Genomic DNA, 262932 nt, shown 5'->3' on the forward strand with positions numbered 1-262932 from the left:
TGAAAGAACTGGCTAGCTCAATTAGGAAACATTTTGCACAAATCAAAATTAAGGAACATTTTGCAACTATTAAAAAGGATGAGATGGCTCCATATGTCAATTGCCAAAACGTATTAAAGGAGAAATACATGTTGCTGAACAATATATTGAGATGCTATAGACAATTTATCTATGTAGAAAAAGTTCTGGAAAGCACATCCATAGCAGTGTCCCTGGGAAGACACTAGGAACTTTACTTTCTGTCTTTTCTAGTGTTTAAACAAAAGAAAGCTGAAAAAAGGTTATCAGTAAGTTAAGTGTGATAAGGTATAAAGAAAGGAATGTAACATTAAGTACCTAATTCTGCTTGCCTAAGTTGGGGAAAGCTTAGATAATGTTTTCCTTTGGGCACAGAAATAGACATTCCAGTCTGAGCAAATAGCAAGTTCAGTAGCACCCAGATCCTAAAGGATCTATAGTGGGTTCCAGGAATGGCAACTGGTGCTGGAGGGTGGTTTCAAGGGAGTAGAATTTGAGACTGAGGTGGGCATAGATTGCAGTGCCTCAAGTATTAATTAGAAATATAGACCTGACCTAGTCAGTGGAGACTCTTTGGAGGTTATTAGCTTTTTTAAAATACATTTTTCATTTTGGAGCAATTTTAGATTTACAGAGAAGTTGCCAAGATAGTAGAGAGATCTTGTATAACCCCTCACCATTTGTCTACCTTCATGTAACCTCCTATTACCATGGTGCATTTGTCAAAACTAAGAAACCAACACTGGTATATTATCATTAACAAACTCCAGACTATTCAGTTTTTTCTGTTCAAGGAGCCTATCCAGGATCCCCCATCATACTTTGTTGTCATGTTTCCTTAGTCTTTTCTATGTGAGTTTCTTTGTTTTCATGACCTCAACAGTTTTGGGAGGTAGTGATCATTTTGTAGAATGTCCCTCAATTTGTGTTTGTCTATGTTTTCTCATGATTTGACTGGTATTGAGGGTTTTTGGAAAAAAAAAAAAAAAGTAACAGAGGTGAAGTGCCTTTCTTAACATATCATATTAGAGGGCACATGATGTCCATGTCATCATTTATGTTCACCTTGATCACTTTGTTAAGGTAGTATTGGCCAGGTTCCTCCATTGTAAGCTTCCCAGAAAGTTTTCCTCTTCTCACACTTGTCTGGTTTTTATTTTTTTTAATGTTTTTATTGATTTTTAGAGGAAGAGACACCTATACATTGATGAGAAACATTGATCAGCTGCTTCCTGCATGTCCCCTACTAGGATCGAGCCTACATCCTGGGCATGTGCAAAAGACGTATGATTCTATTTATATGAAATGTCCAGAATAGGCAAATCTATAGTGATGTGTTAGGTGTGTGTATGGGGGGGTGGAGGAACTGGGCTATAATAGTAAATGGTATAGGTTTTCTTTTGGGGATCATGAAAATGTTCTAAAATTGATAGTGATGATTGTACAACTCTGTGAATATACTAAAAGCCACTGAACTGTACACTTGAAATATGTGAATTGTATGTGAATTCTATCTTAATAAAATTCTTATCAGAAAGACAAGGAACACATGGCAGGGCAACTATACTCATTCAAATTACACTCTTTCAAGCTAAAGTGACGGACCGTACAGCTATTAAATTCCAAGTTTGTGCTTGAATACCTGCCTAAAAAATAATAACATGACCAATAGTAAGTACTATTTAAATTTTTATTAATAAAACAGAAAACAAAAGTCAGACAACTGCTTTGTTACTCTTTGATCTGACCATATGCCAGATAAGTGATTCTTTATGAGGAGGTAGGAAAGAACTGTCAGTATACCAGTTCCATTAAAAATGGCATACTGGAATATCTAATAAAGTTAGGTAAATGAAATTATAAAGAGAACAAATTAAATATTAAAAGTAACAAGAATCTATCCCTCAAATATCAGGGATCTCCTTTAACAGTCTTCAATGCAGCTCATTTGCAATTAAGATCAATCATATTGCATAACCCCCAAAGGAAAAAACTGAGGGAACTCATGGATAATTTTCACAGCTTCATTGTAAAGTCCAAGATCTGAAAAAAAACATTTTAGCAAACATTTAATCTACAGTGGAAAGTTGTGATATCAACTACTATCTAAACATTTCTACCTCTTTCTCTTTTACCTCCCTTTTAACTGTCAACTTATTTTCCCAATCCATCTTCTAAAACTGAGATATGGACCATCATATTTATTTAACTGTGGCTCCAAAAAATGAAAGACCTGGGGGATAGGAGATCATCCATTCTATTGGTGTGTTTTAGGTCTTACACATTATTTGATGGCTTTAATCCATATATTAAAACAAAACAAAAAAGATTAACATTATTTTTGTTTGGCTTAAAAAAATTATTTCCACAAATATTAAAATTTACTGAGTTTCTTACAAATACACACACTACTTAGAAGCAGGGCAAAATGTCCTCCCATTTTCGAGATCAGAAAATTCTGTAGAAATTGAAAATGTAGCAGGACTGAGACTAAAGAATAAAATTTGTTTTTCTCCTAAATACATGAGACTAAATGCTTTATTTACCAAAAGGATGGTTATCTTCTTTAAACTGGACATAAGATGAGCACATAATGGTTGCCTTGGCTGTTACTCTTCCAACTACTTCCACGATTCCAGAGATTTCCTCATCAAGCTAACAACACAAAGAACAAAATACCAACTTCATGTTATTACATTTTCAGTTGATAATTAACTCGGAAAATTGTTATATCTTTCATTTCATGTATCAAAATAATTAAAAATTCACCAATGCCAAAAGTGAAGTGCAACCTGTTAAAAAATGTTTTGAGTACTTGCTGTCAGCATGTCACAACTCCTGTTAACCTTTAGCTATAGCTCCAGGTCCAAAGATACAGCTGAACATTTAAGTTGAAGACAAAATCACTTAAAGATACTGAAACTGTCCAGCAGTTTTACAAGGAGTAATTTGTTCAAAAAGACCAATGAAAGGAACCTTCTATTACCTATTATCTTGCACAGTATATTCTGTATACATGAACCATACAGCATATGCATTTGTCTTAATAAAAGACAAAGAAAATGTAAATATGAAATATAAAGACAAATTAAGTGACAATTGAAAATATATGTAAACAAAAATAGAAAACAGGATTTAAAAAAAAATATCATATTCATGTTTACTTAAGGAAGAAAAGTGATTTAAACAAAAGATTTACCTTACATGATTTTATGGTCTTTCAAAAGACATGAGAATTCTCACCTAGCATTTAAGGGATGTATTAAAAAAATCATGGAGTCCAGATAATCATTGGTTAGACATGTAAAGGGAAATAGAATGTAATACAAGGACAAAAATGGACGTTTACAGCCAGGGAAGTTTTACAAACTGATCCTTTATACATCCACTCCAAGAACCAAAAATATCAGCAACAACACAAAACAAGATGTAGAATTAACTCTAATATGCACAGAATTAATACTTGAACGTACAGGCTCCATCAACTCAATAGTTGCACTTTTCCCTTCTCCATCTGAAAGAATAAACATTTTTCCAGTGGGATGAATCTAAAAAAGAAATACACAATGAAAAAAAATAAATCCAACATAAACAAAACCTTTAAAATCTCATTAAAATAAAAATATTAATTTGACAAAAGATGGGTAGGTTGACCCAAACTTTTGTAATAGATACATGTGTGCAAAGCAATTTTTTTTGACGTTTATTTGGTTCAAATTATAATCTTGTGTCACTGTATCCATTCAAACGACCCCGTTATATTTCAATTTCCAGATGAACTCCTTTTTTAGTACAAATATGTCCTGTATTTTTATTTGCTATATCACACAAACCTATGCTAAAACTAAAGGGAGTCCATACTACCTAAAAATGAACTCTGCTGGGACCCATGATTTAAATAGTTCATATTCCATTGAGGGTATGTTTTAAAAATCAGGCATGATTTAGTAAAGAGAATCAGTTGTCAAAAGATCTGGGTTCTAGTCTTGTGAGACAGCTGCGAAGTGTGCAGTCAGGTCTGTTTTGAGTGCTAGCTTTGCTACTTGATGTGGCCTTGAGCATTTTTGGTTTGAATCTTTTAAATTATTTTCTTTTAATCTTCATTAAAGTATTACATAGGTTCTCTTTTTCCCCCATTAGCCTTTTCCGCCCCCTCCCCCCCCCTTCCAGGCCCTCACCACCCCATTATCTGTGTCCACGGGTTATGCATACATGCATACAAATTCATTGGTTGATCTACACTACTCCTACCAAATTTCCCTACCTGTGAAGTCAGAATAACACCTATTTCAAAAGAGGTTGTGTGGCTGATACTACTAAGCCTTTATATAATATTCGTTTTCGTTCAGCTTTCTAACCTGGTTCACCGATTCTGAGGGGCCTGTTTCTCACCAGGAGGAGGAAGGGGCTGCACTCTAACACTGGGATAAGATAACAGACAAGCTATGAGATCTGCAAGGGGCAATCGAGGAATGTTTTATCGAGAAGTGATTCCAAGGAAAAACGAGGTTGGAGAAGGAGAGTTGCAGAAGAGAGGAAAACAAGAAAATCAGACCAGCCGTCAAGTCTGGCTAAACTAAAATATCAAGAAAGTAGATGTGGGAGTCAAGTCTACCATTTCTTTTATGTAAACACAAACAGAACCAGGGCGGGGGCGCTAGAACTTAGAAGGGAGCGCATTCGCAAACACTGCTATTCCGCGCCATAAAAGGGGCGCCAAAATGGGGCTGCAACAGCTAAAAAGTGCGCAAAGATAAAGCAACCGGGAACGCAGTGATGTCAAGGCTTTCTATCTGTCCTCCTTCACCCTCCGTTACCCGTCCTAAGGCCGCCCCACGCAGTTAAGGGGTCCCTTCCTCCTGCCACCCCACCCCGCCCCCACGGACTATGACCAGGGAGCCGGGGGGCGAGCGCGCACCTTTTCCAGCCTCCCTACGAAGCAGACGGGCCGGTCGATGGACTGGGCTAGCATGCTGGCGTTGATACGCGACTTGGGCAACTCCATCACCTCCACCATCATTGCGGACGGAGATCGGCGGCCGGCGGGAAACCAGAGGCGCAGTCAAACAGCCGCTCGCGGGCGTCTATGGGGCAGAGTTCCCCGGCACCAATCGGCGGAGACCAGCCCTCTCGCTCCACCAATCAAACGCGCGGAAATCTCGGCCGGCCTCACGGTCTCCACCAAAGGGAAAGCGAAAGGAGGGACGCGAACGGAAGTGGGGGGATCTGCTGCTTAGTGACGCGCGGCGTCCCGGAAGTGGCCCCGGTCCCCGTGGGCGAGGGCATGGAGGCGGGGCTTGAGTGGGGCGGGGCCTGAGGCTCGCTCCGCTGAACTCCGGCCGCCCCGAGGCAACTTGACCCCGGAAGCAGGGTGCCGGGCTGCGGTGCGGCGGGACCCTGCGGTGCGAGCCTCAGGTACCTCTTCTCGCGGGAGGCCCCGCAGCCTCACTCTTCACCCTCCTCTCCACTGACGGTGAGGAGAGAGAGGCGGAGTCGGTGCTGTCCCGCCTGTTCGCATCCCCCTATTCCCGCTCTGCCAGGCTCTGAGCGGGGAGGGCGTGATTCTTGCCTGTGGAAACCTGGGGATAGGGTTGTCTTTGATGCCCGCCCTCCTAGAGATGGGAAGTGGGGTTGTCAGTGATCGCCGCCGCCTTCGCCAGGCCGCCTGCCGCGCGAGGCGGAGAATGGATGTTTACTTCCCGGGCTGCGTCACTTTCCCTCGTCAGGGCCCCCACCTGTAGGAAGAGGGGTCCCTCCGATTACCGCCGAGACCCGTTCTGGTGCTGGCGACCTGGACCCCCCTGCGGAGGTGCAGGTCTTCTCACCTCCGTGTTAGCGACGTATCGGAGCATCTGGGAGTGGTCGGCAGGGGGAGGACCCCTGGACCAGGATAGGGGACGGGTTTAAATTGCTGCTGGGTTCTGCTCAGCTGCGCTTCCTGACCCGTGATTTTCCCCATCCGCAAAATGAGGGGGTAGATCATGGACTGTTTTGCAACTGACCAACTATTATTGTCCACATGGTTCACGGACCTTTTTAACTCCTCTGCAGTCTTCCCCCCTTGCTCTCCGCTCCCCAGGACTCTGGAGGGGAGAGCTGGAGATGTGGGAGATAACCTGTCTCAAGGAGAGCTCACTGGCTCGTGTGGCTGTTGATTTTCCTGTTGTTGTTTTGTTTGTTTTTGTGGTGTGTGTGTGTGTGTGTGTGTGTGTGTGTGTGTGTTTGCCGATTGGCACCTGACTTGCCAGGGATATTCCAGAATGCGTGCTCATAAAAATACTTGCCAGCAGTGCTGCAGAAATTGGAAAACACTTTTTATTGGATATTACTATTTTTGGGGAATTTAGTCCATGAGTTTTCCCAAGGCACTTAGTTGACATCTTTCAAATTCAGGGACCTAGCTGGAGCCTTAAGCAAATAAGATCCTTTTGAGACTTCACTGCAACAATTTAAAATGGAAATCTAATGTACCGTAATTAAAGGATAGTCTATCTCAGTGTTTACTTAGCAATACTTACATATTTGTCTTTTAATGTTGCTGTCACTAAAACAACTTTAAAGAATTTCATTAATCGATACAGGGTGTATGTCAGTTGGTCTATGAAAAAGTTGTGGTTCTATTGGTGCAAATCAATAAAATCTATTCCATATTTTTTCCAAAGACTTAATGTCTTTTGCACCTTAGTGTTGCTTTAGAAAACAAGTCAATGTGCATTATATAGGATAGGGTAGGCATGCATATAATCTTTAATAGCAACCCTTAAAGTACCAGATGCTAATATCATTGTTCTATTACAGTTAAAAGACCACTCTTACCTTCCAACAGCAAACAAAACATGGAGACAAGCAGGAAGATAATTTAAAACAGCTTTTTGGATATATTTTGAGTCACTTAAAATTTATTATGTAATACTACAACATATAGAGAAATGTAAATATGGCCAGTATGTATTCAGTACTTTCCAGAGAGATTAAATGAACTCATTCAGCGAAATGGACTTTTACCACTTAGTAGTTTGTACTTCCTCAATTAAGTCCTTCTCCCTACCAGCCAGAAAGCAACACTATCTGGAAAACACTAAGCTTTTCTATATGTTTTTATTTACACTTTCAGACATTCATAAATGGAATGTTGTTTAGTTTTTGTCAATTTTGACCTTTATAAAATTGGAATCATACCATATATATCTTCTGAGTTTCTTTTGCTTGTTTTTGAGATTAATCCATGTTGACACATGTAGGTGGAATTCATTTTTTTAATTCTTTTTTGCTGTCTTGACTGACATTTTGATTATTTGAAGTTCATTTTTATTGTGTACAGGGCTTCTGTGAATATTTTGGTATATATTTGTTGGTGCACTTGTGCAAAAGTATATCAGTAGAATTGTTGGAACATGGGGTGTGCATCTTCAGCTTTACTATAAAACCAAAATTTTCCCCAAGTAGTGGTACTAGTTTATTCTCTTATCAGGAGAGTAGGAGAGTTCCATTTGATCCACATTTTTTTGGCAATGAAGTCCCCCCTGCCCCCCTAAACTTATGGATATGAGATGGTTTCATGTTGTGGTTGTAATTGGCTTTCTCTGATTACTAATAAGGTTGTACAGCTTTTCAAATATTTATTGGCTATTTGTGTTTACCTTTTTTTTTGTTTGTTTGAGGATTTTTCTTATTGATTTTTGAGAGCTTTTGTATTAGTGTGGGTAATAATGTTGCATTTCTCAGTTTAGGCCTTTCAATTTTTTTCATTCTTTCTGACTTTCTTTCCTTTTTTCCCCCTTTCATTGGAAAGAGCTCCTACTTTTAATATAGTTAAAATGTTTTTCCCTGAAGTTTAAAATAGTTGAAAAGTCAATTTAAAAAATCTAATTTAAGAATCATTTCTTAAAACAAGTTCTATTTTTTTAAAGATTTGAAATAGTTTTATCTTTCATATTCAAAACTACTCCATCATTTAGAATTGAGTTTTCATGTATGTTGTCAGATATCCAATTTCTTTGTTTTGTTTTCATTTCAGTTGTCGCAGCATCATTTTTGACTGTGACCTTTTGCCATTGACCTCTCACTCTCTTCAACACTGTGGCCTTGTAACTTTGATGTCTTGATGGAAAGTTCTTTTACCTTGCTCTGTTCTTCAGGAATGTGTAGTTATTCTTGGCTCTTTGCTACTTCATATACAATTAAGCGTGTCAGGTTCCATGGGAAACTGTGTTGGGATTGGATCACAATTGCATTTGAATCCTTGGATTGATTTCAGAAGTAACATCATAATGACAACTCTTACTATTCTTGAGTTATTTTGGTCCTCTTAAAATCTTTCCAAAAAGTTTCTTAATTTTTTTTCAAAAAGGTTTTGGTTTTTAGATTAGATTTATTCCTAGGTAACTTGTTGCTATTATAAATGCTTTTTAAAAATGTTTTCTTGAAATATATTTTTATTGATTTCAGAAAGGAAGGGAGAGGGAGAGATAGAAACATCAATGAGAGAGAATCATTGATTGGCTGCCTCCTGGGGATTGAACCCGGGCATGTGCCCTTGACTGGAATTGAACCCAGGACCCTTCAGTCCCCAGGCCAATGCTCTATCCACTGAGCCAAACCGGCTGGGGCTATAAATGGTATTTTTAAATTAAAGATTTTAAACTATTTTTGCTGATATATAGAAATGCATTTGACTTTTTTCTGGCCACCCTGCTAAAGTCATTTCTTGTAATTTTCTATAAGATCAATTTTCTATTCATATGTGAATAATTTTTTTTAACAGTTCTTACACATTTTATTTTTCTTGCTTTTCCCCAGGTTAGAACTTCCAGTACCATTTTGAATAGAAATGGTGTTTCAGTTAAGATGGGATTTGACTGCATAAGTAAAAGTGTCTTAAATATACAAAGGCTGCCCTGGCCATGTAGCTCAGTTGGTTAGAGCATTGTCCCAATACGCCAAGGTTGTGGGTTCTAGCCCTGATCAAGGCACATATAAGAAGCAACCAATGAATGCATAAATAAGTGGAAAAGTAATATCTCTCTCTCTCTCTCTCAGTATCTGGTATCTGGTATCTGGTTCCATCCTTAAGGTCGCCTCAAAGGCTAGGGGCTAGGATAGATGCAGGGGCATCAATCATATACTTCCCATTCCAGACAGCAGAGAAGTAGTCAGGCAAAAGGGTGTGCATTCATGGGGCTCAGCTCCCTTTAAGGAGCCTTCCTGGAAGTTCTTTACAACTTGGAGTTCTGATTATTAGGTTAAGGACTTTTCCATCTATTCCCTGTTTGATAAGCGTTTTAATTGAGTGATTATGATATTTGATCAACTTTTTTGCCTTAATTGAGATGATTAAAATGAATACATTTTCCAATATTGAACCCATGCTCACAATTCTGGAAGAAACACAACTTGGTTTTGATATATTCTTTTATTATATATTGGGTTTGATATTGTTTTGTTTAGGATTTTTGCATCATAAAAATTCATGAGGGAGATTAGCCTATAATTTTTTCACCCTGTATAGTCCTTGTCAGATTCTGGTTATTAGGGTTGCATTTTTCAATTGTTGGAATCAAGCTTGTAAATTGCATTGTTCAACTATTTCTATGTTATTACCTTTTGTCTGATTAATATCTCAATTGAGATAATTGTGCTAAGTATCCAACAGATACTTAGCAATTGGCAGTTTTTCCTTGAATTTCTGATGACTTGTACTATGTATTTTTGAAGATTTGTTATTCGGGTCATACAAGATTAGGATTGTGAAGTAAGTGGTTAAATGAAGTAGTGAGTATCTCAGATCATGCTTTTTGCCTTAAAGTTAATTTTCTCAGCTACTACCATAGACACACCAGCTTTCTTTTGGTTAGAATTTGTTCACTGTATTTTTTTCCGTCTTGTACTTCACCTAAGGGCGTGGATTGCTCATTTCCTCATCTCTTTGGTGTTTATCAGGGCTAACTTGGCAGGTCTTAACTCAAGGGAAGAGCAGACACCTTTTTAACTGCGAGGCTTCCATTATAACAGAATTGCCCAGATGTGTGGAGGCTGGATTCCTCTCTGTGGGAGCACTAGAGTTTAGTGGATGATGAGTGCTTTGTACTTCTCTGCTTGTTAGGTTTCCTCGATAAACCTTACTTGATATTTATACTCTGTAGTATTTGTGTCTGTATTGGCCTTATGACTTCTAGCTTTTCTGTGCCCTTAAGTTTTAGGTGTGTCTCTTGTAAATATTGCCTATAGCTAAAGGTTTAACATTTCTATATTTTGTCCATTTACATTGATTGTTGTTACTGATATTTTTTGAATCATTTCTATAGTCACTTTGTGCTTTCTGTGTTCCGCTTTTTAAATTTTTCTCCTTTCTTGGGATAATCTAATTTGCCAGCTCTAGTCACTTGTCCATACGCCATCCAAACAGCTATGGCGTGGAAGGAGATTTGGGGAGGATTGGGTACAAACATGGCTACTGAGAGTTTACGATGTTGAAAAGATACCCAAGGGGGTTGCAGTCACGCATAATGGGGATAATGGTCAGCTGAACCCAAGTGCTAGTGGCCATAGGAGAGAGGGAAGCCAAAAGTTTCATGAGATATCATGAGCTGCAGGACTTAGTGTTTGGTGGACAGGGAGAGGGTGAAGGTGACACGGTTTTGTTTCCAGCAGCTGATCGGACCATCATGCTTTGAGGTGGAGAGTAGAATAGTTCTGGGAAGATGACTCACGCGTGGACGTCGAGTCAGTGTAGCACAGAGTGAAGAACATAGACTTAGGGCAAACAGCCTAGTTTAAATCCTGATACTTTCACTTAAGTGATTTCTGGACAAATTATTCATCCTTTTATAGTTGCAATATTTGTATCAACATGGGAGGTAAAGCTTCATATGATTGTAAGCTTGAGAGAAAATTGTGTTTGTAAAGCATGGGGCACAGTGCCATGGTACACTGAGTACTTCAGTAATAAATTACAAACTATAGCTGTTACTAGCACGGCCAGGTTGTCCTTAAGTATGTTGGACATCTTAGTGATGATGAACAATAAGATAGTGAAGGGAGAAGGAAACCGTGTTTCCCCAGAAGGAAGGAAGTGCGTGGGCTTGTCCGAGAGTGGAGATCCAGAATCCAGCTGGGTTTTATGCCTTTCTGCTCAGCAGCTTGGATGTAAGAGACTGTGGTTTTTCACAACCATTTGAATATTACCAAGGTGTCTTCTCTACTTACCAACAGTTTCTTGTGGAAAATAATCATCAGAGAAATAGCCTTCTAAATCTTTGGGTCCATATTTTCCCTCCTTTATGTTGATCGTATTCTGGTAACCTCTTATTGAAGGAGAGACTGGGCGGGTGCGATTACCTTAGTCTCCCTCTCTGAACTTCATTGCATGCAGCTTCTTGTTCCACGTCTACAGACGGATGCACATGCTGTTCGGTTCCCACTGGCTGACTGGCACTCATCATATGTGGGTGCTGGGCTGAGAGTCTGAACATAGAGGAGACCTCCTTCCTGGCTCTGCTCATGGAGCTTTTTCTGTCTGGGACCCTGTTTTACAGTCCTCCTTGGGCAGGTACAAACCAGTGACCTTCGAATGGAGGTGGATGACCTCCTGAGGGAGGGGTCAGGATTGGAGAGGGGACCTAGTGCCTGTCTTTAGATAGAGTTTTCAGGCAGTGGGGTGTCTGGCAGCCTATTTTTTCCCTGTAGGTACAACTTCTGTATTTTAGAATTAAGTTAAGGCAATGGAAATGGATGAAATACTTTCCCCATCTTTGTGGTTCACTCTCCAGTTTTAGTTTGCTTGTTTATTCACGTATTCATGCATTCCTTGGAGAGAAGGAGCAGCATGTGGCAGAGAGGACAGCGATGAACTCTTGGTCACTTGTACTTCTTGGCCTATCCCTGTTGATTGTGCTGTTCATGGAAATTTACTCAGACTTTGGCACATGGTTGAGGGAGCTATTGCCAGCTGTTGTCTTGTGTTATCTTTATGTGCACTTTGATGAAAAATTGGGAGGAGGTAAAACAGCCAGCTTTCTTGTTTACTCAGGAGTCTGAAGTAAGTTTCCAGACAGATAGCAATGCTTGACTAGACTTGTTAGCAACCTGTTAGCCTCTGGCATGGCTGGTGCTAGTTTTACACGGGACTCAGCACCATACTGTGTGGGACTGGCTTTGTGAGGGGTGACAGAGAAGCAGGCCAAAGAGGCGGCAAGAAGATTGGATATTTCCTTAAATTTGGACAAAGTGTCTTGTTTGGGTTTGTTTCTGTAAGGCCTACCACTGTGCCTGGCGAGTATTTGCCTTTTAAAATATGTTGGTTGGATTAATTAAAAACGAACAAACAGCTGATTTTTTTTTTTTTTTTTTTTTTTTGCGGCGGGGGGTGGAGGTGGGTAGTGGGCAGGTAGGAATTAAAGACTTGATACTGCAGTTAGATTGTATTGAAAGTCAAATGATGCAGATTTCTAGTAGACAATTTGTGGGGGGGGGGGGTGGTGGTGAGACCTTTTGGAAGCTGAATACAAGGGTTCCTGTTGTGTGTTAAATGCATGTAAGTGAGCAAATAGAGCAATTTAAAGACCGACACTAAATAATGTTTTATTTTTATTTTTATTCATTCTAGGTTTTCCCTGTGCTATAGAGAGTGTAAAGAGGTGTGGCCTTACATCGGATGACTTCCTTCTCCCTTAAGACATTATTTAAATGTGTTTACTCATCTAAGACATTTGTTTTATGTGAAGAGATGTGTTTTGTTGTCTGAAGTCTTTTTTAGTATGTTGTGTGTGTTTTTTTCATTTCAGAGTTGCAACATTGAATGCCGTGGGTAGAAATTAGTATTGTATAGGTAGGTTCAGTGTTATTTAAGCCCAAACCAAAATGTGTTTTGTTTTTTTGTGTGTTAGAGTTATGTCTGTAACTTCATTAAAACATAAAAATATATCATATCATTGTATCACTAATTTAGAAGAGTTGGGACAACACTAAAGCCTTTAAATTATATTCTTGAGACCCAAATGATATAAATTACAAGTACAGTTTATTTATAAGCTCCAGAAAGCAACAACTTTATCTTCTAAATGTCTACATCTCCCCACACTATTTAGAAAAAATAATCTATGGTGCCACATGTACGGCATTAAAGAGAGGGAAATTGTTGTTTTCTTTTTTAAATAAAACCTCTTGAAATTAAGATGTATTGTCTAAAGTGTATCATATACTAGGTGATCACACAGAGAAGTAAGTTACAACAAAGAATTGTCTGGACCAAAACATTAAGAATAAAGAGATGGCGAAACCTGGGTCTAATGTACTGGAAGACAACCCCCCCCCCCGCCAAATTAATAAATCAGAGATGACTTTATTTTACTGTTCTATTTTTCTTTTTTTGAATAAGGGACAGTAGAAGGAAAGGTAGTCAGTTTTTACCACTGCCAGGCTACCATTTTTGATTCTGAAAATAATAGGGTAATGGAAAGGAAAACAAACAAAAATCCCCAAATTCAACAACAAAAGTACACAAAACTTCCCTGTTGATTCTAATAGAAACTTTGGGGGTCATATTTATTTACAAAGTAATGAAGATGGGTCAGTTTCTCTGAGGTTGGTTTTACCTTAGTGAGATGGTCTGAGAAGAATGAAGGTTTTGTTCTAAAATTTTCTTGGGCCAACTTGTGACTGTTCAAGATGCCTTTATCATATGCTTGGAAAGCAATTCTGCTAGAGAAAATTCCAGAAAGTGAGTAATTCCAGATAACGTAATGCTTCCAGGATAGCAGGATTTTGTTATTCTAGTGATAGCTAATGATTGCAAAGCGTCTCTGGTGGTGGGTATCTTACAGGAGTGATCAGTAGCTGGCCATTGCGATGATCAAATGAAGCCTGTGCTGCTCTCCATGGCAACAAGGCCAACTGTTAAAATCATCCCTTGTGATAAACTGGCAGCCCCTCCACCCCCCAAGACTCTAACCTAGATTTCTGGTACTTTGTTTAAGGATTTCATGTTTGAATCCTACCTGTAATTTCTGAAAAGCTTTTCTGCCTTTAATATAATATGAAATAAAATAGGGAAGGATTTAAACTATAAGGATCAAGAAAAAAGCTATAAAATCAGAAAAAATATCCCAGTTTAGCCCCTGTTGAAAGCTACACTGTGAAGGCCCAGGGACATCCTTTGTCTTCTTCCGGAATCCTCCCTTGCCCAATGCTTTATAATCATGCACTTGTAGCTCCAGACCGCCGACTTTCTGAGTGGTTTAGATGTTCTGTTTTGGCTAAAAATAATACGCGTTTAATTTCTGAATTTGCTAAAAGCAACTAGACAGTCATATTAGGGAAGTGAGTTTTATTAGATCATATCAATTCAAATTTTTAATGACTGTTATACATGCGCATGATGTTACTTCCCCAGTTGGGTGAGCAGTGAACTGTTAGGAGTGTTAAATTAGTGGACAGGCTTTCTTAAAAATGAGGCTGCCACCACCACCTTGTATTCATCTGGGTATGTTAGGAAAGCTGCACGGGTTCTGGGGGCATCTCTGAGCTACTCCAGGCCAGTGGGAATGGAAGTAAGAGTTCAAGGAGAAAAAGAACAATGTAAAATTTCCTGCTGTCACAAAAGAACTTGTTCATCTATTTTTTAAATGGTTGATGGTGTGTATAAAAACGTTATAGTGTTTATAATTCATTGGATAAATGTAAAAGAATGATATCTTGGCTTCATTACAACATATAAATATTTATAATATGCTAGAAATTACATCCTTTATAATTTTGAATGGAAAGTTTTAGATGACAACTTAAAAAGTACAGGGCGGGGCGTGGGGGGACATAAAGTTTTCAAAACATTTTTAGGGGATATGTGAGCACCAAAGTATGATTAGCGGCTTTGAAATTTTTTTGCTGGCAACCCAAATTAAGAAATACATTTCAATGACTTTGTCCATGTATCCAAAAGCAAATGTTGATAGCACATTATCATATATGATTTTCTCTCATAATATTTATGCTTCCACTTCCTTTTCTCCTTTTCTTTTTCCTGTTTCATTCTGTTAATAAATCTGGCCATGACTCAGTAGATTGAGTTTACATCCTCTAAAGAGTTTGGACCTTGGACATCTATGGATCCAAGATTCAGTTCTTTGTTTATGTTATTCCTTGAGCGGGTTGTTGTTGTTTTTTGCCTTTTTTGTGTTGTCTGGGTATAAATCAGAGAGGAAGAAATAAACTTATGTTAATACTTTAATTTCATTAATTGACTTTCAGAAGTTCTGTGGAGCTCATATGTGACATCAGTTTACATGTCTTTCCCTGATCCCCTATTCCTTATCCTCCCAGATATTACACCAATGTCACAAAACTTCAAAAAGAAAAATACCGAGGTGGGATGGAAAGACAGGGGTACAATCTTTGGGATCCTAATTGGTAGTCTGAAGTTAATGGATACATTTTTAAACAGGATAAAATCACATCTTTCGTACAAATATTAAAACCTGTCAAAGACGTCACTCATGCCCTAGCTGGTTTGGCTCAGTGCAAGTAAGTCAGCCTGTGGACTGAAGGGCTCCAGGTTCGATTCCGTTCAAGGGCACGTGCCTGAGTTGCAGGCTCGATGCCTGAGTTGCAGGCTCGATCCCCAGTAGGGGGCGTGCAGGAGGCAACCGATCCATGATTCTCTCTCATCATTGATGTTTCTATCTCTCCCTCTTGCTTCTTCTCTGAAATCAATAAAAATATATTAAAAAAAGACGTTACTCATTAATTAAGGAATTAGTAAGATATTATAATGGGTTCAAAAGAACTCAAAAGTATCACTCAAAGTATTTATAGAAGAATGAGGGGATGTCCATTTTATAAATGGGTGCAAAACCGGTCACTATCCTCAGGACAGAAATTAATGGAGTCTTTCAGGTACACTTCTGTAGACAGGGCTTATTTACATGACTGTCAATGTCATACACATTACCTCCGATAGAGTTATTGCATAACCTAGTCAAAGAAAACCGGGGGTGAAGATAACCAGATAGATGAGCTAGCCAGAATATCCACTAAATGCGTAAGTCTTTCACAATTGTTTCTTATTGTGATTAGATTTACACTTTTAAACACATTCTTATTGGTCTAAAATTTTGCCATCTGAAGGCCAAATCCAGTTTGAAAAGGATTTAGGCATTCTGCAGAATATTCTTAAACATTTTGAATTTGTTGCTATCCTTTGGAAACCAGATTTTTCAAAATTGTAGGTATCCAGTTTGTCTTGAAAAATCGAACTTGGTGACACTGCGCCCACATTCCTTTATGGAACTGGTTGGCGCTGCCAATGGTGCCTTCTATTATTTAAAAAATTTTTAATATTATAATGGGTTCAAAAGAGAACTCAAAGTATTACTGTAAAAATAACATGATATTTAGCTTAGAAAAAGGCAAATACTACAAAAAAACCATAGAGTGAATAATATAAACTGGTTGTGCATCCTAATAACAACTGTTAGGTTTGGTGTGTTAGCCATATTTTCTTTTTAAGAATATACAAACTTGTTCTCCTTTCACACACACAAAATAGAAATTACTTTTACGATTAGAAACCCTGCTTGTTTCATTTGAAAAAGCAAATAAATTAGAAAACCTACCAGACAGGATCCAATAGTATAAAACAAATACTTCAGCTAAAAGTTTATCTCTGAGAGGACTGGTGACAGCGGCAGTTCAAGTCCCGGCCGAGTCCCACACTCAGGCATTACGGGGGAGGACCTTCTGACACAGGCAACTTGAGACCTTCAAGCTACATTTCCCAGTGGTTCTTCGATGCCTTGGGATCCTCTTCAGGGGGAGAGATGCCTTTAAGCCATAGCTTCAGTCTGGTCCTGTTTTTCTTTTGTTGTCGTTTATGGTGACCACAGCAAGGGCACATCTGGTTACAGACTTTCCCAGCGCAGCACCTTCAAAAGCCTTTTCACTGTTTCCTCAATCAAGATCTCGCAAGCCTTTCAGGGAAGGGCTCTTCCACTGGGCTCCCTGGGCATCTCCCTCCCTCCAGGTGTCTTCTTTAGACTAGGCCAGTGGTTCTCAACCTTCCTAATGCCGCAGCCCTTTAATACAGTTCCTCATGTTGTGGTGACCCCCAATTTCATTGTTACAAATTGAACATAATTAAAGCATAGTGATTAATCACAAAAACAATATGTAATTATATATGTGTTTTCCGATGGTCTTAGGCGACCCCTGTGAAAGGGTCGTTCAACCCCCAAAGGGGTTGCGACCCACAGGTTGAGAACCGTTGGCTAGGCCGTCGCTCTCCTTCACTCCTTGTCTCATAGAAGGCTGGTTTGCAAAACCATTATACTTGGCTGTCACACCAGGACTAAAATGTTAACTATATTGTTTCACATTTCAAAGCAGTAGAAACAACTGAGCTCTTCAGTAGAATCCAGAGGTGGTAAATTCAAAAGTCAGACTACACAATAACAGTAAACAAATCCTATATACCACTCCGGATATTCTAATATTTCCTTGACTTTTTAGTTCTTTCAATAATTTATCTGTACCTTTCTTTCCTAGTCTTATTTTCTATTGCTTATCTACATGTCTCTGTTGAGGACACTCCCAGAGAATACATCGTGTTATTGTTCATAGTGATCCTTTTTACAGGAAAGGCCTCTTCTTTATAACTATGCCCAAACCATTGGATGAAGTTAAACTCAAGGCTACCTATTTGTGAAGTCTACCAGGGCTCTTCTAATTCTCATTGATTCTTCTGGAATGTTTTATACTGTGTAGTGTCTCTCAAGATTAACACTACCAAAAGCATGGGTCACCTCCTTTTTTGATCTCAGAATAAATTAATAAACTTGTTATCTAAATTTGTATTATTCTTACATAATCATGCAATTCATAACCCACCATACAGAAGATGTGGAGGAAGATTAAAACATTGTTCAAGATTTTAATTTCATCGCCCTAACCGGTTTGGCTCAGTGGATAGAACATTGGCCTGTGGACTGAAAGGTCCCAGGTTCGATTCCGATCAAGGGCATGTACCTTGGTTGCGGGCACATCCCCAGTAGGAGATGTGCAGGAGGCAGCTGATCAATGTTTCTTTCTCATCGATGTTTCTAACTCCCTCTCTCTTCCTCTCTGTAAAAAATCAATAAAATATATTCAAAAAAGATTTTAATTTTTTTAGCAGCATGAAATATAAATATTTATTGGATTTGGGCACAAATATGAAGAAAAATATGTGTGTGTACATACATTCTCGTCTATTGATCTATCTATTGATCACACATAAAATTTCAGTTTATGTGATATATTTACATTATTTAGTAGTCTGTTGAAATTGAAAGAAGATAAGCAAGTTGCAAAAACGAGGTTGCCTTAATCCTTTAATCCGTTTGTCATGGGAAATATTTCTTAAAAGGTAAGCCTTAGAATAATAGGAAAAAATAAATCTATAACTTGCCTTACTCTCCTCCCCTTGAGGGCAATAGGATCTGCCTGCCTAGCAGCCAGCTAGTCCTGTATGTGCAGCCTGTGTCTACCATGAAAACAGTGAAGCCACTGTTCTTTTATTTTCAAGTTTTGTGTGAATCCTTAGAGAAAAGCATTTTTAAAAAAAAAAATACAAAGACTGTATCTGTAACATATACAAAGTGGATTAATAGGTTTGAGACAGTTTCTGGAATAATTGTGAACTACAGTATTTGTGAACTACACCATATTGTAGTTCACCCTCACAAGTTTCCTTGCGCCCCTTTGTGATCCCTGCCTGCACCTCCCCATTCCCCAGGCAACCACTGGTCTGCTTTCTGTCCTTATACATTAGTTTGCATTTTGTAGAAGTTCATACAAATGGAATCACGCAGTATAAACTCTCTTTCGTCTGGCTTCCTTCACTCAGCTTAGTTTTGTTGATATTCATTCATGTTGTAGCCTATCTTAGGACTGCATGCTTTCTTCTTGCTGAATAGTATTATGGATATGCCACAGTTTGTTTATCCGTTTATCTGTTGCACATTTGGCTTGTTTCCAGTTTTTGGCTATTACAAAGGAAAGCTGTATAACATTTGTGTACAACTGTGGACATATGCCTTCATTTTTCTTAGGTCAATACCTAGAAGGAGAAGGTCTGGGTCATATGGTAGGTGTATGTTTATGTTTTTAAGAAACGACTAAACTGTTGTTCAGAGTAATTGTACTATATCACACACCTACCACAGTGCACAAGAGTTCCAGTTGCTCCACATTTTTGCCAACACTGGGCATGGCAAGCCTTTTCAATTTTAAATATTTTATGGGTGTGTAATGGTATCTCATTGCATTTGCCTATTGACTGATGATGTTGAGCATTCTTTCATGTTTTTTGTTGTTTTTTTTTTGCCACTCACATGTCTTCTTTGGTGAAATGTCTGTTCATGTCTTCTGCCCAGTCTTTATTAATTTGTTTTCTCATTAGTGAGTTTTAACAGTTCGTTATGTTTTCATATACACACATCTTTACATATTTATACACACACACATCCTATATCAGATTTGTGACTTGCAAGTGTTTTTTCCCAGCCTGTCTGTGGCTTGGGCATGTGTATTCTTTATCTCCCATGTCAGGCAGCTTCAGGATTCTCATGTTTGAGAATTAGGAGGTATTATTCTAAATCGGCTACTAGCTCAGCCAGGCAAGAGTGCTGTTGCTAGATGATAATGTATTTGTCAGAATAAATTTTGGTAATTTTTTTCTGTTTATAAATGTAGAATTTTCTCACTGTAGACAATTTAAAAAATACTGATAATTATAAGCAAGGAAACAAGACGAGAATACGCTTGAGAACTCCAAGCAAAAGAAGCCCAAATGTCAAGGTCATGTGCATCAGAGCATGCGGGCTGGGGCTTACCATACACTAGGCCTGGGGCAGCAGGACTGTTACAGGCCTCCTCCACTTGGGGATGAGGCTCCAAAGTGCCTCTGCCTTTTGGTGAGGGGTGCCGCAGATGTGGGAGGTGGGGGTTGCAGTTTGTTTACCCTAAATATAAGTCGAGTGCTGCATTTGCAGTGCTCCGTCAGTATCTGGCCTAAACACTTAATAAATGTTTCTAAAATAAAAAGTAGGTGCAGGTCTTGAACACAGGTGTTGAGGAAGTCATAAAGGTCTTCAGAACATAGAGCTGAGCAAGGCTGGGAGGGTTGGGATTAATAGAGACAAAACATGAAGTGTTTTTGACTAATATTGGGAAATGTATTAAAGTCGAACACAAATGTCCTAAGAGCGAAAGGCTCCTTCTCTCTGGTGCTTTATTGATGAAAAGCATCCAGTTTGGGTGCCAGAGGGACTTGGTGTAAAATTCTAGCACTGCTACTTCCTAACCACTTGAACTTGGACCAGTATGTCACCTACTTCAATTCTTACACTTTGTGAAGAATTGTAGAGATCTTACATAAGACAGAGTGTGCAAAGCATTTTGACATATTGTGGGGTTTGCAGTTAATCCCCTTTTCCGTCCCACTCTCTAGCCTTTAGCAGGGTAACTGAATCTGGCTGCTGGAGTGGGGACCTACCCATGCGCTTTCCCCCCGTGAGAATGAGCTCCCAGGCGGGAGATCTTAGCATGGTCATTGCCAGCCCTCCCAGGATAAATGTTTCTTACACTGTGTGTGTTTTTCAGTGACATGAAAAAAATGTCAAGGCATAATGATAATTTGATTATAGATTTTAGGGTCTCAGACACAGTCTTTTCATGCATGGAGCAATTCCTGTAGACTGACTTGAGGTTCCTATCATTAATGTCAGCAGCAGAATTGATCATATAAGGGAATCTTGAGACTTGTATTGGAAAATTGACCATGTTTCCAGGGAAAACCTTGAAGTGGGCCATTGTAGAGGAAGGAGTTAAGATGATGGTCAGGTTGGCAGGATACTAGGTGTGAGGATGACTGGTATTTTTGTAACCGTTTTAGAGCTGTTTCCAATGGCTATTTGTAGGAAACCAGTTCGTGCTGCATTCTGAGTTCTTGTTACTGTCTCTGCTACCTTTCTTATTCCTGACCTGTTTTCTCCAGGCCTGGAAATTTCTTGACTCTTGAAGCCTAAATTATCCCTCCTCTAACTTTGTCTGGAATTTTATGATGCTCTAAAGGGATGGAATATAACATTATGCATTGCCAGTAAGTCATACTTTCAACAAACTGCTGCAGCCTGTAGATGGTTTCAGCTTTATGTTTTAGGTCATGAAAAACTTCAGTGCTTCACTTAATTACTTAAGTAATAAATTCCGTACAATATACTTGCATTAAAAGGAGATTCTGGCACTACAGCTGAGTTTGGTCTGGCTTCCCTAACAACATGTCTAAAATTGGGGGGGGAGGGAGGGGTGGAGGGCTTGAGAATGACATACCAGAACTACGTAGTGTTTTCCGTGTTGGTTCCAGGTCTGTTTCGTGACCAGGCATTAAAAGGTATTGGGAATTTGAGTCCTTTCTGTTCAAAGACTTTTCTTTCTACATTAGAACAGGAACCAATTTTTAAAGGGCCTCTCTTCCTCTGGCCACAAAGCTCCTTGTTCTAACAATCTAATGGCACGTGACAGGTGAACCAAGCAAGCGACATGGCCACACCTACCTCAGGAGGGCAGACGACTGCAGTCCTGATCTGTCTCAATAAGGCGAAGAGCCAGTGAACAGCCCTCATGATTCTGGGGTTCTCCTTTGTGGCCGCCCTGTACTCAGCTTTCTCTCCCTGCCATAGGCAAAGTGACACCCCTTCCCAAGGTCCGTAACCCAAATTGCCCCGTTCAGTCATAGCATCGTGCTCAAAGTTCAGTATTTCTTCACCAGATTCAGATGTGGCACCTCTTGGTCTGGAGACTTCATGAACTAAAAAGACCAGTGTTCTGTCCCTTGTGTCCCCTCCCACCTTGTGGAACTGGGAAAGATAACGCCCATTCAGAAAGGGGAGGGATGGGAAATAATAATAATAATAAAAAACACCTCCCAAAATTGTATGCACACACTTTGAATATTATAAAGGCAGTGTTTACTAAAATACATTTCATTTTCAAAACTGAGCTATCAGTTGTTAAAGTGTGTCTATATTTTGCAGGGACACCCTGTATATAGCAGTCCCAGAGCAGTAGCAATTCTGAAATCCCACTGAACAGGCAGTTTGGGGGATCTCACCTTGGGTTGGAGAATGTTCATTTATTACGCCCAGATTCTGCTTCCTGGAGGAGCCCCCACCCCTCAGTCCATTGTTCTCCATGGCTATTGGCTCCTCCCTTTTTTTTTTCTTCCCTTTCTGGTAACTTCTTGGCTACCCTGAGGTTGGCCCGGAGAACAGGCCTTCGTTGTGGGCAGCTTCCTCTGTCTGTAGGGTCACGGTCCTCTTTTCATCCAGACGGCTGGTTATTTTGGCATCACAGCTCTCAAACATGGCACTCACTTCTTCTCTGATCCTAGTCAGCTTCATGTATCAATAGCCAGACCTATAATTTTGGCTCGATAGAACTTGGCTTTTCTATCTTTCTCATTTACCCCTCCATGTACCTCCCCCTTCTTTACTTATTTGAGGGTATCTTTTTCTCCACCGGCTTTCAGTTGGAGACCCACCCCTTGTCTCTTTTTCCTGAACCATGCATGTATCCTAAGTGAAAGAATGTGCTGAGGGCCACAGTAATCCGCACAGGGGTGTTCATGTGCGGTGGCTGCACCTTGATTTCATCCTTAGCCAAGGTTGAGTTTTAATCAGCTTTTGTTCCTTCAAGGGCCTTCTTCATTTTATTTTTAACTGTTTGGGGTTGAGGAGTTACTTGCCTCTTCCGGTCTTTTAAGTCTGAACTTGAACTCTATTTTCTTACATTCCTGATGTAAACCAACCAATTATTTTTTGATATCATTTCTTTCTTGCATAGGTTTCTCTGATCTTCCTCAGTCATTTTTTTTTTTATCCCATTCCTTGTCTTTTCCTTTTTTCCTTTTGCTTTTTCATCTAATCTTGTTTTCTACCAGTTTCATAGAGGCCATGTCCCCTGTGCTCTGTTGAGGGTGCCAAACTATTTCCAGACTTTTCTTTTGGATCCATCACTATGTCCAGGCAGAAATCTTTGAGGATTTCAGAGGCTGTTCCTTCCCTCGACTGGAACATTTTCTTTTGCACATGGCTTGTGTTTTTTTCTTCTCCGTTTTTTTCACCCCTTTAAAAAGTGAAATCTGCCAGATGTGTTTTCTAACAGCAAATAGGCTCCCTTACCATCTGGATCTGCAGCCCAGGGCGGGTCGACCTGCACAAATCCCAGTTCAAGTCTCAGTTTCTAGAAGGCTTTCTCTGACATCAAATCTTTACTAACCTTCCCTGCTTGATCTTCTGGTTTGGGTGGAAAATATGGAAACAAAAATGTGGAGCATTTGCTGCCACCAGGATTATTTCTTTCTTTATTGTCTGTTACAGGGCTCTGTTTATAGGGACTGTCCTTAGAGTGTAATGTGTCCTTGCAAGTTCCCTTAAACTTCCTTCCCAGTTGTTTTCTAGGAACTGTTGGCCTTTTTGAATGTGCAGGGATGGGAGGTTGAAGAGGAGGGGTGTGTGTGTGTGTGTGTGTGTGTGTGTGTGTGTGTGCGTGTGTGTGTGGTTTGGGGGTAGCACACAATAACCTCACCAACACAAAGATCTACCCTGATGGGGATTTGAAGTTGGCTTCAGCTTTCCAGTGGCTACAGCTCTTGAGTGTCTGAATCCGATCACCAACTGGAGAGGGCGCCTGACATGCCTTCTTTTTCTCAGGCGGTCTCAGTTCTATGAGCCTCAGGCTAGTTATGACATCCTGACAGGTTCTTTTGGTTTGTTCTGTTTTTCCTTTCCTCAGTCAGTGTATGATTGATGTTTATGTTCAGCGAGATCCTTCCAGGTTGTGGTGCTATCTGTTGATTTTCCTTTTTCCTGGAGTGAGTTCTTGGATTGTTTCTTGCATGTTCAAAAATTGAGAGAAGTTGACAGAATTCACTTGACCCTGGAAGTCCATGCACCTTAATTTCTGGCTTTGTCTTCTGACACCTGGAGAGGAGGGCTCGTGCTTTTAAGTCTGGTAATAGAATTCCTAAAAAGTAGTTATTGTGATATCTTTATATTTGGCTTGCTACTAGAAAGGGTAGGAGTTTTACAGTTTCATTTGAGTTTGACATTATATAGTGTTTCTGTTTCAGATCCTGGCCGCAGCGATGTTTCACTTCTTCAGGAAGCCTGTGGAACCGAAAAAGCCCTCGGTGTCAGACACGGAAGCAGATGGATTTGTCCTTTTAGGTGAGTTTCTGTTAAGAAACGAAATCGCAATTACATGGATTATTTTTCCTTTTAAAAAAATTACTTGAAAATTATAGGATTTATTTTAAAAAATTATTTCCCAGTAATTCCAGAATTAATTTATATTAAATCTATAAAGTTCATGAATCACTTAGAATATTGTCATCAAGTCATACTCTTCTTATAAATTGCTTTGGCCGTGACCTGAAAATCACATTTATAAAATTATCCCGTTTTTCTCTCTCTGATATGCCAGTCAACCTCTTTAGTTGTGAAAAACCAAAATTCATGAAGAATCCTTGATAATTTCAAGTTGTTTTATAAATAGCAAGCCTTGCTTTTTAAATTTGCATCTTAAGTTACATTAGGCATCTGAAATAGAAATATTTGCTGAGTGCAATACACTTTTCAATCTAATGTTAGTGTCTCCTAAATGTTTAAGCCTAGTTTATCTCCTATTGTAAAATTATTACTACTATTTATTAGGATTTAGGTGATTTTAGAAAATATTTCTTTCAACCAGTAGCTATGCTTTTCCCCTGGGGAATTCTGTAAAAGACTCACAAACCTTCCTTCATGTCATGGTGTCTTTCCCTGAGGAGGAGATGTGGATTCTGGTGAGGAGGACAGAACCCAGTTTCCCCCAGTGGCTCACATCCTCTCCCACCTGGACCACCTCCCACCAGATCCCGGCTCCTCTCTGAGATGATTTGCATGCACTCATAGGGGATTTACTCTCTGGGATGTTCCTCAGGTGTCTTCCCTTCCAGAGTCTGGTTTCCAACCTCTTCCTTCATCCTGGCCCAGCCCGACTAGGGTCCCCCTGGGCATCGGCAGGAGTTAAGGGCGATCCTGAATTTTCAGCTTAGACCCTCTGGCAGCCAGGCTCCTGCCATGCCTCGACCCCACACATTCACAGGTCTGGTGGGTGGCTTTCTGCCTCTTCAGGCTTTGTCTGTAGGATCCGGTCCCTTGCAGACAGGACATGGAGGTTTTCTCTCTCCGGCCCTCTTCCAGTTCTTGGCCTGAATCTCCGGAAGATCAGAATAGATTTTCTCCAGCTAAATGTTACCTTAGATATTGCGTCTTCCACAGTCAGGCTCTGGCAGGCCTGTGTGTTTTCCTGAATCTGCTTCTGTGACGTGGGACAGGGGCCGTGGTTGGGGCGCTCAGAGTTGGTTTTTTCTCCAATCAGATTCCCTACACTGCAGGCAAAATAGTGGGGCGCAGTCTGACCAGGGCCAGTGAATTTTCTGAGGAGCCTTTTGACTGGGGTACTGTGGGGTGCTGTGGACACGACTGCTTATCAGGCCTTTCTCAGCATGTCAGGAATTAGTGCCTTGGCTTCCAAGTCAGAACTGGCTCTGTCAACCCCAAGTTCCTTTTTTTTAAAAAAAAATTAAAATCTTTATTGTTGAAAGTGCTACATATGTCCCCTTTCCCTCCCATTGATCCCTTATAGCCCTCCCCCCACTCCAGGCCTTCACCACCATATTGTCTGTGTCCATGGGTTATGCATAGATGCATACAAGTTCTTTGGTTGATATCTTCCCACTCAGCCACCAACCCCCACCTTCCCTCTGAGATTCAACAGTCTGTTCCATGCTTCTATGTCTCTGGATCTATTTTGTTTCCGTTCCTTGAAAGCTGCCAATGTTGCTTCCCTTTCACATCATAATGTATTAGCCTCACTAACAGAAAAACTGCAGCGATGTCTCTGGTCTTCTGTGAAGTTTCTGCTTTCTCAGGAGTTTCACAATAAATTCCTCTCTCAGAAATATGCTTCCACAAAACCTGATTTTTCCAAACTCTGTTCTGTATTCTTGATTTTAGAACACCTCTGTCGTCTTAACATAGGCAGCAGACCTTGCTTTTTCCTGTGTTTCATGGTTAGTAATCAGTATTATTCCTTTTGTTATCTAGTAACTATTTAAAGGATGTACGTTTAGAGAACTAAATAGACATAAGACAGATTAGTAGGAGAAAAGCATACAGATGTTTACATGTCCATGGCAGCCCTCATAGAAGAGTGAAGACCACAAGAAGTGGTAAAAACCCAAGTGCTTATATGCCAGGTTGAGTAAAGAGGCAGTTGTGGGGAAGTGACTAAAATATGTGGGGAGACTAGTGGCAGATCAGAGTTATTTTAACAAGTTCTGTCTCTATAGTTCTCTTGGCCTCGACTCCCCATCTCCGGTGATAAGAATGTCTCTTTCTTCCTGGCATCTTTCACATGGGGGTTTTATCTCTTGCTTTCAGTTCAAAATTATCCTTATGCCAAAGTGGCACATTTTTGGGGTGGTGTATCTGCCACCGTTCACCATTTTGGGCAAGTTATGTAACCTCCTGGGTGTCATTTAGCTTCTCTAGAGAATGAACATGATAACAGTACCCACCCCATAGGGTCGCTGAGGGGATTCAATGAGTTAATGTGTGTAAATTGCTTAGGGAGTAAAGTGGTGGTATTCTCTCTCCGCATACAGGTGAGGACTTAGGTTTTCCAAGTTCCTCCAGCTAACACATAGCAGATCTGGAATTAGCCCAGGACCTCAGAGCCTACCTCCTGTCCTCCTAAACACTAAGCTATCCATTTTTTAAAATGTCACATTTTTAAATGTCATCAAAAAATGTCATTTTTAATTTTAAGACATTATTGACATTTTAAGATTAAAAAAAGAAATTGTGTTTTTTATTGTTTAAAAGAGAAAGTACTGATTTTTTGTTGTTATTTTAATAAAGGAGGGTGGTATATTATTGTTCATAAAGTTTGGGTTTAAATTTTGATTACCCCCCCCCAATTTTTACTATTTAATACTTTAAGTATATGAAAATATTGCAGAAGTCTGTAATCTCCTTAATGAGGTTGAGATTGGAAGACGGTATACATTGTTTAGTTAGTAAAAAAGGAATCCTTTGACAGTGAAGGACTTAACTGAATTGACTGATAAAAGTCAGGATGGATTATTAGGAATATAGTTCATTATCTTTAAAAATAGAATGATAATGTCTTCTTTTAAAAAAACTGATTTGTTCTGCTGAGTTGCTCTTTTTATCACATGGTTCTATACTGACATGTACTATATCTGCTGTAGTCTCAGAGCATACTATGGAAAATTTTTTGGAAAATGTCAAATAGGACAAATACTAGGTATGAAATGCTATTATTAACATGGTCCCATACTTACACACGTGTATTTTGGTTATCATGTGTTCACATAACTTTCTTTGTCCTTGTGGCAATAGATAACATTGCAGGCAAATAAAGGTATATGATTGCCTTTGTGTGTTTATCTATTAATTTCTAAATGAGGCAACAAACTAAAGACTTAGAAACATGATTATATTATGGTAACAACTTCTTATCAATATGTAGTCTACAGAATTTTTTAGATTATCATCTTACGTGGCCTTTATAACCTGTTTCTCATAAGGTCAGAGTAAATTATGTTGTTAAAAGAATAAATTATCTATTTTTTTCCACTTGAGAATACCTTTCCCCTAGGCAAGCTTTCCTGCTTAACACAAATAGGTCTTAGGCCGCAGTTATTAGATGGTGTTGCTGAGTTGCTAAATTCAGGGTCAAGCAGAGCTTAGGCACTTTTGTTGATAATAGGAATATCTGGGCTGTTCATATACAATTAGCTCACTTTGGGATGGAACACTTTTTCTCTGTTGAGGTTTACAAAGACTTTGTAAAATGTCAAGTGTGCTAAATAAGAATAAGGGGAAAAAACAGCCTGGTAGAAAAACATCCTTTCCCATGTAACCAGCTCCTATTCACATAAGAAGGTAAAGGCTATTCATTCATTCAGTAATGAAGTTGAAGTAATCCTCCAGGGTACTCATTTTACACAAAAACAAATTGCAGTTACCATTTGCAGCACTGGGTGGCGATTTTTCTTAGTCTTACCACGGTTTAAAACCCCAGCAAGCATGGTCCTATTTGTAGTCCCCAGAGTTTTCTTCTGCTATGACATGTTTAATTGTACTTTCAAGGCATCATCTTTAAGTTGATTACAAATTTGCTATTGTAGTGTGCAACATCATAGTTACTTTAAATTAAGATAAAGGGGTATCTGTTGCTTAGATGTTGGCATATAATTTTTTCCAAAACTAAGACAAAAGCATGAATTAGCTTAATATGCTATAGCTAAGTGAAGGAAAAATAGCAGCAATGAAAAACCCCCCACAGAATATAAAATTAAAAGGAATAATTTAGGTTACTGTTGTGTTCAGTGACACTGTTGACCAGATGTTGACTATAACTTTGAAGAATGAATTGGGCAAGCACAATTTCAGAGATTAAAGGGATCGGGTTTCAGTTCAACTGAAATTCATCATGTTTTTCAGAATATGCAGGTGCTTCTTAAAGTAGGGCCTAAGAACTTCTAGTTTCCATTAAGCTAATTATTTTGTAAACCTCATTGAATTTAGGATCAGAGTTTAGTAATTCACAACAGTTGGATGTCATCTTTTAAGTACTGATGTTGAAATATGTGATTTAGTCTCACCTTCTGTTTTCCAGGTTAAACGATAAATCAAATTTTGAAAAGTAGTGGGTTATTTTTAAGATCATTACCTACTGTATTCCTCGTCCTGGGAATCATTCAAACCATGTACACACACTAAATTCAACTATCATGTTTTTATATGGAGCTTTTTAGGAAGGCTTTTCATCTCTGTATTCTTTCCTTTATTTAGAAGTGGAAATTGAATGGTGCACAATAAAAATTTACATTCCACGGAATGAAGGACAGTAAGTCACTTTGATCATTTGTAAGACTGAAGGCTTTAATTAAAACAATGACAAAAACGAAACAGATTTTCAGCATGTGCTTCCTATTTTTACTCCCTGTTCATAAGTATACCAAATCTTAAAAAAATAGTGTTTATGGATTAAAAAAGCAACTTACCCTCTTAACATCCCTTTACTCAAATATTTGATATCCACAAAAACTCACACGACAATTAATTTACTTTGCAATCTTTGTGTTTTTACTCTTGACCTTGCAATTCTAAAGCAAAGTGTGCCAGAATTTTTCTTTTTTTTTTTTAATTAAATGTATTGGAGTGACATTGGTCAACATGAACATACAGGTTTCAGGTGTGGGTTTCTGTGTTTCAACTAACTTCATTATGCAGTTGCTTATTTCCCATTAAGAAATGTAGAATTAACAGAATTTTCACATTGTTGGTTCTTAATTCTGGTTCACCTGTTAACAACAGGCACTTCAGAGATGAAAGTGTCAGGCAAGGCTATCCCGTTGCAGCGGGGAGAGCGGGTACCGCCCCAGCCTTATCTCCTTGGATGTACAGAGTGAGGGCAGGGAGAGGTGCCAATTGTACTGTGAGGGAGAACTGAGCCCTCGGTTTCCTGCAACTTGTGAGAAAGTTATTCATTCTTACTGGGGCTCAGTGACTCAGCTAACTCAAATGCAGATCAGGGCTCTGTTTCCCTAACTCGGGTTCTAACCCTCCTGTGCAGCAGGGGGCACTTTGAATATATACTGGTGCTGAGACCACATCCCTACACTCTGATTAGATGGGCCTGGGATTTGGTCTGGACATTTTTTTAAAAATTCCAGAGTCCCCAGGGTAGTCCTTGTGTGCATGCCGGGCTGAGAGCCACTGCAGTTCACTCTCTATAATTTAGTAATTGTACACCGTCCAATAATGTGTTTAAGACACTTCGCAAAAGACCTCATAAAAACACGAAGTTACAGTTTCTCTTCCACTGTACCTGAGCCATAAACAAACAAAAAGCAAATAAAACCCCAGAATTCCTAGGTTAAACACACTTCCTCTCAAACATTAAACAGGCAAAGAGCAGAAAGCTTCACATTCTAAGAAATGGAATCCGTTTCTAAGAGTAAGAGTAATTAATATACTTGGAACCTTAACTGTGTGTGTGTGTGTGTGTGTGTGTGTGTGTGTGTGTTTAAGTCAGTAGAGCAGTGGGGAAGTATTTTATTAAATTAATTATACAAACGTGAATGCCAGGTGACCTGTGATCTTTTTCTGTCTTAGCCGTAGTACCTCTAGATGGACTTGAGGTAAAATTATTTGACAGATTAACACCCATAAACTTTTCAGGGCAACTCTGAGCTCCTTTTTCTTTGAACTAAAACCTTCAGGCAGTCATATTTTTAGGATAGCTATTTGGGGGTAATTGGCTGGTTTACTACGGTGCTGTTTCTTTCAGTAGGGAAGACAAAGTTAAGTATGCACACCATACTACATAAATGGAGTCTCCTCTACCGTTTCCCTGGAGCTCTCTAATGCTCTATCCACATCTGAGACTGTTTATCTGAAAAACTGTGATGACTGCCTTTTATATTTTAACTTAAAGTTTATTCTTAGTCCTTTTCTGTTGAGGAAATAAATAATGAGAATGAAATTTAAATAAAATGTACACAGTGTGAGCATGGTACTTTGTACTAGTCATTCATGTAGGGTTGGAAGACCTAAATATTTTCTTTCTGGTAATCTTAATACCACTCCAGTTGTCTTTTATATGTAAGTGGTTATGTTGTTCAGCTTCTATTTTTTCCCCCTTTGAATGCAACCAAAGCACATTTTGAAGGGAAGAATTCCTGCTGGGTTTACATATTAATCTTCCTAAGCACGAATTTATGAAAAATTTAAGCATCTTGTTGGTTTATTGTATCATGATAGAATTATGCTGTTACCCAAGGATATCTAATAAACCATACCAGAAGAAAAACAGCTCAAATTAGTGTGATGTAATCCTTTCCTATTGCAGAGTCGTCGAGTGAACATTCTGGATGTTCACCTGCTCTGTCCCAAGCTCTCTGCTCCTTGTTAAAGATGCTGCAGATTCCTGGGCCTGACCATACCTAGGGAAGCAGTCTTTGGAGCTGTAGCAATGCAGGCGACTTTTGTGTGTGTTGATATTTATATTTGGGGATTGTTGGAATATTTATTTTATTCATTAAAGTTTTTAAATTGATTTGAGAGAGAGAGAGAGAGAGGGAGAGGGAGAGAGAGAGACACACACAGAGAGACAGAGAGACATGGATTTGTTGTTCCACTTATTTATGCATTCATTGGATGATTCTTGTATGTGCCCTGACCAGGGAACAAACCTGCGTCCTTGGCGTATTGGGATAATGCTGTAACCAGCGAAGCTACCCAGGGCTGGAGTACTTACTTAATAATGGGCGGTAGAAGAAAACCTTCCAGCTGGTGAGACAGACTGTGTAAAGTATGTCGATTCAGAAGAATCTGGGGTAGTTACAGGGCCAATACAAAGTTCTTGGCTACCTAGAAAGGGTTTATCAGGGCCACAGATGAGAAACGAGTCTAGAAAGGTGGTTTATTGTTGGGCCTTGTGTGTCATTCTGAGACATTAGAATTTTATCTCACTGACAGGAACTATCAGATTCCTGTCCATTTTAAGTCAGTGAAGCAGTGTTTTGTTACTTTTTTTATCAGAAATTTATTAGCAGTTTTTAAAAATATATTTTTATTGATGTCAGAGAGGAAGGGAGAGGGAGAGAGAGAGAGAGAAACATCAATGATGAGAGGGAATCATTGATCGGCTGCCTCCTGCACGCCCCTTTCTGGGGATCGAGCCCACAACCCGGGCATGTGCTTTTGACTGGAATCGAACCATGACTTCCTGGTTCATAGTTTGACGCTCAACCACTGAGCCATGCTGGCCAGGCTATTAACGGTTTTAAAAGCAGATAATTGTTCGTTTCACCAAGATTGAGAATGATTATTTTCAATAACTGATTGCAGCATCGTCTCCTGAGTGCATGAGTGGAAAAGTGTGCAAGTATACTTGTACCAGTTTGACAGGCTGAGACAGCAAAACAGCAACAAGCCAAATGCCTTGCATTATGGTATTAATGACTCAAGGAGTCATTGCTCTGAAACCTTCCAGTAATCTAAGTTAAATGCTCAGCTCTATACTTACAGAACAACTTATTTTTATTTCTTGCCTTTATTATTTTCAGATGCACAAGCTGAAAATATGGTTGGCAGCACCAAAGGAAAACTGTAACCCTCAAAATAGTTTGTTGATGGATTGCTTGAAGGAGTTGAAAACTGATAACCAGCCATTTTCCTTGTTGCTCTCACTATGTTCGGGGTTCTTAGCCATGTTGTATTTGGGGGGCTGAGTGCAGTGTCTATAAGCCTCCTGATATTATAGGCAAAAATTTGTATTTGTATTTTTTTTCTGGGGAAAAGGGTCCCTGCATTTAATCAGATTCTCAAAGGTCTGTGACCCTCAAAAGGGTAAAGAGCCATTTTTCTAGATGTTGCTACATATATCAATGATCACTAGCCACTTGGGCTGTGGTATCATAGCATATTTTATTTTAATGTCAGTGGTAGCGTAGTCATTGTCAGAAATGGGTTACGTATCATTGGCCATTTAAAAAAATATTTTATTGATTTTTTACAGAGAGGAAAGGAGAGGAATAGAGAGTTAGAAACATCAGTGAGAGAGAAACATCCATCAGCTGCCTCCTGCACACTCCCCACTGGGGTTATGCCCGCAACCAAGTACATGCCCTTGACCGGAATCAAACCTGGGACCCTTAGGTCCGCAGGTCGACGCTCTATCCACTGAGCCAAACCGGTTAGGACTATCATTGGCCATTTTTGCTAGTTCGGATTCAGGAAATAGAATGACTTTAGAGCAGCTAAATAAAAATTAGGAATAATTACTATAAGGTAAGATACACAGCAGACAAGATGTCTATAATGAGGATGCAATCTAAATGGCAAGACATACTAGTACAAAAATAAAAATTTAAATAACATTACAAAACAATGATATCAAACACTTAGGGTGTCTGATAGGATGACTTGCAGCATGACGGTCCCATACAGTTATTCGTTGGTTGTTTCTCTGTCCGATCCTGTCACCCTTGTATGAGTGTTTTATTTAGGGCATGAAACTGCAATTCGTTTTTTCATTTAAAAAAAGGCAAATGAGAATGGAGATGTACAGATCCCAACCAGTGATTGGAGAACTTTACTCTTGTAGTAAACACGTACCAGGACTTTGTAATGACAGTTTGCTCTTGGTTTGCCTGGCATGGACCTCTCACTATGCTGCCCAGGATGTTTTTCTGCGCCCAGGCCTGCAGCCCAGGGGTTCCCTGTGCAGAGAGCCTGGCCTGTTTCACTTTATCTACATCCTGTTCACTCTTAAAAGCTCAGATGAAATTTTGTCGCTAGGTCTCTACAGTCTCTAGATAGCTCTCTGTTTGATCTCATAATGTCCATTTTCTGCTATCATTTATTTGCTTCTTACTCACATAGTGTCTTGTAACAGCTCCTATATTATTGTTCGGTAATGCATCTTGTCTGCTGTGTGTTTTACATAATGGTCAGCACAGTGACTTCCATGAATAGATCCTCAGGCCACATACTGAGGCTCTACTCCAGGTTTGGGAGTGACTTCTAAATCATTTATATTTGGTTAGGAAACCTGGTGATGTCTTCTGTTAAGGTATTTTTTTCCAGTGAAAATACTTCGTTGTTTAACTTATGACACCTATCACTTGGACTTAAATTGTTATATTATAATTTTATTTATTATATTAATGCCAGCTGAGCTAAGCATTCTTAGCAGGTTTGCCTACCCAAATTCATTACCCCTTCTTCCACACTTCAAAGTGTTCACCTCCCTCTGCATGGCCATGTGTTTCTGGGGAGACTGGCTTTACTCCCAGCCCTGGGGCCAGTTCTCATTTGTCTAAGCCAATAAGGGTGGCCCAGTCCCCTTGTCAGAGATTAGTTTCAGAATGGTTCCCTGTGACAGTTCAACTAATTGGATGAGAAGGAAGGTTGGCTCAGGGGCTCATGGGGAGATAACGAAGAGACAGCTTCCTCTTCCCCTGATGGTTCCTTTAACTGGATGAAATGCCTGATGAGGTGGTTTCCATTTTTGCCATCCTTGCTGAGGACAGGAAACCCAAGACGGAGGTAAATGTTAAAGACGGTGGAATAAAATGAGAAAGCAACCTGGTCCATGATGACATTGTTGAACTGATATGTTTACTGGTCTGAGAACTGGTGAGATAATGAGTTCCCTGGTTAAAGTTAAGCCACTTTTAGATAGGTTTCTCTTATGTGCAGCTGAAGATGTCTAGACTGTGTGACAGGCATGCTTGTAAGGTTACATCTTTCTTGTTAATTTTTTTTTTGGTAAAGCCCCTTTTAGTTTTTAATGTCCAGACTTCATGGAATATCCCCTCCCCTCCCTTCTCCTTCCCTCCCCTCCCCTCCTTTCTCCTCCCCTCTTCTCTTCTCCTCTCCTCTCATTCTTCAGTTGACATCCATATAAAGTTTATATTTATGTCCTCCAAAACTCAAGCTTTAACCAAACAATGCATGGAAATAGCCTGGAGTCACAGTTCAGATGAAGAGAGCGGACTGTCCCATGGAAACATCTTGAAAGATATGTCTGGCAGCATCGAAAAGGATGTGCATCTTGGACATTGTTGGTACCCAGGGAGGCCAACAATGTGGTGGTGAACAAGCATATTAACTGGTGGGTGACCAAGAAACTAGTTTAAGATACTGACATAATAGTTTACTACTTTCCTGCATTTTTGTAATGTTGTACAAAATTGGTTGCTATGTTTGGATTGATGTTCAACACATTGTAATTTTCCCCTTTAAAGCACTGGGAAATAGGCATTTTCTCACACATCCAATTTTCAGGAACAGTTTGATGTTATAGCAAGAGATATCTGTACTAATCTGGACCAACTATTTTATTGTCAGCAATCCTGCTGGTGCTAATAGTCTTCAACTTAATATAATCTTAAGATAATATAGTCTTAAAGCAATATGACTCACATATCTTTGTGTTACATATTTAGAAATGTACCATTTCCAAAAATGCTAAAGGCAATAAATGAAATCATAATCTTTTTTTTAAACATGAAAATTTTGGAGAAAACTTGAAATGTATGTTTAGTTTTATCACCCCAAATTTATAGTTCTAAAGTCGCTTTTTAAAGTTTAAAACAAATTATGTTTTTAACTGAATTGCATGTTAATCATGCTCAGTTTTCAAATTTTATCTTTATTATTTCTTAAACTTAAATTCTTTTTTGTTGACTGTATTACATATGTCTCCCTTTTTCCCCCATTGACCTTTCCCTGGCCGCTCCCAACCCCCAGCACATGCCCTTACCCCCTACTGTCTGTGTCCATTGGTTATGCTCATATGCATGCATTTAAGTCCTTCAGTTGATCTTTTACCCCCCTTCTCCTCCTCCCCTGTCTTTCCTCTGAGGTTTGATGGTCTGTTCAATGTTTCGATGTCACTGGATCAGTTTTTGTTGATTAGTTTACATTGTTCATTACATTGTTCATTATAAGTGAGTGAGACCATGTGATACTTATCCTTCTCTCACTGGCTTATTTCGCTTAGCATAATGCTCTCCAGGTCCATCCATGCTGTTGTGAATGGTAAGAGTTCCTTTCTTTTTACAGCAGCGTAGTATTTCATTGTGTAGATGTATCACAGTTTTTTAATCCACTCATCTGCTAATGGGCACTTAGGCTGTTTCCAAATCTTAGCTATGGTAAATTGTGCTGCTATGAACATAGGGGTGCACATATCCTTTCTGATTGGTGTTTCTGGTTTCTTGGGATATAGTCTTAGAAGTGGGTCAAATGGGAGTTCCATTTTTAACTTTTTGAGGAAACTCCATACTGTCTTCCATAGTGGCTGCACCAGTCTGCATTCCCACCAGCAGTGCATGAGGGTTCCTTTTTCTCTGCATCCTCGCCAGCACTTGTCATTTGTTGATTTGTTGATGACAGCCATTCTGACAGGTGTGAGATGGTACCTCATTGTTGTTTTTACTTGCATCTCTTGGATGATTAGTGACTTTGAGCATTTTTTTTCATTTGTCTCTTGGCCTTTTGTTCTAAAGTCACTTTTTAAAGTTTAAAACAAATTATATGTTTTTAACTGAATTTCTTGTTAATCATGCTCAGTTTTCAAATTTTAAATAAGAGTTTTTAAAGGAAATGATAAAAAATTTATTCTATTGTTCCATGTTTAAATTTTTATTATCAATTGAGCTATGATTGATAACATTCTACCATTAGAGGGTGGGAGTGATATAGTATATCATTTTTAGGGCTGGAAGGACATCTTATGGATAATTCTAAACAGCCTCATATGTGAATATTTCTGATTGAGAGTTGCATACTCAGAATACTTTAAAGTACATAAATTTCTTTGTTTGCTTAGGAAGGTCAATATAGTGTAGGAATATAGTATAGAAGCTACCTTATATAAAATACCAAATTATGGTATGAACCAATTATAGTAAAAGCATTGCCTTTAGAGTGAGATATAAATGCCTTTCTAGCCTGTGGGCATCTTTTCATTGCTAGCATTGGGTTAAATGTACCACCACAAAAATTCAATTACGATTCCTACCTATTATGGAAATATGCGAATGCACCCAAATATATTTTGATATTCTCAGTTCAGATGTACGTAACCGTTTTCCATTCCCCAAAGCAGTGCCGTTTCTTTCTGCTGTTTTTAGGTCTCCAGGGCGGTGCGACCTGGAAGCGTGTGGAGCTCCAGGTGGCACACAGACCTGTTTCTCAGGTGGTGTCCTAGGACTGGATAGTTTGTAGGAAAAAATAAGCTGATGGAATTTCAGGTTTTCCGTTAGAAATTTCTCTTATGTTCTAGAGAGAGAGCCAACATTAAGGTTACAAGCGGGTATTAGGCAGATAACATGCATGACTGAGGAGCAAATGGTCATTAAAGGGGCAATTTGCAGAGAGGCCATCACACTTACTTGTATGGCTGTTTTGTTCTTTGAACTTTTGTAGTGGGAGATGTTTTTATATTCTCTTTTATAAGCTATAAAATAAAGTAAACTGGACATTAACAGCAATTTAAACTTAAGGGAACTGACCATATAGTTTGTATATAATTTAAAATATCAATACTTCATCATGTTCTGCCAAGAGCATTTTGTCTTCCAGGCACTTCTTGACATTCACTGTGTGAAAAGATGACATTTTATAGGAGATGGGAACTCTGCTGCTTTCCCCCCCTCATTTTGTGGAGATCTGGTTACTTTGCTGGGTCACAGAGTCCTCATCTGGAGAATGAGAGACTAAATTAGATTTTTATTTCTAAAGTTTTGGTTTGTTTTTAATAGTTAAACATTTCAGTGATACTTTTTTTGTTCTGTATATTTAAAGAGACTGACAGAGTCCTCCATGTATTCTGACCTCTGTTGGAATAACCGGATGGTCCTGAAGTGTTTTCTGTTACATTGAGCTCTTTTTCAGAAGGGGCCAGTAGTCAGTCCATCAGCTGCCAAACAAAAGTCAGTTTGAAGATTTTCTTTTAGTTAAAATGTTATCTAGGCAGTAGCCCCAATTTAGCCCTGACTAATCTCTTGTTAAAATACTCATGAAAACAGAGAAAATCTTATAACCATACCAAAACTTAAGGGTGACAGACAGGTTAGACTGAGCAAAAACTAGCTCATCTTCTATTCATGGTACAGTGTGTTGAGAGTTAGTTACATTTTAAAAACATAGAACTTGGCCGTTCCTCTCGAGCCCTGGGGTTTGTTCTGTGAAGGAAACAGAGTACTTTGTTCCCTATTCCTACACTTCCCTCACACACAACCATCTTTCTTTTTTTTTAAAAAAAATATTTTTATTGATTTCAGAGAGGAAAGGAGGGGGAGAGAGAGAGATAGAAACATCATGATGAAAGAGAATCATTGATCGGCTGCCTCCTGCATGCTCCCGACTGGGGATCGGGCCTGCAACCTGGGCACATGCCCTTGACCGGAATGGAACCCAGGACCCTTTAGTCTGCAGACCGATGCTCTATCCACTGAGCCAAACCGGCCAGGGCACAACCATCTTTCTTCATTCTGGTAAACAGCTGGTCAACAAGTAGAAGAGGGATGGGTGGTGCTGGATGGCACATTGGGAGGGAGGTATAGTTCCCACCTGTAAAACAATGTAGGCAGGAGTAAAGATGAAATGGGTGCCAGTATCAGTGATGTTGAAAATTTTAGTTTTGTAAATGTACTCCTGAGGGCCAGGCGGTAGCAATAAGAGGAAAAAAGACATCCCAAGAGAGGAGCTCCACTGGGCGAACGCCTGGGACAAACATGCAAATGGACTGAGTGCTGTGTGTACCAGCCTGCCTCCAGCTGGTGGCTTTTTCTTTTTATTGAAGTGTAATTGGCATACGATATCCTGTTAGTTTCAGGTGTGTATCACAGGGAGTCAATATTTATATACATCACAAAATGGTCAGTCACCACAATAAGTCTAGTTACCATCTGTCAGCATACAAAGTTACAATAGTGTTATTGACTGTATTGCCTGTGCTGTTCATTACGTTCCCATGACTTATTTATTTTCTAATTGGAAGTTTGTACCTCAGCTGGTGGAAATTTATATTTGCACAATCTTTCTGCAAGACACGTTGGCAATACCTATCAGAAGCTTTAAAGAAATAGATCCCCTTTTCCTTAGAAATGCCACTTTTAGTAATTAATCATCAACACATAAACAAATGCAGTTGATAAGGTGGTAGGTTCAGCATGAACCTTTATGTTGTATATAGTTTATGTGTCTAAAAGTCTCCGGGAAGAAAACCACTTATTTACCTATGGACTTCGGATTGCAGGTGATTTAATTTTTTCTCCCTTTGGTTATTGTATTTACCTAATTTGATGAGTGATATTTACTGTAATGAACATATGGTAGTTGTATAACCCCAAAGTCAGAAGGAGCCCCAAAGGGCTCTGTCCCTGAATCTTTGATTCTCTCATGGAAACTGTACTTCTTCCAAAAGCAGAAGTGCATTTTGCTCTTTCTACAGGATTTGCATTGTGCTTCTTCCTGTTTTCAGTTCACCAAACATTTATTGAGTAAACTATTTATACTGTTAGTTTCTCTTAAAATATTTATATTAATACTTATAAATATTATTTGAATAGATTCAAGGCCAGAGTATAATAAAGGAAAATCTAATTTTAAAGTTGTCATTCATTTTGCAATAACTTAGCAATTTATTGCCTTTCTCAGAGGAAAAATGTCTTGGAGAAAGAAGTTAACCAATTCTTTTTTAAGTTTCTTTTTCGTGTTTTCCTGAGTGTTCACAATCCTTTATTCCCTAAATACCTTCATGAAACCAGCATTTCTAGCATATCAGGAGGCATTCTTAAGATCAATTTTAAAGTGAAATTTCATTGTATTTAAAAAGTTGTTTATATCAAACTATCATTTTTAATGGACTGCATAAATGTGTACATTCTTTTATTAGAGTCTAATTTCCAACAATTTTAGTAATATGAAAGTGAAGACTTATGTTCCTTTTTATAAATTATTTTGCACGATGTTTCTGTGGAATTTCAAGTTTATATTTATACTCTAATCGTACTGTGACATATATGATAATTTTTTCTCTACAGTGGGTTTTGTATTGATTATTTAGTCAATAAAGTTAAAATCATGCTATTTTTACACAAAAAAGGTCTTTCTCTCTGGGGAATGAGATCTCTCTTTTTTGTTGCCATTATTGTCAGTTGATCTGGAATGCCTGATAATAATTTGTTGGTGTAAGGCACCTGAGTTTTATTTCAATTGTCATCAGTCACTTGTAGCAAATATAGCAAAAAGTTTAATTAAAAAACAAAAACAAAAACATTTTGGTTTTTTTCTGTATCTATAGGGGAGCACTGTTAAGCAGTCGGAAGTTTATCTCTGAGTCATACTTGAACATTTGGAAGAAGGAATTAAGTTATTTTCCAAGAAGAGTAAAGCACCATTGTTTCCCACCAAGTTGGCATACAGTAGTTTACTTGCCATCAACATTTTCCCCACCACAGTTTACTGCAGACAGAATTTTCAAGCCCAGCCAACTTTAGGATTTGACTTAAATAATGGTTATGTTCTATTAGATAAAGAAAGGATGTGGAGAGAGAAAATTCTGCTATGTCCCTACATCTTTTTCTTGACCTAATAAGTTGATTTTTACTCTGATTCTTTAATTTTTGTTACATGCTTCTCAGCCATGCTCTGTCCATGTTACTTTGAGTTATAGAACTTCATAAATGTTTAGTCTCAGAGCAAGAACACTCAGGCTTTTCATGTTCTTTGGCATTAGCAGCTGTAACACATTGAATTTCTGGCAGTAGAATTTCTATGGACAGAATCTGACCCCTTGCCCCGTGGCCCTGAATAAAGAAACCTTGCTTGTGAGCATGTGTACCTCAGCCAAGACTTCGGCTCTCATTCTAGGTAGACCCAGCATCTTATTTTTTAAAAAAAATATATTTTATTGATTTTTTACAGAGAGGAAGGGAGAGAGATAGAGAGTCAGAAACATCGATGAGAGAGAAACATCGATCAGCCGCCTCCTGCACATCTCCTACTGGGGATGTGCCCGCAACCCAGGCACATGCCCTTGACCGGAATCGAACCCAGGACCCTTCAGTCCGCAGGCCGACGCTCTATCCACTGAGCCAAACCGGTTTCGGCTCAGCATCTTTTTTTTAGGAGAGGGAGAGAGATATAGAAACACTAATGATGAGAGAGAATCATTGATTGGCTGCCTTCTGTATGCCCCACACTGGGAATTGAGCCCACAACACGGGCTTGTGCCCTGTGGATGCTCAATAACTGAGTGACACTTGCCGGGCGACACAGCATCTTTTAAGTCTATGTATGTTGAGAGTTAATCAAGTATCACTGTTATTTTTCCACATCTGTCTTCTCACATGATCACAAATGTTTATTATAAATTAAGCAGCATTATTCCCATTATATTTTATACACTCATAGTTGGATTTTGTAAGGTAAGAATGTGAAAGAATGAGATGGATTGTCAACCTTTATCTACATGAGGATCTTTTAAACTCCACTGTATATGGGTGTCTGATAAAACTGTTACAGTATGATTGCTTTTCTGCTTCAGCTCATATGAGATTCACCGGTTTAGAGCTGAAATTTATAGGAGTAATTAGATAGTTTTAAAACATGGTCTGCTTGGTGAAGTATCATGATAAAGATAAGTTGGAAAAACTACATGGAATTTATTAGATGTGTATTAGCATAAAATTTTAATTTTGTAAAAAAAATGTTTTAGAAGATCCGAGGTTAGCCACTGGAATTAACCATGAGGCCTGCTTGGAAATAGAATAACTTGTGGTATGCATTTGGTAAGTGAAATTGTGGAAATTCAGATCCCATTTGACCATGGGAAAGTGTGTTTTTCCCTCTCTATTAACTGATGTCATCTGCTTGAAATTTATCGATCTCAAGGCTCTTCCTCATTTGTTGCCAGTAACCCTCCCTCATACAGAACAAATGACTCACAAGTTCAAGCTGAATAAAACACTCTGTAAAGATTTTCTGCCTCTTGAACTGCTCAAAGTGGGTATTGAGTAGTGGGCACTGCTCCTTGCCAACTGGTTTACCCTTAATAATTCCATGGGTTAGGGCCCTGTCAGACCAGACTCAAATGTAGACACTCCCATTTTTTGTTTAAGCTTTCCTCTTCAGACATTCCATCTGCAATCTGTTAAGAACAACATAATAAGACTGGTCACAGATTTATTGATTTTTCCTGGGCATTTGACTATGTGAAGTGTAACTGGCTATGACTAAGCTTAGTGAGCTCAGTAAAAAACCTCTCCTTGCTCCGGATTCTATAGAACGTCTATAGAATTTTCAATGAGGGTAAATCAGACTGTTTTGTTCTTCTATATATTCTTAAAAAGTCTTATTTTTCCACCCATTAAAATCTTGATGAGCATATACCTCTTCTCAATAAATGCATACCCGAGTCTTTGCTGGACTGAAGGGAGAGATTAATCTTTTACAACAATGCTGATTGTGTAGGGTTTTTTTTGGACAGGTCTCTTATTGTCTAGTACTTCAGTCTAATTTTGCTTTAATATTAGAATCATCAAGTTTGCCAGACAGTTGGAATATTCAATTCGCTTATCTCTTAAATAGATATCATTCACTTCATCTTTTAAAAAATATATTTTTATTGATTTCAAAGAGGAAGGGAGAGGGAGAGAGAGAGAGAAACATCAATGATGAGAGAGAATCATTGAATGGCTGCCTTCTGCACGTCCCGTACTGGAGATTGAGCTCCCAACCCAGGCATGTGCCCTGACAGCAATCAAACCCGGGACCCTTCAGTCCACAGGCCAATGCTCTATCCACTGAGCCAAACCAGCTAGGGCTCATTTCATCTTTTTAAATTAAATCCATTGGGGGTAACATTGGTTAATAACATTTTATTAATTCCAGGTGTACAACTTTATAATATATCTGTATACTCCCTTGTGCATTCACCACCCAAAGTCTTGACCCTCTTTAAATGTTCCTTAAGGTTATCTGTTTAAGACAGGTATCTTATGGGTACCTTTTAGAGAATTTAAGAAATGGCTAACATAAAAGTACAATTTTAAGAAATTATTATGGCCTCTCTCTGTGGCAGTTCTGCTCAAATTTTTCTTCAAACTTATCCTAATATTGAAGGAGCATAAATATACACCCCCTAAAAGCCTTTGGGTTGGGCACTTAGCTTTAAGGAAGTTTTTCCCCTTTGGAGCTGATGTTATCTTAAACTCGAGTGCAGATTGAGCAAAAAAGAAGAAGAAAACTCGAGTATTTCTCACTCAGTGCATAATATAGGTGTGATTATTTTAACATAAAATGCTTTACATTATTTAACATCAAACAGTAAATTAGATGTCAAGAGATTTGCTGTGTTTTTCCTTTGTTGTCATGTATCTTCTCAGATGCCTCATATGCTCCTTGGGGTACTCTTCTTCCAGTTTGAGAATTATAAATCAAGTTCCTCAGTTGCTTAAATGATTCTGTTTAATGAGACCAGAAGTGTTTTGGAGGACAATTTTGGTATTCCTTCAGCTCACTTAAGGGCTGCTCAATTGCCTTTTTTGGAGGGGAATTGCTTGGAGTGGATTCCTTATCAGGCTGAGTCTCTATCAATTTGACTGTCAGCGTGTACAATTCAGCACTTGATTAGAAATAGAGAATTTCTGCACTTCAGGTTCTTGCCAGAAAATATTATGGATCTTTTTGTTATCAGGTTCTTCTCAAAATCTCAGTAACAAGCAATATATATATAATTTTTTTTTTTTTTTGGTGGAGATGCTGGGGAGTAACAAGCAATATTAGTGGTGGACTGCCTGAAAGATAATTCATTCATTACTCAAAATATGTCATCCTTTTTTGAATATGGACTGTATGAGAATCTGATGAAAAACACCCATGTATCCATGGGCCCAGTATTTCACCTACAAGTTCAGGAGACTCATAGAATCCTTGTAAACCATTCATGGATTTCCAATAAGTTAATGATTTTTAATAAGTATTTATTAAATGCCTACACAAATACTTACTGAGTGCCATGGTATAGACACCATGCTGGTAAGCACTGAGAATAAATGTATCTCTGATTCTGAAGAGATTTTATTTATAACTAGAGGCCGATGCACGAAAATTCGTGCAAGAGTAGGCTTTCCTTCTCCTGGCTGCCGGCACCAGCTTTCCTCTGGCACCCGGGACCCAGGCTTCCCTCCTCCGGCCACCGGCAGGCACCCGACACCTGGACTGGCTTCCCTCCGGCCCCGGCTTCGTCAGGAAGGAGGTCCGGAATGACGTCCAGTCTAATTAGCATATTACCCTTTTATTATTATAGATGAATTGTTATAAGCTTCAAGTCTTTTTTGTGTGTGAAATTAATGAAGTAAGATATAGATAGGTCAATTTTTTGTGAGAAGGTTGCAAAATAATAACAATTCTAATTTTTTAAGTAACTATGGAGCATTTTCTTTAGTGGTTTTTTTTTTTTGGTAAGTATTCTGTAAGTGCATTTCCCTCTTCATTTCCGCCATTAATTTCAACCAAATTGGTAGGTTTTGATTGAGAAATGTCTGTAAGGCGACTTTCAGTGTTTTTAGAACCTAGCCCTTTCCTTAGAAATCACTTCTTCAATCAGACCACCTGACTTAACAAAAAGTGTTTGAGATGGAATCATTGCAGACTTGATTCTGTCTGAATATTTTTCCTATTTTGTGGTATATCATATAACTGGAGATCCTGTTTGGCCAGTTCAGTCCAAGCTTTTGACTATCAAGTAAGCGAGTTGTACTGTGGGTGGTGCAGCTTTAACTTCTCAAGTTCTGTTTGTCATGACCTCTTTAACCTTACTCCTCCAATCCTCTTTATTATTACCTGCTCCTCTTCCATAGTGATGATTTAATGGTAAGGTGAATGAGAATCTTGTCTTAAAATGAACTCATCTTAAAGTGAGTTGGAGCCAAAGAGTAGACTCTGATTTTTCCTGCAGCATATAAATGAGTTCTGTGGATACCAGTTCCTCACATCTGAGGGGCACTGACTTCACTGATTATGGGAACATCAATTCTTTCTTAAAACGGTTTTGTGTTTTTCCTTCTTAGGTAATTTTTTTTTAAGATAATAGAATGATTTTCTTTAAGGTAATGGAATGAGTTTTTAGGTCTCTTAGCTTCTTTTTCCAATTGATGATTTAAAAGTTAAATATGTTATTGCAATATTACTGACTATATTCTATGCTGTACTTTACATTTCTGTGACTATTCTGTTTGGTGTTAGATGGGTATGTGATTTATCCGGATAACCACTGAGTAATTTATATAATCTCTAATCACTGGGTTATACACCTAAAACTAATATATGATTGTATGTCAACTCTATTTGAAAAATAAAAATTATTTAAAGTAAAAAAAAAAGTTAAATATGTTTATGCTTTCACCATTCATAAACTCGGGCCTCTAGTTAAAATTTTAATTTCCTTAGTTTCTTAGAACTTTATAAGAATTTATGAATTAGAAGTACAGATTTATTTTTACTTACATTAAAATAGAAAAATCATTAAATTGTTTAAAAATAGTGGCACCAGACTGAACTAAACAGGAGCCCTGGAAAGTTTCACTTTAGAAATGCTGATGGAAAAGCAAATCCCTAGGGTGGTCCATGATGTGAGGTTCCAATCTGCAAGGTCATCTTGGAAATAGATTTAGTTCTAAGTTTAGGACCAGAAAGACTACTTCCTTCCTCCAGGCTTTTCACGTTTAGCACCAAAGCTATCTTGAGTGAGGGCAGATATGTATTTTTAATTCCACTACTGCTGGGGAACCACAGCTTGGGAGGCTCTGTAATCTTCGTGCTCATTTAATGCCTTACAAATAGTAGGTGGTCAGTCAGTATTTGTTGAGTGAGAGCAAGTGGATGAATTTGCATGGTAAGACCTCTATACTGAGCTCTGAGCTATAAATAATACTATTTACATAAGCAGAAATAAGTCTTTTGTTTATTTGCAGTCAGATTACACTCAGAAAATGATATTTAAAAATAGGGTTAAGTTCTGAAGTGAAAATAAAAAGTAATGAAGTATTTTCTTCTCATGAAGTGTGGTGGTATTTTACCCACGTATAGGCCATTCAAATATAAGCTCACTGAAGTAATTCCTTTTTTTTTTTTTTGGTAGGGGGAACCCCAAACTCAAAAATTTATGGTCATAAAAGATAATTTATGTATAATTCACCTTTGAATCTCTACAGAGATTTGGTTAATATTTCAGTTATGTATCAGGCATTTAAAAGCATGTTCTGTATCCTTGGGAGAAAAATGTATGACGTAGACTAGAACCTACCATTTACCAATGGAATTGTACCATGTTAATATAAATATATAATCTTAAAGGAATGAGCCGTGTAGTTTCCCTGCTAACTGTGGGACTTAGGACCCTGAAAACTCTTGTGAAGATGAAATTGGGGCCAATAACCTTAAACCTTAAAGGGAAACTGAGGTTGGGGATCTTAAGTTGGAGGTGTATCTGTGAAAGTTTTTGCATTTGCTCAAGGAAAACAGTAAAGCATACTATAGACACTTTAAGGACATTGTGCACATTAAATAAGTGATTTATGTGCACACCATTAAATTTGTTTGCCAGAGACTTTTCCAGATCTCTCTCCCACGCTTGTAAATGTGTGTTGCTCTGTTGCAGATAAAGTTATTTATAAAGAAGCGTGTTTGTGAGCCTCCCCCTTCATTTAAATGTGCTGGGTCTCTCTGCTTTTCTCAGGGTTCACCTTGGTCGCCTGCCTTCCTGGTCCTGCTGGGCTGTGGCCTTAGAGGAGTGTGATTGGGAGACTGGCTATTAGTGTGAATGATGGAGCACGTGTAGATGTTCACCTGTGGTTGCTTCCCTGTTTATCAGCTGCCCTTCTTTATACATGTGTTTTTGTAGTTGTGGGTCTCTTCTCATGTGTATTTCACAACAAATCCCTTTACCCACATCTCTGATCCTTTCCTCTCCCAGGGTCCTAAGTATGTTACTTCCTGCCAGATCCCTTTATCTTTTCTAGGATTTCACTGTGACCATTTCTGCGACTTCTTTGCCATCACCTATACTTCCCTTTTCTGTTTCTGACCTCTCGTATCTTTCATGAATTTTCCCAACAAGAGGGGGGTCATGATTTTTAAAAAGAATTGAAATTCAGGCAGAAAAGCTATATGGAAATATAGTCACATATAGTTGAATTTTATAGAAGGAATCTCAAGGTAGAGAAGTGATTACAAAATAGTTGTGTAATCATCTCCCTTTCCCATTATTTTTGTGATTGAAAGCTAGATTTTATAGGATAAATTATTCATAGCTTGGCTTTAAAAATACGGCATTTGACAATATCAGTGTGGTAACAGCAGGCTTATTAGATCTTATTTTTTAAATGTGGTATTTTATTTATAAAAAGATAGAATTCTGGTCTGGGAGGCAGGATACCTGGGTTTCAGTCACACTCAAATGGCTTTTATATAAAACTTAGATGTTCTTTTTCTCTAATACTTCAAACAGATATTCTCATTTAAATTAATATTTCCTGTATTTTTTCTGATGCTTGAAAAAATTTTTTCATTTCCAAGTAGCTCTCAAGTATGAAAGTAAAAGGCAAATGTTTCTTAACTTATTAAAACAAATACTTTTAAATTATTTTAAGTGATTTTCTTTAAATTGAATCTCATTTTTTCCTCTGATCTCCATTATAATCTCTGAAATGTGTTCCAATGAGTAAAATTTTTTGTTTTTTTTAATCATCACCTGAGGACATTCTTTCCATTGTTTTTTTCAGAGAGAGTGGAAGGGAGGGAGGGAGGGGAAGAGAGAGAGAGAGAGAAACATCAACATGAGAGAGACACATTGACTGGTTGCCTCCCACATGTGCCCCATCCAGGGGGCGGGGAGAGAACCTGCAACCCAGGTACTTGCCCTTCACTGGGAATAGAACCTGTGACCCTTCATTGTGCTGGCCAACACTCTCTCTACTGAGCAACACCGGCCAGCGCTCCGATGAGTTAAATTTGATCATAAGACAAGCTGCTAGACTATCCACTTTATCTGACCATGTGTACCCTGTTTTCTTTTTTGTAGAAATTGCTGAGAGGTAACACAACTAGTTTGTGTGTTGATGAACAGTTGCTATGCCCACTTATACAACTTCATTGTCCTAGCTACAGGGGAAAAGCACCAATTTTTACTTATATCATTCTTTAGTCTGCTTATAATATAAATTTATTATGTGTTCTTTGAAGTCATGAGACCAGCCACAACAGAATTTCACAGAGAATGCCATCAGCCGTCTTCCAGTAGCACTAAGCTCACTGAATTTACTGCCTCCTTTTAAAATTCTTGCTTGCCAAACTTTCACCGAATGGCTCTTCATATAATTGAGTACAGCTGTAGGTTTTTTTTTTAAATTTGCTTAAAATAATTACTGTTGCACACTAAAATGGAGATTAAAACCCCCTTGATGTTTGCAGTTCTTTTTGCTAAGATTTTGAAAATGTGCTTAAAATGTGGCTTCTACAATAAGAATCATGTCAGCTCCTTGAGTTATTCAATTTGTGTGTTCTTGTTTAAGGTTGCTGTCTAAACTGATCTTTCGTTTATTCTTTCACTAGAGAATAAATTATCATTCCAACTTATTTTTCCTATGAAATTTTAAACTATTTAATATGAAGGACCATTTTGATAGGACTCTAATTTTTCATTTATTAAACAAAAAGAAAAAGAAACTTTGTCCATACAGTGCACATGGCAAGAATATCTTATTAATTTTAAAAACATCTTTTCTAACCTCTACTAAAGTCTAGATTCCTGGTTCAGGTTTTAAAACACCACTGAATGCAAGCACCCACCATGCAGGCAGTGCCAACAGTTTGTCCTAATTAGCTCAGAGGCTGAGGTTGAGTCCCTGAGAAGTTTTTTCGCTTCTTTCTTCTTTGGCCAGTAAGAGGTTTTAATTATGAAACACAGACATACCTTGGAGTCTTAGAAAGTATCAAAGAGATACTATCATGGGGTCCGTGAAGTCTTCCCTTTTCCAACTACATACCTCTGTCACCCTGGGTCTTCTTTCATATCCTTCAGCCACACCACACATCACAATAGCCAGAATGTGGAAGCAGGAAGGAGAGCCCAGCAGTCTACTCATAAGCCAAAACTTAAAGGAGATTTGCAAAAATAATGCAAACAGTTCAAAAGAGATAATGCCTTCCTGTTCACTACATTATTGTGTTTTAATGTAGCCATTTTTCATAAAAAACGTGCTATTTGTGTTAGCATGTAAAACAATTTTAAAGGAATTAATACATATTTAAAATTTCAGTTTTGACTTCTAATATGGTAAAATATCAGTAGATATAACTGACATAAGTTAAAGCCCCTTATAGGGTGGTGAAGGCTTGGGGCAGGGGGCGGCCTTGAAGGGGTGAATGAGGGATAAAAGGAAATATATGTAATACTTTCAACAATAAAGGTTTTAAAAATAAATACAACAAAATAAAATGCTTTATGCTAAGTGGAAAAAAAATAAAAGCCCCTTGAGGTCCTCAGTAATATTTGAGAGTGGAAAGAGGTCTTACTATCACAAAGTTTAAGAACTGCTACCTTAGAAAATTGCTTCTGTACCAAAGAGTCAGTTTAACTTATAGTTTTAAATCACAAAACAGTCAGCAACTGAAAAACATGAAGATATGATTGATTTGGGTAGAAATAAAATAGGCAGGGAAGATGGGGCAGATCCTCAGTAGTATCCGTTACCTGAACAGAAAGGGGGTCACTGGGCACGCAGGCAAATGTGCAGGAGAGGAATGACAGGACTGCGAGCAAGGCTCCCTGGCGGGCATGCCACCGGGCTGCTGGCGCTCTTTCTGACATGGTCGTCAACCTAACTTGCACGGGGCTCCTATGCTCACATGTTGTAAACCAGTCTTTGTTTTTTAAAACGTTTCATGCAATGGTGAGAAGAGAACTCAACTTCGATCAGCTCTTACTGAACTGCATAGCATGAGAAATGAGCATATGAACTTGATGATGATTGTAATGAAGTTTGTATAACCGATGCACTACAATTTAGTTTTTCTCATGATTAAAATTGTGTCTTGGAAAAATAACTGGCTTAAAAAAAATAGAATATTTGCAGTTTATAATTATAATACCACTTACATTATTACAGTGCTTTGAAGTTCTTAGGTACTCCACTGAATGAAACGAATGAAAAGTAGCTTTAAATGTTCTACGAAGGTACTCAAGTCATGATGTAAGCGTAATAAAATAACTGTGTAGGATGAAATAAGTATAATGGGATTGGGTTACATGCTCTGTGCATCCCACACCCCGTGTTCATATTCATTGTATTCTCACAAAATACTTAATGCATATTTTATATTATCATCTGACTCTACTATACTCTATTATTCTGATAATCATCTGAGTATTTCCATTATAAGGCAATTTATTATAATTTAGGCTGAAACTGTTGAACGTATTTAAAAACAGAAAAGTATACGTGATCTCTATTTTATTATTAGGAATCTTTGTTGCTATTTTTGCGTGGAGAAAAACATACATAAAATCACTATTCCCTAAAATAAGCTGTGAGAGTCACCAACGTTATCATGGGTGTTATAAAGAAAGTAGATGATGCTCAGTAGTGAGTTATGTACTGAGTTGATATGGGGAAGAGAAAGAGTAGAGATTCGTGAAAATTGGTGAAATCCATATTGAATCAGAACAAAATGGATAACCATCTTTTGAGAAGAAGAAAAATCATCGAAGAAGTCTAAAAAAATTATTGGTTTAAGGTTGAGAAAAATCTAGAAGAGGTGGTAACAGTGAGGCTAACCATGTATCACACTGGCCTGGGTTTGCTGATTAGAGGACTGATGATTGGAGGACACAGGGACAACTTCAGGAAATAGCAGAACACAGGAACTGCATTCGGTTCAGGGATTCCAATAAGGAAAAGCAATACTAATAACATAACAATGCTGACAAGAAATGTAATATTTTTGTTATTTTTCAAAGCCTCATTTAAATTATGGCTAAAAGCATTAGGCGCTGTTATTTTTTAAAGTTGAGGAAAATGAGGCACACAAGCTTAAGTAACCCATCCAAAGACATAGCAGTTCTAAGACCTTAGTACTATTATCCCCAACTACAGATGGGGAAACTGATTGTGGGGGAGGTTGAATCACTTGCCCATGATTGCATAGTTACTAAGTTCACAACTGGGATTTTAAACTAGATTGAGTCAGTGCTCTTAACCAGTGTGTTCTATATCCTGTTGATTTTTTTTTCTGTTATTTTTAGATAGGCCATCTTAATTTAGATTTTAGAAAATAATTCAGCACAGTACAAATAATGGCAATAGTGCCTGTGGAAAAGATGGCAAGTCTTTCTTAATACCAGGTTTATATTCTTGTTCCCTCCTTATCTTTGAAGTCAAAATACTTTCAATTACTAGAGACAGTAACTGACTGTGTCTGGGTAGTCATTAATTAGTATTGACAAGTTGGATGGTAGGATTACTATTTCTGCATGTATTTGAAGAGTCGGGATAAATAGGCAAAATCAGTTCTCTACCTTAGTGAATACTGGTCTATGTAGCAAAAATTGTATCTGCTACAGTAGTAAGCTCACTGACCTGCCTACAGTATTAATATGGAATGAATTTTATTATCAAGTTACTGTAACTTAGAAGACTTGAGAAAATATCCTTATGGGTTTCAAATTAAATCTGTACAAACTTTTTTCTTGACTCGAATGGCTTTCTTGGAAGCCAAAAGCCTTGTGTTCCATTTCTAGCACCACCATCAATGTTGCCTTCGGTAAATCATTTCAACATGGTAAACGTATGTTTCATTTGGCAGTAGGAATGCCATATGCCTTAGTGCAATTTTGCATCACTGAAATGGATTTTAAGATATGTGTAAAATGATTCCATCACTTATTAAGTCGTATGCATTGTATGCTTCATAAATTTAACAAATAATAAGAGAATAGTTGATATTTTAGAACTTGAAAAAAAAAAAGACCTCTTTAGTTTTGTGTGACCCAGAAATCAGCTTAATTTTGCCTAAAAACCATTCTTAGTGTTAAACATCTAGTGCTTTTGAAAAATCAGCCAAGCTATCCTTGGATATTTAAGTTCCTTTTTGTTCGGAAATGTCATTAACTTGAAATATAAAGATGCTTTCTAAGGAAAGTGGTTTGCCCAGCCAGATCTCTCAGTGTAGTTATTTTGTGATGCGAGCTGTAAAACCCAAACATTGAGGCTGCTTGCCACAATGCCTTGTTGCCCAGACAGTGATGTCATGTTTTAAGCATGTTTAGTTTGCAAAGGTCCTGCTTTTGATCCTTTAGTTGTCACTTTTTTTTATGCAGCTCCTCCTAAATTACAAAGGTACTGAAGTAATTTGCCTCATTAAGGTCTGATGCTGACACTGTTGTATTTCATTCGTCATTCTTCTCTTAGCCTCCTTCATTAAGACCTTATTCAAATTTGGATCATGGTTCTACTGTGACATCCATGCCATTATCATCTAAATAGCAATTGCATATTCAAAAAACAACAGCTTCTCCTTAACTGTCTGTAACTTAACATTTACATAGATTCGAGTGGGAATTAAGGAGAAAATGAATCTTTTCTTTGTGATTTACAACCTCCCCTTTTACCCTTGATTTACTAGTAAAAGTTGAATAAGCTACTTGTAGTCGAAGGAAGACAAAATTATTGATTGCTCAACTTTAGTTTTGTAGAGGTATATATATTATATATAGTTTCTGTATTAAACAGTTACCCGAGTGACAGTGACCATGATTTAATCACCCATTTATTTGTTAGGCAGCATTTACCATTTTGGATATAATAGGACCTGGTTTAATGCTCTATTAAGAAATCAATAGTATCTTTGACTAGCGCAGCAGTGCTTGATAACTTGAAAACATTAAAAGGAAACCTTTTAAAATGATTCAACATATTTGTTCTTTGTAGGATAAACTTAAAAAATAGAAGCAAATTCTACTATACAAATAATCTACTTTTCAAACTGTTTTGTTTTGGCCATCTTAAAATTTTATTTTATAATCAGTAAATATTAAGTGGATTTGACTGAAATGAGTAACTGTGGTTACTGGAGAAAAAGGGTTTCAACAGATAGAGTGGGCATAACTATTAGGACTTTACTTTGCCACTAATATGTGATATAGAGGAAAGTCGGTACACGATACCAGATACACATATGTATGTACAAATAGAGTGGTTATATTACAAGGACCTTTTTAAAGAATTTCTTAACCATAAAAAATGTGTGTGTGTGTGTGTGTGTGTGTGTGTGCGCGCGCGCCCAAGGGAGGGTGGGAGAGGGAAGAGGAGTGCAAGAGAAAGAGGGGAAAGAGGGACCTAACCATTAAAAAGGCTAATTATCTATTCAACACCCAATCTTTTGCTGCCTTGCATAATAAATTCTTACATATTTTGTAAATTTCCTGTCATGGTTAAAGAATTTTATTTCCTCTTTGAAGTGAATTTTTATTTTTTGTTTTTATATCCATATTCTCAAATTTATCAGAATTATACATGTATGAATAATTATATAACTCAGGAAGTTACTTTCAATGTAGATTGAAGTGAGATTCTAGGCTAATTCTTGTGGATGGGCACAATAGGAACTTGTTCAGTTGTGGATCCTCATTGCCCAGAGTCGGGAAGACTCATCCTTTGTCATCTCTGCGTCTTTTATGAAGATGAGTCCTGGGGATAAATTGAAGTGGTCACATGTTGATGTTCATTTCAAGCAGTGCCAACCGAGGAGGGTAAGATGCTCTAAAACAGTGGTTCTCAACCTTCTGGCCCTTTAAATACAGTTCCTCATGTTGAGAACCAACCATAAAATTATTTTCGTTGCTACTTCATAACTGTAATGTTGCTACTGTTATGAATCATAATGTAAATATCTGATATGCAGGATGGTCTTAGGCGACCCCTGTGAAAGGGTCATTCAACCGCCAAAGGGGTCGTGACCCACAGGTTGAGAACCGCTGCTCTAAAACAAAGCAGAAGAAACTCTGGAGAGGAGGTAAACCATTGGGAAACTTAGAGTTGAAAGAGAAGTCAGGAACAGAGCCTGCAAGGACAGAGCGAGGCTTGGGGAATGGGTAGGGTTTCAGAAGTTATCTGTCCCAAACAACAGTCTATTTGCCATGTCCCCATATTACATTTTGTAATGTTATTTTCTGACCAGGTGGGGATGAAGTTGTTAAAGTGACAGATCTTACTAGATATTATTTTTAACTCTTACTTATGCTGTCTTAGTCTGTTTGGGCTGCTATAACAAAAAGCACCATCAACTGAGTAGAGTATAAACAACAGAAGTTTATTTCTCACAGTTTGGGAGGTGGGGAATTCCATGATCAAGGTGCTGACAGAGTCAGTGTCTGGTGAGGGCCTGCTTCACCAGGTTCATAGATGGTTCTAGGTTGGTCTTCACTGTGTCCTCACACGGTGAAAAGGTGAGGGAGACCTCTGGGACCTTTTATGTAAAGATACTAATCTCATTCATGGGGACTTTGCCCTCATGACCTCATCACCCTTCAAAAGCCCCCCACAGATTTCATCATACTGGGGTGGGGGGGCGGCGGGGATGACAGTCAGTCAGTCTATTGCATATGAAAATATCAATTTTTAAAATAACCTCTTATAATTTTTTAAAATTATAACGTATCTAGAATGACAATGTAGCAAATACTCTTGTGCCTAAGGTAAGAAACAGAATTTATCATTTACCTTTAAGTTCTCAATCTCATTCTTTCTTACTCCCATCTCAGGGTAAATTTCCCTCTTTGAATTCTGTTTCTAACTTTTTCATTCTCTTTTTTAGAATATGCTACCATATCTGTTTATATCTCTAATTTAGTTTTATGTGTCCTAGAAGTATATATAAATGGAATCACAATCACTATGTAGATACAATATTCCTGAACGATTTACCTTTATCATTCAATATCATATATCTGGGATTCATCCATATTGCTGCATGTACCTTTAGTTCTTTAATTTTTATTTGGCATTCCATTGTATGGATATACCGCAGTTTATATATGTGTTCTGAGGATGAACATTTGGGGCGTTTTTATGTTTTGTTTTACTATTACAAGCTGTGCTGTTTTGGACATTCATAGGCAAAAAAAAAAAAAAAAAAAGTGAACCTTCATCTAAGTTTAAGCCTTATGCAAAAATTACTAAAATTGACCATGCGCTTAAATGTAAAACATAAAACTTTAATAGTTGAAAGGTTTGGGGATCTAGAGAAATTTAGAACTTAGGCACAGTTCCTAAACTTGACACCCAAAACACCAAGAATTGGACTTTATCAAATTTAAAACCTTTTGCTCTGTGAAAGACACTAAGAGGGTGAAAGACAAGTGGTAGATGGGAGACAGTATTTGTAAACCACATGTTTGTGAAAGGACTGGTACCTAGAATATATAAAGAACTCTCAAAACTCAACAGTAAGCAAACAATCCGGTTGGGAAATTGGCAAAAGACGTGAAAATTGGCAAAAGTCTTTTTCACTGAAGAGGACATACAGATGGAAATAAACACATGAAAACTTGTTCAGTGTCATTAGCCATTAGGCAAATGTACATTAAAACCACAGTGAGCTGCCGAAACCGGTTTGGCTCAGTGGATAGAGCATCGGCCTGCGGACTGAAGGGTCCCGGGTTCGATTCCGGTCAAGGGCATGTACCTGGGTTGCGGGCACATCCCCAGTGGGAGATGTGCAGGAGGCAGCTGGTCGATGTTTCTCTCTCATCAATGTTTCTAACTTTCTATCTCTCTCCCTTCCTCTCTGTGAAAGATCAATAAAATATATTAAAAAAAAACAAAAACAAAAAAAACCACAGTGAGGTATTTCCGCACACATATCAGGATAGCTAAAATGAAAAATAGTAAAGCCACCAAATCCTGGCAAGGTCGCTGAGAAATGAGGCTACTCAGCTTTGGTGGGAATGTAAAATGATAGAACCACTCTGGAAAATAGTTTGATAGTTTCTTTAAAAACTAAACACAAAATTACCATATGACACAGTAAGTGTCCCTTTGGGCATTTATCCCAGAGAAACTGTAGATGTATGTTTACATGAAAACTTGTACAGAAATGTGTATAACAGGTTTATTCATAATAACCCCAAACTCAAATGTGCAACAGCTGAATGGTTAAACCAAACTGGAACATCCATACCATGGAATAATACTCAGCAATAAAAAGGAACAAATTATGGATACATACAACATCTTGGATGAATCTCCAGAAAACTATGCTTAGTGAAAAAGCCAGTCCCTAAAGGTAACACACAGTATGGTTCCATTTATATAATGCTCTTGAAATACCAAATATCATAGAAATGAAGAAAACATTAGTGGTTGTCAGTAGTTAAGGTGAGAGGGAAGTGAGTGTGGCCCTAAGAAAGCACATGTGAGAGATCCTGGTATTGATGGACATGCTCTGTGTCTTGACTATATCAATGTCTGCATCCTGGTTGTGCTATTGTACTATCGTTTTGCAAGGTGTTGCCTTTGTGGGAAACTGGGTAGAGGGTACATGGGTTCTCTCTGTATTATTTCTTATACCTGCATGCAAATCTACAGTTATCTCAAAATAAAAGTTCAATTAAAAGACAAATCAGCGCTGTTATGAAAATTGTTATGCATTTCTCCTTGTCCACATATGTGATCTTTCCTCTAGATTTTATTTCTAGGAGGAATTGCAGGCTGTGAACGTGTTGACTTTAGTGAACTTTAGTAAAGCTTGGCAAATGGTTTTCCCAAGTGCTTTAACTAATGTACTCTTCTACCCAAAAGTATATGAAAATTCTGATTGTACTACTTAATATTGTTAACACTATTGTGAAACTTAAATTTTTATCATTATGGTTTTAAATTATATTTCCCTAATTATAATGAACTTGGGCATTTTTACTTATGTTTAGTAGAAGCAAAAAATAATGAAAAAGAAAATACAAATGCAATAGAGAGGAATGATAACTTCTAAAGTTGATCTATGAAAAGACTAAGGAAGAAAATAGCAAAGGAGTATGCCAACAACATGAGAGGGGAACAGGACAGAACACAAACATCCCAGAGATTATTTTGTGTTATTTTTATCAGTTTGTAGTGTCACTTTTTTTTTTTTTTTTTTTTTTTACTTTTTTTGAGGATAAATTCTATTTTGGTGGATAGTGATATCCATTTAACTTCTTAGTACTTTAGAGTGTGGACAACTTAGTAGATAAACCTGCTGCTGCTGTTTCAACAACTCAAGCTTTATAAGCTCTGGCCATAGCCAGTTTGTGGATTTCTGTGGTTCCATATTAAGAATAAGTATTATTGTTTAAAACAAGGAGAGGGTAACTCTGTATTGTTTTGTCTCAATTTCATAACTTTCTGTTGACATATATGTGACATCTTAAATATTTATCCTTTTTGTAAGAAAGTTATTGTTTCATTGTTATGAATTCTATTAATTTTGACTTTTGACTTGTACACTTGATTATTATCATTCTGTATTTATTTAATTTCTGGATGGTTTCATAGCTCTCTATTCACCATGTAGCTTATACAGTTTTACCTAGAATTAGTGGTAAAAACATGTTGTATAGTATATAAAGGACAAAAGGTAGTAGGTCAAAAAATGTAAAATTGATCTAAAATCTTTCATATGAGGGCAGAATAACACAGGACTTTGTAGTATTTCAGTTAAATTGCAAGCATTATCATTTACTAGTTTTTCTGGATGTTAGTAATTAGTAAAAAAAAAAAAGGAGAATCATGTTTAAATTAAGTTTGAGAAATGCTTGGCTTAAAATGGTTGAAGATATTTCCCAAGAACTTTTTAGTCTTCAGTTTCTATGTCTTGAAAATATCTAATTTTGGTTTATAATATTCAGCAAGCCCCAAACTGCCTTAAAACTCCCTTTTCTTTTTCATTGAGGAGCTTATAAAACTGAATATTCTATTGAACCCACATTTATTAAAATGCTACTGAGAATAACTTTCAGAAACTTATCATTAATTGTTTAAAATTTTAAAAATTCTGGAATTACACATTTGAGATCTTTAATTAAAAAGTTTTATATCATTAAAATTGATTAATGTGTATTAATTAATAATGATGCATAATATTTGCCCAGATTTCGGCACACAATGACATATCTGATTTCATTTTTCTTGGAAGCAGCCCTGTGTTGTTGTGGGTTGGCTGCTTGTGTCCTTCTGGAATCATTCAAGCCTCAAGTTAAACATGTCTGTTCTGTAAATGCTGCTGGAAATTTCATTCAGGAATTCTTAAATTTGTTGCTGAAATTCTTTCCATCTTATTGATTCACTGAAGTAATACGTTAGATGAAGCATTTTTTTCTTCAGTTAAATATAGAACAATAATCCAATTAATTGAAAATTTGCCTGTTTATGTTAGCATTTTCAGGTTCTCCTGTGCTGCTTATAGCTTTGTGGATGGTTGACATTAGTTGTTTGAGTTCTGATGTTCAGACTTTATTATTAATGAAAATACAATATTATCTGTGTCAAGATGGAAAAATGTATTTACTGTATATTTTATTTGAAAAATGAGTTTTAAATTTATAATTAAAAATTATGATTGACATTTATTGTTTAAATATACACTAATCAGGTTTCTTAGGAAACCTTTATTAAAAACACAAAATAAGAACTGGAAGTACAGATTTGGTCTTTAACAAAAATTCGGAGAGTAAATATGTATTTTTTCTTAATATTCTTCAAATACCTTTGCCTCCTTTTAGTGCCTCCATTATTGTATCCATTATTTTGGATAGAGGGATCCCATTTATTCTCAAAGAATAGTGTAGCAGGGAAGTGTGAACTGACCTCCACTTAAGTGGCATTGCAGATTGACTGATACGCTCCAGCTTTCAATGAAGCCCCGAGAATTGGCTGCAGGTGGCTGTCTCTGGTCCTCAGCTGTGCTTCTGCTCTTCCCGGAGTGAGTGCTGTGTTCTCCAAGTTTCACACTCTCTGCTCCCGAATGTGTATACTTGTTACTATAATTGCACAACTTAACTTTCAAGTATATGAGTATAAAAAAGGAGTAACCATTTCCACCAAAAAGAAAGAATCTGGGAATCTGCATCAGACTGATTTGCAAATGTCTTTAAGTTCTCATCTGCTTAAAAACATTTGGAGATTGTGTACAATTAGTTATATTTTGAGCTTATGTAAGAAAGGCTCAGAAACCTAATCGGATAGCTCTATTGTACGTAAAGGCCTCAGCCCAAAATGTTGTTTTGTGATGAGCTGGGGACAAGGTAGTTAAAGTGACAGATCTTACCAGATACTATTTTTAGCTCTTTCTTATGCTATCTTTTTATTGATAATGACAGTTTTATTGCAGTCAGTTGTATCAGATAGTTGAAACAGATATCCAAAATGATGACATTGGAGAGCAGAGCATGAGGCAATATTAAAAAAAAGTAAAAACATAAAAGATTTAAAAGAAAAGATGGAATTACAGTTGCCTTAGGCAGTAGTGCAACTAGAACTAAAAAATTACAACTTTTTGTTATAGGCAAATCCTAGAACTTTAGAAAAATATACATTATACGTTTTTTAGTTTTTTAACAGATGGACTCTCAATTATTTAAGCCTTTCCCTCCATTAGTATGTACCTTCAGGATAGGAACACTTGAAAATAAGCTTACCTGAAATGATTGCTCCTTGTTCTGAGGACCTTAGAGAGAGTGACCTGAAGGCCATAGTTTTGTATTGAATGAATGCCCTTGCTCTAACCTTTGAATCGGAACATTTTTCAGTGTTTAGAGGAGATATAAAAACACACACAAGAGTTTTGAGTTTTAATTTGGGAAAAAAGTATAAGAACTGGCAGTCATATAAAATAGATAACATAAAACATTTAAAAATATTATAGTGATAGCACAGAGCACGATTTCCACTTAAGCATTTAGTAAACTTTGATGAAAGCTATGACTTACAAGGAGATACTGATGTTGTTGTTGTGTAGGTGTTTTTAATGATCTCAAAGCGAAGACTTTTGTCAACTAGTAAGAGTAATGTATGGTAAACTAAGAGTCACAGTTTTGATTTATTTAATGAAATTATGGATGATACAGAAACCATACTGGTTGTAACAGGAAAGGATGGATCTAAATATGAAGAGAAGGAGCAGATAACAGCAATCCAGAGCCAAAAATTACTCATGTCATAGTTACAGATGCCTTAGAAACAGTTTTATGTTGTATTGAATAATAGCTTTAATCTGTATTCAGTAATATAATACAGGAAGGAACAATGCTGGGGAAAATAGTATTTCTTCTGAATAAGTTCAATTTATTCACTTTATTAAGTGGATATAATTTATTAGTTTTGAATGAATATATAATGTTTAGGGAATTCATTTTTTAAATGATTTCCTGTTAAACTAGATTTTTATTAATTGAAGACATGGTTCTAATCACATTGGATAAGATAGACTCTATTATATTTAATTCTTCCATTTTTTTCACTTAGGGCATCAAAAATATGGATTGTTTGTAAAACAATTTGTATTTTGAACACATAAAATTAATGTTAAATAAAAAGAAACTAAATTGTGATTGTGTGGTTTGGGAACTGTGGTTTGGATGAGAGTGTGAGATTGAAATTTTGACCTAAAGATTTTGTTTAAATATCGCCATTGCTATGTATGCTTAAGGTTATAGCTAGCCATAAATAATAGTCAAATTAACATTTCTGTCATATGAAAGCCTTTTTGAGAGTTGCCTATTAATTGAACTTAATGTTTAACAGTTATTTTTGAATATTAAGCAGAATAACTGAATGTACTGTAGATTCTATTAATCATAGTGATGTAGCTTTTAGATGTTAGGAAAATCCAGTTTTTAGATTCATTATTTGAGCAGAGTTAATAAAGTAAAACTGGCATCATTCATTTGAGAAGGAAAAATATTGCAGAATTGAGTGATTTTTCTAAATAATGTGTTGACTATAATTTGAATGTGTTATTTTTATCCCCGAAGGCATTTTGAAATGTATTGATGTGAATTTCTTATAATATGCTATATTTTAATTATAGAACTATTGTAATATTTTTAATGTTTTATGTCATACATGATGCTATATGTTGGCAAGGACATGGGTTTGGTTGTCTCTTGTGGTTTATCAATATATTCCTAGCACTTGTGTGAAATGAATGACTGATTAAGAAACAGGAGAGTAGAAATGTATAATCAAAATTTTAACATTTTTACCTTCAAAATCATACTTTAAAGTTATTTTGAAGAAAAAAAGCTTGAAATAGAGGGTTAAAAAATCAAGGCTATTTGGAAATCCGTGCTTTACTATTTATTATTGTCTACATCCAAAAATATTTTCTTGGAACTTTTTTCTGATTAGCTTCTGAGGCTCTGATGATGCTAGGATTTTATTTATTTTATTTTAAAAGTGCCTCTGATTTACCTCATCTATTTGTATGGATATCATTTCTGACAAGGCATTTATCAAATATGGACAATAACAAGCAGTAAAAAGACTGCCTGAGATAGGCAGAAACCTGTTTTTCTTTCCTTCTGACTCTCAGAAGCAATCAGCATAAGCTTTATTTTAATTTATAGATTAATTTTTTAAAAAAACCTCTAAATTACGACTCATTATGGTAAGGTGAAGCTGGGGATTTTTTTTTTTTAAGTTTCAAGTGAAGTTTAGAAACCAGTGATTATGATCAATTTCCTTAGAATTTCCTAGTATGTTTAATGCAAAGCAGAGAGAAAATGGAAGTTTTTTTAAATATTAAAAAAATCTTTGAAGATTTTTATTTCATTTATAAAAGTGTTTTTAAGAATTTCTTTTCCTGGCTTTTTGTTAAGATTCAGTGATGACTTAGCTAAAAACACCTTTAGGGTGGACTCAGAAGATCTGAAAGATACAGTGATGAAATGTGATTAACAAGCTGTAGTGGAGGGTCACAAATGGGTGATTTTGAAGTCTCCTCCATTTGAAACCAATTTTCAGAGCCTTGAATTCTAGCTAGTACATAGCACGCTACAAATGGAAAGCCTACACTGGAGCAGTGTAATTAGGGTAAGCCATTGCATCTGCACTTGTATCGCAGCAACTGAATTTGAAACCAGCTGCAAAATGGTGACTAATCTTCCTGGCAAGCCCGCATGAGAGTGTAGCACAATAAGCCAGCTTCAGCCTCGTGGGCACATGCTCCTCCAGCTCCCTCTGAGCAGGTGATGGTGATGATGCAATCTGATTATACTTTTGAATGTATTCTAACCACAGTCAAAAGTTGGGTCTCTCAAGGGATTTCACAAAAGACTTCAAACCGACTATATGTTTTTTTTTAGATTCTTTCAACTATAGAAGGGCCATGGCAACTAATATGGTTTTTTTTTTCACCTTATTATAGTACTTTGTAGTACCTTATTATCTTAAATTTGGGAGGTTTTTAATAAGTTTTTATATGTGAAGTGAAGATGAGAAAAATAATGTGGAAAGAAGGAAGTAATTGAACTTGGAGCTCTAGTTCAGAATTGTTCATGGCTACTTATACTGATGAATTAACATGATTGAACTGCCCAGCCAGTTTAATTCTGCACAAACAGGACATGGTGAATCAGTAGGCTAGGAAGTGGTACCTAACCTTTCTGTATGTAGAGATGCACCTCCATAGCTATATAACCTGTCCTGATGAGGTGGTATTTAGCAGTCTTGAACATTAGAAGTGTTTAATAAATAGTTTGACTTGGACTTGAACCTTTATTTTTCATCTTTAAAGGGAATAATAGTCCCTTCTTCTAGTATAGCACAGAGGGATATGGTGAGGATGAATAAAGCCATCTGTTTAAGAATGCCTGTCATATTTGGAAAAAAAGTGTGGCAGGGCATAAAATATAGTCACAAGTAGAATGTCAAATGAGTAGTTCATAAATAGAATGTTTATAAATTATTTGTTAATCTTAAATTTAAATATTAAAAAATATATAGCTTGCAAAAAAGGACATGAAGACCACAAGACCATTGAATAGAATTTGCAAATTATATACCCCTGAGAATAAAGGTGGGGGAGGAAGGGGGGAAAAAACTCTTACTTGCCGATACTCAAACTTAGCGTACATTTGACTCGTTTTGGATGCTTGTCAGAAGAGCATATGCCTGGGCTTCATCCCCTTCAATTCTGGGTTTGTAGGCTTGGAGTGGGTCCCAGGCACCTGTGATTTTAATCATCTCCCTCCGGAGCCCTCTCCCTTAATGATTTTGATACACACCAAAATTTGAGAAACTCTAACCCGGACATCTATAGTATTATAATATGGGCTACAAGGTATAAGTATACTACTGTAGTATACATGGTGTCCCAAAAAATGTGTACACACACTTTGAGTAATTATAAAGGCAGTGTTTATTAAAATGCATTTCGTTTTCAAAATTGAGCTATCAGCTATTACAGTGTATATACATTTTTTGGGACACCTTATAGACTACTAAGCTTCCTAATTTACACACAAAAGAAACATTTTCAATGCCATTAGGAGAAATAAACTTTTCACATGGTAATTATAAAAAGGCTTTTAAAAAAACAACAACCAATAGTTGCTGTGTTCAGTTGTGATTTTGTAGAAGCCAATATATTTTTTCATATATTTTAAAATCTTTTAATATAAATAAAGGGCATTTTACTGAAAAATTAAAAACCTTCAGTGAAGTGAATTAAGTGAATTGAGTGCAGATATGCTGCCTTCCAGTAGTCTGAATTTGTAGAAAAGTAGTATTTAGACTACGTAGAACAATGATTCTCAACCTTGGCTGCACATTAGAATCACCTGGGAATCTTTTAAAAATCCTGATTTCTGGGGCCCCACCCAATAACAAAGAAACAGAGTTTCCAGAGGATGAGGCCCAGAAATCAGGATTTTAAAAAGATTCCCAGGTGATTCTAATGTACAGCCAAGGTTGAGAACTACTGACCTAGACGAATGCATGGTTAGCATGTATTGGGGATTGACTTGTGTCTTCCAAAAAGATATGTTTAAAACCTAACCCCCAATACCTATGAATGTAACCTTATTTGAAAATAGTCTTTGCAGATGTAAACAAGTTAAGATGAGGTTGTGGAGCCCTAGCCGGTTTGGCTCAGTGGATAGAGCATCGGCCTGCAGACTTAAGGGTCCCAGGTTCGATTCTGGTCAAGGGCACAAGCCCAGATTGTGGGCTCGATGCCCAATAGGGGGCGTGCAGGAGGCAGCCAATCAATGATTCTTTCTCATCATTGATGTTTCTATCTCTCTCTCCCTCTTCCTTCCTCTATGAAATAAGTAACAATATATTTTTTTAAAAAAAGATGAGGCTGTGGAGTTAGGCAGCCCCAGATCATGTTAGATTTTGTGGGTCCTGATAATGTCGTTGTCTTAAGAGAAGTGGAAGCCGTTGATGAACATTGAGCTGTGGGTGAAAGTGGCAAGAACAAATACAGGTTTGAAAATATGCTCTTCCATTTTCTTCCTTTAATTGACAAGATTATGCCTCTCAGACAGATACTGCTCATTCTGTGATCAGGGTTGTCATTCTCCTGCTGCCACCCTGCCACGTCAGTCCCTTTCCTTTCAACCTCATTAATAAGGACACCATCTCCTGAGCTTCATACCACCTGCCATCCTCTACTCACTTGAGATCGAGTCCCAGAATTCAAAGGCCCCTTTTACTTGGCCTTTTCCCTTTCCCAGCTCCTATAGTCAGACTGGGCAACTCTAATATCCATGATGATGCCCTAACCCCAATCCCTTATTCTCCAAAGCTTTCCTTGCCAATGACTTTTTACCTTTTCTACCATAGCAATTTTCTGCTGTGGCCTTGCTCTATAGCCACTCTGAATCATGCTTCCTCTGAAATCTTAAATCTTCAACCCAGAAATCCTATTCTCAGGTCAGGTGGTCTCTCTTTCATGCCACTATTCCTTCTTGTTCATCTGACTCATTGACAGCTTTCATGTGCTCAGTCTCTCACCACATCCTGACTTCTTTTCTTATCCAGCCTGGAGCCTGTGGCCAGTCACTGCAGTACTGTGAGATCAGGTCTCAATTATTTTGGTCCCTGCCAGTTTTCAACTCGTGAAAACCCAACCTTTCCCTTTTATGCCCTTGCCCCCATGCTATCTAAACTAAGCGTTCCTGGAGAAAATTATAATTATGTTTATGGGCACTATAACATATTGTTGCCTTCTTGTTATCTGAGCTGTCAACTCTCTTCTTTTTTCCTTTTTCGTCAGCTTTGTCTTAACAGAGTGGATGTCAACTTCGCACACTGGAGTCACCTGGGGGTGTTCTAAAAAAATACCAATGCCTTGGTTCTACCGCTAGGGATCCCGATGTAAATGACCTTTAGAATCTCCCCAGGTGATCCTAATGTACAGCCAAGGTTGAGAACCACTGTGCTAATATGCCCACAGAGGCTGATGGACATGTTCCCTCCTCTTGAGCTTTCTGCCAGTCCTCACTTTAAGCAGGTGGCTTTCCTCATCAAACAGTCTTCCTTTTCCTACCTGTACTTACTTTTAATTGTATCCCTACTTGCCTAGTTCATTCTTTTTTTAGAGTAAAAATAAATTGCTTACATCCTAATATTTGACCCCTTCAAAGGTACATGGTTGTTATTCTTTTTCTCCTCCACTCCTGATCTAGTCAGGTGATCTGAGTGGTTAGATTTAAAAAGTAGGTATGTACTCTACTCATAAGCATGCATTTTTCTCTTAAAAACAAAATGCAGGGAAATAAAACAATCAAACCCAAGTTTAGCAATAGTAAGTCGAATATTGAAAGATGGTGTTTTAAAGCAGATAATATTTGATGAAATATAATGAGCAGTGATATCAGAAAGATGGTTGGGACTGGAGAGGGGCAGCAATATGAGGGGGGCATATTATACTAACTTTTTTGAACTTTGATTTTCAAATACTTTGAAAGTGTTTTTCTTTTGAGCGGAAGAAAATGATCGCATATATGTTTTAAGGCTAGAACTGTGGTAGCAGTGTATACAGAGCATGGTCTGAAGAGGAAACAGGGTTGAGACACGCAGACATTTGGGAGCCATCGGCAATGGTCGAGGCAGAAATGATGATGTCCGGGACTGGATGTGTAGCAGTGAAGACAAAAGGGGAAAACAGCTTCTAGAGGTAATTTTAGGGGTAGAATCAAGAGGATTGGGTCATTTTACATTTCAGAGCATTAATTATGCCAAGGCTCATAGGTATATATTGTGCTCATAGTAATTAACCCAAAAGATTCTTTGCTAAATTGCCTACTTATTTATAAGCTATCTGTCTTAGTCCGTTTGAGTGGAGTAACAAAATTACCATAAACCAGGTGGCATATAAGCAACAGAAATCTATTTCTCACAGTTCTGGAAGCTAGGAAGTCCATGATCAAGGTGCTGTGGGATCGGTGTCTGGAGAGAGCCCACTTCCTGGTTCCCATCTTCTAGCTGTGTCCTCAAGTGGAGGAAGGGGTGAGGGATCTCTTATAAAGACACTAATTCCGTACATGAAAGCTCAATCATTATGACCCAATCAACTCCCAAAGGTTCCATCCAAGTACCATCACCTTGGGGGTTACGGTTTTAACCTATGAATTTTGGGGAGACACAAACATTTAAGTTATAGCACTGCTTCAATAAAAGAGACTTTTTACTGGAAAAAAAAACTTTTAAGAATATAAATCTCTTCTCTGGAATGTAATGTTTGACCAAATTTGAAATATGCTAATTTGATTACTGTTGAAGAATTTTTTATGGTCTGTTATAGTAAAATGTATGAAAGAAACCTTTAGTCTAAAAATATCATAATCAGGAGAAGTGTAGTGGAAGGGTTTGGACTGTGGATACATACTGGATTTGAAACTTAGCTTGTACCCTAACTGACCTGGTGACCTGGGCATGTTGCTAAGCTTCCTTTTCCTTATCTGTAAAGTGGGGAAAGTAAGAGGATCCACCTCATAGGGTTGAGAGGAATATCTGAGATAAATATTAGCTATTATTTGGGTTACATAGCCAATTTTAGATATTCTTACAACTTCTGCTTGGCTTACTTGCTCTAGCCATTGAGACTCACTAAAATATCATTTGGTAAGAAAAAGCAATGAGTAATTCATGTCCCTTTAAAAAAATATTTATTGGCTGAGCATTTGTGAATTGATATGTCTGACTCCTGGTAAACATAAAAAAGTTGATTCTCCCATGAAGTTCCAGCTGAGCATTTTTCCCTCCTGAAATCTGGGTATTGATCTTAACTGCTTTAGTCAATAAATTCTGCAGAGAGAAGAAAAGTAAGTGGAACAGTAAAGTGAAGAGGGAAATAATTACTATTTTTTTTCAGATCTATTTTCCAGACTTTCTATTTCTGGTACTTCCAGTTATACAACTGAGCAGTGGCTTCATTTTGTTGAGAACCGATGTCCTAGTTATCTTTTGCTGTGAAACGAACCACACAAACTCAGTGGCATAAACCAATAATAATGCTGTTACCTCTCATATTCCTGTGGGTTAACTGGGCTTAGCCAGGCAGTTCTTGGTTGAGCTGTTTCATGTGGTTGTAATCAGGTGTTAGCTGGAGTTGCTGTCATTACAAAGCTGGGCTGAGCTTGATGTCCAGAGTCGTTGACTCACATGGCTGCCGGTTGATGCTGGCTCAGGCTAAGCTGTGAGAAAGAATACCTCTTCCTAGCACCGCTCATAAAGTGGTGGGTGGGTGCTGGGAGTCAGCAATCATGGATGCAGGAAGTAGAAGCTGCCAGGTCATTTAAGAGCTACACCCAGAATCCGTACAAGCATCATTCTCACCATGTTCCATTGATCCAAGTAGCATCAGGGTGTTCCCAGATTCAAGGGTGGAGAGAAGAAAACAACAGCTCCGAAGGGGGAAATGTGATGGGAGACCTTGTGACCAGCGTTAGGAAATAAAATGTGTCACAATCAGTGAGAAGAGGAAAGGTAGAGAAGAAAGTACAGAGGCTGTCAATATTCTTATCACATTAAAAAATTAATACTTTTTTATTTTGGAATAATTTCAGATTTATAGAAAAACTGTAAAAATAGCACAGTGTGTTTTTTATATCTTTCAATCACATCTTACACAGCATGGTAGATTTGTTAGCGCTGAGAAATTGTCAGTTTTTCCACTAATATCCTTTTTTTTTTTTTTTTGTCCCAGGATTGAATCCAGGATACTACATTGTCTCTAGTCACCTTCTATTTTAACACGTTAACTGATCTCTCTCATACTGAGTTTTCTCCTTTCAAAACCTAGTAGGAAATGCTTTACTTATGAATATGCATCTTTATAAATAATATTTTTTTAAAAAATGGACTGTCAGTTGGAGAATTAGTAACTTCTAAAATATAGAAGCCTTTATAGGATGCAGTAAGATGTTTTCTTTTATTATTTATTTTATTTTATTTTATTTATTGTCTAAAGTTTTACATATGTCTTCTTTTCCCCCCACTTGATCCTACCCCCCACCCCCAGCCGTTCCCATCCCAGGCAAGCCCCCACCGCCCTGTAAGATGTTTTCAAATGAGTTGCTAATAGTCTCCTAACATGGGAAAAATAATAAAATTTGTAATAGAAGTATATAACAGCATAGCCATTTTGGGTGCTTTTAAAATTTCCATGTTAGCGCTAAACCTTAATCTTTGTTGTATTTGTGACTGAAAAAAATTAAAACAACTTAAATCGGTGTGAATAAGACTTTGACATTGCCGTTTAAATTTATAGACTTCAACATAATCACCATTTTTTGGTGATCCAACTTTCAGTCTGATTTTCCACCTCATTGAAAACATTCTCCAGCTGCTGCCGAGTGATTTCATAAGTTGCATTCATGATCCTGGCTCGGAGTTCCTTTAAAGAATGTCGTCTGGATGAATACACAGCAGTTTTAACAGAGTCCCATAAAATATAGTTCAGTGGGATAGGTCAAGTTTAAAGTTGCACAAGGATTTCATAAACACCCTGGGTAGATGGGCACTAAAACGTCGAATGTGTTATATGGAAAAACCTCATAAAGGATGGCAGTGTTCCAGGCGTGGATTAAGTTGGTCATCTATGAAACAATTGCTACTACTGATGGTTCTTAATAGTACCACCTGCTAGTTCTTTCATATTAAATTGTGTGAAATAACACATTCTGTAAACTGATGAACTGTTTGTTTATTTAATAAATCCATCAATGAAAGAAACTTCTGTCATAAGAAATGGAGTTGTTTATTAGACCCGAAAGGTCTTAAGCCAGAAATGTCAGGCATTTTTGTGGACAAAGAGTGTTATAATCTGGCATTGTTGTTTTGTTTTTTTAAACAGCAGCAAGTTACACACCATACCCAGTTGGCGTATTTGTCTTTTATCTGGCAGGAAGCTCAGAATCTCTGGGTATCAGCCAATGCCATGCTAACCCTCAGAATGACATCAGTGGTTGGTGTATAGTTCTGAGGGTACCACTAGGCTGTAAGTGTGCACTGAAGACCGACACTTTGGTGTTTCATGGATGCATTCCTTTGCCAATTTTATTTATTGGTTTAGTGGGAATATCTTTCATCCAGCCATGACAGTTGCCATCGTAGAAAACAAAGCAAACTAATAGGAGCTTCATATTCCTAAATTGAAATCGTGGTCCCCTTGTTAGAATAGACCTTGCTTATGTTTTGAAATTAATACAGTCACATGAAATGGATGGTAGGCAGACGACATTAGCAGTACGTGGTAATTATACCTACACAGGCTGGTCTTTTGCCAGACATTGTGCAGAATTAATCCCAGGCAGTTTTTACTACTAGCCGTTCATGTCAATTGAAGTTACATATTCCGCTAAAATGCCTCAATAGTTTTCAACTAGGTCACTGAACCTTTCTTTCAATATACTATTAACATGTGAGTTGTTTATATTTATGTATTTTGTATGCTAAACATGCTCTATTTGTATTTAGTGGCTTGGTACTACCTTGACTCTAGATACCACACACTAAGACAGATTTCCCATCTATATTATATGAGTAGCTCTCTTTAGAGAAGAATATATGAGTATAATTGCTGGTTCTTTTAGGTAATCCTGGACTTCTAATTTCCTTGCTTTTTTTTTTAAAGGGTTCTAATTGTCATTTTTATTTATTTTTTGTTATAATTAAGAATTAGCAGTGTATGTTTTAATTTCCAAGTATAGGATTATCCTTAAAAAATTTTTTTGTATCCACATTATTATTATCGCAGTTATTCTAAAGTTACTATAGGGCTGTAAGCTTAAATTAGAACATTCCTTTTGAGATCCCGTCCCTAGTTCTGCAATTGTCCTGGTTCTGTAAGCTCTTAGCTCACGGAGTCTAGGAGCTGAGTCCACTGGAGTGTGATTTCAGGAGTGCAGGGTCAAATTAAAATAGCAGGTTTACTCTAGTAGAGATGGGAATCTTTTCTCAGTTCCCAGAAATTCTCTGGTTCCTGTGCCTTGGGGTTGTAGCTAACCTTTATTTACTATTGTGAAAGCTTTTAATTTGAATCAAATAACCCTTAAGAAGTTCATGACTATAGGAAGTTTATGCTTTTGAAAGTATCTTCTCTACTTAACTAAGTTATATTTTGGTGCTTTTACTTACCAGAGTTAAATCTCTCTCCTTACTCAGCTTTCACCTAAGTACTAGGATTATTACTATACATTTGATGTTTTATCATAAATACTCAAGATTGTGAGGAATGTGGTTAAAATGAAGCCCTTTATCCCACCATGCTAAAACCAAATGTGTAGCCTAAAAGTCTTCCATGATCTTGCCCATTTTCCATTCTCCCTCTTTTAATGAATTAGTTATCTATTATTTCCATTGATTTGTGTTATCACCTTATGGTCTTTGAAGCCAAATGAAATGCCAACTAACTTAATTTTTTTTTTCATTTCAAAAGCAATATTTTGAATCCCAAATGCATTAACTAAAAATGCTTTGCAATCTACCATTGTTCTGGAAATATGTAAGGCCTAAGGCTGATATCGAAAAGCATTTTCATTCAATTTGAATTGTTTTGTGTAGTAGAGATAATATTATAAAGTGTCTTACTTATACTCCTAAAATTGTGCTTAATAAATATATGTGAAAAGGGTGGTGTTATTGTAGTATTTTCTATCATGAAATACTTGGGTTTCATAAAACCAATGGTGTAAAGAAGCTTCCAGGAACATATCAAATAAATTACTATTTAATAGACAATGATTTGTCCGTGAAGTGAGATTACACCTTAAATGAATATTGTTGCAAGGTCAGTTAAAGAGAAAAGTTGACATTGGGTGATTGATAATATACCATTCTTCAAGGCACAGATATTGTAGCTGGAAATAACTCATCAAGGTACCAGATTTGAAGGAAAAAGTATAATCTAAAGGTAATTTTTAAATATGCAAATATATTGTACCTTAAAACTATATATAAATGTATACACGTGTATATGTCTGCATATATATCCATATGTGTGTGTGTGTGTATATATATATATATATATATCTATATATATATATTAAAAACATAATATGTCAATTAGACCAGACAGCCAAACGACCTTAAGGATGAAGCCGGGGCTGCGAGGGCAGCCACAGCGGCTTACCTTGGCCCTCACAGCCCCAGCTTCGTCTGGAAGGTCTTCCAGAAGGACGTCCTGAAGGTCGTTCAGCTGTCCGGTCTAATTAGCATATTATGCTTTTATTATTGTAGAAATATATATATATATATATACTGTAGACTTCTGCAACCTTGTACTCCAAGTTCACTTTTAGTTTATTATACACATTTCTTGGAGAACCACTGGAGATCCCACATCCTTGTCTCATCTCCAGATATTAATTCCTATATAGATGGTCTTGATTATGTTGATTGAAAAGTTTTATCCTTAGTTTCCCCAAAGGCTGCCTTACTCATTTTAGGAGGATTTTGGAACACCCACGAATTATCTCCCAGAGGATTTTTGCTGTCATAATTGTAGTCCTGAAAGATTGTGCCATCATTAGGAATGGATCTTTCATTATCTGTCCACGATTAGAGAATTGCTTTCTCTGATAAAATCGTTACATCTCCTGGTAAAAGGGAAGCTTCGGCACTTATTACAAAGAACTTTGGCATTTGGTGAGAGAGAGTGTTATCTTTTGAACATTGCAGTAAAATGCATCAAATGGATTTTTGTGTTCTTCCCAGTGACTTGGACACATTGTCTTGGGACAAAGGCTTTCCTGATTGCAGTTGGGATTTCCAGTGCGCTGAGTACTCTGTCCAGGCTGCTCCTAAGTCCCAGATACAAATCAGCCATTTCTCTCCTTAGTTCTCAATATGGATGTTGCAGGTTATGACTTGAAACACTTGGTCTTTGGAGATGTCTGCTGGTCAGATCCTTCCTCTTCCTGAGACCAAACCCTTTGGACTTGCGCATCTCAGTTTTGAGGTCGCTACATTTCTTCCTCTTAAGTTCCACCTCTTGTGCTAAGTCATGGATCTTTAGGTCCCAGCTCCATTTTTCCACCTCCTGTGTGATGAAGGTCGATTCAAAGCCTCTTCACCTGTTGAGTTTCTACCTCTGCCCTTTCAGTGGTTCTCAACCTTCCTAATGCTTCGACCCTTTAATACAGTTCCTCATGTTGTGGTGACCCCCAACCATAAAATTATTTTTGTTGCTACTTCATAACTGTAATTTTGCTACTGTTATGAATCGTACTGTAAGTATCATATGCAGGATGTATTTTCATTGTTCGCGACCCACAGGTTGAGAACCGCTGCTAGATGGAGTTCTAAGTATATAGATGGCATCTGTTCATGCAGTCCTTTCAAAGACTCAGTTTTTATTCACTTATTACATTGTGCTTTCAAGTCATTTTATTGATGCAGGCCTTCTGATATGCATGATAGCCCTGATTGTCTTTATTTCACAGAACGTGCATTTTTTAAAAGCTGTTGGAGTCCCTATAAATGTTTCTTCCAAATACCTTATTCTTTCTTTTTTAAAAAAAAATTTATTGAATATTCATTGGCATGACATTGGTTAATAAAGTTAAATAGGTTCCCAGTGGACAGTTCATATCATCTGTAAGAGCTCTGTCCCTTTGAATCCTAAGATCCTTTGTTAATGTCTTCATATTGAGTGACAGTGCCAAATATGAAGCAACACACTCATTTCTCAGTGTGTTGAGATGGGAGTCACTGTGTCTACAGAGCTTTTCCACAAGTCAGAAGGCAGATGTCATTCTCTACCAGTGCTTCCCGGAAGGCTGGAGCCAGGCTGCCAGTGGCCGCCCACAGAGCTGGTCACTTTCCATTCCCCCATGGTAGGCAACAAACCGAGGTGGTCAGAGGCAACCAGGCCTGTCGCTTCCCCAGGAACCCCACTGCTTTTCCAGCCACAGGAGCTGCCTCCCTCCCTGAGGGCCTTCCTTTACTTGGGTTGGGCCATACCCCTGCCCACCCGGTCCTTTGAAGTTACATTTTGAGATTCCTGTAGTCTTTTGGAGAGAAAGGAGCTAAGCTTGTAATTACATATTTATTTATTGCATGCTTACTTTTTTAAAAATCCTCACCCGAGGATATTTTTCCATTGATTTTAGAGAGAGTGGCAGAGAGAGGGAAAGACAGAGACAAATATCGATGTAAGAGAAACACATCAATTGGTTGCCTCCTGCATGCACCCTGACCAGGGCCTGGGCCTGGGAGGAGCATGTAACCAAGGTAGGTGCTCTTGACCGAATCAAACCTGGGACCCATCAGTTTGCAGGCCGAAGCTCTAACCATGGAGCAAATCCGGCGAGGGCCTTATTGCATGTTAATGCAGGGGAAAACCCTACTGTCTCAGTAAGTCAGAATCTGATCTGAATCTCAGCGCTGCTACTTGTCAGCTGGGACTTTGGTGCCTTAATTAACCTCTCTGGGCTTCAGTTTCCTCAGCTGTGAGAGGAGGAGGATGTGGTCTTAGTAGGGCTGCTGATCTGATAACAATATGCAGCCCAGTGCTGGGTATGGGATGGGCGCTCTCTCATTGGCAATTTCTCTTTCTTCCTAGCAGAAAGCTGGGGTCTCTTTCCACTTACTCCCCTCCCTTCCCGCCACACACCAGCTCTTAAATTGGGGTTTGTTTAGTTTTATTCATTATTTAATCTCCAGAGCAAATACTGTTTAGTCATGTTGTGGGATCCAAAGCCCAGAGAAAACAACTACCACCACAATGTAGGCAAAACACAGATTCAGTAGGAAATACCAGTATTACTTGATTCATTTCACTTGTGGCAGTTTTATTTATTTATTTTTGTGACACACCAGTGTCTATACTATTCTTTTAATACACTGAGATTTATACAGTTTTAGTTGCACCTATATTGTCATCTATCGGAAAACGACTGTTTTCGCTTTGGTTAGCTATAAGTTTTTGCTACTTTTGTCTCCTTGAAGCTTGGTGTATTGTCTTTGTATTTATAGTAACTTAAGAGAGTATGGAATGTGGGCAGGTAGCATATTTTTTTATTAGCCAAGTTTTAAGATAAAATGTAGAAACAACGTAATATAAGGTTGCTACATTTGCTTCTTTTTAAAGAATCCTGAATATTTTATTTTTCTTGAAATGAAGTCTGTTTCGTAGTCTTTGCCTCTCTTTTGCCTGCTCCAAATATATATCCAGGGATTTGACTTACAGAACTCATCTGGGGGCTTACTCTAGGCTTTCCTCCCCGAATGGTGCTTCCCTGGTCATTTTGATACACAGAGGATTATACTTATTTTGAATTGATAAAAGGGTCTGTAGAATATTAAACAGTAGTTAGCCATTGAAGAAATGAATCCCGTTTCTTAAAGATGTTTAACATAGCATTGGAAAAATTTACTATGCTTTATGAAAATTTTCCAGTATGGGATCTGACTCGCTGAACTTGAAAATGAAACAAACAAAACAGAAGCTTGTTCTCCCTGTGCTCTCAGTGCCAAAAAGTAAATCATTGCTGTATTCATCAAGTCATAAAATTTAAATCATCTCTATTTGCATTGGATGCCTCGGGTGGTATTTGACCGCTAACCACTGGTTAAGCAGGACCTGGTGATATTTAATGGATGTTGTTTAATGTCAGTTGACACTAGGTTGTTGCATCAATATTAAAGTACTGCACAATAATATGGATGTGTAAAAGCTTCCATTAAGCAGTGACCATAAGTGAAATTTGTTTGTCATTGTGACACAGTAGGCTATGGCTTATGGTTAAGTAACCAAATGGTGCACATTAGAAAATTTGCTTGCATTAGCTTTACTAATAATTTGCCCTTTTTTCTGAACGAGGGGCTGTGACTACCTGACAACAACACAAGTAAGCATTTCTTTATGTGTGTTTCATATTCTCTGCCTTTCTCTTGTCTGGGATGGTGCTGATGTTCAAAACTGGCACTGTCTTTAACTTGGACAGAAAAGTACCGGCCTTTCTTTTACATCTGCCACGTGCACCTACCTTGACATGCTGCATCTGGAATTAGATTGTAGCCAGGGAAGGTTGAGCCAGTGGTTTCATGGTTCCCAGGTGAGATAGATAATGGGAAGTAAAACAGAGAGGGTATAGGGCAGTTTGCCGACCACTGGACTATAGGGAATGAAATCCTGTGGTTTGGTCTCCTGAAAACACTGGCAGAAATTTTAGGAAAAAGGGTAAAAAAAGTATTTTCTACTTTTCAGCACTATTACTCAGGCATGATATCTGAACAAGTTATAAACTTTAAAATAAATAAAACATTTCAGATGTTGCTTAATTGTTACGTAAGTATACCTTAAGTAGCCTAAGTTAATGTATTTTTAAAGGAGGCAATTAGTATAGTTTGTTAAAATATCAAATTTTAATTTGAAAACTGGTCAGTAGCAAATTTTAATATGAAACAAAAACAACTTCATTATTTAGTCCAAACTTGTACTTTGTTTTGTATCTACCTCAATGGATTCATGACTGTGGCATTATAATAACAATCTTAAAAGGATAGTTATTTCTATTCCCTAGCTATATTTGCAAGATTGCTTTCAAGTCCATAACATCCACACAAATCACCTAAATTCTTCTTCAAACGATTACAAATTTAGCTTTAAACGACTTCTCATAAGATTAATGTTTTCTATCCACAGCTTAAAATATTTGTCCTAAACTGCTTCAAATTTTAAGTTGTTATTTTCCTTGTTATAGAAATCTGAAATTTTAGATTTTTGAAATTTGGCAAAGAAATTCAAGGACATACCTTGCATAATAGTTCATAACAGTATATGCTCTTAAAACCTGCCTTTTAAAAAAATGTATACTTACTGTTGAAAGTATTACAGATGTCCCCTTTTTTCCTTCACTGGCCCTTCTACCCCATTCCAACCCCTCTCCCCTAAACCCCACCCCACTATTGCCTGCCCATGGGTTAGGCATATATGCATATAAGTTCCTTGGTTATTATCTTCCCACGCCCATCCTCCTTCGCTGTGAAATTTGTCTGTCTGTTCCAAGCTTCAATGTCTCTGGATCTAGTATATCAGTTGATTTTGTTCATTAGATTCCACATATAAGTGAGATAATCTGATACTTGTCTTTCTCCGATGGGCTTATTTCACTTAGCATCATCCTCTCCAGGTCCCTCCATGGCGTCTCAAAGGGTAAAGAGATCCTTCTTTTTCACAGCTGCATAGTATTCCATGGTATAAATGTACCACAGATTTTTTATCCCCTCATCTACTGATGGGCACTTGGACTGTTTCCAGATCATAGCTATTGTAAATTGTGCTGCCATGAATATACCATAGGGGTGAATATATTCTTTCTGATTGGTACTTCAGGATTCTTAGAATATATTCCTAGAAGTGGGATCACTGGGTCAAATGGCAGTTCCATAGGAAACTCCATACTGTTTCCATAATGGCTGCATCAGTCTGCATTCCCACCAGCAGTGTACTAGGGTTCCCTTCTCTCCACATCCTTGCCAGCACTTGTCATTTGTTGATGTGGTGATGGTAGCTATTCTCAGGTGTGATGTGATACCTCATTGTTGTGTTAATTTAAAAAATATATTTCGATTGATTTCAGAGAGGAAGGGAGTGGGAAAGAGAGAAACATCAATGATGAGAGAGAATCATTGATCAGCTGCCTCCTGCACACCCCCCACTGGGGATCGAGCCTGCAACCCAGGCACGTGCCCCGAGGAGAATCAAACCGTGTCCTTATGGTTCACAGATCTAGGCCTAACCACCTAGCAACACTGGCTGGGCTAATTTGCATCTCTGATAATTAGCAACTTTGAGCATTTTTCATATACCTCTTGGCCATCTGTATGTCCTCATTGGAGAAGTGTCTGTTCAGGTCTTTGACCCATTTTTAAATTGGATTATTTGTCTTCCTTTTGTTAAGTTCTATGAGTTTCTTATATATTTTGGAAATTAACCCCTTATCAGATATATCTTTGGCAAATATTCTTCCATACAGTGGGCACCCTTTTCATTTTGTTGATGGTACCTTTTGCTGTGCAGAAGCTCTTAAGTTTGATGTAGTCCCATTTGTTAATTTTTGCCTTTGTTTCCTTGCATTACCCTTTCCATCCTCGAGTCATAACCCTTTTTGTAGTTTACCTCCTACAGCAATCAATAGATCCAGAATCATATTTTCTTTGGACTTTATCCAGCATCCATTTTTATGTCTTGACATGTAACTACCAGAATTAAAGATAGTTTGAGAGCAGAAATATGCTTAAAGTCTTCCTTAACCTAATATTGAAATCAGCAATTTAGTTTCTGTAAATCCTCATTAAACCCTAACTTTTAAGACGAATTTCTTTTTTGCACTCCACTCATTTGATGGAAACATTAATTAAGCTAATAGCATGGCAGCGTCTCCCAGTGCCACTTGAAGTCCCTGAGCAATAGTACACATTACATTAACTTCAGGTTTTAAAGCCCCTAGTTTGCACGATGAAGCAGTAATTTCAGGGAATAATAGCATTTAATGAAATTTCCCCAGGTGTTGAACTTACTCTGAATTACTTTTAAGTGCAAGAAAAAATAGTTTTTTGTTGAAAATTAAAAAAAACACAACATTTTTAATGCTATGAGTTAAAACAGAGTTAGAATGAATGATAGTGGAGGTCCTCTATGCTTATTGAACCAGTATTAACTTGAATAGTTATGAAACCGTTGGCTCGCTGAAAAACAGTTGTGGATTCTTCAGTTAACTATAATTAGTATGATAAGGACTGAACAAAATCTATATTGCTCTTTCCTCTGAAAAGGGACTATTAAGACTAAGGCTTTAAATCAACTTATTAAAAATTTGACACCTTTGTGAAAGGACGAGCGAAAGTTATTTTTCTACTCCTAAATAAAATGTTTTAATTTTTGATGTGATAAAATTAACCGTTTTATAATTATAGTTTTATTGAAGAAAACTTCCTTACCTACTGCCTCTGAAAACTAACTTATCACAGTGATAAGTTGTTACTGTTAAGCCATGACTGACGTGAGCCAGCTCCATCGTGTAGCAGAGCCACTGGTACATAACAGATGCTCAGCAAATAGTCATTGATATGTTGAAGGTTTACATGGTAATGGCCCCTTTCTGTGTAACATTTACATTTTGTAGTCAAATTTTCAACAATTTTTATGGTATTTTGATTATCTGTGCTGTACTTCTATGTAATCATCTTTCTAAAACCATTTTTATTAGATTTAATTCAAATGTTCAAATTTGTGCTAGGAAGACATACTAAAATATGTTCATGTGCGAACTCTTTCCCTCTTAAACATATGCTTTCATATCTGGAAATGTAAAAAAAGAAACAGTTAAACTGTGTTCTTTTTCAGGGCTTGGGAATGGGGTGTTGCTGAAGAAGGGGACTTTTCTCTAAATAATTAATTCAGCAAATAATATATAAAGTACCCATGCTATGCAAAGTGTTGACCAGGGACATGGTCCTGGTCTTCATGAATTTTTCAATCTAGTGTAGGAGCCAGACATTTAACACATACATACATACATACATACATATTTATTTACTTAAAAATTGTCATGAGTGATATGAAAGAAAGGGATGCTATGAGAGAGCATTTATAAGAGGGAACCAGTTTAATTGGGAGAGGGCAGTTTAGGGAGGCCTCTTCAAGTAAATGGTATTTGAACCAAAACTTGAAGGATGAATCCGAGTTAGCTAGGCATAAATGGAGGAAAATGCCACAGGTGGAGGAACCAGCATGTGCAAACGCAGTAAGGCTGTTGGCTTACAGGAAGAAGTGAAAGAAGAGCAGTACTACTGTACAAGTACGGGGCATAAGGTGGGGGGCCCCAAAGAATGTGGGATGAAGACGGAGAAGAACAGGCAGGTCAGAACATATAAGACTTGCTAGTTTGAATTTTGTCCTAAAGTACAAGGGGGAAATTACTGACATATTTTAAGCAGAGGAGTTATAGATATAGTATCTATTCTTTGTTTATTTTCATTTAGAGACCTCACTGGTTGGAGAGGAGAATGGATAGGAAGTGGCCTGAAACAATAATAAATAGTCCAAGTGAGAGATGGTGCTGACTTGGACTAGGGTAGCGACAGTAGAAATTGAGGGAAGTGGACACCTTTAGGATATATTTGGGGATTAGATGATAGATTAAATGCTATTGGGAGAATAGTATAACGGAAAGAGCATGGGTTTGGATTCCATCCCAGGTCTAATACTTCAGTGCATTTGCACAGTCTACAGACTCTCTTCACCCTCAAATCTTCTCATGTATGAAATGCCTACTCATAACTTCACCAATTATTGTGTGAACAGTAAATGAAATTAAGAATGTAAAATGCTTGAGAAAATATCTTTTACAAACTGTGCACTTAAATATATTGCTTTTTAAAATTTTATAAAAAGTATAGTTTCTAGTGTCTCTTTGTCCTTGCATCTAATGTTCACCTTTTTAAAAAAGATTACATTTCTTTGTTATCACAGAAACAGATTTCATCATACATGATGTTGTTTATATTTCATTAAGGCATATTTTATGTCATTATCTGTTGCTCAGTTTCCCAAGATGTCTTTTCCAAGTCACACCTTCTTAGAATGATTAGCTCTATTAATTAATGAGCCTAACACTTAGAACCAAAATTTTCAGGTAAAGTGATTCCTGAAGATTGACAGTTGAAAAGAAAATAAGTATGAATAATCACAGATTTGAAATTCTGTATTCATTTATCTAAAAGACACTTGATTGATGAGAAAGTTAATATTGTTTGACATGTAAATTTTTCCGGCTTCTGATGATAATGCTTTATTTTATATAAAACTAGAGGCCCGGGTGGGGTCCCTCGGCCTGGCCTGCAGGGATCGGGCCAAAACCAGCCCAGTGCACAGATTAGTCCAGGGCGTGTCTGGCCCTTCTCGCCCAGTCCCAATCGGCCAGACCCCAGCAGCAAGCTAACATACAGGTCGGAGCATCTGCCCCCCTGGTGGTCAGTGCACGTCATAGTGACTGGTTGAACAGTCAAATGAATGATCAGACACTTAGCATATTAGGTTTTTATTATATAGGATAGCACTGTGGTGGAATATTTACTCCTCTTTCTGCAATAATAGACTTGCTTTCAACCCATCAAGATGCTATACATTGAAATTTAATCATGTTAAAGTAATAATTCTCGAGAAGACTTGTAAAAAGTATTTATTATAAAGCACATAGGTTTTACATTACCTGTACTAGGATGTTTTAGCTTGGTGTGTGTGTGTGTGTGTGTGTGTATATATGTTTGTATGTATGTATATATATATATATATATACATATATATATATCTTTACATTCATGTTAGAACCTGAAAGAGATAATATATATTTAAATATCCTATTTTTAGTTTCTTCACATCAACGTGCATTTCAGGTTTAAGTATCTGTCCAGAATTGGTTTAGAAGTAACACAATCAGATTTGGTCCAGTGATTCAAAATGAAATGTACACAAATTCGCATTCTTACAAATAAGTTGCTCTAAAATCAAAGTAGGAGAATAAATGTAGTGTGAAATGTTACGCAAAATCCAGGCCCAGCATAATTAGCAAAGGAGAGTAGAAATGCTATTTGTTAAAACCTGAATTGTAACAGTCAATTAATTTCCTCACAACAGGAAATAGCAAAGCAGTTAACAAACATCTTCTGTCAAAAGTAGTGTTAAGGTAGGTTAAAGAACCACAGCATGAAGTTTATAATTTATAAAATTGAAAACAGAATGTTCAATAGCATTTGATTTTGATATCCTTTACAGGTTTTTTATGTTATTCTGGTTAATTTATTTCAATAAACTTTCCAAAATCATGTTAATGCTTTCCTCCTATATATGTATGGGCTTTTACAGTCTTGTAGATGTGGGATTTTCCTATTTTGGACAAAGTTAATGCATTGGAGAAAGAATTTACTAATAATTCAAACTGGGGAATGTAAAGTTTATATTTTTTCCATTTTGCATTGGTTTTTAAATTTTTTATTAAATACATATAACATAAAAATTTCCATTTTAAGCATTTTAAATTGTATGATTTAGTGGTACTAATTATATTGACAATGATGTGAAATCATGACCACTCTCTATTTCCAAAACTTTTTCATCACCCCAAACAGAAACTATGTTTTTAAAATAAAAATTTTATTGTGATATAATTCATATACCATACCAGTACAGCCATTGCCTCAGTCAATTCTAGAACATTTTCATCACCTCAGAAAGAAACTGTACCTTTAGCAATCCCTTTCCATTTTTTCCCAGCTTTCTGTCTCTTTGGATTTGCCTGTTCTGGATATTTCATATGAATGAAATCATACAATATGTGGTCTTTGTGACTGGCTTCTTTTACTTTTATGTTTTTAAGCTCTATCCATGTTGGAACATGTATCATTACTCCTATTCATTTTTATTGCTGAATAATATTCTGTTATTTTATTTATCTGTTCTTCAGTTGATGGACATTGAGTTGTTTCCACATTGTGGCTATTATGAATAATGATGCTATGATCATTTGCATTCACACTTTTGTGTAGACATGTTTTCATTTCTCTCGGTTATATATCTAGGAATGGAATGGCTGGTAACTTCATGTTTAGCCATTAGAGGAATGGTCAGACTGTTTTGCAAAGGGACTGGCCCGTTTTACAATCCTACTGGTAGTGTATGGAGGTTCCAGTGTCTCACATCCTGGCCAATACTAACTATTACTGTCTTTTACATTGTAGTTATCCTAGGGGGTGTGAAGTGGTATCTATGGTGGTTTTGATTTGCATTTACCTGGTGGCTAATGATGTTGAGCGTCTTTTCATATGTTTGTGGCCACTTGTATATTTTCAGGGGATAAATGTCTATTCAGAATCTTTGCTCATTCTTAAATTGGGTATTTGTCATTTTATTATTGAGTTGGAAGAACTCTTTTGTGTATTCTGGATACAAGCCTCTTACCAAATAGGATTCGCAAATGTGTTCTCGCACTCTGTAGATAGTCTTTCATAAAACTTTCTTTTTGAGATTCTTTTATTTCTTCTCTACTCTAATTATGTATGACTCCATTTGGGGAAACTCTGAACTCTTTATGGGATATGCATATCAGTGACACACTGAGGAAGGTTATATTTCTATTTCTCTGTGCCTACAAAGTCCATTTCCTAAGACTTCCCACTGTGCTGTAGCATTCAGGAAGCAATTATTTTGGTGCCTGCTAATGTGCTGGATACGGAACCAACTTCTGGGGGTATAATGTGGAACTCGTTCTCAGTAAGCTTAAAATCTAGTGGACGCTCAGAACAACCTGTATTGTTAGGAAAAGCAATGTTTCTTTACAAACCGAGGAGATTTAATTTTGGTAGATTTATGATTTAAACTTGCAAGTAGTTGGAGACTAGAATATCACTATGCTTTACTTCATGGTGTATAAAATCTAGTGTAGTGTAGTGACTTCCAACAAATGATCTCATTCCCTACATTTCCACTGTCCCTCATCAGAGCTCTCTGCTCAGTCTCTCTGGGCCTCAAAAGCTTCTCATCTTGGGTCATTATTTTTTTTCATTTCCCTGGCTGTTTCTCTCCATTTACCCAAGTCTTACATGGAATTTATGGCCTACCTTAAGGTACTTCATGACTGGTGCCTTTCTGATAACTGATGGTCTTTTCTTACTGGAATTACTTAAGACACCTTAATTGTGTCTTAACTCATAGTCCCATAATTGAATGCTTGCATGTACCATAGAGTTCAGACCATTTACTTTGGTGTACTACTCATGGGACTGAATGGAAGGAAAACGAAAAAGCAAGGGTTTCTGTCCCAACTTCACAAAATCTTTTGGAAAAGTGATGGAGGGAAACATACTCTGGGAAAATCAGATAGCAGTGGGTTAGCAGAGGCAGGGGTTGACATGGGTCATTAAACAAGCTCTTATGTTGAGTTGATGGCAAAGAAAATATACAAATTCAGTTGTATTTTAGGCTACTTAGCATGGTCCTTCCTTCTAGCTCCATATTTTTCATGGGATATGCAGTTTTAGTAGGCTGACTTGGAACTCTCATATGTTTCAAGTTTTCCATTTCACACATGTTGTCTAAATATGTGCACACAGTTTTTGCTTTAGCTACTGACCTAATGAAAGCCTCTTGTGAATGCTTATCACCTTGTAAAGTAGTTACCAGAGCTGCAGTAAAATTTGCCTGCAAGTGAAAAGGCTTTGACTTCCCTAGAGGGAGAATAAAAAACATATGAGACAAACAGCAGCAGCCGAAATTATCTGGTGTAGAGAGTGGCAGGGTGCCAACCAAATGCTGTGTCCCTAAAATGTTTTAAACCTTTATCTCAGCTCACTAAAAAGGCCACCTTGTTTAAAGAACTTCAAACACAAACTTGGAAATGTCTCATTATTTTGCTGCAATTTACACAAAGAACCCCTCCTTTATATTGCTATCTTCTGGTATTAAGGTCCTGTAGATTTAAAAGAATTTTTAAAAATATTTATATTACGCCCTAGATGGTTTTGCTCAGTGGATAGAGCGCCGGCCTGTGGACTAAGGGGTCGCAGGTTCGATTCCGGTCAAGGGCAAATGCTCAGGTTGCGGGCTTGATCCCCAGTAAGGACGTGCAGGAGGCAGCTGATCCATGATTCTCTCTCATCGTGGATGTTTCCATCTCTTTCTCCCTCTCCCTTCCTCTCTGAAATCAATAAAAATATATTAAAACATATATATTTATATTCCTTTTAAAAAGTAGAGAGTGTGTGTGTGTCTGTGCACACGTGCATGGGCCCATGTGTGTTAATTGTTACTGAATGTTACTGCCTTGTTTATTTTAGATACTTCATATATCTAATTAGAAATGATGTCGATGGTTAAGCAAAGTAGGCTTCAAGGGCAAGGTGAGAAATAGTAATGGGATACCTTTATTAGACTCTCTTCCTAAATAACAGAGTTGGGAGGGATTGATAAATCCTAGTGTTGTTTTGGAGTTGCCAGGATGAGAAAATACCCTATGATGTCATGGTTTGTCTTCTGTCCTTGGGCAGGGGACAACTCTAGCCTTGTTTTGCTCAGAAGTAGTGCTATTTTTTTTGGAGTTAAGTTACTTTCTGGAAAGGTCACTCACCCTTTTTCTTTTATAATTCTTAAAACTAGGGAGTCCGAGAAGGCCCAATTATAGTTAAATGCATTTTATTTCATTAATTAGCACTATTTCTTGCTGCTGCTAACATTAATACCGCCCCTGTCGAACACTTTCTGCCTCATAGACATTTCATGCTTGCTGTATTATTTAATCCTTTTAAAAGTCCCTAGAACAAGGCCGGTCAAATGCTTTTATCCTGGTTTGTGCGTAAGGAAAATGAGGCTGCAAGGTACCCAGTGACTTGGTGAAGGTCACAGGCTAGTAAAGTGGAGGAACGTTTTCTTTCCACTGCTCTACAGTGACACTCAGAAAGCTTCAGGTTATTGTGATTCTTAGCAATTATAGAATATGTTTTTTTCCAAGAAATAATAAGCCCTTTAACCAATTGAAACTGCCAGACAGGCTGCCAGGGTAGTGACTCAACGCAGCAGAGATGGAGGTTTTGGGTCCTTTCATCTCTAACACTGAGCCCACGAGGTCAGGGTTTCGGGAAATGGGAAATTGTCATTGCTGCTTGCTGAGTTGCCCTGTTTTTCTATATAATGGAAAACTTGGCCTTTATTATTTTCAGTTTAACGTATACTTTTCCTTAAAGGAACAGGAAAGTTGCCTGTGTTTTGGGAGGAAAGTATAGAAATTAAATCTCAACCTTAAATTATTAATGAATATGCTGTTTCTGGGCCAAAAAATAGGAAAAAAAGATATAATCATCTAATAAAGCATTACATGTTTTATTGTATGCATTATGTTTTAGTTTACATACTAAATTAAAATTTTAATTTATTATGCATTTCTGTAGGTAATAGAGTTAAATGATACAAAAGTTCCTTAAACCAAATTCTATTCCATGGCTTAGAACATATTATAAATCCAGTACTTATCTATATTTATAAAACCCTAATATGCAAATAGACTGAATGGTGGAACAACCGAACAACTGAACAACTGGTTGCTATGACGTGCGCTGACCACCAAGGGGCACGCTTAGAACATGGCTGTAGTTGGCCATGGCAGGATGGTGGAGCAGGTAAGTGGGGCGCCAGACCAAGGCGAGGTGCCAGTCACTGTCATGAGGGTGAACCTCTGGTGGTTACTGAAAATTCTTTGCTCCCACGTATTGTGGTCCCACCTGGCGCTCATACCTGCTACTGGTGCCTGGCGCTGGCCCTGATCACTCCGTGCCATCAGCGGTGAGCGTGGCGGCTGCTGGCCCTGATTGCCCCTTAGGGCTTTTCCACCTCCCCCTGCTCCTGAGGGGCGATCGGGGCAGCAGCTGCCCCTTGCACCTGCTGATGGCGCTGGCCCCACTCACACCCGCTGCTGGTGCCGGCCCCGAAGTGGTGGCAGCAGGAGTGGGGCTGCCTGCAGACAAGGGACCGGGGGCACAGCAGGAGGGGGCCAAGCGGGAACACAGAGGATGGGCTGAGACCCGCCCCTGTGCCCACTACAGCCTCATGGCCCACAGTTCCTTTCAAGGTGCACAAATTCATGCACTGGGCCCCTAGTTTATAGAATAAAGATTAATGGCAATATTATGAAACTAACAATGACATTTTGAAATAGTTGCTCCTACAGAACCAGATGACCAATCCCAGAATTGGAATATAAATTACATCATTTGGAGTATTAGAGCTGCTGTATCTTTTTGAAGGAAGCAGGGTGATATAGGAGTTATTTTTGCTTTGGATTTGCATGTAGACCAAAGTAATCAACATTGTGCTGTGGTGACATATTAACACTAGTTAATATGCTGATTTACCCATTTATCAAATTTTGTGAAATATCTATTACCTTTTCATCCCTGTTTAAATACTATATATCATGTTGCTCTTTTGAGACTAGTAGTACATTTTAATGTGTGATCGACATTTCTTTTGTTATTTTTAGAAGCAAAAACTTTGGGAAAAGAATATATTTGTCACAGTAATACTTTGGGATTTCGCTCTATCAGCCTGGAACCAGGTATGAGCATCAGAAAGTCTAGGACCACCAAACTCCCCTGTCTCCTAAAAAATTGTATTGATTTCAGAGAGGAAGGAAGAGGGAGAGGTAGAAACATCAATGATGAGAGAGAATCATCGATTGGCTGCCTCCTGCAAATACCCCACAGAGTATCGAGCCTGCCATCTGGGCATGTGCCCTGCCTGGAACCAAACTGTGACCTCCTGGTTTATAGGTCGATGTTTAATCGCTGAGCCATGCTGGCCTGGCACTAAAGCCCCTTTTTATATTCACTTTTATCACGGTGCTAGAGACATCCCATCACCCAGGATTTCCCTTTACCCTGGCTCCTCCTCACCTAGTTTTGCATTAGTTTCTATATTTGCTATTTTTTGTTTTCTCTTTTTTTTTCAAAAGTTTCCCTTGCTGGTGCTTTTAAAAGTTTTAGCCTGTAGCCTTTCCATTCTGGGAATTGATATTTTACAGTTGATTTGAAGAAAAATTGTGTAGGATTCCAAGGCAAATTCAAGTTATCAGTTACTCTTTTTTTTTTTTTTTTTGGAGTTAAAATGAATGCCTAACAGTTCCACCATAAACTCAGTGAGATTTAATGTGCTAATTAATTTAAAGAGTTTTGACATTCTTTCCTTGAAGGACTCTTTCTGTGCTTTTATAATCTCACATAAGGGAGGATACGAGATGGTTTAATTACTCTCCAACAGGGCAGTTCTCTCGGACAGCCAACATTCCAGCTTAAAGCTATGTCTTCTGGGGGCTTGAACTCTTTCTACCTAATCCAAGGAAAAATATTTGAGGGACACCAGTTAATGCATTTTCCAGGAATGGGAGTGGGTAAGCATATTTTTCCTTGCTTATAGAATATTTAGCAATTGAGCCTCTAATATTTAATTTTATAGCATTTGCAGTACTGGTGGCAAGGGCTTCCTCCAGAAATAGTGAGAAATTATGTGAATTCCCTTCTTGGTATGTTTAGGAGGTCAAGTCATAAATCCTTAGTCTCATATTTTTCTAAAATGAAACTGGGCATTGATATTTGCTGTGATCTAATATGCAGATATGTTGAAATGATCCATAAAGTAGTATATCTTAGGATTTCTGGATGTTCTCATAAAAGCTGATATACTCTGAAACTATTATGCAGAAAGCATCTAAGATATAATTATTCTTTTCTATGATAATTTATCAAAATTCTGTAAAAACTTTCATAACGCGAAGTACTACTGAAAGGACCTTGTGTGTCACATTTGCATTCATAAATACACATGAAGGATCTCTTTCACCGATGTTATTCAATCTTAGTCCAGGACAAGGTCAGACATTGATTATGTTTGACAGTCTTAACAACAGTGAATAGGGAAGATAGATTTTCTTAATTACACTGCTAGAATGGTGAGGGGCAATGACCCTTAATATACGTGTAGTGTAATAGCTAGAGAGGAATATTAACAGCATGAAAGGATAGTGGTCAGTGGCAACTATAATAATAATGATTATTTAATGAGCATCTTTTAGATGATAGGCCACACAATAGCGCTTTATGTATGTTTTATATAATATAACTTTAACAAATATCTTAAGAAGTTCAGATAGTATTATACCCAATTGCCCCAAGATGGAAAGTGAGGTTCCAAGAAATTAAATATGTGCCTAAAGCTACGTATGGATACATATTTTTCTTATATTTAACGAACATGAATATAGCCCTAGTGTGTGTCAGGTGCTGCTCTCAGTATTTATGAATATGAATGCTTTTAATTTGCACAGCATTCCCTGTGAGGTAGGTATTATTTTATTTCCATTTTACAGATAAGATAACTGAGGCACAGAGAGGTTAAATGACTTGCCCAAAATCACAGGGGCTGAGCTGGGATTTGAACCCAGTCAGTTTGGCTCTAGAATTTGTACTCTTACCTGTCTATATTTTTCAGATTTAACAGAATTTGAGGAAGACAGTAATTGTTTGAAACCTACTGCTGGGCTGATAAGTGTGAGAGGGTAAATGGAGATAATAAATAGTGTCAATAAAATACAGAGGTGGGCAAAAGTAAGTTTACAGTTGTTCGTAATAAATAACACAATAATCAATCTATCGGTAAAAATACAAGAATAAACTGTGTTCCTGTACTCACAACTGTAAATCTGCTCTTGCCTACCCCCCAAGTTTGGTAGGAAGTAATGACCCCAGTAAGACCTTGGAATTTTCGGTGTTAAAAGTAAAAGATGAATTGTAAAGAGGACCTGAAAACAGCTTTAATTTTGTTAAAAGCCAGTTGAGACTCCTACTTTATAGACCTGTGTGAGGTTGTGCAGGCTTCCCTTTGTGTACATAGCTGAGCAGTGTGCATGTAATGTCATCATCACTGTTTCCTGCTCGCGCCTCCAGTACAGTACGTCCATTAATGAAGTAATGGGCCATGAAGATGGTTTCCCGCCCCAGTTAACATGTACCATGGCTTCATGAGAGATATTTTCTATGCATTTGTGGGGCAAATGAGGCTTTTAGAGTTATGTTAAAATAGGGCTGTTTCCAGAGTTTTAGAAAGGGAGAGAGGCTGGACTCATCAAACAATGGATTGGTGAAACTGAAGCTGAAGAAGTTTCTGAAAAAGACTTAGAAATTTGGGGTTAAGATTTAAATTCGCAATTCTACTTATGCAGTGTGGGGAATTAGGTTAGAGTCTGCAATAAGACTTCCTAGAATTATCCTGCAGCCTGAAAGTGAATACTCTGTGTGGGGGTGGAAGGACAGGTGGGGGAAACACCCACTCCTTGGGGGCGGGGCTGAGGACCTTTGGCTTAAGCTGGGTCTTCCAACTACTCTGTTTACCTGTAATCAGAGGCAAGTTTACCGGGAGCTAATTTACTGGGATTTAGGTTTCAGGGCCCCTTCTTTACATAGGCCCCCTCCATGGCGCTGGAAAGAACTCTAGCTATGTGTTCAGATGGCCATGCGGTTTTGCAAAATTGAAGAATTTTAAGATATTTCAACCACAATTGGTTGAGACCACCATCTCTTTTCTATCCCGATCCTCCTTGCATCACATGTCCTCACTGGTAGGGTTGCTTCTGAGTGATCACAGGCATTTTTCAGATCTGGGAATACACAACTTTAACTGCAGTTTGAAAGTTGTTTGGAGAACTTTTCGATAAGACAACTGAGAAATTTCAGATTCCTAATTTAGACATACATGAAGGGTTACTTTATTTATTAAAGAACTAAGATATTTCAGGTAATATAACATAAAGCTAAAGCAATAAAGATGAATGATGAAATAAATAGAAATTATTCTGATGACCAAAAGCATATTATAAAGAAATTCCAATTATCCCCAAAGCAGTAATTCATTTGAAAAGAAGAAATAAATTTCCAATTGAAGCAATAAATAGGGTCAATGGATTGTTTGCAAATCTAGTTAAGGAAGAGGAGTGAATCATATGAATACATTGAGAAAAGAGTTATGTTTTTAAAAATACTAATATGGAGAAAGGCAACATAAAACTTCATAAATATGTGACTACAAGAGCTTTACAGTTAATGAGTGTCTTTAATTCAAATAACATTTGGGATGCCCTGGCCTGGTGGTTCATTTGGTTAGAGCATCATCTCGATACACCAAGGTTGCAGGTTTGATCCCTGGTTAGGGCACATACAAGAATCAACCAACGAATGAATCAATAAGTGGAACAACAAATCATTGTTTCTCTCTCTCTCTCTTCCCCACCCCTCTCCCTCTCTCTTTCCCTTCTTCCGTCCCTCCCTCCCCCCCTCTCCCTTCCTCTTTCTGTATAAAATCAATAGTTGAAAAAAAAAGAATATTTGGGATTAGTCACTACATAAGAAACTGAAATTTTGCAGCTCAGATATGAAAGAAACTCTATGGAAATTTTCCAAAATTTGACATTAACCCTAAAAATTGACCTGATGTGAGTTGTGACGTTAAAAGAAGCTTTCCTAAACATAGATTTCTATATGTTTCTGTATCATGTGTTTCTATTTTATATGTTCCTATATCATAATTAGAAGAAACATCAAATTATTCTTCAATTTCATGTATGGGAAATTATGTTACAAAATTGTTAAAGTTAAAACGTGCCGTCAAAAATTTTATGAAAAAAAGTACCATAGAGGTTTGCTAGATGATGAAATAATAAGCATAGGGTGGTGTTTTCCTGGATTTTGAGATGCTTGTGTATTTTGAAGTGTTAAACATTTGCATATTTTGATACCTTTTATCCTAAATACATTTTCACTTTGTTATAATTTTGTATTCATAATTTTATATTCTTCTTTGAAAGAGATGTAAAAGTTGTATAGGTTTCAGACCACACAACCTGTCTGTAGTTAATAGTTTTTAAAGTGAAAAAATGTGTTTATTATATGGAAAACATATTCCAGAAGGCATCCTGTTCGGCGTAGAAGACCACCCCCCCTCACTCCTAAGCCCCGAAGAGGACAGGTTTCAACTTTCCTGTTTACTCTCTGCAGTTGTTTAGATCTATTTGCCCAATAAAGTAGACACCAGCCACATATGGCCGTGGAGAATTTGAAATGTGACTACGTTTCTGAATTTTTACCTTCATTTAAATTTCATTACAATTTAATTTTAATGAAGTTAAATTTAAAATTAATGCTCAATTTATTAATTGGAAGGCTTTTTAAAGTATGTTTAAAACAACTTGGGTATGTGAATTTACTTCTTTAGCTGTAAATTTTGTGAAATCTAAAATATGGCACTGGTGTGTGCCTGTGTGTGTGTGTGTGTGTGTATGTGTGTGTGTGTGTGTGTGTGTGTGTGTCTACACACTTTTTTTCCACAATGAGGTTCATATTCTGCATATATTGTTTTGCATCTTAGCCTTTTAATTGATTTTGTATATCTTTCCACAGGAACTTAGAGATTCATCTCTTTCATTTATTAGCTGCATAATACGCTATTCTATCTGTATAGTCCTCCCCCCCCCCCGCCCCCCCCAACACACACACAGATGCTGGAGTGATTTTTTGAAGTATATGTCACTCACTCCTGGATTCAGAATCCTCCTGTGACTTCAGATCTGTCTTGGAGTAAAATCCTGTCTTTAGCTGGCCCCTGAGGCCTGTGAGGGTCTGTCCCCTCACTGCTCTGCTCAGCTCAGTGTAGGGTGTGCATCTGTAATGTGAGGATTAAACACGGGTCCTTCATTCTTTTTAAGAACCTTGTCAGAAATATTACCAAGTAAAGCTAAGTCCCTGCATTTACAAAGTGTAAAGTCTTCTTTAGTTTCTCGCTTATCTGACCACCACCAGCCCTTTTTAAAGCTCAGAAATCCTATTTTTCCATATCAGTAGTGCTCACTGAAGTAAAATAAACCTTTTTCACTAAAGCAGAAGCAAAAAAAAAAAGTTTCTAATCAAGAGTGCTTTTAAAGGGGAAATGGTGCCATGGCAGATAGCTGACATGCACTGTGTCTTCAGGATTCGGTGCTTATTTCTTGCTAGATTAAATTTCAAAATTTAGAGTCTAAATTTTCTTTTTCACATCTGGTGGTTTGTGTTTTTTTTTTAATCATTTGTGCAAAAAAAGGGGGTGGGGAGAAAAATCTGTCTTCCTCCTCTCCATGCCTCTCACTACCGTCCAGCCTATGCCAGGCTTAAGGGAAAGCCTTTTGTGTTGGCAAGGAAACTCCAAAATGGTTTCCAGGCATATTAAAAGCAAAGGATGGGTTTTGCAGAAAAATTCAGGAATTCTTTTTTTTTTAATTGTAAGAAACAATTTTAAAAATTAAGCAATGGAAAGTAAAAATGTGTTGCTCAGTGCTACCATAAAGGTGTGATCTATTAACACTCAAAACTCAAGAATGTAGAATTTTGGAGGATTTAGATTATTGACAGCTAACGGGAATGTGATGCCAAGGATGGTGATAGTTATCAATATGAGGTCAGGCACACATTTGCCATTGCATGAATGCGTTGGGTGAACAGACGAATAAACAGGGAACCAGGCTGCTTTCAGGAAGTAGTTTGTTAGAGCTCCAGGGAACAGGGACTAAACACATCAGGGAGGCATTAAGCACAAAGGAAGGAATATAAGTGAGGACAGAATAGCAGTAAGCCCTAAAAAATGAAGATAGTATGGAGTAGGACTCCACAGGGTGAACGGTTACTGAGAAATGAAGAGATGTGTGAGACCAGGCAAGTGACAGCCCCAGCCTGGAGTTACCAGGACTTGAGGACAAAGAAGGGCTAATAAAATCAGGAATGAGGACGTGTGGTGTGGTGGATTGACGCCTGGTGATTGGCCAAAAGTGAACTTGTCGGTCTGTTTGGAGAATTAAAGTGTAAGTGGGTCTGAATTGAGACTGTTTATGAAGAAAGTGACAGAAAATCCAATTTCTCGTATCCTGGTTTAAGTGAAACGGGACATTTATTGGCTCATATAACCAGGCTATGCTTTGGGCTGATTTGAGGGATGCTCTGATGGAAGGCTCTAAAGATGACCTGGGATCTTATCTGTACATTTCCCTCTGGACGCCTGATCTTCAGACCTGCTCCCCCACCTTTTCACACTCCCCCGCTTTCCCCCAGGGCAGGATGGCTACAGCAGCCCGAGCCTGTTACACTGTTCTTTGATGTATATGTTGGTTACTATTACCTCCCACACTGTGGGTTGCCTTCCCATACTAGGGTGTCTTTGATAAACAAGTGTGCTTTGTTTGTTTGTATGTTCTTGCCTTCTTTGTCAGATGTGAATTGACCATAAAGGTGTGGGTTTATTTCTGGCCTCTCTGTTCTGTTCCAGTGATCTACTAGTATATGTCTGTTTTTATGCTATACCACGCTGTTTTGGTTACAGTGGCCTTATAGTATAGTTTGATGTCAGGGGTCATGATTCCTCCAGCTTTGTTCTTCTTTCACAAGTGACTATTCAGACATTTCTTGTAGCAATTTTTTTTTTCAGCAATATCTCCTCAGGCAAGGGAAACAAAATAAAAAGTAAACAAATGGAACTACATCAAACTAAAAGGTGTTTGCACATTAAAGGAAATTTTCAACAAAATGAAAAGACAACCCCACTGCATGGGAGAACATATTCGCCAATGGAACATCTGATAAGGGGTTAATGTCCAAAATTTATAAAGAATTTATAAAACTCAGCACCAATAAACCAGACAATCCAATTGAAAAATGGGCAAAGGACCCGAATAGACACTTCTCCAATAGACGTATGAAAAGATGCTCAATGTCATTGTCACTAATCATCAGCGAAATGCAAGTTAAAACCACAAGAAGATATCACCTCACACCTGACTCAGCACGGTGATCCTAGCGGCTGTCCTTTCAGTTCTGTTCCCAGATCCACAAACCCCAGTCCCTCCTCCTGTGACTCTAGTCTGCTCTGCCCTCCCTCCGCTGGAGACCAGGGTGAGTGGCTATGAACGAGATTTTTGTGAGTTGATCCTTTATAAGGGCAACTGTGTCTCCAGCAGACGTCTATCTCTTCCTGGTAGACAGAATCCCTGCTAATTTTCACAGACAGATGTTATGTGGTCACCTCTTCCTGGCCCTGGTGCTCTGGGCTGGGATGCTTAGCATGGGGTTGAGACCCCACGTTTCTCAGGGGGAACATTTGCAGCTGAGCTAGCCCTCAGGGATCTCAGCCACTGCCCTGGGAACGGGGCCATTCTTTTTCATGTCTCCACCCTCCCCACTGGTCTGCATGTGGCTCCTTCGTTATAACATTCTCTTCAGCTAGTCTTCAGTTGGTTATTCAGGTTTATTGCTCTATATTTTAGTTTTACTTACAGATTGGTCCTGTGGGGAGATAGATGTAGCTTCAATCTACTCTGACACCACCTTGGGTCTCAGTCGAGTTACTAGTTTTATTAAGATGAATGATGTGAACGTGTCCGTGGTAGTACAGGGAGAAAAATCCAGAGAGGATATGTATTCCTAAGCAATGACCCATTATGTTATATGTTCAGGGTGTCATCTTGGAGTCGGAGATCTTGAGATTCTTCAACGTCAGGACTCCTTGATCCTTTATTTTTGCCATTGTGGCACACAATGAGGTATCCAAGATGTGAGAAAAGGAAATTATTCCAGATGGTGCTCCTTTTTCATTCTCTTTCAGTGATTTCATCTAATCCTCTCCTACGAAAGAAAAAATTCCCTTGGAGTTGCTTCTGTTATTATTTGTATTCGTTTTTAAACCTTGACAACCATGTGGATGTCGTACAGGTGGTTTTGTAAGAGAGTGATCTGTAAAGCTTTTTTGTGCTGGGCTGCAAAGCTGCTTTAAAGTAATTAAACACGTTTTGGAGCCAGGTACAAATGAGGTAACTCTTTTTTAAGATAAGTTGATTTACAGATATTTGGTAATTATCCTTTTGGATAGACAGCAAGGCAGAGCACTGATTTCGGGCCAGCCTCTGGCTGGAATCCTGATTCCACCACTTGTTAGCTGTGTGGCCTTGGCAGGTCCCTTAGCCGCTCTGAAATGAACATGATAGTAATTCCCATCTCGTTGGGGAATTGTGTGGATTAAACAGAGAATGAAGAGAATGCAGATAAATCTTGAATCTACCAATGCCTGGTACGTAGTATGTGCTCACTTAATCTCAGTTATGCTGTTGGGTCGGCTGCTGCCACTGTTCCAAAGGCTGTAGCAGGGTTTCTTTTGTTGTTGATTCTATCACCTTATGGTCCACCCAGAGTTGGGGCGCTGGGGTAGGGGTGAGGGGTAGCCTCTTAAAATCAACATGTGAACGTTAAGAGAGATCTGGAGTGTGACTTACGTAAAAGTTTTAAAAATGTGTTTGCTTAGTTGGGTTTTTTGGTTTATTATCTTATTTTGAGAAGCAGAGACTTTTTTGCTTGCTTGCTTTCACATAGTCTATCCTAGGGGTCTTGAGCCCCTCAACATGTAGATTGCCTAACCTTTATTTCTCTCTGTGCTAAATTTTTATAGAAAATAACTCAAAGATAAAAAAGCATAAGAGCTATTTTCACATATATTTGTTTATCTTGAAATTTTATTATTTGATAAGCTTTACAAAATTTTGTTTCTATTTCCTGTAATCTATAGCAATTACAAATGCCAACAATTCAGAATGAAGATAATTCTATGCATATGTATATAAAGTATGTTGTCTGCATGTGTCGGATCAGCCTCATCTGGCATCGGCCCCGACGTACAACTCAGTCCTTCTTATTGATTCCACAAAAGTTCCAGTCCCATTGAGCATTTGTGTCCTCTTTAAACTTGAATTAAAATGTATAGGGTCACAGCATTCTACTGCTCCCTTTGCCTCTCTCTCCCTTTTACTTCTTACATAAATGAAAACCTAATATAAGATTATGAGTAGGAAGAGTACTTTAATGAAGAAAAATGTACTAGAAATCTGCAGTGATGAGAGATTAAACCAGACGGAAGGACCTGGGAAGGATTCTTGGAAGAAGGGGAATATAAACTGGGCCGTAAAGAACGATGACCTTACAGGCCTGTGGCGGTGGGAGGAAGGGGAACACTCCAGACTTGCCCATCCAACACCATCACTACACAGAACAGGAGAAGCACTCAGCACTGTCCAAATTTCTGGCCCACACATTTGTGAGGTCTGATTAAAACAGTCACTGTTTTAAGTCATAAATTTGGAGTACTTTGTCATGTACCGATAGATAACAGGAAAGCCAACCAACGCCGAGGAGGAAAATACTTTTCAAAAAAATTTTGGATGCTTGCTGAAGACAGTGTTTAGTCATCCAAAACCTCTCACCAAAATATACTCCTAAATGTAATTTGGAACTTCTAGCAGGAAGACTGAGTTTGGAGAGAATTCCGGGCAGAGGAAATGACAGGAACAAAGATAGCAAGGTAGGGAATGACAGGATATGTGAGGCAGACAGTAATTAGATGTGACTGGGAGGAGGGCTCTTCTTGGGGAGTAAGTAGTGAAAGACTAGATGAGAAAGCACGGTTAAGGACATGGTATAAAGAGCCTTGAAGGTGAGGGTGAAGAAACTGTATGGCAGAGATACCAAAGACTTATTGGAAAGAGAAGTTAAACTAGTGGAACTCTTTTTTAAGGAAATTTCCTCCCCCCCCCCCCCCCCCCAATACGGATTTGTGGGATGAGCTCAAGTGTGGAGAAATTAGGGGATTAGTTTGGAAGCGATTGTGAGATGTGAGATGAGTCTGCCTTGTGGTGGCTACAGCCAGAATGAAAACTAGAAAACAGATGGGAAACATTTTGGGCAGGACCACCATCCAGTGCATTATGGGAATTAAAAACGTGCCCCTTCTTCAAGACATTTTACCTGTTAAATTGTTGTAATATATTTAATTAGACTAAGACACTTGACTGCCATCTACTGGAAAATTGTTAAAATAAACAAACACATCTCTGATGTGAATGCTCCTCCCCGTAGATGTGGCACTCGTGGGCAGTACACAGCCTGAACTACCACGCCCGGGACTGTAATCATGTGGGTGTGAGTGGTAGGACTTGGTAACTGCCTGCGTTAAACGTGATCAGAGGGGAAAGGAAGACATTTCGAGTCTGGATGGTAGGAACATTGGTAAAAATATCGAAAGAACAGGAACCTATTCTTCGGGAATAGATTCTCAAAGCAGAATTATTCTAAATATGGAAAATCCAAGAAGTTCATCATCCTGTTCACTGATCCCAGTACTTTGCATTCACTCAGTAAGAATTTGTTATTTAATTTTCTTCTAGAGTCTCGGGTTTCCGCCCTTTGTGACATCTGAGAATGTGGACCAACCCTCTTCTCTGTTGGGTTCCATATCCCTCTCTCTCCTGTACCTTTCCCTCCTTCCCTGGTCATTGCTTCTTCTCAAGTGCCATGGTAGCCCTTTTACTCAGGTTTGCATTCTTGTGCCTTTGCATACAGTGGGTGCACAATAAATATTTGTTGAACTGAATTTGCCTTTGAAAGATAAGTTTCAGGCTTACGGGAGACTGACTCATTGGCGTTAGGGACAAAGGGTGTTCCAGAATTCAGAAAGTAGAAACCTATCCTAAATGCAGTTCCTTGTTTTAGGATCTATTTTCTCCACAATGGTCACTCTTTATTGGGGAGTTCATGTACTGTTGATCTGTTCATCATTGTTCAGCAGTGGTAACACCAGGAGAACACATTATTTACATTGGCTGGGTCATACGGGTGTGTCTGATCCAGAAAATACTTTCAAACAAAGTAATCAAGCTTCCCCAGCTTCTAACTTGGGAAGACTGTAAAGTTTCTATTTTTATTTTTAAAATCTCAACTCTTGTTCAAGTACGTCAGTGAGGAGTTAAGTAAGATCACATTTAAATATTTTCATTCGAGGTTACTCCCTAACGTTCTTACCACCCCCACCCCCATTCGCCTAGTTTACCTAGCTATGTTTGCTTTCAGTGTTCATGGGGCGCGTGTATCAAGACAAACCTAAGAACTTTGCTCTTCTGATACGACTTCTCAAACATGTATAGCGTGGCTGCTCTGTGCAATGTGGTCTGGGAGGCCTCTTGGAAGATACAAAGGTTTCAGATTGCTTCTGCCTTTCAGGAGAGACTGGCTTAATGGGAGAAGTAGACACATGTAACTGCTCCAGGGCAGGCGATGACAAGGGCCATAATATAGTGCAGGCAGAGCCAGGGTTCCCTGTGTAAACATCACTCCTAAGACTGAGCCACATACGTGGACTTGCTATATTTCTTTTCTAAATTGCACATGTTTAACTCTTAATTTACCTGAGCTGGATTAGAATGTTTTCTTCAAAGATTCTTGAGTCAAAAATATACTGTGATATTAAGATTGAATAGAATTTAATTAAAAATGCATTGAATAACATTAATTTTAGAAAACTTAATTTTTAAAATGCTTTTAAGTTGGCACTATCAAAAGAAACTAGAGAGGTATTAAATAAACAAGGGTATGAAACAAGAGTTTGTTTATGTGATCCCAGTATTTAGGAAATAAGAATCCTGAAATTCCCTAGCCAAGTTATATTTTAAAATATGTTTTGAGCACAGGAAAAAGTGTTATAAACAGTACAGTAGGAAAAATAAATATAACTCTCATAAGTACAATGAGGTAGTATTTAAAATTTAAAATATTGAGTGAATCGTGGCTGTTTAATTAAGGTGTCTTTTATTTAATTAAAACCAATGACATTTTTACAGTTATGGGAGAACCAAAGACATTTGGATTTTTAAGTTTAAATACAAATTAGGTTTATAGTTGTCCGTATGGAAAATAACACAGTAATTAATAAATAATAATACAGGAATAAACTTGTATACCACAACTGTAAACCTGCTTTTGCCTCCCCCCTGTATGTTTAGCATTTAAAATTAAAGAAAAAATGTTACTTTTGCTTCTTTTTAAATCACTAACTTTACAATAACTCAATCTAAAAAAAAAGAATGAGTGAAATTGAAACAAGTATACACATTATACAAAAATAAATGCTATTAAAATTATTTTAACTTTTGTTTAAAGCAAATAAAACAATTTAGAGCATATGGGTTGTAGAATAAGTCAACTATTCAGGTTTACTGACTTAATAACATGATGATCTGCAGCTCTTACTAAAGAAATGTATTCTTCTTACTAAGATGAATGTTTTTTCATGGAGGCATATTGCCTAGTTTTCCTTTGCATTTTCCTTAAAATTCTAAAATCAGAAATGAACAGTGTGTCAACCAGCTTTTCAGATGATAGTAAATTGGGAAGCATCTCAAATAGCGAAACAAGAGAAGCATCACCAAGATACCTAAAAAGGTTTTGAAGTATCACAGGAAATACTAAGTGAGATTCAGCCTAAGAAAATGCAAGCTAATACTTCTAAGAGCAAATAATCTGGCATAGATATTCAGCGGGAGAAAATGCTTAGTAATGCTGAAAGGGAGCCAAGGTGGTATCAGACAGCAAAGCCGGGATGGGGTTGCAATGGGATATGGCCGACACAAAGAGCCATTGCCATTTGGGGAGTCATCTTGCAAACCCATTACAATAAAGAAAGGAAGCAGAAACCGCTTGCAAATGGACAGCATTAAGAACACGTTTGTCCTATACCAACCCAAGAACTTCCAGACCAGTAGCCATTGATATTTTGGAAAATAAATATTACAATGCTTAGAACAGGGAAAAATTAACCTAAATTAAAAAAAGATTTAAAAATGAAATGTCTTCTCTTTGGTTTAAGTAATAAAATAAGTTATATGATGGATATACTAGTAAGCAACTTGTGGGAAGGCAGATGTGTTTCGCTTGAACTGAGACCATGGAAGCTTGGGGTGACATGAACACTTGCATAGGCAGTTCTCAGCCTCTAGGCCTGTTGTGCAGATTGTAAAAGAGCAACTGCAAAAAAAAAAAAAAAAAAAAAAAAAGATGGGAGCTGGATAACCTGAGGTGAGTTTGGAGTTCAGGAAGAACCCTGTAGGTGACAGTGCCAGATTTGATTGGAAACAGCTTGCTTTAACAATGAGGTCATATTTCTAACGTTGTCTATACTGGTCAGATTACACTGCCTCATTGTTTACAATCTATGGCTCTGAGTTTATACCCCAGGACCATTCAGATGTCTTTGCCAGGGTACCTGCCCTTTCTCTTTGCACCCTTTTTGATCTTGGCTTCTAGAATTTCTTTGACTGGTTTACATCTTATCTCTGCAACTGACCTTCTGTTTCCTTTGGAAACGCTTCCTTCCCCATATACCTGCTATCCCGTCTTAGCAGTGATCATATTTGTACTGGAGCTGTTACTGCCTGCTACTGAGGACAGGTCCTAGCTCTGATTTTTACCATCGTTAATTTTTTTAAAGGATACGTCAAGTCAGATGTTGTTTTGGCTTCTCACACTTAAATTATTGAAGTGTTATTCCTGGTCATCCCTTTCCAAATCCAACAAATTCACAGCTTTCCACTGATGCCAGTGAGGACAGCATCTCACTGATCAAAAGGCCTGAACTCCTTCCACCCCTCACTCTATCTCGTCTCTAACCTTTTCATCTACTGGTCCCTTTTCTTGCAGTGGCGAAATTCTTGCTCTGGTCTTGAGCCTTTCTCTCAAAATATTCCTTTTGTTTCTTGTATAATACTCCAGAGCTGAAGGATAATAATAGTATTTATTAAATCATACCATTGTCTCAGAAACTACCAGTGACTCAAAAAAACTTCTAAGTTAGATTAAATTTTTATTTTTGATACTTTCTTATTTAAGAATCATACAATAAGGAAATTAGTTATATTAAGAAAAATTTAATATTTATAGCTTAATAAGCCCTAAAAGTTGCCTTTTAAAATTGAGAATCAGTTCAGTTGTTGAATTATCTTTTATTGAATAGCAATCATTTCTTGGGTTTCATCTCTGTGTCAGGGATTGAGCTAGGCCTGCACTGAGGATTATGACTGAGGCATGGTCGCTGGCCTTAAAAAGTTCACATTCTTTTTTTTTTTAATTTTTAAAAAAAGATATTTTATTGTTTTTTTTACAGAGAGGAAGGGAGACGGATAGAGAGTTAGAAACATCGATGAGAGAGAAACATCGATCAGCTGCCTCCTGCACACTCCCTACTGGGGATGTGCCCGCAACCAAGGTACATGCCCTTGACCGGAATCAAACCTGGGACCCTTGAGTCCGCAGGCTGATGCTCTCTCTATTGAGCCAAACTGGTTAGGGCAAAAGTTCACATTCTTGTTAAGGATGATAATTTTGGTGGAGTGACTGAGAAATCATTCATGTTTTAATAAATATTTATTGAGCTTTGGCCCTGTGGTAAGGTCTTGGGATACAGTGCTAAGCAAGACACATGTGACCACTATCCACATGGTTTTCAGTCAGCTGGGGAGACAGACCATTAAACATTTAATAGAAGTCAAGAGGTGCTATGTACTCAGGGGCACTTATCCTAAGAGATGAGTGAGCAGGACCTGTTGGAAGAGAGAAGTTGAGTTGATGTTGGGGGAGAGCACCACAGAGCACAGGGTACTTGTAGGCCCGAAAGGAGGTTGATGTGAATTTACTGTAGATTCAGTTGGAGAAGCATGAGTGTGACTGTTAAGTGGGAAACGTGCTGAAAGGTAGAGGGAAACCTATTTAGCAAACACAGCCTATCTGAAGATTTAGAAATAAAATGCCCTACTCAAAATCCTATATAATAAAAGCCTAATATGCTAAGTGTCTGATCATTCGTTCGGCCAGTCACTATGACGTGCACTGACCACCAGGGGGCAGACGCTCCGACCGGTAGGTTAGCTTGCTGCTGGGGTCCAGCCCATCGGACTGGGCAAGACAAGCGGGACACATCCTAGGGCCCTCCCGAGGTCTCTCCCTGGCCCTAATTGTGCACTGGTGGGGTCCTCGTCCTGGCCTGTGCCCTCTGGCAATCCAGGACCCCTCGGGGATGTCAGAGAGCCGGTTTCAACCTGATTGCCACAGGCCAGGCAGAGGGACCCCACCGGTGCACGAATCCGTGCACCAGGCCTCTAGTTTTAGAAATAATTATCTTCCCCTCATTTAGTATCTTTGGGATATTTTCCGGAATACTTCTTAAATTCTTAACTAAGAAAGTCGTATGTGTGTATAATGCATGTGTATTTTATATATATTACACAGATATTACTTACGTATAAAATGAGTAGAATAGTTCTGTTACAAATTATTTTAATAGTAATAATAATTTTAAACAGAATTAACCTTCTGGTCATTTGCTTGGGAGAGATTCATGTTAGAATCCAACTATGGCAGTTAGAACCCAAAAATAGGACTTTTCTCATTTTAAAACAATTATGATTGTGCCAGGACATCAAATTATACTAGAGTCACCTTGCAATGAGCAGCAAAATTTACTTGTTCTTGTTTTTTTCTTTTTCTTCCAGGGTACATATGTAGTTCAATTCCATCAATTTTTAAAATATTCTTGACTACAAGTCATTGCTTATTGCAGACAAACCCAATGACATACTATTTTTACTTCTATCTGCAGGCCAACAATTTATATTAGGAAGTAAAACTTTTAATGTTTAACATTGAAGTTCATCTGATGAATAAATTGATATTGCCTCAGGTGTCAAACTTTGTGGGGAATAAAACAGGTCCTCATGCAGTTTAGAAAGAGTGCACCAGCTGCGAGTCCAGAAAACACTTGCTGTTACTCACATAATAAAAGAACCTCCAACGCATTATAATTTACACATTCATAACCACTTCTTGTTGAATTTATTCTTCTAAATGATGCAGGTGCTGCTTTGGTTTAAAACATACGACCCTCTTTAGGCAACCTGCAAGAACTTGGAGGTACTTAACTTTCCCCTATATCGTGAGCTGGTTAGTGTTGAGGACAAGCTCAGCACTTCAGTTGAAGCTCAAAGGTGTGATTGTTTGAAAACTTACCTAATATTCCTTCTTTTTCTTTCGTTATTTAAATGTAGATGTAATTTCCTACAGGTGTGTAATTGATCATTTACTTAAGATTTGGACAGTTCATGTATTATTCCATCATATTATTCATTTACTCAAACACACTATATGCTCTTGCCATGTTCTGTCACGCGTCTAGATGTTGGTGATACATTGGTGAACACAACAAAATTCCCTGTCCCCATGGAAACTCAGGGTCCCTTGGAATTTATATTCTGGTGGATTCTATATGGTTTCTTGCCTACTCTGCTTTCACGGGACCTCTGGTCTGGTGACATCTAGGCAACTGTTTCAAGTTCTGTCTTTTAAAATTCTTTGGCCTTAAAAAGATGGCATGAGTTTATCGATTCAGAGATGGCTGTTACTATTACTGTGAACATTCCAGGAAATTAAGCTCTTAACCAGAAGTGTAGGATTGAACAGTTTGCATTGCTAAACGAAGCACCCTTATTTTAGGTTTTAACTCTGAAGTATTAGTGTCTGGAATTATTTCATTAATAAAGCAGCATTTTCATATCTATAGTAATAAAAGGGTAATATGCTCATTAGACTGAACGTTTTCTAGACGTCCTTCCGGACGAAGCTGGAGCCAGAGGGAAGCCAGCCCGGGTCCCAGGTGCCTGCTGGCGGCCAGAGGAGGGAAGCAACCCAGGTCCCAGGTGCTGGAGGGAAGCCGGTGCTGGAGGGAAGCCGGTGCTAGCAGCGGGGGGCAAAGAAGGCCTACCCTTGCACAAATTTTCGTGCATCGGGCCTCTAGTATAATATAATAGGAGGGTAAACAATTTTCCAGGAATCAGCAGCAGCTAATATAGATTCTGCAATAAAGTACTCAGATCATAAAAACAGTAAACCCCACACACAATACTAACATTTTATCCTTAGGTGCCAAGTCCTGTTTTAAGAGTTTTACATGTATTCACTAGTCCAATCCTCAAAATAGTTCTTTGAGGTAGATACTATTATTATACCTCTGTTTTACATAGGAAGACGATCAGACTAAGTAAGTTGCCTAAGGTTACAAAAAAAAAAAAAAAAAAAAAAAAAGACAGTCTGGCTCTCAGCTTCTACGTTCTACTCCCTCTCTACTTAAATATACGCTTTCTTATTTCCCTTCTTGCTTTTTTGTGTTGTAGTCATTTGCGTTCTCTCAGATATGTAAATATTAATTTGTTTAACACACATACTGTATTCTGAATATGCAAGTGAAAATACTGGCTTTTGTATTACAATATTTCTCCTCTTCATATCTATCCTATCTTAGTGAAAACACTTTTTTTTTTTTCATTTTAAGTCTAGCATATAGCAACCTGGAAGCTAATTTGTTTTGGATCTTAGTTGTGTTTTGCTTGCTTATTTGTTGATTAGTATTTTTGTTTGTTTCTTTATACCTAGTTCCCTGCAGATTTATCCAATATAAAAATGAAAATTCAGTAAAACTCATTGCAGACAAAATTTTATTTTTCTGACGCTCCGAGAAACAATGGAAACAGAAAAGCAGCTTTCCTTTCCCCATCATTTAAATGTAGATGTAGCACCGGTTTGCCAACCTCACGTTTGCAGCGGGATTTCCTCATTTTTCACTGCAGTATTTCGCTTGCTTTTCCTCTTTTGGACTTCTCGCTGGAGCAAGTCTTCCTGCCATTCTGACGCCACACCCGGTTCTCTCACAGGTGTGTGCTGTTTGCTTCCTGGTCCACCCTCCTGTCCTGCCCTGACCTTTCTGCTCACTCTCCAAGGTCAGCTGATGGCTCTTCTCTGACAAGGCCTGTGCTCCCCGCTCGGTGTTTTTATCAAACTCATTGAGGACAACTTAGTATGTCTGTTTTTCCTGGTTTCTTTCATGACTAAGTCCATAGCACCTAAAACAGTACCGGGTGCATATTAGGTGTTTCATACTTGTTGAATAAATGAGTACAGCATTCTAGCACTTAAGTATATTGTATTTAATAATTTTATACATGTTTTTCTCCTTCCCCAGATGGTAAGCTTCTCATTTTATTCACTTTATATTTTCCCCAGTGTCTATAGCATATTAGGTGGTTGGTAAATGTTTACTGAATTAATGGAGGAGTGACTCCTTAGTACAGTGGTTCTCTAGTTCTCTTAGTTCATTTGTTACTAATGTTGTGGTCTCACCCCTTAACAAAGAAACAGAATTTTCGGAGGATGAGGCCTAGAAATCAGGATTTTAAAAAGATTCCCTGGTGATTCTAATGTGCAGCCAAGATTGAGAACCACTGCCTTAGTACCTTCACATTTCTGTGGTACTGGCTGGAGGTCATTAAAAGGAGGCAAGAGTGGGTAGTGACTAAAAGGACCAGTGCCTTGTGAATTTCTGAACTCTGAACCAAGAAAGGAGGAGCAGAAACACCAAGACCAGATGTCCCCTTTCATTCATCTGCCCAGAAGTTTAGCTTTGGAACATCTGTAATTTACATATCTGCATTCCAGTCAGAATGAGTCCCAGATAATGTACTCATTTGTTTTCTGGGTTGCATTGTAAGGGAAATAGTTCTAGAGGTAGAAACCCTCGGTGAAAACTCCATGAATTTCCTTCTGTCAATTAGGAAGATTTAAGTGGCATTAACTTCGACAGAAAGCTCAAAAAGGAAAACCGTAAGTGCTCTCCAATGTCTTTTTTTTTTTTTTTTGAAGATGTAGAGAACTTTCTTAAATTTCAAGTTTTATAGTGAATTAGTTATGGAACCAAGGAATGATATATAAGTTCATCGTACATGGTGGGGGTGAAGATATCCACGCTCCCTTCTCTTAACACGTTAAGCGCCAGGTCAGTCACCGGTGACTGACACCATACTTTCCGTTTGGACCTTGTCAGTCTCTGGCCGCCAGCATATCGGTGAAATTGGATATCGCGGGCTAAACGGAAAGGAAGACAAAACAGGCTTGGCGCTTAATGTGTTAACATGCCTTAGAGAGCCTGCCAAACCCACAGGATGGGTTTTTCCTACAGATCGTATGATCCCAGACAAGTTTGAGAGGCATCAAGGAGTAGAATTGACCAGGTTTTGACATGAATGGACATGCAGTTTGAGAGGGAGAAATCCTTGATGACTTCCATGAATTGAGAGACTAAATTGAGAGACAGACAGACAGAGGAGCAAGTTTAATGGAGAAGTTAGAGATCCCTTTCGGAGGCTGTGCGGTGAACTGCTCTCAGGGCATCAGTTGGAGGAGTGGAGCGAGCAGTGGAAGTGTGGGAAGTGTGGTCTATAGCTCGAGAAAATGTCCTTTAGAAATAATCTTGTATTCAAAGACATGTTGGTCTATCCTGAGTTATCGTTTTGGATAAGATCCCCTAGAGGTGGAGTGGGAAGTGAATACAGGCATAGATATGGGATATATGGAGGGATTGGTTCCAGACCCCCATAACTAAGTGAGTGTAGCGATAAAGCAAGTCGTCTTTTTCGAGATGGAGGGTGTGTTGCCTTTGATTTGTAAAGAAAAGAAAAGGCAACACCTGTGAAACACAATAAAGTGAAGGCAATAAAAGGAGGTATGCCTTGTCACCTAGGTGAGTGAGGAGCTAGAATAAGAGAAACCTGTGAAGGAGACTGAGCACAAATGGCCAGAGAGAAAGAAGGCAAGAGAGGTACGTTTGTGTGTGTGATTTTTGTCAAATTATTATTTTTTTAGTTCCTTGAAAAGAAAAATAATTGTATGGCCAGCTTCTAGCAGAAGCTGACAAAACTGTGTAGACCCAGTAACTATCTAAGGCATGCCGTTATTGACGGGGCTCAGTGAAAACTGTCCTCACTTGGTGAGAACTTCCTTTGCCTGAAATTTTATATTGTTAAGGTTTCTGGACAGAATGGGTTTTATGGGTTTGTAGACCAGATAGTTTGGAGAGGTAAAGTACCAGTAGGAGACACTTGAAAAGGCTGGTGACGGGCATGGTTGGGGGTGCAGTCCCGGGGGCGGCCACGGCTATGTTCCATAGAGACCTGTGTGTCGCTCTAGGTGGCATTGATTGCCATCTTATATTAGAGAGGAATCACCGGGAGCTTCATGCCAACAGTTTTGCCACCAAAGTGGAGGTTCGCGTATCTGAACATGTTTTTGTTTTTATCTCCAAGTTGTTTGATCCCATTTAAGTTCCACCGAAACCTTCTGGGCATGAGTCAGAATTGAAAGCTGTTCTAAACTAGAGTATATCCTTATGTTTCCACAAAAAAATCTTCTTGGAGGCAGGGGTAGAAATTTACAGCAGTCAATTCATCCAAAGCCCCTAACGACTTACCTTGGCCTCGCATTCACCGTGGCCCACGGAGGGTGTCCATGAGTGTGGGGAGGAGGTGGTCAGAGTGTTAGCAGCTGTGCAGGAAGGCCCATCGGAGGTGTGAAAAGAAAGGCATAAACCTCCCATTTAGAGATGATTTGTATCCCATCTTGAACAAACAGCTGTCTATTTTTGCCATGTTTCCAATGTGCATGCGATGTTAGTTCAGAGCTCTGTGTCTGTAACATGTAAATTCTACATTTATATAAACAGAGGGGAGGGACGGGAAACATTTTGTAACTGATAAGTGTTTGTTTGATTGAGAACACACTTGGGAGACCTCAACTTTAAACCATAGACACCGTTTGAGGGAGTGAGTCCATGGGGAACGTTTAGAAGTTTCTTAACACAATTCTATCAGTAATTTTAGCTATTACCGGAGTCCAAGTGTTTGAGTTGCAAATGCAGATGTGGGACTAGCCCTAAATTCCACAGTATGGATCCTAACTGAGCTTGAAAGCTCCAGCTCAAGCCATTTGTTGCCGTTTTTGCGAACGCCGCAGCTTTCTCATGAACCCACCTCATGCCTGCCTCTCCACATACGGTTTGCTCTTTACAGCATCCTTTAGTCACAGGCCGTTTGAGCTGTTAAATAGTATCTCGCTCTGAAAGGTAGGCTGATGGCGTTTCTATCTCCTGGTACATCTGGTAAGTTAATGCATACAGTCTGTGCGAGTATCCTGCAGGGACCTGTTTTTACATGCATACGGGGACGTCTATGTAGAAATCAAAGGCCATGAATCAGAAGAACACAACTCTTGTTTCTAGTGCACTGGAGGCTTAAAAAAAAATTGGCTTTCAAAAATTGAAAGTAGTGTGGTTTGTTTTTATTGTGGAACCGATCAGGAGGGACAATTTACAGTCCGCGCCATTCTTCACAGCTGAATGGCGTGGCGGTGCCTGCCTCGTGAAACGGAGCAGCTGCGCCCGTTTGCTCTACGCTCACAAAAACGCTCGCTTTTTCATCAAGAACTTTGGATGGTGGGGTACAGTTTGTTTTCATGATGGAAGTGGTCAGTTGTGCCTTACCAGACAGCTGTAGTGTAATTAAGAAAAACTGTGTGAAAGTGGATTAAATATAACAGAAGCCCTTAAAAGGGGAGGGGGTACCTTAAATTTAGCCTCTTTTCTTTAAATGTTGAAAAGCAGACATATCACTGTAATTCTGGTCTACAAGATTGTGCTATTGAAGAATAGAATTTAGCTCCAGGAAATGGAAATGCTGTACTACAGAATAGCTGTTTGCTTTTATAACAAATGCAAACTAAAAAGTATGGGTTTTAGGATGATTTAGCTTGTGAGAGATCTGCTTTCAAAATAAGGAATTGCACCGTTATATTTATGTTAATTTCAGTGCATTTAAAAAAATTGGTGATCTACTTTGGTAGAAAAAAAATTTTTGAGCCTGCTTTTTTAGACTCACTTTGTATATAATTTGCAACATTAGAAGAATTATCTGCTTTTTAAAACCAGAAACTATGAGAGGTGATAATTAGTTTTTTTTCCTGATAAAGTTTTAAACGAATTAGTGAAATAATAATGAGATAATCTGGCGAAGTGTTGATTTGTTATAGTTAAATGTGGAACATTATGCTGTCAATTGGCTTTGAAAAGCATACACTTATTTTATGCAGCTGACTTTGCAATAAGAATAGAAATGCCTTCATTTGCATTACAGTCTACAGTAGCAAAATAACTGTTACAAGGTCAAAGGGAGCTGAATTTTTTTTTTAAAAAAACACACGATTGTGTTCCCAAGTAACCAAGGTCTGTACCAGACACTCACCCATTAGAAGCTTTTATACTGATTTCCCAAAACACTAAAAACCAAAATTTTCACCCTGGGCAAAATAAAGGTGCCAGGTTCTGTTTGCTTGAAGTTTATTATATATTGGTGATTTTCCAGGGGAGACTCTTAGGCGTGATTTCAGTTGGGGGACTTTGGAAATTTGGCTGAGGGAGGGGTTGGGCAGGGATACGGCTCTAGCCGTCTCCAGTCTTGCAGCCCTTACCCAGGGAATCCCAGGAGGGGGACTCTCCATTGGGTGTTTTCCAGAACCCCAGCTCTCATTTCCCTCACCCTCTGGTGGCTGTTCTCTGATTCCTTGTGTCTTTTCCTCACCAGAAACCCTAAGAAAACACCAAACTTCAGGCTTGAGTTTGTTCATGCCTGCAGCTTGAGCCTTGGTGATCTACCTCTTCAGAGCAAAATTCGGTTTAGGAAGGAGGCAAGTGTGTGGTGGGTTGGAAAGGTAGCGTAGCCATTACGGAACTATTGGGAGCAAGGTTTTAAGCTAAGAATGGAGACGAAGAGCACTGAAGACAGAGAACAGCATGATGTAGTGAGGAAATTACTGGAAAAAAATCCTAAGTACTGAAATTAGAATCGAAAGATCTGGATTCACGTCCCAGCTAGCTGAGCATTTTGGGAAAGCAGTGTTCTCAGCTTCTGTTTCTTCATGTATAAAGTGCAATACCTGTTCTACATACCAAACAGGTTGCAAGGAGGGAGGGAAGGAGAAGAAAGAAGAGAGAGAGGGAGAGAGAAAAAGAAAGGGAGAGGGAGAGGGAAAAAGAGGGAAAGGGAGAGAGAGTTGTCATGCGTGTAGTTATGGAACTACTCAACCCACTTGTGCCTTTCTTTTTGGAACTCTTGACAGCCAAGGAAAGGGAATGAAGCAAATATTAAATTTTATAAACATAAGTTCTTTCTCTATGAGTCCTCTCAGAGCTCCTTGATAATCATTATTTAATCTCTATTTGATCCCCAACCCACCACTTCCTCTGCCACACCAATGCCAAACCCTTTCACCCTGCTCAAGCCCCACCAGCCCCAGGCCCTCCTTCCTAAATCTCAGTAGATCAATTCCTCCTCAGCTTTGCCAGGAAGGTTGAGCAAGGTCCTGAGCTTCCCTGGCCACCAGCTCTAGATGGCTCTGTTTTTATCCAATTTCCTCGTCACTTTCTGTCTCCTCCATGCAAAAGGTAAACTGTGGTCTGGACACAATCTTATCCTATCTCTTCTCAAACCCTGCTTCATCCATTATCTCGTGTCTTTCTTTCCTCCTTTTAATCTCTATCTTGGTCCTTCTCCACAGTCAAGAATCTCTCTTTGAGTTCAGTGTCATATGTGTTTCTTTCATTTTCATTGCTGAAAATTTTAAAAGAGTGATTTAAGCTCTTTCCTTGTTCACCATCCATGCTTTCTTTAGATTAATTTCAATTTGGCTTCTGTCTGTGTTATTGTATTGAAACTGGCCTCATTGTCAAACCCAGTGACCATTACTCTGTTTGCTTCCATTGGTCTCCATGAAGCGTTCCATGTGGACTTGAACAGCTTTAACTTGCCTTTATTTGCAACCATCTCCCTTTTTGGTTCCTGTATGTCAGTACATTCCTTGTTCTCTCCCAACTCTGACATGATTGCTTTTTTCTTTGCTCCAGTCCCTAAGAACAGATGTTCCCTAGGATTCTGGACAAGGCTCACACAGTATACAAACATTAATTCAAGTTGGGTAATAGACTTAACTATAGAGACTAAATCTATAAAACTGGTAAATGAAAACATAGGGGAAATCTTTGTAACCTTAGACAGAGATTTCTCAGATGTAACATAAAAAGCATAATCCATAAAAAGAAAAAAATTGACAAATTGGGCTCCGTCAAAATTAAATTTTCTGCTTTTAGAAAGGCACTGTTAAGAAGATGAAAAAAGCCTCAGATTGGGAGAAAATATTCATAAAACTCATATCCATCCGATAAAGGACTTTCATCCAGAATATAAAGAACTCTCAAAACGCCCCGTATTAACTGACCTAGTAATATAGCTCCGAGGCCCTTTATCTTTCCCAAGGGGGCATTGCAAAAAATCTATCTTTTTGATCTGCTATCAGTATTCCCCTCCATTGGTCCTCACAATTATTGCAGCTTTACTATTACTACATATAATGTCTTACGCAATGTTAGGTTATCTAAACAAGACTGACTTTTTGTACACATGGCAAATGGATGGAGTATGCTCTTCTACGCAGAGCCAACTAATTGGAGTCTACATCTGAAGATATCTCAGAAACTCTACCCGAGATTTTTTTTTAAGTGCTGATAGCAGTTTATAATTATTGAGAGTTTCCTCTGAGGTTAAATTACTTGCCACAAGTCACACAGCCAATGTGTGGTAGGCATGCTACTTGCCACCTGACCTGCTGTCATTGTACTTGACCTGGGCTTTATTTTGGCCTCAAGTTTTTCAAAATGAGAGGTTAAATAGATACACACAGAGAAGAAAATGGACAAGTTCCTTGACACATTAATTTGCAAAAAAAGCTCTATGAAAAACAGCTCCTTTGTGTACATATTGTATTCAGAACCTCCCTGCCCATTTTTCAAGTTGCTTATTTTTATATACACTTACCAGCCTGCAAAAAAGCATTATTGCTCTTGTTCTGTGTATTTCCTGTACCTTTCCCCCTCTACTGACTCTTTTCCATCTGAACTTAAACAGGTTCTAGCTTTTCTTGTAAAACCATCCCCCATTCCTCCCCACACCTTCTAGCCACCACCATTTCTTCTTCAAACCAAGCTTTCCTCAAAAAATTACTCTCTTAGGATACTGTTCTTCTCCTGTTTCCCACTAGCTCATGTTAATTCTCCCAATACCCCCAACTTACACCCCAAACCCTCCTAGCAATTTTATAAGCTATTATTTTATTCACAAAACTGAGACTGTATTTTATTCATAGTTTGTAGCCTGATTTTTTTTTTTACTTTAATATTATGGACTTTTTTTCATATCATTACTTTTGAAGATCTTTTTACTGATGAATAGCATACATACAGTAATAAGTTCAATGACTTTTCATAAAACGCCATTAACATCCAGATCATTAATAGAAATTACATTAACATCTAGAATCTCCTTGCAACCCACTCCCTTCAGTCACTTCACCCAACTCCCCAAACCTATCCTGACTTCTAACAGCATAGATTGTTTTATGTGTGTGACATGTATGTAAATGGATCACATAGTGTGTATATTTTGGGTCTTGCTCTTTGACTAAAAATATTGTTTATGAGATTCATTGATATTGTGTGCGGTTATAGTTCATTATTCTCCTTGTTATATAATATTTTGTTGTGTGAATATACATTATTAGGTTTTAAACATAATGTTATTGGCTGTATATTATTCCATTATATGGATATACTCTGATTAATTTATAATTTCTATTATTTTTGTCAGGTTTACACTATTAGAAACAACCCTACATCTTTGTATAAATACTTAAAATAATTTCTGACTACTCCTTAGAATAAATTCTAAAAGTGCATTTGCTGGCCAAAAAGATACAAACTCTAGCTCTGGCTGGTTTGTTCAGTGGTTAGAGTGATGACCTGTGGACCAAAGGGTCGCAGGTTCAATTCCTGATCAAAGGCATGTACCTCGGTTGCAGGTTCCTCAGCCCTAGTAGGGGCCCTTGAGGGAGGCAAACAATGGATGTGTCTCTCTCATGTCAATGTTTCTCTCTCTCCCCCAATCCCACTCCCTTCCACTTCCTCTAGAAATCAATGAAAAAATATCCTTGGGTGAGGATTAAAAAAATAAAAGAAAAATATAAACTCAAACTCTTTAGAACCTCTTGATACATATTGCCAAATTGCTTTCTAGAAACATTTTACCAGTTTTCTTCCTAACACAATACCTGACACACAGGTATTTAATAAATTTTTTTTACTTATACTGAATGTATTAAGTCATATCCTAGGACCCATTTCTGAGTTTTTTGGTCATATTTCTTTTTTCTAGTTGACTATTATTTTATTAACTTAAATTTTTGAAAATTTAGTAGTGTATAGGGCACAAATTTCCCTCTTTACTCTTTTTTAAAAGTTAATGATTGTTCTTGCTTATTAAATTTATACCACTAGAACTTTAAATATGTTGCTGAATTCAGAAAAAAAAATGTTATTGGAATTACCTTACTGGTATTTTTATATATTATGTGGGAAGAATTGACATATTTATATGTACATAAACCTATCCAGGAATAATTTTTCATTTATTCAAGTATTTTTATTAAATGCCCCTCAATAAAGCTTTATATGTTTATTCACATAGGACCTGGTTTTTTAAAAAATATTTCCAAATATTTTATACTTTGTGGCTATTGGGAATTAGATAATTTTCTTCCGTTATATTTTATAATGAGTTAGTTGAAAGTTATTGAATTTTATTATTAATCTTATATTCGTACTCCTTACTGAACTTTTATGAATGCTAACAGTTTTTAGTTTGGGTTAGGGACCATTAATGCTTTGGCGCTTGGGATCATTTAGTTCCTAGATTCATAAAGAGAGAAATTGGTATCTGAAATAAAGACAGAAAAACAGTAACCTGCAAAACTATTTAAAAAATGTAGAATTCTGATCATTTGCAAAACTCCATTTTTCCCCATGCTTCTCTGTTTCTTTTTAGGAATATGGTACTTTGGGAAGAATTTTTTTTTTAATGCTAAAAGAAAATAAACTCCAAAATAAATAAGGAAAAAATGAAATCTTTCACTTTCGTTTTCAGGTCCCCCCTCCCCCCCCTTATATTCTCATTTCTTCTGGATATTTTTCATGGTTCTCTACTTATGCCATTTATTTATCTGAAACCTTTATATGTGTGTGAGATACACATGTTTGTGTCATATGTTGTCTTATGTGTCACCAGAGGTAAGAAAATATGTCTAGGTCATGGATATATATGCTATTGCAAATATAATAAAAGCAAACTTTTTCTTAGTTACTTTAATTTTTTTAAACTTTTAAATTTGTTTTAACTTTTATTCATTTTTAAATTGTAAGTTTTATGCTTAATCTTAAGAATAGTTTTAAGTACCTAGAAACTTGAGCCACAAATGTAATCAGAATAATACTTTAATCCTACTTAATACATATTATTGACCTTCTGTGCCTACATCAGCAACAAACAATAGCAGAATGTCTGGTGCATAATCTCTTGTGTAGATACACATAACTCATTGGACAAGCCTGATCTAGAAATGAACTATCCTGTTTTGAGGTGGTAGTTAGGCCAAAGAGACTATCTAGGGTTTTGTTTAATCCTTGTAAGAGACAGGCTGGTTGCACTGTCTTGTCTAATTTGTAAAATGAAACTAGGTCAGATCAATTACAGATAGTTGTAATTTGCTTTAAGTGGTCTGTAAGCCAAGGCTGGTGTTACTAAAATACATTTTTCCTCTGTCAAAATAAAAACAAATCGCTATCTCTATAATGACAGTAGAGTTGGAATATAAGAAGTTAAGAATCCTATCTTTTGTAGACTAGAAATTCTTTTAATAAGGTGGTTGCTGTAGGTGTGTGTCTGTGGGTGTTTGTTAAGCTTTGGGGCTGGGAGGTGAGAGTGAGAATGAACAATGAGGACACTGTGTTCCAGATCTCACATATAAAATGGGTTTGCAAGCAGGGATGGAGGACAGCAGGCAAGATAAGCTCAAAATTTGCTTTCCTGTTTGAACTACCAAGAGTTTTAGTTTAAAAAAAAAATCAACTGTTGGAAATTGTAGAGGTAAAGTGACATGCTTTCATTCAAAAGATGTAAAACTGGTTCCAGTTCCTTAAGAGAAAATATAAATGAAACATCAGAGGCAGCAATAATTACACCAATGGCATGCCTAAAAACCAAAAACAAAACTGCTTCAACAGGCACCCTGTTGCACGTGGTATTCAGTTTGTTTTGCCCGGCGTCATAAAACGTTTAGTGTATTTCTGGTTAAGTGAAAACAAAACCAGAAATAGACATTGTCTACTCAAATTCAGTACATTCACAAAAAGGGAGCACATTAAGAAGATATTTAAGACGATAAATGGATCCAGTTTGCCTATGACAATATGCCATTCTGAAGCTGCATATTGTTCATGGAGAGAATGTAGAGTGAACTGTTTCCTTTTATAATTATTTTAGAAAGAACATGGGTCTTGAACCCAAACACTTTAGTTTGAATACTGGCCCGACCACTCAGACATTTTGTGATGCTGGGAACTTTAAAATCTCTTTTTCATTATTTTCTTTACCTGTTAAATAAACAAAATTATTTCTCCTTCATGAAGTTGTTGTAAAGAGATTGTCTCTTTTCATGAATTGTCACAATTTCATTGAAAAGTAGGAAAAATTTTCTTAAAATCTTTTGAGGAAAAGTGCTATATAAGAAAATAGGACCAGCCTGATCACACATTACTGTCTTCCTCCGAATGTGTCTTTAAATTAGTCTCTGCCCCTCCTTCCCTGATTATCGAACTGTGTTGGAGTTTCTGTTGCCCGTGAAACGTCCCTGGGGAACTGTGTGCTACTTTCTGGTATAGGCATTTATATGTGAAAATAGCCAGAGGTGAAAAGTGAAGGGTTAGTTTTGTTTGGTGGGTGAGTTAAAGGATCCACCGAGATCTCTACCCCTACCTCTGTCTCTATCTTTATATCATATCTATATATTCCAATCATCCTAACTATTTCTCTCCTATTTTCTGTTTATTTTTAAATAATTTGAAACTTACAGAAAAGTTACAAAAATAATACAGAGAGCTTTTTGTTTTACCATTTGAGAATAAATTAGCAATACGACGTGTCACTACTTTTGAATACTTTAGTGTGTATTTCCTAAATAGGGCTAGCTCCTGTATCAGTCATCAAAATCAGGAAATTAACCATCCCAGCCAGAGACCCCTATTTATGTTTTTTCCAAATGATGTACTTTATAGCAAAAAGATCCAGGTCAGAATCACATGTTGCATTTAGTTGTTATGTCTCTTTAATCTCCTTCAATCTGGACTAGTTCCTCAGTCTTCCCTTAACTTTCAGTATCTAGATACTTTTGAATATTACAGGCCAGTTATTTTGTATCCCTCATTTCCTCAAAATTAGATTTAGGTTATACATTTTTGTTAGGAATATCATAGGAGTGATGTGTTTGCATTGCATCTAATTATTGGCTAGTGCACACTTCCTATTTGTTATATTACTGGAGATGTTAACCACAATCACCTACTTAAGGTCCTATCAGATTTTGCTATTGTAAAATTATTCATCCTCTCTTTTTAATCAGTATTGGGGAGGTAGCTTTGAAACTATGTAATATTCTGTTCCTTATCAATCTCCTCCCATTCACTAGTTTCAGCACATCTATGCTTCTTGGCTGAATTAACTATGATAGGTGCCAAATGGTAATTTTTCTAATTCCTTCTCCATTCATCAGTTGGCATTCCACTGCAAGGAAAAGCTCCCTCTTATTTATTTATTTATGTATTTATGTATTTATTTATTTATTATTTTCTTTATATCAGTATGGGTACATGGATTTTAAAAATTATTTTATTTATGGATATTTTTAATGGATTATAATCTGTTACTAGAATTACTTTGATGCTTTACATGTCCCATTTTGGCCAGTGGGAGTCCCTTCAAATTGTCCTCCTCATTCTTGGAGCACTTCCTGGCACAATGAGATGTTCCAGGCCCACCTTTACCCTGCTTGTATTTCAGTAGCCTGAATCAGACCATGTGGCCACAGCCTCCCCAAATCCTCCTCTCCTCGCTTGGGCTCCAAAATCCTATTACTGCTTACTTCCTAGGACTCAAGAAAGAGAGGCAAGGAGGAAGAAAGACCAGATAGATAGATAGGCAGGCAGACTGACTTAAAAAAAAAGTTCTGCCCATAAAAATTGGGAAATAAACAGACTAGCTCTCCAGTGTTACAGGGAAACAGGTAATCGGATAATCAGAAATGATGAATAAGCCCCAAATAACTTATTTTAATTTTGGAATGTGTCTTAGTCCAATTCGGGCAGCTTATAAACAACAGAAGTTTTTCACAGTTCTGGGGGCTAGGAAGTCTCAGCTCAAGATCCCAGCACAGTCACTTTCTGGTGAGAGTCCTCTTCCTGGCTCATGCCTTCTTGCCAAGTCCTCACATCTAGGGAGCTCTGTGGGTCTCTTTATAAGGGCACTAATCCCATTCATGAGGGCTCCACCCTCAAGACCTAATTACCTCCCAAATGCCCCACCTCCTGATACGTCATTTTAGGGAGTCAGGGTTTCAACATAGGAATTTTGAGGGGATACAGACCATAGTGGGATGTTTTTGTTTTCTACTGATATTTCAATATGGGTGTGTTTCCTGCTTTTGTGAACTAGGGCCTAAACCAACCTAAGTCCTGCTTTTTATCTCTTATGCCAATACACTATTTCACAGTCTGAGAAACTTCTTATTAAGCACACTATTTGCTATAATCTTAGAATCAGGCTTAACAAGGAACCATACCTATTCGGTATGCTTCTCTTCCTGACTTGTCTGTCTGCAGATCGGTTGGCACTGTGCAGAGAAGGAAGCATTCAGTATTCTCCTCCTCAGGAAGCCTTGTTGGAAGACCCGCTTTCTGCTCGTTCCTTAGATGGAGAGCCTCTCCCAGCTGCCACCGGGCTGTGGTTTCCAGGGCTCTGCTCTCACCGGGGCTGGTGTGCTTTCTCCTAGGGGTGGGGGTGGGGGTGGGGGGAGAGGGTTTGAGAGCCACAGGAGGGAGGTTTGCTTTATTAAGTCTAGAGGTGGTTACAGTGGGCAACTGGGAGGAGAGAAGGAATTGGATTGAGCAAGTTGATTTGAATGAAGCAGCTTCTCTTAAGACAACTTTGCATAACAGCTGGTCGGTTAGTATGTTTGTCTGTACCATCTTAGCCCTTTAAGCTTAAAAAAAAAAAGTTATTTGAGATTGGAACTTTTTTATGTGTCGCCATTAGGCACATGTCCAGGTGCATTCTAATTTTGCTGAACCCGTCCCTATATGAGTTTGACTGTTTTAGGAACCTCATGTAATAGAATCATACAGTATTTGTCTTCTTGTGACTGACTTATTTTACTTGGTATAATGCCTTCAAGGTTCATCCATATTGTAGCATATGTCACAATTTCCTTTTATAGCTGAATAATATTCCATTGTATGGACGTACCACAGTTTTGTTTATCCATTCATCTGTTGATGGACACTTAGATTGCTTCCACCTTTTGGCTCTTGTGAATAATGCTGCTATGAACATGGGTGTACAGATATTTCTTCAAGACTCTGCTTTCAGTTCTTGGGAACTTACCTTATTGAGCCTCAACCTTAGCACAGAGATATGTCCTCTGTAAATAGGTTTTTATACAAGTGTGAGGGAGGGAGAGACTGGGGGAGGGCACCATCATTTCAAAAATTAGGTGGTGATCTGCCAGTTTTGTAAGGGTATCTCAGTGAGTCAGCTTCAGTGTTTTCCAAAGTATTGTCCGTGAACCCCTGCCTTAGGGCCTCCTGGAACGCTTGCTAAAGTTTTAGGTTCTTAGGCTCTTCACCGAACTTCACAAGTTTGCATCTCCTGTGAGACTCAGGAACTTGCACCCCAGGTGATTCTGACACACGAGGAAATGTGAGGTTCACTGTCCCACGGGCCAGGGGACCTCAGAATGTTCCTGTTTGTGCACGCGAAGGCCCTACTCTCTGCTGCTTCCAGCCCCTGGTCCCTCTGGGACACATTCATCCCAGCCCATGACTCACTTTCTTTTCCACTCTGTCTGTATATTGTAGCCCAACTAAAAATTCTATACATTTAGCAAAGGATGGCCCGGCTGAGTTTGCAACGCTAACTCAGGCCCTTTTTGAGTCCTTCCTCGGGATGCTAATTGGTGATTCTCTGTAGCTGCCTGCCTGCTTCTCTAGCCAGTGGGCCCGTGAAGAGGTTAGGACTTCCTCCCTCTTGCCTTGTGGTGTGTAGGCGTACCTGAGTTATTAAAGGGACCAAGTCTCTTCTCTTATATGAACATTTTAGATATGACATAGTATGTTGTAACCCTCAGGAAAGTATTTCACACATTTATACTGTATAACTGAATGACAGGTGTGACGTCTTCAATAAAACCAACCAGATTCTTTTGTGTTTTGAAATCAAACTGTCTTCATCTAGTTATCACATCATACCACCTCATATCTACCACGTGTGGCTTTGCTTCTAATTGTGATCTGTGATTGGCAAATGATTCACTTTTTTAATATCAACTTTTCTTCAAATAATGATGCATTTCAGAAATATTCTCTTCGTACCTTTGTGTAAGTTAACATTTTGACTTCTGTCAAAAGTAATGATACTGGCTAGTGATATACTTTTTTTTTTTTTTTTAATGAAAGGAGTTGGGGCAAAAAAACAACAAAAAACTCTTAATAAGGAAACTTATTTTTGTTATGGTTAGTCACCTTTTTCACAGCATGCTCAATTCAACTTTCTGTGCCTTCCCTGATTTTGTACTCCTATAATTTAAAAAATATATATATTTATATTGATTTCAGAGAGGAAGGGAGAGGGAGAATGATCAGTGATGAGAATCATTGATTGGCCGCCTCCCGCACACCCCCTACTGGGGATCGAGCCCACAACCTGGGTATGTGTCCTTGACTGTACTCAAACCTGGAATCCTTCAGTCCACAGGTCAACGCTCTTTCCACTGAGCCAAACCAGCTAGGGCTGTACCCCCACAATTTTTTCTTTTTGGTTCATTTTTATATCCAATTCTTGTGGTTTCCATTTGCTTGTTTGGAATCTTTCTAGAATGTCAATGCTGAGAGGGCAGAGATGATATCACTCTAGTTCACATGGTGCCCAGGATGATGTATGGCACATTGTATGTGTGTGTCTAATTTTTATTGAATGAATGAAATTTAACTTGAAGCTTGGTAATATATTTAACTTGGTAATATAGTTCATATACCGCTTTTATTGGTTCTACTAGAAATGTTCTCTGCAGTTTTCTGTATCAACCTGTAAACTACATTTCAAGAGATTGAGAAGCTTACCTACCTAATATCTCTGGTTGGACCTATTGATGCTACAGGTTGAGATACACATTTGATTTCATGGGGTCACTTATTTCTCTATGTTGAAAACTGACCGAGCAGAACTCCTGGCATCAAACAGTAATTTCACAAGTTTATTCTATTGGTTGGAAAGGAAACTGAACACTCCTGAGTGTGACTGACTTGATCCCGTGTATCTCCAGCCTAGGTCTGCATTATTGGTGATGAGTCAATGCCATCTTTGCCCACAACTGGCAGCATGTTCGAACCTTTTTGCAGAATACCAGATAACCGGGTAGCGCGAGCCTATCTCCCACCTCTTTACAAATTCAGGCTTCAAGCTGTGTGCACTGAAAATCCTCTCTGTGTCAGTCCTGTTTGTTTTCGGCAGAGCCCATGGAATCTGTTGTCCGTGGACTGCTCAGAGTGGCCCTTGGCAGAGATTTCTTTCAGCAGCATTTTTGGATCCAGGGTCAGGAATGGTCAGCCCAACTTACTCTCACAGTATATAAATTTACTCTGATTTAGGAAACATTAACACAAAAGCTTTGAAGCCAGATTTGTACAGCATGATCCAATATTGTGCAAATGTGCATGTGCAAAATGAATTTGGCCTTGGTGTTTCTAGTCTTCTAGCCTAAAAGTAAGAATGTCTAAGCTTAACTGTTTAACATAGTGTTAAATGCTTAAATGATGTTTTTGCATTGCTTTAAGATCTTCCAGGAAAATTATTACCCATAACTACAAAGCAACAAGACTCAGACCTAAAGAAATCTGTGGAATCCCAGGACAAGTTAATTAAGAACAGGCCAATAGGACTATAAGTGGGTCTGACCTCAGTTGGATTTGCTGGAATTCTTACTTTCCTGAGTAAAATGCCCTTAAGAATTCCCTGTGACCGTAAGATTTTAAGGTTTAGCTCTATGATTAGCAAGCAAGGTTTAGCTCTGATTTCAATAGCATTCATAAAGTTAAAATCTTAACATGATGCCTAAAAATTGAATATAAATATGTATTAAATTTAAAATTTACACTAATATTTCATAAAGTAGATTTCCTATTCTATTGAAACCTTAATTTAAAATTTTCTTCATAATTTAACCATTTATAATTATTTTATAAGCTCTTAGTGAGTGTATATGTAGAATTATCTTTCTTATTGCCCACCCCTCTCCCACACAGTCAAATCAACAGATGTTTATGGAGTATTCACTTTATTATCAGAATGATGCCAATGTATTAGTTGTATTGCATCCTTAGTAATTTTGGGTGTAACAGTTTTGGTATGCCAATTGAATGTGTTCTTGGTGCCATTATAATTTTCTTCTTGCTAATTCCCAGTCACCCTTTTCTTATGTTTGTTTGCTAAATAGAGTATTCCTTCCTCTATGGCTTGGCTATTCCCTCCTGGCTCATTTTTTTGAGGGAGTTATAACAATTGTCATCAGAATCCTGACCTCACAGCAGCAGGCTCCTGAGAAGGGCATGTCTTCAGCAGTTAGTACTTTTGTCTTTTCTTTATTTCAACTTTTTAAAAAATATATATATATTTTATTGATTTTTTAACAGAGAGGAAGGGAGAGAGATAGAGAGTTAGAAACATCGATGAGAGAGAAACATCTACCAGCTGCCTCCTGCACACCTCCTACTGGGGATGGAGCCCGCAACCTGGGCATGTGCCCTGGCCAGGAATCGAACCCTGACTTCTTGGTTCAGAGGTGGACGCTCAACCACTGAGCCATGCTGGCCGGGCTCAAGTTTTGATAAGTAATGGGAAGCCGCATATTATCTAATTATTTGGCATTGTCAGCAAACTTGGATTCTAATACCTAAGTTTGCCATTCTTAAATAGATATAGGAAAGCCAGCTCACACCACTGCCCTGAAGACTAAGTGAGAGGACCGTGAAGGCCTCTCCAGCACCTCTCCTCTGCTGAAGCTAATGGCCACAGCCACATGACAAAGGCTGAACAGCAGTTGACACCAAGACAAAGCTTTATCTTGCCCCAACTCCTCTCCCTTCTCTGCAATTAGGGTTTAACATGTTTTCTCATTTAATCTTTGTAACCTCAGTATGTATCATGAGTCCCATTTTTCAGATGAGGAAAGTGAAGCTCTGAGAAGTTAAGTAACTTGCACAAGGTCATGGATTTGGTAAAGGATTTGGGTCGAGATCTGTCAGATTCCAAGCCATTCTTTTGCCACAGTGCCAGGCTGCCTGGTGTAATGAGTGTGTGACTGAAAAATGAAAAGGAGTTAATGGAGTGGCCATGCCACTGTTCTTTCCACTACTTCACTGGGTGAATGACTAATAAGCAAACCCTCCCAGAGGGTATTTGCATTTTAAAAGAGGAGCTCATTAACCCTAATGAATCTCTAATTGGTGGAATTTGTGGAGGAGATATTTCTGAGCACTGGAGTTTTCTCTTGTCTTCAAGGTGTTTGGCTATCCTTTTCCTTGCTGTAGATGATCAACTATTCTGGCATCAGAAGTATGTAGTAGAATGCAGTCACATAATGTTAGTCTGCCCCAAATGCAACTGAATGGATGAACAGGGCGTTGTGAAAAGAATCATCTAAAGGAAAGTGAGTGTGGGTTAGTATTGTGTAAAACGAATGTTCAAAAGCTAAGTAACAAATTTGGCCATGTGGAGGGTTTTCTGAAGGGTCAGGTAAAAATATCTATCTATATATAAAAGCCTAAGCGACCATTAAGCCCTGACGTCTGGACAGTAGCTATGATGTGCACTGACCACCAGGGGGCAGACGCACAATGCAGGAGCTGCCCCCTGGTGGTTAGTGTGCTCCCCAACCTCCCGTGATCCCTCTTTCCCCCCTCCCCCCCTCCGCCCTCCAGTCAGCCGTCCAGATTGGTCCTGATTGGCCTGATCACAATCCAGGCCGAGGAACCCCACCCATGCATGAATTCATGCACCGGGCCTCTAGTATGTCATAATCAATTTTAACTTTGGAAATGTTATATCACCATCATCCATGGTGTGTTCATAGACCTCTGCAATATGTTTAATAGGTATTCAGTGAATATAATGGCTCCACAGTCATTGTGAAAAAAATCAAACTTCTTTACTAAACAATTTCTCAGAGCCTTTAATATGTTAAAGTAAATTGGAAAACAGCTAAAAGGGAACACATTCTACAGGTATTCCTCATACTTTTGACCATAGAAATATTTTTTCCAGGTGAACCCCTTGAAACTTGTGTTTTGTAGACTATATCGAGTTCTAGGTAATTTTTCTCTAATCAAGAAAAGAAAGAAAAGGTTTTCTGTATTCACATCTTTTCATCGTGGGCAGGCCCAACCCTGTCCACACCAGTCCATTCCTAGTCCTGTTGGGCTCTAGGATGTTCCAGTATTACCATGCCTCTTTCCCAGATAAGATATGGCCACTTTCAGAAGAAAAGAAAAACCCCCCACACATACAAAAAACCACATTCTCATTTTTATTGCCAATAAAGCTGGTGTTGAAGCACGTGGCTTCTAAAAGGAGCAAATAGATTTCCTAATCTGAAACTCAGAATTAGATTGAGCTCCATCCAGTTGCAGGGTATGCTGGGCCGGGGCACGCTTCCCACGTGAGAGGAAGTCCCTGTGGAAGGTCAGAGCAGAGGGAGCCATGTGTTCTCTGTGGTCCTCCCATTCTCAAGACAAGGGGAAAAGGGAGGGGCAGAACCACACAGCCAAGTCCTCCCAAATCACCAACCCCAGAACTGGAGTAAAGGGAGGCCTGGTGCCAAACCCCCCCTCACTACCAAGGCCCCCACCCAAACAAGTTTGTTCTAGGTGACCCAAATAGGCATGTGGGTTCCCTTCTCATCACTGGGGATTTCTCTCTTTTCCATCTTCCCTTTCCCTAAGTGCTCACTCTTCACCGCCATCTCTCTTCTCAACTCAATTCACCCAGTAGAAGGGATCATGATGAGAGTCTAATGACTGTCCCTTCCTCATCTCCTTATAGAATTCAAACACAATTCAGCCTTTTATCTGAAAAGGTAGAGTACATATATTCTCTAATACGGGATCAGGAAATTACAGCCTGGCAGTGGTCTTTGTAAATACAATTCTATTGGGACACAGCCTCCCTCATTGGTTTATATATTGTCTGTGGCTGCTCTCAGCTACAATGGTAGAGTCAAAAAGTTGCAGCCAAGAAAGTGTGCCCATAAACCTAAAATGTTTTCTCTCCAGCTATTTACAGAAAACAGTAGCCAACCCCTAATCTAAAATATAGATGAATTTCACTTCAGTTCTTTAAGTCCTGAAAGAGCTTCATTAGTATGTATAAGTAGCCTCTATCATTTACTCTAAATAAAAACTATATTTTAAACCAAGAAAATGGCACCCTGAAGTATAAGAGGGATTTTGCCTCTTAGGAAATTTTCTCGCCTTACAAACTTCTAGAAAAGTATCCAGGGGACTGTGTTTGCTCTGAAGGACTGGAAGAAGGACAGCGGCTTGCCCTAGTTAGAAGTATTTACAATCATCATTGGAAAGGGATGAGGACAGATAATCTGTGGGGCCTGCGGCAGAACAAAGGAATAGAGAGAAGGGTCTAGGGGCCCAGGGCGTTGGACCAGCCCAGGATCCTGTCTTCAGAGAGCAGGAGCCCTAGCTCTTCTCCTCACACCCTGCTCCCTAACTCAGAGAGGTGCTTCTCCACCTCAGCCCATCCCTCAGAACCTTCCACAGACTCCCCAGAGATGGCGACACCGGGTTCTGGTCCTACCGAGACTGCCTTCTACCTGGGAGATCTGGGCATTTGACGGAGTGCTCTGGCCCTGAGGGCTCACTCACCTGTAATCTGGGGGCTTGAGGTGGGGAGAATGTTTTCCTGAATCAGAGCAAGAATTCAATGTGGTGGGATACAGAAGGCTTTATGAAATTCGAAGTACTGTGAGATGGTGGTGGGTTTTGTTCTTTTTAAGCAGCTGATTTGCCAATGAAAATTTTGAATCTATCCAGCATATAAATTAGAGCTAACTGATGTTTGAAAACTAAAGTACCTTATTTCACATTTGTCACAACCATCTTTCTTTTATAAAAGTGCCTAACTTTCATGTGGGTTATAAAAAATGGACAAAATAACTGAATTTTTACCATGACAGAATAATTCGTCAGTGGGAGGAATAAAACTTTAAAACTTTATTTCTTTGTGACTTTTCTGCTGTTTGTGTAGTTTTCCTTTTGTGCCTCTGTTTATAGAGACTCTTGCAAAAGGCATTTTTCCTTGTAATCAGTTATTGTTCTGTCTGAGTCATCGCCAGACATGGCATTTCAGTCAATAGTGATTCTAGAGTCGCTTCCAGGCAGATGTGCTGTGTGATGCTGGGAACACTGGTGATAGCCGTTCTGGCTATTCAGGCTGTAGGAGAACCAGGGAAAGTCTTGTATAGATACACACCTTGAAATCAGAAAGTGGCAAAGGAAGCACATTGAATGCTTTTAGCCAAATGATTTTAGCCCAATAAAGTGTTCGTGTGGCTGTGGGATGGAGTAGTAATCATTTTGAAAGGTAAAAAAAAATAAAAATCGTTCTTGAGGTTTTTTTAACCTAAAAGGCAACAAAGCTTTCATTTCCGGTGATTTGTATTTTCCTAGCATCATGCATGGGCGTTATGAGACACACCCTGACCTCATTGTACATTACCTTGGCTATTCATGCTGCATGCTCTCCGCCCATAGCCAAGCAAACTGAACTCCTTGTTCATTGGTATTGCTGCCTGGGATCTGCTTATCCCTAACTTCCAGAGAGAAGCGGGTTTCTGAAAATAAGTCTCTTCTTTATAAGCAAATCAATGGTTTAAACACTTAAAAATCAAAATAGTTTAGTGATATCCTAGGTCCCCAAAGTAGGTTGATTTAATTTTCAATTAAAACTAACTATTATCTTTTTCATATAAATATGCATTAAATTGATTGGGGTGACATTGGTCAACATGAACATGTAGGTTTCAGGTGTGGGTTTCTATGTTACAAGATCTGTATATTGTACCGTGTGCCCATAACCCAAAGTCAGATCTTCTCCTGTCACCTCATATTAGGACCCCCTTCTCCCCACCTACTTCCCTCTGGCAGTTAGCATACTGCTGTCTGTGTTCTCGAGTTTCAGTTTTGTATCCACCATATGAGTGAAATCATATAGTTCTTAGCTTTTTCTGATTGATTTCACTTAGCATAATGTTCTCAAGGTCCCTCCATATTGCTGCAAATTCTTAACTGTATTATCTTATAGATGTAACCCAAAATTTCCTAATGCTTTTGTTTTAATATGATTTTTTTTAAAAAAATCATTAACTGTTTTTAAAATCTAATAAGTTATGCCACAATTATGGATCACTGGTAATAATACATTATCATGGTATTTCATAAATTTGCCTTTTAGGTTTCACAAATATGTTTTAGAAGAAAGAGACTAACTGGATGCTGAAATACAGTTTTTATTACTTTGTCACAGTTTTATAGACTAGAAACCATAAAGAGAAGTTCACTAATTCAGCTAGTGTTTATTAAACACCTATTATGTGCTCTGTCCTGGCCAGCTATTTACGTTACATATAGCTGAGAACAAAGCTTTTAGGCTGGAGTATGTATTAATGTGCTTGGATTTTAAACACTTTGGGGAGTTCCTTTATCCTAAAATAACTGTCTTAAGTAAATAAACTACCCATTTAATTATTGCTTCATGATTTTAGAATTTAACAGAATTTTATTTAATCCTTTAGAATTTACACAAGGTTCTTTCTTCCTTGGTAAACTAAACTTTTGTATTTCATAGGGAAAAGCACCTCAGCCTTTCTTACTTTCATACTTTATCTCCAATCAAGACCTGTGACCTTCCTTCTATTAACAAATTCCTAACCTTTAGTATCAGCCAAGTCATCTTCTATGAATTTTGTAATTAACCTGTTATGTCCCATAACAGGTTATGGGACATAACCTGTTATGTCCCATAAAATTAAGCTGGCTTAATTTTATGGGACAAGCAATTTACAAATGACTAAGTTAACCCCTCATTATGCTTGCAAGAAATAGGCTAATTGTTTCTTTACTTGCCCTGTGTTAATCACGGATCATTAGTGATAATAAATAAAAATCGGCCATTAACAAAACAGATTATGCTCATACTTACCTATGTTTGTGTTTGTCCTGTGTCCTTGGAGCCAGCCTAGTCACCAACTTCATTTAGTAGCATAACTCACCCAAGCACAGCCTTAGGAGTCAAAGTATAACTGAAGGCCAGTTTATGGATTTGCTCGTTATTCTTTCCTGCTGTAAAGATTGTTCAAGATTTGGTTAATTATTACATGCAAATATATATTTCTACTTAGAGGCAAATCCACAGATATACAAAACCTTATAAAGCATAAACCTTATAAAAAACTAATTTGGAGGACAGTTATATTATAAAAACTTTTAATTTGAAAATAATCTGTCTTATCTTTAAATTATAAACTTTCCTAGTTTATTTGAAATATGACTTGATTTTCAAAATGTGAATTCACTTCATTTGTCCAGTGTAAACCTTCATATAACAGGATATATTTCTGATTTATATTGTATGTATGCGTGTGTATTTATGTATGTGTGTGTATATTTGATATCTGAGACCTCAATAAAATTACTATTCTTAAAAATTCACTTATTTACTTTTAACAAAGGAAATAGTAGTTGATTCCATAATGTGAAACATATAATATCAAAAGATATTTCAAAGAAATAGAAGACAATTTGGCCTCAATGAGATGATAAAGTTTTCTATTTTGTTTTTCTTTTGCTTCTTAGGAGAGACAGAAAATGAGCAGAGAATGGCAGCAAGAGGTACAACTTCAGAAGTAGAAGGCAACCAACCGGTAAGTGAAACTCCCTATGAGTCCTTTTGGGGCGAATCTGAACGAGTCACGGTGACTATATATTTCTCTGAGGATGAACAATCACTTCTACTCTTGCTATGCAGACTGGTGTCTAGGTACCAAGAAACAAGTCATCTGCTCTAAGTCAGGGATGACAATAAAGCATGTCTTCCCAAGCGCTAAGCTTTCCTTGTGTTGGAAATAGAAACTTCCTGCTGAAAAAAGAGAAATAGCGCACTCAGGTTAAAACATTTGAACTATTTTTAACTGAGTGGTTATTTTCTAATACATTTGAATAAATAGACAATGTGTGAACCTATAGGGGAAGGTTTGAAAATAACCTATTGGGAACTATATTACATTACCATTTCCAGCATCAAAATGCAGTCCTTGACGTTGTTCTGTAGAAAGACTAGGGTATTTGTTCTTTTCCACATGAAAAAGCTATTTGCTCCTTGAGAGTTCTTGAAAATGTCATCAGGACACTTTGGTGTACTATGCAAAAATGTACTAATTTTATTTAATCACCGAAATAATGTTTAAGACTTAGGGGGAATGTTAATTTTTAGGGCGGAAGGGATATCCATGAGTTTTGAAACTTTCTACATGGTGACATACCTCTACTTACATTCTACTGTAGTGCATAAGGGTATTGCTGTATACAGTGGAGTGGGGTCAGGGGCCTGGACTGTTTGCTTCATCTCCATATCCCCAAAGCCTAGCACAGAGTAGACAAGATTTGTTGAACGAATGCATGAATGAATACAATCATGAATTGTAAGTAGCCAGTAATATGTGTTTTAAGAAGAGATATTTTTATTTTTTTATATGCAGATTTTCCATAATGAATGAATGTTTTATAATCAAGAAGAACTTATTTAAAGAGAGATGTAGGGAGGAAATTTATGCAGAGGAAGAAAAGTGTCGTCTTTCCCATAAAACTGCATTAGTTTTTCATTCATGCGTACAACAAATATTTATTAAGCACTGACTGTCCTCAAGGCACCGTATAAGGAGCATACAGTGGTGAAAAAAACACAGATACAAGGACAAAGAAATACGTTCCATCTATACATTGAAGTAGCTTGATCTCTTTCATGTATTCAAACATTTTGTGATTGCTGACCATAAGTAGCATCTTTGATGGGAAATAAAGGTTGGTGTATTTGAACTTTGGGAAAGAACCACCAGAATGGTTTAGAAATCATCCATAATTATTGAGTTTAATTGCTTAGTTATGGGATTCACTGGGAATGTCTGAAGTACTTGGTTATCTTTCAAAGTTGATTCATTGATGGAAAGAATTCCAAGGTTAATAACTCTTAAGGGAAGAAACTTTTGAGATTATGATCCTCCCATGCTCATTATTGTGCTGTTTTCTAGTCTATTATACAACCAGTTCTTAAAGAGTGGGTTTGTATACTCATGCTGTAAGAGATATTTCAGAAGTGCCTTTTATTTGAGTGGTGGCTGGACATTCAGAGGGTAGTGTTTGCTATCAGAGAGCTTACTTATGTAGCAAAAAGTAATGGGGAGACTGCAAATGAGACCACAGGGGTAAATCCAGTACAAGAGGCTAATAATAAAGTCCTTTAGAGTCTGTGTGTGATTTGCCACAGAAAAGCCAAATAATCATTTACCTCAACCTTCAGTGTCTAAAATGGAATTCATTCCTCTCCTTTAAAGACCCCAAAACAAAACATTGCTGCATGTTCCCCACCGTCACCCCATCCCACAGTCTCCCTTGATCAGTCAAGGTAAATCTTATCCAGTCTCATGGTGTAATATCTATGTAGCCCTGGCCTGTTTTTTTCATTGGTTAGAGCACCAGCCATGGACTGAAGGTTTGCAGATTCCATTCTGGTCAAGGGCACATACCTTGGTTGCAGGCTAGATCCCCAGCTCCTGTTGAGGCACATGCTGGAGGCAACCAATGGATGTGTCTCTCTCACATCTATGTTTTTTTCTTTCTATCTCTCCCCCTCCCTTCCACTCTCTCTATAAATCAATGGGAAATATCCTTGGATGAGGATTAACAATGAAAAATAAATTAAATAAAATAAAATCATTTTTAGTTAGAGGCTGATGACTGCCAAAGTCTATCTGCACCTAGACCTATCTCCTGAACTCTACACTATGTCCAACTGCCTACTTACCGTTTCCCTTACAAGTTTCTAGACCATTCAGCCTTTACTTGACCAGAGAAGAAGGGTTGATTCTTGGCCCTGCCACCCTGAGCTTCTGTCTGCTTAACTTCCCACTAACTCTGCTGAATATCACCATCCTCCCCATAGTGGGTTAGAATCCAAACCCCTGAGGTTCCTGTCTTTCCCTCACACTCCACAGCCAGTCCATCAGGAAGCCTGTCACCTTGCCCTCTATGCCCAGAATCTGACATCTGACCCCTTCTCAACATGGTACTGTTAGAACCAAGTCTAACCCTCCACTTTCTCCAGGACTCTCTGCCTTCATTCTTCCCCCTTAAGTCCATTCTCCACACAACAGACAGAAATATAAACCAGATCACATCCTTCCTGCTGGCTGAGCTGCTGACTGTGGCTGCACGGAGTTCCGTGTGCGCTGCAGTCTCATTTTCCTCTGCACCCTGCAAGCCCCACCCCATCCCCAGCTGCCTTTCTGTCCCTTGACCACCTAAGCTCTTTCCCACCCCAGCCTCTGCATTTGCTCTCCCTTCTTTATCACAGCTTCGCTAGGCTGCCTCCTTACCCAGGTCTTCGTTCAGGTGTCACTTTTCATGACTGTCTCAGCTAACGTGCTCTTCGCCCATCACTCTCACATAACCCTCTTTTCTCCAGCCTGTTTATCACCGTCTCAGATTATTCATTTGTTTACTGTCCACCTCCCCTGAATACAATGAAAACAGACCTCGTGTGCCATAAACAGTGTCTGTCCATAGAAGGTGCACAATAAATACACGTTAACTGGCAATCTATATTTTATTCAATGTCATCATCTGTCTGCCAAGTTCAAGGCCTAAAATGACCATTTTGACTCATCAAATCTATCATCAAGTCCTGTTGATGCTATCTCTCAAATATCTTCCAAATCTGCTTCCTCATACTCCGGCTAGGTCCTCATCTGTTTGCCAAACTGTTGTTAGACAAGCAGTTTCGTACCCAAACCTAGCAAGTTGTGTTACTTCTGACCCCCCAAATGTATTGAAATCTGCAGAATAAAGCTTAACCCTAAAACCCTATTCACATGGCACCTCCTTTGTGAGCTCTTTTCCCTGCTCCCTCAGCCAGAGATGACTACAAGGCCCTGCTACCGCTCGTGCTGTCTGGAAGGTGGAGAGTACACCTTCATTAGCTCATAGCCTCAGCCACGAAGGAACTGTTCGCCTGTGGTGTGACACAGTCCCTGCCAATGATTTCTGGGTGGATAAATGAACAAATAAGTGGCCCCCTGCAAGTGCTGTCTTATGAGCAGATCTCTTCCTTAAATTCTGTTTCCACCTTCTATTTTAAACACACCATTGTTTTTTCCTCTCTGTAAACAATAATTATATTTCTTAGGCGTTACCCATTTAAAAAATCTGTTGATTTACACTATTTTGGGCACTCTTACAACACCAGCAAGGAAAAGTGTAATGATTTCAGTTAGTTTTTTTTTTTAAAAGATATACATCTGATTAAGAAGTGATTCTTGTACCTAGCAGGAAAGATTCTCATTGTTTTAATTTTTAATGGCTATACAAGAAATGTTGAAATATTATTTAGTATGAGAACATATGTGGTAAATTAGTATGGATTCTGTAAGGCTTAAAACTAACACTCTTAGTTGTTAAAATAGAACTCATTTTTTCTAAGGACCCTTTGAAGGTGGCTTTTAGTTTAACAAAATAAGGTTTTTGGAGAATTCAGATACACATGTAGATTGCTTACTGTTTTCAGGGAATTGTTAGACATGGGATGGAGAGGACATAGAGATATATAAGGCTCTGTGACTCCCACTTATGGAAGCAGACATTTTCTATCTCTTCATGGATAATTAGAAAACTCTACAAGTCACTATAATATAAAGTGGAATAAAATAACTGATATTTCAAAGGAGGAAGAAATATCATTACTGAGAGTGAAGAAAGGCTTCGAGCATGATGTATTTTGAATCATGAAAATTTTTTATTATTTATAATCAATTTTTATATTACTAAGATAGATTTTTGTGAAATAAAATTCTTCATTAAGAACATTTGAAAAACACAGACGCAAATCATGGTATGAAACTTCCTTTTCGATGACAGATAATAAAGGGTTAAAGAAATATAATGTGTCTGTGCTACACTGTAGTTTTTTTTTAATGGAAGTTAAAATATTTTGTTAAGTAGTCTGTGATATTTTCCCTTACACTTTGCAGCCCAGGTATACTTCAAAACTGTGTTCCCTCTCCAAGTACAGCGCTCTCATCGACATCATGGAAATTCTAACATCTAGGTGGAATATAATTTGAAAAAAGGCGATCTAGTCTAGGCATCAAATACTTTAATTTTTACAGAGTTGAATTATGAGATATTTTAATACCTTTACACAAAAGACTATGAAAAGCAGCATATTTATTTGCATTGGGTTCTGAGTGGGACTTTTTACTTTGTGAAACTAAAAATAATGCAGCTTTCATTCCAGAAGATTATTTCTCAGTTTGTCTCTTCTTCACTCCCCCTTGCAGTTTTTCTCAATGATGACTTAAATTAGTTACTACTGTTTTTGCTTTTGTGTTCCCTATATATGATCCCAAAGTATTACCATCTAAAATAGGATAACGTAGGGAAACACTGAACGAATTTAGTCATCACATATAGTTTCTCTCAAATTGTGCTTTCGTCTGCATTTTAAGAGCCATTGGTAATTTTGAACAGAATTCACCATATTTTGGGTGTATAGCCAGTGTAAGCTCCTGCAATCCTGTGTTTGGGCTTACTAAAATTAGTCATTAGACTCTAGTACTAGTACTTGGAGGAAAAAAGTTATAATTTGGGACTAATTATGCAATTGGAGGACGAGCCACCTCGTTCTGTTTTTGTTTGTTTTTTCTTATTGCCTTTCTGGGTGAATGTTGGGAGTGAGTTGTGATGGCACTGTAGCTACTTAGTGCCTCTGCTAGTCTGGGCGCCTGTGACGTGGGGCTCCAGGGGGACAAACCCACACATTCACGGGAGGTCCGCTTTCAGTCTGTGCCATTGTGACTCATCTCCTCAGGGAATAAACATTACAAGTAAGCAAGTCATTAGTCATTCTTTTCTCATCTAAAGTGTGTTTTATATTGTGAATACGAGAACCATATTAGCTACTAATTTACTAGTGGACCTGTTCATGTTTGGTTTTGTAGGCATAGTTTGAGAGCTACGAATTTGTAAATTTCAGGTTTTTAATATAATTATATCCAATATTGATGACTACTATTTTAACATATACTTTTACTTATTTTTTATTTTTTCCCTTTTAATTGGATTTATTGGTGTGACACTGGTTAACAAAATTATATAGGTTTGAGGTGCACAGCTCTATAAAACATGTTAACACATACTTTTAGATTGTATTTGTTGAACTTAAATTTCTTTTACTTGCACTACTAAAATTATTTCTTAATTTGCACTTATTTTTAGTCTCCAAGACTGAGAAATATGTTTATTTATTTAGTTCTCTGGCCTAAAATAGCAAAATACAAAAACAAGCCAATAAAAATCTCCCCACAAAACCACAATTCCATTTGTATATTTGTCTTGAGTGACAACTAATTCACATATGCATATGGAGCCATGTATAAAATAATAACTAACAGATGGTAGAGCTGCAAAGTAGGATTTATAAAGATTATTATCAGCTGGTGGTATTGAGATCCTCTTGTGGTTATACTGACAGAAGACACAAAAATTACTTATAAGAATAAACTGTGACACTAATATCCCCCCAACTTCTGTTAACCAAAGTAGTTTATTGCATATTTAATATAATTTCTTAATGAAGACCTAAAACAGTCTTACAGCCAATATGTACTAGGAAATTTAATAGACAGCAGTTATAAAAAACGGTAGTTAAGGTAGTAGCAACAACAGCAAAATATTTGCTAAAATTAAGTGCATAATATTAGAATCCCTGGAAAATTAAATAAGCGTTTTGGGTACTTGTTTATTGTCATTTCAACCACACTTCTCAATGTAGTACATAGTATTTGATATGTTTTATTTGTGTATTTGTGAATAGTTCAGTTACATGTGGAATTCATAGTTCAGTAATTTAGGGAAAAGTTGATTTAGAAAAAAAGGTATGGAATGTACATATTAGTGAAACATTCATTTTTCCTCTAATGTGTTTTCATACTTCTTTTATGTCTTTTAACAGAGCCTTCAGACCCTAGAGGGCCTAATTTCCTTGTTGCTTTTATTTCAGATAGTCATTCAAATGCATGAAAATATCCATGAGCTTTGTGAGTGCCAGATGATGTAGACTTTGGTTGCCACTCCTTTAAAAGGGTAGTAAGATTCTCTCAGTTAAAACTGAGTTCTGTGTGGAAAAGAATTGGGGTTGCATATAGGTAAAGAGATTGGGGGGAGTGATTTTCAAGAATAGTATTAATAGCAAACATTCATCTACTGGATGCTAGGATTTTGATTTTAAGAATTTTTCAGTATAACATGGTATATAAGTTTATGAAATTAAAGTTTAGGGCCTATAATGATGATTATGAAACTGATTATTCTCATAATATATCATAGTCCAAATACAAGTATAATGGGTATTGATATTGAAGGCAATTTAAAATAGTACAACCCCTTTTGGAAAGCATTTTGGCAGTAAGTATCAAGAACCATAAAGATGTTAATATACTTTGACAGTAATTCCATTTTTAGGATTCTGTTCTGAGAAAATAATCTTTTAAATCCACAAGAAGTTATATGTGCAGAAAGATCACGATCCACTCAATGGAATATTTTTCACTTTCATAAGTGAGTTATTTTTTTCAATAAAATGTAGACTCTTGGTTTCATAATTTTAATTAAAAATATAAGGTACACAATTACATATACAGTATAATTGCTACTATGTGAAAACTGCAGAAAAAGATGGTGTAATACATGAAAACATTAAGCGTAGTTGCCTTTGGGATGATAGATAGGTAAGTTAAATCATTCTTTCCAATGTTCTGATTTCCAATTAGTCTATAATGAGTGTATCCTATATTTTAAATGACAGTGAGGTTGGTGTGAGGAAGCAACATATTCACTCAAGGGAAGTTTTGCTTAATAGAAGAACTATTTTATAAGGCACTAATACAGTGGAGTAATCTATTGAAGATGATCTTTAGTAGATATGTTGGTACTTTCCTGCCTTGGTTCATTTAGGCTTCAAATTCCTTAATTAGTTGATCATAGAGCATCATATCTGATCACAATTTGTCAAAATATCTGCTCTCTCACCCAGGGGACTTTTCAGCAAGAAGAAGGGTAAAGTGATTTGGAGGTTATTTTTCACCTCCCATTGGAAGTCACATGGCCCAAACTTTTCTCTTGATCAACCTGACTGTCAATGTCATTATATCAGTTAGTCGTATTCCCCTCTACCCCCGCCCCCAGAAAAGGTGTGGGCTACTGGTTTGAACATGTATTTGTCTAAAAATCTTGCTTTTTCCTTTATATCTATGATGCTGAGACTCTGTTTGAAGATATTAATTTCTCCCATTATAATAGTTTATGAGAATATAATTTTGTCAGATGATTGTGAGGTTCTTTGTTTTTCTTAATATAATACCCTTTCAAATTGCTGATTTACTGGAAGGTGAAGTTGGATTATTATCCTTCTTATGTTAATTAAATGGTAAGTTTGAATTTTTGATGTGTTTATCACCCGATGCATGATACCTTTTGGGAAGAAGATTTCGTAAAGTGCCTTTCTCCCAACTTTATTTTCATCTGAATTACTAGGCCAGATGATGTAGTAGAGAGTATATTTTTGCTGGATTCCTCTGCTCACCAAGTGTCTGATCTAGACCAAGTTGCTAAGCTTCTCTTCAACTTCAATTCTTAGTCGGTGAAGTAGGTTGGTTAGATGCAGTGGCTGAGACCTTTTCCTCCCAGGAGTCCTGGCTCCTTAATTCTTTGAACAGTGATTTGGGATTTTGCCACCAAATGCCAACCTTCATACTACTGCTTTGATGGGCTATAACGGAAAAAGCAGGGAGGGGGACCTGCTACATAATGCAGATTTGGGGCATTGATTAATGGACCTTTCATGCTTGTTAGGGAGGACTTGTCTAGTGGTCCCTATAGGTGAAGTGTCAGCCTGCCAAAACCACTCCCGAGATCTTTGCTCTTGCTTACAAAGTCTGTCTTTGGAAATGATAAATTTGGCCACTGTAAATCTATAAATTCTTGACTTTTATATTTGACAATCAGATTAGCATAGGTTGTTGTTGACTGCTTAAAACATTGGCAAGATGAATTAACTTGAGGGAAGCTTATTGGAGTTTGTTAATATCTTTTCTGTAACTTCACATTTGTATGATTTTGTTACCACTACATCGTTGTCCTAATTTCAGTTTTGCTGGAAAAAAGTATATAATTGAAAGGTCATAATTCTGGTATTTTTCTGGCTTCCATTGGGGTTAACTAGCACAGTGAAACATAATGTTCATTCATTCCAGCCTGTGAGGCCAAAATATGTGAGGTGTATGAGAGCTGCCCCTGTTCCCATCCAAAATGCACATATGGTGTGGGTAAGCCAGTAATGTGAGTTTTACGCAATGTTTCTTGCTCGTGTACACAGTCTGTTGCTCAGCACCAATTATTTCTTGCCAGAAACCTGCTAACCTGCTGCTCCGTAGCTCTGCTTGATGAGGCTAGGTAGCGTAAAGTCACCACGATGATATTTATTTAACTTTAGCAATCTGAGTTTGTTGAAGTTATATCACTTTCACCGCCTACCTCATCTGTTGATTCATTGCAATTGATTGCAATTAGAATCAGAACTGGAACCTTGTTACTCCTTCATGGAGCTACATCAGACCTAATGTGTGTGTTTATTCTATATGTTTAGGAGGAACCGTAATGTGGAAATACTAGCTTCTTGCTTCACAAATTTAGTTTTCTAGCTCCAGTTTAGAAGCCATTATTTGAAAAACCATATGGAATATTCTGTTTATGTTTTGGTAGTCATTTCCTTGTCATATTTCCAGCTTTCACTTTTGTCATTTTAAAAACCACAAACCCAGCAGGGTGAGAGGTCCATGTTGGGAGAACAACTGTTCCCTATTTCCCACAGCCATCTTTTTCTAATCCCCTGTTTTTTAATTAGTAGCAAATGGTCCTTATTTTTTCCTCCTTTGGATCATGTTACCAGCCCTAACTTCTTGCGACTATAGAGTTTAAAATTAAAGCACAATCACGTTTATGTTGTCTTCACACAACCAGATATTCTTTTCGAAGGATAAATTTCATCCGACTCTATGCAGTGCAAAAGCAGCGTGCAGTTGGGTTTGGACTGAGAGGCATTTGCTGAATATTCCACTTTGTACCTTACTGAGGACCCTTTTTGTGAATATGCTCAATGGAGTACACCAGTGTGAATACACAGAAAAAAAATTATACTTCAGTTAAGCTCAGTTGAATTGACATAGATTTTACATTTCTTTCCAGAGCTAGCAGGCCCCATTCCTCCTGCTAGCTCTGTTTTTTGTTCGCTTTTTTATGGACTTCTGTGTTCTTCTTACCCTGTTCAATAATTGGCATTAATTTCCACCCATTCAAGGACTGTTTAATATCCACTTTGGGGATGTCATATTCTTAGAAACATGCCTTTTCCACGTTGCCTTTTAAATTAGTTAAGAACTCATTATGGGTGTGAATTCATAAATTTTGTCTAACAGCAGTTATATAGTAGAACATGTATGTACTAGAACTTCCTAATGTAAAAGCTAAAAGCCATGGTCTTTATTAAGTAATAGCACCCCACGTTTCCCCTGCCTTTTTATGCCACTTGGAGAAAGAGAAAAGACGGGCATATACTATACCTAAGAGCGCAGTGTAGTGGACTGAAGTACCATTTACATAATGACAAAAAGCCCCTGCAGACGTCTCAGAATCTCTGAACTGCAAAGAGTCAGTAAACTGTTGCATAAGCCCAGTTAAGTTGGTTTCAGTTGGAGAATAATTGAAGGACATTCTGTGTTTGTTCATCTCAGTATTCTGGGATTTATTACTGGATGAAGCCAGCCCAGCAGAAAGCTGTATCTCTCGATCTCATTGTCTTCCTCCTGCACAGATTGCCTTCCCTGAACTGTTTTCAGCTTGATTGAGTAACGCTGTGAGAAACTATTGTGTGGAATACACTGTGACATTTATTATGAATTTTTACCAAGACATCGTCTACTCCATTACATAGTTTCTCCTGTGTGAAGTCCTAGTTAGGTCTTCTGATTTCCTGTTGCCTTTATACTCACAGAAAATATTTTTGTCTCTACTGAAGTGATAATATTCTTTTTCTTATGGCCATTGTGAATTTCTATCAAATCATTTTTTCAATTTTCCTCTGGCAGGAGGATGCTCAGACCTAAATTTTACTAAATAATTACTAAATTAGCTCTATTTTAGTAATTATTTGGACCCTATAAACTATGTATCTGCATACTTTATTTTCCTCTTATCATGTACCATTCCCATTTTATTGCAAAAAGACATGCATTTTTCCCCATATTTTTCCTGACATGACTTTTAAATTTATTGTGAATTGTCTTGTTAGCTGCTTCATATTCACTGTGTAGAGGAAAGGGATTCACTGTGTAGAGGAAAGAGTTAAAATGTTTACATAAATAGTTATGTAGTACTTATATAAAATAAGTCTATACTTAAAATGTGCTTTTTAATTTAAGGGATAAATAAGTTTTTTCCCCTCTTCCTTTAAAAAAGTCACCTTTGATAAAATTATACATAAGTTTTTAATTGTGAGAATATGTGACCTTGGGCACCTTACCCCACTTCTTTCTCCCGTGCCTCGGGCTCACACACTGACCTCCCATCTAGTGTGCCTTCTTCAGGGTCCTTGTTGACTGGAGGGCAGGGTGGAAGGGGCTTCCTTTCCAAACCCTTGCCCTGCCCAGCTGCTGTCAGGCAGCGAGCAGCACCTCAGGTGTCTGTACCTCACACCACCAGCCACATCAATCACTTCAAGGGCTCCTCCTACACCACTTCTCATTTTAATGCTCTCGATATACTTTTTAGAGGGTTTACCTGTTGGGTCTTAGATATCAGTGTGGAGGGCCTAAGTTAGAGAGACATGGTCCTGGGAGTAGTGAGTCCTCACACGAGTGGATTCACAGAACCCTGCAGTAGCATGGATGGCGGCCAGAACGTGAACTTGGTCAGCAGACAGACTCAGGGCTCGGATCTTGGCTTTGCCAGGTACCTTTGGTGCCTTTGATAAAGTTCTCAGCCTCTTCAGGTCTTTTTGGGGAATGGTACTAACCTGTAAGAGTTAAATGAGCCAATATGTAATATTTATGTCAATATACCTAATAGTGCCTGACATATACTGGACAGTCAATAAGTGTTAGTGTGTGTTTTTTAAATTGGAAGGAAATTATGATTGATGGCTTGGAAGTCATGCCAAAGTACAGTTGAAGGGATTAAATTAGTTAGGAATTATGCTCAGAGGAGAGTTACTGAGACCTGTCAGGCAGAGGGTTCAATTTAGGGCTTTCTTTTTCCCAGGTACTGAGAGAGAAGGAAAGAAAATTTTTTTTCTTTTAAATGTTGTATATTCAGATTTGAGGATTAAATACTGGCACCTCTCTGTCACTTATTTTCTACTAATGATCATTCCTGCTCAGCTCTTTAAAATGGTTTGTTGGGTTTCACTTTAGCATGCAAGCCCTTAAGCTGTCTTTTGTCGTGTCATTAAGGGCCAAAGAGCTTATTAGCTGGAATTTAGTGTGTTTTTGGTACTAATTTGTTTTTAGTTATTCTCTTCTTGATTTTTTGGAACTCTTTTCATGAGGAAACTTATGATTCTTACCAATTGCTCATAAACCAGTTTGGATTTAAGAATTAGATAATTTACTACTTTGGAACACTATTACTCAAATAGCAAGTGGTAAAGATGTGAATATTGCGCTGAATCTTGTGTGAAGTGGCTGATAACTAAATCCTCAGAGGAAAACTAAGACTCCTGAAATTTGAGATAGGATCAGCAGTGTGCCCAGGGAAGACAAGTAGTTTAGTATGTAAATACTTGTTATTAATAAAAGTTAAGCATGACCTTCTTAGGATCCAAGCCCTGTTTTCAGTGGTATAGCTCTTCTTGTGTTTTTACTGTGTTCATTAACACACAAGGAACAAGTAACCTCCATAGTGGCTTGGGATTTGTCTCGCAGGAAAATGTTAGGTAGTAGTTAAGAACAAGGGGTTTTTAGTTTGTGAAATTCTAATTGTACTGTCTAACATGTACCTCTTGAACACTTGATATGTCACCCGTCTGAATTCAGATGTGTGGGTTTCAAAGACTTGGTATTTACAAAAATTATGAAGTATCTCAATACTTTTTGTTGGTTACATGTCACCATGAAAATATTCTGGATAGACTACATTAATAAAAAGAATATAAAATTAATTTCACCTATTTTGTTTCACTTTCTTACGATAGCTACCAGAAAATTTAAAATCACATGTGTGGTTCACCTTATATTTTTATTGAACAATGCCGATCTAATAGGTTAAAAAACATGCACCTCAGTATGCAAACTTTAGTTTTTAACAGCATATTTGAACAGTCAGTCCTTTTGGAGGTCTGGGAAGCCCAGTTCGAGGCTCCCTTCAAGGGCTACAGGCGGAGGGGCTGTTCTTTGGATTCGCCAACCCTGATTCAGTGGCTGATAATCCTGGGAGGGAAAATGCTGCTTTGTGCTTGTGCCGCCCAAGTGATGGAGCCGCACCTACTGCTTCTCTCATTTCCACCTCTTCCCCGGTGGCTCTTACATGGTTAACAATCAGTTGATACTTATAGTAGCATAAATCTAAATAATTCAGGTTTTCAAAGACTCAATTCATGTTTCCATCTACCATAAATTACGGTGTGTTATAAATTATCATGGCCTTTCTTATTGACAACCCTTGAATAATATTTTGTCACTATATTACAGATAATATTCATAACCAAAAATGAGTTTTTGATTTTGTTCTTTTATACAAAACCTGCCGAATCAGAATCTACATGTTGGAGCTAGGAAGCAAGTATTTATTCATAATCAGCCTCTCTTTCCCAGGGAGGTTTAAGTATTTTTTTGTGAAAATAAATCATATAAAATATATGTGTACTTTATTTTAAATTCTTTAATGTTTGAACTGTTCGACACCAACCTACAGGGTCTGAAAGCACTAAAATAAGTAGAAGGAAGTCACATTATGTTAGGCAGAGAGCGGCAGTTGAATAGACTTAGATAATAATAAAACCTGTAAAGGTCATTTTGTGAAGATAAATGTAATACTTGAATTAGTCATTTACTTTCTCTGAAAAAGTGATAAGTTAATCTTGTTCCAAAAAACCCCCCCAAAAATAAAAAACCCTCCCAGACTGGTGGTTTTCTTTTTAAAGCCTTTCATCTTAGGCAATCTTTTGTATATCATGCAAAGGACCATACAATTAGCATGAAATGAGAGCGCTTTTAAATTTGATGAATAAGGGCTCTCTTTTCTCCAGCTGATATGCATGCAAGGTGGAGGTCTGGATCTCGCCAGCAGACAGGGCATTTGCTATCTACCCTAGAAATAGCTCCCTGTTTATATCTGCGCCTTGACGAGGAGAGAGGTCTGGAAGTAATAAAAGTGAGCTGAAAGTGCATACAAAATAGGTGCAATGCCGTAGTGTGTGTAAATGCTGCAGGTTTGGCCAGTGGTCTTTTCACCTTTGCCCTGGATTCCAAACATGGCCCTCTGTTTCCGGCAGTTCATTGAGGACATTTTAGTAAGAGCTCCATGAACATGAAAAAAATTTTTGGGGCGGGAGAGCTTGTCTTCTCTGTCATTTATCATGAAACTATGCTTTCACATTTTATTTTTCTAAACGCTATCCCTTTAGAAAAGGTCGTGTTGTTTTATGTTTTTGTTGGTTGGTTTGTTTTGCCTCTACAGTGGGGCCTTGACTTACGAGTTTAATTCGTTCCGTGACGGAGCTTGTAACTCAAATTACTCGTATGTCAAATCAAAAAGTGAACGAGTGAGACACTGATGTGGTGTTCACGGTGACGTTCGCTGCGCCAACTAGCAGTGGGGTATCTGAAGCTGGCTCGTAACCCGAATTTTAGCTCGCAACTCAAAGCAAAAAATCGGCCGAGAGATGGCTCCTATCTCGAAAAACTCGTTAGTCGGGACACTCGTAAGTCAAGGCCCCACTGTACATTCTTGTGGGCTATGTGTTTTTTAGAAATACTTGTCTTTGAGTTTATAGTACTTAATTGTCAATGAACATTTTTACTCTTTCTGATAGTAGTAATAATATCCTGTCTTATTAATTAGGAGTGCTACCTCACCCCTGTTTTAAACAGGGCACAGTTTAGCCCTCGCCTGTTTGGCTCAGTGGATATAGCATCAGCCCTGGGACGGAAGGGTCTTGGGTTTGATTCCGGTCAAGGCATGTATCTCAGTTTCAGGCTTTTTCCCTGGCTCCAGTGTGGGAGGCAACCAGTCGATGTGTCTTTCTCTTTCTCTCCCCCTCCTTCCACTCTCTCTAAGAAAAAAACAAAATAAAATACAAATCAATGGAAAAATATCCACGGGTGATGATTAACACAAAAATAAAAATAATCAGGGGACAGTTTTTAAAAGATGAGATTCCTAATATTGTTGGGAATGTTTTTATAATTTACTGGTCACATATGCTCACATTTTCATACTATTATGCTTCATAATTCCTTCATTTCTAGCTAAAACATTTCCTATTACATACAAGAAATCAAAATTCCATAAATAAGATAAATAGGTGATTAATTAAGCCAACTTTTTCCCCTTAGGAGTACCACTATAACTAGGTCTACCAGATTTAGCAAAAAAAAAAAAAAAAAAATACTGGATGCCCAGTTAAAATTGAACTTCAAATAAACAGCAGATAATTTTTTAGTGTAAGTTTGTCCCACGTAATATCTGGGTCATATTTAGACTTAAAAATAATCTATATTGGATCTAGCAAACATGACCATAAATCCGCTCTCTTATGAGCTTAAAGAACTCCCGAGTCAGGTAAATTCTATGGTTGGCCCTCCTGCACTTGCTGTTTGCTGGTCCTCCTACCCCAGCCCAGCATCAGAGATATTGTGACACAGGTGCAATTACTTGAAGCTCAAGTGCTTCAAGTATGTGTCCTCATTTACCCCCATATTTCGGGGGAGACGGGAAGAGGCACACTATTCTCATCTCACCTACTTCTCTTTTAAAAAAAGAAAATGCTCTCTCATAAAGCAGCAATAATGATTCTGGAAGCTACGAGGACACCTGTGGCAGAGTTGGGATTCTGTTTCTCGCCCACCTCTACTTTTGGTTCATTTAGTATCAGATCTCTAGCAGCATAATTACAGATTAAAGATCTTTTAAAAAGGGAAGTCAGAGAGAAGGTGCACTACTTGCGTGCTTTGTAATTGTGGGGGGCAGGTAGCTGAAAGTGACTTCCCTAATGAACACTTCTCTCCAGGTGTAAGATTGTCATTTCCCTTCCCTCTCTCGGCCAGGTCGCTGCCTGTTGTGATATTGGCTGGCCCAGCAGTTGCCTGTGATGCTATCTTTGGGCCCTGTAGCTGCATGTCAGGAGATAGAGGCTCTTAAGGGAATATGTATTGTTTTTTAGTGTATTTATTGGGGTTACATCCTATATAATAAAAGCCTAATATGCTAAGTGTCTGGTCATCTGGTCTTCTGTTCAACCAATCAAAGTGTAATATGCTAATGGTATGCTAAGGCCGCTCAACCGCTCACTATGATGTGCACTGACCACCAGGGGGCAGACACTGTGACCGATAGGTTAGCTTGCTGCTGGGGTCCAGCCGATGGGGACTGAGTGAGATGGGCTGGACATGCCCTGGAGCCCTCCTGTGGTCCCTCACGGCTGGCCAATCTCCCACGTCCCTCCCAGCCCCAACCATGCACCATTGGGGTCCCTCAGCCTGGCCTGTGCCCTCTCCCAATCTGGGACCCCTCAGGGGATGTTGGAAAGCCGGTTTCGCCTGATCCCACAGGCCAGGCCAAGGGACCCCACTGGTGCACGAATTCACCATACTGGTAATCACCATACTGGTGTATGTCATTTTGTTTTGTTTTGTTTAATCCCTTCACCTTTTTCACCCAGCTCTCCTTACCCCTCCCTTCTGACAACTATGAGTCTGTTTCTATTTTGTTTGTTAGTTTATTCCATTCATTAGACTTTACACATAAGCAAAATCACATGGCACCTCTCCCCCCGACTGGTCCACCCCATCCAGCACAGTCCTCTCCAGGTCCATCCATGCTGCCATCAAAGGCAAGGTCTCCCTCCTGTCCGCAGCCCAGCCACATTCCATTGTGTGGGTTACAACATGGCTGCTGTATCTCCAACCTCAGGAGAAGACTTTAAATAACTTTTCTAAATGCTCTATCCAGCCTTCACTTACATCTCATCGGCTACCTCTAGCAACAAGGATGGCTGGGAAATGCTCTCAGGGAGGCTCTTGGCCACACACACAACTATAACTAAGGGACAAGGGAAAAGCCCAGTGATGTGCAATGTGAAATCTTACAACAGTTCAAGTTAGGGCAAATAATCTGTTCTCTTTTTGCACTTATAATTCAAATAAAAAAATATTTAGAACTAAAAGTTAATTTACATTTGTTAACATTACAATAGGATTTCCTTTAAGATGCAGTTATTTTAATGAGATATAAGGTCTTATAAGACTATTCAAAAAATATTTATAGCATTCCCACTGTTTCCATAATGATGTACTCGGTGCCAAAGAGATGAATGAATTCTTTTTACCCTCAAGTGTTTCATCAGTCTAGTAGTTCAGGACAAAAAGACACATGAAAACTCAGGTCGATGCTTTGCTCTCACATGAATGTTTCTCTCTCTCCCTCTCCCTTCTCTCTCTCAAATCAATGAAAACATTTGTTAAGTGGTAGAACAAGAGTTCCTTTGCCATTTACCACTGCCATCTTTTTTGGGGGAAAACCTATAAAAACCTGTTATCAAGTTCATAATATTTTCACTGAATTCTTCCTTTGAGTTTCCAGCTCAGTGTTTTAGGAACCAAAGCGGTTTTTGATAGTTGCTGGTTGGTTAATTAAAGATAAATGAGGTTAGAAGCCTGGTTCCCAGATCTCTGGTGTTCTGGATCTGACATGAAGTAATAACAAACATTATTTATTTCTTTTCTCCTATGCTTAGGTACTATGCTGAGGGCAGTGTATGCACATATATCATTCAGCTTTTCCCACTCAGAAACATGAAATGACTTCTCCAGGTCACTTAGCTAACATGTGGCTCAAACCTGACTTCAGATGTACTGGACTCAATCAGACACTTAACTGCCAAGTCACTGAGTCAGAATCGGGGCCACAGCTCTGCCTAGGGCTTCCCAGAGCCCCTGGTTCTGAGCTCACAGCAGTTAGGTCTACCCCCAGGGACCCCTCCCGCTGACCTCTGTGTGTACACACACAGGCTCACACGTGCAAGGCTGAGGGCTTGCCACTAAGGTTTTGATCGAGGAAGGAAAGGATATAGCCCCTGACCTGTCTTGCCCTCCACCCTGCCTTCAGCCCATGAAGCCTCCCTGAACCCTCGCCTCCCAGGGCTCCTCCTCCTGCTCCGCCCTTGCACAATCAGTGGTACCGACCCTCACTCTGCAGGCATCACGACCAGCCTAGAGGGAATTGTGACTAGAAGTCAATTGGTCCGGATCATCTGGGAGCTGAATATCAAATCTAAAAGCGTGACCTCTACTTTGCATGTGTTAGGAGGTCACTGACAATATTTTTTAATTAGGATAGATAAAAATCAGTGGTTTTCCTTCAAAACACAGAGGTGGACCACTATTGTAAAGGGTAACATTCTAATTGTATTATATTGACCATACAGTCATGCCACTTTCTACGGAGACCTAAGAGCATGGCAGTGTCTCCCAAACATTTTCCTGTTCTATCTATAGCAGTTTTTAGCACCAGCACTAATGAGGACTTGGCTTTGGTGGAGCAGCGAGCAGTTTTTCATAGCAACACATTGGGTGATAAGAGTAAATTATTTGGGATATACAGTTTTCCTGATGACATTTTAAAATTGTCATTTAATGAACAGCAGAAATTCCCTACACACCTGTGTTTAACAGTCAGCTACTAACAGCAATCACTGTCCACAGTTTTGGGGAACAGGTGATGTCTATTTGACTTTAATTTTTAAATGTGTTCATTCAGCAAGTAGTTTTTAAGCATTTACTTTTGATCATAGTTTTGCATTATCCCCGGCCATGTGGGAGGAGGATTCGAAGACACTTAGAGAGTGCAAATCATATCCATCTCTGGAAACAAAATTAAAGCTCCCTTTCTTTTTTATAAATGTAAATAAGGAGAAGAGGAAAATGCTGAAACCTGAGCTAGAAACATAACCAGTCTCATACCATGGTTGACAGCACATTCCATTTTTATTTTAAAGATTTTTAAGAACAATATTGCATACTTTTCACTGGTGGAAAATAGTACAACACACAGGTATATGTTAATTTTATTGACATTGGCCCTAATAAAACGGTAGAAAAACATGCCGTATCCACCCTCTGAGTATCCACGGTCAGGTAGATTTAGGGGCTCCAGTCATGCTTGACTCATCTTTTCCTGACATTTAATTATTCACCGAGTCCTGTCAGAATCTCTTGTTTGTCCTTTCCTTTACCTCTGCTATGGCAGGGCCAGCGATGAGCCCTTATCATCCCTCATCTGATTTATGACAGAGCTTCCGGAGATCTTTCTTCCTCCTGACTTTTGCCTTCCTGGTCCATTCTTTACATGGTGTCAAGGGTTTATACTTAGAAGAAAAAAAAAGGGAAGAAAAAGTTGTATTCCCACTTTCCCCTTCCCCCTCAAACATCTAGTGTTACCTGTACTTTAGCATGGCATTTGCCAGTGGGGCTGGAGTTCTTGCCAGGCCCGTCTAGGACTGCATTCCAGCTTGTACTCGGGGCTCGAATCTACCTCCACTTCCCAAACCTGCCTCCTGTATTGAGTGTGGAATGCCCTTTCTGCTGCAGCCACGATGGGGCTCAGCCCTGACCTTCAAGCCCAGCCCAGAAGTGACTTTTCCCCCCACCTCCCCCGACTGGGGCGGAAGTCAGTTCTCCATTTTAGGCCCTCCAACACTATATTGATTTTTACCTCTAGTAGGCATTCTTAAAAACTTAGTTCTATATTCCAGTATCTCGTTCTCTCTCTTTCCCCACTTTCTTTCTTTTGTAAGATGTGTGTCTGTCTTTTATTACTCTGGGTGATCAGTAACTTTGAGCCAACTTTGAAGTGTAGAAACAGTCATACTGATTCTTAGTTCCAGCATATTTGGTTTCTGTTTTCCTTGTCCCTGACTTTCTCTATTCTTCTATTGGATATTGCTTCAAAACCCTGGTAGGAAGAGCTTTGGTAGGGTTTGGGTGATGATGAGGAAATGCATAGACCTGCGTCTGTGAAAGCAGGCACTGTCTTGCTCACCTTGGTGTTCCAGCATGTGTCTTCATGGAAAAGGGAATTGAATTGAGGGAGCATTTTCATCTCTCCACATCTTTATAAATATCTGCATAGAGAATTTATCAGTTCTGATGAATAAGAAAATCATCCAAACATTTCTGGTGTGGATACGAGAACACTTGCTTTAATTATTAAAAATAAATAAATCAGTCTTTGAAATGTGTATTTTGTTGTTGTTAGAAATGAACCCTCATATTTCATTCTTAAAGAAGGTATTAAGGTTACACAAGTACTAATGACACAGTACGTGTATTTATAAGGAATTTATTTGTGTTAAGTTAGCTATTCTGGGCTGGCGATTTGAATTGAGATAACATTACTTTTACTACGTTTCAGTCCCTTACCTCGTGCCCTATGTCCTCTTCTCAGAGCTGCTGTAGCCAGAACATCCCAAGCACCCATCTCTTACAGAGACTTCTTCTTACATATTTTTGAAAGAACCAATCATTGGGGATGCATTTTGTGTAAGTCAAGGCCTGAGCTGTTGAAATGGTGGCAGGTTCTGGGAAGAGTGGTTGGTTTTGCTAGAGTTGTAGTGACCTGTACTTTTTAAAAATGATCTGAAATATTTGATCATAAAATTAAACCAAGGAGCAAAAAAGTTCTACTTGTTAGCGCCATCCTTGACGCACTGTATGTTTCTTTGAATGAAAGAAGTCAAGGTAGTCTCTGAATCCCAGGCCAGTTTTGACTCTTTGGAAATTTTGATGACTGAGTTTTGCATTGGTTTTAGGCTCATTTTCGCTGATTTCGTGAACCAGACTCCCCACTGAACCCCCCCTGGTGACCCGGGCCAGTGTACAGAGCTGGGGGCTGGGAGCTTCAGTTCCCTCAGTGGCTTTCCACAGTTACCTAACTTTCCTGTATTTCCTCATTGACACCGTTGGGATAATCGCTTTTTATACCGAGTAGGAGTATTGTGAGATTAATTAATGTTTGTGAAGTGTTTTTAGGATCACGATGAAAGGTATTTATTAATTTGTAAGCATGTGGTATTATTATAATTATTAGTAGTAATAGGGATGGTTGTTTAATGCAAATTTTCATCTAAGTGGAGTGTCATATTTTCAAAGGACAGTCTCTTTCTTTGTGGCCAGATGTGGATACAATTAACCCTTTACCCTTTATTTTGAAGATACAATTAGCCAATTGTATGTGCAATTAGACGTGTGTGCAGTTTTGCCAGAACAACTAATTACAGCCTTGGTGAAAGTCCCTTTGAAAACGCTGGCCCTTTGAATCTGGACTGGCCCTATCTATGTAATAAGCAATTTGTGCTGAACATGTTTGGGGGCCATGGAGTCTCCTGAATATTGAAGAACTGCTTTTGCAGTTACTGGAAGATTTTACTTTTTTGAAGACATAGCTTTGTATTTTTGCCATCAAGCCTAAAAAAGCCTTTTACATAGTTCTGGTTTCAAAGGTTTTATTGATTTTTCTTAATCTTGACATTCAGCTGAGAGATTTTCCACAGACTGCATTTTGTGAAACAGGTTTTTCTTTTGTAATTTTTTTCTTCTCCCTTGAAAACTCCATTTCCTTTCTGTCTCTGATCCAAACATATCATCTCATGTTCCCCTTAGTCAATAGTGAGTAAGGAACAGATTAGCACTGATCCTCCCTTCCCAGATATGGCCCCGTGACACCGTTTTACAGGGGACTTTTAATCACCATAACGTAAACTCTATTTATACAGAAGAGTAGGAAGAACACTGAAGAGGCCGGGAAGATACGGTTATATCCGTTTGTCTCCACTGATATCCTGTTATGAAGTGAAAGGAAATGTTCATGGCTTTTAATGGTCAAGTTTAAAAACAGCCTGGTTTAAGACATCTCCACTCTTTAACACTCTGGGGCACAGATAATCCCTGAACTTGACTTTGTGTGAGGCACCATCCCTCCACCACGGGCGACTGCTAGATGTGCAAAGCACACTTGTCACCTTCTAGGAGCTTGGAATACGTGTTGAAGATAAGAAAGGGGCTCAGGTCTGCAGGCTGCATTAAGTGCTGTGCACATTGGGTGAGGATAACAGGATCAGGGGCAACAGCTGGAGCTTCTTATGAGCCCCACTGGAGACAGGACCAGAAGGATAGGTCAACTTTTGATAGACAAGAGGGAACGTTTCTGTGTGAGTCAAGGCCTGAGCTTCTGAAACGGAGGCAGGTTCTGGGAAGAGTGGTTTTGCTAGAGTTGGAGTGACCTTGAAAAGGAAGTGCCAGGAGATAAGACTGGAAAGGCAGCTTGGAGCCACACTGTGGAGGGCCCTGACACGCAGGTGGAAGAGTGCAACATGAAGGCAGTACAGGGTTTTGAAAGCGTGATATGACCGGAGCCAGGCTTTAAAATGAAGCCGGCCCCAGCATGCCAATCAAGTGCAGTGGGGACAGACCAGAGCTGTTCCTGGCCTGTTAGCATTGGGAGTGAGGCATCCTGTGTAAGTATTTTTGATATTGGCACTGTCCTGATATAGAGGTGAAGGACAGGAAGGAGCTGGGTCAAGGTGACTGGGAAGAAAGAGAGATGTACTTTTTACATATTTGTAAAAAGGGATGTCCAGGGAGGGGGCAGGTGTAAGAGAACTAACTGTTGGGAATTACCATCTCATGGCACATTCATGTGTCTAGACCAGTGGTTCTCAACCTTCTGGCCCTTTAAATACAGTTCCTTATTTTGTGACCCAACCTTAAAATTATTTTTCTTTGCTACTTCATAACTATAATGTTGCTACTGTTATGAATCGTAATGTAAATATTTGATATGCAGGATGGTCTTAGTCGACCCCTGTGAAAGGGTCGTTTGACCGCCAAAGGGGTCGCGACCCACAGGTTGAGAACCGCTGGTCTAGACAAAGAACACCAGATAGAAGATTGATTCTGTAAGTCCAATGTAATGTTTCCAATAAGAAGAGTGGAAAAGAATTACATCTTCTCTCAGCAACATCAACTTACATTGCAGGGACAAATGAAACAATATAAAGAGAAAGCTTGAAGGAATTAAATATCTTTCTTGGAGCCTGTTCATCTTTACAGTATGGAAAACTAATTGGAAAGGTATACATATATGCTGACTGTCCAAAACACAGCTCTTAGAAGTATCTTTGTAATTACTTTTTCAAGTTTCTATTTGAAACAGTTGAAATGAAGAAGCCAGAGCAAAACGGTGTTTGCCTATCTCATCATAGGAAAGTCTGTTCTCCATCTCCTTCTGTCAAACATTGGTTTCCAAGGAGATTCTATGGATAATTTATCATGCCATCCGCCTCAAGAATGTGGAGCTCTACCCAAGTGTCCCTAGATAACCTGATATGATTCTGTCATCTGTAAATTTCCTATCCTCTTTCCAGCCTGTACCATATGTGTCAATAATTTATTGTTGAACAATAAATCCCATGAGTCAGGGTGATATTACCAATTATTAAATCTTCATTTGTAAAATGAAAAGTCTGTAATCTGTGTGGTAATGCTTTATGCACATAATTTCAATTGCGTTTTTCCTCAAGTAATGAAACATTGTGGGAAGACCATACGCTTTGGAATAATACCTAGTTATCTTTCCTGTAAAATGCAAATATTGAAAATATATCCAGTTGCTCATGCTGAATCTTTGGAGTTATGCTGGCTCCTCTTGTCTCTCATACCTACATCCAATTGATCAGCAAATTCTATACCTTCAGATACATCCAGAATCCATCACTTCTTGCCTCTTTCACTGTCATCCAGGTCTAAGCAACCATTTCTCGTCCCTGGATTCCTGTAGTAGCTTCCTAACTCTCTCCTCCATTGTTGCTGCTCAGCAGTGTCAATGTAACAGTGTCCAAACCTGTAGAGAAATTTTATAAAAATGTATTAGAGCCAAACAAAGGGTACACCTGGAAGCAAGATCTCAACAGACTGAGAAAAATGCCTCCTAGAATAGCAGTCTGCAGCATCCTTAATGCATGTGGAATTGAGGAGGGAGTTGTAAGGAAAGCAGAAGAAACAAAGGCAGGGTTTGTATTACAGGATAGTTAACAACAGTATGTGCTCTCCAGAGGGTGGTTTTGCTTGAGGGGTCTGAAAAGGATTCCAAAGGTGTATTAAACTAGGTGCATAGAAACAATGGGCAGGGCTTGCTTAAGGCAAAGATAAACCTTTTACTAAAAAAAGTATATGTCTGGGGCATGGCTACCCACCATGTGAGGACAGCTTCCATAGAGCCCCCTTTTCATTCACAGTATTCTATTCTCAACTATGCAAAGGACACAGAATTTTTTTTTTCAAACACAAGGCAGATCACTTTCAAGTTCAAGTCAAACCTCAAGGCCCTACTCAGTCTGGTCTCCCCGTAGCCTTGTCTGTCATACTCCCATTTCTGTTCACTGTTCCACCCTCACTGCTTCCTGCCTCATAGCCTTTGTATTGGTTGTCCTGGCCGGGAACACCCTCCCCTCATCTCCTACAGGTGACCATCTTCTCAGGAAAGCCTCTCCTGACTAACTTTATTTAAGACTGTGTCTCCATCTCTACTTTCTGCTTATTTCTTCATAGTGCCTATCACCATCTACTGCTATACAATATATTTCACCCAGTTTTGTTGTATGTCCTTCCAAGTGCTTACAGCAATGCCTGGCAGTAGTGGAAGTGCTCAGGAAGTATCTGTTAAATGAATGAACACAGCCATACTTTTAGGCCCTGATTATTAAATGCAATTACATATCCGAACAATACCTATTTGCTCAGTAAACATTACCTTCATTCTTTCTCTTTTGTTTCTCAAGGCATAGCATATAGGCAATGCACACGGCATTCTGAAATCACATTGAGCAGTTTTGTGCAGGAAAGTTACCATTATTTAACATGTGGCTGTAGAACTGTAATGTGCTGGTGCCTTCTGAAAGCATTCTTCCGTTTTTCTGGCCGTTCATTCAGGCTTAGGAGATCTTCCTGTAATTTGCCTGTTTGAGGTTGTATTACTTAGAAGGTATTAGATAACTCTGACATTCACAAAAAAATGTTAGACCAGACTTAGTAATGTTTTCCAGATACTTAAACTTAACATTTTTTTACATCTAAATTTATATCTATTCTAATTTTTTATTTCAGTTCCTCAAATTAGTTTTCTAGTAGCTTTTAAGCAAAAAAGCTTGTCAAAGGTTTTTTTCCCAATGGAATCTAGTAAGTACTTTTTAGTAATGATTATTTTCTGACTAAACAATATATATCTACATAGAAAATACTTCATTGGGTACAAAGTTATTTTTATGCATATAAAATACATATATATACATTCAAGAGAGTAAATTATTAGAAGTATATTAGTCACTCATCTTCATTGTAATTCTGTAATTTCTGCCTGTATTTCTTTTTTTAAAAATATATTTTATTGATTTTTTACAGAGAGGAAGGGAGAGAGAGAGTTAGAAACATCGATGAGAGAGACACATCGATCAGCTGCCTCCTGCACACTCCCTACTGGAGATGTGCCTGCAACCAAGGTACATGCCCTTGACCAGAATCGAACCTGGGACCTTTCAGTCCTCAGGCTGACGCTCTATCCACTGAGCCAAACCGGTTACGGCTGCCTGTATTTCTATGTTTTTGTTTTGTATATGTTGATCTTGGTATTTGATGTAATAAGTTTTGTGACTTTTAAATTTCATTATGGATTTTGTCTTATCAACAACAAAAAATATCTTCTCTATATTTTAAAAGTATTTTGCTGTTATTTTTAAATAATATTTTTATTGTAATCTTTCTTCTTGCTTACTTTTATATTTAATCTGTTTTTGAGATTTGTAGTATTCATTTATTTATTCATATTTCACTGATTGATATGACACATATTTATTGAGCTCCAACATTACAGGTATGAATAAGACAATAAACAAATGCAGTAATTCTACTAGTGATAAGTACCATGAAGAAAATAAATTAGAATTGTGCACTAGCATAACAGGTAGCATGATAAGATAAAATTCTTATCTTTTAGCTAATGAAGGAGATTATTTGTCCTTCAAGGATTAAAACACATTTATTGAAATCTCTAATCTGTGTGATTTTATATCATTATCTTATGTTTTCAGAGGATTTGCTACCTTTTAGTAATTTCTATTCTTTCATTCCTATGGATAATATCTTGTGTGTTTTTTTATTTTTATCCAGTGATATGGAAGATGCTGTTTTAATTCCATAAGTGGTTATTTTTAACATTTTTTATTGTCTAAAGTTTTACATATGTCTCCTTTTTTCTCGATTGACCTCCCCCTCACCGCCCCAGTGTCTGTGTCCATTGGTTATGCTAATATGCATGCGTACAAGTCCTTCGGTTGATCTCTAACCCCCCCCCCCCCCCACTTCCCCTGCCATTTGTCTCTGGATCTGTTTTTGTTCATCAGTTTATGTTGATAATTATATCCCACATATGAGTGAGATCATGTGATATTTATCTTTCTCTGACTGGCTTATTTCACTTAGCATAATGCTCTCCAGTTCCATCCATGCTGTTGCAAATGGTAAAAAGTTTCTTCTTTTTTACAGCAGCGTAGTATTCCATTGTGTAGATGTACCACAGTTTTTTAATCCACTCATCTGCTGATGGGCACTTAGGTTGTTTCCAAATCTTAGCTATTTTAAATTGTGCTGCTATGAACATAGGGATGCATATATCCTTTCTGATTGGTGTTTCTGGTTTCTTGGGATATAGTCCTAGAAGTGGGATTACTGGGTCAAATGGGAGTTCCATTTTTAACTTTTTGAGGAAACTCCATACTGTTCTCCACAGTGGCTGCACCAGTCTGCATTTCCACCAGCAGTGCACAAGTGTTCCTTTTTCTCCACCTTCTCACCAGAAATTGTCGTTTGTTGATTTGTTGATAGCCATTCTGACAGGTGTGAGATGGTATCTCATTGTTGTTTTGATTTTCATCTCTTGGATGATTAGTGATTTTGAGCATGTTTTCATATGTCTCTTGGCTTTCTGAATGTCCTCTTTTGAAAAGTGTCTATTTAGGTCCTTTGCCCATTTTTTGATTGAATTGTTTATCTTCCTTTTGTTAAGTTGTATGAGTTCCCTGTAAATGTTGGAGATTAAACCCTTATAAGAGAAAACATTGGCAAATATGTTCTCCCATGCAGTGGGCTTTCTTGTTGTTTTGTTTTATGGTTTCTTTTGATGTGCAGAAGCTTTTTATTTTGATGTAGTCCCATTTGTTTATTTTCTCCTTAGTCTCCATTACCCTAGAAGCTGTGTTGGTAAAGATATTCCTATGACATATTTCTACAATTTTGCTCCTTATGGAGTCTTGTAGGTATTTTTAACATTGTTAAACTATATTTTGCTTAACTGTCAAATCCAAGACTTATATCTTTTGTTTTTCTCTTTGCAATATGTAATCTTCCACACTCGTTCTTACTTACTGTCATTATTAATATAATCTTAAGGATTAGATTTAATTAATTATATTAAGTAACTATTCTTTATCTGGTTTCATATCCACAGTTACATTCATTTACCTCTATATTTAATTGTCTTTAAGGCTTACCATCAATCTTCACACAATAATTTTACCTTTCTAAATTTCTTAATTTTCATGTTAAACATATTTGCATAAATATTTTTAAAATGGCTTGGATATATTTTTAAGTTCTTGCATATTAAAACTGGTTTTCTGTTATCTTTTACATATGAAATTATACATATATATATGTATGAATATTGCTCAGCCATAAAAAAGGAGGAAATCCTACCATTTTCAACAACAGGGATGAACCCTGAGTAAGTGAAGTTAATTCAAAGAGAAGGTATAACCTCACTCATATGTGAAATCTAAAAAAAAAAAGATAAAAACTGAACTCATTGACACAAGAATAGATTGAGGGTTGTTAGTGGGTGGGGAAAATGGGGAGATGCCAGCCAAAGGTACAAACTTCCAGTTACAAGGTGAACAAGTTCTGGGGATCCAACGTACAGTATCGCGATTAAAGCTAACACTACTGTATCACATGCTTGAAGGTTGCCAGGAGAGAAGACCTTAAATTTTCTCAACACACTCACACAAAGCTAACTATGTGAGGTGACTGAGATGTAAGTAACCTTATCATGATCGTTTCACAGTACATGTGCATACCAAATCATCATGTTGTACACCTTAAACGTACACAATTATATGTTAATTATAATTCAATAAAGCTAGGGAGTAAGGGAAAGGATTGGAAGGTTACAGAGTAAACGTCACAGTTACCAGAAATGTGCTAACCTTAAACTGAGTGGCAAAATACAGGTGCCTGTTGTGTTTTATTCTTTTTGCTATATTAAAACTGGTTTTCTGTTATCTTTTACATATGACGTTATACATACATATATGTATACATATATTACACACATATATGTATATTACATGTGTATATACATATATATGTATATTAATATCTCCTCATTGTTTAAGCAATGAAATAAAATACACAGTGGGGATGGGGTAAGAAGATATCAGGATGGACACTTTTTTGAGGAATTTTACTATACAAAGAACAAAGCAATACAGTAATAGGAGGAGGCAGATATGGATTAAAAGGTTTTAAAAATAACAGATGTTATACCCTGTTGGATGCTAATAGGAGTTATCTAGTAGAGGAGATAGAAGGGGTAATTCCAAGAACAAAGTACTTGAGAAGTGATACAATGTACAAATAAATGGCTTGGCCTTTGAGAGAGAGTTCATCTAATTTAATGGGAGTGGGACAAAGTATATGGTTCAGTTGCAAGGAGATTGGTAGATTTGTTGGCGGGAAGTTGAAGATGATTACTAGATAGTTTTGTGTGCACCTTTTACTCTCACCCTCCAAAGAAAGTGTTATTAATCGGGGTAAATAGTACTATTTAAAGCTAATATGTTCTTGTAGGTACTTCAGTGAATCCTCAAGTTGTGGTGTCCCTAAAGAATTCAATGAATCCCACTAGGTGTAAACTATCAGCATAACATAAAAAATCTTACTTTTGTGTTATTGCATACAAAGCCATGTTTTCATATAGATTCACTGGATCTCTGGGAAGACAGCCAGGCAAACATCTTAGAAAAGATAATATCAAAGAAAGAATTGGGAAGTGTTCCAATCTGGAACATTCTGTATTAGTTCTACTCTGATTTGAAGAAGAATGAAATACGTCTCTCTACAAATCCAAGCGGATTTTAGTCTCCTATAAAGAGACATAACCCCTTCTGTTTTGTTCCCAATCCTCCCTGTTCTCCATGATAGTTCTTGCCAGCTTGTATTTTAAATGAATAAAAGCTAATTTAAAAACCTATCAACCAATACAGGAAGGCATACATTTTTTCTCCATGGCTCTATAGGAAACAAAAATGATGATGTTGTTTGAGGGTTTGAGAATGATGCTTGTTAGTAACTAACGTAATTTCTGTGTAGTGTCTCGGTTGGGTACGTTAGGTAAGCAAAGGCAGTAAACTAACGTTTATGTTTTATAAACCAGCATCTTCTAAATGCCTTTAACTGTGTATCTGTCCTCATTTCACATTGAGATGCCCAACTATTCACTTACTAGGGGCATGATGCATGAGCTGTATGGGCTCCAGGTCTGCCTCTGTATAATGAGGGTCTCTCCCTCTCCCTTCGTCCCTCTCTCATTCTCAGGGGCGTTATTAAAAGCAAGTGAGGTTCTGGATGTGGAAATACTTTGTAAATTAGAAATTGCTGCATGTAATGGTTTTTGTGATTGTGATTGCTTCATTTCTAATCTAAAAGTGAAAGATCTTAACTTATTTTAATAAACATAATCAGCCCTAGACAGGTGTAAAACTGATCTAACATTACCAATATGAGCATAAGAACTTAGGACATGTATAACTTTTAATTGTGGCCCATAAATAACTTAGAATGATTTATTCATGTCTAAAAATGTAATATTATATATTCTGATAACCTGTGGGCATTTTCCTGGTGGTAATGAATGAAATATAACAAGGCAAATGTTTCACAGAAAAGAAAGTTCACTACCTGAAGAAAGCTGTTCTTACCCTAGGGAAAAGTAGAGTACATCTCTTACTCAATACATCTTCTTCAGAAATCTTGGTCTCTGGAGGTCCATTGTTGTGTCTGGTAGCCTTTCCTGAGAAAATACTTTTTCCCCATTGAACAAATATTTCCTAAGCACCTGTTCTATACCAGGCCTGGTGGCAAAATGTAATGATGAACAGGACAGACACGGGCCATGCCTCCCAGAGCTCTGTCTGTCCTGTGACAGTGAAAGTGGATGCCAAGGGCCATCACTGGCAAGTGGAGACTTGCCATTTCTTAGATATGATTCTGTTTCTGATGTCCTGCAGAAACTTAAGCATTGATATAGTGAATCTATTTTGCAGAAACTAAAGCCTTGTCACTTTTAGGAGGAAAAATACAGCCATTGTGAGCCCCCTGCTTTTAAAGTCCAGCACTGGGCCCTAGCTGGTTTGGCTCAGGGGATAGAATGTTGGCCTGTGGACTGAAGGGTCCCAGGTTCGACTCCGGTCAAGGGCACATACCTCAGTTGCAGGCTTCTCCCCAGCCCTGGCCCTGGCCAGGGCATGTGCAGGAGGCAACCAATGATGTGTTTCTCTCACATCGATGTTTCTCTCTGTCTTTCCCTCTGCCTTTCACTCTCTCTAAAAAAAAAAAAAAAAAAAATAAAGTTGAACACTGGATTGCAAAATCTGTAAAAAGTCAATTGCTTTTGGCATGCAGGTCCCTGTCAGGACCCATGCTTGTCTCTGCTTGAGATTCACTGCCCGGGTGAACCTTTTTCTTGTCCCAATCAATTGCTCATTTGGTGCTTTTAGAACTAAAATGATTGCTAAAGACAGATTCTTCTGAGAGGAATGGTAAACCTTTATTTTAAAATGAAGATGCTCAGAACTTCTGATTGTGTCTAGAGCTTTCCATACATCTGTTTCTTTTAACCAGTCTCTGCATGGATTGGCAATGAGGAATACTGTTCTTGTTTTCACACACACAGGAAACAAATGAAAGGACATCAAGTAAACTGCCTCTAGTTGTGGGATGTAATGTTAATAAGTTTTGTGCTGTAAATTTGAATTGAGTTCAGACCTGTTCATGAATATGAAACTCGTAGGCTGGAGACCCGTAGAGCCTTCATGAGAAAAGACCTAATAAGAGGGTCGCTGTATTTTCTGCAATGGACGATTCCTTACCACCTAGAGATTCTGAGATAAAATTCTCTTCACCTAGGAAGAAAGTCCTAGCTTTGGAGCCAGACTGACCTGCATTACAATCCCACTTCGACAGTTTCCTCAAGTGACTTTACTTAAACATAGAATAGGCCACAAGCTCAATAATGCCAATTCAATAATTTCCCCCCAAACCCTTTCATGCCAGTCTTACTCTTTCTCCTCTCAAGGTACAGCTGGAGATTTGAATTTCTTGTATCACGTAGGGCCTGATTGTTTTAAAGTGGCTTGCCTAACTATGCTTCTGTCAATAACTTTTAATGTGTTTTGTTAACACCTCTTCTAAGAGGAGCCCAGGTGAAGTATCCAGGAGTGACTGCTGGTGTTAATTCCTCCCCGGCATCACCCTGTCACTGAGCTGTCATTAATTGATGTTCAGGTCACAATGACAGCCTTTCTGTTGGTGTGACTTCACCCAGCATGTGATTATCTGGATTTTTAAAAATCTCTTTTCTGCCGAAACCGGTTTGGCTCAATGGATAGAGCGTCGGCCTGCGGACTGAAGGGTCCTGGGTTTGGTTCCGGTCAGGGGCATGTGCCTTGGTTGCGGGCACATCCCCAGTGGGGGGTGTGCGGGAGGCAGCTGATCGATGCTTCTCTCTCATCGATGTTTCTAGCTCTCTGTCTCTCTCCCTTCCTCTCTGTAAAAAATCAATAAAATATATTAAAAAAAGGAAAAAAAAGAATAAAAATCTCTTTTCCATTTTAGTTCAGGCTATAAGATTGCAAGGCTGAATAGTAAGTAGGTAAATCTTTTTTTTAGGAATATACCCTCCACAGGTTTCTGATCCCTGCTCCCCAAGGTCATGTAAAATGCAAGTGGCCCAACCAATAGGATGAACTCAAACTCACATCAAGTGTAAGGACCCTTTAATTTACTATTTATAGCCCATATAAATATGCTTCTAAAAAGATTTTCAGTTTGCACTGAGAGCTTAATTGGTCAAATTTTTATTTTTCATATATATATATATGTATATATATATATATATATATATTTAAAATCTTTTTGTTTATTTTGAAGGGATGGAGGGAGAGAGAGACATTGATTTTTGTTGTTCCACTTATTTATGCATTCATTGATTGCTGCTTGCATGTGCCAGGACTGGGAATCAAACCCGCAGCTTTGGCATATTGGGACTACACTCTAACCAACTGAGCTGCCCAGCCAGGGTGATTTATATTTTCAATTATTGAAAAACATGGTTGATTTCTGCTTTCTACAAAGGAATGCTATCAAAGATGGATTTTCAGGCTTCTGTAGCTGGGGACCTTCACAGTGCTACACTCAAACCACATTGTGTGGACAATGCCTTTCATTATGTCTAGTCTCTGCTGGTGTGCCTTACCTTTAATAACGAATATTCCTGAAACAGTTTACATAATTATTGGAGATGGACTTCTAAAGGTTCAATGTCCATCATGGTAGCCAGGCCTTTGAGCACTTAAAATATGGGTAGCCTGAATTAAAATGAGCAATAAGTGTAAAATATGCAATAAGGACCTAAATGTTTCATTAATATTTATATTATTTGTTAAAATCACATTTCAAATATATTGTTAAAATTAATTCCAGCTGTTTTCTTTTCGTTTCTACTGGGGCTAGTGAAAAAAATTTAATTACATTTGTAGCTCTTTTATTTCTATTTAACAGGACTGATCCTCTAATCCGATCCCTTTATTTTAGAGATAAGAAAATCAAATAGAAATCAGAGATATTAAGTGACTTGCTTTAAATCCCATAGCATCTTAGTAGTAAAACTTGAGTGATGCTCGTCTCTGGTGTACTAGATGCGACCTTGGACAAGTTACTTGATGCCTCTGTGTCTCACTTTCCTTGTCTGTAAATTAGGGATAATACTGCTACTTATCTGTAGGTGGGTTGCAGATTTGAATGACATATGTTAGGCATATATATATGTGGCATAATATTCCATAATGTCTCATAGTATCAATTTTATCTTGGCAAAAGAAAGAAAAAATATTTTTAGCCTCTTTTCTGTCCCAGAAATCTTCCATCATTGAAGTAAGAGTTCGTGGTCAAAGCTGGTTGTTAGGACATCTTTTTTTTCCCCCATGGGATTGCCTTTAGACCCAGCAATCCCATCTCTGGGAATATATCCTAAGAATCCATAAACCCTAATTCAAAAGAATATATGTATTCCTATGTTCATAGCAGTGCTATTTACAATAGCTCAAGTGCTTCATCAGTAGATAAGTGGATAAAAAAGCTGGGATACATTTACACAATGGATTACTACATGACCATACAAAAGAAGGAAATCTTAACCTTTGCCACAGCATGGATGGACCTGGAGATTATTATGGTAAGTGAAATAAGCCAGTCAGAGAAAGACAAATACCATATGATTTCACTTATATGTGGAGTCTACTGAACAAAATAAACTGAGGAATAAAATAGAAACAGAGACATGGACACATGGACCAGACTGACAGCTGTCAGAGGGAAAAGGGTTGGGGGGACTGGATGAATGAAGGTGAAGGGATTAGCAAAAACACCCCCCGAAAACCTAACCCACAAATATGGGTAACGCATAGACACAGACAATATGGTGATAACCAGAGGGGAAGGGAGGTGGGGTTAGGTGGAGGTGGGCAAAGGGAAAATCTGAATGGAAAAAGACTTTGCTTTGGGTGATGGGCATATGATGCAGTAAGCAGAGGATGTTTTATTGAGTTGTACACTTGAAACCTGTATGGTTTGCAAACCAATGTCACCCTAATAAATTCAATTCAATTAAAAAAAATAAAGTGTTCAGAATGGGTGCCTGGCCAGAAAAAAAAAGACACTAAACATGCCAATTTCCCTCCCGTCTCTCTGGTCACTATTATATGTCTAAAAAAAAAAAAAAAAAAAGAAAAAAAACTCACCCAAAGAGTAGTTTTCTTTTTTAACTGGCTTTTCAAAATCATGGTGAAATTTTGATAATTAATCTGGTTATGCTTTGGTAACTATACCAGATACTGTTATAACTGTGAAAACTTGGTTTGTTTTCAGAGTTAGATTATTGAAACAATTTTCAATAATTATTCCCAGATTTCAAATATTTTAACATTTAAATATTATAATTGTCATATACATTTACTTTAAAGGTTTTTCACTTAAAAATATACTTGATCATATGTGCAGTCAAAATTCTTTATCTTTTTCCCCTTCATGCTCACCACCCATCCCATTTCCCCCCCTCATTGCCTGCTGTTCCTTCTTTGTAACACTTCCCACAGGAGATTGTGTTTTGCCCAGTCTCTGCTCTGTACCATAATCCTCACCAAAGCAGCACGATGACTGGTTATTCCCCACCATGCCAGACACACTCTAGGCAAAGACTTTTTGAATAGATGAATGTAGTTGACCTTGTGATTCTTCATTCATTTTCCCCTCCTCTGTATTACACTCCCTTAGCCAGTTTTATAATTAGAATGCAGAAATGAAGGTCATTACTTATACTCATTTGGCCAAATGTCTTAAAGCCACTTGGTTTCTTTACATGTAGTTACAAAATTCTTTAAATGTTTTCAGTTGAGAATCATCTTTTTATTTATTTGAGCCAATATGAATCAAGCCAATGAGGAATTTTTAAACTAGTTATGAAATGAAGAAAGTTTCATATAGCAATGGAAACTTTTTTGAGCCAATGGTATAGTATCTGGAAAATCACTCTTTAAATGATAATTTTTAACATTTATTAATATCATTGACTAAATATTTAAAGCCTCTTTCAACTTGACTAGTCTCTGAGCCATTTACTTTTCCACCGAAACTTTAAGTGAATTTAACAGAATCTGTTATGTTACTAGATGTATCAAAATACACCTCAGGGTCAATGTTTGTTTCAGTTTGCCATCTCAAAATAAAATTATATACAATTAATGTTCTCAAAAGGAGATCGCAGTTTAGTCATTTTCAATGCATTCCAGTGAATTAGGTAATTGAGCTGAACTTACACATATGCGTGGTTTCACTGCAGGAAGTCTCCTATTCCTACATCAACAGTTGGTTTGGTGCCTAAAAAGTTCACAGTTTGGTTAAAATTATGCTCAGTAACAAATGTAGTACTTCCACCAAGGAACATAGAATCAAATGACACTTCTGGTGGTCTCAAAATATGTTGACTAAAGCTCACTGTTACTGAAGTGCTGATCGAAAGAAGTTATTTCTCTGAGCATTGCTGAAGGGAGAGGGAGAAATGTGTGGAATCCTGACTGGAATGCTGCCTTTATCCATACCACTTGGGTTTGGAACCAAGAAATCATTATAAAAATTGTAATTGGCTCTTTTATTATTTACTCATCCAACTTAATGGAAACGACAACTAGAGAGTCAAGTCTACTTTTAGGATTATTAGGTCAATTATCAGTATTTCTGGGAGGAAATAAACATGCCAATAAAAAAGCTATATACTAGTAGACTGGCAATTCTGCCATATTTTACTGCCAGCTTTATTTAAACTACTTTTTCCATTTTTAAGGAAATAAAATAACTTCACTTGTTCTTTGAAAAACTCTGTATGCTGAATTCTTACAATGATATTAGTCTGCCTGTTATTTGAGTTATGATTAGATTTTATATTACTTGGATTTCTTAGAATAAAGTATGTTCCTCATGCAGAAATTTAGGATAATACTGAACGTGGTAGACTTAATTGACATTTTCAAATTCCATTGTAGTCAGCAAGGAAACAATGGCTGACATTTACTGAGTACTCACTGCGTTCCGGAAACTGCAGTAAGGAGCTTGACCAGTGTTCTCATCCATTTATCACAGCATCTTACTAAGTAGGTCCACTTATTCCCATATCACAGATGAGGAAACGGAGCATATGAGGATTAAGTAACCTAGGTGTAGAATCATAAGGTAACTTTTCCAAGATCACATAGTTGGGGGTTCTGATATGTATGGCATTGATTTTATAGATAACAGTACTGCCATCTTAATACTGTTGTCTTCTGATTTGTGAACATGGGAGTTTTTTTTCCATTTACTTAGATTTTCTTTATTTTCAATAATGTTTTGTAGTTTTCAAAGCATAAGTTTTATACTTTTTGTGTTAAATTTATTCCTAATATTTTATTTTTGATGCTATTATAAATGGAATTGTTTTTTCTTTAATTTTTGGATTATTTATTGCAAGTGTATAGAAATACAAGTGGCTTTTGTATATTGATCTTGTATCCTGCAACCTTGCTGAACTTATTAGTTCTAATAGTACTTTAGTGGATTTCTTAGAATTTTCTGTATACAAAATCATGTCATCTGTGCATAGAGATAGTTTCACTTCTTCCTTTCCAATCTGGATGCTATCTATTTATCTGTTTATCTTTTTATTTATATTGATAGATTGATTGCCTAATTGCTCTGGCTAGAGCCTGAATAGAAGTGGCAAGAGTGGGCACCCTTATCTTGTTCCTAATTTTAGATGGAAGGCATCTCGTCTTCCACTATTAAGCATGATGTTAGGTTGGGTTTTCTGTAGATGTCTTTTATCAGGCTGAGGAAGTTCACTTCAATTCCTAATTTGTTGAGTATTTTTTTTTTATCATGAAAGGGTATTGGATTTTTTCCCCAGAGCTTATTGAAATGATCATGTGGTTCATTTTTTATTTTATTGATGTGATAGTTTTTAGTCTTATGTGCTTACAAAAATTGATTTTTTCCCTAAACTTATGGAAACCATACAAGGAACAATACAAACCTCATGCTATGAAAAAGCATATACTTTACATAGACTGTCTTTTCAAAAACAAATTAACTTTTTGGGTTGTAAAAAACAAAAGTGAAGGAATAGCATCAATTGGGTAAAATTTTGTGCAAGTGAAAATATTTTTGTGTTTTCCTCTCAGAATTTTAAAGTTGTTTTTAAACTTGTAATTTTCTTTACTTTTTCTAGTTGGTGATCCCGATATTTTTATCTTTTCAAGCATTTATGAAAATTCTATTTTTAACTACATCACTTTAATCAATTTTTGTTTAGTTATTAGTTCAAAGCAATTAAATAAATAGGAAGTAAAATACAGTCCTGGGCCTTTTTCAAACAACTGTGCACTTTGAGCATGAAAGCACAACTTTGATTTGTGCTACTTTGGGTATAAATAGTGATGATGTACTTCCCTTTTTTTTCATATTTAAGGGTCCACCCAGAAGTTTGCAACTATATTGAGTCCCGGAAATGTTCTCATTCATTTTTCTTGCCTGTGATATAATCTCTTAGCATAGTTGGCTCAAAAATAATCATGTTAAATGGGCCCAGATCATGTGTTTGAGCCTGTTAGAGCTACCTTTTCTGTTTCCTGAGAACAGACTGCAGACCAGGTCCCAGCCAAATGGCACTTTCTCTCCATTGCTCACCAAGTGCCGTGGACTAGAGGATGTGGACAGTTTCATGCAGTCAGGCCGTGTCCCTGGACCATTGGCCACAGAGGGCTTGTCTCAAACAGTCGCCTTCATTGAACAAAGGACAGTATGTGCTTACTTTAAGTTCTAAAACTTAACTAAAATATATTTGGTTAAGGTAAAAAAGGTTATTTTAAAAATATTCAGGATCACGGCGGTGCTGTTAGGGATTAAAATAGTCTGAACAGACTGTAATTTCGGGGTTTCTGAGATCCACGTAGAATTAGCATAGCCAGCTGAATATAAAAATGGCAATACAACACTCAATGTTATTTCTGCTCTCCCCACCCCCCAAATTGGTATTTTCCACATTCTATGTGATTTTATGTGTTTTGTTTTGAGAGAGAAAGCATGATCATTAGGAAAGTATTCTACAACCTTTTCTGAAGGAGAAGATACAGTTTGGTCCTTGGAAACAACTGCATTGCATAGAAAAGGTATGAAGGGAAGTTCCTTAGCCTGTGCTGGATTTGGGAGGCAGCACAGAATAGTGACTAGGAGTCCAGTTCCAGAGTTAGACACAGCTCTCTGTGTTTCAGTATTTCCCATCTGTTAAATGGAGAGGAAAATAGTGCCTACATCAGAAAGGAAAACTTAAATAACACAGGTAGGTAAAGAGCTTAGAACAGTGGCTGGCTTAAATGTGAACTGCAGGTGTGGTAGTAGCAATAGGTACACTATTACAGCTGTAAGACTGATGCAAAATGAAGTTCATGAAATTAGAATCAGTAATAAATCATACAATTTACTTAGTGTATAGCAGGGCTCGTAATCTAAACCCTTATCTCCACCCTCATGAGTGGCCTATAAATGATTTAGTTTCTTCAGAGAATTTCTCATATCAGCTCACCTGCAAAAAAGGCATGCAAGGGAAAACAAGCTCTGTGGAACTCTGAGTGTGGATTCTACACATTAAGAACACTTTTAGAAATTACAGGTGCTCATTTCGAGGTCACTTTGGCAGTGGAAGCCATAGCAGTTATTTCCAGAAGACTAAAGGAAAATCTGTACTGGACTAGGTTCTGAAAATCCACTACCTAGAAACTGTGTTGAAATACCAGACCTTTGAAAACTAGCATTCAGGTTACCAAGAACCACCATGCAGATAGATGGCTGGGACCTACAGACTTTCACGAGGCTACTTTTCCTCCCACCTTTTGTGAGCCTCTCTGTTCCCTGGTATGGCCATCATGAAAACACAGGTGACTCCTGGCGAAGTTGCCTGGGGGCCAAAAAAGGAACTACCTGGGGCTCTTTCCTGGCACATCCCTACCCTGTCAGTTAGGAGATGGGTTATGCTCACACTTTCTCTGATAGCCAGTCATGCCCACCTCCAGTATATCTTTCATACACATAAACACCTCAGGAAAATTCCACTTTGCCACCTTACTGTTTGTGATACTAAACAAAAAATCTTGAAGAACACAACTCTCCCAATTTCCTAGAGATTTCTAATGAAAATACTAGTGAGCCACTGCAGACCTCGGCCAGTAATCTTCAAAGTATGCAGGACCTTTGGTATTCTCTACCCAAGTTCAGCTCCTACAACTAAATTTGCTTTTTCAAGTACTGACATTCCAGATAATTTTTATTGTTTAATCTAATTTATTATTATTTTGATTATAACACTAATTAAAATAATTTTCCTGCAACTATATATGCAGATATATAGGACTTCATCTCTATTGTGGACTCTTTGGCCTGAGAAAATACATTCTGGGATCTTAATTATAACGGTGATTTTTAGGCCATAACTTGTTAGAAAATTAGCACCTGCCTGCATGTTTCTTATCATAATCAAGAGCAGTGTGAAGTTAGGTATTCCTCAGTGATCACAATCCTTTTCATAACCTCGGGACTATCCTTCAGAGTTTCTTCTCAAGATGTATACCCATCAGTTGATACTTTCTTTTAGAGTTATCATTTATATTGATTTCGGTGCTATTTCCATAAGAATGTTTACTAGTGCAGGCGATTTGGGGGTCTCAGTCTACTTGGAATCATGGCACTTCAGAGCTGAATCATCTGGCCCAGTGATCTCATATTTCAGAGGAGATAATGAAACACAGAAGGTTAAATGACTACTTAAGGCCACAAGGCTGAGATAGAGGCAGGAGACATTAGGATTTGGATCTGGTGCTCTTTCTAGCAAGCCTTACAGATTAATTTTCAATTGACGTTCTATAGTATATATTCCGATTATTACCTTTCTCCTAAAAAAGGATGACTTAAAAATTGATTATACATTAGTCAACTTTTCTATTGTTGATCTAAGAGCATTTTTTTTCAATCATACTGTCTTTTTTTTATTTTTGAGAAATTTCAAAGTCCTTACATAAAGTTTGTCACTCTCTTGAGGCATTTCAATTTTTAATTAAAATTTTAAAATTTATTAAGTTAAATGTTCCTTCTGATTTTTTGGACATGATTGTGGCCTTTCATTTTTAAACATTTCTTAGCATTATTCACTCTCTATTTTGTTGAGTAGGCTTTGCACAAGAGCAGGTAATGACATCTTGTACCATTATATTAGTGGTTCTCAACCTTGGCTGCACATTAGAATCACCTGGGAATCTTTTTAAAATCCTGATTTCTGGGCCTCATCCTCGGGAAATTCTGTTTCTTTGTTACTAATGCTGTGGCCCCACCCCATAACAAAGAAACAGAATTTCCCGAGGATGAGGCCCAGAAATCAGGATTTTAAAAAGATTCCCAGGTGATTCTAATGTGCAGCCAAGGTTGAGAACCACTGCCTTATATGAACACGAAAGAATTACACACAGAATTCCAGTGTGGGTAGACGCTCTTAGAGATTATGGAACTGTTTTAAGCAGGATTGAAATACCATCAATTATACTTGGATTTTAACTCATAAAATATTAAGTTAGCAAGGCCTACTTTAATTATTTTTAAAGCCAAAATGTATAAACAAATTTATAATTCAAATAAGCATAGTTTATTTCCCTCACTTTAGGCTATTGCTAACTTTCCTCCATATACTTAAATATTCTATATTCCTATATTTATTGAACCTAACAATCCTTTTAGAGTTATTTTCAGGTTTTTCACTTAGCTCATTTTACTCTAGTTTAAAAATATTATCCTACAATAGCCAAAAGGCAGAAACAACCGAAATGTCTATCAGTAAATGAGTGGATAAACAAAATATGGTATATACATATAACAGAATATTATTCAGCCTTAAAATGGAATGAAATTCTGATACGTGATATAACATATATGATCCCTGAAAACATTATACTAAGTGAAATAAGCCAGACACTAAAGGACAAACATTGTATGACTCCATTTATATGAGGTAGCTAAAACAGGCAAATTGATAAAAAGTGTAATGAACAGAGGTAAAAAGATAGTGTGATAGATGGTGAGTTGTTCAAATGGTACAGAGTTTCTGTTTGGGATGATGAAAAAGTTCTAGAGATAGATAGTGGTGATAATTAACACTGTACATGTATTCAGTGCCACTGAATTATACACTAAAAATGACTAAGCTGCTACATTTTGTGTTGTGTATATTTTACCACAATAAAACAAATTTTCTGAGTTAGCCATAAATGAAATACTAGGATTCTGCTCTGTGTGTGCACCAAGGGACTCAGCCTCCTGCGTTCCGAGCAGCCCCTTCATTCTCACTGGGTGGAGAAAACACAGCTGTATTTACTTTTCCAACCCCATCTTCTATTTTGAAATACTACCTTTTTGCAAATGAGAGCCAAGGTCAAGTGACAGAGCTTTCGGCTCACCTCTTCAGTTTTCCAAACACTGTTTTTCTAGTGGAGCTCTGGGTTAGGTGCTGCAAGTGTGGGTAATACTATTACTCACGTGCCCTCTGAGTGGAATTTAATTAGCCCGCCTTCATAATTAGGGATGATGCATTTCCTTTCACTTCCATTTGTATATGAAAATGTACAGTTGTGCATTCATCAACTGTAGTATTTCCAAGTGTTTGGACTATTCCACACACTAAATTCAAATTACAAAGAAAATAAGGCCTTTCTTAAAGAATTCCTTGTTTCCTCAGATTAGAAGGATATTTATATGCAGGGTGAATGTGAGATCCTACTGATAATGGTCTTTTATTTCTGGCTATGAACACGACAATTCTAAATACATACTAAAAATTGTATATTTATGCTTTTTGAATAATGGTGGAAACTTTGACAAATTATAAACTCTTCAGTATAAATTAAGAGTAGCAAAACAGATTAGCTTTCTGTCTTAAAACAATCTTAACATGAAATAATTGTTTTTGTTTTTTGTAATATCAAAATGTTTGTTATTAAATATATATATGTTATATTTAGGTTATGAATTTGTTAAATGTTCATTTTCTCAAAGCACATACCAAAAACAAAAAAAACAAACAGCATGTAGGTATCACTTAATATTTTTTATTTACTTTTAGTATTTCCTACAAGTAGCCTATGATATTTATTTCTATTCATTCAGTCTCATAAAAGTGGTATCTATTTATCAAATTATATAAAAACATGAGTATAATATATTTATATTTTCTTACCAGCTTTAAAAATAGAAAGCATTTCATTTCCTTTCTTATTGTATATGCAGTTGGTTGATGTACTTTATTGTTTTACAAATGAAAATTAATCATTTGAGTGAAATTAATATTCAGCATGCTGAGGAGATGTGCAAGATCATTTTTCATTGCTTTCTTTTGAAATTATCTGGGAAATGTATGATCTTCTTGCACTGAATTCTGAAGAAGTTTAATAGATATTTTAAATAAATAAAGCTATCTAAATGGGAAGTAGACTCTAGTGTGACTAAAATTCGTCAGAACTGTGTTGTACATAATAAGCTTGAAGAATTCATACACAAAAGCCTAAGCCATTGTGTAACCTTGGCTGTGTTCAGATGCTAGTCTTCTAAGCTATTGTATATTGTATCTAGCCTGGTAGATTTAACCTAGTAATGAGATGCTTACTTGAACTGTTACTTTAAACTCAGTTTCTGTGGCAGCACAGTCTGTAAATTTTTGGACCTTCATCTTCCAGCCCAGATAACACTTGTCCATAGAGAAATTGTTAAACTTAAGCCCTTAAAAAACAACAACCAAACACATAAGCTTTAAAACTATTTATCTTGATGATGGCCTGTACACCAGAGGGACAGCACTGGATTATAACTGACTCCTCAGAGTACAAGTCTCTGCCAATTAGTAGTGGTGTGACCTTACACAGTCACTAAACTTTGAGCCTCAGAAGATGAGAATAGAAACAATAGCCTCCCTATCAAATTTAGTGGGTTGTGAGGCTCGAATGAAATAAAGTGTGAAATTACTTCAAAAACAAATGTTGGTTGTTATTTTTCAAAGATTCTGGTTAGAACTTTGCTGATCCCACAGATTTAACTGAATTATAAAATAGATAAAATCATACCAATAGTTGTTTAATAGAGTATTATTTGACATGTAAGCTTTTAAAGCCAATAGTTTGACATATTTTTATATTTCCAGATTATTTAACATCTGCGTGACTTGTTTTATTTTTATTTTGGTGTGGTTAATATGTCTCTGTTTTTATATGAATGGAGTTGCTTTGGGAACTGGAAACTGGTGGGGTTTTGGTGTCCTAATAAAGGGCATCCCTTTTTCTCACCTGCATCCTTATCCAATCTATCTACACTAATAAAAGAGAAAGATGCAAATTGACTGTACCTTTGCGACATCCACCAGCCAATCAGGAGTGAATATGCAAATTAATCCAACAAAGATGGCGGGTTAATTTGCATACACAGGCACCAAGTGGCCAAGGGTGGGGCGGGACAGAAGCCAGGGGAAGGAAGGCCCATTCTTGCACGAATCTTCGTGCATCGGGCCTCTAGTATATATATAAAAGTCTAAGTGACTGACCTACCGGCTGGTACATATGACATGCACTGGCAATTTAAAAATAAACATTGACTGGTGTATGCATGATACATATAAAGCTCTTGCACCAATCGCACATGTGTTTTAATTTTATACTATATTATATATACTATTTTGACATAATATTTTGCAGTAACGTAATTACTACACGAATCTTTCTTCTACTTAATTTTCTTTCAATGTGCACGAATCCATGCACTGGGCCACTAGTGGAGAAATAAGACCAAAGGGCCAGCAGACCGAGAACTAAAATGGCTCCCTTCTGACTGATAAGCGCAGGTTGGAGGAGGAGGTTAGTATAGTAGCTGAAATGGACTTCCACAGCCTCCTTAACCCATGTCTAGACCTGTGAGGAAGGTTTACCTCAACACAGCACACACTGTGTTTACTTCTCTCCCCTGATCCAGGTAGAAAGAGACTTTCTCCAGGCTTTGGGTCCGTGGGTGGTTTAGCTTCCCCTTCTAGAAAGGGGGACCCAACGCTGTCATCCACCAACCATGTAACTCAGTCTGCCTCCTTGGGGAGGACCAGGGGCGAGGCCAGAAGGCCAGCAAGCTTAGAGAAAAACCCCTCCATGGAAATCAGAGAAGAAAGAGGCCGAACAGAAATTAAACCATCCCCTCTCCTACCCTCTTTTTAGCTCTCCTCTCTGAAGCTTTTCTCCCCTAGTCCTGCCACCCTGTTGCTGGCCCTTTCCCCATACTCCTGCCCCCAAACATAGGCTACACTGCAACTCTTTCAGACTGGACTGCACAGTTATGGAGAAATACTGGAACCTGGGAGAGAAGAGTGTGTAAGGCGGGCTGATGTTATAGACTGAATGAGGCCCCACACCCACATTCTTAGGTTGAAATTAATCCCCAATGCGAGGGTACTGGAGGTGGGGACCTTTTGGAGGTGATTAGGTCATGAGGGTGTAGTCCTCCTAGATGGGATTCGTGTCTTTATAAAAGGCCCCAGAGAGCTCCCTGGCCCCTTCTGCCCTGTGACGTTAAAGCAAAAAGAGAGTCATCTCTGCAGCAGGAACAGGCCCTCGCCAGACACTGAGTCTGCTGCAACCACTTCTTGAGCTTCTCAGGCTCCAGAACTGAGAAAAGAAGTTTTGTTGTATATAAGCCATCCAGTCTATGGTTGTGTTATTTATTTTTTTAAGTAGTAGCCTGAACAGACTAAGACAGTTGATTAAGGGGAATGTGGAGTACATAAGGTGAACCTCTGGTAAATATATTTCCCCAACAGTTTCGTCAGCATTGCTGCAGGACCTATTAAATTTCCTTTGGGAGACATATTTGTGATGTTGTTCATTTGGCAAGTCAAGAACAACCCATCTCATTATTTAGGAAGTAGATGTAGCTGGGGTCTCAAACTAGTTTTTAGTTCTGTCTATATTTAATACCATCCACGGATCACCCTGTTGGTAAAATCTTGTTAGGAAAAGAACCAAACAGATGCAGAAATCCAGGGTCAACATGACGACACCTAGCTTATTTTGAATAAATTTGAATATAAAGTTTAGGAAGAAATTTAAGTTAGTAATTGGATGACCCTGTATTGATCACCTGCTATGAACTAGGCATTGCTCTGATTGGGAGGGAAATGGAGAAGAAAGCTCGTCTCGGGCTTTGCACTGCCCATAGTTTCAGGAGGGTGCAAAGAACTCTATTCCAGGATGATACCTGCTGTGAGAGCTGTGCACAGGCTGTTATGGGAACACATGGACAGGCAGGCAGCCCAGGTGTGAGGAGTTACTTCAGGAAATCTTTCTAAAAGAGTCTTGATGTACATCCTAAAGCACAAGTTTAAGTGGGCGAGAAGAAGAGAGAGAAGAGAGATGTCCTAGTTTAGGCAAAAGTAATGGAGTGAGCCTGGCATATTTGGATAGTAGGAAATAGCTTGGTGTGGATAGAGTAAAGAGTTTAGGGAATGGTGATAAAAGAAATTGGAGGGGGAGCAAGGCTAGATCATACCTTTTGTACTATGATAAGGAGATTGTTCTTTTCTCCAAAGGCGCCTAGGAGTTTTAAGCAAGGAAAAACATGTGTTTTAGATACCACGAGTGACAGGGAGGGAGAAAGTAGTGTAGGGGGAACAAGGCCATATGCAGAAAACTCATGCAACATTCAAGGCAGGAGACTACAGTGGCCTGAAATGAGAGAATAACAGTGGACCTGCAAAGAGACAGATGAAACTTGGGGAGATATTAAGAACATCAAAATCAGTAGGACTCCAGTCATTTACTGGATGGAGGAAGAGACATGCCATGGAGAGAATTCAACAGTAATTCAGGTTTGTGTGTTGGGCAACTCTGTTGGTTCCCGCCACCAACACAGGAACTACTAGAAGACCATTTAGTAAGTGGGGGTAGTGTTAGGAAGGAGATGAGAACCAGGTTTAGAACACGTTGAGTTTAAGATTCCTATGGAATATCCAAAAAGAAAATGTATAATAGGAGTTGAATATATGGGCTAGGAGTTCGAGATAGAAATCTGGGTTTGAGATTGGGGGGTGTGCATGCACACACACATTTATCTACATACTCATTTACCTCTGGGGAGAGCAGGATAGGGCAGTCAGCACCATGGATATGGATAAGCTCATCCTGGTAGGTGTGTTGAGACTAAAGAATAAAGGAACAGAAACGAGGATACCATCACCTCAGAAAGAGGCAAAACTAAGAAGTGGCACAAAAAAACACACCAAGAAATAAAAACATAGTCACAATTTTTAAGCAGGACAAATAGATCATAAAAGATTAGCACTTCAAAATCTCTGCGTTTAGCAAAAAAAAAAAAAAAAGAAAGAAAGAAAGAAAAAGTGTTAGTAACGGTGGAGAAAGCAGTGTCGGCAGATGGCAGCGGGTGAGGAGTGGAATAGTGCCCACCACGGTCTCAGCCTGGCGTGAACAGCAGCACAGAGGTGGTGTGGGAGTCAGTGGGTGCGATGGCAGTGGTGATGCAGACATGGAGGGTTTTCTGTAACTGGGGCACTGATTATATGAAAGATTAGCGGTTAGGAGATGCCTTCTCACTGATGCACCGTGTGCTTGAAGAGTGGGGACAGGGTGGATGTGGAGCACCAGCGAGGGGTCAGAGGCGGGGAGGAGGGCACCTTGCCTGTGTGGCGAGGGAAGCACAGATGGCTGCAAATGCAGATATGTGTTTTGGGTGGGGCAGGTTGAGCAGATCCTCACCTGATGGTCAAGTAGGAGGCAAGCCCACCTGCTGACAGCAAGGAGAAAGTGGTCGTGTAGGGATAGAGAAGAGAAGGTGTGAGATATGCTCTGTGAAGAAGAGGGGATGCCTGCTGGGAAAATATGAGATTTCTGGTCAGCTTAAGGGGAGGGATCAAAAACTTCTATAAACTAATTTAAAAAAAAAAATTTTTTTTTAAATAAAATCACTGGAATAGCCTTTTGTTTTTTCAAAACTAGCGTAAACAGGATCCCACTTTGCACACAGTTTCTTGCTGGTTCCTTTCCTAAAATGCTCTCTTCCCTCTTTGCACCGCTCCCCCACTCCAGTCGGCTGGCACAGATTTTCCGGCTTCAGTCAAGCCACGTTTCCAAGAAAGATGAACAGATTACAGAAGCAAGTGCCAGTCCTACTTCCCCTTCTTCACTTGCATCCATTCAGCTGGAGTTCTGAAAAGAGGAAGTCAGAACTATTTTTTTTTCTTTTTTAAGAAAGACTGGAGAAGCAGGCAGCACAGGGAGGTGGAAATACTGAGGGGAAAAGAAGAGGAAAGGGAACCAACATTGGGAAAAAAACAAAAACAAAAAACCATGAGCCAGAATTTAAAGTGAAATGATGTCCCAGATCAGAAAGTTAAAGGAATAAGGAAACTTTCTACTTGCTAACCTAGCCTCTTCGTTTGCTAATCAAATGTATAGCATCCTGGTATTTGGAGCCCAGGTGTCATGGAACACGTAGATTTTCCGTGAATTCAGCTTCCTCCCACTAATTTATCTCTACTGGTGGTAAAGTGTTCTGGGATTTTCTTCATTTCTTTGGCTTAACCCCTCAATTTAAAAATCAAGTCCGGGGTGCCTAGAGTATCTGAGAAACGAGGGGAACAGATTCATTGCCATAACTATCTAGTGAGCACTTGTTATGTATACAAACTACAGTTCTGGGTAGTGAGGATTTGCAGAAAAATCAGAAAGTCTCTACCATTGCAACATAATTTCTCACAAGCGAAAGGAGACTATTGCTCAGGACTTACGTAGGTGTAAGTCCTCTGGCTTTTCTCAGCTCGCCAGACATTTATTAGGGACCAGCTCCTTAGGAAAAATAAGCCCGAGGACTGCTTTAATTGTGCCACTGCTTATATCACCTTTTCCTCTTGTCCCCTGGTGCTTCTGACTCAGATTTGTACCCCAGCCCTCCCCCATCAAGAAGCTGATGTAATGCAAGCAGATACCAGCTGAAGCCAGAATAGAATGGATAGTTATCTGGGGAGATAAAGTGACAGTGTTGCCTGTTCAGGCTGCTGTTCAAAGGAGCATGTCTTTTATCTATAGACGTTAGAATTTAAAGGCATAGCTCTTCTGACGACAATGCATTTCCTAAAAATATGCTTGATATAGCTACCATCTTTGCATGTCAATTGAATATGGTGGATGGGTGTTTTATACTTGCTTTTGTATTCTTTTATTAGGTACTATTACTGTTTTGGTTAGGCTGGTTTCTACATTTTAATGCTTTAAAATTTGCTTTTATAGGATACTATTTTATCTCTACTTATCTAAGGCATGGGATGCAGGAGAAAAAAGCAGGATGTTATAAAAGATGCCAACTATAGGTGTTGTTTGCCAACTATAGGTGATGTTCCTATTAATAACATGTTCATATGTTAGTCAGATATGGCCAAGTAGATGAGGTTTCCAGCTTGTTAGTGGGTTTGCAAAGTTGGCGGCCCTTCACAGATTTCATGGTGGTTATTGGGGCTTTTGTGCCAGGAAAAAGGAAATTGTCTGTTCTTAAAACTGCATTTCCTTGCTTTATACACCCAAGGGTGAGGCTCCCAGGGATGCCACGGACCTGCTGCTGCCCCAGGGATGTGACTTCACTAAACTGTTTTATGTGCCCTTTATTCTTAGAATGTGCCTTTTCTAAACTCAGAGAAGATTTCACAGATTCAACCTCATGAATCTTTACAGCCCCTCTGAAATTATGGGAGGAATAGTGTCTGTAAAGCTCTTCGAATTATTTGAGACATGGATAGCAGAATGCGAGTAACCAGATAAACTTGGCCAGTCTATTTTGTAACAGGTTAACTGATGAACAAAATTTGATTTTTATACAAACATGAAAACAGTTAATTATAAATTTTGCTTGTTGCAATAATATTGATAAGGAAATTTATTTTCCTTACGATGAAAAAAGAGCCATTCTGACATGGCACACACGTATTTAAACCATGTAAGGGCAAACGTTCATTTGAAACAGAAGTATTAGAGCTAGATTATATGAAGGAAATTATACGCAGGAACATTATCATAGCAGCATTTCTGTGAGCAGGATTACTCATAAAAATAATTAACATGTTTTATGAATATAATATTTGAAGTAATTTTTAAAAATCTGGCTATTAACCATAAGGTTAATTGATTCTTTTCTTCTTGCTCTTTTGTGGTTAACATACTCTTTCTTCCTTTTAAAGACCCATTTTGTTATGCAAATAAAAAAATTGGAAGACTTTGTGTCTAAGAGAGAGGGCTGCTTTCTGCAAGGGAGCCAGGCACCTGTCTCAGCACTCAGCCCCCCCCTCTGCTCCCACTGGCTGCCAAGCTAGAGACTTGGTGATCAGGGTTACTGGGTGTGGGGTCCTTGAATGTTGACTCACATTCTCTTTGTGACTAGCTCTTGCTTTGCCTGATAATTTCTCCCTTTCCAGCTCTCAGCATGCCAGCAGCAGCTGCATCATGGCACTCACCCTGCTGCCAAGAGGGCAGGCAGGCTCCGTGGAGACTGTAACAGTGCACTCCAGCCAATGTCGGGAGGTGGGTGCTGGGGCAGTGCATGCAGCGCAGCTGAGAGCCAGGCCCTTCTAGGAGGCGCTGGGGGCGGCACTTTGTCCATGGACTTGTTAAAGTCAGTTTAATTTTTGGAAACTTGATTATGGAAGGTTTTCAAACATATACAAAGGCAGAAAAGAACACTGCAGTGTTTCCCCATATACCTTCCTTTTCTCCCTTTAAACAATGACCAGTCATAGACTGTCTTGTTTCACTGTCCATGGTGTTACCTTCCCTGAAAACTGGTAGATTTATTTCCAGGGATAAATATTAAATTACAGCTGCTTTTCTATCCTCCTTCAGTCTAAGATATGTCTCCTTAATGAGTTTCTGTCCTTTCTTCTGTTTTTCTTCTCATTTAAGCCAAGGTATGCTATGTAGGAATGGTCATATTCTCTAATGCTGTTGCCTAAATTCTCAAGGCTTTGTTCATTCAGTCCGCCAACCTCTCCAGAGCATAGAAGTGTGCAGGTAACATGTCTTAGAGCTTTATAGGTCACTGGGTTTGATTCTCAGTCTTACCACAGACGAGCTGTGTAACCTGGAACAACTTCCTTAATCTTTCTGTGCCCCAGTGTCCTCTTGTTTTTTCACATGGGACTAATAGTGCACACCCACAAAGCTATAAAACTTAAATGACAGAATTCACTTAAACAGCCTAGATGGGCCCTTGCACAAAGTAAGTGTTAAACATATGCTAGTGGCTGTCATCAACATTTTTTGCCCCTCACCACTCACTTTACAGAGTAGAGGACTAAGGCCCAGGTGGATGAAGTGACCCCCTCTGGTCATATGGCTGTTTTATCAAGGAGAACTGGAACAGGAAACCACATCTCAATTCCCCTATTATTCTAGATCAGTGATGGCGAACCTTTTGAGCTCAGCGTGTCAGCATTTTGAAAAACCCTAACTTATCTGGTGCTGTGTCACATATAGAAATTTTTTGATATTTGCAACCATAGTAAAACAAAGATTTATATTTTTGATATTTATTTTATATATTTAAATGCCATTTAACAAAAATCAACCAAAAAAATGAATTCGCATGTCACCTCTGACACACATGTCATAGGTTCGCCATCACTGTTCTAAATACTAGAGGCCTGGTGCACGGATTCATGCACCTCCCTCGGCCTGGCCTGCACCCTCGCAATCCGGGATCCCTTGGGGGATGTCGATAAGCTGATTTCAGCCCCATCCCCACAGACCAGGCCAAGGGACCCCACGGATTCATGCACCAGGCCTCTAGTATGCATATAAGATCTTTGGTTAATCTGCTCCCACCCTGCCCTCCCCACTTCCCTCTGAGATTCATCAGTATGTTCCATGTTTCCATGCCTATAGTTTCCACTCCTGCATTGAGTGTCTGCCCCCTGGTGGTCAGTGTGTGTTATAGCTACCGGCCAGTTGGCAGGTCGGCTGGTCGCTTAGGCTTAGATAGATAGATAGATAGATAGTTTGACATAGCTTTTCCTCAATTATGTTCTGGAAGAATGATTTGTAAGAGAAAAGGAAGATTAATAAAGGCATGAACAAATAAGTAAATATTGCTGCTGGGAGTTAAACCTTAGAAGTTGTGTGTTTAGACAGCAGAGTGCTTTAGTGGAGAAGGTGAGGTTTCAGGGATACTTTTGTTTAAGAAGGGAGGTGATTTGGCTAATGAAACTGGAGAATGTTCTATATACAGGAAGAAGAAGAAAGTTCAAGTATAGGATGAGACTAAGAGACCCAGGGAACATTTACATCTGAGATTAGAGAGAAGGCAGGATATAACGAAGGTGGTAAGATTATTCAAACCACCAGTGAATGCCAAAAACAAAAGAGATGAGTGGATCCGAGACTTCAAGTGGGAGCTAACATTCGAAAGCTGTAATATGTGGTAAGCACTGTTCTACTCACGAACATTATTTAATCCTCATAACAGTCCTATGAAATAAGCATTATTATTGATCTCATTATACAGTTAAGGAAACTGAGGCACAAAGAAGTTAAATACCTTGCCCAAGGCCATTTGCAGGAGACCTTGGGTTTACACCCACGCTATCTGACTGTGGACCCTGTGCTCTTAAACGCTCAGCCATGCTGCTCCAAGGTAACCAAAGCCCTGTGCATACTCAATCTTGACACTGTATATGGGGAAGCCCTTTAGAGAGGCTGGAACTGTGGCATCATTACTCACTGATACTTAAGTCCCAGTTAGGTTTCAGTAGGCAGGTTCTGTCCACTGTACAATGGACCTTTCTAATAATTGTCATCACATAGTGCACTTAATTTTGTTCTGTTTGCGATCTTAAGAAAGCACTCTTTTATTTTCACACAAGGTATAAGACCATGGGATAGGGATGTGTTTGGCAACTTCACATAAATCTTGAGGACCTCTGCTCTGTGTTAGGGGTGCCTATGAGATAGCAATTCCTCCTCTACAGAATCTCCATTACCTTTTCCTTTCTTATGACCTTCTCATTAGCCTATGGACTAATTATTCTCCCAATTTAGAAACCAGAAAATAAGATCAAGAGAAACCTCACTGACCCCACATTCCTTTCCAGCTCTTTTCCCATTTTTGGCACAATGTTTTGAAAAAATTGTCTGTTCTCATATTTGTCTACACTTTTCTTTCCGACCATACCTTTTTTTTAAAAAAAAATAAAAAGTATTTTTATTGATTTCACAGAGAAAGGGAGAGGGAGAGAGAGGTAGAAACATTAATGATGAGAGACAACCACTGATCAGCTGCCTCCTGTACACCCGCAACCTGGGTATGTGATCTGACCTGGAATTGAACCATGACCTCCTGGTTCGTAGGTCGATGTGCAGCCACTGAACCACTCGGGCTGGGCCTGACCATACCCTTTTAAACATGCACCAAGAAGACTTTCTCTACCAGATCTTCCCCCCCAGTTCCAACTTGCCTTATACTTCCTGCCTATTAGCAGCTCCACTTGGATGTCTGGTAGGCACCTGGAATGACCAAAACAGGACTCTTGGTCTTCCTGCTTAGGCCAAAAACTCTGACTTCATCCTGACTCCACTCTGCTCTCATACCCCACATCCTTTTCATCCGTAAATCCTGTTGGCCTTATCCTCAAAGTCTATCCAAAATCCAACGGTTCATCTCGCCTTGATTATCACAACCCTAATCCACACTGCAGTCATCTCTCTTTCCCTGCTACTTCCTTTCCTGGCCGCCAGACCCTACTACCTACTGTCAATATGGCAACCAAAGTGATCCTGTTAAGTCATCAGTCTGAATGTGCCTCCTTTGTGACGATATGCTCTTTTTATCCCATGCAACAATATGGACGAATCTCCTATATAGAAGCCAGAAACAAGAGTTCATACTATAGGATTACCTTCATTTAAATACAAAAATAGGTAAACCAATCTATGCTGTTAGAAGTCAGGATGGTGACAGAAAGTGCTGGGGGTGCGGGGGCTGTCATTTCTGTCCCTTGATCTGGGTGCTCACAGGTGTCTAAGTTGGTTAAAATTAGCAAACGGTAAACTTTTAATGTACCCTTTCTGTATGTACTTTACACTTCCATAAAAAGTTTTTCAAAATTATTTCTTACACAGAAAATCATTCTTCTCTAGACTTAGAGATAAGGAATTTATCAGCATTTTAACCATGATAAGGTAAACCCCATGCAGGCAAAATCTTGTCTGCTCGCATCCAACCAATAAATATTTACTGAGCGCTAGGCACTGGTCTGGGCATTTTGGGATACAGCAGGGAACCCCTTGCATTTCTGATGGATTATAATGAGGATAAAGTATATGACATAGAACAAGGTGCTAAGGGCCATGTAGGGTAAAAGAGCAGGGGAGGGAGATAGGGAGTGCTGGAGGGGAGAGGAGGGGGCAGGACACAGTGTAAATAAGACGGTCAGGAAAGCCTTGTTGAGAAGGTGGCATTGGGACCAACACTTGGAAGGAGGTGGGAGAAGGGGCCCAATGGATATTTGGCAAAAGAACCTCCTGGGTAGCGGGACTAGAAAGCACAGGCCTGGGGCAGAAGCAGGCTGGGTGCACAGGAGCAACAGCAAGGAGGCAGTGAGGCGCTGGGGCCAGGTCGCCAGGGCCTTGTAGGCCTCTGTAAAGACTCCAGAGTTTTATTCTGTGTGAGACCAGGTGGTGGTGGGAGAGTAAATTTTTGCCTAAACTGGTTTTATTTCGGTTTCAGCCACTTTTAGCGGCAGGTGGTTCATTCTCATTGCTGTAAATATACTTCAATTTATCCATTGTACTATTGATGGAAACTTAGTTTCCACTTTGGGGGCTTGCATAGAATGCTGCTATGAACACCCTACTGCACGTCTTTTAGTAAACTACTGTATGCATGGTTTACTAACTCTTTATATCTCAATAACTTAACATGTTAGTTCCTATGAAAGTCAGACAATCAGTCAATAAGCATGACACGCATTAAAAGTAAACTCTCAGGTAGGTATTAGAATAAGACAATCAAGTATGCAAGGCAGAGAGTACAAAGACATGTCAACTAGATTGCTGCTCTCAAGGACCCTCAACTCTAGTTGTGGAAAAGACATATGCATGTGAAACAGCAACTGGAAAGGACACATATATAGGAAATGCGAAATAATATCCTAGGCAGTTTGCTCCATATCATTCTCAAGTGGGCAAGGTCACTTTGGACTGTGTTGATATATGTTTTCACAGGGAATTTCCCTGGCAATTCTGTAGACCCTGAAAGCATACACCACGTTTGGCAAAGCAGACAGACTTTGTAGACATTACTGGGCTAGAGAAATAGCAAGAGGGGGTCATGGGTGGTAAGAGTAGGGTTTAGGATCCATTTTAAAGCTAGTAGAACTCTATGTACAAGTAAAGCAAATAGCTACATTCTGATCTGGGAATACTTACATGTCCCCCCATTTCTCCATTTTGCTACATTCATGCCACATTTACCATTAACTGAACCTCCGAGGCCATAGGTCTGAATGATTTGAATATATGTGTATTTTTAGACTGGCACAGAAAACTCATCCATTGTGACTGTGGCAGGCCCCGGGGCGGAAACCAAGGCAGGCCAGCCTCTGGAAAACAGCTCGTTCATGGCCGAGCTTCTGAGCGACGTGCCCTTCACATTGGCCCCGCACGTGCTGGCCGTGCAGGGCACCATCAGTGACCTTCCAGACCACCTGCTCACCTGTGACATCAGCGAAAACTTATCACGGTTTTGGTATGATTTTACTCTTGAAAATTCAGTGCTCTGTGATTCATAGTTTTTATATTTGTACCTTAACAGCTTTAAAACAAAAGTTTGCCATTGTATTTAACGTGTTTGATGTTCTTTGCCATTTCACTATATAAATGCCCTCAGAAAATCAAGGATCATAAAGTATGTTCATTGCTCTGTTTTTCAGAATAAAGTACATTTGTATAAAAATTGAGCTTAAGTTCTACTTCCTTTCCGCCAGATAATAAATATAAAAATTAGGTAATCATAGTTTTATGAAAGGAGTAGATTCCTTCAACCAGGCTCGCAAAATATAACACCTCAAGTTGATCTTAGCAGAACTGTGAAAAAGAGCGATGGCCTTTTCCTTGGTTACCACAAGTCTGAAGTCTGCCCTGAGAGGGAGTGTGAATGCTCTTCTCTGGTTTAGAGGAAGCTTGAGTTCATATTATTCTCTCTTCTTTCAGTGTCTATGAATGAGTTCAGGGGGAAAAAAAATTGTGCCAGTTAGCTTAATTTCTTCATTCTTGATAGAGACACCGATGTGGAAATGGAAAACTTTTCCTAAAAAGCAGGGGGACTTTGCTGATAGAAGAATGCTCTGGCTGCTGTTTCTCTGAGTGATGCATTCAGTTTCCTTACACCCACAGCAGTCCTTGGCACCTTGAGTGCGTTCCTGCCTTTGTTTTTGCCTGGATGCTTCTACCCAGTGTGCTCCCTCACCACCTTCCCCAAGAGCTCTCCCTGCTTCTCCCTCAGAGGGCATCGATGCTCCTGACCACACAGGGTCCCAGTTCAGGAAGAGATGCACATTTCCTTTCAACCTCTCTGCCTCCCAAAGAAAAACATCTCATAATGATACATTATCGCTAACACCCTTAGTTGGAAATTTATTGGCCATAGTACAAATGGAAATGCTTTACTGCCAGAAAAACTGAAATCAACTAATTTCTAATTAGAGTATAGGCAAAACACCTAGATATGACTTTTAGTTATTGAATATCCATTATTTATTCCAACTAAAACAGAAAAGAACGGCCATTGGTCAATAAACTGCAAAGGAAGAGGTAAACTGTGATAGAGCGTTTTCTGTGCCATGTAAAATTTTAATCACATTAGTTCTGAATAGTACAATATAATTTATTAATTCTGTGCCAAATATTTTTCACAAAGATAGAGTGCTATAGCAAAACTGAACACTGTGCATAAAGGTACATAAATTATTCAAATTTTAATGTGTTGTGCATGTTTGTTTTTTAATAAATGTGGCATGTTCTTGATAAAAAATGCTGTTATTTAAAAGATAAAGGAACATTTCTATTGAAAAAAAAATGTGTCATTTACAAATAATGTTACCATATGAGGTAAATGGTTAAATTAGATCTTGACATAGTTTTCTTAAAACATCAGTCTAAGAAATATGACTTATTACTAACACAAATGTGAACATTTTATAGCAGTTTTTGTGAAAGCCCATCCTTTTTAATATCCATGTTAATATGTCTTAAAACTAAATGTAAGCATGCCATCAATTTACTAATATACGTATTAAACTTTGTCTCAAATACTTACACATTTTATTTATATTTATGTCTATCGTATTATAAATATGCTTATACATATTTTCATTTGTTAAAAAATTTGTTATATTTGAATAAGTATGAATAAAAATAAACTGATATTTTGATTAATTTCAGATCCAAAAACTGATTTTCTTTGCATTATTCATGTCTGAAAGTCATTGATTCTTTAGGAGACAAATATTTAAGTAAATAGTTTGTATACTGCAGAGAAAAGTATGAAGTTTCCTCTTACATGTAAGTCTTAAGGAATAACATTGAAAATGGTAAGATCACTCACTAATTCTGGCAGGACTGACGGATTTGAAAGAAATCACATGAACATCTCTAGAAAGATCCCATCACACGATTTAATAAACTCAGTGTTAATAACCAATTATTAATAAAAATATGTGGAAATGGCCATTTTAATGTTCTCATCTGTATACAAATCATGTTCCTATTTTAAAACTGGAGGAAAACAGAAGTCAACCAGCCAACTCCATCTAACCCAAGAGAAACTTGAAGCCTAGAAAGGTTAAATGACTTAAGTCAACTCATTATTGAGACACATTTATTTGAATAGTGTTAATAAAGGTATATAACTTGTAAGAAAGCGGTATGCTGTGGTGGGATAGGGTTTAGGCACTTGAGGCAGGCAGTTTATAGTGGCTCCCTCGCTTACAAGCTGTGGGCCTTTGAGTCAGTCTCCTAACTTCTGGTGTCCTTGGTTCCCTTGCCTGTTAAACAGTAATTGTATGCACCTTGCAGGGTTGTGCTTTTAGATGGTGCATGTCAAAGGCCTGGCAGTACAAAGCTGGACACATTATCAGTGTTCAAAGAAAGGGAACTGTTATAATTCTCAGCACTAACCACACATATACCAAGGTCTAATGAAATGCAAAATATGAATTAACTGAACTTTTTAAAGGGTAATATAAAAAATAGCTACCTACATTTATTGCATATCCCTCCCACCCATTATTATTTTCCATATTAAGCACTACCTCATTGTGAAAAATATTCCTAAAATACGTTAGTTGACTCTTCTGCAGTTCCTTCGCTAAGAGTTCCATAGGGAACACTTTTTTTCTCCTATTATCAAGCATCATGGTTTTTACTTCCTCTCCCGTTTAACAAGTGATCATTATAAAGTACTGTAAGTATGGAATGTACAAGTGATCTTACTGAATCCTATTTTTATCCCGAAAATATATGCAGGAAGTTGCATGTATTTTCCCCCCCAGCTTTTTAGAAATGGCATTTGCAACCTTTCCTAAAAACAGAATTGGAGAGGCAATCCTGACAATTTATTATTCTAGTTAATTAAATTGTGATTTAATGAACTTTTAAAATTATATTAAATGTTAATAAAAGCACGTTTCTTGTTAACAAGAAACCCCACATTTTTTTAAAACATTCATTGACACCAACACTTCCTTCCTCTTTCTCAAAGTAAAATGATAAATTGAAAACAGTATGAAAAATATCTAAAATTCTGAAAAAACCTAATTTTTCATAATTCTAAAGGAAAAATAGGGAGTAGAAAAGAAATAATCTCATCCTTATTCTAAAACAGTGGCCCATCAGACCTTATCCCATTACCTCTCCTGACAACAACTGATCAGTAAATGAATATTGCCCCTTGTAATCTAGCAAAGAATGTGCTACCTTCGAAATTAATGCATCGTCCTATTAATTGTGTCATTAATAACATTCACAGGAAATTTTAGTGTATTGGATAGATGGCGGAAGGATGTAACATCTTTTAAAGCTATTGAGAAATACAGGCTTGTGGACATTATCTTTTGAGTACTGTGTCATATTACTAAGGCCATGACCTAAATATTATTGGGAAATCTAAAACTCTCGGAATTGGTCTGACTCCATTCATACTACAGGGTCCTGAAAGGTAAAGTATTCCTATGCATCATGGAAATGACTCTTGATGCCATATGGTTTGGTGCAGTGGTCGGCAAACTGCGGCTCGAGAGCCACATGTGGCTCCAAAATACCAACTTCTGTGCATGGGCCATGAAGTTTCAATCGCACTGTACATGTGCGCCCACACGTGGTATTTTGTGGAAGAGCCACACTCAAGGGGCCAAAGAGCCGCATGTGGCTCCTGAGCCGCAGTTTGCCGACCACTGGTTTGGTGGATAGGTGTGGGTGAAAAAGAAGGATGTATTGATTAAAGCATAGGACTCAGTTAAACTTGATATCTCAATGTTAGTCATCATTTTTTAATTTAAATAAAATTGTAATATTAGAATAATTTTATATTACAGAAAAATTACAAAGATAGTGCAGCATTCTTGAATACCTCTCATCTAGTTTCTCCTATTTGCTACAACTAAGGAACCAACATTGGGACATTACTATTAACTAAAATCCACCCTCGTTCCAATTTCACACTTTTTTCCTAATGTCCTTTTTTTCTTCCAGCATCCTATCTGGTATAATACATTATACTTAGTCATTCTTAGGCTCCTTTTGGCTGTGACAATCTCAGACTTTTATTTATGTATTATTATTATTATTATTTTTAGTGACTGTGACAATTCATGGACTCTTGTCAGATATTTTGTAGAATATCCCTCAACTGTGATTTATCTAATGTTTTCACATGGTTAGACTATGGTTATGGGTTTTGGGGCAAATATTACAAAGGTGAACTACCCTTCAATGAGATCGTATCATATCCAAGGTACATGCTGTCAACATGACCTCATTGCTGATGTTAACCTGTATCCAGTAGCCAAGGTAGTGTTTGCCAGGTCTCTCCACTGTCCAGTAACTCCGCCCCTCCCCTTTTTATACACTACTCTTTGTTATTCAATTAAAAAGCATAGCCCACAGTTAAGTGGTAGGGAATTATACTCCACATTCTTGAGGGGTTAGTAGACATATAAATTATTTGAAATCCTTCTGTATGAGATATGTCTCTTTTCTCCAATTTAATTATTAGTTTATTTATATTGGGGTTCCAAATCTAAAGCATATCTCTTGGTGGCCAAGAGATTTGTTTACATGATTAGAAAGTTAAAGAAAATTTGGAACGATTTACATGGTGCAGATGAATACCATTTGAAATTGGATGTGATAATATCTACACTAATAAAAGAGAAACATGGTAATTAGCATACGACTGCTACCCTTCCCATTAGCTAATCAGCATATCCTTATGCAAATTAACTGTCAGCCAAGATGGCGGCCAGCAGCCAGGCAGCTGGAAGCGAACATGAGGCTTGCTTGCTCCAGTGACTGCAGACTCCAACATTCCCCGCCTGACTTGCCGGCCTCTGAGCTGGCAGTTTGAAACATTCTAACAAATATATAGAAGCTAAACAAAACCCCAGAAACCAGCTTTCAAAAGGCCGGGATCTCAGAGCTGGAGTTATACATTGTTTCGATTATAGAACGCTCAGCAGCGGAAGCCTCAGAGCTAGAGCCAGAGCTAAAGCTGGCCCAGAATAAAATTAAAAAAAGAGAAAAAAAAGGAGCGGTTGGGAGCTTCAGTCAACAACCACCAGCCTGAAAGCAGCCCTCAGCCCCTCACCCAGACTGGCCAGGCACCCCAGTGGAGACCCCCACCCTGATCCAGGACACCCTTGAGGGCAAACGAGCCAGCCCCCACCCGTGCACCAGGCCTCTATCCTATATAGTAAAAGGGTAATATGCCTCCCAGCACCAGGATCAGCAGAGCCGCGAGGCCTCCTGGCACCGGATCAGCGTGACAGGGGGCAGCGCCCAAACCCCCTGATCGCCCTGCGGCTCTGTGTGTCACAGGGGGTGGGGCCACAACCTCCCTATCTGCCCTGCTCTGTTCGTGACAGGGGAAGGCGCCCCAACCCCCTGATCATCCCTGCTCTGTGCCTGATAGGTGGGAGCTCCCCAATCCCCTGATCACCAACCCCCTCTCCCCCCCCAACAGGCCCTGCTCTGTGTGTGACAGTGTAGAGCCATAACCTCCCCATCGGCTCTGCCCTGAGTGTGACAGTGGCTGCGCCCCAACCCCCTGATCGGCCCTGCTCTGTGGGTGATAGAGGGCGGCGCCCTAACCACCACCCCCCCCCCCCCCACGGGCCCTGCTCTGTGTGTGACGGGGTAGAGCCATAACCTCCCCATCGGCCCTGCCCTGAGTGTGACAGTGGCGGCGCCCCAGCCCCCTGATCGGCCCTGCTCTGTGCGTGACAGGGGGCGGTGCCCTAACGCCCCTATCGGCCCTACTCTGTGCGTGACAGGGGGGAGCTCCCCAACCCCTTGATGGGCCCTGCTCTGTGCGTGACAGGGGGGAGCTCCTCAACCCCCTGATCGGCCCTGCTCTGTGCATGACGGGGGAGCTCCCCAACCCCCTGATGGGCCCTGCTCTGTGCATGACAGGGAGCAGCGCCCAACCCCGATTGGCCCTGCTCTGTGCGTGACAGGGTATGGAGCCCCAACCCCCCTGATGGTCCCTGCTCTGTGCGTGACAGGGGGCAGCGCCCCAACCTCCCCATCGACCCTGCCTTGAGTGTGACAGGGGGCGGTGCCCCAACCCCCCAATCGGCCCCACCCTGAGCGTGACTGAGGGTGGCATCGCAACCTCCCAATCCGCCCTGCTCTGTGCATGACAGGGGGCGGTGCCCCAACTCCCCAATCAGCCCTGCTCTGAGCCCGACCAGGGGCTGCACCTAGGGATTGGGCCTGCCCTCTGCCACCCAGAAGCAGGCCTAAGCCAGCAGATCGTTATCTCCTGAGGGGTCCCAGACTGCGAGAGGGCACAGGCCGGGCTGAGGAACCCCCCCCCCCCCCCCGAGTGCACAAATTTTTGTGCACTGGGCCTCTAGTCTATATATATAAAAGCCTAAGCAACCGAATGACCGTTTGACCTGTTGTTATGATGCAGAGTGACCACCAGGGGGCAGACACTCAATGCAGGAACTGACCCCTGGTGGTCAGTGCATTCCCACAGCAGGAGCACTGCTCAGCTGACTGAGGTGCGCCAGACACCGGGCTCACGGCTGGTGTGCGCAGCTGCAGCAGCACGAGCCTCTCCTGCCTCTGCGGCAGCATGCTACCAAAAGCGGTGTTGGCAGGAGCAGTGGGGCCAGGATGAACAGGAGCGGCGCTGCACCTGGCCTGGGCTCCTCTCTGGCTGCCTGCCTCTTCGGATTGCAAGAGGGCACAGGCCAGGCTGAGGGACCCCACTGGTGCATGAATTCGTGCACTGGGCCTCTAGTATTCTATAATTTCCTCAGAGTTAATCTTCCTATAAATATCAGATACATTTCTTTATAACTTGTCATGACTATAACTGTATTCAAAACAGACCTTCCCTTTGGGGCCACAAGTGTTGCACTGTAAGTGAAGCCCTCTTAGATACTTGGCCTTTTCCTACCTTATTCCCACAACAATTGCATCTTAGCCATAATGTTATTCTTCAAGTGGTGAAGAGGCAGGGTTCTAATATAATCATTTTCCTCTTTAAAGAACCAAGATAACTCCTGATACACAGAGCTTTTCTCAACAGGAGATGACTTTCTTTAGTAATAGCAAAAACAAAGTTGTAGCTCCTTAAGATTCTAAGAGGGGAAATGTTTCATTTTCTCCTTTAAGAAGCAGCATAAGGAAACTCAGCCTTCTTTCGGAGGGGAGAAGTGCCCCCAAGAAACTCTTTGTACTTCTGATTAACCAAAACTCAACTGTATGCTAAACCAAACTTGATGTCATCCAATTTCATTGGGGTGGGGGAAACAGTCAAAGTAAATAGTGTTTTATTTTATCCTAGGGAGAAACCTGAATATAGTTCTTTGTCAAGAATTTCCCCAGTCCAACTTTCACCCCTACAAAGGAAAAAATTCCTTACAATCAAAGGTAAGGCAAAGGATAATTGCATCCAGAACAACCCATCAGTAGGCTAACTCCAAACCAGCCTACAGACAGCTTGTTAGTTACAACCCAGGCAAGGGAGGGAAGCAGACAATAGACCATTTCAGAGGTCAGTTAAGGAGACGTCCCACTTGGGACTGCTGCCAGGGATGTAGAATCCAGTGTCTGACATCTGGGGTTTGCAGCTGTGAAGTCTGCCCCTTGTGTGGCCACAGGTGTTGACTATAACTCAGAAATATAGAAGAAGGAACAGGGTAACGTCAGTTTCAGTGTGCATATGTATATTTATGTGTATGGTTTTTCTTCTGTTTTTCAAAAATGTACATAATTTATTTTGTTTCAAAATTAATGTATTTCTTCATAATGGCAAGGAACATTTGGGAGGCTAACAAAAAAGGAGCTTTTGTTCATGAACAAGGGCAAAACAAAGCCAAGTTTTTACACCTACAGGGTACACTGCACACTAACATGCTGTGTGGTGTTGTTAGCTCAGCCATGTGAATAGGCCTTCTCAGGACCAAACAGAAATAAATGGATGCTGAACAACAAACAGGCAGTTGGTCTCAGATAAAGCCTAAATACTCACTCTGTACGTTCTCTCCAGCCTCATCCTTGCTTTGGATCTACACGAGAATTTGTGTTTATCAGAATGTATTTCTGAGCATGGGACAGACTATCTAGTTTTCTATCTCATGCTATACCAGCCATAACCATCAGCTAATGCAGCGGAAAGCAGTAACACTCAGCTTTCCTATTCCTCTTGCAAGCGACTTAGTTCTTGTTTATAAGGCAGATCTGGAAGTTCCTACCTCACATAGGTACTAGTGGTTCCTGACCCTAAGGATATGGGCAGCAGTAGAAATGAATTTGATTAAGAGGACGGGATGATACGGGTAAGATCTATAAAGAGCCAAAAGTAAATTGCATTTTAAAAATATGCCTATACTTCCATAATTAAATTTAGACTTCCTCCTTGTTGTGCCTACTTCACAGCCTGAATTTAGAAATTTAATTTAATGCGGGAGAAAGGAATTTTTATATTTCTTCTTAACAAATCTCTAAGGAAAAATGCTTGAATCCCTAGGCCAATGGTTGGCAAACTGTGGCCCCTTGAGTGTGGCTCTTCCACAAAATACCACGTGCGGGTGCACAGGTACAGTGCGATTGAAACTTCATGGCCACACTCAAGGGGCCAAAGAGCCGCATGTGGCTCATGAGCCACGGTTTGTCGACCACAGCCCTAGGCCAATATTCCTCCACCTTGTAAAGCCCATGTGCCCTGCCATGTTTTTTCACTGTATGCTCTCTCTATTCCTCCAGCCAAGAAGACTGTGGACAGGTTTTCCTTTGTATATTCTGTTACAAGGACAAAGGTACATTGAATATGGGTTTTCAGAGTATAGCCACCACTCCATTTCACCGAAGGATCTATGCTCTTATTAATGTTCTATCCAACTTGTTCTTGGCACATAACAAATCCTCCACCAGGATTTGTTGACTGAATGAGTGAACAGATGAAATAAATCATTAAGTTATCTATAAACGAGACTTTCCAAAAGCAAAGGAATAGAATTTCAAGACTTTGGTAGTTTTTCGGGCCCCAGTAAGTTCCCCCAGTTGTCATGCGGTGTTTACTCAGCTGAAAATAATGCTTAGTTTACCAAGCCTCTACAAATTGTGCCTTTGGTCTGTTTTGGGTATTCTCCATGTTTTTCGGGTTGTGTTTTCCTCTGTCCATAATGACTATGTATGTCCTCAGGATGAGTAAGAACGGATTCTAGACAATACAGTGTATTTTGGTCCTGTGGACAAACTCATTTAAAGCTCTATCTAGCTGCCAAGTGTCCCTTGTGTGTTCTTAGTTATATTTGCATATATTCCTGTGCCAGAATTTATTAATCCTATCTGACCTGTCCTTGAAAAGCTGTTTTCCTTTTTCATATGCTTTCCTTCAAGCACATGTGGGTATTTGAAATGACCTTGCTTTAGAAAAAAATACTTTTTCCCCCTAGAAGCAGCAGTGCATGTTTCTTTTAGTACCCTTCTACATCCTTACATTTCCTACTCTGCAGTTCTCTTCCCTGTCATATACACTTGTAGCTATTTCCCCGCCAACTCCAGCTATAAACTTTCCCCTTCTCTTTATAGTTAATCTCCTCCTCCCCCTCCTCCTCCTCCTCCTTTTGTTTTTTGTTTTGTTTTGTTTTGTTAATCCTCACCTGAGGATATTTTCCCCATTAATTATTTTTAGATTGGGTGGAAGGAAAGGAGGGCAAAGGAGAAAGAGGGAGAGGAGGAGAAAGGGGGGAGGGGGAGAGAGAGAGAGAAAGAGAGGGGGAGGGAGGGAGGGAGAGATATGAAAGAGATACATTGACTAGCGATCAAACCTGCAACCCAGGTACATGCTCTTGTGCTCTTGACTGGGAATCGAACCCGTGGCCCTTCAGTGTATGTAGGGACACTCTAACCACTTGGCCACACTGGCCAGGGCTAGAATCAAGCTTCTGGAGAGAGTGGTCTATATTTGTGTCTCCACTTCCTTACTTTCCATTCACTGCTCCACCTACTGTAATCTGACTTCCCGTCCCTGGTTAGAACCTCCACTGCACAGGTCCATGCAGGAGCCACCTCCAACTAATTCCACTGCTGAGATTGTTCTCACCCTTGGCAGCTGTGACTATCTTTCTCAGCTTCATCCCATCTCAGGCTGTTGGGGACTTCTTTTCCTTACTCCATTCCTACAATGTTGGTGTGTCCCAAATTCCATCTCTGGCTCTCCTCCCCTTTCTGTCTTCTCCCTGTACAGTCCTATTCATTCCTATCTGCCACTGTTGACATCCAGAACTCAAGTTCCATGTCCATGTTCATCATTAGCTCTGAGACATCTCACTTGACTCTCCTCTGAGTTTCTATCACAAACTGGGGTAGCTGCTGTTTTTATTTGCTCCACACTTTTTCTTATCCCCCCCCCCCCACCCCCTTGTTGCTCCGCTTTTCTTGTGGGAGTTCCGCTGGCCCTGATGGGAAATAGTGTATTATTGTTACTATTCCTGAATCCCAAGGGACAGACACATAACCTGACCTGGTTCAATCAGCATCCGTCAACCTGAGCCCAGGGGTAAGGGGAAGGCAGCACCTCCTTTGCTGGCGTACTGCTGACAGCCATCCTTCCCTCATGTTTCAAGTCCTGGCCCTATCATTTGAGGCCCTGGATTACCCAAGCAGCAAATCCAGGAGTCTAGCCATTCTTCCTTCATACTCACCTCCATGCTCAACGGATGATAAACTTTGATTAACTGTGTATCTTTCAAGGTTTGTCTCTTAAATGTGTGCTTCTGTCTCCATACCTACTGCCCTTACTTCAGTCCAGGTCTTTCTCATTTCTCCTAACGGATGTCCCTGCATCCAGTTTTGCCCCCCATCCCATCCATTCTCTATGCTAAAGCCAGATGGAACTTGTTTAAAAACAGATTAAAATCTTCAAAAACTTTCTAGTATCTTCTGGAGAATCGAAGCGCCTTAAGGCAAGTGGGGGCGCCCATGTGCCGCTCTGGCCTCACCTTGTGATATTCCTGCTCACGTCCTCTGTGTTCTTGCCCTGCTGAGCAGTGCCCTACTGAACATGCCGTACCTTCTCTCACCATTCTTACAGTCTGTTCTTTTTGCCTGGAATGCCCTGACCTTCCCTTCTTTTCCTTTTTATTGTTGTTTATGTGATTTCTCTAGTCACAGAGCACTTACTAAGATCTATTTTAGGAAATATTGTGAATATAAAACTTAGGATCACAATATGAAGCGTTTCAATCCTCTCCAGTGTCCAACCAGCCCTCAGTGCTCTGCAGACGGGAAACCACGGCTGAGACCCACTAAAAGCAGTCAGAGGCTTTGCATGAGCATTTACAGCCAGAGCATCTGAATGCCTCTTTAAGTGCAAAACCACACCACATACACTTATGCAGCAACAATGCGTTCAGACTGTTCTTATTCATCATTAGTAGTCAAGTTGCATAAAACATCAAAAAGGCAGAATGGAGCTCACAAAATCGGCTAAACAATAAACCTATCCTTGCAAAACACACTGTGATGGAAGAGACTTTTTTTTTAAGTATTATGTACACTACAGAAGCTGGGTTCATTCCAGCCACCTCAAGTGACCCAATCTGTGGCTAAATTCTTTTACAAGGTTTCATTCAGGTGCCACCTCCTCTGGGAAGCCTTTCCTTATTCCTCCTAAGCTGGACTGGTTGTCCTTCCATGTTCCTCCAGCATCTGGTGTGCCTCTCTTTCAAGGCTCTGGACCCACAGTATTGTAACTATTTACTTGTCTACTTCAGAACTCTGTGAATGGATCCCTAAATTTCCATGCTTAACATGATATCACATAGTGTGGGCTCAGTACAAGTGTGTTGAAAGGACAAATAATTGACTTACCATTGATTCAAGGAAATGTATAAGGTTCTTGTCCCATCTACATTAGAATTTGCCCTTGAGTCTGTGTTGGAAGCCGTTAGACAACCTTAAATTACTTAAATGACCCCAAACTTATCTTGTACCCTAAATAAGTTAGCTTCTTAAATTTTTTAAAAGTAGAAATGTACCTTTTGTTTGGTTACGCTGTGTCAGTACTAATACAATAGAAATATTTTGTATTTATTATAACCTTTTAGACAGTGGTGGTTATGTCTTTAGATTAAATTTGGGGGATATAAGTGACTGTGAATCTATCCATTGTGACTTGAGCTTTATTATTATTATTATTATTATTTTTTTTTTTTTTTTGGTTTTCCTTAATGTACAGTAGAGGGGACTTTCTTCTGCCTTCTAATAAATCAACATTGATTAATGCTAATTCAATTACATGGCTCTTTTTAAATCATGGATTTGTATAGATTTAAATATATACCATACAAATTGAATGCCTGATGTTTTAATGGGGTTATGACATTTTGTTTTTGTGTAACCTAACGTTACTGAAGGATTTAGAAATATTAACCCTTTTAATAGTGGTCTACATTTTTGAAGGATCATTTTACTTTCGAGGGAAAACAAATAATTAACTGATCATCATGCTGATTTTTTTCATGCAATCAAAGCAGGTTCTAAACTATTCTTTAACTGATCCATTCATTTGGTAACCAGTTTACTGCATGAATTCAACTTCTTAATTTTTCTAATAGATTATGATTTTATACAAAATTAGCCCATCAAATTTGTAACCACTGTGGTCACCACATTAATTATTGCAACCTCTAAAGTTCCTCATTTTTATGGGTACTCCCTTCCCCCTAGGTGCAAAGATATACAATATTTTTAGCAAAAGGGGAAACAATAGTAGCCAATCTCTTAAAATATTCATTTAGTCTATAAAAAAGTAAAAGAAAAAAATCCCTGTTTTATTGGTTAACACAATTCCATATTTCTTTTGTCTGAATAACAACTTGGAAACACTATAAAACATCAAGAAGTAATAAAATCTTTCATGAGACAAGCTTTTTAGCAAAAATAGTCTCCAGAACTAAACTTGAAAGGAAGTTCTTAAGCTTTTTTATGGTCCTACTCTTGATTAAAACATTGTGTTAAATGAGTACTGAGGATCGATAGTTCCTTTCTCTCCCCGCCCCCCCTAACTGAAAGACTATCTGCTGAAACTATCTCTACTTTTCTTAGGTGCACCACCCCAGTATTTTTAAGTGACTGTAACATTCTGCACTTGGCTTTGTACACCTATCAGAGAGTGACTGTAGGAATCAAACCCTCGTTAAGCAAAGCAATTGTCTCCTGGGTGCCGGTTATTTCCATTCAGGCTTTTCTAGTGTTCCTGGAGATACACTGCAGGCACTGTTTTTCTTTGCATGTGGATTGTGCTAAAAGCCTCATTTCCAGTACAATCTATCACACCCGCCAGGTGGGAGACCCCTGGGCCTGCCGCTCTGGTTGTGCTGGAGGACAGCAGAGGCTGTATCCTTCAACCTGGGCCTGCTTCCTTAGAAATGTACCCAGTTGTCAGTCGTAAATGACTGACCAGTCACACTGATCTAAAAGATCTTCGATGACAGTTTAAGCTTTGCTGTCACCACTGTCAGCAGAGGGTTAGTACCCTTTCCTCCTCCTTCTTCCCTGTTTCAGTGTGTTCTCAGTATACACACCCTCCAGACACCAGATCCTCTCCCAATTATATATCTCCCACCAGGTAAAAAAGTTGGTGCTCCTCTGCTCTGCACAGACCTTTTACCTCTCCGGACTATGCCCGCTTCTGGGAGGTAGAAGTTTTGTGTTTTTCTCCCTGAGAGAACAGCACTTTCCTTGGTACTAGCCATAGCAGCCACTACATGGGGCTTTTGTTTTGTACCTTTGTGAATGAAACATTAGGTGCAAAGAGTGAAAGTCAACAATATTATAACTCTGCAATTCCATGTTCAAGGTGGGAAGAAGAAATGGAAGGCATGACATCAGTCTAATCATTTTCTTGCATCAGGAAAAAACAAAAGCTTTCCTCATGCCCCTAATAAACTGCCACTAAGAACATTCTGTTTAATTAAAATTCACATAATAAAATAAACCTACACTCTATATTCTAAACACTAAAGAAAGTCACATGTAGAGCTAGGGCTAAAGAGATACATATAGCTAGGTACAGTTAAATGCCTCACTAACATTTAATTATTCTCAGTCACTGGAACCCAAACTCACTATTTCCCTGAGCTTAAGTAGATCTCAGCTTCAATATAGAGCTTTCCAGGCTTGTCTATCTGAAGAAGTTGAGGATGTTTCCAGTGACAATGATCTTTGCCTGCTGGTTCTCAATTTAAAAGGGGGGAAGGACCTTATTTGCAGAGAATAAAAATCTATTTACTTGCCTAAGTTGCACTTTCTCATGTAACCTAAAACATACACAGAGAAGTAAAAAAAATGTGATACCACTGTACCTAAACAAGGATTTCACTGCCACTTCTCAGATCCCCACAACTTCCCTCGATGTACTCTGGCTTCAGTTGGCCTTTTTTTTTTTTTTTTAAGTCCTCATCTGAGGATATGTTTTTATTAATGAGAGAGAGAGAGAGAGAGAGAGAGAGAGAGAGAGAGAGAGATCAATTGGTTGCCTCCTATACGCACTCCGACTGGGGATCGAACCTGTAACCTAGGTATGTGCCTTGAAGGGCAATCAAACCCACAATGTTTTTGATGTACAGGGCGATGCTCCAACCAACGGAGCCACCTGGCCAAAGCCAGGCTGCCTTATTTTTAAGATGGATCTCTTTCCTCAGAACCCTTTTTAAGGAAAAACTCATTCATACACAACATTCATAGTACTAAAGTTGAAATATGAGATTTTTTTTCACCCTTTACTATCATGTTTATAGTGCATTTTATCTACCAAAGTTATTTCATAACTTATGGAACTTATCATAAATACAGCTCTTAGTAAGGACATGAAAAACCCATCCAGTAAGCCCTCCAAAGGAAGTGATAGAAAAATTCCCCCAAAATGCTTCCTGCTTGGAAAGTCAGCTAAAAGTTCAGGGTGAGGAAGTGACACCAAATGTTTGGCAGCTTGGGACGTGCTCCTGTCCAGGGGCTGCCCATGCGCAGAGCTGGCGGAGGGACCTGGACAGGCCTCAGAAGCTCCTCCAGCCCCTCGGAATGCCAGGCCTGGGTGGGGTCGGGAGCAGGAAGAGGGGGAAGCGGAAACTGTGGCTGATTTCATGCTCCTCTGGCTTGCCTCCTGGATGCTAGGCACAATCCAGAGATGCCCTGGCAGCAGTGGGAGCAGCTGGATAGGTTAAGAAAGGCCTTTTGTCCCTGCCGTTCACTAACAGGCCAGTTTTGGGTGACAGATGTAACATAGATGAGCAGGCCTTCAGGCAAGTCCAGAATGATCTTATCCTTGATTAGCAAGCTTCGGGTTTTGTTTGGCATTTTTTAGACAGAAATAGAATTTTTTAGACAGAATTTTTTATTCCATGGATGTTTTGAGGACAGCTTCAGCCCCTTCTTCCAATAAAACACTTAACTTTCATTTTAATACATATCACTAGACACTGTTAAGTATTTAGTTTACCTTTAAAGAAAGATCATTATTAAGAATGTCTACAAGGAAATCACAGAGAATAAACTCTCTCAAAATCTCATTTTATGTGCTGTTAGAAATAACCATGTACTTTTTTTCCATCTCAGTCATTCTGGGAAAAATAATTGTGGCCAAGGATGATGTGGAAAACTTCAGCATTAAAAATAATGCCATAAGTAATCCAAAAGGGAAATTAATTTTCACTTGGAAGGTGTTCACTCTCACAAACACTGAAATAATGAGTAAACTGGCTCTCCTGAGACCATGCCAGCTGTCCCCTGCTGCTCCTCGCTGAGCTCCGGGTGTCACGAGCCTCTTTCACTGCCCTAACTTCTGACTCGGAATCAGGAGACTTAATTAGGACATCTCTTCACACAATTAGAAACAATCTATTGTACTATTAGACACCAACTTCTCCCACTAAGTCACTCAGAATTGGCTGATTTCCTTATCAAGTGAAACTATTATTGCCACTGAAAAATAAAAAATAATAATATAAGACAACTTAGAGTGCAAAGGATGTTTAAGTTGATAGTATCTCACTTTACAGCCCTCTGGGGACAGGTAATGTGATGGGGACCATTCACACCCACACACAGAGACCAGCCCCAGAGGGGATGGCTTTGTGGGAAATTTCAGGGCAATGAAAGATACCAGTGATTTCATTCTTAAACTTTACAGCAGATTTGAAAGATGTAATATAAATAATTGAAATTCAGGTACTATAACATTCCATGTTATTATAGAAAAGATAGAAGTTGAAAAGAAACGAAGGTCCTGAGCAATCTAATGAATGAATAATCATGAACTGAAAGTTACAAGTTGACTCTGAGAATGCTAGTTACAGACTGGGCTTGTTGAAACCACCTTCCTCCTTCCATTTTCCCTTCCCTCTAAATGGACTGAGTGTCTCATACCATTTTAGAGGTGATACAGGCTCTGCCACTCCAAGCTCCACACCTTAATCCTCACCCATAAAATTCATAAATATCTTCATCTGTTGGTGTTTTTCAAGAGTAGTCGCAGATGTGGACCATGCTGTGAACAATTGTAGCAGAACAGATTTTTAAAGAGTTTGCAATCTCCTCAAATAAACTATCTGACAAATAGAGCTATATGCCACAGGTTTTGGGGGGTTGGAGGTTGGGGAATGGAGGTAGAGTATCAAAACCTGAATGGGAGAGAAAGCCAAGGAGAAAAAAAACTTGTAAGTACATCATCCTCCCTTGGAGTGCTAACATGGAAATAAAAATTAAAGACACTAAAATGCCCCTAAGGAAAACAAATCTATGAAAACTTTTAGAAAGGGGTATATAATGGTTTATATGGCCATGACATCTAAAAAGAATGTTAAGAAACATCTCTCTCCATCCTGACATTCAAAATATCTAAAAATGAAGTTTAGGACATTAACCCAATTATTTTAACTTTAAAAATACTTCTCCTGAACAAAACTAATGCAGTAGAATATCAGACTGGATGTACGAAATGCTAAAGTTGCTTCTAGCAGCTATTCATAACTTCCCTGGAATGCTGGTGTGTCAGCAGGTTCCCCAGGTTCTCTGAGAGCTGGCTCCCCTAACACAAAATGGCTCCTCTACTGACTGTGTATAGTTCCCCCCGTGCTCTCCCTGAATGATGGTACTAATTTTGCACTAGCTAGTGACTGTTTATGTTGACAGATTTCCTGAAGACTATTGAAGTGCACTGCCCACAAGGAATCCCACATTTTCTCTTCATTGGCATATTCTTGTAATTTATCATTTTAACCTATGAGTTTACTCAATGAAGAGATTATTTAAAAGACTCCTTGAGATATCATTTAACATAGCTAATCCAGGTCATTATAAATTTTTTTTTTTACCAGAAATTGCTTGCTTTTGTGCATAAGTAAAAACAAATGTCCTATGTGTACAATTATTTTGATTTTAAAAGCCATACTTATTAGATAAAGACAAACTTAGGATTCTGTAGTTCCCTTTAGTGATCACAAGCTATCTTCCTTATAGACATGCCTGTCTATATATTCAATTGTATTTATAATAGTTTTATATAGGCTTGGATTTATTTCTGTATATATGTAATTATATATTTATTTCTGTATATATGTAATTATATATATGTTAATCCCACTCAACATACATACACACACACACACACACACACACACATACATACTTGGGTATGAACAGACATAAAATAAAACTACAGACCTTGTTATAATACAAACAATAACAGGTTCAATTTAATATAATATGTCTTAAAATCAGGCCTAAAAATAGTAGATTTATTGAAAAGACTACTGAATTGGATATAAAACATGGTTTCTATTCACCTGTTTATCACAAATTGGTTAAGTTACTTAACCTTTTGGGGCCACAATTTTCTTATTTGTAAACTTAAAATACAAAAAAAAGATAAATACTTTACCCTTTAAATGGTAATAGGGTACCTTGTGTTGGGAAAACTGAGGCAGAATTTTCAGCATGTATGTTTCATTTATTGACCTTCACAGATTAAGAAAAGGACCTCCACTTCCAGTAGCAATGCCAGACAAGACATTCTACTGGAAACCAACTGGATACTATATACAACATTTGGGTTTGATGTTGGATTCCCTGGAACTGGGCAAATAATCTCCAAGCCCTTTCCTCCTCTCTCTCTCACCTCCCCCCCTGCCCCAAATAAAAAGGAACAAGCTGAGTCAGCACTGGAGCTTGGAGCAACAAACAGATAAATATGTTGAGCAAGAAACAAAGGAGAGAAATGATGCTATATAATAAAAGCCTAATATGCTAAGTGTCCGGTCATCTGGTTGTCTGTTCAACCAATCAAAGTGTAATATGCTAATGATATGCTAAGGCCACTCAACCGTTCGCTATGACGTGCACTGACCACCAGGGGCGGCAGACGCTCCAACTGGTAGGTTAGCTTGCTGCTGGGGTTAGGCCGATCAGGACTGAGCAAGATGGGCTGAACCCACCCTGTAGCCCTCCCACAATCCCTGCCCGGCTGGCCAACCTTCCGTCTCTCTCCTTGGACTTGATCATGCACTGGTGGGGTCCTTCGGCCTGGCCTGTGCCCTCTCGCAATCTGGGACCCTTTGGGGGATGTCGAAGAGCCGGTTTCAGCCCAATCCCACTCAACACAGGAGCTGCCCCCTGGTGGTCAGTGTGCTCCCACAGGGGGAGTGCCGTTCAGCCAGAAGCCAGGCTCATGGTTGGCAAGTGCAGCAGCAGTGGTGGGACCCCCCCGCCCCCCAGTACACGAATTTCGTGCACTGGGCCTCTAGTGTTATACTAAGAGACAATGCCAGTAGGAAACTGAAGCTAGGGTTGACAGCAAGGAAGGGGAATTGAACCTGAGATGCTGTATTAAGTCAGATTGGTAGTCTCCCCAGCTCCTCTCAGAACAAATCAAATCTCTATAAGAAAGCATCCTACGATATATCCCATTAGAGTCCCACAATTTATCCTTAGGCAAGTATTACTTCAAAATTAAAGACATCAAGCACATGAGGAGGTAAGCCATCTATATTAGAACTGTCAGAAATAGAACAGCTGCTTATGAAGTACTTAAAGAAACAAAGTATGGAATCAAAAGAATGAGCAAGCAACAGAAAACTACCAGGGATAATCAGGCAGTTCTTCAAAATAACAAAGTGGAATATCTACACTGAGTGGCCAGATTATTATGACCCCTGACGTTTGTAGGCAAATTAGCCATACACTGCATCGTATGGGATATGGAAGCCGAAGGCCTGTTCGAACACCTTTGCTGTCTGCAGTTACCAAGATAAAACGTCTCCAATTCGCACAGGAACACAAGGATTGGACAGTCGAACACTGGAAAAAAGTTATGTGGTCCGATGAATCACGTTTCCAGTTGCATCATGCAGGTGGCAGAGTGAGAATTTGGCGGAAACAGCAGGAAAGCATGCACCCCACATGCATGAGTACAACCCTTCAAGCTGGTGGGGGCAGTGTTATGGTTTGGGGCATGTTTTCCTGGCATGATTTGGGCCCTTTAATTCATGTGGAACAACGTCTGAATAGCACAACATACCTAAGTATCGTTGCTGAACAAGTTCATCCTATCATGTTGATGGCGTATCCCAATGGAGATGGCTTCTTCCAACAAGACAATGCATCATGCGACGGTGCTCGTATTGTGCAGGAGTGGTTTCAAGAACATGAGGGAGATTTCACCTTGCTTAGGTGGCCCCCACAATCACCAGATCTTAATCCAATTGAGCATTTGTGGAACAAAGTTAAAAGAGCCATCAGGCAGCTGGTTCCACAACCATCAAATCTCACAGAACTGGACAGTGCTATTCATCAGGCATGGTGTCAGATTCCTCGCATCACCTTTCAACATCTCGTGGAGTCAATGCCAAGAAGAATCACTGCAGTATTGAAGGCAAAAGGTGGCCCAACGAAGTACTGATGGGGTGGTCATAATAATCTGGCCGCTATATATATATATATATATATATATATATATATATATATATATATCTCCCACGTTCAAAGGCTGTTAAATCACGTTGTTTACTCATGTCTTCAGAAAAAAATCACTTCTGTCATGGTAAACAATTTGCTTCCCTATTTATAATGGTCTGGCCCTCTAGCAACTTCAGCGTGAAATTATAGCTAATTTGCCTACAAATGTCAGGTGGTCACAATAATCTGACCACTCAGTGTATACGTAAAATATGTAAATGTTGAAAGAAAAGGACAAAACATATTAAGAAGCACATTTGCCACATGTGAAAATAGATTTAATGAAGATAGAAATGGATAAATTAACTAAAATATAATCCAGAAATAAAAGACCTGGAAAATATAAGAATAATGCAAAACATTGAGGATAAAATGAGAAGGTCTAATAATGTCAAATGAGAGCCATAGAAGGAGAGAATCAAGCTAATCAAGGAGTGATAACAGCTGAGAAATTTCCAGAAATGCTGAAAGCTATTAAACCACAATTTCAGAAAGCATGCATACACACAAAAATCAATGCCTAGATATCACCTCGTAGTGATCTGCAGAGCACCAAAGACAAAAGTTTTTAAGGCAGCTAGTGAAAAGACATCTCAAAGTAATGATCATTTTATGGATAGCAGACTGCTCAAGAATAACTGATACCACTGCATCTACCTATAACTTCTTCCCCTGTCCCATTTCCTTCTCTTCCCTGAGGGAGGAGCTCTCCTTTATGTTTACCCTTCCTTTTCAATATTCCAAATACTTTTATAATGTATGAATATATCCATAAATAATATATTATTTCCATTTGCTTTTTTAATTATGTAAAAGAGATATCATACTACATCCAGCAGTCCCTCTTTATCCAGGGTTTCTCTTTCCAAGGTTTGTTACCCAAAGCTAACTGAAGTCTGAAATATTACCAGTAAATGGAAAGTTCCAGAATTCAACACACATAAAATTTTAAATTGTGTGCTGTTCTGACTAGTGTGATCAAATCTTGCCCTATCCTGCTCTGTCCTGTCAGGACATGAATCACCCCTTTGTTCAGCATATTCACTCTGTATGCCATTAGTCATTGAATGACCATCTCCATTACTAGATCGGTTAGCAGAAACTTATGGGTGCTTAGTTCATTTACAGACTTTTTTCTTTTGTGTGTGTGTGTGTGTGCGCGCTAGAGAGAGGAAGAGAGCACATTCACTAACTTTATTATTGTATTTTGTTATAATTGTCCTATTTTATTATGTGTTGTTATTCTCCTACTGGGCCTAATTTATAAATTAAACTTTATTATAGGAAAAAACATAGTATACAGGGTGAGGCAAAAGTAGGTTTATAGTTTTGAGTATTTGAAAGTTTATTCTTGTATTATTATTTATTAATTATAGTATTATTTTTCATATGAACAACCATAATTTTACTGTTGCCCCACCCTATACATAGGGATCAGTATTTTTTATGGTTTCAGATTCTACTGGATCTTGGAATATATCCCCCCAAGAATAAGAGGGTGGAACTCTTTTTTTTTCATTCAACTTACAATTTTTAAGTATTAAACCCCATTGTTTTGTGTTATTACAGAGCACTCATTTTAATATCATTATTTAGATATAATTTACATATAATAAAGCATATATATAGTTCAACAGCTTTCAGTATATTTATAGAGTTGTGTTATCATCACCATCTTCTAATTTTACTCTTCCTCAAAAAGAAACCTTACAGCCATTAGCAATCATTCCCAACCCCCTCCTCCCCTCATCCTTCAATGTCCTTTGTCTCACCATCTCCAATCTGCAATTGCACCACTATTCTATGTCATTTTTCCATATATGTTTGGGTGTATTCTCTATTATTTTTATTTATAACGTACATCTTTTATACTTAATCTTTTGAATGTATCAAATAGTATATCAAAACATAAAAAAGACCTTTAAAATTGCAATGATATAAATATACCAGCAAAAAGTCACTTATAAAGGAGGAAATCAGATAGACCCCAGACTTCCCCACACCACCCTCCAAACCAAACAGTGAAGCAGTGTCTAAAAAGTTCCGAGAGGAAAAATGCATGACTTGAAAATTTTAAGCCCAATCAAATTATCTCCTAGGATAAATGCAAGATAAGGTATTAAGCATGAAATATAAAGAAATAAAACTCCATGAGCTTTTCTTGGAATGAAAAATAAGTTAACTAAAAACTACTGTATGACAAGTTTCTAAACCAGCTGGATGAGAAAAATCAACAACTTATGCAAGAATCAAGTGGAAATAAAGAATGATATAGCTACAATAAGAAACACAATGGAAGGTTTCAACAGTAGACTAGAAGAAGCAGAGGTGAATTAGAAGACAGGGCAGAAAAAACACCCAATGGAAGGAGAGCCTAAAGGAGCTTTAGGACAACATGAAACAAAGTAACTTACGTATAATAGGGGTGCCAGAATGACAAGAAGAGGATCAAGGAATAGAAAACCTACTTGAAAAAATAATGACAAAACTTCCCTGATTTGGGGAAGAAAAAAGTCATAACACAGAGAGTCCCAAACAAGATGAACACAAAAAGACCCACACCAAGACACATTGTAATTACAATGGCAAACATTAATGACAAAGAGAGAATCTTAAAGGTGCAAGAGAGAGACAGAGTTACCTACAAGGGATCTCCCATTAGATTATCAACTGATTTCTCAACAGAAACACACCAGGCCAGAAGGGAATGAAATGAAGTATACAAAGTGATGCAAAGCAAGGGACTGAATTCAAGAATACTCTAACCAGCTAGGCTATCATTCAAAATTGAAGTGGAAATCAGGAGCTTCAAAGACAAAAAATGCTAAGGGAGTCTGTCACTATCAAGCCAGCAATGCAAGAAATGCTAAAGGGACTGTTGTAAAAAGAAGAAATAAAAAGGGAAGAAGGAACACAGGCACAAAGAATAAAAATAGCTACAAACAAGTACCTATTAATAATAACCTTAAATGTAAATGAATTAAATGGTCCAATCAAAAGATATCCAGTGGCTGAATGGATAAGAAAACATGACGCATATACCAGTATATGCTGTCTACAAGAGATCCACCTCAGAACAAGGGACTCACACAGACTGAAAGTGAAGGTCTAGAAAAATATTTTTCAGGCAAATGGAAATGAAAAAAAAAAGGTGGGGTAGCAATTCTTATATCTGACAAAATAGACCTCAAAGTGAAGGCTGTAACAAGAGAGAAGGAAGGCCAAAGGTATAATACCAAAAGTATCACGACAACAAGAGGATATAACTCTGGTAAACATATAAGCACACAATGCAGGAGCACCCAAATACATAAAAAAAAAAAACTTCTGAAAGGTATCAAGGGAGAGATCGATAGCAATACAATCATAGTAGGGGACATTAATACCCATTAACATCACTGGATAAATCCTCTAGACAAAAAATCAACAAAGAGACAGCAATCCTAAATGACTCACTAAATCAGATGGATTTAATTGACCATTTTCAAAACATTTCACCCCAAAGCTATGGAATATACATTCTTCTCAAACGCACATGGGACATTTCAAAGATAGACCACATATTGGGACACAGGCAAAGTCTCTCCAAATTCAAGAAGACTGAAATCATATCAAGCATCTTCTCAGAACACAGTGGCATAATATTAGAAATCAACTACAATGAAAACAATTTAAAAAATTCAAACACTTAGAGGCTAAGTAGCATGCTATGAAACAATGATTGGCTTACCAAAGAGATCAAAGAAGAAATTAAAAACATCCTGGAAACAAACGACAATGAAAATAAAACAATCCAAAATCGATGGGATATTGTGAAAGCAGTCATGAGAGGGAAGGCGATAGCATTACAAGCCTACCTCAAAAAAAAAAAAAAAAAAAGGAAAACTGGTAATAAGTTATCTAACTCTATAACTTAAAGAATTTGAAAGAGAGCAACAAGAAAAGCCCAAAGTGAGCAGAAGGAAGGCGATAATAAAGATCAGAGCAGAAATAAATGACATAGAGACCAAAAAACAATACAAAAGATCAATAAAACCAAGAGCTGGTTCTTTGAAAGGATAAACAAGATTGATGAACCTCTAGCCAGGCTCACCAAGAAGCTAAACAAAATCAGAAATGAAAGAGGTGAAATAACAACAGACCCTACAGAAATATAAAGGATTGTAAAAAAAAATACCATGAACAACTCTATTTCAACAAATTTGTCAACCTAGAAGAAATGGACATATTCCTTGATAAACATGACCTTCCAAAACTCAATCAGGAATAATAAAAAAATCTGAGTAGGCCAATAACTATGTAGGAAATTGAAGCAGTAATCAAAAAACTTACAGCAAACAAAAGTCCTGGGCCAGACGGCTTCATAGGAGAGTTTTACTAAACATTCAAAGAACTAAAACCTATCCTCTTCGGACTATTCAAAAAAATTCAAGAGGAAAAAACACTTCCAAACTCTTTCTATGAAGCCAGCATTACCCTAATCCCCAAACCAGATAAAGACACTACAAAAAAAAGAGAATTACAGGCCAGTATCCCTGATGAACATAGATGCTAAAATCCTCAACAAAATTCTAGCAAATCGAGCATTACATTAGAATGATTATACACCATGACCAAGTGGTGGTTATTCTGGGGATGCAAGGATGGTACAATATACACAAACCAATAAGTGTGATAAATCACATAAACAAATTGAGATAAAAATCACATAGTCATATCAATTGATGCAGAAAAAGCATTTGACAAAATGCATGCATATAAGCATAACCAATAAACACAGACACTAGGGGCATGAGGGCATGTACTGGAGGGGGTGGGGGCGTTGGGAGTGGCTGGGGAGAGGTCAATGGGGGAAAAAGGAGACATATGTAATACTTTAATCAACAAAGAATAAATTAAACACACACACACTACTACATGACAAAACCTAGGCAACCAAGTAGATAACCAGTGTAAAGAGTGCAGAGATAGAGAAGCCACGGCACTGAAGGGTCTGGTGGTCAGCACCAAATCATTTAAAATGGAATCAAGGTGAACAACTGCTTGAATTATGGTTTCAGAAAGGAATGTACATGCTATAAACCCAAGCACTGTAAAGAATAACATAACTAACAAAAAATGGGATTAGAAGGAAAGAAGTGGGGAAAGTGAAATGGTATGGTTTCTCAAATTTCATAAGGAAATCAATAGATACTGTGCAAAATAGAAACATAATTTTAAAAATATTTTGACTCTACCCCTATGTGTGTCACTGAGGAAATGAGTGAAATTTGGGTGGGCATGTCTTTGATATTTGGACTGACCTGTGTATTATATTTGGCATCTCTAGGGCCCAGGCACTAAATGCCAGGATCACCTAGGTTATTGTGACCACCCAGCATTTCTATTGCTTCCTAAAGACCTGGCACTGCCTTGGGTTGAGAAATGCTGCTCTAACTCTTTAAGTTTTTCATAGTACTGTTTCTCTTAAATTTAGAGCAATGTTGGAGAATTAAAATTTCTTGACTTAAAATCACACAAAAGGGATCATTTACCTGAAATTCATTCAATTTCATGTGTGGATCCCTTCTATTAAGTTAAAATAAATTGCATACAGAAAAGCCTGCTTATCTAATGTAACCACTTGTAAGTTAACAAAAAGCATTTGCTTAAACAAGAAATCTGAAGAAATATACATATTTAATTTTTATTTTCATTGTGTACAGACAACATAAATTTTCCCATTTTAACCATTTTTGGTGTACAGTTCTGTGACATTAATATATGCACATTGTTGTGCAACTATCACCACTTTCCATCTCCAGAACTTTTTCATCGTCCCCAGCTGTGTATTTTAACATAAACCATATAAAGAATATTTGCCAATCTTTTGATTTGGGGCCAAGAATTTTTCTTTGAGAGAGGTCCTCTGATTGGAATTCCTCCTGGCCATCTTTTTTGCATGAATTACACCAATAATGAGCTCTCTAGGATTTCCGGTTTCAATTTCTTTAAAATGAAACAAGAACTGAAAAACATTTGGGAAAGAATCTCAAATGCAAAATCCTCCTAGATCCCCTGCCCCCACCACCCAGTATTTTACCCCTAATTTGAAAACACATTTTGAATTACCTTACATTTACCAGTTTCCTAGCACACTCAATTTATTCTTTACAGAAGCAATTCATTCTTTTGCATTTGTAATTTATCAATTTGCATAAAATTTAATTAAGTTATATGATTTAAAGGTTTGGGTTTAAACACAGTTGATTTATGGAAAGTATCCAGCTGAACTGATGTGAACAAAAGTGTAGACCTGTGTAGAGAGCTGTTAAGTGAAATAATGTCACTTATGAAATAATCTGGCAAGTTGGATATTATATTAAATTTTAAGAAGTATGTATGCTTGTGATGAATTTGTGTGTCAACTTGGCTAGTCTTAGGGGTACCCAGACTTTTGGTCAAACACTATTCTGGGAGTGTCTGTGTGTTTCTGGGTGAAATTTACATTGTAAAAAAATGAGTGGGTAGATTGAATAAAGCACATTGTCTGCTCTAATGTGGGTGGGCCTCATCCAATCGATTGAAGATGTGAATAAAACAAAAAGGCTAAATAAGGAAGAACTCCTCTAGCCTAACTGCTTTGAGCTAGACCAGTGGTTCTCAACCTGTGGGTTGCGACCCCTTTGGCGGTCGAAGGACCCTTTCACAGGATGCCTAAGACCATCCTGCATATCAGATATTTACATTACGATTCATAACAGTAGCAACATTACAGTTATGAAGTAGCAACGAAAATAATTTTATGGTTGGGTCACAACATGAGGAATGTATTTAAAGGGCCAGAAGGTTGAGAACCACTGAGCTAGACATTCTTTTTTCCCCCCAGTCTTTGGACTTGAACTGAAACATCAGTTATTCTTGGGTCTCCAGAGTGGAACTATCCATCAGCTCCCCTGGGTCTCTAACTTGCTGACTGCAGACCTTGGTACTTCTTAGCCTACAAAATCATGTGAGCCATGTCCTTATAATAAACCTCTTTCTTATGTGTACATCCTATTGGTTCTAATCCTCTGGAGATTCCTAATACTACAAATAAAAGTGTTTAGTGCTCACTCTCTTTATCCTCTTATTTCTCCTTTTTTATCTTCTCTTCATCCTGTCTCTACTATCTCTCCTGCTGACTAACTTCTCCCTTCCACTTTGACTGTTCCATGTACTCATAAATTCTCAAGGGAGCCATTTCTTTCCTTTTCCACTCTAACACTATGAACTCTTTGCAGACAGGGTGAGGCTATTCTTCACTTCCCTGTCCCCATCACCTAGCACAGTCCCACCCATCAATCATGGAGAGAGTTTCTGGATGAATAACTTTGAGACTGGAGGTGGTGGTGATGTCTATGGGCTTAGTCACTGCTGTAAATGGAATCTGCAGTTTTCTAGTTCCTCCTGCTCACCACACTTCTATGTCTCTCTCTTTCCCATCATTTTTCTCTCTCAGCCCAATTTCTTCTGGTAAAATATAGCTAGAGGATTATTGCCTTTATTCTGCAAACTCTAGGGGTCATTCTGTTCTTTGAGTGACATCAGGTCTTCCCTTTAACTGTGTTTCTAGAAAGTAATACTCCACACTAAGCCCTCACTTAACATCACCAATAGGTTCTGCGACTTTAAGCAAATCGGCATATAAGGAAACCAATTTTACCATAAACTAACTGATACAAGGGTTAAGTTCCCATGGCATCTCATCAATGTTATATTGAAATAAGGTTGAATGAAATGATGTTATTCGAGGACCTGCTTTGTATACTGTGGTTCTTAAACTTGATGGGACATCAGAATGACCTAAAGGGTTTGTTAAAATATGAACTTCTGGGCCCCATTCCCAGGGCTTCTATTCAGCTGGTCTGTAAAGGGCTGGAGGATCTGCATCTCTAATAAGTTTGCAGGTGATGCTGCACAGATGCTACTGGTCCAGCGACTTCACTTAGAGAATCACTAATCTGTACACCACAGAAGTACCAGCCCATTAGTTATCTAATTCCCTCCACTAAGGTAAAAAAAGAATAGATGTGTTCATTGTCTGGAACTTAACCATGAAATAAAAATAACAGGAAGAAAATGCATGTTTTGTTTTAAACCAAAAGTGCAAAGGATTTTTTCTTATAATCGTTCTTTAATTCAAATCATTCCATAGTCCATGAGTAAAGTTAAAACTTCTAAAAGAGAAAAGACTATTGATATTTCTATCAGAGTATATTAAAAGGTTAATTATGGTGTGCACATCTTAAAGATCTCTTCGCTGTGTGAGCCATCCCCAGAAATACTTGCCATAGAACTGAAATAGAAATGATTGCATGAGTAAATTAGCACCCACACTCCTTGCATGCATCATTTCATAGCGCAAGCCTTTTCTCTTTTCAGGGAATAATGGTTTTACATTTTACTGTGTGATGGCACTCTAATTGCTAAGTATAATAGGGACATTATGCTACAAAGTTAAAAGATTCCAAATGAAAAGGTAAGTCAAATATAGTCATTTCATCCAGCTAAGGATTCTTTAAAGCGTGCTCCTCTTTTCCCCCAGCTCTCTCCCAATTCCGAATTCTTGATGGAATGATCAAGACGGAATATAATGGCAGAAAAACACCTTAAAAGGATCCTAGGATTCATCCAGTCCAGGCATCTGCAACTATGACCCACTAGCCAACTCTGGCCCCCGACCTGTTTCTGTAAATATCATTTTAGTGGAAAACAAACATGCCTGATGAAAGTATTGATAGGGCTGCTTTCACCCCACAATAACAGGTAAGTGGCTGCAATACAGACAATGAGGTCCAAGGCCAAAATATTTACTATCTCATCCTTTTCCAAAAAGGTTTGCTTAGCCCTGCTCTAGTTCAACCTGATCACTCGGGAGGTGAGAAAACGTATCCCATAGAACAAAGTACCTCAGGGTTACAGATTCAGGCAAAGGACTGCAGAACGCCAGGCATTGTCCTCAGCAGCTCCCGTAAGAACTTTGGTTCCCTGAGAGTCAAAGCCATCCTCATGTATTAGTAGAGAAGCGGACGCTTTAGCAAGTTTGCATCTAATTACAATTTTCAAAGAATCCTCCATATGACAAACCCAAAAGAACAGTGTGACAGAAGTGTGCTTTGATGTTAGTCCAAAATGAATAAATAGCATCATTTTTTTCACACTTGTACAAAACACATGAGCAGCCTAACATTTAGGGCCGGTTTCTAATCATGAAAAAGTAAGGATCATCGTGTCTTTCAAAAAATATACTAATAATCTGTCATATAATATTCTCCCCATTGTCCAGAGATTGTGCCTGATGGTGTGAATTCTTATTTTCTCAAAGTTATTGGATTCACCAAATTAACAAAAGCATATAGGCGAGTGTGTGTGTTTGCATAGTATTTTATGTACTTTATACATGTGTCTAAAATAAAATGATATGATGATGCTAGGTGTCATCAGACTCCCAGTCTCTCTTAATTGTATGTTAAGAAAAATATGAATATTTAAAAATTGAATATGTCTATTCTGTAAATAAACGCAAATTCCTGGTTTCAGGTAAGTGTGCAGATGAATACAATGAACTGAAAAGGATTTGAAGGTTGAATTAAAACACAACCAAGCAGTCTGCATCCAGAGCCCACGCGCATCCATGATTAACATTGCTTCAGTGAATCGATGAGCGTCACAAGGGCAGGGCAGAGCTGGTACCCTCGGAGCCTAACAGGACCAAGATGGAACTCTGGGAGAAGAGGAATCCAGAGGAAACTGAACAGAAGTAATCAAAGAAATCAGTTAAAAACCAGGAGATGTTGATATCACAGAAACCAAGGGAGGAGAAAGGAAGAGGAAGGAGGATATGGTCAAAATAATTAAATCCAAGTTTTTTAATTCTCACCCAAGGATATTTTTTCCATTGATATTTTAGAGAGAGTGAGACGAAGCGGGGGGTGGGAAGGAGAGAGAGACAGATAGAGACATCAATTGGTTGCCTCCCGCTCAAGCCCTGACCAGGGTCCGGATGGAACCTGCAAGGAGGTACATGCCCTTGACTGGGAATCGAAGCTGTGATCCTTTCGTGCTCGGGCCAACACTCTAACCATTGAGGAACACTTGCCAGGGCTCCTGTTTCATTTTTAATAAGAACTTAGAATGATCCACTGGATTTGACAATTATGATATCTCTCAACAGGGTCATCTAAAACTCTCCTAGGCCCGATTTTTGGAGACCCCATTCCATATTAGCAAACATTAAAATGTACCAAATTCTACATAAAATTTGTCTTGAGAAATGGTGCCTTTGAAAATAGTATTAATTAAATTTCCTACTTTTTTTGTATTTAAGCCAATTACTTTCTCTGTAACTCTCATTTTATAGGTTCTTGTAAACCCAGAGGACTTAGGGTCTAATCAATGATGACTACATTCAGGGAGGGCTACAGTGGATCACAGAATAAGTAAGTGATGAAGCGAAGAGAGTAAATATGAACTTTCCCTTCACAAGTGTGACTAGGAAAGCAAGAAAAGACAAAGAGAAGCAAAATAGAGCATAAAGTCCAGGGAGGGTATGATTTATTTAAAATTAGAGCTTTTCCCACAGCTTGGAAGAAAAAAAGGGTTAACGATGCAAGAGAGACTAGGAATATTTGATTAAACTGCTACTGGAAGAGATGGCAGATAGCAAGGGATCCAGAACATAAGTAGCTTCACCTTCTTCTTCTTTTTTTATTAATCCTCACTTGAGGATATTTTTTCCATTGATTTTGAGAGAGAGTGGAAGAGAGAGAGAAATATCAATGTGAGAGAAACACATCGATTGGTTGCCTCCTACAGGAGCCCCTACCAGGGCCTGGGTGAGGGAGGAATCTGCAACGGAGGTACATGCCCTTGTCCGGAATTGAACCCGGGACCCTCTGGTCCACAGGCTGATGTTCTATCCACTGAGCCAAACTGGCTAGGGCAGGATTCACCTTCTTGAAAGTCACTATTTCTCTGAGTCCAGATGGAAGGAGAGAAGGACAAGTGGGGGAATAGGTATTCTATTAATAGCTATTATTAATAATGTTAAAATCAAGACAATGACATAATTCCAGTACCACCATTCAACATTGTTCTTCTAAAGATCAGAGAACAACAAGAGGGGCAGTGGGAGATCACAGCAGTTAACAACTCTGTGTTTCATACATAACCCAAAGTCCTCTGTGATGAAGAGTGCTGTGAGATGCCTGTTGGGGCTTAGCTCTGGTTCTTTTATGAGTAAAGAAGAGGCAAGTACTGTCTAGAAGTAAAATGCCCACCTGTGTCAAGCAAATTGACTTGTCAAAGGCTCCATCTGATAGATGAGTTGATTTACACAGAGAAAGCAGGAGGTATATGGAAAGTGCATTAACTCTTTGGGGCCACTGGGGCAACATTAGTAAATCACTGCTACAGTTCTAAATGGTTCCCCTAATGGCCCCAAAGAGTAAGTTCATCCCCTAAAGTCTCAGATAGTCCTAGGTGATCATTTGCCCTCAGAGTGACTAAAAGTGCTTTTCAAGAGCTGGGTCAGTGGCCCAATTTCCACTTTCCAAATAAGGAAACTGGAGTTTATTCTAGGCTACTTGGCCAGTTAATAACAGAGCTTAGATTAGTTATTAGCCAGCTAAAGTGGGTTAGCTAATAATTAGGACTGCTTTTCTGTGATCATCATAGTAAAGGTTTGTTATTCAAAATGTAATTATTCAGTGTGAAATAGTACTCTATTCCGCCCACCCCCCCCCCCCCCCCCCCCCCCCCCGGAGTAGACAAATGGTTCCAATAAGATGGAAGTGAATGGCATTCTGCTGCCAAAAATATGTTATTTTAGTTGTGGCTTTTTGTTGTTGTTAGATAGTTGTAGAAATAGAAATGAAAACTCAAGTTAATAAAGGAGGTAGGAAGTTGTTTCATAAAAGATTTTGGGAGTAGGTCCCAAGTTTGGTGAGTTTATTGGGCTCATGCATTGGATAAATTAGCTCATCTTTGAAGGTGTTGCTTGAAGAGCCCAGCCAGGCCTTTTCGCTTAAGCATACAAAATGAGAAAGCTCTGTGCCCTGAAGACAAGAGAGAAAAGGGGCCAAGGACTCCCAGGACTTTTCAAGGCCACTTCCAAAGAGGTGAAGAAAGATAGCCTTGCGCATGGTTGTTATTACAGCTCAGGTTTATTGTGAAAAAAAGGTTACCAATTCTTTGCAAAACATGTATTCAGATACTAGGCCTTCTCTCCATTCAAAGAGAATGACCAAATATATAGGGGAGAAAAAAGGAATCACTAAGTGATAAGCATATAAAATTTGAGTTAAGGAAGTTCTATGATAGGACTTATCCACATCTACATTTCAAAGCTTACTTGCATGGGCAAGGGCTTCTAGGAATTTCATGACCAGATGCCCAATTGTAAATTTTCTAGAAAGAGAAAAATAAAAGCTGCAACAATAAATTGTGTTCTGGAGCACAATTAAATCTTCATTATTTTTATGATGCTTCCTAGTATATTATGAATGTGTTATTCTAAAGCTTACAGAAAAGAGCAGTAATCTGTGTAATTTTTACCTAAAATGGAGACTTTTTGCTCAGTGGACCAAGGATGAGGGCAGCTCAAGGTTCTGGGGTTACATGGAATGGGACACTGGTTTTGTTTCTTTTGTTTGTCTTGTCTTTTGTGATTAGATTTAGGACTTAACTGCCAAAATAACAAGGACTTCCCTGTTGATGTCTTGGCTGAGTTCAATGAGTTTTGCAAACACAGGAAAAGCAGACTTGAGTATAGGATGACTCAAAAAGGAAATGTCACTTCTTGCCCAAATAAGAGATGCATGTGGTTATTAAAATAAGTTTAAGGCTCAGAAAATTACAATTGTATTCATTGCTTTGGGGATTTGGGCCCCCTCTAATATCTATAAATTAAGAACTGTTATTAACAAATTAATTTATTAATAATAATAATAATCCCTTGCATTTTGTGTCATTTTACACATTACAAAGTGCTTTCACCTGTTATGACTTTGATGTTGACATGGACAGGGCAAGTGTAACTGTGTCCACTTAACAGATGAGTAAACTGAAGCTGCAAATTCCAGGCCTCTTTCCACAGACAACACTAAGGTCCTGTTAACAGTCCCTCTGTGATGAATAACAACTTCTTTGCTCAAGTAAGAGCTCTTTTAAAATGTCAAGTGCGATTGTCATTAATATAAATGTTGACTGGAGATGTGCCCATCCTGCCCTGAAAACATAAGAAGTATACCAGTGGCATATCTTTAGGAAATTCAAGTAGGCTACCTTTTTCTAACAATGAGGATTGCAATAAATTAAGGAGAGTACAGATTAAATATATGTTTTCAGTTGATGGTAGGAACTTAAAAAGAATCCTAATTAGTGAGTTTGTTAGTGGCTTGTCCCACTTTGCTGGATGCCCAGTTATCAATGCCCAGGAGTTTCAGCCTTGGGCCATAACATTTCCCTGTTTCTCCAACAGCCATTTTCATTCATACTTGAGCTAAGGTTACTCAAGTTGCACAGTGCACTTTGGCCAGCGTGGTGGAAGTTCTGAGTGTCTGCAGACCAGTGCTCCCTAAGAATTTGTAAAATCCTCTCTGCATGCCAGCTGGTGTGCCCCTTTAAGCCCCCATTTGCATATGGTACATTACTCAACAAGAGAGGTTTTTCTTTCTGTTTCACCACACACACAGGTGCATGATCATTCCATGAGAGCTCTTGTAAATTACCCTCCAAGGTCCAAGGTCTGAAAAAAATAGGTTTTTCATAAAGACAATGAAAAACCACAATATTTGTACTTTTTTTTTTTTTTACAAAAAAGTCTTCTTCCTGCTTATAGCAACCTTACAAATGGTACCAGTCATTGCGGGGGCGGGGGGGGAGTTAACTGGCTTAGATTTGCAGAAATTTTTCCCCCAAAAAACCATAAATAGTAATGAAATGAAATCTATTGACTCACTTTGCTTTCTGAAAAATCCCACCAAATTCCTGCTTTAAAATATTTACTTTAAAATTCTTCCTGGATACTTAAGAAGTCTTTTCAAGCATCATTCTTTTCTTCTGTAGCCATTTTCTCTAAAATGTATTTGTCTCTCATCAAGACCACCAAACTGAAATATTCAGGTGGAAAAAAGTTTTCCTTCTTCCTCAGTTACATGTATGTGCACAGATGCTAACTGGAGTAGAATAAAGGAACTCAGAACCTTTAGACATTATAGAGAAATTGGGCTTATTAAAATATAAAGTGCCTTTAGACTTAATTCAGTATTATTGTAACCAGAAGCCTTGAGGATATATAAAAGACACAATATTTATCCTATGTGCAAATCAGACCCCAGTAATAAAAGTTTATCCTATGTGATATAATGTCAAAAACTATGTGATATAATGTCAAAAATTATATCACATCTCATATAAAGAAAAATGTGTGATTTTCATGCAAACTAAGAACTTCATTAATAATTCAGATTTCACTCGCCATCAAATATAAGATGATTTTGAACTTACTATTTCTCCATATAAAATAATTAAACTTTCATTAATGTGAATTATTGCTTTACTCCAAATTTTCAAAATCATTAAATAAAAATATAAAGAAGGAACAAACATTTTCTCCAAATGACTCCTTTCATTCTTAAGCTTTGTTCAAAGTTTGGGCAAATACTATGAAAGACAAAAAAAAAAGTCTTCTCTTCTTTTTCTTTTAACTTAAGTTTCCAAGTCAAATTTTATAATCACATTTAGGGTCACTGAACTTAATGCACACATTTTATATAAAGAAAAAAAAAAAGAGTATTATAATTGGTATCCTTTATACTACAAATAAGGCATAGTAAAGCCTTAAATTACTTGCAATAATAGATCAGAAGGAAATATGTCCTTTTATATTATATTAGTGGCCCGCAATTCGTGCACGGGGAGGGGGTGTCCCTCAGCCCAGCCTGCACCCTCTCCAATCTGGGATGTCCAACTGCCAGTTTAGGCCTGATCCAGGACCACTGGCTCCTAACCACTCACCTGCCTGCCTGCCTGATTGCCCCTAACCACTCTGCCTGTCAGTCTGCTCACCCCCAACTGCCCCCTGCTGGCCTGATCACCCCAATTGCCCCCCCCCCCCACTGCTGGCCTGATCACCCCAACTGGCCCCCCAGCCGGCCTGCTCGCCCCCAACTCCACGCCCCCCCCCAGCCTGATCACCTCCAACTGCCCTCCCCTCCTGGCCTGATCACCCCTAACTGCCTCTGTCTCACCCCTGCCACCATGGCTTTGTCCAGAAGGTCTCCCGGTCTAATTAGCATATTACCCTTTTGTTAGTATAGATAGTATTCTCTTGGCTAAACTCCAACTGTCAACCTCACATCACTCCACTTCAGTTAACTGGGTGGATCATGTCTCTTGATGTTACATCAGTAGCCTGTGTTGGCAGAGGGGGTTACCCAGAGGCGAGTGAACTCAAGCACCAACTTCAGGGTCAGACAGACTCTAGTCCCAATGGGTTCTGCAGAAAAAAAGGAATTTTGTGCCCTAAACACAAGCAGTTTGTCCAATTCTTTTATCTTAAATATAGCTTCTGGTCAACTCTCTTTTACTTTCTACTGATCAGGCCATTGGGAAAAATAAAAAGGATATTTGCAAAGTTTTGTCCTTCAAGGACATTATATTCTAGATATGAGAATATAATACCCCCATCACCTTTCCTAAGAACCACCAGTGGTCTTCCCTCACTCATCCTTGCCTGGAGCTCAAGTCCCATTTTCCTTTTATTCACAGGACTGGTTTATTAGCTTATCACCATTACTACTACAAATCACACCATTTACAATTTGTAGTAGTAATGGTGATAATAATGAATCTTAAAACACCTAACTAATTCCAGTGAACTCTGTGATGTCAAAGCTGTGGAACACATGGTTGATGAACAATGATAATGACTGAAAACAAGGTGATAAATTACTATGTAGATTGCTGAAGGCCTAAAATTGTCTCAAAAGAAGGACATTTCATAACAGACCAATCCTATTTAAACAAATATGTGTGTGGCATTGCAGACATATAGGACTGCATCTGTACAATTTTGACAATAATCTGCTCCATAACAGCGACACCAAACAACTTAGACAAACACTCCTGAGGTCAAGGGTCATGGGAGGTGAGAATTAAGGTTGTTTTTGCTCTTTCTTGAATGCTGCATTGTTCCTGGATCTGTAAGCATAACTTTAGAGACTCCACCAATATAAACACAAAACTACCTAGTTATGAGCCTGTGTTTACACAGTCCGGATCAAAAGCACAGACACTCCAACTTAGGCTCATTTGCATTTGCTGCCAAAAAGTCCTGATTCTTCTTTTGAAAAAATAGCAGTAATTCATATTTTGATGCCACTTAATCTCAAGTAAATTTGTAAATTTTATAAAAGGCCTCATATTCTTTACCATGTTGCCAGTACTTTCTTTTCTTTTGCATTGTTCTTTTCTAAGGCACTGATTGTGTGGCAGATCACGGATCATCGTAGGGAGCACAGATGAAAAGCCTATTATTCCAAAGGATTAAATTACAATTCTTAGTGAACCATGGCCAAGCTATTTTTTTTTTCTCAAAACCTGGGGAGAATTGGAAATAGGAAATGTTATGCCCTGAAAAGGGGTGGGAACAGTTGAGTGGATGAGGAAGAATAACCATCCTCGTGTTATTACATTCTCTTCAAATAAAATCATGAAACAAATAAAAGATAAAGTCTGTAAAATATCCAAGTGATCAGGAATAATAAGCAATTGAGTTTATTAGAAGTAATGATCTCAGGGGATGGGTTTTTATTGAATTATAAAAATGAGTAAGGAAAGACTAATAGAGGTAAGCAAATACATATGAATACACAGAAACTACTGAGATGCCAACTTCACTTCAGCATCTTCAGGGTTCAAGGAATATGGGGGCAGAGGATCGAAGATTTGCAGATCACTGCTCAAGTACATGTGAGCTCTCCTGGGAAGGATGATAAAACGCAGTGGGAAAATAAAGTGAAAGGGAGTCTCTGCCAAGGGTACTTGGAGTGGGACAAGCAAACACTTTCCTAAAAGTCTGACCTTCTAAGACCAAAGGAGAAATCACTTTTGTTTGAGATTCCAAACACCAAGGACGTATCATAAACACGGCTGGGGAGGGGGTGAGGATAAATATTTGGGGAAGAAAACACTATTGAAAAAAGATGTTTTGAAACTCAAGTCCAACAGCATGGGCAGTCTGAAGGAGAAGAGAAACTGACAATTTTGCTGGGTGCTGTCATTACAACAGGGAGTCTACAGGATGTCACTGTGGTTTCTGCTAGTGTGTCACTGCAAGAATCAGGAACAAGCTCCACATGAAATGCTGTAATAAAAAGTGTGAAAATATGCACTGGGGATTTCCCATGTTTCAGGCACATATCAAGTACGATGGTAGATGCTTGGGATAAAAAGGTGGGTGAGGTACAATCCATGCTCATTAAGAGTCCACAGTATTTTGGAGAAAAGAGAGACACTCAAGCAGATGATCCCCAATTTTAAAAAAATGACCAAATGCAACAAGAATATGTAATACAAAGGAAACTGAAGAGCTACAACTTGCTTGCCTGGAGAAGTCATGAAATGTTTTCTTGATTTGAATTGCGTCTTGAATTGGATCTTGAAGGATGAGTAAGAGTTCACCAGGCACAAAGAAAATAGATGCAAAGAACAAGGTGCATGCAGTGGGATAAGTTCTGGGTGTGTGGACTGAGGGAGCCAGCAGATGAGGTTACAGGAACCTGATGGGGTCAGAGTGGGAAGGGCCTTCTGTACTGTGCTGAGGGATTTGGCCTTAACCAAATGAGTGAAAGAGAACATCACCAACTTCAAACAGGGGGATGGCCTGATGTAATGTGTGTCTCAGAACCAAAGCTCTGGCTTTAAGTGGTAGGGTTAAACTCAAGTCAGCAGGTAACAGTCCGGAGACCAGCTCAAATAGGCACAGAAGGGGGAGGAGAAGATGGATTCCTTGGATGCTTTGGAGATGGTATAAATAAACTTCACGAGCTAGTAAATGTTAGGGGTGAGGAAGAGGGTAAGTTGAAAGGGACCCCAGCCTGAAAATGATGACATTAACTGAGATAGAGAATACTGCAAAAGGAATACACCATTTATGCCTACAGCAGGGCAACATGGGGGAGGGGCGGTGCGGCGGAGGTTGGCAAATCTGTTGTTAAAATCCTTGTATGTGGAGGAGACTGCAACTCAGAGAATCAGCCAGAAATGTGTCCTCACTCTGCTCCACCTTACTGTGTCCTTCAGGAGACTCAAGGGGTCAGAAAACATTGTATTGGCATTTCACTTATTTTTTAACTATTATAAGACTACTAGAGGCCTGGTGCATGAAATTCATGCACTGGAGGAGGGGGGCCCCAGCCCAGCCTCTCAGACATCCCTCTCGCAGTCAGGGGCTCTCGCAGTCCAGGACCCCTTGCTCCTTACTGCCTGCCAGCCGTGAGCCCGGCTTCTGGCTGAGCAGGGGCGGAGCGGGGAGAGAGTATGGCTCAACCAGAAGCCAGGCTTACTGCTTCTTAGCACTGACCCTGCCCCCTGCCCACTGGGGGGGGGGCGCAATCTGGGGCCGGGCTGGCTAGGGGAGGGGCTGGGGGAGGTTAAGGCACTGTGGTTGCACCCCATCCAGCCTCTGTGGAGGCTCCGGGACCGCGTAGCCCCTTCTCCTGCTGTCTCTGTGGAAGGAGGGGCCATAGTGCTGGGAATGGGACCCCAGGACCCTGCCGTGGCCTCTCCCATTGCCTCCGTGGGAGGCGACTGGGCCTATCAGGGGAAGGTGGCACCCCCATCACCCCACTGCTGCTGCCACTGCTGGCCACTGCAGCTCTGCCTGCCCTTGCTCAGCCCTCACAGCCGCTGTGGCTTTGTCTGGAAGGAGTTCCAGATGTTTGGAAGACATCTGGTCTATCCGATCTAATTAGCATATTACCCTTTTATTAGTATAGATATTTTAAAAAACAGGCATTTCCAATGTATCACGTACCAAATGTCATTGCACTAGAGACCCACAACATGTCTCCTTGTCTCACCAGATCCACCGTCAAGGTGCAGCCCTCAGAGCACATGCCATTCTCTCATTACTTATAAATGGAGTCATATCTGAGATTGCAAGGCAACTTTTTAAAAAACTTTTTTTTTTTTTTTTTTTTTTTTTACCATTTTCAACAGCTTGTCTTTGTAATCAAGAAAATCCTGGTACTATGCAAACAATAAAAAATCACAATAAACTGGCTGCTGAGCCTCTTATAAGATGGTAATTGTCATCTAAGCCCCAAATATTAATTTTTGGTGTTCATCAAAATAGCCTTGTTTTTTTCATTGAATTTGAAAAAATTTGAACTAATAAAATGTTTACTAAAAATACTCTTCCTATCTATTTTATATATTCTGTTTTATATGTTGTGATTCTTTATAAAATTCCTTCTGAAAGGGCATTCTACTTCTAAAAACATTTCTTTAAAGACTGAATGTAAGTGTATTATACTACATCTACTTCTCTTGACTTATTTTGAGATTGTCAAGCAAGTCTTCAATTTACTGGATACATTTAAAATTATAAGAACTCTCTTCATACACATCTCTATTTTTCTCCATCTGAGCTTGATATTTGTGTCAGACAATAACAGGAACAATCTGATTTGGCAGGATAGTAATCAACCAAAATGTGTCTCTTCTGTTTTTCATTTTGCTTGATTACAACATTAAAATTCAAGAATGGTTGAACTATTTTGAAGTCTGGGCCTTAAAAACACCTGTTTACTCATGTGGACATGTGTGAACTTTCCTATTTAACAATAATGGCAGCTTACTGTGTCATTTTCACACTCTCATTGCAAAAACAGTGGCCTGGACATAGCCTGGCAAAATACATTCAAAGGTTGTGGCTGCTGCTAAAATTTTCATGGAAAAATAAAAGTGTACATTAATAAAACTTACTCTTATCAGTTTATACACTCCTATATAAGCGACGATCCACTCCTCTGCCATACATAACTTTTTAATGTGCTATTTGAACTCTATCAACAGCCTCTTGATTGGGTCTCAAGCACTAATCAGGCCCCTCACAAGGACCATCAGAGGCTTAAACATCTTGCATCCATCATGAAGAGCAAGTGAGATCATAATGACTAATCACATTAGCATAATTTAAAAAATGCAGAGCGTGAATAGCTTCTTCCCCAACATGTGTAGTAAAAACATATGCACAACAAGACTGCAGTGATTCATTATGCCACTTGCTTGTTTATATTATAACATATTTATATGCCCAGCAGAATGAAACTATAAAACTGCCATTAACGAGTAGAGGAAAGAGGTTCTTTTTTAAAGTGAATTACAAGCATTCAGGATGAGTATATATTTACAAGATTATTTTAAGGAAGGAAAACTGCTATCTTCTTATGTCCTCCTATGACACTACAAAACCCAGTCTCACTGTAGATCTTTAGGAACCTACATTTTATACTTCTGCCCAAACAGTCAGTCACAGGTGAAGTCACTGCATATCACAAAAGCACAAAATTAAGGGGGAAACCAAACAAAACAAAAGGGAAAAAATCACCTTTTTGTATTTTCCACCTAAATTGATATAAATCACTGGCTCCCTCTCAGGGCTTTGGAGTGTCTGCTGTAGACCTGAATTGGTGTCTAAATATTAGCTACCAAGGGCCAGGCACTGAGCAAAGTACTTCAGATGCAAATATGAAAAATGGCACACAGTCCTGCCTTCCTAGTGCTTACCATCCAGTGAGATGAGCAGGAAAGGAAACAGACATTTACATCCCAGGATCAAGCTTTCTGTCATGGAGGAATTAACAAGCAAGGTGTCCTAGAGGGCGTATTGACAGCATTGATACCTGGAAGGTAAGCAGGAGTTGGCCAGGTGAAATGACAGGGGAATGCAGACAAAAGTACTCCAGAAAAGGACAGTAGTTTATGTGGAATGTTTAAGGAACTGAGAATAGTTTATTATCAGATAATTACCAAATACATTTTGACTTCATACAGCTGTAGACTACCGGGGAAAGTGGTAAGAAAGAGGCTAGAAAGGAGGCAGGGAGCCAGATGTTTTCACTTATCAAAAATTCAGAGGAAAGGGATTTCTCAGTATACAAGGGAGACATGGCATTTGCCCTCAGAGAGCTTAGCAGGGGAAGCATACTCATCTCAAATTGTGATCAATACAATGAAGGAAACAAGGTACTAAGAGAGAATAACAGGAGGAACCTACTTTAGACAGAATCAGGGGAGACATCTCTGAGGTGGTAAGATTTGAAGAATGAGAAGCTGTCAGATCATGAAGGCCCTGGTGAACTTAGGGAGTTGGATGTTATCTTGATGTTCAAGGTGTTAAGCAGGGAAGAGATGTGATCAGCTTGCATTATAGATAAATTATTCTGACTGCTATGCGGAGTTCAGGTGAAAGAGGCAGGAGGTAAGGAGATGAGCTGGATTGCTTTTCCATAATCTGGAAAAGAGAAAATTTCCTAGTGCTGGAATATCTTAGTAACAGTAGCATGAGGCAGGGATGGAATTAAAATGCTTAAAAATGTGTGTGGCATGAGCACTGATCCATCAGGATGGATGTAGCCTCATTACTGAGTAGGGTCTGCAGCCCTTTGCTTGGCCAGGCCAGATGGGACAGGTGGACCCCAGAGGTGAGGCCAGTAGGACAGGGGTGTAGGCCAGCAGCCTCTTTACCATCTGTATCAGAGTATTTCAATATTTTGGCAACAGGTGCAGCTGCACCAGCCTGGGAATTAATTATACAGAGCCAGGAAACTATTCAGGAGATGATAAGAAAAGAGAAGGCTTACATTTGGATAATGCTTGAAGTGAGCAAAAGGGAGGAGTTAGTGATTAGGCTCTGCTTGGGCAAAGAGATAAACTCATTTATTTATTCAATCACTAGAGGCCCGGTGCATGAAAATTTATGCACTGGAGTGGGGGGTGGCCCTCAGCCAAGCCTGCCCCCTCTCACAGACTAGGAGCCCTCAGAGGTGGGAGGTGACCCAGCGATCAGGGGAAGGCCACGCCCCCATCACACTTCTGCTGCTGTCACTGCTGGCAGAGCAAGCCTTGGCTGGCCCTAGTTACCTGAGCCTTGGGTGGCCCTGGGCAGGTCAGCAGCCACCATCCAAGGTTTGCCTGCACCTCGGGCTGGCCCTGGGTGGCTGGGGGGCTGAGGGGACTGGGGGACTCCAGAGGCAGGCATGCAGAGTGGCCAGACCCACCTGGGGGCAGGCCCGGCTGTGCTGCACACCTGCCACCCTGGTGGGGCTGAGGGGACTGGGCACTGCCATCTTGTGGCTGTGGGCGCCCCCATCTTTGAGGGCGTGGCAGTCAATTAGCATATCCCCTCTTTATTGGCTGTGGGCACCACCATCTTGTGAGGGCGTGGTGGTAAATTAGAATATTCCCTCTTTATGAGATAGGATATTTATTCAGCACTTAACATTTAAGACACCTGAGAAACCTGAAATGTCAGGTGAGCAATTGGGTATGTAAGGAGAAAGATTTGGGCAGAAGAAATAAATTCTGGAGTTTTCAGCATAAAGATGTCATTTAAGGCTATAGAATTGCAGCACTCCCCTTGGGCCAGAGTAGAGTGAGAAGCAGGAGGACCCAGGATGAAGCCCTGGGAAACTCCAGCATTTACAACTGAAGGGGAGGTGAGGCTTTAAACACTGAGAGTGGCTCCTGCTGCAGGAGGAAAACCAACTGTGTCAGGTGTCAGGAGCTAAGAGTGTTTCCAGGAGGAGGAGGGAGTGGTTTGCTATGTTGAAAACTGGAGAGATTGAGTAAGAAAAAGACTCGAAGGGATTTAGCAACTTGGACATTGTTGGTGACCTTGATAAGGGCAATTTTAGTGGGTGGCAAGCACAGAGGTGGGGTTGTCTAGCATTGAAGATAAATGAGAGGTGGAGAAGTAGAGATGGGGAGTACAAGACAACTTTTTGCAGTGAAATAGGACTTCTTCAATATTTTTAGGAAAGAGACATGAGCAAGTTTGGCTGCTAGTGGGGGAGCCAGTAAGGTATTTTGATAGACTCCAGGGATCAGCAAATTAGGGCTCTTGCCTGTTTTTGTAAGTACAATGTATTGGAACACAGCCACTCCCATTCAGCTATGTATTAGCTCTGACTGTTCTGTGCCGCAGCAGCTTACTTAGTTTAGTAGTTATAACAGAGACCCTGTGGCCTACAAAATCAAAATTTTCTGCTCTCCCACCCCTTATAGAACACATTTGTCAGTCCCTGAATTAAACTAAAATATTACATGCCCTAGCTCCATGGTCGGCAAACTGCGGCTCGTGAGCCACATGTGGCTCTTTGGCCCCTTGAGTGTGGCTCTTCCTAAGCCTTAGGAGTACCCTAATTAAGTTAATAACAATGGACCTATCTATATAGTTTAAGTTTAAAAAATTTGGCTCTCAAAAGAAATTTCAATCGTTGTACCATTAATATTTGGCTCTGCTGACTAATGAGTTTGCCGACCACTGCCCTAGCTCATTTAATTTCCACAGGAACACAAACATATATACATATATAAATGCATAACTAACAAACAATTTCCCAAGTTGAGGGTGCTATGAAAATTCCCCCTAGTCAGTTTACCAACTTATCAACAAAGGCTTAGCTATTGTTCTTCTGTTGATAATACAGTAAGTCCTCACTTAACATTGTGGATAGGTTCTACTACTGTAAATTACATATAATGGAACCAATTTTACCATAGGTTAATTGATATAAACAAGAGTTAAGTTCCTAGGCATTTCATCAACAATGAATAAAATGATAATATTCTAGGCCCTGCTGTATATATCCGTTATTTACAATATAAATAAACACATTTTACTCCCTCCCACATACTTGGTACCTGACACATGGTAGGCACCCAATAAATATTGCTGAAGCAAGGAAGAAAAGGAACCAGAATCATAGGAGCAAGGAGCAGAGGACTCCCTGGGTCAATGAACTTATATGCAACCATCCCAGTGCAGTTTGTGGAGAATGGAGTAAGTCACATTGCTCTAGAATTAATCTGGGAAGTGAGGGAGAATGGGTTGGGGAGATCTGGCTAAAGCTGAAGAATATCCTGGATGTGAAAACAAAGTGACACAGTGGCAGTTTGTCATTTGGCAGCAGGAAAGGGCAGACTCGACAGTTCTTTATTTGTTGTGATGAAACAGAAAGTTGACATGAACTGAATTTATGTGCGGCCCAAGCCAAGCCATCCCTCAGGAGCTGGGAGTTGGTCTGCTAAAAAGTAGGTTAAAGCAACAAAATTTAAAAAGAAAATAATATTTGCCACAAACATTTTGCTTAACTGAAAACAAATCAGTATATATCAATTGGCCAATCTTTTGACAAAGGGTCAAGGCCTTTCCTTTGAGCATAGGGCATTACTCTTGAATAAAGCACACCAATAACATATTAACTGATATTTAAAGTATGGCTAACTTTAAAGGAGAGTGAAAACTTATAGATAAGTGGGAAGTGATCTGAGTGCAGAATCCTTCAAGATTTTTTCCTCCACAACATTTTTTGTAATTAAATATATTTTTATTGATTTCAGAAAGGAAGGGAGAGGGAGCGAGAGATAGAAACATTAATGATGAAAATCACTGATGGGCTGCCTCCGGCACACCCCCTACTGGGAATCAATCCTACAACTTGGGCATGTTCAGGACTGGTGATTAAACTGTGACCTCCTGGTTCACAGGTTGACAGTCAACCACTGAGCCACACCAGCTGGGCTTCCCTGCAATCTTTTGTACCTATATCACTCACAGTTTATGAAGCTTTCAGGTTGTTTTCATAGAAACAGCTCTTTTATTTGTCTCAATATTTCATCTATTTATGTAATATTTTTAAAATCACATAATTCTGAAAACAAAATACAACTGTCAGAAACAGATTAAGAAACAACTGATTCTCAGGGAGCATACAATTCACATGAGAGAGAAACCTACTAACTTGGTTCTTGTGTGTGGGAGTGTCATGACAGTTGGTGACTGTGGTGAGTCCAGGAAAGGGAGAAAAGTGAAGAGTGTTTCTCTGTGACGGGGGGGACAAGCATGTCACGGGGCCCCAGCTGGTGCTTCCTCAGTCACTGACAAGCTGCCAACAAGGCTGGTTCCCCTGAATATTGACTTGAGGCAGCTGTCCCAAGTCATCACACTCTAGGGACCATGGAGTATTGTGTATTGGGAAACACCCCTGCTTTAGCTTCTTCTGGAATGTAGTATGTGAATAATAGGTGACTACTCTCCATAATGCAACTTTCAGAGAATTAGAACTGATGAGAAACCAGACATATAGTCCATAGCGACTTAGCATATTTAACATTTCCAAGCTACTGAATCTAGATAGAGACAGTAAAATCTTGGTGAGCATATTCTGGCAGCATGTCGCTTGGCAACTAACAAAGAACACCCCAAATAGTAGGCAGAGATCATGGAACATAAAGGATGGGACTCAAAGCAGTGGTTAATGTATGACTGTGACTTGAGGCTGGGGAGCCTTCTGTTCTGCAGCAAATGCCTAGCCAGCTTTCTGATTTATTTTATGCTAAAATTGGGTTGATAAAAAATGATCCTATTCTCTACTGTCAATACTTTGGAAACTTATTTCCAACAGTTTGGATGATGGAAAAATAAGATTGCTCTTTGAGAGTTAACTATAAAATCAAGATGATCATTGACCAAATATAGATATGCAGTATCTCTAGGGAAGACAGAATATTTACATTATGAAATCTTTTCTAATACTAAATTTTCTATATCAAGACATTAATGTGGAAATATTCTGTGCCTAAAAGGTCCAAATATTATGACTCAGAAAGTTTACATGATTTGTTCAAGGACCCAAAGCCATTTAGGAGCTAATCTAGCCTACAATCCAGAAGGCTGAGTGTGCCTGCTCCCATTTCTTTCCCTGTGCTTACTGCAAACTGAACGGGAACAAAGCATTTTAACTCAACATGACTGAAGCTTTTACTTCATTTAATTCAGGTCTCCCAGGTCCTAGTCTAATGTTTTTCTCATTGTAATACCGTCTTTCTATATGAAATTATCTGATTAGTTGGTGTCACTCCATCCTTAGTGATCTGGTTACTATAGCTGGCTAAGAAATTACCCTAAAAGTCAATGATGTAAAACAGCCATTTATGATGCTCGTTGAGTCCGTTGGCCACAGATTCAGCCAGGGCACTGTGGGGATGGCATAGAGCTGGGATTATCTGAAGTCTCACTCACATGTCTGCTGATTGCTCGTAGCTACTGCTGGGACCTCAACTGAGACTGTGGGCCACAACACCAACAAGTAGCCTCTCTAAATAGCCTGAACTTCCTTTCAACATGGTGACTGGCTTCCAAGAGTGGGCATGACAAGAAAGAGAGAGAGCCAGACAGAAGCCATATTGTCATTTATGACCCTGCTCGGAAGTCATGCAACATGCCTTCCACCCCATTCTATTTTTGTTGGGGCATTCATAAAATTCTATTCTAGTTCAAGGGGAAGGGAATAGACTTCACTTCTTGATGGGAAGTAAGGTCCTGGAACAGCATGGGGGGCCAGAAATAGTGCTGTGGCCACTTTTGGGAAATTACAATCTGCTATAATTAGGATGAAAGACATTCTTTTAAAATATTTTTTAAAATATATTTTTATTGATTTTAGAGAGGAAGGGAGAGGGAGAGTGACGCGGAAACATCAGTGATGAGAGAGAATCACTGATGGGCCACCTCCTGCAGGCCCCACATTGGGGATCGAGTTCGCAACCCAGGCATGTGCCCTTAACCGGAATCGAACCTGGGACTCTTCAGTCTGCAGATCGACGCTCTATCCACTGAGCCAAACCAGCTTGGGCATGAAAGACATTCTTTACAAGAAAAGGAGAGGGAGAAAAGAGGCAGCAGAACAACTAACAAATCACACCTGAAGCCTGAGTGTGCCTGCTCCCGTTTCTTTCCCTGTGCTTACTGCAAACTGAATGGGAATAAAGCATTTTAAACCAACATGACTGAAGCTTTTATTTCATTTAACTGTCTAGTTGGTGTGTTGGTAAGTGTGTTTATGGGATGGGTTCCTAGCATAAAAGCCTTCACAATGAGAAAAAGAGAAAAGTTATTTTAATTGAAGAAATTATTTTTTAAAATAGATCATGTACTAGTCTATAAAGAAAACATCAATAAATCTCCTAAAGCACAAATTGCACAGACATATTCTCTGACCACAGAACAATAAAACTACAAATTAGGAACAAACATTCAAACAAAAATGTCCCACCCACTTGGAAATAAGAGTAAAAATACTCTTCTACATATCTCTAGGGCATAAAAAAGGAAATAAGACAGCAAATACGGAATATTTAGAAAATAAGAAGAATGAAAACACTACAAATCAAAATGTATGAGATATGGCTAAAGCTATATCTAAGAGGCGTATACATTAGTAAGGGATGAGTAATGACAATACCATCAGCAGCAGCAATGGCTAACACTCAGGTGGTGGGCACTGTTCTGGAGCTTTACATGTATCAACTCATTTAATCCTTGTAACAACTATAGGTAGATTCTATTTCCATTCTCATTTTTCAGAGGAGCAAATTGAGAAAAGAAGGGATGGGTGATTTGAGGAAGATCATACAATTCGCCCTCATCCTATGCAAAGCAATGCTCCAGGCAGACATTGGAGCTATGACAGTGACCTAGATAGGCAAAGCTATGCTCTCTTACAGCTCCTCATTACTGCTGGGCAGGAGTGGAGTCAGGCTCCCTACACAGCCTCCACTGACACCTTCCTGTCTGGGAGGGGCAGAGGCCTCCTTGCTGCTCCAAACATGGCCTCATTAAAGCTGAGTGGTGGTGAAAGCCCTGAGGCTCTACCAGCCTTCTCTGACAGCACCCCATCTGGGAGGGTAAGGGGACCCTGTCACAGCTAGGTGGGGGTGGAAGTACAAACTCTTCAAGGGGTCCCCACTGGTCCTGTGAAGGGGGATGAGGGGAGTGTGTGTGTCATTACCGCCTGGTGGGGATAAAAATCCCAGTTTATCTACTTATCCTTCTCTGAGCTACCTCTGCAGGTGTGCTGGGTGCCCTGGTACTGCCTAGCAGAGGGGTGAAGCCTATGACTCTTCTGGCGTAGGTAGGAGGGGGCCACAGTTTTTTTCTGTGGTTTTGGCTAGAGTAGAACAGTTCAGATAATTATAAAAGTTTTCTATTTTGCTAGGCCAACCCTTTCCTGGTTCTTTGGCTAAACAACAGGCTTTTGTTGGGGCTCTTTTAGTCTACACCTGTTGGTATGTGCGGGCTGCCAGCATCTTCAGCGCCAAGTCTAGGATATATGGGGCGAACAAAGAAACAAATAACATAGGAAATGAGCCATTGTGTTTTTCCTCAGGTCCCAAAGACCTTTGCTGTTCTGCCTTTCTCTCTTCACCTTTCAATCTTGTTTTCTTTATGTGCAATGCCTAAGGGTTTTAGTTTTACTTAGCTGGAGGAATATGGAAAAGTCTTTGGACTTCATCTTCCCAGAAGAAGTCTCCTATGAAAAAAAGAACTCTGACAGCATGCACCATTCTTAGAGCAGGCAGAGAAACAAAATGACAGAGAATCAATGGTAGTGATCGGAAGAGGGGAGAAGAAGGGGCAGGATCCCGTGCACAAGTGGACAGAGTAGCCTTAAATATCAACGTGGATAGTTGGCCCACAGTCACGAGAGAGAACACAGAATATATTACAAATGCAAGGAGTTTGATGGGTTGGAGGTGGGCAGATGAGGAAGCTTTCTAGTGGTAGATTATATCGTCTCACTGAAATACAAAGGGAAGCCATCAACTGAGAAAGGGGGGAGAGGTCAGGATGAGCTGAGGGTTTGCAGAGATGGTGGTAGAGTGAATTGACTAGAGAAATATACAGTAGTAGGATTGCTGACCATACTGAAGCCACATGAATTTAGAAGGAAACCAGTTGGCATAGTTGCTCATTTTCCTCCAGAACCAGGTACAGAGCAGGCAGACAGATGTGCATTTAATCAATAACAGTTGCCAGCTCAAGCCAGATGTTAAAAGGGGAAAGAAACAAGGACAAGAAGTGTAAGAGACTGATTATGGTGATGGAACACAATACGAGTACCATAGCAAGGCACAAATGGAAGGCACTTTTCATAGTGTATTTTGTAAGACAGGACACTGCATAGACTCTAATCTGGAAGAGGATGAACCTGAGAAAATGGACAGTGCACATTTGGGGGTGACTGGGTTTGGAATCCTGATAGGGTTGAAGAATTGTGAAAGCAGGAGTGAAAAACCTAAGAGGCACTCAAAGACATGAGATGGTGGCCATAGAAAAGATATCTGAAATTGAGCTTTAGGAGGTGAAACAGATATTAGAAATGAAAATGAGAGGGCATAGCTGAATTGGGGGGGCTGGGGGAGGAAGACCTGGGCAAACCAGATACCCTTAGCAACCTTCCCATTGACAATACATAAAATTGATGAATAGAAATATGTTTTTAAATGCATCAACACACTGGTAATAAAGTAAAAAAATAAATTCAAAGCAAGGCCCCAGTGAGAAGTCTTAGATGCTGATGCTGACTTGGTGCTGAAGACTTTTGACAAATCAGGGGATTTTGAATTCCAGTGTTCACAGCCTGGTGAGATATGGATGATAGATGACAAAGCCCAGGTCCAGCCCAAAGACAACATCTTGCATACAGCTCAAAAGGGTATACTAGAAATAAAATTGCCCCACAGCAGACAACAGGACATCTGCTTATCTTAAAATATGGCACTGGCTGGAGGGGAAGAAAAATCTTTCCTTAAAGTCTCTATGTAAAAGCAGACCCGATGCCCATTTTGCTACCTGAGTTTCACTACTTGGATCCTCTGGAAAAACATCAAGCTGATAGTTTAGTTTAAAACTAGGGGCCCAGTGCACAAATTCATGCACCTTGAAAGGAACTGTGGGCCGCGAGGCTGCAGTGGGTACAGGGGCGGGTCTCTGCCCATCCTCTGTGCCCCCGCCTGGCCCCTTCCACCATGGCCTCTGGTCCTGTCTGCCAGCAGCCCCATTCTTGCTGCTGCTACTCCCATGCACTGACGGCGCCGGGCCCGCTCGAACCCGCTGACAGCACAGAGTGATTGGGGCTGGTGCCAGCAGCGGATGTGAGTGGGGCCATCACTGGCAGTGGGTGTGAGAGGCAGCTGCTGGCTCTGATTGCCCCTCAGGAGCAGGGGACGGTGGAGAAGCCCTCAGGGTCTATTGGGGCCGGCAGCTGCCGCTTGCACCCACCTTCACCTGCTTCACCTTGCAGCATCCTGCTGCGGCCAATGCCCACCATGTTCCACGCTCTGCCTCCTGCTGCCAATGCCCGCCATGTTTTGCGTGCACCCCCTGGTGGTCAGTGCACATAATAGAGACCGGTTGTTTAGTTGTTCTGCCATTCAGTCTATTTGCATATTAGGGTTTTATATATATAGACTAGAGGCCCGGTGCACAAAAATTTGTGCACTCAGCGGGGAGGGGGGGGTCCCTCAGCCCGGCCTGTGCCCTCTCACAGTCTGGGACCCCTCAGGGGATGACCACGTGCTGGCTTAGGCCCACTCCCCGGGGGATTGGGCCTAAGATGGCAATCAGACATCCTTCTGGCAGCCCGGCAGCCCTCGGGGGATGTCCACTTGCCAGTGGGGAGCAGGCCTAAGCTGCAGTCGGACATCCTTAGTGCTGCTGAGGAGGCAGGAGAGGCTCCCACCACCACTGCTGTACTGGCAGCCATCAGCCTGGCTTGTGGCTGAGCAGAGCTCCTCCCATGTGAGAGTGCCCTGACCACCAGAGGACAGCTCCTGCATTGAGCGTCTGCCCCCTGGTGGTCAGTGTGTGTCATAGTGACCAGTCATTCCCAGTCCTTCTGCTGTTAGGGTCAGTTTGCATATTACCCTTTTACTATATAGGATAGAGGCCTGGTGCATGGGTGGGGGCCGGCTGGTTTGCCCTGAAGGGTGTCCCAGATCAGGGTGGGGATCCCGCTTGGGTGCCTGGCCAGCCTGGATGAGGGGCTGATGGCTGTTTGCAGCTGGTCACACCCCCTTCAGGGTGGGGGTCCCCACTGGGGTGCCTGGCCAGACTGGGTGAGGGGCTGAGGGCCGTTTTCAGGCTCGCGGGTGACTGAAGCTCCCAACCTCTCCTTTTTTTCTTTTTTTTTTTTATTCTAGGATTTATTTACCTTCTATGGCTGTCACTGGAGCTGAGAGCCGGCTTTAGCTCTGAGGCTCAGCTCCAGCTCTGAGACCTTGGCTGCTCAAAGCAGGTATCTGGGTTTTGTTTAGCTTCTATAATTGAAACACTGTTGCAACTCCAGCTCTGAGGCCCGGCTGGCTGAAAGCAGGTTTCTGGGGATTGTTTAGCTTCTATAATTGCAACATAGTTGTTTAGAGTGCAGCTCAGAGGCCGGCAGCGGCAGGCGGGGAACCTTGGCTTCCTCCATCACTGGAGTAAGCAAGCCTCCTGTTCGCTTCAGCTGCCTGGCTGCCGGCCGCCATCTTGGTTGGCAGTTAATTTGTATATTGCCCTGATTAGCCAATGGGAAGCGTGTCGGAGGTATGGTTAATTACTATGTTTGTCTATTATTAGATAGGATAGCCCTCCTTCAGTCCTAGCTGGTTTTGCTCAGTGGATAGAGCTCCAGCCCATGGATTAAAGGGTCCCAGGTTTGATTTCCAGTGAAGGGTATGTACCTCAGTTGTAGGCTAGATTCCCAGCCCTGGTCAAGGTGCATGCAGGAAGCAACCAATTGATGTGTCTCTCTCACATCGAGGTTTCTCTCTCTCTGTCTCTCCCCCTCCCTTCCACTCTCTCTAAATAAATCAATGGAAAAATATCCTTGGGTGAAGATTAAAAAAAAAAAAATAGCCCTCCTTTAGTAGTTCCCAAGGGCACCTAGCATAAACAAAAGCAAATTCTTTTTAAATGAACCCCCTTCAATCTAGGCTTCAAGGAATTCCCACAGAAATATGAATAAACACTTTTTTAAAAAGCACCATGCCTGAGAGCCAACGAAAGTAACAAGCAACTATCACCCACAAAAACGTGAGTCAGGTATTGGAAATATCAGATGTCACAAAATTTATATACAATTTATAATTATTAGAGAAGCAGAAACAAAATAATCATCATTTTCAGGAGATAATTTTTACATAGAAAATACAAAATATTCTCTATATAAATTAGAACTAAGAATTTTTAGTACATTTGCTACTTACAAGGTCAATATTTTTCAAATGCATTTCTACCTACCAGCAATAGTTAGAACATATAATAAAAAGCAGATTTCATTTATGGAACTATCAGAAATATCAAATACCTAAGGATAAATTTAACAAAAATATGAGTAAGACCTGTATTCAGAAAATCATTAAATTATTGAGAGAAATGAAAGGATACTTAAGCAAATGGAGTGGGTAAGAAGATTCAATATTATAAAGTTGCCACTCCTTTTCAAATTGATTTCAAAGATTTATTTTATTACATTTAAAACTCAACAAGGTGTTTATTTTGGCATGTGGGCATTGAAGAATGGATAGTGGAACTTGGAAAGCTGATTCTCAAATGTATCAGAGCTGAGATTGAAAATAAGCTGAGAACGTATGGGCTTTAAATAAATGATGCTGAAAATAACTGCTTCTTCACATAGAAAAAAGTTAATCTGAACCCTTAGCTCACACCTCATGTCAAAAATCAAGTCTAAGTGGATGAAAAACTCAATATTAGGTAGAGTTTTAAAACTGAGAAGTTGATATAGGACAGTGGTCGGCAAACTCATTAGTCAACAGAGCCAAATATCAACAGTACAACGATTGAAATTTCTTTTGAGAGCCAAATTTTTTCAACTTAAACTATATAGGTAGGTACACTGTTATTAACTTAATTAGGGTACTCCTAAGGCTTTGGAAGAGTCACACTCAAGGGGCCAAACAGCCACATGTGGCTCGCGAGCCGCAGTTTGCCGACTACAGATATAGGAGAATGCCCTCTTTAATTAGAGGAAGGGAAGGATTTCTGAAGTTATAAAAACACAGACATCAAAGGAAAATATATCAAGTTTCTGGCTAAATGACTAAATATTAATAAACATTTAAATTTACAGGATTAAAACAATCCCAAACAAAATCCTAATGAAGTTTTTAAAAATTGAAAAATGTTTCTAAAGTTCATCTATTTAAATAAATGATCTTATTGATTCTGAAAATTAGGAATTAAGAGGTTAGGCTTCCTGTAATGCATACTAAAATATAAAGCAACAACCACTGAACCACTATGATACAGTCAAACAGAAAGCTCTTAAACAAACATCCAATAGGAAGTGCTCAAACATCTCTTAGTGCTTTTTAAAACAGTGTACGATTAAGGAAATGAATGGTAATAGAAAAAGTGACGAACTGTTTAATAAATTTTTAAAATAATGGCTAAGGAAGAGTAATTAATTTTCACCTTAAACTGTATCCTAAAATAAATTTAATTGTATGTATCTAAAATAAATTCTAGATCAATTAATGTAAAAAATTAAAAGTATGAAAAGAAGGGAACGCAAAATATGTAACAAATACACGATAGTGTAAGTCACTAAATCCAATGACTTTGCAGGACCAATTGATAAGAGTCTTGACTACCAACCCCTTTTCTTCCCTTTGCTTCCTCTGGATTCCTATGACAGGCATGGCCCTGATTTTTCTACTACCACTCTGGCCACCACTTCTACCATTCCTTTGCAGAATTACCTTCCTCTGGGGCTGTTACATGTTTGAGTTCCTCAGGGCCCATTCCTTCCCCACACTGTCTCCCAAGGTATTTACATTCATACCCATGGCTCCAATTACTACCTCTACTCAGGCAACTAAATTTAACTCTAGCTCAATTATTTCTTACTTATCAATATATTACTCAAGGTCCCTGAAAGAGACAGGTGGCACACTCAAAATAGGTAATTAAGGAGATTTTAGTTAAGAGATCATTTACAAAGGGTTTGGAGAAAACAACAGAGGATACTGATCTCAGGAAGCTATTACTGCCTTAGGCCTAAAGAAGTTAGGAGATAGAAATGATTACTGGATGAGAGAGAAAAGAGGAAGAAGTGGAAGCAAGAAGGACAGGGGGAGGAGGAGGCAGACGAGGAGGATTTGAAGGTGTGGTAGAAAGAGGAGGAAGTAGGGCAGGGAGGCAGGAGTGGAAGGGGAAGAGAGAATGTGGGATGTAGATAATATGGAATAAATACGCAGCCTTCATTCCCTTCAAAATACCGTCTGTGCCTCCTATTGGCTGAACCCAACTAGATGCCAGAGGACATGGGAGCCAGGTGTTGGGGAGGCATGGGATTTTGCTGCATTCCATAGAGGTCAGTCTCTCCGGACACGGAGCAGAACAGAGAAGGGTGGAGAATGGTTTTAAATGGGTAAACAGAAGATATCTACCTAATATTCACCTCTACTTGGCTTCTTCTCTTAGGACATCCCTAGGATATTTCAAACTCAGTTGGTCCAAAATTAAACTTAAATGCCTATTCCACATCCTCTCCTCTCAAAAAACAAACAAAAAAACCAAACTGATCCACTGCCAGTGTTTTCAATGTCATCAAATGGTATCAGTGTCAAGTCTGCATTCTCATAATCATGCAGGAATGGATGGGAGTGGGGCAGGGGTTGTTGCAAATAGGTCACTGAGGAGGCTATTCCATTAGTCCAGGCAGAAGTGATGCCAGAATGGGCCAAGGAAGCACTGGTAAAGATGGACACAAGTGGATGGGTTGAAGAGATATTTAGAAAGCATTATCTATAGGACTTAGTATTGGATTGGATGTGGGAGGTAAAGGTAATGTGGTTGTCAAAGATGACACCTTTAATGGTTTCCCATAGATCACAGGAAGGAGACACAACTCCTTAACATGTGCTTATTGGCTCTGCATGGTCAGCACGTCCCCTTTCCACCTTCATCTTATACCAGGCCCTCCTTAGGATAAGTGTGGGCCACATTTACATTCTTTCAGTCCTTCATACATCCGGTGCTTGCCCGAGCAGGACCTTTGCACTGAGCAGGACCCTATTTCTACTGCCTGGAATGCTCTTACCCAGCTACCCACCTTCTCTTTACTATTCCTAGGTCAATCCCCACTTTCCCAGGAAAGTTTCCTCTGACTTCCCTAACTAGACATAACCCTCCTTTTAAAGCTCTCATAGACTATGTCCTCCCCTTTGTAGGATCATTCCATTAGCAACTCACACTCATTTGTGAGGCTTTTCAGTTAATCTCTAACCCATTCTCAACCCCTCACTAGGATATAAACTCCACAAGGACAGGAGCTGTGTCTTTATTGGCTCATTCTAAAGTCTTATTGTCTCTCATAGCTCCCCCCACCTAGTTCACACACACACACACACACACACACACTTCTTTCTCTCTCTCTCTCTCATGGATGAACGAATAAAAGTAAAAGCAATGGAATATATCTATATCATAAAGAAAAAGACTGATAGATTTAATAGATTTAAATTCTAATCTTTATATTAAGTAAGAGTAAAGAGCAAATGATAAGTGATAAACCTGGACACATATTTATAATATAATGACAATTAAGATTATATCCTTAGTAGAGTTCTTGCCACATCAAAAACAGCAAAATACTAGTCATACCCAACAAGAATTGACAAAAATAAAACATCCCACAGAACAGAAAGCATTATGACAACTTTTCACTGTAAAAATTGAAAGTCCAAGTCAAACTAACCTAAACAATAAGGACATGTAACCAGAAGGACAGGATGATTTCTCTCAGGAATAAGATAATACCTAGCAGCTACTGGGGGCAACAACTTTTCTGTTCATGTCCATCAGGAGAGAAATGGTGTCTCTTTCCTAGCAATGAAATACCAGTCCTCTTCAGCTGGATCAAATCTTCGAGGAATGCCATGTTCTGATTTTGAATCCTTCACTAGCAGGAGAGATTGGATTGCCATGCTTGGTTTATGCTAAGCAGGACCATTCCTAGTGCTGGGGTCAGTTCCAGAAACAACATTGTTGCTGAGGAGTAATTACAACATCCACTAATATCGGCCACACCATAGGGGAGAAATAGTCGACCTTAGGAATGAGGTGGGGGGGGGGGGGGGCGGGGGAGAGAGCAGGGAGGCATCATTGTTCAACTCTCATATTTTAATTTGTTTGCTTTTCAAAAAATTACATTATTCATTGAAAGTGGATTATAAATTGATATAACTTTATGAAGGGCAATTTGGCAGCATATGAAAAACTTTTAGAACCTTTATGATAAATTTTAGAAAGTATATGTACGTGTGTGTAGAAATAAGAAACACACAAAAATGTTCATGGGGTTGTCACTGGCTGGTAAGTTTATGGGCGATTTTTATTTTCCTTTAAATATTTTCTAAATATTACTTAACAAGCCTAACTTAATTTGTTTAAACACAAAAAAACATGAAGTAACCTGTTATTTTAGAGCATGGACAACTTTCAGTCCAGAATATCCTCTGGAAGCTTAAGTTGTGGAAAAAAGTAGTTTCAGGGATTCATTTGCTCTCTTAAAGCAATAAAAAGAAAACAAAAATCTATCTGAATCAAAGATTCTGAGTTATGGAATTCCTTGATTCTGGAGTTCTAGTTCAGCCCAATTGGTCTGGAATAGGGCGGGGGGGGGGGGGCAGGACGGAGGAGGGGGAAGATGAGACAAGGCATAAAATCCTGCAGAAAGATATGTAGTTACAATATACCATTTCAAATAAACCTAGTTTTTCTAATCCAACCTGTAATTCAGCTCCATAGATCCCACTGAGTAAACAGTCGAGCTACGTGACCAGAATTAGCTTGATTTAATGTCATTTTAATTGAGAAGAATAGGTTAGACATTTTTACAAACATGAGCATAAAACACATCTGAGCTCACTTTTCAGTTAAGAGCCTGAACACCTTGAATAAAAGGAATGTGTGTTACTGAACTGGGATTTTCAACAGATTCAGCCCAATGTGAGCATCTTAATTAAATTACTTATAATCAGTGATGATATTTTCTCCAGATTTAATTTGAAAAACTCCTCCATTTATTCTCAGACTACTCCTTTAATTCTCTTTCTGCCTCTAACACCATCTCTGAATATCCTTGGACAAAGTCATTTTACCTCTGCTGTATGCTTTCTGAAACGAGCCTTTGTCACAGACTTCCCTCTTTTTAGACATCTCTGAAGTCTCATGTAAGTAGAAGTCAGTAAAATCCATGAATTTAGGATAGCTCTTTAGCTAATGAGGGAGTACTGTGTTTTACACAGTCATCCCTTTAAACACTCAAAAAACAGATCTTTCACCTAGATAAGGAGGGAACTTGCCAGAAACAGATTCTATCCCGGCTGTCTCCCAGCAGTGACAGCAGCCAGCAGCTCAGCCTGAGCCTAAATTGGCCCTGAATAGACAAGTGAGGAGAGCAGAGAGGCAGGAAATGGGGTTAGGTTGATTTCCATCTATTAGCAGCAGCTTTAACTGGTGTGCTGGGCAGCTCTGCCTCCCATTGGTTACAGCTGCCGAGAGCAGCAGGATGAGGGTTGACCTATATCTGTCGGGTGTAAGTCAAACCCTGAATGTGTAGCAAACGTCAGTGTTCCAGAACGCCAAGTTTAACTTACACCCGACCACATACAGTGTTGTTTTTTTATCAGGAACTGTGATAGCCTCCACCTGCGGAGAACTTAACATCTGTGGGCCTGCCCCCCTCCTACACCAGATTCATTTGCCTTCTTCCTCACTGCCTCTCTCTTGTCATCTGACCATTTTGGTCCCCTGGCTTCTGCCATCCTCTGGCTGAGAGGGGTGGTTATTGCCTCAGCTGTGTGCCTTCTAGCAGTGCCGGTAACACTGGCTCTCCTCTGCCTGCCCCAATTTCCATCTGACCAGGCTGTGCCCATCACTTGCAGTTGCTGCCCCAGGATGGCACTGCCTCATGCCCACATGTGCCTTCTGGGCCACTGAGAGTTTCAGGATGTGTCAGTTGCTAAAACGATTGCAGCTGTGGACAGAAATACAGTGTAAACACATTCACTGTGGGTCCTCAAGTTCCTACATAGTAAATGTTCCTTAGTTTTTGAAGGCCAAATAATTTTCTTCTTAATTTTTTTAAAAGATAGAGTTTAAATGCTTGGATAATTTATTTTCCTAGATTAGGAAATAAACCACTCCAACTTTCATGTATGCAGCCACCATCCCGTTGTGGCAGAGCTCCTTCCCCTTTGTCTTGGGTCTCAATCAATAGGTGTGTGTTGTTTGGGACTGGAAATCAGCATGTGCATGTGTTTATTCACATTGACATCTCAATGCAAAACATAAGCGAGTCAATTTCGCCTTCACACCACAGCATCAGTACACTGTAGACTTCCATTTATAACGCAGAACCTGCTCTCCATTACCTATTATCATTTCTTCACCAAGGCCCGTTAGTAACAGAAAGAAGCCCACATGATGGAAAATTATTCTAGCAACTCAGGTCCCCATGCGCACAAGCCACATTGCAGTAATTTGAGATGGAAAAGACCTATTAAGTCATCCCTCTGATTCTCTAAGGGCATGTGGTGGTTTTTTCCCTCTCCAATATGCTGATCTACTTTTTAGTGCCTTTTCCAATTGTAGATGGCAGAAGTGATGGGGCTTCCACCCCTCCCGGGGGATGGGGCAGCACAGTCTATAATAGAGCTCTCCATTAGGGCATGAGACTTGCTCCGCTGCCTAAATCATCTTTGTTCTGACTTTCATTTCCATCACTCCTCCTGCTGTCCCCTTGGACCACACTAAATAATTCCTTTCTGTTCCTGCTATTTACACCCTTCAAGTACTTGTGGCCAATGAACCAATCCCCGTTAGTTAGAGCCAGTGGTCATGCTGGGAGACTTGTCTCTTTCATCTTCCCTCTGAAGGCAGTCCCTCCAGGATTATATATCATATTTGCTGCTCTTTGATGAACACCTACCAGTTTTTCAATAATTTGCCTCATTTTTTTGTCATTCACACTGCTCAGGAAAATCCCCTTTGTTTGTCTCTTTGCCACAAAATAAGATGCTGATGGTTGTAGGTAAAATTTCTGCTTGCAGAAAACAGAGCAGATCTCTTCAACCAACAGGCATCTTTCTATGCTCTGGACACAGGATTCATCTAGTCTGCTATCTTTAACTCTCACCTGAGGTGTGATACTACTGTGTTCACAGGACTTGGATGTATATGTAGAGACTGAAAGACTTGGTCTGTATTTCATCTAGTCGGCTTTCCTTGTGGTGTATTTAGTTAACACCCAATAGCTGTTTAAATCGTAGTTCCTGCCCATCTCCCTTCCCAGGTGGAAAAGCTTCCCTGAAGTCCCTCCGGAGAATGCTAACCCCCTCCTTTGCATTAATATTCCCACCTTTACTGATGCTAAAGTGGACAACATCAGCCACATCAGACCCCTTCGCCAGAGGAGGAGTTCCTTTGCTCCGAGAGGCAGAGTGGACCCTCTCCCTTGATGGAGCATGAATGGCGCTGCAAACAGGAAGTTCTGGGGGTGGGCTTTGTAGTGCCAGGGTCAACAGTGTTCAGCCTATCCTCTTCTCTGCCTCTCTGGTTAAGTGGCTACCCTCAGTGCTAAAGCACCGAATTTTACAAGGTCTTTCCGAATGTGCTCAGTGCTTCATATTTATGCAATAATAACCGACATAGTGCCTTACAAATTGTTTTCATATTACTACACCATCCTTCTTAATAGTCACAATCACTCTGTGAGGAAGAAGTTCTCTTCTTTGTTTTACCAGGGAGGAAACTGAGGCTTGGAGAGGTTCCATTACCCAATTTCATAGTCAGTCAGTTCTCCTTTCCATTTGCTTTTGTTCTCCCTCAGAAATCAATGGCAAGTATGTTCTCCAAGCAATATGTGAAGAGGTTCCATACATACATACAGGATCCAAAAGTAACTGAAATGCTGTCTATCACATGTTTTCCTCTGCTCTTAGTAACCAGACATCATTCACAATTTGATATGAGTCCTAAGGTTTATCAGTAGGACAATTCACTTGTTACTTGATGACTGAAAGAATAGATTAAAATGTATAAGACATAGCCTGCTATCTTTCTCTAAACAATAATGTAATGTTATTAGGTGTGAGCTAAAAGTGTTATCTGCTCAAATACCAGTTCAGACCCTAAGGGTATCTGTTTTTCCTGCAAAGCTGATAGAATTATATACACCTACGGTAAAAGAGGAAAGAGCTATATATTAATAAATGTTATTAACACGACTTGAGGGAACAAAGAACCTGAATAATATTGACCTTTTGTTGAGTAACATAAAAATCAGAAATAGAATTTTCTACCCACTACATGGTAGAGGCACGGCATCTAAAAACTGTGCTAATAGCTCAGCAAAAGAGGACGCTTGGTTTAGTACTGCATCACTACTGTTCAAATGGCGCTTATCAATATTTTAAATTTGGTTACAGTAGGAGAAAGACCTGTACTGAAGGGGTTGTATGCTTCAAGGGACTGAAGTGATATTCAAATAAAAGACTCTTCAGCTGTAGCATTTTGAACAAAATCCAGATCAAGAGATTTATGCTTTTAAGTAAATTGCTGCCTTCTGTGGCCGGGCCAGAGAAAGCAGATTGCAAATGCGCACTGTGCTGTCAATACACTGAAACACGCAGAGGTCTCCATGTCTGTCAGGGAGGGCAGGACTGTTCCTTCCACATCAGCTGGCTGGCTCTCTGTCTCACATATGACAGACTTTAAATTCAACTTTGTGGCAGGACTGGATGGTCACTTTCTGGGAAGAAATTAGTAAACAAATGCACCCTTGAAGATGCACCTTTGAAGATTCTAGCTGCACTTTATAATACCCATTGTTTAATTGTAAAAAAGTAAAACCCCTATTGCTTTTTTTTTTTAACCAGCCACCAAGAATCTTGGCTTTTATTTGAAGCCAGGAGGCCAGCCATTGAAAGGTTTTCATTAGAAGGATGATACCGCCTACACTTTATTTTTGTTAATCCTCAGCTGAGGATATTTTTTCATTGATTTTTAGAGAGAGTAAAAGGGAGGGGGAGAGACAGAGAGAAACATTGATGTGAGACACATTGATTGGTTGCCTCCTGCATGGGCCCCGACCAGGGCTGGGGATGGAGCCTGCAACTGAGGTACGTGCCCTTGTCCGGAATTGAACCCGGAACCCTTCAATCTTTGGGCCAATGCTCTATCCACTGAGCCAAACAGGCTAGGGTCCTATGGCTTTTTTATTACTGCAAATGTTTGCTGTGGCAAACTTTAAAAAGACAGATAAGGAAAAAAAGAGCTCTTACAGTTTTTGTTCAGAAGTAACCACTTTTGATACACTCTTCCAAGCCTTATCTACATATCTATATGTGATATACATAATATATTCATCTTTTTAAAAAATAAGTTGTTGGTTTTAATAATACTGACTGCTTCACTAATACTGACTGCTTTGCTACTTTCTTCAAGTTAAGACCTCTGAAGCCCTTATGGAAGAACTGATGTTTTGTTTTTTTGTTTTGTTTTATTTTTTAATGAACAAAATAAAACTGATGCTATTGAGCCGATCGAAATGGAGTGACAAAAATGCTTCAATTAAATATTTTAAAAAGTATGTTTACTTTATATGAATCTTATGAAGATCTTAACCTTTTGAAAGTGCAAAACATCTTAACCTTGGAGAAATGCAACACATAGGAAATGCACTATGCATACTCTTCTGCTGTTTTAGGGTATATGGATCTTTTCCACGGGTTCCAGCTTTCATGGCGATCACGTGTCAGTGATTTCCAAGGCAAAGTGAAGGGACTGGCACTGACTAGATCCAGCTTCAGGAGCTTAGGGAACAAGGCAAGAGAGACCTAGCTGAGTTTGATGCCAATCACTGATATCGCTCATTTTCTTTGCCCACCCACCTTCTTCTAACCATACATTTTTACTTCCAAGGATAGATCTTCTCACAGGCATTTCTTTAGCATTTTCCAGCTTACTCTTAAGATAACTTACATATACTAAAATATCCATGAGGTCCTTAGGACTCTAGACATAATTTTGGTGTTTAAACTGTACTTCATCAAAGCTAAGACACCACCTGTATAAGTTGTGACATTAAGTAGTGCTACGAAAAGAGAGGCTGCCAATTAAACCATGACAACACATTAAGTTCAGATATGTTAGGATGTGAAAAATATCTTATAGTAAATGAACTATGGCATGCATTTAACACCTACACATTGTATATAGAGAATATTCAGTCACGGACCATGGACAGATTTTTAGCACCCAGAATATACTAGATTTTGTACAGAGAATATCTTTGACATTTAATTCATTTATTTGCTTTTGGATTGCAATCCAAGTAAAATGCTTATCTTTTAACATTTATATTTCTATAGAGAACATACCTTTTCTAGTCCTTCCTTTATAGCCTCAGAGTGGAGGCAGTGGCCTTTCAGTTGATTTTGAGTCTCTATCTCTTTGTAATTTTTTCTCAGAGACAACAGAAGTTTTCGTTAGAACACTCTTTACTGCAGGAGGCATGACTGGCTTCTTTCCTTTCATTTTCAAGATTACAGTCAGTCACTTAATTCCGTTTTTAAAATGCATCAGGCTTAGAAAATGCAGATTTATTCCAATCTATGTTTATTAAATCTTTGCTTGGCCAGGTTAATCACCAGATTTTAAAGCTGAAGACAGTGAAATTCAGGCAACTTAACTGAGTTGCCCCTCAGCATTCATGTGGGTTCTTTCCTGTCTAGGAAGTCTGTCCAACACAAAATACGGTTTTCTTCAAGCCCTTTTCATTTTACAGATCCAAATATGTTCTCTCTGTTGCTTGAGACATCTATTCTCTTCTAAACCTACTAATATTAAAATAAGTATTTTCTGTCCCTTATTGGCAGCTTCTGCCTAGTATCCAAATCTAGAGCCATGTAGTTTTTCTCTTGGGGGGGAGAAAAAGACATTCCTTATTTATCCACAAGAATAATTTGCTACCTGGGATACAAATGTAGAACCACCCATTCAGTCAAATTCGAATTTGCTTTAAGTGGGAGAGGGTAAAGGAACTTTTCATACGCTCCCATCCTTTCCCCCTTTGAATTTTGCCTGCATTCTATTTTTCTTGCTTTGAAATTGTCTTCAAAACACATGATAGAAACACAAACATTAAAAAGTTTAAAATGTGAAATTTTGATAATGCTTTTAAAAATCCCACTGAGCATACACAAGGAAACACAGAAACCTGTGTTCTTTGGCAGAATTAGTTTACCCAGCTATATACTGGATGGTGATGGTATTTTGAGCCCCTTCTCTCCCATTAGCCTGCCTTCTAGAGCCAAAAATAAATCTCCTATCTGAAAAATAAGTTATGAGGCCGGGCAAGGGTTGACAAATATCCCCTCGGACAAACTTTTCCCTGAAAAAGCCTCAAGAGCTAGGAGAAAGGTGGACCCCCGGAGGCATTAATTAGCAACTATCCTGGAGGGAATCAGACAAGGGCTTCTAAGATGGTCAGAGAATGAGGACTGTGACAGAAAGGGACAGGGTTGATATGTGAGATAGAATCCTTAATTGCATTTGTTAAAAGACATCCTATTCTCCAGAGAACAAATACATTTGCCAACAGGTCATTTGGATTTGTTTGTTCCCCTAAATAAATACCTTTATTCTCGATCGAAGTGGGAGACAAACATGCCTAAGTTTGATTGTTTAACATCCCACTCATATTTCCAAACCACTTTCTTACCAGTTATAGTAGTAATTGTTGTATCTTTCATTTAGTAGGTAACTAAAGGCTTTTATTCTTCTTTTTTAAAAATATATTTTAATGATTTTTTTTTTACAGAGAGGAAGGGAGAGGGATAGAGAGCCAGAAACATCGATGAGAGAGAAACATCGATCAGCTGCCTCCTGCACACTACCCACTGGGGATGTGCCTGCAACCAAGGCACATGCCCTTGACTGGAATCGAACCTGGGACCCTTCAGTCCGCAGGCCGATGTTCTATCCACTGAGCCAAACCAGTCAGGGCAAGGCTTTTATTCTTGATCTTGAAATGTGAAAGACCCCAGCCATACTCTTTGAAATCACTGGATTAATGTGTCTTCATCTAGAAATGTGACCCCTACTAAAATTATTTTCCTTAACAATGTGAACATTTAACCATTTCAATTTTACCTAACATAGATGATTAACATACATTTACACAAGTGTGTGCATATCTCTGCTACAGATTAAATGTTTATGCCCCAAAAATCTCATATATTGAAATCCTACCCCCCTAGGACCTTGGGGAGGTGATTAGGTCATGAGGGTGGATCTCTCTCCTCTTCCCCTACCATGTGAAGATACAGTGAGAAGACAGCTATCTATGAACCAGGAATCAGACTTTCACCAGACACCAAACCTGTCAGCACCTTGCCCTTGGACTTCCTAACCTCCAGAGCCGGGAGAGAGAAATGTTTGTTGTGTAAGCCATCCATGGCGTTTTTGTTCAGTAGCCTGAATTGACTGAGACAGTCTCCAAATGGATGATGGTATTTTCAAAGAAGAATGTTAGGTGTGCTTTCTGTTTGTATTACATAGTAAAGGACATAGCTAAATTCAAAGCTGTTTTTAGTCACAAATGAAAATTCTTAGATGCAGACAAACAATATAATTGCAACATGTTAATTCTTTTTATATTTCAATCATTTTTGGTAATAAAAACATAAGCAAAATGATTAAAGAAAAATTGAATGATATTATGGCTTCCTGTTTTCTTTACTCATTAAAACTTGGTAAGTGTAGTGAATGTAATGTACTACATAATTATAATATGCCAGAGATTCCTTTGGACACCACATACATTAATTGCAAGCCTATTTAAAATGAAATATTTGTGCCAGGTGGCTAGTATAAACTTCTTAGATCAATAACCATCTTCCTCTATAGAATTACTCTGTTCTGTAGCTTATCAGTAAGAACTACCAACACAGTAAACACTCAATAAATGCTAACTATGTGCCAGGCACTGTGCTAGGAGTTTTAGAAGTATAATTTTATTTAAATCTTTTGAGAACCCCATGAGCTGGCTGTGATTATTACGTCTATTTTACACACCCAGTGCCAATGCTTAGTTGTTTTCTGTGTGCCTTCCGAGTAGAGAGACAGGGGATAAAAGAACACTGGTAGTAATCCTATATAATAAAAGCATAGTATGTAAATTGTCCCCTCAACCGGGAGTTGTCCAGGAGTTCAACCAGGGGGCAGGGCTGGCTGGGGGAAGGGAGGCAGTACCCAGCCGGCATTCAGCAGCCGCTAGGGATCCTACCAGTGCCCAAATTTCATGCACTGGGCCTCTAGTCTATAATAATTTTAGCATAAGAAATTATATGAAGGGCCAATTTTATTTCCATTGATAGGTACACTGACAGTTTGCTGCCATCAATGGGCTTGATGCTATTTTATAAATGTTCCTTATCCTATACATACTCCCATTCATGACATATATTTATTCTATTTCTAAATTTTAAAACTTTTGCAGAAAATTATGCAGAGTGTTATGCAAAGCATTTTTTTCTAGTAATATATATGAGACCTGTTTGTTTTAGAGAAGCCCAGAGATGAAAATAAAGTCCAGTTCCCACCCTTAATACTTTGGTATATATTCTCCCAGTTGTTTTTAATCATGCATATGTAAATGTATATTTAAATTCAATTGGAAAAATAGCTTATAGTGTTTTTTTCTTACTGATTTTAAAAATTAATTTGCTAATATATAAAAACATTTTCTTATATCATTAAAATTTCTTCCACTAAGTCTTTGACATGGCTCTTAATTTTGGATAGGTTTCCTTGCACGTATTCTAGCCAAATTTTGAATTCCACTGGACCCATTCCTTATTGTTGGACATTTAAGTAGGTGGAGAAAACTTTATATACACACACCTAAAGTCTACTCATGCCATAGGCCTCAGATATTTAATGATTTTTTAAAAAGAATAATAATGTGCCCAGTAAAAGCCTTGGACTAAATCTCTACTGATCTGAATTTTAATCTAAAATAACTGCTGCTAAAGGTGACCTCAGAGGAATTGAATTCATTTTCCTATTTATAGATAGGAACACTATATCACTATCCCAACTATGTCTCTAGAAACTATTCATGAATTGAAAGAGAGGAGAACTGCATAACCCTACCCAATGTAGTGTATAGATATGGTATCAGGGGCACAGGACTTGGAGGGAAACAGCCCTAGAACTGAATACCAGATAAAGGACTCTGACCTTTGTATTATTACTCTCTCTCATCTCAGTTTCTATGAGGATCCACTGCAGTGTTTCTGTGAAGATTCCATGAGATAATGTACATAAAGTGTCCAGCACACTGAACATACGCTAGTTCTATTTACCCTTTCTCAAAACTATGACATTTCCTTACATTCTTTCTACAATGAAAAAATACCCACACCCCAATATTTATGGCACTAAATATACATGAAGACCATTACTGAGCCCTCTGGACTGCTTCTCCCAGTCAAATAAAATGGCATAATTCATAATTCTATTTTCATAATTCTTTAAGCATTCAGACCCCCCTAAACTGTGGGACCCCAAATTAGACAGGACATATTACCAATGGTCTGGCCAGTGATATATACGGTGGAAAATTCCACCATACATTATATAGTTCTTGCTGCCACTATAGCAAGACGTTGCTGGATTCTTAAGAAATTATGATGTTATTAATTCAGGTTCCATTTATAGGCCATATGACAAGGACAACAACTTTTCTGTGTTGTACTTATTTCTTGATACTGATTCTTCATCTTGCTTAGAAGCAGTTCCTTCATTGTTTCAGGTTGGTTTCATTAACTTGGATTCATTTTCCAATGTCAGATTACTGCATTTGGTTTTGATCATATGGTCTTGTCATCTACACACATACTGCAGTCTATTTTTAAGCCACTAATTAAATTTAGAAGCAAATGAGTTAATATGCACCCCCACAAAACAGTAAGACTCAACTGCACGTCTATGTAGTAGAGTATGGCCATGACATAGAAATAAAGGCTACTTCTTTTGTAAGTAGTTTTGTGTGTCATTTTTTTTTCAAATGTGAATCCAGTAGCACTGAAATTTCTTTCAGCCTTACATGTTTGAGTAGATTTTAGTGTGTCATCTGTGTGGCTTATGGGTTTGTAGGTTTTGGCTCTGAAAGCTGTAATTACCAATGTTTGAAAGACATCTGTGAGAGTAAGGATATGAAGAAGATAAGCCAAAAGCAAGATATATAATTACCACACCCTGTCTTTCTATCAGGAACTCTGGATGTTTAAAGCAAATGAGGACCTTTAGACAGGTCCTTCTCCTATCAGGGTGCATCATCAGGTTGCCCTGAATGTAGGTAATCAATCTCTCTGGCATAAGTGTCCTCTCTGGAACATACTATTAGCTCACAGGTCTTTCAAAGACTATGGATGGAAAAGCTCCATGCTCTCTATTACTCAGTGATCACATCCCTGATCCTCTTGCAATAAAGGCAATTTTTCTAAGTGAGGGAAAAAAATCTGGGCCTGGACTCAAGAGACCCAATTTTCAGTTCTGAATCTCTCATGTGATAACTGTGATGCCAGCCAATGCTGCAGGCCTCAGTTTCCCCAACTGCAAAATGGAAATAGTATATGTGTTCTAATTACTTTATGGAATTGTTGCATATAGGAAGGTCATAGGTACGAAACTGATTTAAACATATTATGAAATGTCTATAAAACTCAGGATACAGAAGAGAAAAATCTCTTCTGGTAGAGTCACACCAATTTTGTTGGAATTTTGAACATTTGTTTCTGTTTCATCTATGGCTACATGTTATGGCTAATTAACACAGGTTTTCAATATTTACAAAAGTGTTAAATGTATAGCTACACCTTGAGTACCTATAGGCCATATGACAAGGACAACCACTACTTGGAAGTGCTGAGAGAAATGACAAGATTCCTCGTCATTGATAATTAACAAAGGAACCAATCCTTTCAAAGGTAAAAGGCACTTAGACCTGACTTACAGTACTTGTGCTTTGCCTGATTTTCTGTAGAGAAAACTCCTTAAGAGTTTTCTAAGAACAAATGAAGTGAGATTGGCCCTTAAGTAAGGAAAGTGGGCAGCTAAAGCTTCTTTCCTCAATAACAAGTTTAAATACCTTGTTTATTCTCGTGTTATTAAGTGGCGCTTGTATAAATACCTTGTTGAGTAATGGTGCTGAGGCAAAACTGAAGTTTATTTAGGACAGTGCTCCACCCAAGGTGAGCAACCAAAGCACATATGTAAACTACATCCCCTCTGGTGCATCCACTCAACCCATAAGTAGTACTAGAAATGAAAAAGGGTGTGGGGCATACAGCATGGTTGGAGGTGAAAAGAAATAGGAAGGGCAGGAGAAGTCCCCCTAAAGTGTGAAGGGTGGCAGGGAAACTGTAATAACTGAAAATGGAGTCTGACTATTGATATCAGTACATCAAGCTAATGCAAATTAAGGTGGCATGAGATTTGTTTAAAACCCTTTTCCCCATACCGAATAGTAACACCCACCTTATTTAAAATGTAGCCAGGAAGGGCTGTGTTTGCTCATGTGATCAGGTTTCCACACTTCCCACACCTGGGGAAGTATCAGCTAATACTGATTTAGCACTAATTTATACCTGATGGCCAGGGCTAACTAGAATAGAGGAAAACTGGTACAAATTAGTGGGGCCCTGAAGTGCCAGCAAGTGGTCTGGGGACTGACTGTTGTATATCAATACAAATCACCCTTTCTAGGAGGGAATGGAAAAAAATATTGAAACTGGATCTACTCTCTGTGGTTCTACTGCATGTGCACTGAAGATCTCCTTTAAGAACATGAGGAATGGATGTGATCAAGTTACATTCTTAGATTTCATAATGTTTGGTTTATTAATCTGGGAGCTAAGCAAACTAGAAGCAGAACAGGCTTTAAAATATCTGACTCGTTATCTTATAAATAATAACTGTTAGCCAGACAGTTCCATTTACCTTTTTCTCAATGAAATGTTCTGCAATAAAGAAGTATCTATAAACTAGTCTTATATTTTAAATATCACTGTAAATTATTTAGAATCATAGAATTAGACACCAATTCTTTGAAAACTATTCTCTCTGGGTAATTTCTATGAATTGATTTCAGTTAACAACATTTATTTGTATTTGGCTAACAATTGAGAAAATATTTGGCCCTGTAATTAAATTTGGTGAACTTTTATTCATTTTGAATCCATTATTTCTCAAATTTGCCCAATCATAAAGATCACCTGGGGAACTTGTTAAAAATTATGCAATCCTACCCCTCCCACTCTCACACTTCCTGAATTAGACTCTTCGGGGAAGAGGGCTGAAATATGTACTTTTATCAGGGGCCCCAATAATGTCTGGTGATCTACATGTTTGAAAAACACAGTTCTGTGTCCCTGTCAGATTCCTTCTGATGTCAGAGCTCTTCAAACCCCCATATTCCCTTCTGACCACACTTCTCAGTGATTGCAGGCTTTTTCCTGTTCCATGCCACCTGAGAAATAAGGGACATTCCCATCAGCCATTGTGGCCTTAAGCAGCAGTGAGACTATGGCAGAGGACAGCATCTGTAGTCTTGGGCAGGGAGATGATGGAGTCAAGGGGTGTAGGTGTGGTTCGGAAAAGTCAAGAGCTGCTGACTCTCTCCTTGACAACCAGTTGTAGATGACAGTGCTACTTCCTGAAGTGGCCACACTCAACCCTTTCCTCAATATAAAAACATTTTTTTTACTTCACTTTCTTCCTTTCTTCCTGTAATGGAGGGGGAAACACTGTCCCTTTTTATCAAACTTGTGCTCCTGATCAAATCCTCTACTGCCTCATAAAAGTTAAATCTACTAATCCTTCTCCTCATTCTCCCCATTTGCTTCGTCATATTTTTTCTCCTTTGGCGTGTAGACAAATCAATAGACGTTCCTTCCCTATTCTTTAATACTAAACCAACATATACTTTCTTGGACTCTGTTCAACCCCAAGATCCCATTTTACTTCCTGCCTTATTTTTACTGTTACATTTCTCAAAAAAGAAAAAAAAAAAAAAAGAAAGTTCTACATTGGTTGCATCTACCTTCACACCCTTCTCATCAGCCCAATCATAATCTGGCTTCCACGGAGCCACATTTTACAGACACAACTGGGCTTGAAGATTACCTGTGATAAGATCTCATGACTTTTGCTTAGCCCTTTACCTCTTGCCCATTCAACAATATTTGACATTGATAAAGTTTTTAAAAGGATGAGGTGCTCAGCAACCAACCATTTAATTATAAGAACAGAAACCTGTACATTAAACTGAAACAACAAGGAGGATTTTAAGATAGACTACAGGAAACTCCCCCACAGAAATTGTAATAGGGCTGCACTAGGATTGGAATCAGGACCTAGGAAGTTCTCAGTAACTACTAAAGTTTTCACAAACACTTGAAGAGCACCTGCTCTATTCTAGGTGCTGGCAAGGTGTTACGTGATCAAGTAGTGAACAGAAGAAACAAGGTCCCTGCTTTTGGAGACTTTACAATCTAGTGGAGAAGGCTTATCATAGGCACATAAACAAATGTATATTTACAACTTGTAATGAGCACCACAGATGAAACAAACTGGCTTAATGATAGATTGTAGGTTATTAGTGATGAGTGAGGACTCAGAGGATACTCTAAAGACATGACATTTAAACTGAAATCTGAAGAATGTGGGGAAGCCACTCACAGAAACTGAGGCGTTTATGCTGAGGATACACCTGTGTGAAGGCCCTGCAGTGGTGTCTCAGGGGAAGTGAAAGGAGGTCACTGTGGCTGGAGCACAAAGGATGGGGGGTGGGGGGAGCATGGAGCAAGATTAGGTAAAGAAGGAGGCAGAAGCCAGAGCGGGCATGGCCTTTTAAGCTATTTTAAGGAATTTGGATTTTTATTGCAAAGTAATTAGAAGACACTGAATTGATTTAAGCAGGAAATGACATGCTTCAACACAGTTGCAGGTTTTTCCTGACTGATAAGCAGAAAAGATGAAGGAAGGCAAGAGTAGAAGCTGGAAGACCAATTGGCAGCTGTAGCAATAGCTCAGCTAAGAGATGATAGTGGTGTGGATTAATGTTAGCAGAGGAGATGGAGATGGAGAGAAGTTGATGAATTAGACATCTATTTAGAGGCACAAATGATAGCACTAGATGATGGGTTGGAGTTGAGGAGGAAGGAGAGTGAGGAACCAAGATTGCTCAGGTTGTCTTGTGTAGAATAACAGTGTGGATGATGATACCATTCACTGAAGTGGAAAAAATATAGAATTTCTTTTTGATGGAGAGAAACACAGGAGTATAGAAATTAAAGAGTTAGTTTTGTTTCAAACATTAATTTCAGACATTCACAGAGACTTGCCATGTCAAATAGGCAACTGGATATCTGAATACAGAAGTGGAGAAAATGTCTGGACTGAAGAGATTAATTTGGGAGCTGCCAGCATTTTATGCATTGAAAGCCATGAGAAGAGCTGAGATTACCAACAAGATGAGTTTGTAATGAAGAAAGCAGAGAATAGAGCCCAATTTTTAGAGGGGACTAAATAAGAAAAAACTACTGAAGCACACTGAATAGCAGTGGTTAAAGTCGGAGACAGACCAGGTAATTGCAGCATCCAAGACTCCAACAGATATTTTTTCAAGAAGTTGACCCTGACCAACTATCTTGAAAACTACTAAAAGTTTGGGTAGGATGAAGTCCAAGGAGTAGCCACTGAGTCTGGCAATATGGAGGCTGCTGACAATATTGATTAGCAGTTTTCAGTGGCACGGCGGTGTGGAAGCCAGGTTGGAGTAGATTGAATAGAAGTCAGACAGTCAGACTTAACTTGTAGACAACTCTATCATAGATACAGAACAAACTGATGGTTGCCAGGTGGGAGGAGGGCTGGAGGGATGGGTAAGAAAGGTGAATGGACTAAGAAGTACATATTGGCAGTTATAAAATAGTCAGAGGGATGTAAAATACAGTATAGGGAAATAGAGTCAATAATGTTGTAATGACTATGTATGGTGTCAGGTGGGTACTAGACTTATTTAGGGGAGCACTTTGTAAGTTATATAAATGTCAAACCACTATGCTGTGCACCTGAAACTAATGTAATATTGAAGTCAAATGCAATTGAAAAGTTTTTAAAAAGAAGTGCTGCTGTGAAAGGATCAGAGATTTAGAACTGCAGATGGAAAGGGACAGCACAATAATCTTTGTTTTGCTATTTTTAAATATTAGGATGAAATATGTTCATACATATTGGGAATAATAAAAAATGTGATCAACTAGAGGGAGGGAAAAACTGAAGAAATAAAGTTCCTGAGAAGGTAAGAGAGGAGTATTTGTAAATTTGTTGGTAGGAAGAAATATACTAAGATTGTATCAGGGGAAGGCAGGCAGGTATGGGGATGGTTTTAAGCACTGAAGAAAAAGGATAAGACATAAAATAGTCATCATGAAAAAATGAACATATTCTCAGGCCCTCTCCCTCCTCCTCCCTGCTTCTCATCACTGGTCTCATTCCTATTTCCTGGAAGGCACTTCATTCTTTTCTCTGTGCCTGAGACAGAGGATGGCCACCCCTTGCACAAGTTTCTGTGTTCACCCAGGTCATGCCCTTAATAGAAATATATTGTATTTCTTAATTCCAAATTCCCAGGGGATAAATGTGATTGGTCCAGCTTTAGTCAGTTGTCAAACTCAGGTCAAACCAACCATGGCCAAAGGAACAAGGTCATTTTGCACAAACATAGCCATCAGGCCCAAGCCCTCTGTGTGTTGGGTGGAGGATTAGTTCTTAGAGAAGGGGGACATGAGCTGCCAGGGACCCCACAAGGCATCTACCAAACATTTCTTCTGAGATGCCAGAATCTACTTTATTAAAGAGTGCTTCCCTTTGGCCTTCTTTTCTAGGTGGTTTTTCTACTCTTCCCTCCCCCACAAATGTATAATTTCTCAATTTTTTCCTTGAGCCTCTTTTCTTTTATTTATATGCTTTTCTCCCTTGCCAACTTCATCTGTGTCCATGGCTTCAATGACCATATGTACAAGGATAACTCCAAAATCTATATCTCTGTTCTTCTCAACTTCACTATCATTTTAAAACTGCCTCTAAAACATTTCTCTTTTTTTTTCTTATATCTTTATGAGATTAGGGATGTTACTAAACTTACTGTGGTAATAATCATTTCACATTAAATGCCAGTCAAGTCTTTATGCTGTACACCCTAAACATATATTGTGCTCTCTGCCAATTACATCTCTATAAAACAAAGAAAAAAAAACCTGCCCCACTTAAATATCCTCTGGTGGTTTTATTTATTTTATTTACTATCTTCTCCCCAAACCGACTCCTTCTCTAAGCTGCCCAGTTCCTGTTAAATCTGCCACAATCCTCTCAGGCACCCAAGCCTAGAGCTTCAGAGTTGCCTGACCCCATGCTATCAAGTCCATCAGCTGAGGAGCATCACTCACATCCTTTCCTCCTCTTCATGTCCTCTGTCATTCCCCTAACTCTTGTTATCTAAATTCATGTGGACTATTCTCAAAGCTGATAAATTGTCCTCCCATGTGCAGTCTCCAATCCAGGCTGTAAACTATTCTTGCGTTAATATTCATAAAGCACAGCTCCACTCATATTCTCCCCACCCACTCAAGAATCTTCAACAGCTTCTCACTGCATACTCAATAAAGTACAAATCTTGTCTGGCAATCTCCACAACCTGTCCTCAACAGACCAAGACCTATCTTCCATTAACCATCAGTCGAGGCAGGCTCTTGGAACATCTCCTGACATATCATGTGTATTCCTAATGACAAACTTCTTCATTCTCTTCTTCCTGAAGCCTTTCCTCAAAAGTTACCTTTCCCTCCCATCACTTCCATATTAGTTTATGTGGATCTCTCCTATGAACAACATATGTTTAGACATGTTTTTTATCTTTTTTTTGTAGACATATCTTGTTGCTTCCGATGGACTACAAAAGTGTGAGAACAGGCATGCCCAACAAAGTCCTCAACAGTGTATACTATGGAGACATTTAATAAGTCACTTGATGCGGAGTTAACTAAGGCCTGATGCTAGTAATGTTGTTGCTATTAAGTAAGGTCTGATGCTAGTAGTGTTGTTGCTATTAAACTCCCATTCAGGCCTATTAGATGTATTACTATGGACTTTTTCAATAAGATGCTGAGTAGAATACTGAAAATTGTGTGCTACAAAAAAGTTTAAAATAAACAGAAACTTCTCTAGTCAAGCACTGGTGAAGAATTGATTGCATTTTAACAGCAGTCCCTCAACACACTCACGTGGCAAAAAGTAAAATTCAGCCACCAGGAGGAAATTAATCCATGACACATTGAGTCACTCTGAACTCTCATCTACAAAATAACACCATGAAAATCAAGCATACTCTTTTCATAGGACTACTACTGCTCTCATGTATTGTTGACATCATGTTTGGAACTAACAAGTGGAATATCACAGCATGGAAAGAGTTAGAACATTTGCAGTTCTTTAGTCCCAACATCTCTAGCCTCTGAATGTGTTAGCTTTGTATAATATAGTCTTTCAATTAAATGATAAAAGTCTATTTATATATCAGCTTAGAGGATATGCCCCTGGCATCACAGCGGGCAACAGGAATTGCCATAGAGATAGATAGAAGCCAAAAAACTGGTGGTCCTCCACACTGTCTTCTATCCTTGTAGAAATAATGGTATATTTACTCTTCTAATATTTACGTTAAAAATAAAACCTCCCATATTTCTATTGCTTCTTCTGAAGTTCCTTTAGAAACAAATCATGGGAAAAGCTTCTTGACACTGGTCTTAGCAAAATTCTGTGGATATGACACCCAAAACACAAGCAACAAAAAGCATCAATAAACCAGTGGAACTACATCGAACTGAAAATAAATTATCAACAAAATGAAAAGTCAATCCACAGGAGAAATACTTGCAAAGCACATATCTGATAAGGGGTTAATATCCAAATATATAAGAAACTCTTACAACTCAATAGCAATAAAACCAAACCAATTTAAAAATTGGTAATGTATCTGAATAGACATTATTTTTCCCCAAAGATGATATTCAAATTATCAACAGGTACATGAAAAGGTGCTCAGCATCACTAATCATCAGGGAAATGCAAATCAAAACCACAATGAAATAACACCTCACAGCTGTTAGAATGGCTGTATCAAAAAGACAAGATATAATATGCTGGTGAGAATATGGAGAAAAAGCAACCCTTACACACTGTTGGTGGGAATGTGAATTGGTGCAGCCACTATGGAAAACAATATGGTCTTCAAAAAATTAAAAATAGAACTACCAGCAATTCCACTTCAGGTATATATTAGAAGGAAATGAAGTCAGTATCTTGAAGAAATATCAGCATCCCCATGTTCACTGCAGCATTATTTGCAATAGCCAAGCATATTAACAACCTAAATGTCCATCAATGTATAAATGGATAAAGAAAATGTGGTAAATAGATACAATAGAATGTTATTCAGTCATAAAAAGGAAATCCTGCCATTTGTGTCAACATGGATGAATCTTGAGAACATTATGCTAAGTTAAATAATCAGATGGAGAAAGATGAATACTATATGATCTCACTTATACATGGAATCTGAAAATACCCACACTCATAGAAACAGAAGAGATCGGTGGTTGCCTGCGGCAGGCAGGTAGGAAGTGGGTAAATGCATGAAGTTGCTCAAAAGATACAAACTTCCAATTATAAGATGAATAAGTTCTGGGGACATAATGTATATTATGGTGACTGTAAGCTAACAATACTATGTTGTATAGTTGAAAGATGCAAAAAGAATGTTTTAAAAGTTCTCACCATAAAAAAATTGTTTTAACTATGTGAGGTAAAGATATGTTAACTAACTTTATTGTGTTAATCTTTTTTCACTACAACCTATATTAAACCATTACATTATATACCTTAAACTTTCACAATCTTATCTCAACTATATCTCAATAAATCTTGGGGGGAAGAAAGCATATTTTTTATTATTTACATGAAATGTTCCCTTTCTACTTAATTTTTTCAGTTCCTTTATAGAGGCCTCTTGAGAATAGGTGTTCCTACCAGTGAGATGGAGCTAACTACACATCAGCAGGTGTCACTCTCTAACTGATCCTTCTCAACTGTCCTTCTCTGTCCATTTCAGGTGGTTATTTTTTTCTGAAAAATTTAACTGCCTTTTCTTTATTACCAATTTCATTTTCCATTTTTCAACCTCTGATGAGCGTCCAAAGACTAATATTTTTCACTTTGTGGGTATAAGGACCATACTACAAGATATGCTTTCTTTTTGAATGCCAGCCCCAATGCAGATATCTGTATGGTTTACAGAGCCACATGGAACATTTTTCTGCTATATGCCTATGCCTTTGCAACAGAAACATACCTGTTATCACATTTTTTTTTCTGACAAAGGGCACAGCTTTAGTCCATGAGACAAGCACTGGATAGAATTTGCTACTCTTTCAACAACATTGAGCAAATATTGATTGTCTACCATGTACTGAGCACTGTTGTGGAGATTCAGAAGTTGTAAAACAGGTAAAAAGTCTTACCTTCATGGCCCTTATATTCTAGACAGACAGAACAAAAAATAATTATAATATATAATATGTTGCATGGTGATAGGTGCTCTGGAAAAATAGAGAGTAGAGAATGCCTAGGGGTGCTTGCAATTTAAAAAAGGTATTCAGCCCAACTAGCGTGGCTCAGTGGTTGAGGGTCCACCTATGAACCAGGCGGTCATGATTTGATTCCTGGTCAGGGCATATGCCTGGGTTGTGGGCTCGATCCCTGGTAGGGGGTGTGCAGGAGGCAGCCAATCAATGATTCTCTCTCATCATTGATGTTTCTATCTCTCTCTCCTTTTACCTTCATATCTGAAATCAATCTAATTGATTTCAGATATTTATATATAATAAAATTTATTATTTATATATATTTATATATATATATAAAATAAATTTTAAAAAATGTTTTCAGAAAAGCTATCATTGTGAAGGTGGTGACATCTGAGTCAAGAGCTGATGGAAATGAGAAAGTTGTGTGGATATCTGGGGCAAGAACTTTTCAGGCAAAGGGAACACCTAATGCAAAGGCGCACGTAGGCTGTCACAAGCTGTCAGAAGTTTTACTGTAAGCATCTGCCAGGGACAAAAATTCAGGCAAGGCTTTTCTTGTTGCTATAAAGAATCCACCTACATTGAGAGCTTAATCAGCTTAAGATGAACATCAGTGTGGATCTGTTTAGTGTTTTCTATCAGCCATGACCTCATTGCTAATACTGACAGCCTGACAGCCTCTTAGATTCAGATGGGCCTTGGATGAACAGACTGGCAAACCTGGATGAAACTAGAAAAGAGACGTTTTAGTAGCTCTGTAGGTCCAATGATTTTTTATCTCATCCCCTCTTCACATGGGGCTGCATATTAATCAAATGTAGCCAATGATTCCAAGTTTTCATTTAAACCTAAAATATAGTCCATTACCATTTATGAACTAGGAAGTATGTATAATATAATTCTACCTCAGATTAGCTAATGGAGGATTCTTGTCCCACAGACAAGACATGGGCTACTGAGAACAAAGGTATTTCCTATGCCACCAAATTGTGTTTTCAATGTTGTCTTCTAGTCAGACAACACAGTAAAGAGATCTTACTAACATTAAGTCTTATGTAGACTTTCCAGAGATCGTTACAACAGAGATAATCTGCGCTGGGCCTATCCATCTCACAGCTAGCATAGTAGTGTCACAATGCTCTTCTAGCCCAGCAATCCACACCTTTTTCAATGGGGTTTCCAATTTACTGAGAACATTTTCCTAAAGTTTCCATTATCCCCCTGGTGATCCTTAATAAGAATAAAATATTAAGAATTCAACAAACAGTCATTTGAAAGCAGACAATAGATTTATTTTAGCACACTTTTGATTTGTTTGGAGACTGAATTTCTTACACATGAAAATCAGTACTTATTTCATGAGAATATAGATTAAGAGACAACCAAGGTGGCTGTAGCAAAGAGAAGGTGATTGAACACCCAAATAGGTCATGATGACTTATCAGTAACTGAAAATAGTATTTTGTGATCATACTACAGGGGCTGGCAAAAGTAGGCTTACGGTTATAGAACACACAAAACACAGATCTTATTCTTTTATTATGATTTATTAATTATTGTATTATTTTCCATATGAACAATTGTAACCCTACTTTTGCCTACCCCTGTAGTTCTCTGTGTAGGTCGTTCAGATTCACTTTAAATGTTTGATTTAAATTAGCTATAGTAGACTTGAACAAACACAGAAAGCCTTTAAAATGTGGCCAGGTTGTTGTTTTAAATCCAAATCAAGTATTGATCATTATTGACTCTGGCTTGGTATAAATTCAGAATTATTGTAATCTCATGTGTTGAGGTTGTTCCATCCTTATTTACGAGTGGACAGAGATGACATTTCTACAATGAAATAATGCTGTAATCAAACCAACAACTTAGAGATTTACCAGCATTTTTTTTTACATCTTTACATCTGTCAAATCTTTTGTTCTCGATATGCTGAAAAAGTCACTGGAAACAAGCGAGCCACTTATCACTCTTTTTCCTCAAGAAAGAATGCACTTTCCTAATTAATGAGTAACTTTAATTTTAGATGGAAACAGTGACACAACAGGTCAATTATACTGAATTTGAAAGAGTAAAGTCTTTTCTCTGTTTATAATTAAAACAAGCTATTCTGGAAAGCAAATAATACACACACACACACACACATATATGTAGTGGGCTGTCTTCACTTATCAAATTTCTTTTGAACTAATGGGAACTTATCTTACAGATGAGATTTGCAGACTATTGAAAATACAAACATGTATTCCACAGCTGTAAGCGGTGATGTGCTAGAGCAGAGGGCTTACTCACAAACTCAACTTCGTCCACCTGGGTTAGATGCTTAGCCCTCCACTTACCAGCCTAGTAATCTCAGGCAACACATTTAGCCTTTTTTCGGCTCAGCTGAGAACACAATGGGCCCAATAATAGTGTCTACTGGTGGATTATAGGAGGACCGAATGAGTTAACACATGACACATTCTTACAACAGTGACGGGCACATAGTGAATGTTCAATAGATGTTAATTATTCTAGTGTGCAATAAAGTGAGGAGCTATCACTAGTCTCTTAAGAGGATGAAGTATTGGGTGCAATTCTAGTATTTATATTAGGTTTGTTTCATGCACTTTTTATAGAACCAAGTATGCTTTCTGGTCTGACCGCTTAAGGAAGCAGAGAAGGATGGCTTCTCTAAGTGAAACTGACCCCTGCATACAGTGCCTGAAATCAGAGGAAGCTTGTCAGTGTGGGCAGACACAAGAGTAGACCAATGTGACTTCTCACTTCTCTCCCTCTCTTTTTTTTTTAATCTCAAGGAAATTAATAGAGGGTACTACAGTACACCCTTAAATTAATTGTTCCCGATTAATTAAGGTTTAAAACCTTGGTTTATGGTAGAGTTTCTGATAGTCATCTAAAATCACTGCGGCCATCCAAAAATCTTTGTATCTCTTCAGTTTCACTGTAGAATAAAAACTAAATTTATCACAGTGGGTTGTTACAGTAAGTCTGGTATTTATTTCTCCCAAGAGGCCATTTGCTTCTGGGGAAAGGCAACAGGGTGCCCTCCATTAATATATCTAACTGATGGTGTAATGGCGTCGTACAATTCCACGTTGACCCCTGCAATTCAGAGTTATTGTCTCGGAACATAAAATTTCATTACCTCATTTCACTGCATAACTACCAATGTGACGATAGGTTGTGGAAGGAGCAGCCCATTGTTCAACCCAGTATTCAGACACTGCTGCTTCGTTTCATCAGTCCCCTCGCCACGAAAACTAAGATATTCCTGAAATCAGGGGAAAGCATGGATTCTGCCGGTGCCAACTCCTGAACATCCTACCAGAAACAGGTGTACCTCAAAGTCAAGTTTGCCTCAGTCTCAAGTTGTACAATCGGCCGCTGGAGGGTGGAGTCCTCGCAACCTGCCTACGGAGGCGTGCGCCCGTCTGTGTCTGTGGGTGTCGGGGCGCGCGCAGACACTCGGGGACCCACTTTCCAGGGCAGCCCAATCAAAGTCCCTCTCTCACCTCCAAGGCTGTCAACTCTCACGCCCCGCCCCGCGCGTTCAGCCCCCTCCTCACTCTCCCACCGCCCCGCCTCCAAGGCAGAACTCACCACTGTCATTGGTAGGTGCTTCTGTCATTCCTATTCTGGAACCAATCACTCGAATTCTGGTGGGAGGCGGAAGAGCCAATGGGAAGGCCCGTTGCGGCCGCTGCCGGGTCCCGAGCACCGGGAGGCGGGTCCGGG

The 262932-nt window shown here is 38.8% G+C and overlaps 2 protein-coding genes across 13 annotated transcripts; one reads left to right on the forward strand and one right to left on the reverse strand.

Annotated features, from left to right (window-relative positions):
- Nucleotides 1-1690: 1690 nt before the first annotated feature.
- On the reverse strand, nucleotides 1691-5099 carry RPA3 (replication protein A3). The gene is made up of 4 exons (XM_070425132.1): nucleotides 4937-5099; nucleotides 3492-3566; nucleotides 2565-2673; nucleotides 1691-2061 (listed from the first exon to the last, which is right to left on the reverse strand). The coding sequence occupies exons 1-4, from the start codon at nucleotides 5036-5038 to the stop codon at nucleotides 1979-1981; spliced, it is 369 nt and encodes a 122-aa protein (XP_070281233.1). The 5' UTR covers nucleotides 5039-5099; the 3' UTR covers nucleotides 1691-1978.
- A 252-nt stretch (nucleotides 5100-5351) lies between these two features.
- Nucleotides 5352-182521, forward strand: UMAD1 (UBAP1-MVB12-associated (UMA) domain containing 1). 12 transcript variants are annotated; one of them, XM_070424329.1, is made up of 7 exons: nucleotides 5366-5433; nucleotides 12623-12653; nucleotides 12801-12844; nucleotides 24179-24275; nucleotides 127740-127807; nucleotides 179075-179203; nucleotides 182100-182521. In XM_070424329.1, exons 4-7 carry the CDS (start codon nucleotides 24194-24196, stop codon nucleotides 182355-182357), a joined length of 537 nt encoding a protein of 178 aa, XP_070280430.1. In that variant the 5' UTR covers nucleotides 5366-5433; nucleotides 12623-12653; nucleotides 12801-12844; nucleotides 24179-24193; the 3' UTR covers nucleotides 182358-182521. The 12 variants fall into 12 exon arrangements, with proteins under 12 accessions (XP_070280425.1, XP_070280437.1, XP_070280428.1 ...); XM_070424327.1 differs by having other exon boundaries at nucleotides 5358-5433; nucleotides 12623-12844; nucleotides 24165-24275; XM_070424325.1 differs by having other exon boundaries at nucleotides 5358-5433; nucleotides 12623-12844.
- Nucleotides 182522-262932: the final 80411 nt, after the last annotated feature.

This window comes from Myotis yumanensis, unplaced genomic scaffold, assembly GCF_028538775.1.
Source record: "Myotis yumanensis isolate MYYU_CA2020_CCGP unplaced genomic scaffold, mMyoYum1.0.hap1 SCAF_9, whole genome shotgun sequence".
In the NCBI taxonomy this organism is placed as follows: domain Eukaryota; kingdom Metazoa; phylum Chordata; class Mammalia; order Chiroptera; family Vespertilionidae; genus Myotis; species Myotis yumanensis.

Excerpts from the sequence above, each read along its gene's own strand:
- RPA3 (XM_070425132.1), bottom strand. The coding sequence starts at position 5,038 with ATGATGGTGGAGGTGATGGAGTTGCCCAAGTCGCGTATCAACGCCAGC. Across the intron at positions 3,567-4,936 it reads TCGTAGGGAGGCTGGAAAAG|ATTCATCCCACTGGAAAAAT; the intron begins GTGCGCGCTCGC and ends TTTCTTTTTTAG. Across the intron at positions 2,062-2,564 it reads AGAAGATAACCATCCTTTTG|ATCTTGGACTTTACAATGAA; the intron begins GTAAATAAAGCA and ends GTTTTTTTTCAG.
- UMAD1 (XM_070424324.1), top strand. The coding sequence starts at position 24,194 with ATGTTTCACTTCTTCAGGAAGCCTGTGGAACCGAAAAAGCCCTCGGTG. Across the intron at positions 24,276-127,739 it reads AGATGGATTTGTCCTTTTAG|GAGAGACAGAAAATGAGCAG; the intron begins GTGAGTTTCTGT and ends TTTGCTTCTTAG. Across the intron at positions 127,808-179,074 it reads AAGTAGAAGGCAACCAACCG|TTAAGGAAACTGAGGCACAA; the intron begins GTAAGTGAAACT and ends CTCATTATACAG.